Raw genomic sequence first — 265,798 nt, forward strand, 5'->3', positions numbered from 1 at the left:
CGGCTATTTTCTTAGAGTCCAGCATATCACTACCAAACAGACTAATCACAGCTGTTGAAGTCAACACAGTTACATTTCTATAGCCTGAGGAGCACATCAGGCTGTGATATAGGGTTTCCACCTATACTGTACCTACAGCATAGATCCCATGCAGGAGTTTAAATTTAGAGAGCACTCGCCACAATAGTCAAAACACAGCTTGGAAGAATGGACTTCCATCAGTCCTCTACAGCTCCTGAGACTTTTCGAGGTAATGCCATTTTACATCAAAGCTGTCCTTGCAGCATTTCGTGGCCAAAAATTTACCAAGTTTTCCTTAAAATTGTGACCTGTATGTATAGTACTACATATTACATGCACTATACACCTTTAAATGGAGTCCGCGAGATTCGAAAACTTGCAAGATCTACAGTTCAATTTTGTTGCTAGACACATGCTAGACAGCTGCTCTGCTAGCATACTGCTAACACCATGCATTTAGTATAGAAAAAGTCAGATTTATTGTAGCGCCACATAATGTAAAAACAAAAACAAAAAAACACCAAACTGATAATGGATTTAAAATTAAACTCAAACCAATTAAAAATTAAATCCCAGTTATGTAACAACCAGATCAATAATTTAGTAATATCTTTGAACTGATGTCAGTTTGATGCTAAAAGTGACATACCCCTTTATCACCACATGGAACAAGCATCTATGTATGTTTAGGTCACGTGTCATGTAATACATATGTAGGTGTTGTGAATGCTTAAACATCAAATAAGCTTTACCTAAGGTGTTTTGTTGGTTTGTGGTTGTTTGCTGCCTTTGAGGTACTTTCTTTTACTTTCACATTGTAATTTTAGTTGTTGGCAATTATTTTCTGTTGACAAATAAGAAGCATCACATCCTGTTAGGTCACTTCCTGTTTACCTACCTACCTGCCTTTGCAGAGAAAGGTGTGGTGCATGCAGCTGTAATGAGTAATCCATTTCTATCCACTTTGAGACATCATAGAAGCAATGTTGTAAGTACATTTTTTATCTTCAGATTAAAAGAAAAATATTAGGTGGTTTTAATTTTCTAAAAAAAGGTAAGTAAGAAGTTCATCACTTTGTCCTGTTTTTGACATATTACAAGAAGACCAAAATTATATTCATGAAAGAACCAAAATGCATGGTTGTTTTTTGTGAGAAGAATGTTTGTGTTTCAATGATTCCATTACAGAAAGTTAACAGTTATAGGAGCCATTGGAAGCTCAAGACCGTCTTGAAATACATGGTCTTCACAAGTGTATGTAAATGATTGTTCACAGCTGTACATTACTGTATGGTACATTTATTTAAATGTATCTATTAGCATTTTTTTCAGTATTTTATTAATTACTACTAGAATACTCCTGTTTATCCCTGACATTTAGATGCTTCAGTTATCAAATACTTGCTAAATGTATTTTTCCATTCATTCATGTCAAATATGTGAAAGAGAGGAACAGAATGATCTGCAGTAAAAGGCTTTGAATCAAACAGCGTCCTTGCTGCTTGACAGCATTTGTGCCCATGTGTTATGCACCCTAACCAAGTATCTTTAGCTATTTTATCCAAATCCCCTTACTGAGCAGTTTCAGATATTTCTTTTGCCTGAAAATGGTTTTCATTCACTCTCAATAGTGGTGTAATCTGTAAACATTACACACTGGCTGATTGGAGATATTTACTTTGCGGTCAGCCTGCTGAGGCACATTTCTGGTTATTTTCAACATGTTCAACATCACTCCAAACTGTTGTATTTTCTCTGTATTTTCTTCCCTACACTTGTATAGATAAACAATCTCAGATCAAACATAATTTCTATTCTTTCTAAATTTTGTGGAACATTCTTTGCCAACTGCAAAACTACCCCCTGAGGTATAAGTACCTATTGTGTATTGCTCCTTATATGGTAGACTATGTTTGTCAGTAAGGATTTATGTGAATCCCTTTGTGGTGTGTGTATGTTAGTAGTGTGTGTTCGAGTGCACAGGTGTGTGTGCTACTCAAAGCTTTAACCACTCCCTCAACCTCTAGTGCACCAGCCCATAGCCTCATTAATAACCCCTGCGTTTGCTGAATGGGGCTCTGGCGATCTATTGCGGTGTTGTTTTTGTTTGGCCCTGGTCACAGTGATTCCTGGGAGATGGCAGCATCATAAATCTACAGCTTATTCATGGAGCTAACCTGACCTTTACAGCAACACCATGAAAGGAGGGAGAGGCGGTGAGAGGGAGCGATGGAAACCGAGTGAGAATAGTAGAAAAGGCCGGGGAAGGGGAAAAAAGCAAGAAAAGGGGAGGGAGAGTGGGAGGTTAGAAGGTTTAAAGGTAGAGCTGAGGGGGATGAGAATGATAAGGAGGAGGAAGGCGAGATATCAGAGGAAGGGGAAGGTGGTGGAAGAGCAACGCACGGCAAAGCGATGAAGAATAGGCGGAGGTGACTGGGGGAGATGTGAGCGATAGAAGAGAGAAAAGGAAATTCAGCGGAGAATATAGAGTGAAGAGAGACAATAGCAGTCAGAGGATGGAAGTGGTGGGACCGAGAGGTTATTACAGGATGAAAGCAATCAATGAGTGTGAAGGGACGGAGGAATAGAGAGACAGGGAGATGGAGAATTGTATGCCTCCCTGGATGGATCCCATCTCTCCTGGACCTCGGTCACCTGTCGAGTCTTTAATAAAGTCTCCATGTTGGGGGTTTCGTTGACTCCCAGATGGCGCCGCATCTCTCTCTACATGAGCTGTCTGACACGTGACCAACAAGACTACAGTGTGAACGCCCCATGTGTATAGCTTTTAAAGTGTGTCAGTGCTGTGCATTTAGTCGCTGTGCAGCTCAGGTTTCAAACAGGACAAAACGGAGAGAAGATGACAAGTTTGATTTTTCTCTCATTTGTTTTTTTAAAGCACCCCTTCGGTCATTGATTAAACCCTTAAAAACCTCAGCTCTGTGTGTAAAATTGCATATTTAGATGGGTTTTTTTCCCACTGAAAATAATGCTGTGAAGCCGAGTAAAATGGTGAAACTACACATCTACGAACTCCCTGCCTCGGTCTACTTCCTGAATCTTGAGCACACCAGCTCACCTACCCTGCTCAAACACTGTAAAACTTTACGTTACATGCTGGACCCCCAAAATGATCTCCCACAAACACATCCATCTTAATTTTTTTGCATCATTAAACAAAAAAAAAGATAGAAACTGTTCAATACAAGTCATTCTTTCAGACCAAACACATCGTGCATTTTCTGTTCCTTTTCTTAAAGCGATAGCGAACTTTCTATACAAAAAGAGTCACTTTGCTCAGGAACAAATGCAAGAAAATTATTTGTAAATTAATTTCAGCAGAAATATGAATAAATATGTACAGAAAGCAAAGGAATTCAACTTAATGCACTGATGCAACAATATAGCAGAGACAGATTTTGATGGATAATAATGATACTGCTTATTTCACTTACGTTACATCTTCCAGCCTTAAAAAAAAACACCATCTGGACAGGTTTACTTGATTACCTTGATTTTCATTCTTCTTTAATAATAATAATAATAATAATATGTTGAAAATTCTCAGACTACTACAAAACACTGAATAAAATAATATTTGCTATAGAAGGAGGGAAATGACTGTTTTAAATGTAATCATTTAATGCAGATGTGGTTCAAAAGAATAAAAAATGAATTATGTGCAGTCAAAGCAAATGTTTTCACACTATAGCTTCAATGTAATGTCGGAACTTGCATTTTTAAGTATTGCCTTATCTCACTTACATTGCTATTAAATCCAAATTAAAACTTCTGTTCTATTACCGGACATTTCATTGATTATTTTCTCAATTACTCAATTTCTGTTATATCAAACAAAACTATATTTCTTTTCTATTGTAGTCAAATTTTCTTTGCTTTCACTGTTTCTTTCCCTTGCATAGAAGCACACAGATGAACTCGTGTAGTAATTTACAATCAAGCAGAAGCATAAGAGGAATACCTCAAATGTCCAACATGTTCAGATTTCACAAATTTTCAGTGTAATATGTCTTTTTAAAATGCTCCTGATGAAGACAGACCCACTCTGTTATCATCTCTCATTATTATCCAAATGATACTCTAACCATTTGTACCTAATTGCTTCGGCAATATTGTTTCTGAACTTTCATTCCAATCGAGCTCATTAAACTGAAATTGCACAGAGGTAGAGGTTGATTTGTGATCTTGCAGCGTGCTGGACTGATAAAGCCATTCCTATGGAAACTGCTCCCCTCATTGGTATTCTGCAGCTGGCTGCCACACAGACCCATCATAGATCCAGCAAGTGGAAAAAAAGGGGACCATTAAGAAGCAGCGACTTTACTGCTGTGGAGAAAAGCCACACACACACAAACCCACTGTCTTTAACATTCTACAGATGAAACACTGCTACATACAGTAAGCCAATTAGCTTCACTATGAGGGTCAATATCAAGTGAGCAAAGGGAGGAAGTCATTAAGTGGTCTGTGCAGCAAATGTGTGGGCATAACTGTTGGCTGTTCACCAGGAAAATGGGCCGCAGTGTTTGTTTTCAAGTCCTGTTCATGAGGAAAGGGTCTTGTTGTTGGTCGGCGAATTATTTTCTCCGGGCTGTTGTCTTGGGGATTTGGTTGTAATTTCAGCGAAATTAAACGATTGGAAACTGAAATGAGATCCCAACAGACTGCCAGAGAAAATCAATTGGCCGGTCAAGGCCGTGGTAGGCTGAAACTATACCCACATCTCTTCAGGTGATGGTCACAGAAGGGAAGAAAGAAAACAGGCAGACAAAATAGGCATGTGCTGCGAATGTACGTACTTGTACTTGAGGCACTTTTCACCAGAAAAATGGAAGCAGTAGTTATAAAAAGCTAAAAAGAGTTTTTCAGCTCTTTGGGAAATACTCTGGTTTGATCTCCCTCCAAGAGTTAGATGAATAATATCTGTGGATTAAGTATCCTGGTGGTAATTGGGAGAACTTAATGTAAAGATCGGAGGCAGGGGGAAACTTAGCAAAAATATAAATGTAGTATGCAAATGGTCTTTCCTGGCTTCTTTCCTGCTGTGGTTGGAAAAGAGTAAAATTTAGCCAACTGTGTGCAAGAAGATTTCAAGCTATTCTCCTTGTGATGGACAATGATCAGATTTCCTAACCAGTGACTACAAAAGGCCATGTTAAAGTGCACTTTTGCTCCAATGACATGCTCTTAACCATGCACTTGAATATCCACAACTAAACCATTTGTCGTTGAAGAAATCGTGTCAGACAGCATGTTGCGACCATCTGCCACATGACCGCAGACAACGTGTCACCACCCGAGGCCAGGAACTTCACATCTGACTTGTCCATCTGTGAAATCTTTTCCATTTTGCCACAAAAACTGCTGATGAAATTGTTCAAACCGTTGGGAGTCAGCTGAGGGAAGCTGGTTTGCAGTCTTGTTGCCCATAACCATGCCTTGATCTAATGCAAAATGACGTCGCAGTTGGTGATGAAGAAAATAGCTCATCTTGTAGCTGCATGCAATTCTAATGATTAGGAAACATCTGAAGACACCTCCTAGTGTCACTGCTTATTTCCATCACCCATTGTCGCACATACTGTCCACTCACTACCCTTTGTCCATCTATATAAATGTTCTCCTTTGCCAATGTTCTGGGTCAGTTTACCTCCACAGATTCCCGCTCTGCTAGAATACCGACAAAACCCCCCAGTACAGCAAACTACAGCAACCAGTCATGCTCGGTGCAGACGAGCAAGATGGAGGACTGTCCTTTTCATTACTGAATCTCATTTTCAGTTGTATAAAGCAGATGGCAGCCGTTGCGTTTGGCATCATATAGGCGAGTGCTATGCGGATGTTGATGAAGAGTGCCAAGTATGAATCGTCCTTATTTGTTTATTAACCACCCTTGATTAGGAAAAACACATGTTCCTATGCTGATCACAATTCAATTTTGTTGTCATTGCCTACAGTACAATGAAAGGCAGTTTTATTTTTGTTGCAAAACCAAACTTATTAAGAAGCTTCTGTCAGCCAATATACGACACCTATCGAACAGATCGGGTTAAGGGTGTTGCTCAAGGGCCCAGATTGGGGCGCTTTGATCAGAAACCCAAAGTGTAAACTGCTGAGTCACTACAACCCATTATTTCATCCAGGGATTAGAATCTACATGTGATAATAGCAATCAGATAATGTCTGGAGACACTTGTCTTCCTCCTCATGTCAGTCGTTGATCCCATCACCCTTTGTCATTGCTGGACCCCTGGTGTCATTTGTTGCTGTAAACTGCCAGATAATATAGCACATACTTTCATATCCAATTTCCCCATTTTGATCACAATTGCATTTACATCCTCCCCCCAACTGTGTAACCATCTGTGTAAAATGTTGTACTCTGCCAATGTTCTGGGTCGGCTTGCCTTCAAAGGGATACCAGGATCCCAATAAAACACTCCAATGCAGAAATGTTGGATCAGGACTATGAGTGAATTTCTTCAACAATGTTAACGTTGCACAGAAAATGGCTCATGAAGAACTGATGTTACATCTGCATTTCATCTATGGAAATCTTAATGAACTACGACTTTGAGAGGAAATCCTCACTTCCATGGTTATACCGTTCATTTCTTGTCATTTCAGCAATACAACACCACCACTGCCAAAAGCTCACTAATTGGTATATTTTGCAGTTACAGGGGAGTTCTTGCTGCAGCATCTTCAAGGAAAGCGATTACGTGCTCAATATAGTAGCATCTTCCCTTCAAACCTCCAGATGAGGTCTCACTCTTTCTTTCCCACCATCTCATTGTTGTTTTTCTTCTGCTTACTTTGCTTTTTCCAGACTTCTCTCCCTCCACTCTCCATCTTTGCCTGTCCTCCATTTTCCCCCCTCGTCCTCCTGCCTTCCTGGCGCTCTCACCTCATATCTCCACATCTCCGTCTTCCTGTTCCATCTTCTCTCGCTTCTTCCTCCGTCTCTTCAAAGTCATCTCAGTCTTTGCTGTCATTGCACTGAGAATTACACTTCACTCAAAGCTGTAACATCTGACAAAACGCTGTTCGCTGACATTGTCGGTAGTAACGTGTGGAGTGATGGAGAAAGTTCACTCAAGCAGCCATCCTATTATCCCACCAGACGTACACACAAACTGTACCTAGACTGTGACAGTTGCAGATACATCCAATTTACCTTGTAGTGGCCTCCCGAAGGGACGGCGACAGCTGAATAGTTCGTAACTCAAAATAACAAACACAAGCAAGCGTGCGATGCATCACACACACTCTCTTCCTCTGTCTCTCACCCCTCTCCTCCCCCCTCCACATTCTGCATTAAGTGCATTCGAGTGGCTGGTAACAGTAGCAGCATCAGGCTTTTATCGCTGTAATTTGCAGCCATACATCAGTGGGACAGTGGCCGGGGCAGGACAGTGTCGGCCCGCTCCCAGACACTAAACTGCACTCTCTACCGACACACGCCAAGGGCAGCCAGATAATGTAGATGTATGAATTAAACAACACAACTTTGATGTTGCAGATCACAATGCATCATTCATTCGCACCCACTGCAAGACACAAAAGTGAAGGATACAGCTCATCTGCAGCCGCGAGGATGCGATAAGGGATGCAAGGGGATAAGCGATGCACTGGTCATGGCTGGACTTCAATCAGCAGAGCTTCAGTGAAAAAAATATATACAGCGTGCTATTTATGCAGTGGCTCACATCTGCATTCAAAAGGAAATGGCCAAGGGGGTGCTGCTAGGAGAGAGAGAGAGAGAGAGAGAGAGAGAGGAAGTGGGATGGTGATACAGAGGGATGGAGAAGAGGATGAGAGGGATAAAATGTCATAGCTGGGGATGATAGACGGGGAAGGTCCATCCACTCCATCTCCGAGTGTATGTAGGGATGGAGATGAAGGGGAAGGGACGGGATGAAAAGGGAGTGGAGAGAGATCGCCGCGAGGTAGAAGGGGGACTGTATTAGAGAGAATGTGAGCAGAGGGAGTAACAGGACGGGAGAGGAAGGGGGGGGGGGAAGCCAAGGGATTAGGGAGGCAAAGAAACGAGGGGAGAAGTTATAATGGTCTGTCGGAACAGAGGAAATAGAGAGGAAAAATGTGCAGGTTGATGAAGGTGAAGAGGTACAGGTGGATTTGAATAGCGGTCTGGAGAGACACAGAATGGGAGGAAAGGGGGGGAGAGGGAGGAAGATTGGTAAAGGTTAAGAGGGATTTTGTTAGAACCGTTTTTTCCTCATTCCATCCTGACTGATTTTAATGGGGTCTTAAAGTCGCCGTGAGGTTACCTAGGCAACTAAAATGCCGTGTTGTGCTGGTGTGGTTACATTGTTATATGTGCAGAAGAGAAGACTGTGTGTGTGTGTGTGTGTGTGTGTGTGTGTGTGTGTGTGTGTGTGTGTGTGTGTGTGTGTGTGTGTGTGTGTGTGTGTGTGTGTGTGTGTGTGTGTTTTTGTTTGTGTGTGCGCAGTTAGATGTGTGCAGGTGTGTGGCTTGTCTGTGTCTGCTGCTGAATTTGTATGCTGTGTCAGTGTGTGTTTGCAAGTGTGTGTGCTAAAGTGCATCGGTGTGTGTGAGGTGTACAGGTGTGAAAATGTGCAAGTGTGTAGGTTCTCTTACTTTTTCCTCTTTGAGAGGGCCAGTTTTACTCCCTGTGGCCTCAGTCACACCTGCTTTTGTGGCACGCAAATTTTGAACTGAATTCAGTCATGGAAGCAAACGTGATTTTTGCGGTTTAACATTTGTGAACTTACAAACACTGTTGACTGCAACTGCAAACTAACTTCACAGTGCTGAACGTTGGGGCAATGAGAGAACAAGAGCTGAAAATGAAGCAAAGCATCACATATTTAACCAGGTTTGCAAGTAATCCCTACGTCATCACACTCTCTGCTCCACCTGTTAAACAACGCTACATTTTGCAGTGAAACTTTCTGGTGTCTCCAGGCAGACTGAGGACAGGTTATCTTATTGTTAAAACTTAAACATAACACATCTGTTAGATACATTGCAGATTGATTATAACACAAGCTTATTTATTTTTAGTTTTGGTCATCTTTTCTATTTAAATTTACTGACTTTAATAACGTGAGATGATTGATGTCATTTGCAAGCTACTGTTTCCAAGGTTAAGAACCAGTTGTCAGTTGTTCAGACATTGTCTACAACAATGTGGATATTTTGCAAAACAAAATTTTCCTCTGTTTGTGTCTTTCATCCACATGCAAACGACATATTAGGTCCCTGTGGATTTGTGTGGAGATGCAAAACAGAGTTTGGGAAGAGATTTTGTCACACTTCAATTTGCAATTTAACAATACGCCCATTGTTGCTTTGATATGAGTATCTGCCTGAAACAACAGCCACGGTGGATATATTTACGTTTTGTTAGCACTAGCTGTTTCAAGTTTACAACTTAACTTGGTATTGCTGCAGTGCTTCTACATCTGCATCCACACTTTAAAATCTGCAGAACCAGCGAAATGATAGAAAGTTCTTTTACGTTGTTTGAGTATTTGATACATTGTTGATGTAGACTGGTTTTACTTATTCCAATGTTTACAGGCATTTTTGAATTTGTGTACAGAAATATTGTGTAAAGTGATGGTTGTGTAGACTGCTTTTTTTAATCCTTTTAGAAGAATATTTGTATTAGCATGGACCAAGCAATTATGGATGAGAAGTCTGTATCTGCACTGAACAAAGACATGAACATTTACAACAACTGACAAAGACTTTAGACAACCTCCAGTATAAAAGATTTTTCTGAATGCTGTTTTGTCTTCTAATTCCTTTCAATTATAATGTGTACAGAGACAATGTTACTGTTGAGATCTGGGAACGTACACTCAAAAAATGTCTCGCCTCAACAAACAATATTAATGCAACAGTGTTTGAGTTACAACTTCGAATGAAATTATGTTCAACTAACAAATTACAGTGAATTGAAGAAATTAGCTTTTCATCTACAATCAAAGATATTTTAATTGCAGTCTGAACCACTTTAAATTGTCCAGCCATAAGAAAAAAAGGACTTGAAATCCTAAAGTTATCAAGCCAATTTCATTTGGTTATCTCGATTTCAATTTAATTTTAAATCAACCGATAAAGAAATATGGGTTAAAATTACACATATTAAATTAATGTGATTGAATATGAACAATATTAGCAACCCAATAAAAATAATGTTTGCAACTCAAAAGGTTTAAATAAATTAAATTAGATTTTTTTTGTCATGCAACCATGTATTTATTTAAACGGTGGAAATAACTGACTTGAATTACTTTTTAGAGTGTAGCATTGGATGAAAGAAAAAAACCTCAGTGGAATGCAAAGGTTGTAAACAAGCTATCTATTCAAAAAGATTATACAAACTTACTTATTTGAAGGTGAACAGTGATATGAGCCTGCCTAAACGTCTGTAATAATCCTTCATTGCACAGGAAGACTGTGTGTGTCCAACTATGTCACTAACAGCTTATATAAAAGCCAGTTCATGGATTCTACATCCCTGTCCTCACCTTAGCTGCTAGATAAACTGGCTACCGGTGCCTCTTGGCCTGTTGGACTTCTTGTTGCATTCCTAGATGCAGTTTATTGTTATGATGTACGATGCTGTAATAAACTGGAATATTCCTTTGAGGTTGGGATTCTGGAGTAGAGCACAGAAATACAAAGTGTATGTGTGTCTGAGTGCATTGTGCAATAACTTTTAGGCTGCACTTGTGTACAATATGTGCCTTGAACTGGTGCCTTTTCCTCAGGTGTGTGCTTCTGTCTTGTGTATGGAAATGTGTCTCCCTGTGTGCTCAGGAATGTGCCTTGTTTGTCAATGTTCCTGTGTACAAGCCTCACTGGTATGTGTGCGCGTGTGAATAGGTGTGCACCCATGAATCTGTCTGTCCGTGTAGCTGTGCTTGCACTACATGACAGAGTGTGAATCACCAGAAGCAGCAGAGCCATAAAGCCCAGAGCTGTTAGGCGGGATGGCTCCTGGAATGATCACAGGGTGGCTGTACTTCTATTTCGCAGGCGGCTATCATGGTGCGAGGAGCTGCTGTCGCTGTGTTTGCGGGGACCTGAGGGTTAGCCAGTCTATAGTCACGCCTGACAGCACAGCCAATGGCCATAACGTCAGCGACAATGATTGAACACATGAAATATGTGCTCTTTGTCCATGGTATTGGACAGGGTGGAGGTTAGAGGTAGGGTCAGGGGAAGGGTTAAGGCAAAAGGAAAATTGCCTGTTTGGAAAGAAAGCCTGCCTCTCCGGCTCTGCCTCCATCTTTCATTAGTCGGTGTTGAGAACTTGCCTCAGTGACAAACAAGATATTTGTCAGATCTGATTTCTTCTCTGCAGCAGAACTTTGCTGATTACCCCAGCAGAACACTGTAATATAGCGATATTAATAATGCATATGTGCCCACTGCCAGGGCGGATCTATATAATTGCGCCAGACAAAACATTCTTCTGATACTCACTAATGCAGAATAATTTTGAATAATAAGATAAGCTCATTTAGTGTAGTTGGGATCAAAATACCCAGCTGGATAAGATGGAAACAGATACAGTGGTTACTGGAGAGGTAAAGGCAAGCCTTTTCTTCATCTTGACCCAAAAAATTATTAATTTTTAATGTTGTGCATCCTGATTAATGCACAGAAAGCCGAGACAGAAAATAAAGACCCAAGTATGAGAATGGATCCGGCTCATTTGGAGGGATCAAAGAACAAACAAAAAGATATAATTCACACATTATATTTGGTATTTTGCCCTTCAGCCATTGCCTGCTCTTTCCAGTGTTTATGCCTTTCGTTTTCATCTATTCTCTTCTCTCCATATATAATCATTCAACAGTGCCAGTGTTTACATTGCACCAGTGGCACCCGCAGCTGCCATTGGAATATGGATGTGGCCATTGTTTTGCATGTTTTCCCCATCTGTATTAGTTATATGACATTTTGTGACAAGTGTGGGTTTTTGTCATTTACCTTCTGCTTCAGCTGCAGAGACTAAATGGGAGCTCTGTGGAATAGTGAATGAGAAATAACAACATTATTATTGTTAAGTGTTTCATAAGTAGTTTTGCAGGCAAGCACATCCATCAGAGCTCCAGGGGTGGGAGGGTTGGCTTGCTGGGGATGCAGGAACCTGGTATGAGGGGGCTGCACGCTGGTTCTGTGGTTGTTACTGCCTTTATCTGACTGCCGATGACTGGAGATAGCAGTGAAGCGGTACAGAAGCTCAATAGTGCCCTCAGCAGGTGCAAGGGGGCGAAGCTGCCCACTAAGCGGCTGTGAGCACCCATCGCAGCGATATTCACTGAGCTCTTTTGGGTGTAATGGTGAAGATTTATCAGAAATATGATCAGGTCATAAAGTGAAATATGCCATCGTCTCTACAGGGTCTGGTGAAGGATATATGAGGCACGGGGATTAAGGTGAGGATGAGGCTGGCTTCTGTCCAACCCATTCTCTGCCAAGGTTAGATTATCCTCTGGCCTTTAAAACCCTGTCAGCTATGCTCACTCACACACATGCATGCACACACACGCGGCCATATTTTGCCCAGAAGCAAGGTCAAGGTTAGGGCAGACTTCAAAATCATTGCCCCACTTCACCTCACGCACTCTTACCTGCTTCTTAGCCCTACACACACACACACACACCACAACAAAAAACCAAAGGCAGCTGAATTTTCCCTCCATAAACAAGTGTGGTCCATCCATCACGGAGGGCTCACTGGGCCCTGCTTGCCCTCTGGCTGGTTCAACCCAGCAGCAGCAGCACACTGGGGGACGGACAAAGAAGGTCAACCCAAACCTCCACAAGGAGAGGAGTAATAATCATCATCATCCCTCCGAGTGGGTCTGCTGTGTGGATCCTCACAGAGCAAATGGCCCACAGTGCATTTAAAGGCATGTTTTCTCTCTCTCTTCTTCATATGGATTTTCCGTCTGACCGAGGCTAACTGTCTAGCAGGGTAAAGGCTTCAGTGTGTGTTGCATGTTGCAGGCCAGTCAATGCAGGAGAGGAGATGGAGCTCATGTAGCGCTGCAGGGAACAGATACAGATTCACCTTTCTGATAGCGCCACCCGGGAGGAAGCATAGAGGAGAGCTATCTAGTGTGTGTGTGTGTGTGTGTGTGTGTGTGTGTGTGTGTGTGTGTGTGTGTGTGTGTGTGTGTGTGTGTGTGTGTGTGTGTGTGTGTGTGTGTGTGTGTGTGTGTGTGTGTGTGTGTGTGAGAGCTGCAGGGAGAGTTTGTGTGCTTTCTGAATCAAGCGACTCTGCACACATTAATAAATAAATGCAGATTTGAAATAAGTTAATCTGTAAAATGCGTTTGTTTTCGGAGCTAAAATCTGAATTAAGTCACCGCTCAAAGCAATATTTTGGAGCGTTCCAGGAGAAAATATTTCAAATTAAAGGTTAATGTGAAAATTCAAAAATGGAAAAAAAAAAAAAAAAAAAAAAAAAAGTACAAAGGCATAACATTTCAGTGCAAGATAATTTGGTGGAATATTATCAGGTATTTTACATTTAATCTGTAAAATGCATTTGTTTCCTGAGCTTGAATCTGAATTAAATCGCCGCTCAAAGCAATGCTTTGGAGAGTTCCAGGCTAAGATATGAAAAAATTAAAGGCCAATATGAAAATTCAAAAAGAAAAAAGCACAAAGGCATAACATTTCAGTGGAGTGTAATGCGGTGCAATATTAACTGATGAACACAATGACATCCTTCTTCTGTCCTTGCACCGTTTTTCTCTAATGTGGGTTTTTTTTTTTTAATATTGTAGTCCGACCTGTCCTCATCAAAGCATTTCACTCACTAAGGTAATTACTGAGACATGGGCATGCAGCGGCATCCAACAGGTCAACAAAAGCACTCAAACAGGCTGGAAAAACAAAAAGCCTGTTTACTTGGAGGTGAAACAGAAAGTTAACCTCCCTGAAATTTCGACTTGTATAGAAAAACTGCGGTACTTTAAATGTTGTGGGTTCTGGGTGGATGTTCGCAGATTTAAACTGCACTCTGCAGAGAAACTGGCCTTGACACTACTGGCCATTGATGCAGATTTCTTTTAAAGACTCCCTTCCTGTGAAGATAAAGTTTTTAAACTTGTTGATATTATATAATAATTACATAATGCGCTACAAGACACGTCATGACCCCCAAAAAAACAACAGTTAACACGACCAAGCATTTCCACATTAAAAACTGGTAGTGTCTACAGATACGGACCCGTACCCGTAGCCTGTGGGTTACGGATACGGCACTTTCCATTTGCCAGACAGATACGGACCCGTACGCGAGTCTCGCGAGTCAAGAAGCTGCTAACCACTGCAAACTGTTGAAAGGTAAGCTAAAGTTAAGGTTAGTGTTAGGTTTAGGGTCCGTACCTGTAGTACCGATGCTACGGGTCCGTACCGCTAGCATCTACCGGGAGTCACGTGACCAGATCTCGCGTATCTGATTGGCAAATGGCAAGTGCCGTATCAGTAGTCCACAGGCGACGGGTCCGTACCTCTAGCAACAACCTTAAAAATTGCAGTGTAGTGATGATAGTCTAAAAAACATGGATTCTGGCTTCTGAGGTAACATATGGAAACGATCTGTCAGTCATATCATCATTCTTCTTCAGAATTGGTTTCCAAGCTGAACATATATCGCGGAATTATTTTAACAGCTTATCTTGTAGCGTAGAGTAGTTTCACAGTTTCGAAGTGGAGACATAGGTGAGCTGGTGTGCTCGAGCTGCCAAGAGAGGAAGGTAGGAACTTGTAGAGAAAGCGACAGTGTGGAGTGACATCTGAGTCATTTCGCCTCAATTCACCAAATGTCCCACGCCTTACCATCCTCACTTTGACAGTTGTTTTATTTTATCATAGGCGACATTAGACGTGGGGTCATGTAGATTTTTTTTGATAGGCACATATGGTCTTCAAAGGTGCCACTCTACTTTGATAGAGATGTAAAAACATAACTTCAGTCACTTCCTTCTCATAAAGTATGCCCCTGACTGGCACCATACTCTTCATTGTTAAAGCTCCAAGCCAATCACAGGAGACAAAATCTGCTTCTTGGAGTGAAAAATAAAAGTTTTATGGTTGGTGGAATATCAGTAGACAGAAACATTTTTTTAAACCAAATTTACACTATCATATCACTGCTTTGTATTATCTTATCAAAGCAGAGTTGTGCCTTTAAAGACCATGGCTGTGTCCGAAATCGCATACTAACGTACTACTCATACTAAATGTGACATCAAAATAAGTATGTAGTGCGTTCACACTGGATAGTATGAATAGATTGAGTACGCGAGAAATACCCGGATGTATACTATATCCGGAAAAATTTTAAGTATGCGCAGTGACCACACTAGTCATACTCAACCGCCCCATAATGCTTTGCGAGCTATCCACTGAAATGCAAGCCTCCGCGGGATATGTGGCCGGACCGCGGCGATTTTTATTTTATTTTATGTGGTTAAGTAGTCATCCTAATCACCCCACAGATTTGAGAAATAGGCGTTTTCTGACCAACGTTTTAAATTTGTCAGACGTCTCACAACGTGCTACTGAATGCTAGCAGCTAGTTGCAGCAGCTCGCTTTGCATACAGAACAAGTGGCAGCTACCTCGAGTAGCCTGCAGCTACAATTGAAACGATTCGCATAATCTGGCTAATAACTGCATGAGGAGTGCTGGCTTGAAATTGCCACATTAATTATGCGACTGTTTGTTAGCGTAAAATCGACCTGAAGCCGGCATTCAGCCGAGATATTTGATAGCCGTACTTCCGGTTTTTGTCGTTGGAGGTTTGAAATGCATTATGGGAAACGGAGTAGTATACTACAGTATGAACGGTCAGCATTCTAATCATAGTTATAGTACGTAGTATACAGTATATACTCATTGAGAATGTAGTATGTAGTACGTTAGTATGCCATTTCGGACACAGCCCATATGTGCATATCAATGATCCTGCAAAATTTCAGGAAGCTGCATTATATCTCAAATTATGGCAAACATTGCTCCACAGATTAGCATGAAGAAAACAATGCAAAAAAATTAAACTCAGTTACAAAACTTGTGACCAAAAAGTTTTTTACACTTTTTGCCTCATGAATTATGTATGCACAGAAAAACAAAAACAAAATCAGACAAATAGGAGATGATCAGGTGTGAACGTTTGGAAAAACTTTGATTTCCTGAGGTGGAATGACCCCTCGAAGACATTTTAAAAGGTAGAAAGCGCCGATTTCCATGGAAACAAATGTGAAATTTTGATGTGCAAATATGAGCTTTGGGGGTTTAAATCGATGACCACTGGGGCATTTTAAACCTTGTTTTTTTTTAAGCTTGCTTTCAATTTCTCCCACAAATAAAATTATTTGTTTACAACCCAATTGCCCAGTTGGGACTCCATTATGAGAATATCTGCAGATCTCTGCAATGAGGTTGACTGCTAAGACGTCATCATAAACAATAGGAAGGATGGCCTTAAATATAAAAATAACGCCCATGTTGAAACCAGTTGTTGTGGAATACAGCACACCCCTCATCTCCCACAAATGTGATCAGACGACACTCAAGATGAATGAAGCACTTCTTACTGTAATTTTTTGTTTCTACAATCACAAACAGAATCATTGAAAAGATACGATCACAAAAATCCTACACAGAGTAGCTTTAATGAAGCAAAACTCTGCAGCTGCTACCTGTTTTGTGTTGTTCGCATGCATTCACACAAACGGTTCACTCCTTGACACAAGTAGGTTGCACCTCGCAGCATCACGACGGCACTGCCATGTTAAAACTGACAGAAATGGTTCACCCTCATCACGCCTCTTTTTGTCTCCACAGACTAATTAGGGAGTAATTGCTGTCAATTCAGTCAGGGAATTTATGCAACATGACACCCTCCAACGGCGCTCAGGGGTCTCATGTATCCTCATCTTGATCAGAAACTTAATGTGGTGCCCTGCTTATTTATAGGGGGCTCTTAACCTTTAAAACTGCAGGGAATGAGTCCAGGAACATCCAGAGACCTCAGGGATTTATGTCTCCTAGTAAAATAAGATTAGTCTCAACCTCACTCAAGCACTCTCTCCTTCGGTTCAATATGATGTTGTAATTTGTTCAGCTGATAGAGAAGATTAAGGAGAAACTGTGATACCAGCATTTCAATGAAAATTTATATTGATTATCCTGCTATGGACAAAACGTGCGTTTCATTTTAATATCAACTTGTGGCAGTGACTTTATTAAAAATCAGACAGACATATACAAAACAGTAAAGCAGATATTCAATCCGTTTTACTGTTGTTCAAGGACACAGGAGCCGACTGTTCCCAAAGTATGACATTTCTATTAAATAATACCATTTTAAAATGGTAATCGCACTATGTGCCGGGACTCCTAAAGTCTTCCTTTTATTCATTTTGAAATGGAGGGTGTTCTTTTCTCTCTTCGTTCTGCTAAGCTAACACTGTGTTCTTAAATAAATAACCAGCCCCTTTCCCTCCTGTGAACACCTGTTTGTAAAACGAGTCTCTCCGACCGCTGGGAACCTCTTATTAGCAAATAGCACTTAACAGATGTTCAGAAAAGCTGCTTGTGGCTCCTGTTTTGCTTTATGACCACTAACGATCTAAATGTGATGTGCCTGTGTGATGTTTTCCAGAACGGAAATATGTAAGAACATTTATCAAATACAGTAGGAGAGTACAATACTGGTTAAATGGCAACTGATTCAAAAAATATCACTGTACAGTAATTGCATTACTTCTAAGTTTAATAACAGTAATAATAGTAAATAACAGGCTACTCACGCTTGTGTAAAATTATTAATTAACAACTTAGGTGCACGATATTAAAAATGCCCCAGAGCAGGAAATCAATGCAGCAAAGGTTAGCAAACCTTTAGTACTGAGTTTCATATCTTTATTTTTATGTCTTTGTTTTTAATGAGAACGCCGAGTCATTCTCAGCATGGATGATGACAGTGTTCCCAAAATTTCTGGAGAGATAATCTGCTGTTCTTAAAAAAAGCTTAATTGCGTTTGATTCATATTGGGTACCATACTAGGCCAAGTCGAAGTTTCAGTTTGTTCTTCTTTAGAAACTCTTGTCATTTTTTTCACTGTGTTTTGGATTGTTCTCATGTTGGAATATTCTTTCTCTGCTAATCTTCTGCAGACAGAATCATAACAGCTTTGCCTTTAATATCTTGGGATATCTGTGGGTATTCATAGCGCCGTCTGTCAATGTCATCTCCCCAGCAGCTTTGGCAGTCATGAAGCTTCATATCATCAGGCTCTCATCACTGTGTTTCACTGTTAGGACCGTGCATTCACTGCAGTAGTCCTGGTCAAGTCCACAGAAAACATGCTGGACCTCTGAGCCAAACAAATTTATCTTTTCAATGTGCTCCCAATTTTCATCTGGATTCATGTCTAATTCTTTAGCAGAGTTCCCTCTTGCCAGGAAGGGCTTTTCCCCCTTCCTCTTAGAAGTTAACATTATGTATTGTGCTTTGTACTGTATACACAGTCACACAAACTCACATTCCCATCACTAATCCCTGTGCTTAATCTGAAGCACTTGCCCATCCATTTTTTCAGTTAGATTGTGTAAGCTGTGTACTGTCTGCAGCATTATTTCAATAGAATGACCACTGAAGCTCTAATCAGTGGTACGTTCTATGTGCTGATTACAGCTGTAACTGTCTGAATTGATTTTTGTCACATATCTCCCTGCATCCTTTTTGATGTTTCTTAACACGCGTAATCAGATTTGACAAATTCCTCTTGCAATTCTTTTCCATGCGAGGCCACAATGGAGACATGAAGACAGACTCATCTAATAAGTGTGAAAATTCAGAACGTTAACAGGTCTTTTAAAAACTAAATCATGTTCTGGCAGTTAGCTGAAGCACAGGTGTACTCAGCTTGGTTTCAGTGATCACAGGTGTATTCACTTTAGTTACATTAAGTTTCCACTTAATGGGCTCCAGTTTCAGTATAGTCCATCTAAAATGTTTTTTGATTGTTGATAAAAATAATGATTTGCTCTGAATTTGAAAATAATGCAGTTTTGAATCATTTGATGTTTAAATAATTTTGTACAGATTTGTACTGACTTCTGTTGGACATTGTAATGTTCGATACCTTATATTGCCTTAGGTTCACTTTATTTTTACACTTACTGAATGCACTATAACAATAATTTCAACTTCTAAACTTAGATGCAGTTGATGACACTAAGGTCATATCCTCTGACTTGTTTTATTCTGGGAGCTGAGGGCTTTTAGCTTGAATGAGTTGCATTCCTCAGCCTAAATAATAGCGTACAGAGCTCACCAGTGGCCATCATAATTATATGTCTCATCCATCACGAGCAAATGAGGAAGTAGCATGATGTTTTTACACCAAATGTCAGATATGAACACACGAAACCACCGTTTGTTTGCTTGACAGACAATCAGTGGTGGTTTCTTTTAACCATGGTTGTTCCTTGACTGGTATCTAATCAGTGAAGTTGCACTAACCTGAAAAAAGTTGTAATGTTACCAAACTATGAACTTTTTTTTAAACCTAGCCAAGTTGCTTTGTCTTAATTCAAACCTTTCATCATAGCATTGTTGGATGTATTTAAACTTTCCACTCTGGAAGTTCCTATGATTATAAAACCACAACTTTTATCCATTTTTGAAGGCTGCAAAGACATTTTCAACAACGACGCTTCCTGGCATGACTATGAGTAAAATGTGTGCAGCATTCAACTGGATTAATTTCTGTTGCATCATATTTGGTAAAGTGGCAACTGAGAACCTTCAACACAGATTCGCAAACACTGGTGTTTACTTTAAAACTCCACTTTAAAAGTTTTGTTTGCATAGAAGTTAAATTGGAATTTTTTCTAATGACACTTGTTAGGGGGAAAAGGCCGGAGAACCCAAGCGCAGACTCACAGAAACTGAGACAAGTGAATGATTGAAAGATTAAACCAAATCACTAAACCTGTACATAAAAAGAGAACTGAACTAGGAAAGAGCCAAACCAAAACTACTAAAACTCTACAAGCAAAACTCAAAGAACACAAAAATGGGAGTCTACAAAACTGAACTGAATTGAAACTAAGCTAAAGAGGGGTACTCACAATATGGGGGAACTGACAACCGAGGGGAAACAGGCCGGGGAAAATCCATGAACAGACAACAGGAGCACAACAGAGTCCAAGAGGGGGGAAAGCAGAAGCGTCCATGAGGCTGAAGCAGTCCAGAGGTGGCAGGTTTGGTGGGCAATAGTATCTATGAGCCAAAGGAGACTGAGTGAATGAGCAGGGTTTACATAGTGAACAGGGGACATTGTGGGCAGGTGAGCTGATTACTGTAATGCGAGTCACCTGTGGTAATCAGGTGAGTGTGTGGACAGGTGTGCAGGGAGAGCAAGAGACAGGGACGAGAGAGAGACAAGAGGGAGAGAGATGACAGACAGAGGGAGCCAAAGGGAGACAGATCAAAACAGAATAGACAGATACAGAAAGAGCAGGAGGAAAAGGAGAGGCCAGGAGGGAGAATGAAGGACAGAAACAGGAGCTGGAGCAGGGATCACGACAACACTGTTTTTCAAACTTCTCCCAAGTCTCTCTTATCCATAGAACCCAAGGCTGGTAATGTTTTGCAAATGTTACTGACTGTACTTGGAGTTTGTTTTTTTTCACATACAACTTTTTAAAAACAGCCTGTAGGGTTTAAGCAGTTAAACTGTACAGTGGTCTGTTTAGAAAACTATAAAATGTACTGTTCTAGCCAACAATAGTGCGTGTACTGTGCTTTTATTTAAAACACTTGCATGATTCATTCATATTTCTGAGAATCAAGTTGTTTTTGACATATTTGAGATATTAAAGCCATGCTGGCATTAGAATTCCTAGCCTGGCCATAAATGTGGAGTAAATTCAGTATTTCTCAGGATCAGTATATTTACAATTGAAAAACATTTAAGCCGTCGATGAATAAATCATTATGGAAATGATTCTATATTCCCCTACTGGAATTTTATCCTTGGCAAAGTGGACCTCAATTATGGGAAATAACATTTGCAGAAAATACAAATGAACAATTAAATGAATGAACAAATCCAATTAATTTAGAGGGGTTTTTTTGTGTGTGTGTCAGGTAGCAAATGGGACTGGGCAAATAATAAGTGAGTATTATTTGCTTTCTTTTGCTTCTCATGCCTGTATCCACTGAGGGTTATTGACAGTATTTGGTGCAGTTCCAGACCCATTTGGGGAACTGGATTGTGCAGTTATAGCAAAGATACATGCTCCCTGAGTGCTTTCTGTTTTATGTTTATTACTTTTCAGTGTTTAATTGATGCTTGTAATTCCATGGTCAACGCAGAAGTGTTGTATTTTTCTTCTCATCCCATGTCTTCACCATGTTGCTTAAATGTGTGAATAGTTGCACATCATGGACTCATGCTGCGATGAAAAGCATGCATGTTTCTCCAAGCCTGACTTGCTTTGAAAATGCTTTAATCCTTGTTAATTCTGCAGATAACATATAATCTGTGGAATGCACTGTAACATTCCCCTAAATGTATAGAATTAGACTTCCTTATACTCCTTCTACAATGTCACAATGAAAGTGAGACATTCTTTTATTAAGATGTACATTCCACTAAATGGATTTTATTTACAAATGCTAATGGAGCTTAAGGATCCATGAAAAGGCATCTATTGAATCTGCGAAATACTATTCTGGGGACTATTTTCTTGACTGTTGCTGCAAATCTATCAGTCCAGAAAGAATTGAAGTGCTATAGCGTTTTAATTTTCAATTCAAATTTGCCACTATTTTGTCATGAAACTCAATTCAACACTAAATTAGATTCTTTTGTGTCCATAAAGTACACCCTTGGGTTAATAAGGAGCAAATAAAGTCCTTTATGTCCACATTCTCATTCAGTGGCCAGAGCTGTTGGATATGTGCACAGGAAGCACTAAAATGGCACTTTATAATGCTTCAAGGATACTCAGCCTTGAAGAACCTAATGTATGCTTTGCTGCCAGTGCAGAGAGGACGGCGGGTCGAAGCACTCAAGGAGAGCAGAGCACCGTGTGAACATGCAGAGTGTATTTACAGTGGAATAGATGGCAGATGAGATGAGGTCTGGTTTTAATAGAGCAGAGACCTGCTCTCTCAGCCAGCTGCCTTCAGAGGCCTCAGAGGAGAGGTGCCAAGGAGAGGTGAGGAGCAGAGTGTGTGTGAATAAAGTGAGCGTTTTTTTTTCATTAGCATGTGCGGACGCTGGGACCCTGCAAGAATAGAAGACTTGGATTAGTCACCTGTGAGGACCGTGAGCGAGACCTCATTAGCGAAAAGCTGATTTTAAGGGTAAAAGTGGTTGGAGTTGCAGCCAAATGTGTGTGTGTGTGTGTGTGTGTGTGTGTGTGTGTGTGTGTGTGTGTGTGTGTGTGTGTGTGTGTGTGTGTGTGTGTGTGTGTGTGTGTGTGTGTGTGTGTGTGTGTGTGTGTGTGTGTTAGAGAGACTGCAGGACTGTATAGCATAAGCTGTTTGTGCTAAAGTGGCTCATGTGTACGACAAAGTCCTCTAGTGACTGTAAGAAGAAAGTACGGTTTAACCAATTGTAGGCATGGCAAGTTTTATTTTTTTAACCGATTCCTGCTAAAGTAAATTATTTTACAAATGAATTAATTGAACTTTTTTTTTAAAAAAAACAATCAAAACAGGAAGAATCATTGAGAACAGGCCCACATTTTCAAAGATGTCAGGAGTACAGTCAACAGAATAAAGGCAACAGTCAACAAGACAACAAAGAAAGGAACAGTTTGACACAGTGTAGTCTGTGATCATGGATTTAAATTGATGAACAGAGACAGCTGCACCAAGCTTCAGTGTTTGCTGCAAAACTGTGTGCAGCAGACAAGCTAAAAGCATTTTAACCAATTTCCCTGCAAGCGATAGCCAATCACTTGAACGAGTCAAATAATGATTTTGGGACCAATTTAACAGGGAAATGTTTTTTTAAAGGTGCAATTTTGTCCCTGATGCAGCAGATTTCAGCGATATTCCACCCACAGCACTATCTGATCCATGCATGACTAATAACCAATTGACAGTGAAGCAAAAATGTGAGTGCAAAATTGTATTATTTTAAATTCTAACAGTAGCATTTTCCTTTTGAATTGAAAATGTTTCCAGTTACAAGCATCAACTATCGTTTTCTTTGATTACTAATATTCTTACGTTTTGTCTCAGACAACTCTTCTTCTTCTTGTCCTTCTTCTTTACTAATTCCAAATGCTGTTATCTGTTGCCTCCTTTTGTCTAATTTATTCTGAGGTTCTCACAAGTCTAATATGAGATCTAACATGAGGTCAAAGACTGCATCAATGCCCTGTTCTGCATGCAAAGTATTACATATCAGTGCATAAGGAAGAAGAACAGACTCATGAGAATTTAGTTTCCAATCAACACTATAAAGTGTCTCTAACAACAGTATTGACCTGGCACAAACACCCTAGAAAGTAGAGATTTTACTCTACAGTCAACTTTGATTTCTTTTAACCAAAATGACAAAGGTTCTCTAGCAACTCTAACTGTCATATTTCTCCAATCAAGCTGTTTTTGTGTCATTAGTTTTCCCTCCAACATTCACACTTACAATAAAATATCTTGGCTCTGTCCAAAGTTAACAAAAACAGCCCACTAGCACCTCTCCACCTCACCAATTAGCGTGTTGTATCATCTTTGTCTAATTTGTACAAGAACTGAAGTGTAAAAGACAAAAAAAATGCTATTCTAGGGGTGTCAAGTGTCCAACTGGGTCTTGGCTGGAGAAGCAACTTCCTGGAAGCTCCATTTGTTGTGTGGTATACATTAAAGTGCTAATTATCAGGCCGTTTCTACACATATCTATGTGTATATTCATTGTGCCACATCTGAACATGTGGAACTTAGTCTTTATTACATATATATTATTAGCACTTTTTGTAATTCTTGTCTTGCGTCTTTTCTGCTTCATTTGTATCTAACTAGAATCCATAAAGCTTATCTTATCTTATGTTATCTTATCTTACTTTATCTTATCTTATCAACTATGAGATCATGTCAGGAGGATTTTGCAACCTTTGGAGTAAGACTCGCTGTAGCCTGAGTCTTTGTGATAATCTAAATTAGCTGGTAGTAGCTTCAGAGGTGTATTCAATTCAATTCAATTCAATTCAATTTTATTTATATAGCGTCAATTACAGTCAAATTGTCTCAAGACGCTTTACAGAACCCATATGCCTGACCCCCAGAGCAAGCCCAAAGGCGACAGTGGGAAGGAAAACACCCTTTTAACAGGGAAGAAACCTCGAGCAGAACCCGGCTCTATATAGGGGGGACCCATCTGCCTGCTGGCCGGGCGGGTTGAGAAGGACAGAGGAGGGCAAGGGGGAGGGATGGGAGAAGAGGGAGGGGTGGGAAAGCAAGGAAAACACAACACACATTTGGATACATGTATGACAGGATATGTGACACAAACAAAGTATAAGCTAACATTGAAAACTGACTCATAGTTTACTCTTATGATGTACGGCTCTGACATTAAACATACTCCATATAGAGCAAGCAGTAAAATTCAAACAGTAAGTAAGTTAGCATAACAAGTATAGTGAAGGCGATGCAGAGTTGACTGGTGGAAAAGGGGAGCTGGAAGCGGACTTTTATCTGTCTCGTTATAACTCTTGACTAGGAAGCCAATGATGCTACAAACTGGAACTATTCCTTTAAATCCTGTGTTCTTCATGCTAACCATTCACGCTGACTGCCTCCCATGACTTGTCTGCAAAAAAAAAGAAAAGTTTCCGGAGACCACAGTCAGGGCAGAATAGAAATTATCTTCCAAAAACTAAGAAGGGAACACATTTTTGACATAAAAACATAATCATGCACATGTGGGCCACTGCTGCTCAGCATGCAGCGGGTGTGCTTGGAAATCGTCTATATGGGGCAAACCAATGACTTAGTAATCACACATGTTTTTTTCATGTAATTCATGTGAGACATTCATAAACATGTGAAGATGCGTTTGCACACACACACCCTGCAGGATGGTGTCCCTCTGAAGGCCTCTCTGGTCACATTGCCCCTCGCAGCTGTGTGACGATGACTCGATACATCCAGAAACCACCTCCTTTTCCCATCGTCTTGTACAAACACACACACCTATCCGTGGTTACACTGTGTACCTCCACCACAATCGCTCACTCCCCAACACTTTGACAGCTGTGGAGCAGCTTGCCAGCGATGTCACGCAGACAGAAAGCTTTTAACACAGAGAGGTGTGTAATATTCATAAGGAGTGTTCCACTTACTGCGTAATAGACGTCGGCAAGTGTGAGCGCGAGCAACACTGATCTGGTCCTTCGGTGATGTGGTCTGATATAATATTAATGGCAGTTGTGTGAGATAGCTTCCACCCTGTTGTTCATTCTGCTCCATTTCTCACAAGCGACCCACGTTACAAACAGAGAGGCTCCTGTGTAGTGTCCCAGCGTTGGGGAGCTGCAATGCTGTAGGGGAGCGTTTTTGGGTGCACTTCTTTTGGGGTTTTTCGCTCTCGCTGAGTTACACTTTTCTTCTTGCACACACCGTGTAGATGCAGAGACGTGATAGATCGGCTTGGCACAAAAACAAAGTCGGCTGTCGTTTCTCTGCTAACCAATTTAGCAGAGATTATCTAGGAGCACAGGTGCAGTAAAAGTTCTTTGTTTTACACCACGCTTTAAAAGTTCACTTTCTTTGCATTTTATTTTTGCTCCCTTTATGCTCAAACTGGCCAATTATAAGCGAAGGAGGGCTTGTAAACGGGAATCAGAAATAGTAAAGCTTTATTGAACTGCTTTGCTAAGCTGCCATTCTGCAGGTTTAGAGATTGAGGCAAGACAAACACACGATCTTGCAACTTAAGCAATGCACGAAGGACTTTTTTAAAAAACTCTAATTTATATTTTTCTGTGCTCATATCAGTGAAGAACGCATGAAGAAAAATCCTACACCTTCCACGAACGAGTATGGAATGTACATAGGGGTCGTGAGGTGAAGGAAAAACTTGAATAAATCAGTGGAGATGTATATTAAATGCACTGTTCATGGTTCCAGACATGGCTTGGAAGGTCACTGAATGGCTGGATGAGTTTGGAAATTACATTAATCATATGCAACCGACGTCACCCAGCTGAACATCCATGGGAGTTGTTTTGGAGCAATAAAGTGAAGTTCAGCCCTATTCATTTTCTGTGCATTGCCTCTCAAGGGGAGAGGCTGAAAGATGAAACATTTCAAGTTTATACAAAAGACAGAGAGAGAATGCGAGAGGAAAAAACACTGACCTAAAAAGAGTGATGCAGCTCTTCGTCAGGAGGCTAGAGGTGGCATGCTTGTCTACAAAAGCAACAAAAAAGTTGAGAACCGCGAGTGGGTGGCATTAACTGAGGCAAAGACGTGTCAAAAGGTTTCGACTTTTAACAAAAATGTACTCTTATCCTGGGGCTTTTGGAATCTGCTTCCTAAACATACAGCGAGGAGGGGGGGATGAGAAAGTAGTGGATAAATAAGAGAAGTTTGAAGAAAGTCAGAAGCTGAGCTGAACACTGACTGCACACGGTCCAGAGGTCAAATCTGATGATTTGTCTCACCTTAAAACAAAGTCCACCTTTTTTTTTCTCTTTTCACACCAATGTTTCTTCTTCTTTTGTTTATTCGGTGAATCTGGATCTCATTATTCTCACCTGAATGAACCACATTAAAGCAACAAACACTGCAGAAATTGAATCCAAACATGCTTGTGAATGCAGAGAAAATGAGTTTCCAGCGTCTGTCGCCATTTTCCTTCTCATTTTCACGTTTGCCCCCATTTTCCGTCTTCGGTCACGATCTCTTCTCGCCCTTTTCTCTGCTTCCTGATGAACTCCTGCCTTCCCCACCGCTTCCTCCATGTCTCCGTGTAACTAATGGCCCTTAAACGCAGCTCCAGCTGTCGGTGCGTCGGGACTAAATCACAACAATCATGAGTTATTATCAGCGGCGTTGCTGACTGATTGTGCTAATGTCTGCGCTGATCGTATTAATGCCGGCGCTGATTGGAACACATCCATCATAATATCCCTGGCAATGAAGAGGTAATAACTGGCATTATCCTGATAATGAAAAAGACTGTTAGGCTGAAGATTAAAACTAAACAGTGATAACAAGGGAGTTCATATTTGGGAATTACTGAGAGCAGAAGGAGATATTGCGCCTCTGCTCCTCCCTTTGTGATTCCCCAGCATGTCCTTCCCTCCTCTCCTTTACTAATCACCAACTAAATGTCACATTTTGCTCCCTGTGCATCATTTCTTTATCCATGCTCACCATCATGTCCTCTAGATCTTCTCTCACTGTCCTCGTCTCCTCTTTAACTTGACATGCCTCCCTATTTTGCTTCTAATTTGTGTGCTTTAGCCCTCCTAATTCCTCCTTTTCTATTTCTGTGTCCTTCTTAGTTAACATCCCACCAGCTTATCCTCCCTTTTTCCGCACTGTCTGTCTTTTCCCACCCGGTCTGCTCATTCTTCATCCTATTTGTTCGAAATCCTCCCTCCTCCTCCCTCATTTTCTCTGTTGATTCTCGGACAATCCACCTGCTTTTCTATTTTTTCTCTCCTTCTTCTTCTTCCTACTTCCCTTTCCTCAACTTCTCTTGTTTGACAGCCCACCTGCTTTACCTCTCCATCCTCCCCATCTCTCTCTCTCTCTCTTCTTTTTTTTCTTCTTTTTTCTCCTCACTATACATCCGCCACCTCCATAGCAGTAAAGAGTCCTGTCCATTTAAGGGGAAGCAAGAGCAGTGGGGAGGTGTGTGGGAGGGAGTTTCAAGAGTTTTAATGAGCCAGAGCTCACACTTATGACAGGAGGGGTAAGTGATGGAAAATTAATCTGTTTGAGAGAAAGTGTGTGTGTGTGTGTGCGGACATTCGGTGGATGTGGGAATTTTTTGGGAATATATGTGTGCGTATTTGTTATCCTGTGAGAATTCACCAGCTCGCCAAGCAGAGACATTTTAAACTTGCACAATCAATATGAGTGCGTGCATGTATAGTGTGTGTGTGTGTGTGTGTGTGTGTGTGTTATCCTGATGAATGGCCCAGCTCTTAATGTTCTCAACCACTCTGTGGACTAACTAGACTATTTAATCACCCTCTCTCATCCCCCGCCTCCTCCTCCACCTCCTCCCCCTCTTCCTCTCTGTTTTTGCCTCTCTGCCAAAGCTCAGTGTACTGCTGAGGTTAGACAACACTTATTGTACAATACATTACTGCTGTCTGTGTGTGTGTGTGTGTGTGTGTGTGTGTGTGTGTGTGTGTGTGTGTGTGTGTGTGTGTGTGTGTGTGTGTGTGTGTGGGAGCCAGGAAAGTGAGCGTGTGAGCATTAGCGCTGCATCAGTCAGTGCCCAGCCTGCTGCCTCGTACACCTGTCGGCTCGTTATGGAGCACGGCGAACACACAGAGGTGGCATACTTGCAACACACACCTACACACATCCCCTTGTTATACCTGTGTTGACTTCCACTCACTCCCTAACTTCCCTTAACTTCTGCTGTCACCGCTAATTGCCTGACTGCAGCCATTACCTTAACTTTCACGTTTAGCAGTGACACTTAAAATAACCCTTTTTCTTAATGAGGCTCGAAAAGGGCCAGTCGCAAATTAGTCTTTTACTTTGTAGACACACACACATTTGGAGGACTGCACCTGCAATCTACCTGTTACTGGTAGGTGGCACGTGAGATGATCACTTTGTGGCGCGCGTTCATGTGCGAATAAGTGTGTGCGCCAGTAGCTGTAATGAGCAGTGGGCCATGGGATGCCCGTAGGCGAGGTTCCCCCCTCACAGGGTCAGATTCAAGGACGTCTGGTCCACACGCCCACCTACAGACAGAACGCGCACATAAAACATATTGGAGCAGCAGACCACAAGCTGATCCGGCGTCATTAAGCAACTGCGAGGAAACAACATGCTTTTTGTGCATCACACCCACCCGTTGTGTTTTCTCTCGGTTCCGTCTGCCTCTCCTTTACTGCCGCAGACACACCGACGCACACAGTGAAACACCCTCTATTCGTCCCCGAACGAACGAGAGATTCACGCTCCACTAGCAAAGACTCTCAGAGTGTAGGTTATTAATGAGAGCATGTCCTAACAACGTAACAGAGCCACTGCCCCATGGAGGGGAGGAAGAGGGAGAGAGGAGAGGGGAGAAAAGTGGAGAAAGAAAGGGCATGAAAAAGGGAAAAGGTAGGAAAGGAGAGGAATAAAGAGATAGGTGAACACAGAGGGAAAGAGTGGAGGTGGAAGGATTAAAGAAGAGGAAACAAAAATGATGAAGAACGAAGAGGAGGAAGAGGACATTAGGTGAGGGGAAGAGGACTCAGGACAGAAAAGGGAGAAAAGAAGACAAGGAAAGGGGACAAGGAAATGAAAAATCAAGGCAAACATGGAGCGAAAAAGGAGAGAGAAAAAGAGGAAAGAAGAGGGAAGAAATGTGGTAAGAAAGATGTAGGAGGAGAGAAGAGGAAAGTCAAAAGAGGAGGGGAGGATATGAGAGGACACTTTAGGATAAATGAGAAGACTGGGATTGGAGGGAGAGATGAGGAATTGGAGAGCAGAAAAGGAAGGTGCATCCAAGGAGAGGAAAAATTAGAAGAAAAAACTAGGAGAAAATAGTCAGGACAAGAAGAAAAGTAGTGAAGGAAAAGGGAAGAAAGTATAGGCCAAGAGAGGGGGTGGATGAGGACATGAAGTGAGGGTATAAAGAGACAGGACAGAAGGAGGAAAAGAGGAAAAGGAAAGTAAGCATGGAGAGAAAAGAGAGAAATAAGAAAAAGAGAAGAGGGAAGTAAGGGGGTTGAGGAGAATAAAAAGGGAAAGAAAGGGGGCAGGAAAAGATTGAGGAGGAGATAAGAGGAGCTGAGAAAAGAAAGGGAGGATTTGAGAGGACACCAGGATGAAAGAGAGATGAGGAAGAGGAGAGGACACTGGGAAGGAAAAAGAGAAGCAGAGAAGACAGATGGGAGGACAGGAAAGTTAATGTGAGAACAAGGATGACGAGAAGACAGAATCCAAACAAGAGGAGAAAAAAGGCAGGAAAAGAGGAGAGAAAATAAGAGGAGTGAAAAATAGGTAGGTGAAAGCAGGAGGAAAGAGAGGAAGGGGAAGGATTAAAAGAGGAGGAGAAAGGAGGAAGAGGAGATGAGGGAAAAGAGGAAATGAAAGGTGATGAGGAAAAGGAAAGAGAAAAGTAAAGGTGAATATGGGGAGAAAAAATAGAAGAGAAGATGGAAGGAAATGAGATGAAGAGAAGAAAAAGGACAGGAAAGACTTCGGAGCAGAGGAAGAAGAGGAAAAGACATGAGAGGACAAATGAGATAAATGAGGAAAATGGTGAGATGAACTGGACTGGAGATAACGATGAGGAAGAAGGGAGGACACAAGGAAAGAAAACAAGAGTAGAGAAGAAAGGTGGTGAAGAACAGAAAGGTGGATCCTGGTTGTAGTAGCAAATATCCAAGGCGGGCAATTATTTTTTGGCAAGGAAAGTGCATCGTGGAGGTATAGCTTGTAAAGTGGCCCCATGACAAAGTCTTCTGTGACGCTTAATGATGTCTGCTTAGCGCAAATGTGTGTTGTGTAGCACCTGCTTTTGTATCATGTGCTTAAGGGTTTAGGACAGCAATATTAGCATAAAGGCAAGGGAGAGCAGAGAAGAAAGATGGATGCAAGGCGAGGAAAGAAAAGAAAATGTGAGAGTAGTAGAGATGGAGAGGGAAAAGAGCAGAACTGAGAACAGGAATAAGGTAAATTAAGGGAGAGGAGACGAGAAAGGTGGAGAAAAGAGAAGGGAAAACAAGTAGGAAAAGAGAGGAGGTGGAAGGATTAAAGAAGAGGAGAAAAATGAAGAGGATGTAAGCTAAGGGCGGAGGTGGACATGAGGTGAGGAGAAGAAGATACAGAGGACAGAAGAGGGAAAATATGAGACGGAAAGGGAAAGGGGAAAGTCAAGGAGAAAGAAGTAAGAGGGGAGGAGAGGAAAGAAAGAGGTGGAAAAGGAGGAAAGACAATGAGAAGAAGAGGGGAAAAGAGGAGAAGACATAAGGACATCACAAAAGAAAAGAATGAGGAGGAAAACTGGGCTAGAGAGAGAGCGTGATGAGGAGAAGGAGAGGAAGAAATGAAAGCAGAAAGGTGGATACAAGGAAAAAGGACGTGGACAGAAGAGAAGAAAGGTGGACATGAGGTGATGGAAAAAGAGACAGAACAGCGGAGAAGGAAAGGGGGAAAGGAGAGTGTAACAGTAGAGGAAAATAGACGAATAAGGAGTAAATAAGAACACTTGGACTGAAGAGGGAAGTGAAGAAGACAAGAGGGCACCAGGAAGGAAAAGATGTGAGAAGAAACCAGAGAAAAATTAGAAGACAGTGAAGGTAAAGAAGAGGAGAGGATGATGCAGAAACAGAGTTGTTATGAGAAGAGAGTAGCCTTGGTAAAGTGAGCTCCCTGTGGTCTTGTAACGCTTATATTGGAAAAAGTCAGGACAGATGGACGGAGCACCGCTGGGAGGACAGCGCCATCTAGTGTCTAGCATCCAAAAATCTGCACCTAAAACAACCTGCATCCTCACACCACATGTCTCACCTACACACTCTGCTGTGCATAAACATCCTCCTCCCTGCTGCAAACAGTCTGCCGCTTGTGGTCATTTTTCACTGCGAGTCGTGCGTCATTATGGATGCAACATGTGCAAAAACATATTTGGAATTGATAGCCAGTCTCATGAGACTTGTGGTGTGTGTGTATATATTTATATATGTGTGTGTGTGTGTGTGCTTGGCTTTTATTGTGCAAGTGATCTGGGGAGCATTGTGGGAGCCGAGCGATAAGCCTGGTGTCACTGGCGTCTAATCATACTCCATGTTCCTTATCTGCTCCGGGCCCAGAGAGACGGAATGAACTGTGGAGAAGACGAGGAAGAGGAAGAAGAGGGGGATACGGTGGGAACTGAGAGAGAGAGAGAGAGAGAGAGAGGGAGGGTGATACAGGGGAGAAAAAGTGAGGGATGAGAGATTTGAGGAGGCTGATGGGGACATGAGAGAGGAAGCAGCAGAGATTTAAGGGTCTGCTGCACTAAAAGCATATAAGGAAGCGATGCCAAGGCCCGTGTCCCGACTCACCTCACCGCCCACACAGCACAAACCCACTTTGTGTAAGAGGATCCACCAAGCCAGTGCAACTTCCCACTGTGTGTGCACATGTGTGAGTATGTGTGTGTGTGTGTGTGTGTGTGTGTGTGTGTGTGTGTGTGTGTGTGTGATGTGTGTGTTGGGGTTATCAGGAGTGCTAAGGATGGGTGGTAATTGAATAATGACAGTAACGCCTCTGATGGATTACCTGTCACTCTCCTCCCTCCTCTGCTCTCCATCACTGTCATCCCTCCTCTTCGCCGCCGCTCTCGACTCCCAACCTCCGGTCAAATCGTCTCCCATCCACGCCGTCACCCGAGCAGATGAAGACACCCGCAAAACATGCGAGATGAGCAAGAGGACATAGCTGCATGGATTCACACAGGCTTCTCACAGGCATGTTGTCGTCCAGAAAGACCAGGAGAATCGTCTAGAGTCTTTAAGTTGGAGTTCCTTAACGATGCAGCTGCAAAAGTGCTCCTTCTGCAAAAAGATGTCAGTGTCTATTCTACTGGAACTGCTACTGATCGAACATGGGTTAAGAATCAAGAAACTCCTTTTTTTCTAAGAATTTCCTTTGGGATTAATAAAGTCGTATCTTATCTTATCTTATCTTATCTTATCTTACCACCAGTGCACACAGCCCCTGAGCACAAAGCCTTGGAGGCCTTTCACTTCACACAATCCATCTTTAATCATGAGGTTCTCACCATACACTGTAAAACAAATGAGCGTTCCCTTAACTTTACAAATTTCTTGTTTTACAGATTTTTCCTGTTTTGTTACATTGCAGAAAAAAATTAGCCTAGCCGCGTTAGACCCATGCTCTGAAGACGCAAGGGTCGAGGCACGCTCGACAGGGAGGGAGGCGGGCTAAAAGGTTGTCTTTCAAATCACTCTGCAGCAATTGGGTAGGTATACAACCAATCAGCGCAACGAATAGGCTCCTAGAGCGCCGGAAATCAGAGGATGCGGGAGGTCGGTGAAGCCTTATTTATACAGTCAATGGGTGAAGCTCAAGTATATTACAGACATGTTAACAGAAAGATTATTCAGAGTCGGTGCTAATGGAGCTCAACGACTGTTTTCGTTTTTGTTGTCGACCCTGGTAGAGAATTAAATTCGTTGCCATGGGTTGTCTAGCACGGCTAGGCTAGTTGTTTCCGGTTGTTTCTGTCAGAATTGTCACGCCTCTGTCGTCACTTCGTTACGCCCGCCTTCTGACTCTACACTTCATGGTGATTCGTCCGGCCAGTTTTAGGAGAATCCAGCCTCGAGCCTTATGAAGGGTAACTAGACCCACCCTGGCAGAGAATTAAATTCGTTGCTGTGGGTTGTCTAGCGCGGCTAGGCTAGAAAAAAATAGCAACATCACCGAATTTAATGTAGAAATTTGCATATTAGACATTAAATCACAGGTCAGAACTGTGTATAATGTTGCGAAAATATTTTTATAAGTGATTATTCGTTGTTTTACAACATTTGACCTTAAAATTTACCCTAAAAACACACAAATACAGCATTTATTTATCTGTCATTTTTTTAAACAGGTTGCCATTATTTCAGAGTTTTTCCCATATTTAAATTTTTTTTAATGCAGATAATATCTTGTAAAAATTATCAACAAAAGGCTCGATTTACATCTTACATGAAAAATCTGTATTTTCATGAACAGTAATTCATTCTTTCACAGCATTTAATCGTAACATTATATCATTTGTTTTTACTGTTTAAAAGTCCTCAAAATGATAATGTTTTACAGATATTTGCTGTTATTTGAAAAGGAACTCATGCACATTAAGGTATGAAAAATGGTAAATACATTTTAAATGTTATTTGACATATTTTCCCTGTTTTGTTGTGTTACAAATAATATCTAGTAATATCATAGAAGAAGAAAATTAATTTACATTCTGTCATAAAGCAGACCAAAACTCTAAATAATGTCCACATCAAAAATCTTGATGTGTAACTATTACATTTCCTCTTTTGACAGTATTTAAATTAGCTAAAAATGGTTTTATTTTACAGATATTGCTGTTATTTGTGCAGTTTTTGCATGTGATGGCATTCCAATGTTTTTTTATGTATTGTTCCTGTCATCTTTGCTGCCAGATTTTCATGTTTTTTAGATTTTTTTTTCAAAATCTGGTGTAAGTCTGATTTCTTTCTTTTTGCAGTGTAGGTTACTATGTGTTTGAAACACCTGTAGCTCAACAGGATTTACCTCCCTTTACCTAAAACTCACAACTCCTAACTCTGCACTGCATCTCCTATCATAGGCACACCCAGAAAGTTAGCTAACCCCACCCTTATTGGCCCCTCCAAATAATTGCACCAAGATAAAAGACAGAACCACTTTAAGTTACAGAATGGACTTTCTAGCCTATCTTTGTTATTTTACTTAACATTTCATAGCATTGAGTGTCTCCTGGCTGTTCTGGATGTCAGGGGATCACATTGCATCATATTCCCATATTTAAAATACCTTGGAGACAATGGAAATGCCAAAGTAGTGCAGTAGACACATTAATGAAGTCAGTTCAAGTAAAGTCAATCTACTTTAATAATTAAACAAATTGCCAGTGCTGACATTTGGATTTGATCTGTAACTGTATTTATGTGCTTTTATGTAGTCTTCTTTATGTAAAGAGATCATCCATCCATCCATCCATCCATCCATCCATCCAGGCATGTATATGCAATGAAACAATGACCTAATGTTTCCCAAAAACGACCAATGGTAAATCATTCTTACTTTGTCATCTGCCCAAGTCTGTCAGAAACGTCCATAGACAGAATGTCTGTCTATGGACAGCAAAAACACAAAATTTGTGTCAGTCCACCTGACAGATATGGTACGAAGACAGTAGTGCACAAGCTCAGCAGTCATGTTCATGTGCAGAATATGCAGATTCAGATTTACCGTATATGTACAGAATGGAGTCTTCCAAGAGTGCTACAAAGTGGTATATTCACACGAGTTAAATGCCCATAGTGTCCGCAGTGTGCATCTGCTAGGGATTATAATCAGGCTTAAGTCTGACTCTAAGTATTGCCAATATTGACAGAGTTCAAGTTTTATTCATTCATCCTTGTTCTCAGTTCATTTTTTAATCACGACCACATGGGAAAAAACGCCCGCCTTCGGGGTTTGTTGCTGGCATGCTGGTTTAGTCGAGGTGGAACAGCTGTACTTCGCTTCTGGGTTGCTGTCGTTCCTTTTCTATCAGTGCTAGCATTGTCCTTGCTAGACTCTTTGCTAGTGAGCCAACTTTTGGAAGAAAAAAATCAAGATATGTTTTCCTCAAGTACAATGCCTCTGCTGTCCTTTTTTGGTCTTTCACTTTACTTCTTCACTGTTTATTATCCGTTGTGCTTAACAGCTAACTTCTGTTCTGTCCAGTCAAACTTGCACATGGGCCTGGTATTGCTGCTATCCAAATTCTAGTCATTATCATCATGATATAAGTCGCAACCAGCAACCAATTATAATATTCTTATATGCAAATAAAGTAACTCTGCATTCATTGATCTTTTCTTAAATCTATTTCCAACCTACTCATGCGGCCCCTTTTGGTTGTTTTTTTTCTTAATACTGAAAGTATTGTGTTTGTGTATTAGCTTTTTTTTAATTAAAGTATATTGACCTTCTTTTTATCTGTTTTTCTGTTATTGGTATATTAGTAAATAAAAATAAAATTACTAGTTATCATTTTCCCTCCACTGGCGCTGACACACTTTCCTGCTTTTCATACGCACACCTCAAGGTTGAGAGGACTGTGTTGAGGCTGCGTTAGTTGTTTTTATTTGTGCATTACAGCAAAATGGGCAGCGGGAGAGCTGAGGATTGAGAGCGATTGCTGCACTCTGCTGCAATGCAGTTCAATCCACAGTATCTGCTCGCTGCTAAATGGTACTCCTCCATCACAAGCAAAAGCTTTCTCTAAAGGATTAATGTTGTAAATCAGGTTGAAGCTGTGCCAGTGGGTGCATTCAGTGGAGCCTGAGTAGAGCTCTGTTTCTGCACGGGGACCACCTATGATGATGCTGCATCTACCTGGGAGGTGCTTCTCTCCACCTGAGTGAGCACCTGAGACTCTCTATGCAGCTCTTTGTGTGTTTGACCTCCATTTTTCTACTTCTTCTCATCCTAGTTCCTCCCTTCTTTTACCCAAATGACAGAGGAAGCAAAAAAAAGACTATTTCAGAGTGTGTGCCAGAATCGGAAACGCTGACAGTGAGAGGCGTGTGACGGAGCAAGAGAGATGATATCGAGTGTAATTCATTTCCACGCAGATATCATGTAGCCGTTTCAGGATAATTAGAAATCAGCTTCAATGGAAGAGAGGATTATTTCCTTTATCATCATTCATTTAATTGGTTGAAAAAAAAAAAAAGCAGGTTTGCGCTCCACACATTCAGGCGGCGAGGAGTATTTACATCAAGCCTCTTTTAAAGACTGTTGGACAATAGTAGAAACAAATAGCACCAATGGTACAAACCAGAGTTGAATTAGTACAACAGAAATATACAGATGGCAAAGCAAAAATTGGAAAAAACAAAAACGTGCTGCTATTTCTGCAAATTTCTGTAAATACACTCCTTTATTTGTAAGTCTGGTGAGGTCAAAACCACAATTCGAAGAGGAGAACTTCATCCGGCTTTATCAGTTTATTGCTGATCTCAGTGGTGCAGTATGTGAAAATAATAAAATAAAAATAATAAAGAGGTGGCGGAAAAAGCCCCAGATTTATAGTCTGTTATGCATTTTACAGTACATGATTCAGTAGGTCAAGTAAGGCTTATAAACTGTGCTGGTGATTTTCTTTAATTATAGTGCCTTTAACATGTCAGGCAAATAAATGATTCTTTTTTTGGATAATCACCTTTTCTTCATTGAAAACTCAGTAAAACTCCTCTCACAACAAACTCTTTCATAAGTCTACATGCTGAGCCGACTAATTTCTGCTTCCAATCTTAAACATCCTCCTGCTATTAGTAACTCTTACCTCCTATCATCTCTCTACTAGTAGCGTATAAATGACATACTGCAGAAACGCACAAAAGCAACAGACGGAGAAGGTTCGTTGAGAATTTGGAGTCATGGTGGCTGATGCAAATACGTTTCACAGATGAATAAAATAATCAAAGACTCACTCAGGGGTCATTGGAGACAAACCCAAGCTTCAATCCCTTCTTTTTTCTCCAAACTGTATAGTGTTACAATACGCTGTGAGCTGGCACAGTCCAGTCCACCATACCAGACGTGAGAAAGCAGTGATCCAAAGTAAGTGCGCTATACAAGCCATGGGAAAGCAGCAATTCTATCAACACATAGGCACATAAACCTACAGACACACACTTCCTCCCTCACTCACACACACACACACACACAAACAGTATATTATGCCAGACTGCCAATTAGGGCAATAATGGCTGTGGGGGAAAAAGCATGCACAAACACACACACATACAGTAACTGAGACTTCTAAGCTCAAAGTTAATAGCACCCAGTTGTTCAGTGCCAGAGACGGACCCTGTGGGAGGGAGGTGGGAGGGTGGTATCGAAGCTTAGACTAATGCAACAAGCCAAGAAGGATGCAATTTCCCAAGCAATGCACGATACAAGACTTTTTTCTTTTCTTGCTGTATGGAAATTTGTGCTGGGAATATTTCATGTTTTTGAGCAAGTCGTGATCACAATCTTCCCTCAGTAACAACTGTCAATAACTTGCACTTTGTTTCTGATCTATTATTATCTATTTCATTGCCATTTCTTCGTCCTTTTTAAAACAGCCGTGCTCAATTTCAGGAACATTTTAATGGCCGATTAGCCCCTCGTAGCATCGTCCTGCCCTGCTAGCCGGCGTATACGAAGACGTCTAAGGTGGAGGAGGGTGAGGATGTAATAATAGAGATTGAGTGGTGAAATTCTGGTAGAAAACAAACATAAGCAAAGCAGAAAGAAGAAGAGATAGCGAGGCAGATGGCAGGGAGGAGAAGGCAGAACTGGAGGATGGAGACGGCGGGATGGGGTGGAAGTTGATGCGCTGGATGTCTTCCTTCTCTTCCATCAGCAGAAGCCTGTTGGTGGGAAAGTGCAATAATGAGAACAGCTGCAGTGGCAACACACACACACAGACACGCACACACAAAGCAGAAAACACTCTTCCAGCCACTTAGCCACCCACTCTTCATCAGAAAATCCACACAAACATGCTTTTGCAGACGGGCAAATAAGCGCGCAGCATCACTCTTACCCTCGCACTCGAAGGCTTGCAGCATGGTGGTGTAAGTGGGGCCCAGCCAAGAGGTGTAGCTACCCAGAACTCTCTGCAGGTGGTGGGTGGCATCACTGAAGAGCAGATCGGATTGGCCGTAGCCCGCTGAGCTGAACAGGCTGAAGCCCTCGGTGGCGTTGCCAAACGCATTCTGCAGGAGAGAGAAGAGCGTGTGACAGCGCTTAATGCATGAGGGCATGCACGGATGTGCGTTGGCGTGTTCTGTGTGCATGTGTGTCTTTGAGATTGTGGCGTATGTGCAGCCACAGGACGCATCAGTCATCCTGGTGTCTCCCACACACTCAGTAAGGAAGAAGGATGGCAGTTCAGCAAGTACCTGCATACTGGGTCACATGAATCAAAAAACACAGACTCCACAGAGATATGAGAGCGACAAACACACATGGGTCTGGGGCAAAAGACAGACACACACACACATATACGGACAGTCGATGCAATTCATGCCCACCTGTAAACGTTCCAGGTATTTCCAGACGCGGCACTTATCCTCCATGCGCACCACCACAGCATTTGCAGGGACTGCTGCCAGATGGCACCGCTCATACTCGTCCAGACCCGCCTCGGTTCCATCTGGACACAGCAGCTTGAGGTCCTCCAGCTCCAGATCCAGGGCCCAGGACTCCTGGTTCTTACCTGTGCAGGAGCGAAGTGGTTGTATGTAAGATTAATTTAATTATAGGATCTACAAAGGAGGGAAATGCACGTTTAATATCCTGTCCCGTGTTAGGACTCTGTTAAATATAAAGCTGCGTAGTTTAACTAAGCAAACATTGAGACGAGAAAAGAGCTAGCCTGGCTAACCCCTCCGAAGAACATGTTTTGCCTTGTTTGTTTAATGTGTGCCAGAATGACTATTTGTGGTTTTTAACTTGGATTTAGAGGGACTAGTTCTTGGCCAGCTGCAGTGAGATCCTGGAGCTCGGATGCCTGGCAGCCTCATGATGGTCCCACGAGGAAGTCCCTGCACCCTGCCAAGAAGTAGTTCCGCACAAGCTTCCAACGTTTATGCTAAGCGAAGCTAACCAGCTGCACTTTGAGCAGACAGACATTAGAATGGAATTAATCAAAAAACTGCATTTCTCTGAGCCAGTTTAAAAATCTTTGAGATGAACCTTCTGACTGACAGCAAATGTTTATTCCCAATAACAATGACTTATATATGAATTAAAATACGTGGTTTATTTTCTGCAGCATCAACTAAGAGCTGGAGTCGTCTAGCATCTTGTTTTGTGCTCTTATTCGTGTGTTTTGGCAGACGCATTTATCAAACAATGCATTTCTCATTAACCACTGTGTTGATTTGAGATGCTGAATGGTTTCCACTTAAATTTTGACAGATTTGGTCGCTACATAAGTCATAAAAGAGGAAGCAAAGCCCTATTTAACAAAACAAACAGTTATGTGGGAAAACTGCAGACCACCTTGAAGCAACGCTCTCCCCTGACAGCAGCACAGACCTTCTGTGTTTTCTTGACCCCTCTTAATTGGCCTGACTCCGGACATTTCTGAACCATATGATAAAGCACGCTTCGTTAAGCAGCTACAGTGTTTGTAGCCAGCGTCAAACTGCTCCTTCTCAGCTGCACCAGCTGAGCCTGTGTAGCGTGACGGTGATAATGATCACCATTAATTCTGGATGTTGCCCAGAGCGGAGGAGCAGATGCAGCAAACAGAGAATTAGGACACTTCAATGCTGGACAAAAAATGTCTGCACCTATGTGTGTCCGTCCTGTCTGTGTGATATCTGTTTACATTACCGTTTCTCACGCTTATGTTTACCTTTATTCATGTTCCTCATCTATCTGTCTCACAAATAATCCTAAACTGTATAATTTCAGTGTAGTTTGTTCATTCTATTCTGGATTCCACATACTGTAGAACACAAAAAATGCATTGTGAAACACTGACATCCTGTGTCCTGACAGGGACTAGCACTCTCTCTTCTCTCACAATCAATCCAGTATTCTTGTAAATCATTTGAATTGGAAAATTATGCAACTATTTAACAAGTCTTCCAGTATCTAAAGTGCACAATATTTAAAACACTGACCATCCAGATTGTCAAAGATTGTCGTGTGTTTGACGAAAGCCACGTCGCCGAGGTTCTCAGCCACGCACCTTGAAGAAACACATAAAACACAGGAATAATCAGGCACATTTGATGTCTGCTCATCTATAAATAGATCAAAACATAAATATAAGAGGCAATCGGCACAGCTGGGAATGAGTTATTGTAGCACTGCGACTCTGGAGACGATAAGCAGACTCCCTCCTCCGCATATCGTTGCACTTTAACAAACTGTTAAAGCACCCCCTGTAGCTCTTTTATCTTTCATTCCCATCTCAAATGCACTTACTAGTGGTTTGTGTTCTTCTATTTTGAGATAGTCTGTCAGAATGAATGAGTTTGTTAATGTAATATTTTATGACTCACCAGAATTATTACCCATTCATCATGTCAGTATTATTATCATCAATGTTATATTCTTTCAGAACAGGCAACTCTAAACACTATGTCTTTGTGGAAACAGAAGGCTGTTATGGAATTAAAGTTAAGGGCATACAGAAACAAAAGTCATACCAACCATCCCACCTCTGGGGGCTTTATTATTGCCCATATTAGTGTCGTACCTCAGTGCTCCAGCCTCTCCATAGTGCCTCTCTCTGTGGTTGTTGGCACAGATGTGTCTGTCATTCTCATCTCCAATACAGGCCTCACAGAGGTTCTTTGGGTTGTTGCCTCTGGGATCGTGCTGGGGGTCCTTCACACCTGGAACACAGCTGTAGCCGAAGAAATTTCCCACCACTGGCAACAAAAAGGGAGAACAAATGAGCATAAAAGGAACAATGGGAGAGAATGAAGAACACTTCCAAGGTTCTCTGCACCTCCATAAAACTGTTTTGTCTTTTTAGAGGAAAGCTTTAACTGTGGTTCAATATCGAACTTAGATAATTTAGGTCTATTTGTCACTGTAGAATACATGTTTGTATCTTCCAACTGGCTTGAAAGCCTTGTGTAAAACTGTACAAGTTTGAATTTTATATATGTAATGTTGACTGGCTCAGAATTTTTTTTCTTTTTGCCTGCTAAATTCTTGGCCTGTGGCCTTTTAAAATCAAGCACTTGTGACTTTTTATCATAAGCTGTGACTTCAGATATAAGTTATGTGCAGCCAAAAAAGGATTTTTACCCATTTTAAACTGTTTCATTTAAAGGGTACTACCTGAAAAGGTGACAATATCATTATTCTACAACAAAGGAAACAACACATTTTCGAGAAAAGTCTGGAAAAATGTAATTATTGTGAAGTTACAATATAAGAGGCATGAAATAAATTATGGAAATCCTAATTAAATGTTTCTTACATCTTGATCTTTTCATTATATACCCGTGTTCATCACCTCATTCCCACACTGAAACATCTCACATTTACAGAAAAAAGGAGTCCCTGAAAAGTGACATCATATTTCCCCCCCGAAAAAAATAATGTGAATTCTTGGAAAATTCAGGCCAGAAAATAGCAATATACGAACCATAAATTTTAGAAGAAAATTTAGGTTAACAAATGTTTATCATCCATCTTGATCTTTTCAGTATATACCTGTGTGCTTCATCGCATTCTCACACTCATACATCCTACCTTACCCAGCTCACATTTACAGAAAAAAAAACCCATCCTCTTCTCTTACCTACTGCTTCCCTTCACCTCTACGTTCCACTTCACTCCCCCCTCCCCCCCACAACGTCTCACATACTTTCCTTCCTTCCCCACATCATCCCACACCTACACACTTCCATCTCTTACCCCCGTCTCGCTCGGCCTCACCTCTAGGGAAGTTGCACTGCTCTCCTACGCTGATTTGGGACGTGTTGACCAGGTAGCCTATAGGAACAGTCCACCCCACTGTGGTGCGTATTCCTGGGTGACAGGAGCTGCGTTCGTGCATCTCCAGCAGGGACAGATCTGATGAGGACCGACGGGCCATCGCAACCACATAGTAGCTGATACCATCTGGAGGGGACAAGGAGAAGGCAGATGGGGATCAATTTGTAGATCAGGAGTCAGAAAGTGAGGGGGAAAAAAAAACCATAACACACAACATGTTTTGGTGCATTATTATAGTGTGTGCATATTATCTGCAACTACAACATATTTGGGCATCGGCCGTGTCATTTATTTACACTTTAGGAACACTTGAGTCCAGTTTCACCTGCTGTGACTTACCTACACCGTTGTGGGACTCTCCAGCAGCAAGTTCCAGCCCATGGCAGAAACCAGCAGCATAGATGTCATCTCCAAACATGGAGGCTGCATCTGCTGTACCATTCTGAGAAAATACATTTCTGTTTTTATGTATGGCTAAGGGCTACTGGGTTGTCATAAATGTCAAGAAAAGTATACAGGAGACAAAGATTTTTTGTGTGCGAGTTCCTTTTGGGAGTTTAATCAGTCTCAAATGGCATGAATCTGACAGAACTGGTGTTAGAAAAGCCATAGATAAATGAAAGACATTTCAAAAAAGAAAATATGAGAAGCTAATGAAGATGTCAATACACTGAGATGGTGTAAAACGGAATTATTCTGAGAAAGAAGCGCTGAAGATAATGTTTCAGTGTAAAATCTGCCCTATCCAATAACTGATTGTTATTGCCATTAAAATAATTAGGAAAAAGTGATATAATTCTGCATTCCCATCCATGTTTCTTTATGCATGTACCTTGATTTTATCCATACAGTCCCTGGTGTTCAGGCCACGGACACATTGCAATGTTCCTCTCACATTTCGGGCTGAAGCATTCCCAGCCAAATCCAAGCACTTTTGCTCCTCGGCATCAGACAACACGCACCAGGAGACTGAGCAAAACAGAAGAAAGTTGGAAATTAAATGAAAATTATGATCTCAATGATGAAAGCAATCCAGTAGATGTGCACATACCTGAAAATTTTGAATAAATACCCCTAAAACTCCACAAGACAAGAGATTCTCCCACTTTTTAAAGCATTGTAAACATGCACATATGCAAGGCTGATTTAATATTATGCAGAATAGGTTTCAATTTATACTTATACCTGTTTTTTGATTGGAGACACAGCTGACAGTCAGAAGATACAGAAAAAGGAGGAACGCTACATGCAATCTCCTCTCAGGGCAATCCATGTCGTCTCTGCCTGGAAACCTGCTTGGGACTAACTCTCTAATTCAGCAGGGATGAGGAGCAGGTGGAAATTATTGAGAGAAAAAAAAAAAGTCACTTAGCTGCCCCCTGCTTCTCTTTTAACCTGGTCTTGAGTCAGAGAAGGGGTAATAGGCAGAATGTAGAAAGAAGAAAACATCACATTATTCCTCTTTCCCCGCCTCTTAAGTTGAAGTCTGCAGTAGCTAATCCTTCCTCCTCTCATGATAGCAGTATAGCATTTCCCCCTCCAATTATCCACTGAGACTTATCCCCAGTGGAGGGGATAGCGGTGGACACATGTAGGCTCGGAGCAGTTCAGGTCACCTGGCAGAGTGTCGACCAGGGGTCTTTAATTAAAAAAGCTGCGAACAATGTGTCTCTGTGCTGGAGCTGTGTTCGTGGAGAAAAGATACTGGCTGGGTCTTGCTCCGACTCACTGGAGACTGAAGCCCCAGGAAGGCAAGAACAAACAGCACAGACTATTGTTCAGGGCCAAGAGAACCAGTGGAGGGAAAACATATCAGCTACTTGATACAATTCTGCCTTTTCTTTCTCTTTGCACACAAACACACTGGCATTATTCTAAATAGCCGCTGAGCCGAGCAGAAAAAAAAAGTGTAAAATCTTTAACAGATGACAAATTAATTTACCTCTTCATCCGCCTTTTAGCTGTCGCTTTACGCAATTTCAGATGTGCATGGCCGCTCAGGAGATGAGGGGTCATATTGGTTTTCATGCAGTTTTTAGAGCTCTTCTTGGAAGGCGGATGGGGGTATCTGATCCTCAGCATGCCTGAGTCAAGGAGGCACAGAGGGACTCTTCAAATCAAGAAATTGCAAATACTCCGAGTGAAATATTGACTTTTGAGAGATTTCTAGTGGGAATAAACATGTTTTTTCCTATAAAAAAAACTGTTTTACTGAGGTTAAAATACCCAAATCTTGACAAGTGAGTCAATGATACACAATAAATATGTAGTTTGTTGTGTCAAAATCTTCTCTCCCGTCTTTCTTCTTCATCTTGCACTCAAAAAAAATGTTTGGGCTCAATAACAAAAAAAAAAAAAAAAATACTGTTACAGGTTGCACAACTTGTAGCGAAATTATGGTCAACCAACAAATCACACCAAGTTAGGGGAATTAGTTTTTCATCTACAATCAAATTTATTTTTTAATTATTCTAAATTGACTGAAATTGTCCAGGTATGTTAAGATATAAGAACTTCTAATCCTGAGGCCAAGGTGAAGAAAAATTAAGCTATTAAAATTAGTTACATCAAGTTGCATTTGATATTAATGCAGAAACGAAGGTTTAAATTACAAATATTAAGCTGACACAACTACTCACATTATGATGTGAGCCCAACCCAACAAAATAACATCTTCAACTTAAACACTTGATCGAAATCTGTAAATTTGATTATTTTGAAGCCATGTATTTATTTAAGTGGTGTTAATACCTTTGTTGAGCTACTTTTTATAGTGTGCATGAATGTAAAAGTGATAGTGTAAGCTTAAAAGGCTGCTTTCTAACTGCTGCTCTTTGAGGCCAGAGGGTAATTTAATGATATGACACAGAAACACACACACACACAAAAAAAATCAGTTACCTAGACTATAAAAAGTAATTAATGTTTATTGACACTGTAACACCAAAGGTAACTTTTACTTTCTGGTAAATATGCTACACAAATACTCAAATAGCAAAAGTGAAAATTTGCACATTGTTTGGAATTTGTGCACCAGCAAAGTGGTTGACAAACCATTAATGTCCAACTGACTGATAATATAAGTTCCCCCCCCTCTTTCTGTTTGAGTCCTTATTGGTAATTATACCATGAATGTCTTGCATTGGGAGATAAATATTCATTGAGATTTAACCAGGAATTGTTTGGAATACTGTTAACAAGGATTACTTTCTGTGCCGTTTCTAAATCTCGGTGGAGCTGTATTTGTGTCAGTGAGTGAACGCTCACCCACACAGACTGAACTGTAAGATAACTCGGATTTTCAGAGCTAAAATTACAGGAGTTCATGACTTCTCCCTTGAGGCCGATGCAGTGAGTCACTGAGTTTGTATTTGGAGGGGATGTGTTCACACTCTGCTCCTCGACTCAGTCTAAATTTAGGCTACTCAAGCAAGACACACAATGTAATTTAATGACGTATTTTTCCTGACACTGGTATTTGATTTCAAGTAACGCACATGGAACAATGTTAAAATATGTCAAATGTGTAACACATGAAACCAGTTTTGTGTATTTTTATGTGAAAGTTTTACTCACATGTGCTCCTGGAATGATTCCTGAACCCCCAAGAAGTATTCTAATGTTGTAGTAATCATATTATTTTTACATGAGCTACAGACAATGAATAAGCAATGTGGAAATGTTTTCGTCCTCTTACTGCTTTTGTGTCATTTGTCAGAAACTTGTCAAAAGAAATAAATCTCAGCCTCGGGATTTTAACTACCGCCTAATTAGACATCAGCAATAATTTAAAGTAACCAAGTACATTTTCTCAGAACTGTAAACTTCTTAGTGACAATTCAGAGGTACCCATATTTCTTTATGACTTGATTTGCGAGTGCAGTGAAAAATGGCTGGTTTATGGAAGTTGTAAACATTAAAATAGGTCTACTCAAGCAGACTATAGCTGCTACAGAACATGAACACATTGATTCCATTTTTTTTCTATATCATAAAATAAATAGTTAAAAATTAAAATTTTAATGTCTTAGTCTTTTAGGATATTTGACAAAACCTAGTTGTACTGCACAAATATTTTTGAGTCCTCTGTACTTGTAACCATGCATTTAGAAATATGTATAAGTGGCAGTAACAGTTATGACTATATTTTAACAGAAATTCCATAATATGTGGTTTGCAGTTGTATTTTTTTACTTTTTATTTCCATTTTCAAAATGCATTATAAGTTGATGTGGTTGTAGTCATGTAATCATTAATGTTTGTAATATTAGCCAACTTGGAGCAATGTAGAAAAATACATTTTCCCTTTACTACACAACAAAAATATTAACGCAGCACTTTTGTTTTTGCTCCCATTTTTTATGAGATAAACTCAAAGATCTAAAACTTTTTCCACATACACAATATCACCATTTCTCTCAAATATTGTTCACAAATCTGTGATAGTGAGCACTTCTCCTTTGCTGAGATAATCCATCCCACCTCACAGGTGTGCCATATCAAGATGCTGATTAGACACCATGATTAGTGCACAGGTGTGCCTAGACAGATTTGTGAACAATTTGAGAGAAATGGTGATATTGTGTATGTGAAAAAAGTTTTAGATCTTTGAGTTCATCTCATAAAAAAATCTGAGCAAAAACAAAAGTGTTTATATTTTTGTTGAGTGTATATTTCAGTATTTTTTTTGTGGAATTTGGAACACGTGCTAATAAAAGTTCAGTTATATTGAACATATATTGAAGCACTACTACAACTGCAAGTACAAAAAGCTCAATTTCCATTACTGTAGGTAAAGAACGGTTTTAAATTACAAAATGTCAATTAAACTGTAAAACATGACTAAATAACTGCAAATGTTCACATTTTAAAATCATAGATGAACCATAAAATTTAACAGTAGATTCACCATCATCTTACAAACTGATTTCTGAAAGTGTGACCGTTTCCATTGAGGTACAGGAATTTATATTGCTGTGAAAAAAAATGAGCCCAAAATGGGTAAAAATGTAGAAGCAAAATACACCCCGAAACTGCTTGGAGTTTAGTGTTTTAATATGTCATAATATATCATTTTTTTTAAATCAGACATATTTTACATATAAATTAACTGTTAAATGACGGCTATGGCATTACAGAGTAATATTTCTTTCTTACACGAACCAAGTTGAATATAAAGTGGCATAATGTGAAAATACTCAAGTGTACATTTTTATTTTTCCCTGCTGCTTTCCATTAGTAGCTGTGCTTGCTCATTCCTGCAGTAATTAATTGTAAGAGGAAAAGACTTTGGGGAAAACATGAAGCTGAGTAACCGCAGAGGAAACCACTAATGTTTTGCTTCTACTAATCTGTCATAACTATGGCTGATGTTACTCCTCTCTGAATGTTTGTGTTCGTGCTACTGGTGTTTTGGCGATTTTACAACCTGTTGGAGGACTCCTCCGCCCCACAATTCACCGCGGTGCTAATGTTTTGGTGACGTCATGTGTGGCTTGAAGGGAAAACAGCCAGTGGGTGGGCAGGGCTGTGGTCCTGCTCTCGGCTTTTTAACATCGCAAACCACGCAGATACAAGTGTTTAAACCCCACATACGGATACACAAACTTCACAGAATGAGTTAGGAGCCGTGCCTCGTGTGTGCCAGGTAGGTGGGTGTATTTTACGGTTCACTTTTGGCAGTCCTCACCCGGCTGCGCTTTGTGCTGTCCGGCTAGCTTAGCTTGTAGCGCAAACAGCGGTGGCAGCAGCATCGGGCAGCCGCCTGTCTGACTGGCGCCTCCGAGGCGCCTGTGAACGGCCAATAAAACCGATTGTTAATGGCCTATTAGCCACAGTAAACACACAGACCTCCAGTCTGTGAGGTGTACTGAGAAAGAGTTGGTGATAGCTTTGCTTGTTCGCAGACTTTACCTCAATACCAGAGGCTGTGACATTGAAATTGAAGGTGCTAGCTTCTTAGCCGAATTTGTAGGTCTTGTTTTTTTGTGTGTGCTGCATTGTTAGCCTGCAGATGAGCGTGTACAGTAGATTAAATGCAATCATTACAGCAATTGGTAGCAATAACTAAAGAACTATTCACATGAATTTTATATCGTTAAACAATTTGGAGGTAAACCCAGGTGAAATGGCTGCAGCCGAATTCATAATAATGTATATTGGGCGAGCCTTTCAAAGACAAACAGAAAACTCATTTAGCCGTTATAATTTGTTATTCCATTTCTGTCTGAAGCATTGGTAGGATCAAATTATCCACTTTGCAAGAGTGTACTCATCTGAACTCTCTCTCCTTCCCCTCCCTCCGTCAGTGCACTGAAACATGGTTCTTCGCAGTGTCCACGTCCTTCTGCTGCTCTTGCTGCAGGCTCTGCGGACATCAGCTGAGGGCTCAGGTAATGTTCAGTGCTCTCCCTGTTTATTTTTGTGCAGTATGATGCATCTTACCTGTTGTCTGTTCTTGCTGTGTGCTCAGACTGTACTCGGCTGGCAGCTGGTTATTTGTTAGTGAGGAATTTCTATATGTAGAAGGAAACCGCTCCATGCCACGACCTAGAGCAAAGAGTTGAAGCTGAGGACAGGTTGGAAGTGCATTCAGACAATGAAATATTTGTTGCCGTTGTAGTCATGCTGATCAGCTCAGAAGATCAAGCAAAGCAGTTCATAGAAATGAATAGAAGTTACCCAAATGTACAAAAAAGCAGGACTGTGACAAGTTAGTGTTTAAAACATTTAAAAAAAATAAGAATAACATGATTGGACAGTGTGTGATGGGGTATTTCAAGTGTATTTTTATTCCAGCCTAAATTAGATTCACTATCAACACAGTAAATTCTCAAATTTGAGAAGCTGGAACTCCCAAATGTTCCACACTGAAGCACATCAAGGATCAGTCAATGGGAATAAGTAATTAGTGCAGAAAGCAAAATAATGTTTATACAGTTGTAACTAAATTAGCTTCTCCTTACTTTTTCTGTCCAGCTCTCATCGACTGAGTCCAACACATTCACGGTCTGCTTTAAATAACAGGTTTACTGAGTTGTAAAACCAGGGTTAGGTAACAAGATAAATACATTACACAGGCAAGATTTTTCTTCTTTTATAGAGGAAATCTCCGAAGTGGTTTTGGCTGACACCAAAGGACAATCACCAATATTAAAATGATAAGAATTCATGATACAAATAGCAATTAAATTTTTTTTAACCGGTCAAGTCCACCTCTCTTTCCCTCCAAAGGACATGAGGACAACTAAATTCAAGTTTCCAACTCAAACTTTTATTTTCCTTTTAGTTGGTTGATTGTGTTATTTCAATAGGTTGTAAACCTTTAAAGACAGAAAACAAAGTTGACATCAAACACAGAACCAAAAAGTTGGCCTATTAACCATTTAAATGAATCACTTAAGCCTTTAAAAGCAAATAGAGAATAATCTATTTTAGGCCTTTTAAATTGAATACCAAATCATCAACATTTTAGTAAAGTTCAACATTTAACAGAATATAGATCCTATATTTTTACTTTAAACTCAATATCTCAATTCAAACTCATTTGAAATTAAATCAGTGAAGTAGATGCTGCAGTGCTTTCATACAGCAGTTAACCTAAACTTGGCCATATCAAGAAACATTTCAGACCACCAAGAAAGCAAATAAACTTTTCACCAACCATTGGCGTCTTTGGACTGAATCCATGAATGGACTTGGATCTCCGTTGTTCTTTTCCTTGCTTCTTTCTCCTCTGAAGATTGTCTGAATGACTGGGTTTCCTCCAGTCTTCCCAGGTGCTTTAAATCAGTGATTGAGCTTCCCCAGTCTTTCTCAGGTGCTCTAGATCAGTGATGACCTCTTTGCTGCTACCGGTGCATTCTGGAAAGTGTAGTATTTAGTCCCATGTCCTGAGATTCAGCTCAACACTAGCATAAGATTTTTTTAATCCAATAGACAGACTGATTTTCTTGACGTGTTATGCAGACATATTATACAAATTAGTTTGTTCTCCTCCATCACAGGCCCATTCTGAACCAGACAAAACCCTGATTTGTTAATATCAGCCAGATAATCCATAGCGATGAAGCATTTTTGTAGATTAAGCCTCAAAAATATAACATTTCATCACTTTCCGTCATTTTTAGACAAAGTTATTGTTTTGCCTGAATCATCTCCTCATGATGCTGCCCACCTCTGGTAAAATCGCCTCAATAATCAGTTCCAACCCTGTAGTGTAATGGCCAAAGTCGAGGTTCAGTGTGCTGTGGTTCAGTTTTTTGTGTTTTTTGAGAAAATGTAAAGAGTGTCGATTTGATATTTCTGTCCTGGTAAATATGAAGTGAACTGACATTGTGTGTCTTCTGTAGTTGCACTGGAAAAAGGAATAGTGATAGGACTGCACGGTGATTTTTTTTTTTAAGAGACATGGTATTCCATGTTTTAGGGATCAAGCAAACCGATGTCTCTGACTGTTTGTAAAAGTCCAATCCAGCCATAATTTCTTGTTACAAATCTGTTCCATGCTAATTATGGAGAGGAAAAACTGATTATCAATTGCCATTTGACTGTGAACACTGAATTATTAACTCGGTTCCTTTTGGCGAATATGAATATGGGGGAAAGTGGCAAATTAATCTTTTGGTCTCGCTCATTTGTTGCTACTGCAGACATAATTTGGTCATAGTTGCTGTCCACCCCCTGGGGATGACTGCTAGAGGGCGTCCAGGAAGCCCACTTTTAGTGTGAATTCACAGTTATGTTCTGCCAGATGGTCAGCTCGCTAGTTTGAGCGCGAGCGAGAAAGTTGGTGAGACAGACGTGCTTCTGTTGGCGTGTTGCCTTGTATACATTCACAGAGTGTATGGTGCTTTCACAAACTGTCTTTCACAGATGGACAGTTGCTGTGTCTATGTGACGGCCCTAAATGCCTCCAGGCCACGCAGTGCCACGGTACCCAGTGCTTCTCCTCTGTCAAAGTTGGCAGCAGTGGGGTCGTGTTTGAACGTGGCTGCCTACAAAGGCCGGAAAAAATCCGTCTGCAGTGCTTCACGGCACCATCCTCCCACCAGGCCATTCTCTGCTGCGCCCAGGACAGATGCAACAGCAACATCACCAGGAGCTCTCTGATGACTCTGCTTCCATCAGGTTCATAGCAGCTCATAACAGGGTTCATGTCAACAAGGAGCTGGATTGTGTGTAGCTCAGGCATTTTACGGTCTAATTTTTATCTTTCTTCACTCTGCACTTTTGCCGACAGCTCCAGAAAATGAGCCAGTTCAGTATCGTGTGGAGACATTAGCTCTCTTTGTACTGGGCCCTGTGGTGGTTCTGGCTCTGCTGTCTGTCGTGTCGGTGCTGGCCTGCAGGAGGCTACATCACGGCCGTCTGCAGAGACTGCAGGAGTTCGACACCGAGCAGGGAGCCATAGATGGACTCATCACCTCCAATGTGGGAGACAGCACTTTAGCGGTAAGAATGAACGGAGTTTACTGTCGAATCCATGAGAAGGGATTCACCACAGAGTGAATGCTGTGCTCCCTTCCAGCTTTAACAGTGTGTGCATCTGTAGTGGGGAGGTGTTTTTCACTTTGCCAGCGTGATGCTTTCATTCAAGGTTTGCTGGAATGATTTCAAGTTGTGGAGGAGACATAATATCAAAAGGATATTATTTATCTAAATTCATAAATGTAATTATTCTGAGTGCAGTCAAAGCATTTTATATCTTAAACTCAACTTTATAAACTTCCTGGTATGCTGTTTTTTAACAATCAGTAACTCAAATCCCCAACTCCAGTCCAAAGTGTAATTATCTTGAATTTAATAGATGAAACTTGATTTTTAGCTTAATTGGGTCCCAAATTTCTGGAGTGCAAAAGAAGAATTTTATTTAAGATAAAAAAGCTGCACATGGACTCCAAACCACATTTAAAAAAAAAAAAAAAGATCAAATGTGATTTTCCACCTACATCTGATAGGAGGATAACTATGCTCCTTTCAAAGATCTTTTGCATACCAGCTAGAATGATATCTGTCTCTTTTTCCAGGACCTGTTGGATCACTCATGTACATCAGGCAGTGGTTCAGGTCTTCCCTTCCTCGTCCAGAGAACTGTGGCCAGACAGATTAGCCTGGTGGAGTGTGTTGGTAAGTGTATTACACAGGACATGTGCGGGATAGATTCATATCTCTTTGACTGATTTGATTAGCGTTATTCTAAAGAAACTCATGCTAATATATTACATGCTATATGAAAAAACTACCAAACAATGAACCCAAAAGTAGTCCAGAGAACATCTTAATTGCACAAAGAGCAAATTGTCCTAAAAACCAAGAAAATAAAAAAAATTATTCAGTTATTTGACAGTTTTCCAACAGTAAGCAAACTGTCTCAGCAAGTCACATGCAGACTGTACATTTTTTGGATGACTGTACATATCTCGTCTAGACTGTAACCAGTTTTAAGATACCAATCTGACAGACATGTCAAACTGATGACGTGCAGGTAATAATAGGAGGTTGAATTCTTTTTGACTTATCTGAAGAAACTGCCACAACACAAGTCACCAGCTCCCTTTTTTTCTATTCATTCTTGTATCTTCTTGACCATGTTGTTGAAACTTGTGACATGTCTGATGGTGGTGATGTAAGTTTAAACAATGTCATGGCAACGCTGACAAATCTCAATTTGAGCGTTGAAATAAAAGTATGTAGGCCACATGTCTTGGGATCCTGTTTTGTACTGCAGTACCTTACAGTACAGTTTGTACTAGTTTGGAATTGGAAGAATGCAGCTTTGTGCAGCGCTGTGCTGTGGAAACATCAGATCAGTTTCAGACAAATCAGACAGACTGAATATGGCCCCAAAAGTACTTCTCAAACTTTAAAATGCAGACAGTGACTATCTGTATATTTTTTTCTCTATTTCCTGTTTCATTCCTTCTCCCCCATTTATTTTTGTTTGTTTGTTTTTTTAAGGCAAAGGAAGGTATGGAGAGGTGTGGCGAGGCCAGTGGCAGGGGGAGAACGTGGCTGTGAAAATTTTCTCATCAAGAGATGAGAAGTCCTGGTTCAGAGAGACGGAGATCTACAACACGGTGCTGCTGAGACATGAAAACATACTGGGTGAGTCTGTTTCACTGAATGCTACTTCTGGCTGACTGGGAGGTGCACATGTAAAGAAGAAAAAACATTACACATGTTTCTTGAAGGGAAAACAACTATTTTGATTAGATTGTCCGACCATCACACACGTGTATTGCTGGACTTTCTTGTAGAGCCCATATTATCCTTTATGGGTTCCCCCTCCCCCTCCATCGACTTGTTTTGCAGCTTTTTGTGCATGGAGAAGGTCTGCAGACTTGCACAGCCCAAAGAGATTTATTCTCTTACACAGAAAGTGCTACTCCTTACCTGCCTGAAATGCTTTAAGTTTAGATTTTTCTTTCATTACTTATTAACATCCCTATGTAAGAAATGTGCATACTGGCTGGTATGGCAACATTTTTGAACATTAACGCATGTAAACATATTCTAGTAGATCCACAAAACAGAATTAGAAACCTGCAAATGTGCATAATAAGGACTCTTAAAACAAAAAAAAAATCTCTGCATAGCTAAATGCATCTGTCAGGTGTGTTTTCCATTTCTTAATTTGTATTCAGCTTTCTTTAATGTGCTTCACTCCTCACATTTTCAAAGGACTGACACATAGAGGGTAAACACTATACAAAAGCAACACCCTTGCAATTTTTCACAAAGCAAAACAGAAACGTGACTAACATCTGAATAAATTCTATACAGTTGGATGATCTCTTACCTTTACTTTTTATCCGTTCTTTTCTCTCTGCTTCCTCCTCTCTCTCTCTTCCCTCAGGATTCATGGCGTCTGACATGACTTCTCGAAACTCCAGCACTCAGCTGTGGCTCATCACCCACTACCATGAAAACGGTTCGCTGTACGACTACTTGCAGCGCGTTGCTGTGGAGACGTCAGAGGGCCTGGCGATGGCGGCGTCGATAGCATGCGGCTTGGTGCACCTGCACACCGAGATATTTGGCACAGAGGGGAAACCGGCCATCGCACACCGGGACCTGAAGAGCAAGAATATCCTGGTGACCAAGGAGCTGCGCTGCTGCATCGCAGACCTTGGTCAGTCAGTTTTCTACTACTTCATTTCCCATTGCAATTTATCAGTTTGTTCTTAGCTTTTGAACATTTTTGGTTTTCTAGTCAGGGCTTCAGCCAAGCAAAGGACTAATACAAACATCAATTAATTAAACATTAACATCTCCATGTGTGTCAAAGTAATACAGAGAACAGGACATTTACATTTGTCTTGTTTTAAAGTTTCACTAATATTTGGAGTTCGGCTTAGTAGTAAATATATTTTTTAAAACGGTATAATAAATGATTTGAAAATAGTCCTTTTTAATGATGTCTCGTGAGATTTGCATGTTCTGTGTTTCCCACCAAATGCACAGTTAATCTTGGAGGTGTAACAAATATCTTGGAGGCAGATTTAATTCTTTAAAACTTGAAATATTTACGTGGGATTGCAATGCTTTTCACCTCTCATATTGATCTGCTGCATCATATTTCTGCCCCCGTCAAATCTCTTGCCTGGCACATGATCTTGTGCATGTGACACAGCTTCTATTTCAGGACAGAGCGTTTTGAAGTCCAGCTACAACACTGTGTCTAACTGCATGTTACAGGGCTGGCTGTGACCCACTCCCAGGCAGACAACCTGCTAGATGTGGGCAACAATCCGAAGGTTGGCACCAAACGCTACATGGCACCTGAAGTGCTGGACGAAACCATTCAGACAGACTGCTTCGACGCCTACAAGAGAGTGGACATATGGGCCTTTGGACTGGTGCTGTGGGAGATAGCAAGACGCACATACAGCAATGGTGAGTGTCGAGCATGTAGTGCATTGCTTTTGACTTCACAGGAGAGCGGCACGGTGATGAAATATCCCAGATACGAACATGTTATTATGAAACCCTATTCATGCTATTGGAAAAATATTCAGCTTGACTGATGCATTGTTACAGTCAGCGGTGAGGGCGTTGTCATGTTGCTCCTGTTATTTTCACTAATTTCTATCATCACAATTTCACTTTCCAGGTATTGTTGAAGAGTACAAGCCTCCATTTTATGATCAGGTGCCAAATGACCCCAGCTTTGAGGACATGAGGAAAGTGGTGTGTGTGGAGCAGCAGAGGCCTTTCGTTCCTAATCGTTGGTTCTCTGATCCAGTGAGTAATAAACAACTTCATTTATCCATGCTCACACAAATAATCTTTCACCTTACTTTTTAATGCCAAAATGTGCTACAGAAGCATGGCTGTGTGTTTCAACACACATGTATACAATTTAAAAAATAAATACGTGACCAGATTTTTTTTGGGGGGGATTTTTGCCGTCAAAAATTGATCTACACGAAGCCATTTAAGAAATGGAAATCACCTCAGTTGAACCGCTCCAAACTAAGACACATTATGAGCCCATTAGGGGTCACTTAGAGATTGTGTCGTAATAACGGGACAAAAGAGTTAGCAACTAATTCTGAAAAATCTCAACATTAAAAATAGTTCTAAAATGTTTTTATGCCTGGCTGAGATGGAAAATGTGATATATTAACAAAACAAGTGCAAAGGAAGGAGATTTAGTGAATTGCACTCAATTTATTATATTGTTGTTCCCCAGAACCTGATTGGAAAAATCTGTGCCACCAAACTTTAAAGAAGTCCTAATATTCACATAACTGTGGTGAATGAAAAGATGTATTATTCCCTTTTTTGTGAAATTTGGTTAGAATTTTCAATATATTTGGATGGAAACTTAAGTCAAGCAAGATGTTTTGAAGAACCGTTAAAACAAAAGTCAAGTCCTGCTTTTAATATTTAGATGTGGGGATACAGATTTCAGACGGTCTTTTCTATACTTTTGCGAGCCTTTCGTGATGAGGCAGAGACTGACAGCAGTCCTAGTGAGATGGCCGTACACCACCAGTATCCGGAATGGCCTTCTACATCTGAAGGCTCTTGCAGTCACATTGATTGTGGAGTTTCCTCTCACAGTGGGTGCATCACTGCAGGACTCTTCTTCTTATGTTCCGCTTCTTCCTCCCTCAGACTCTCTCTGCACTGGTGAAACTGATGAAGGAGTGCTGGTACCAGAACCCCTCTGCCAGACTAACGGCGCTGCGCATCAAGAAGACCCTGGACAAAATTCACAGCTCTCTGGAGAAGGGCAAGGAGTCGTGAGAGGGCGAGAAGTTTCGGAGGCAGCTGCCCGATGTCAGGGATCGGCTTCAACAAGAGCCCAGCGTTTGTTCTGACGAGGGAGGGGGAAAGCAGGGAGACGGACAGAGGACTCGAGGAAAGAGTCGTTCAAGTGTCATTCAGCCTCATCCTTCTCTCGCTCTCTGTCTCTTCCTTTCTCTGTGGTTGCCTTCTACTGACATCCCTCTGTTTGACTTGAAGCCCACACAGACGTTTGGACGTGTCTGAATAAGCCAGCCTTTGCTATGACGGAACACAAACCATTTGCCAGCGTGTTCCCACTGACCTGAACTGTTACAGAGTGTGAATGGACGGCATACTGTAGTACCCTCATCCCAAATGCTTTAACGCCCCTTTAAGACTGCTCTGGGTTCGGCCTTCCTACACACACACCAAACACTACATACCGAGTGTCTCTTGCAATTAAATTTGTGATCTCCAGCCAGCATTTTTTGGCATGCAGTTGTGGCATTCTGCTCAGAGACAATCAAAAATATTTCACTCATTTAGCTTTATTATAAACATGCCAATTATCGCCACAAACACAAGATGTTCACTAACAAAAGGAGAAGAGCCAATAGAATCAAAAGTGTTTTTAAACCGTTTTTTTTTTTTAAAGTACAATATTTATGTATTGAATCTCCACTGTTACCACACTACTGAGGATATGAGAGACAGATGTACAATGGTGCGTGAAACTGACTGTATACATATAGGCATTTACTCTACTGGACTTTCTGTATCCTTGTCATTACTGGATCGAATAGGAAATGATTTGTTGAGAAATAGTGGAAGCGAATAGGAAAATTGTTCCCACTGAGCTTGTTTGTTGTATGGAAGAAAAAAAAAACTGGATAAAACACTACAAACAATTATCCTGGATGGAGTAAATTGTGGAGTAAGCTTCTGCCAGTAGGAATTAGTGTGCATCTTAAAATGAGAACATGAAGTGAACTGATCCTCTCTGCTCGGCGTACTTCATATATTCACTGTGGCTGATTTCAAAAAGTCTTCTGGGCCAGTAGAGAGGAATCAAGGAAGACTTTCTGCGGTAAAGCTGATGTTTGTTTTTGTTTGTTTTCCAAGATGCTGGAGGTAAATTCTTTCTGTAGCGAGCTGGGCCTCCATTTATTCCTGTCATCTTCAGTCACGCCACACTGTACAAGTTGTGTGAATAACGGGAGAAAAAAAAAAAAAAAAAAAACAAGACACTCCATCTGTTTCATTGAAGATTAGTTTTAATTGTTGCCTAGGTGTACAAAGGAATTTGTTCACAGATGCTGGCTTTGTTTTTGTTTTGTTTTTTTTGGGGGGGGACCTGTTGCTTTGTGTTTTTTATATGTAATAAAACATTTACGGCACTCTTGCCTAATGATTAGCCAGAATGTGTTTTGATTTCAGATTATATCTACAAACTTAAATGCTTTAATTTGCTGGTGGTAAACAAGGTTGTCCAATTGTTTCCATTTATATGTTGATTCCACTACATCAAATGTAGAATATGACAAACAGAGCAGCCCACCAGTCACATGATGCAGCTTCAAATATATATATAAAAAACAACAACATTTCACCGTTTATCCAGACAATTCTTTACTCACTCTGTTATTCCCTGTCTGCCCTCTAGTGGCAATTAGTAGTCACACTAATGAAAAGACAGTCATGATTGCTTGCAGTCAGCAACTGAAAAATCTGCTGAGCTTTTTGAAGCACCCATTATCCAAAATCTGAAACTTGTTGAACATTCATTCAAATGAGGGCTGCATCAGACTAGAGACACTGCCAGCACAATTAGCAGAGGTAGACAAAACTATAATAAACCAGAACTTCATTTTAGGAACTTGCTGAAGTAGAGATCCTTCTGAAAGTAATGTTTTCTGCACAATGAAAATGAAACTACTTCAGGTGTTGGAAACATACAATAGATGTCACATGGGGTTTACAGATTGCTCGGCAAATTCCGTGTCTAGTGCAAAGCCGGCAGCTCTGTAGCGAAATGTGTGAAAAGGGTGTGCCAGGAAAGAGCATCAACTGTCACGAAAACCACGTGCAGCTGAAGTGGAGCTCTACATAAATTACCTCAGTCACTTCAGGTCGTCTGGTAAAGTCTTGTACGGGTTGAGGATGCCTTTGGGGTCCAGCATGGCCTTGATGTTACCCATGAGGGCCACAGCTTGGCTTGGTTTACTGTAGTAGATGTAGTTCCTCTTCTTCAGACCCAGGCCGTGCTCGGCACTAATGCTGCCCTGACAGCTGGCTGTCCATTCATAAACAAACGGCTCAATGGCAGCCAGGAGGGCAGGATCTTTAGCAGGAGAAGTGATGTTCAGGTGCAGGTTACCGTCACCTACGGGATAAGACAAGGTGTAGGAAGTAAGTGAGTGAGATGGAAATACGCTCAAATCTCCTGATACGCTCTTATATCATGCTGCCTTACCTACGTGTCCGTATCCCACCACGCTCTTGGCCCGGTCGCCCAGGTGCTGCCTCATGTCAGTCACGAGCTGGTAGATCCGCTCCACTGGAAGTGAGATGTCATACTTGTAGGTGAAGCCGTCATGAGTCAGCGCCTCCGTGACACGTTCACGCATCGACCACAGATCCTGAAAAGGTGGGAATGGAAAGGCTGACATCATCATCATCACTTGTGCCTACATACCTACTGGGGTTTTCACCTTGTTCAGAAGGAAAACAGTGAGCATGATCAGTCCACATACAGCAAAGACAGTGAGTCTGGTAGAAATCCATGCATAGAACTCCTATTTCTGCACATGTTCTTGACAAAATTGCCTATGATGCTTGAGCAACTTAAACTGCAATTAACAAACCTAGATTTTCTACCTCAATTTCTACATTTTGGCACGGTTGAGTTTTCGTTGATGCTGCCTGATCTCTCTTTTCTGGCACCAAAAATTGCAGGAAAAAACCCCTCCCACAGTGTTACAAATAATTCCATGCAGAATTACTATTCATAAAACCATCATATGAGACTGATTACTTAAAAAGAATATGCCTGGTGTGACATTCTATATTTTTATTATGGCAAAAAATTAGCAATTTTAGCATCTCTCTCAAAACTTTCCAATGTCCCTACTGTCTGTGGTAGGAAGCCTGTAGAGTATTTGGTCCTACTGAAACCGAAGTCTTTCATAACTGGTTGTAAATACATGCTTTCAATTATATATATAAAAAAGGCCAAATAATCTCCAAACACAACTAAACTCTGCTGTTTTTTTTTTTCCGTTTAGCAATTGTTAACCAAACAAGATTATACAGTGTAGTTGTTAGGGATGATTTCCATCTGTGGTTTTCTGGTGCTCTGGAGAGCATTTACAGCAGCTGGATGGTGCATGTGGGATGGACTCAAAATAGACCTCAGTGTCTCGAGATGATTATAATGAAGACACAAGTCACCCAGTGCAACAGTGTGGCTCGCTGGTGTGTTTTTAAATAGTTTCAGGGAAAACAGTGGAGCTCTGTGGCACAGAGGTACAAACTATATCAGGCTCTGGCTACACAGACAAAACAAACATTGTGGGTTTTGGTCGTTCGGCATGCAATTTTTTTTAATCATAAGACAACCGAGAATATCACCAGATTTATCAACTTGCCTTTATTTTTGACTGTTCGGTTGCTACAGTTCCATCAGTAACCAATGTTGACGCCATTGCCTTCTCTAGGAAGTTGTCCAGCTTCTGCGAGTCGTGGTCCTGGTCCGATCCAGAGGTTTCTATGACGATGTAGAACGGGCAATCTGTAGAACAAAAGGAAGAAGTCGATCTCTGCGAGTTCATTTGTTTCATATACCAAATAGATGTGTGTGTGTGTGTGTATTTACCAGTGATAGGATTGGGTAGTTTGAGGTGTGTGTTCAACAGTCTCATACATTCGCTATCCAGGAACTCAAAGGCCGACAGAATTTCTCCCAGCATGCCTCTGCAGAGCTGAAATGTCTTCAAAAGCTCCTCGAAGGTCTCACAGCCTAAGAGCAGAGACAAATATGAACTAATGATTACCTCTAAAAACAAACTCGACTAACTACCCATTTAAACTCAGTGATGAGGGAAGCAAGCAGAAAACCGTACCCAGGAAAACCACATTAGTGGATTTGGGTTTCCGTGGACAAAGGATGGATACTGCGGTGATGACCCCTAAAGTGCCCTCTGAGCCGATGAAGAGCTGCTTGAGATCATATCCTGTATTGTCTTTCCGCAGGGTGGCCAGGCAGTCCAGCACCCGTCCATCTGCCAACACCTACCGACAGAAATATGAGCGTTCGCCCCGTACCGTACGCGTTTTTAATGACGCATTTGTTGAAAACTATCATTTATTCACTCAACTCACCACTTCCAGACCCAGCACAGTCCCATGTAAGGAGCCGTATCGCAGCAGCCGGAGCCCACCTGCATTAGTTGCCACATTACCCCCAATTTGGCAACTACCTTTTGCCCCAAGATCCAAGGGCATGATGTAGTCCCTCTCCTCCAGGTAAAGGGACAAGTTCTCCAAGACACAGCCTGCCTGACAGGTCAGAATACCTGATAAAGAGTCAAAGATTAATTCAGTGATGATGCATGTACAATTCAGAGAAAAAGAAGTCGTTTTTTAGTAAATCTCACAACACTTTTTTGAAATGACAGCTTGTTTTAGATAAAACATACCAGAGATATTATCAAAGGTCAGGATGTTGTTCATAAGCGAGGTGGAGAGGATGATCTCATCGTAAACTGGCACGCTGCCACCAACCAGCCCAGTGTTACCTCCTTGAGGATTCACCGCCAGGTTACGACTGTTACAATAACTGCAAGAGGGGAAAAAAACAAAAAAAACAAAAAAACAAACACCTGAAGCAGCTTGGGGAGCAGATAAACACCTTGTGTCTATTCATCTACCTGAGAATTTGAGATACTTCCTCTGTTGTCTGAGGTCTCAGCAGCACTTCACTAGAACCTGCAGGAGACACATGAACAGAAGAATGAAAGGTCTACCCATCAGCAAATCCATACAATGAATTACATCAAGTAAAAGGTCTTGAATGCAGTTCTGGGTTTCACCTTTCACAGTCTTGAGCCAGTCCACATTACTGGACTCCAACAGGTCAGGGTCCGTGATGGTCCTGCCTGCTAGGATCTTCCTGAAATAGGCCAAATCTTCCTCAGTTACTTTGGAAAAAGGCAGCCTCTCTGGGGCTCCATCAGGGGATGATTTCGGCTCAACATGCAGCTTACGAGTGGAGGCCACAAACTGTCCTGAGCCGCAGGCGAGAAATGGACTGTGGACGTCTGCAGGTGAAAGTCTGGCTGTACATGTGAGGGTGCTGTGGGGGTATAGAGGTCTCAGAGCTGCCCTCAGCCTCATTGTTCTCTGGAGAATTGCTGCCATGACTGAAGAGACAGTATGCAGAAGTGGCAAAACATGCTGTGTAAAAGAAATGGATTAAACGAAGTCAGCTATCCTTATCTTATTTATGTGGCAGTGGAGTTGGTACTAGATATGTGGAAGGTTAGATACATTCCAACTCTGTAGCTAATCTGTATTTGTTAGCAAGCCATTCCTCTGATGTAACCGAAAATCATTACCTTGCTGCTTTCTTAAATTTAACATTAAAGTTAGTCTTGATAATTTATGTTACATAAATTAATCAAATATACTGTAGGGTTTTAAACTTAATATTTAACTTACTAACTTAAATTTACATAAATGCTGTAGGGTCTGAACCTTAATCTTTCACTTTGTGAGTCAAATCCATTTAAAACAGAAATCTTATCTTTCAACTGTAAATCACTTTAGCTCAGTGTCTGTTGTTTTTAATGTTCCTTATCGTTACAACTCTGCTCCAAAGTTGTAACAAAAACACGGATACAACCACTGTATGGTGAATAAAACAAAGGTTTATCACCAAGCCAAATAAGTCCACACTGCCACCCAAATGAACAAAAATCAAAATGTGGGGCTGGAGCTCCAAAGACACACCGCTCCTGTCAGCGAGCCAGTCTCGACTGGAAAGGAGAGTGATTAATGCAGCTGAGCTACTGATTGGCTCAGCTGGGTGGCGACCCTCGGATCCTGATCAAGCATATCTGGTGCCGAGATGGAGGGTCGTCACACTAATAAAGAACAGTGAGTTGATAAATACAGACATATTGCCTTTTGCATCTGTTTATTTTACATGTTAAGTTACCTCCTGGGTATCCTGTTTTTGCTTTGTCCGTCGAAACAATTTGTACACCCTCGTTTTCAAAACTGCCATACAGACAAGTTAATGTCATTATTGCTAGTTAAAGGCTGAAAAGCTTTAGACAGAAAATGACAAACTTTATTTTAGTTGTTTAAACTTCAGCAGTCCAATTAAGACCAGATTCTTCCTACATATTGAATAATTGTAATTTTTTTTAAAAACAAAGAATTTAAATGATTCCAGATAGCTGTTTCTGAAGTACTAAATTCAGCATATTGATTTATAGCATGACATCCATTTCTTCCACAGAGTCTTCTAAAAACAAAGGAGAACTTCTGAATAGTCTGGCTGATGTGCTCATAAGTACTGTTTGTATCTCAGTAAATATTTTAAGAATAAGGAGCAGATATAAAGTGAGATATAATTTACATGGGAGATGAGAGGTTTACCCAACTACTGGATTGGACCTTTGTGACATGACATTAAATACACAAACCTTAGGCCACTTTTTCACCAACTGGTTTCACTCTTGAAAGCCAACTATTTACATATTTGTTTCTTATTAACTCTATTCTGGTAAATGTTAAATGCTGGTTCTACAAAAGCAAGTCAAAATGCCTCATTATTATCACTGCAAGTTGCTTTCCTGCTACGAAACATTTATCAAATAAACTACAGATAAACATCTTGAAGATGTAGCGTTGTTTTCACACCAACAAAAATGTTAATTTTAAGAGTCTTCCCTGCACCTGAAGCAGCAGCTAGCTAAGCTAGCATGTTTAGCATACGGATTGAGAAGAGAAATGTGTTCATTTACTTACCAGAAACGCTCATTTAAGAGCCCGCATCTCTCCGTCCACGTGTCCTTTTTGCATAATATTTCACTGCGAAGTCTGTCACAAAGTTCAAGGGCAGCTCAGTTACTTTAAGATGCCATTTTCAGTGTTTACAAGTAGCAGCTAGCAAGTACAGGAAGCTGGGGTAAAAGAAGAAGAGAATGGAACAATCAGAAGTCTGCTTTTAGATTCAGCCAATAGCCGCGGATCTTCATTCTGATTGAACAGCCAATGATGATTGAGGTCATTTCAAATTAAGATTCAGAGTGTCAAGAGTTAATTAAAGGCACTTTTCTTAACTTTTTATCACCAGGGAAATTCTGTCCTGTGCACGATTTGCCAGACATGCTTTTGGGTATTTTTTCCCAACCACCGTTCCCTTGGAATATGTGTAATTAAACTGGGACTTGGGTTTAAAAGTGAGCTGAAAATGTCTAAGCACATACAGGAGACAATTTTTTGTCAATAATTGCTTGATTAGATACTTTCTTTTCGAAAATGAAAACCAGTCTTAATTTGCAGGTTTTTAACCTAATTCTTCATTTATATTTTCACATTCTGAGGTATGCATATTACGTGCTATTTTGAAATTTTATTGCAAATGAACTCAGACAATAAATTTAAGAATTGACCAACTCATGTTTAGATTCTGATATGAGGATTCTCTCAGACACACGATAGAACTTATTTTTAGTGCACGTGTCTTGAATAAAGCACTGATAAAGAATCTCTTTAGGACTCAAGTTATGCAATAGCATGTACACAGTATATATTTACAGTCAGAGTTAAAAATAAACAGGCTATACTTATAGTATACCAACTTACCTGATATACTAGTTGTTTATGTGGGTGGTCTTTGTTGTTTTTTTTTTTTTTTTTTAAATTTCAGCTGTATGTCTGTGTTCTTCTTGTACATTTGTATAAATACACTAATCCTCTGGAATACAAACATCCAATGCAAGGTGCAGCTCATTAGGGAAACTAAACACACTTTAGATCTAAATTTAAAAAAGGTCAGGAGGACGTGTTTGATAATAAAAACAGTGTCACCATAAATTCATCATCCCATACAATATGATCTGTTGTATGCCTAATGTTCCTCATTTATGCCTACTCTTTGCTCGTTTTTTAACTTTAGGAATTTTATTGGTTGATTTTACAAAGAAAAAACACACTGCAAATAAGGAAAAGGATCACAGAGTAAATACAAACAAATTTATTTGAAACTCGGACAAAATCTCTTGATTTATTCATCATGCTTTCTGTAAAGTACACAGCATGCCACAAAACCTCTTTATTTTCTTAACTCTATACCATCTCATCCTACAGTAACAATAATCCCACAACTTTGCGCCACCTGATAATTAAAACCTGTTTCAATTTACACTTTGATCGAAGCTCACACTGTACATTCCCTGAATACATCTTTTAAGTTCACATTATGATCAACCTGACAGTCCGGTGTGACCCTGGAAAACCACCTGACAGATAAAACCAGTAGAATACTATAAAACCAGTCCAGAATAAGGAACCATGACTAAACTCAGGACTTTTTACTCCTGAATTGACGGCCAAACAAACACTGACCTTCTGTGCAAAATATTTATGGACAGATCTCTTCTCAGGACACATCTGCATCCCAGCTTCCATCAGAAGTAACTCTCTCCTGACCACACATGAGCTGTCTGAGTATGTACAGCATACAGTTTTCTCATGCTTCCAGCGTAAAACGTGAACACTGACATGGCCAACAGAACACAGAAGCAAATATTCAAATTGATTTAAGTCACAAAAAAAAACTAAAATGTGTGATGAGAATGGGAATCTACAAATGACTGTTTTTAGATTTAGCACCTCGTCTCCACATCCATTTGCAGTTTTAAAAGTAAGAGCTTAAAGGCTTTTGCAAAAAGATGTTGTTACTCCCTGTGCCCGAATCGTGTTGCTGTAGTCGTAGCCCTTCAGTCAAACCAGTTTCAAAGAAAAGATCTCGTATTAAAGGGCTACTTCTTCGTCCACCCTTACTGTCGCACAGCTGGCCTCCACAAATGTCTCCCAACCTCACTGACATTTACAGCAGGTCTCGTGGGACTGCGTTCAGCCATAGATTCCAGCTCAATGGCATTCAGCTCAGCAGCGTGATCCTTTCATTGCCTCAGGATGTTTGTTTTGTACTCGGTAAGTTCACTCGTCTCCCGGTGAGGCTCTTCAGTTGGGGCAGGAACGGTCCACGCTGAGCTGCTGCTGGTCGTACTCCGATATGAGCTTCTTGATGTGGGCCAGTTTGTTGTGTAGATATTCACAGCGAACTTTGTCCTGGTTGTAGTTGGGGTTGGACTACAAAGGACAAAAAATAAATAAATTATGATTATGTGATAGGAAAAAAAGAGAGAAGTGGTGTCACTGTCCACGAAGCAGCAGAACTGGAGTAAGTACAGACAAGTTTTAAGGAAGTTGTTACCTTCTTTATTTTGCGATACTCTTGAAGAATTTGATTATGAACAGTCTGCCAGGGAAAAACAGAAACAAGGCTTAATTATTAATTTCAATCAATTAAATATTGAAATACCATTTTAATCTGAGAAAAAACAAAACAAGAAAGCTTTCAAAGAACTTTAACGCTACTGCCCCATATACTTACTAATACGGAAAACTTGAAATTAAGAAATAATAGCATCTTAACCAAGTATTGGGATAACCTGATATTACAAGACTACTGTGTTTTTGATTTTGCCAAGAAACGCAGCGGAGGTAGGTGACGATCGGCGTATGTTTGTCCTTCCATTTGTCTGTGTGCAACATTACTCAATAAACACGCTTCGCTTAAAACATCCCCCGCCGTATATATAGTGCCTGGAAGAGTAACATAATCTATAGTGGACAATACACCAACAAAATGATACATCGTGACTACAATAAAAATAATCAGGTCAAGGTCATACACCCCAAAAGGCACATCTACATTACCAACAGGCTTAGTGTGTGCAATATGAATGAAATCCCTCAAGTAGTTCCTGAGATGTGCTCCGGAAACGAAAAAATATTTGAAGTGCCTCAGTATGACCTTGAAAATGAGGTCAAGGTCATACACCCCAAAAGGCACATCTATACTACATAGAGGTGGCCTGGGTGCAATATGAATGAAATCCCTCAAGTACACACGTGGACAAAATTGTTGGTACCCCTCAGTTAAAGAAGGAAAAACCCACAATTCTCACTGAAATCACTTGAAACTCACAAAAGTAACAATAAATAAAAATTTATTGAAAATTAAATAATCAAAATCAGCCATCACTTTTGAATTGTTGATTAACATAATTATTTAAAAAAACAAACTAATGAAATAGGGCTGGACAAAAATGATGGTACCCATAACTTAATATTTTGTTGCACAACCTTTTGAGGCAATCACTGCAATTAAACGACTTCTGTATTTGTCAATGAGCGTTCTGCAGCTGTCAACAGGTGTTTTGGCCCACTCCTCATGAGCAAACAGCTCCAGTTGTCTCAAGTTTGATGGGTGTCTTCTCCAAATGGCATGTTTCAGCTCCTTCCACATATGTTCAATGGGATTCAGATCTGGGCTCATAGAAGGCCACTTTAGAATAGTCCAACGCTTTTCTCTCAGCCATTCTTGGGTGTTTTTGGCTGTGTGTTTTGGATCGTTGTCCTGTTGGAAGACCCATGACCTGCGACTGAGACCAAGCTTTCTGACACTAGGCAGCACATTTCTCTCCAGAATGCCTTGATAGTCTTCAGATTTCATCGTACCTTGCACACTTTCAAGACACCCTGTGCCAGATGCAGCAAAGCAGCCCCAAAACATTACTGAGCCTCCTCCATGTTTCACCGCAGGGACAGTGTTCTTTTCTTCGTATGCTTGGTTTTTGAGTCTATGAACATAGAGTTGATGTGCCTTACCAAAAAGCTCCAGTTTGGTCTCATCTGTCCAAAGGACATTCTCCCAGAAGCTTTGTGGCTTGTCAACATGCATTTTTGCAAATTCCAGTCTGGCTTTTTTATGAGTTTTTTCCAGCAGTGGTGTCCTCCTTGGTCGTCTCCCATGAAGTCCACTTTGGCTCAAACAATGACGAATGGTGCGATCTGACACTGATGTACCTTGGCCTTGGAGTTCACCTTTAATTTCTTTGGAGGTTGCTCTGGGCTCTTTGGATACAATTCCAACGATCCGTCTCTTCAATTTGTCATCAATTTTCCTCTTGCGGCCACGTCCAGGGAGGTTGGCTACTGTCCCGTGGGTCTTGAACTTCTGAATAATATGAGCCACTGTTGTCACAGGAACTTCAAGCTGTTTAGAGATGGTCTTATAGCCTTTACCTTTAAGATGTTTGTCTATAATTTTTTTTCGGATGTCCTGGGACAATTCTCTCCTTCGCTTTCTGTTGTCCATGTTCAGTGTGGTACACACCTTTTCACCAAACAGCAGGGTGACTACTTGTCTCCCTTTAAATAGGCAGACTGACTGATTATGAGTTTGGAAACACCTGTGATGTCAATTAAATGACACACCTGAGTTAATCATGTCACTCTGGTCAAATAGTTTTCAATCTTTTATAGAGGTACCATCATTTTTGTCCAGGCCTGTTTCATTAGTTTGTTTTTTTAAATAATTATGTTAATCAACAATTCAAAAGTGATGGCTGTTTTTGATTATTTAATTTTCAATAAATTTTTATTTATTGTTACTTTTGTGAGTTTCAAGTGATTTCAGTGAGAATTGTGGGTTTTTCCTTCTTTAACTGAGGGGTACCAACAATTTTGTCCACGTGTGTAGTTCCTGAGATGTGCTCCGGAAACGAAATGCGGACGTACGGACAGACGGACAGACGGACAGACGGACGGATGCGATGACGCCAATATCCCCCTTCGTGCCTATGGCACGGCGGGGGATAAAAACAGAATAACGGATTTGGATGAAATTATCAGAGGTCAGAAATGACACAAGGACCACCTGATAAGATGTTGGCAGTGATGCGGCTTATAGTCTGGATCCATGGATTTCTTCAAGTTTTCTCAAGATAGTGGCATGGCGTCACTGTAACTATGACAACAAAAATGAACGCTACTTCAGTTGCCTGCTGACGAAAATGTGATTGCGATCCTACTACAAATCCACCGCGAATGCTTTTCTTGTTTTCGTGAAGTACTGTGCATGAAAATTGGAAATTAGAAACAGTTTAAGGGCACATCGTTTAATACTTGAAAATATGCAGATTCAGTTCTTAATCAAGCATTACTTTGAGTGTATAATGTCTCTAAGCTTTTCACTAAAACATTATGACCCAAGAACTTCCCTGAAAATTGTGTTACTGAACTTTGTTCATTGTTGCATTCCTAGTCAGTGCATCTGAAACAGTCACTATGAAAATGTCAATGACTGTTCTACCTCTGAGGCAGCTTCAGAGTGAAGCCTCTGATAAAAAGGAGCAAAAATCCATTGATGTGTAAAACAAAGACTCATTACACACAGGGAGGCAGATGAGTGTGCAGCAGGAGGGGCAGACTAGCAGAAGTTTCAATGGAATTTTCTTTGAAAGGTGGCATGATTTCAAGCTGCCTACAGCCTCTGTTGTCTATAAAAAAAACTACAAACTTACAAGCCTACAGCAACAGGAGGTGAGTGTTGATCTAAACTTAGATTTCACCCTATGACTAAGCTTTATGACGGCTGTGAAATTATCTGGGTGCAGCGTTTCTTTCCATGTACCTTGTATTTATGGGACTCGTGGTGAAGCTGCTTGAGTTGCGTGTCCAGCTCCATGAACTGCCGTGTCACGATGTCGATGCGAGCGTGCAGATCTCGGTACTCGCTGTACTCACTGTTAAAGTCCTGTTTGTAGCGCTGCCTCTGGTCATGGCTGCAAATCGTCGTGTACATTCTGTGCAGAGACGGCAAAGACAAAGCACTGGTCAGATGAGGCACAATTCCAGAATGCGTATATATGTAGCCACTTCAGATATTTTTAGGATTTTTGTGGAAGATTTTTGCTCATTTTTGGAAAAATATTTACAAGAATTTTCCTGCCAAATTTGGGGGATTTTTTTTTAAAAAATAAAACTTTTCAGGAAACTTTTAAGGAATTATTGGAATTTTCTTCCTGCAGGTTTTGCAAATTTTTTGAAATTTGGGGAATTTTTTTGCTAAATTTTGGGATTTTTTTTCAGACAAAGAAACAATATTTTTTGGTGCCTGAAAATTAAGACAGCAGGAGGGTTAAACGGAATACATCTACAAAAAAAAAAAAAAAAAACTACTACTTACGATAGATAATCTGTTGTGTCGCTGTCAACTTGAAGCACTTTAGTGTCAAATAAAATGCCCCTGGACTCTGAAAGAACAAAACAGTGTTAGTCAATTGGAAAAACACAGAAAAACTAACCCTTCAGGTCACCAACTGTAGGTGCTCACCTTTACAGTCTGCTGAAACTTTGTTTGGATCCTCTGAACTGCGATCTTTTCTTCCATCTTTCCTGTCCCTCCGTCTGTCCTTCTCCTTAATAATTAAAAACAATTTCAAGTTAGCAACCGATTACATTAAAAGGAGAAAACCTAAAAACTTGAAGTAGTAGTAGTTTTCTCACGTGGTCTTTGTGTTTATGTTTGCTCTTTTTCTTTTTGATAGCGTGTTTGTTGCGATCGGGCACTATCAGAGGGGAGGGGGAGCGATCAGAGTTCGGTTGAGGGGAATCATTTGGGACTTCAGTCTTCGCCTGAACAGCACAAGTTGGCTCTAACCTTTTAGCCACCTCTGCTTCCTTACAGACTGCCGAAAGGGAGTCAAAAAGTTTTTTAGGATCCAGCGAGTGACTTTGTCCGTCGTCCGCCGTCACTTTTGAGTCTTTGTAAGCGGCTTGTTCAGACGGCTTCGGCCTTGACTTGTCGTTGACCGTTTTGCTCGACAAGTGGGATATCCTGGGCTTCTTGCTGGCGAGAGGGTCGGTGTATTCCTCTGGCAGGGAGTGTTTGGGACGGTGGGCTGGCGAGGTGTTGGGGGTGTCTCGAAGCGGGCTGACCTGGGCCTCGGGGACAGTGAGGAGGTTCTGCTGCGGTTGAAACAGTCTCCTGCAGAGAAAGCAAAGCACATTAATCGCAAGTAGTATTCTCGTACATGTACTGGAGAGCATTACAACAGCCTGCAGATAAACACATACTGATGTAGGAAAGAAATGTTGTGGTGAACAGGCGGAGCAAGTGTTGAATGTGAAACCTCAGACCAACATAGCGAACAATAAAAAGCAGCAGCTGTGTCACCTACGGTCTGTAATTGGTGACCGTTTACTTGCAGCACCTTCTTTTCAAATGCACAGTATTGACACATCTTTTTGTTTTTAACCACTTAAATAAAATCTTAAGCTATTAAACAACACATGAAGAAAGAGGTTTAAACTTTAGATTCTTCAGTGCATCTACTTTTGCTTTGCACACTTTCCACACAGGCTTCATGTACTCATCATCTGACAAGCCTTTTAGCCTTCGCACGTATGCTGAGCACTTGTTGGATGCTTTTCCTTGACATTGCAATCCAAATAATCTAAATTTATCTAAACCGATTTTAAAACGAGTGACAGCAGAGATCAGGTCGTCCGATGCAGTCCTTCATCCTTCTCGTCCACTGTTAATAGACCTCACAGAGCTTGAAGTTGCATTTCGGGTCATCGCTCCTCAAACCAGCTGGAATGCTGCATCACTGACAAGCTGTGGTAGTCGTGTCGGTTAGATGTCGAATTCTGAATAAATTCTTTAGTTTCATTGATTGTTTTTGCAACTGCTTCTGAAAGAAGGCATGAATTTTTAGGGGCTGACTCACCTTCATGCCATGACATCTACTGAATACCAACACCTACTTCAGCACCACAAAGCTGATGTTTCAAACAAACTCGAAGGCTTACATTTCAATAAATGTCTTTTAAGTCTATATCTGTTGCTGAATGGACTAAAACAATGACGATTCTGCCTCACTGAAGAAAGCACTGCAATATATATATATATACTATTTGAAGTATCACAAACTGGGTGTCTGTGCTGATATTCTGCTAAAAAAGAAATATTGTTACTGCAAATGCAAACTGAGCATGCTCTATTGTTGCAGCTTCACATTAAAATCATCCAAATGGTGAAACATGAGTTGATTTTTATCATGAATTTGCCACAGGAAACGTGTTTATTACCCAGTGCTACACTGACTGCAATCTTTCATCAAAAATGCTGCTACAAAACAAGATAATGGTCATGTTGTTTTTGCGTTTTTCGACTGCAGATTAGCTTGAAATACTGCATTAGAAATGAAAAAAGGAGCAGCCACAGTGGGCTGTTAGGTTAAGAGCTGCAGGCAACACGCTGCACACCTCCAGCTTCTCAGCGAGGTAATCACCTTTCACTTTCATTGTGCCCTGCTGTTCTTGAAGTCACACTCTGTGCAGCATAAAATTAGATCATGGCTGCTCACCGAATAATGGTTAAGGGCCAATTATTGCTTGACTTCTTTGTTAGAATGGCAGCAGTTTGCTCATTTGCCCCCAGATGTTTTTGCCCTGTGTGTTACTACTGAAAATTTCAAGTGTCTCCAAATCCACCAAGACTGAAATTTTCAAGATTTCCATTTTAAAAAGGCAACAAAAATCCTCCCGTAAACTTTGAAAGGCTTCATCTGTTAACTGTTAACTAAAGCAGGTTGATGGAACTGATTAAGATATTGCCCATAATGTGTGCAAAGCAAACTTTTTTTCCTTCTTCTTGCACAGCATAATTCCACTTGTTTTGATGTGTTCAATACTGTTACAAGTAGTAAAAAAATAGATAAAAAAAGTCCCTTGAATGAGCAGGTGAGTCCAAACTTTATGGATGCTGCCACTGGGGGATCTCAGAATGACTAAATCTGCAGGTCTGACTGTGTTTACATGCACATGAGAACCGTGTGAACATTCAAAAATGATGATCACACATCTGCTTTCTTCAGAAGGAAATTTATCAATCAAGAAATCTATCTGGGGAAATCGGGTTCCTCTAGTCTGACCTAATTCAGCTGGGCTCACACACCAGGAGTTTTACAATCCTGACACATTTAACATCAGGTTGCATCACTCTCTAAAGCAGAAACTTCACAGACACCAAAGTGCAATATGCACGATATTGCAACTCTTGCAATATTGCAGGAGTATGCACGTAGCAGAAACCACATTAAAACTGGTCATCACTCAGTTTCCCAATCCAACACATCTTCTCACTAAGAGGCAGTTAAAGGGTATTCAATATAGGGTCTACATACCTACACAAGTATACTATAAACTGTGCTTTGACTTTGACCCGTCAAACTCTGTTATTGCTTTTACTATATGACCACTATGTCGTTAAAGCAATAATAGAGTTTAAGCCTTTATTATTGCATATTGCATCGAAGCACAAGGGCAATTAGCATCAACTCCCTGGACCTTTCCAAAAGTCAAATCTTACATTAATAATTTACAGGGCCAGACCCGAATATCCAAATATTCAGTCGTTATGGTGGTATCCGAATATTTATTTTGAGATCCGAATATTGGGAACCCCCCCCCCACATCCTCTACCCGATCCGAATATTCGTCATTAATCGGAGCCAAATATCCGGAGCCCAGAAACTGCTATTCGGGCCAGCTCTAGTCATTTATAACGGTACGTTGTGATAAAACCCCTGCAAATACAACAGGAGCTGTGTCACATCATACCATTATAAATGATTGTGGTGCTGCAGAGACGCCCCAGTCTATACATCATATTCTCCAGAGGTAAAGGAACATGCTTGTTTGGTAAAGACTGCAACTAATTTTTTTTATTTATTACGAAAAGAAATGCAAAAAAAATCCAATTCTCAGTAAAATCGCTACCCTTATTGCAATCTCAAAAGCTGTCAGAATAATTGCAAGATCATTTTCTTATGCATATTGGTCATCTATTGGTCACAACAATGGCATATCATACACTGCGGGATGTTAAAAAAAAAAAAAGAGTGCAGTGATCACATGGGAAGGTAGATGTAAAAAGAAAAAAATCTGTGGTGCAACAACTTGCTGTGACTCTAATAATACTTTCCTGTGAGAACAAATAAACAGAAAACAAAAGCAGAAGGATTGATGAGAAAATGGTTGGGGAGATGTAATGTGACAACTGGATATAAGATTTGACATGGGCCTAACATCGGTTCAGACTAAAGTCTCAGACCAGATTTTTCCTCCGATTGTCAGGAGGGTAAATGGGGATATATATTACCCTCAAACTCCTACAGTGTGAGCCTGGCTTTATAGATGAATTTGTACATTCAGGTTGTTGCTGTGAGCCAACTGTAACCAACAAATGGATCAGCTCCCATTAGTGAATAATGATGTGCCAGCTGAAAATTGTAAATGAGAAACACAGAATAAAGAAGGCCAAATATTTTCATTATATTCACCCTACCTCCACAACTCTTCAGGAAATACTAACACTGTGTCCTGAAAGAACCCTAGAACCACTGACAGTTTCTGAGCAAAGTTCCTCAGGCTGCACAGTTTCCTGAAAACTCATTTGATTAACTCCATATTGGTGACATTTTCAGAATGTGAAAAAGGCAGGGGGGTACATCCTTATCCGAGTTACCTGACGAGAATGCGTTTAAGGAGCTGCTGGTCCCCTGAGGTGTAGCCGGGCCAGTCCTTCTGCAGCTCCTTGTACAGGTTGTCCTTCAGAACAAATGTGTTGTCTCTGCTGTTGAGCTGGCCGACCTGCATACGCAAAAACAGAAAACAACCCACTTATTGTCAGAGCTCAGTGTTCACAGTTACCTCATTTTATACATTTTTGATCTGCGGTGACTTAGTGTTTCATCAATGTGCAAAATGGCAATATTTGCAGCCACGCATGCTCCAGAATCCTTCCTCTGGTGCACAAATGCATCTGGGTTAAACGGAAGAAGACATTACCTCCATCAGAACCGAGTCCAGCACATCTTTGTCTCCTGCTGTCAGTTTATCTTTCTGCAGCCTCAAGATCAGCTCAGGCCTCCTGTACGGCCTCAGAGCCAGCAGGTGAGTTACTCTCTCCCTGAGGGGTCTTTCCTGCACGTCGCCCACGCTCTTCCTGTTCGACGCACAGGCGCCTTTCTTCAGCTTGGACGGGCCGACTCCCCTCTTAATGCTGCCGAGAAGGGACTGGGACGAAGGTTTGGGCTTGGTCAGGCTGGCCAGAGCAGGGGGTGGGGCTCGCACCGTTACCTTCTTGCCTACAAAGAAGCAGGAAAGCTCACATCAAAAGGAAGCCCGGCACGAATAAAGCAAAAAATATCTTCAAAGGAGATCACGGAAGGTTCACGGGGGTTTTACTGACGCTTCTATCATCAAAGCTACCTTCTGCTGTGCTTGTTTTCCTTAAAATGCTGCCCATTAGAAGGTGACTGGGCTGTAAATGTGCGTTAACTCTTGCTATTTCACGCTGGATGCGGCAACACGACTCTTTCTGCCACTAGAATAGTGCATCACACAGGAAACATTTGACCCCTTCAGGAACCCACAGTCAGGATAAAAAGCTGCAGCTCAGTGAGCAAAAGCTGCCACCTAATTTAGGAAATAACCACATGATTGCACAAGGCTGTAGTGAGTAAGGTTTCTTTTTTTTTTAAGCTTCCTTTGAAGGCACATACACCACCCTTGCTTACATGAACATTTTCATACACGTTAGTTTTCACGATTCTTTGTGTGCATTCAGAGCGAGAAGATGACACCGTCTGACATGAACGTTTAGAAGGATGTGGTTTTTGCGGTTGGAAATAGAAAAACAGCGGTGGCACAAAAAAAAAAAAAACAGCTAAATCACTGGTTGTATTGTGTGTATGTATCTGTGGTGAGTTTATGCAAAACAGCCTGTATGATCTGAGTTTGTAGATTACAGAGACACATTTGCAACTACACAGTTATAATGTACACTTGAATATATACTTCAATATCTGTGCGTGTGTCTGACGTATAGAAAATTAACGAATATTTTAAAAACGCACACACAAAAAGGACAAAACATGCAGGAGAAAACAAGAGAGACTGTTACTATGTCACACTGGTTACCACACATGTTGCCACAGCAACCAACGCAATATGGCTGACAGTGTTTTCTGGATGTTATCAGCACAGTACAAATTTGTCTTCAGGTCAGTGTTATTTCCTAGCAGGAGTTGTGTGTTGTGTAACCACGCAGACTCCGTGGACACGTGAGTGTCTTCTATACTTCCTACCCTGGTAACGCCCTCCATGTTTGATGACAATGGCCCCTCGGCTGCGCGTCTCCTCCTCAGCTTGGGCCATGCTCTGACGAGCTTTATCGTACGAGTCATCTGTAGCGTTCACCGTCATCTTCTTCTGAATCACCCCGAGACACGACAGCTCCTCGGCAGCACTGAGAGGATGAGCACAGACAGTGATCTGACAGGCTGCTTCTACACGCTATCCATTTCAAACAAAACACTGTTTTTCCGTGCAGGGTTGCTTCGGTGATGATTATGCTTCGTTAAATGTATTACCACATTAGAATGACCTCTATATTTAACAAATTGTGAGGTGGATTACTCCTCAACTTGTCGCAGCTCCTGACATTTATCAAATTCACTTTGCACCTCTGCAATTTCTGTGCTTTCCTAGACATGTACAGTCAGGAACCCTGGGTTTCTCCTGGCATTTAGACACAGAACAGCAGGGTGACTTTCACACAGCAGCGGAGTGGAGACATTTTAAAATATTTAAAGACATTCAGGCAGTCAGCTAATTCTATATATAGAATACAAAGTAAACATATAATCATGTCATCACAGTGGAACAAAAAGCCCTCGTGTTTTTGCAACCCTACACTTATGACATGCTTTTCTCCCCTCCTCAGAACCCAATTTAAAATCAGAAAAACTTTTGTGCTGAAAAAGTCGAGGTTATTTGTGTTTAATGTGGCATTTTCTATGCTTTTTTACCCAGTGCTGAGCTGTTTGACGCAATCAAAGCTTCCATGTGGATTGTCACGGGCGACGTTAGTCACTCCAAAGGTGAAAATCCTCACTTCATCTCTGTTCTCCGAACGCGGGATGGTGATTTGCTGCGAGACAGAAGAAGGAAACAGACAGAGAAAAAGATTTAACCTCTTTAAAATGTCCAAAACATGAGATGAAATGATGACTAACTGTATACGAGTAGTAAGACTGCTCCTTCTTACCCCTTTATTGCCACTAAAACAGATGGTGGGATGGGAAGACGAGCCCTGGAGAAAAAGAGCAAACACGTGATTGATTTACATGTGTTTTGGAATCCCACGAGCACAAACATACAGATCCACACACGCACGTGCATGTAGAACTGATAAGACGCCAGCATGGATATGTGTAAATCAATCAACACAGATGATGTTTTGTTAGCTGTATGCGTGCTTTTGACTACTTTTCTGACTGATTTTATGACTTTCAATTGCCTTGGCCGATATTTACACAGCAGGAAGGCAAACGGCCGATATACAACAAAAATATCGCCCTGTTGGGGCTTTTTCTGCTGCTTTTTTTTTTTGCGTCTGATACAACTGAATGGGACACAAGCGGCTAAATAAACTCCTGCATCTTGTCTGCTTCCTTAGGTAGATCTGCTCGTTTGTCTTCACCTCACTTGTTTTTAAATTCACAAGCATTCAAATGCATTAGCGACATAAGTGTCAAATGAAAAAACTATGGCTGAAAAATAAACAGTATTAATCAGCAGTCGCTCAAATTTCCCTCCTGCTTAATGTGTCACAAGTTTCAGTTTTATTTATTTTATTTTTTTATGGCATCGGTTATAAATTTAGCCCTTTCACAGCATTGGAAGCACAGCTCTGAACCATAAAAAGTAACCTATTAGCTGCAGTAGCCACTCAGGCCCCAGTGTCCGGTGCAGACTGACCCAGTATAACCCCTGTTAGCCATTCACATGTTAATCGGCCTACCACTAGCTAATACCCATTTGCTTTTTGTTCTGGAAGCTGTTTTTTTGTGTATGTGTATCGACAGACAATCTAAACGTGTGACAAACAAATCACAACCCCACAGATGAAGCACGTCAAACATGTTTTTTTTTTGTCTTAGGAAGACGTGGGCGACTCAAGAACTGTCACTGAAGTCATCATCTGTCTGAAGGCTACAAGTTTATTGGAGTTGTGGATTTAAAAAGAAGTCAGCTCACAAGATCGATCATGATCTCTGCCTGGGACCGGCCAATCTCGGCAACATCAGCTTCTGTTAACCCTCCTGTTGTTCTCATTTACAGGCACCAAGAAAATATTGTTTCCCTGTCTGAAAAAAATCTAAAAAAATTCTGCAAAAAATCCCCCAAATGTCTGAATATTTGCAAAACCTTCAGGAAGAAAATTCCAATAATTCCTTAAAAATTTCCCTTAAAAGTTTTATTTTTTAAAAATCCCCCAAATCTGGCAAGAAAATTCTTGTAAATATTTTCAAAAAATTAGTAAAAACTTCCAAAAAATACCTAAAGTGACTACATAAACTTCTAATATTTTCTTTAAGAACATTCACATCAAAATCAAACAAAATCCAGCAAAGCTTTGGTTGATTTTAATGTGAACGTTGTTAAAGAAACAATTTTATCATTTCTTTTTTCCACCAAAAGATGTTCAGATATTTCCCAAAAATGTTGAAAATGTGGACATCAGAAGTTTCACTGTGAAAAATTTTTTTCTCCATATTTCTAAACTTTAAATGGGTCAAGTTTGACCTGCAGGCCAACAAGAGGGTTCACACAACACACCTTAATGTCAGAGCTAACTGTCAGTGTTGGAGTTGCATTATGGGTAATGTAGGTTTTGATGTGAAAGAATATAATAATAATGCTATATAATATACAATAATGCTAAAGATTATATCCTCGTACCACTTTGTAATCCTACTTTAAGTGTTTATTTTCCTCCTGACCACATATGTGTGTGAATACAGATGTTAAACAAAGTATTAATTTATTTATTTGTGCATATTAAGCAAACTACTCTGCATCTTTCCTTTACTCCTAACTGCAAAATGTCCTCCGAGGACGCATGACCATTCTGCCACTTGTGCATCGAGTGTCCTTTCAGTAGATTCAGTTTGATTTTAAAAGGAAGAGGGCCAGCGAAGGTCACAGCACCCTGCCGTTCAAATACGCTCAGAATACAGTGAAAGGAGGTGTCATCTCTCGCAGTGGGTGAAACGGCCTGCTGGAATATGCAGAAATGACAGGCCAAAGTGGCGCATTTGCAACACGGACGGAAAGTATGCGATGGCCCGAATCCGAGTTGACCTTTTCACGGAGAGGAATCCGCAAAGTCCACCTGTTGATGAGTGCAGAAAGTGGGTTGGCTGCCAGTGCAGAGTCTGGCCCAGCTGCATGTGGAGGTGGTGTTGTTTATAAATACATATAAATATATCTGTGATCTGGCCAAGTAGGTTGTGAATAGCCACACTTGGAGCTATATAAAGACTCCAAATGGATGCACAAGAACAATACTGTGTGCATGCTGGACTCACTCATCATGCACCAGGTGTTTTCCCCTCCTTTCTGTTTACCTCATCACTACACTAAACACGACAGGAGCCGTGCGGTTTTCAGCTTTCATCAGAAATGCTGTCATTTCTTCACAGAGGAGTTTCCAATGTGCATTACAAGGAATTAGTGAATTGAGGAAGTGTGCATGACTGTGCTCAGCTTCCTGCAGCTTCTATTCATCTGTGGTAAACTGGGTCAAATGGTAGATTTCTGTCTATTTGATAAAAATGATTTTTCTCTCATAAAATCATCCTCCTCCTCCTACTACTACTCCTAGCAGCCTTTTCCTTTCTTCTCCAGCATTGATTAGCATTCACAATACTTGCCAGCAGCTTGTAACGACTTGGCTAGCAGCTTGTTACGAGCAGCATCACACACAGGACAGCGTTTCCGTATTATGCAACATGTAGATTTATTTCATAGCTAAAAAGGAGGGCATGTGGGAGAAAACAACAAAAACAAAAACAACAGAGGACGGTGCTGCTGAACTTCGGCCGAAACTCGCCTTCCCCGCTTCGTCTCACGGTTCCGTTTCAAACTAAAGCTAACAAAGTGCTACAACACATTTGGCAGCTAATGTTTGTGTTAGCTAGTTATTCGTGGAGGAAACTGTAAATAAAAAAGCGCCCACCTTGGCGTTGTGAAAGCCACCAATGGCTCTTGCCGCGCTGTCAGTGAGTTTGACATGAAAAACCGAGACGTTACCGCCACCGCTCAGTTTACCGCTGGACAGTCCGTAGCTCTGCCGCTCCTTCAGCGCCGACATCCCGCCGCCGATCCCGCCTCCCGCCGGGCTGTTCTATCGAGGACCGAGAGGCATGAATAGACACGAACATGGAGCGGAGGAATTGGAGGGAGAAGGACGGAAGGAGCTCCAACGGATCCGTGTGGCCGCTGATGCTGCTTCTCCGCCGCGCGCTATTCTGGAGTAGATCGCATTACGTCATGACGACTGAGCTGATTTTATTGGCCCAGAGACATAAATAAACCATTACGTAGGCTTACGTAACCACTTCCACTTTACACCGTGCTGCTCCTGGTTTCTGCACATGAAGGGAATCACTAAAATGGACTGCTGTCTGTGGTTTATATTGAATTATATTATATAGATTTAGATTTCTATTTTTCTAAATAAACACAGCATGAAGCTTGTGAATAGCTAGAAAAAGCGATGAGATGAAGTGAAAAATGCCCAAAAGTCATTTAATCAAATATTAGCATTTCTGTATGAATATTTTTGATCCAGCAGATTGTGTAAAAGGAATCAAAATTAAAGATTTTTTTTGTCACAAAAATGCATGTATCATTCCATCATAGAAAATTCAGAGATAAAGAAGTAATTGAATATTCAAGACTGTCACAATATAATATATATTAAAGTTTTATTAATGCACCTCAAATCAGTTAAAATTAATGTAGCAATAATCAAATAACTGTGATTACAGTATCAAAAATAATGCCTGTCTTGTCTAGCATTTATGGTTCAGTTAAAGTAATATTAGAAAATGAAAATAAATATTTGTATTGACTTCTGAGATAAAATTTGTTCCCGAAGACATTTAACCAAATATTAGCCTTTCTGTATGAATATTTTTGACCAAGCAGATTTGGTCTTTCTTTTCTTTCAGAAAACCTAAAATGAATCTATAAAAGAATCAAAATGAAAGATTTTTTGCAGCTCTCAAATCACAATAACTGCTTAAATTAGGCATTTCTTATTCACATCCTTTCATCTTCATATCGTGGTATTTTTGACTCAGAGGAAAGTTTTTGAAAATCAAATTTTGAGAAACATTAAAAAAAATAATTCATGTTTTAGACAAACCTTTCAGTTTGCAACATAATGCTGCATCAGCTTCATACTGTGTGTAACTGAAAGTGTCTCTTTTTTTTGTTGCATTAACTGGTTTAAAAATAAATTTAAGGTTGGGTAACTTAGTGAAAATGACTTTAAAACTTCATCTTGAGTTCAGAATTTCAAATTCCCTCTTCTATCTTGACATGTTCGGACTGATTAATAAGCCTATTTATATATTACTAAGCCTGGCTATTTAATTCTTTGATTGTAAAGGGAAACATTCATTTCCTGAACTCAATTTACTCTTTTGGTTAAACATATTTTCATTAAAAGTTGTCATAAATCTTAAACAGTTTTCAAATTATATTTGTAAAAGATGGAAAACTGCTGAGGATAAAAGATTAGAATGAGCTGAATATTTTTGGCCTGAATGTATTTTTTGGTCGTTTTCTCTATTTATTCAATTTCATGTATGTCTTTTGTTTGGTTTTGTGTTTTTGTCTTGGTTTATTGGAATTTTTGCCGGCTGTTGTTGATTCTTGCTTTTCACTTGAAAAATTTTGTAAAATGTTGATTATGATCATGTTCTTTTTGACAGTTACTATATGTTTTCTAATTTGTACAAAACGTATGTTTGGTTTCTTTTGTCATGTTGTGCAAATAAAATTTATAGCTTTGCACTTTGAGGAAGGAAATGAGGACGTAGAAAACAGTTGACAGAACATTATTTATGATCTGAAAGCAAAACCAGTCTGGTCAGCCTCAGTCAACAGTACAGGTCTGTCAGTCTGTAATGCACTGAGCCTAAATCAGGGTTTGTGTGGTACAGAAGAAAGTATTTTTAAACCATACACTATAATTTTGTTTGATTTACTCTCATCTAGTGGAAAAATGTGCTGAGGGACATATAGTGAATGCAGACATACTCAAATAGCAATAAAAGGCTACATAAGACGAAAACAATCTATTTCTAATAACTGATATTATAATACGTTGTAACATGGACTGCGTACATTAGTGCTATAAACTAAAGCCCCAAATGAACAAAAATGAAGAAAGAAAAAGAAGAAATCAAACCTCAACCAGCATAAAGTGAGCTTTGTAAAATATTGTGTATGCAAAAATGTACTGGATTCTACTTTACATCCATCTGTCATATCAAACAGACTCTCGGCTTTTTCCAAATCACTTCCTGTCCTCTTCTGGGACTCAGTGGTCCAGTTTCCACAGCCAAAGGCAAAAAGCCAGACCTCAGCTGGGCACAAACAGACCTCTGAGCTCAGGTAAAAGCGACATATTGCTCAGATTGGTGTTTAAAAATGCAATACTCTCAGAAGTAAGTCATTCAAAAAAAAACATTTACTTGAATAAAAGTAGAAAAGTAAGAGCATAAAAATATACTTAAACTACGAAAAATAAAAGCACCCATTAGGCAGAATGGCCCATTTCAAAAATAATACACAGTGTCATAGTACTGGATTGAAATAATTGATCATTTATATATCTATTACTTTAACATTGCAGTATTTAAATGTGATGAATTCAACTTTTTCATTCAGTGCTATGTGCTTTAATCTCGAATTTAAAAATGTGTTAGTTGATTATTTATCAGAATCTGTTAACTAACTGTATTCAGAGCTTTAAAATATCTGTTGTGATGAGAAAGGTGCAATATTTGCCTCTGGAATCTAAAGTGTGAAGTATACTTTTAAATTGTACTCAAGTACAATAATTCCATCTTAAATCCCCAAAAATTCTAAATGACTTCTGTTCCACCATCTCTGATTTGCCTGAAATTTTTCTAGCTGAATATATGGATGTCTATAAAGATATTTGTGAAATTTTAGCTTGATCCAATACTATCTGAGAGAATTGTTTTCAGAATGCCTGTCAACTCACATTTCAGCACGTTTTTTTGCACTTTGACATTTGAGGCTGCATTTTGATGACGATATCACAGGAACTATCCAGTACAAAGCCCTAAAACACACCAAGAAACACATTAAAGATGATTTTACTGCTGGAAGCTGCAAACCAGCGCCTAAAGAACAACCTAAGGCAACAGAGCCAAACCCGGTCAGTGGTGAAGAGAAGCAGAGGAAATGTTTGACTGCAATAAAGCAGGAAGACAGTGTGCTGCTCAGGTGTTCCTGATAACACCAAGCAGCCACCTGGACAGCCAATAGGAACAGAGCTTACTGGAAGTCCAGAGGGCTGGCTTAGTGAAGTAAATTTAGTTGAAAGTTGAAGCAGAAAGTTAACAAAGAAAGTTGAAAACCACCTTCTGATACCTGAAATCTCTGAGATTTCACACATAGAACGCCTGAACATGTCAATAGTTGACCCATCACTGTAAAAACGTCACAGTATGGTGTGTTGCTCAAAAAACATTATGACCCGGTTCTCTAGGGTCGCTGAGGAGCAACACATAAACAGGACAAACACTGGTTTCCAGGGGGTTAGGCAGCTATTTATTTGAAAGAGTAAGTTTACAACAACACAACATGTGAACAGAAAAATCACAAAGTCTGTCTTTAGTTCAGCTGAAAATCTTAGTTTTTGTCTTTTTTATTGACCAAACTTTTCAGGAGGTAGATGAAGAATAATTAAAGCTCTCACGTAGAAGTCCAACTTATTCTGGATCCTTGTGGAGAGTTTAATCTTAGAGTTTGTAAAGCTGTTGAGTTTTTAGAGTCACATGGATTGTTTTGACATTTAATAACCGAGTCCTGAAATAAAATTACAGTTGTGGATTTCTGTCATTTAGTCTGGACTAAACAAATAACATCCATCCATCCATTCTCTGTACACCGCTTTAACCTCACTAGGGTCGCGGGGGGTGCTGGAGTCTATCCCAGCTGGGATAAACAAATAACAGCAGCATAAATCTCAAACGTCATTATGAGGAGTCTGGATTGAGGTTTCTCCCTTGATAATGATCAAAACATGAAATTTAGGGTGGTTTAAAGGAATATTCCACCTTAAATCTTTAAATGTTGACCTAAAAGGTTGGTTTCAGGAAGTATTCCACCTACAAGGTCCTCACACATCCATCTTAAAGGAATATTCCACCAAAAATCTCTGGACATGCACCTAAAATGTTGGTTTAAATGAGTATTCCATCCAAAATCCTCAAAGAGACCTGAGGGGCGGGTTAAAAGGAATATTCCACCTAAAACCTCAACTTGGACAATATGTGTGGCAGTGACAACCCAAAGAAGTCCTCTCTCGGTAGAAGAACCGTCCAAGTGGCAGCTCCCTTTCTGCTCTTACCTTACTCACTAAGCTCAAGGGCCATGGAGGACTGGAGTAGTTGACGTTTCCTGCTGCAACCTTCTCTTTTTCAGCTTTCTTCCACGTCCGATCACTCCCGACCCTTTTTTCGAGCTTTGACCAATCCGAGAACATGAAGTACATCATCGGCATCGGTGGAGTAACCGATGGAGGGAAAACCACCCTCACCAACCGCCTGATCAAGAACCTGCCCAACTGCTGCATGGTCCATCAGGATGACTTCTTCAAGCCCCAAGATCAGAGTGAAGTTGGTGAAGATGGCTTTAAGCAGTTCGATGTCATCAATGCTCTGGATATGGACGCCATGATGAGTACGATCTTTGCGTGGCTGGAGAACCCGGTGAAGTTTGAGAAGTCTCATGGCGTTAATAACACCCTGAACACAGAGATCGTCCTGAAGTCCGACCACAAGGAGGAGGAGGAGACTCACATCCTCATTGTGGAAGGCTTCCTGCTTTACACCTACAGGCCTTTGATCGACGTGCTAAACCAGCGTTACTTTATTTCCATCCCATATAAAGAATGCAAAAAGAGGAGGTGCTCTAGGAAGTAGACGGTGCCAGACCCCCCAGCCTGTTTGATGGTCACGTCTGGACCATAGACCTGCAACACAAGAACATCTGCTCACTGAGAAAGATTATTGAGAGCAGCTTTTTGTGATTTCTATGCAGAACACTATGATGTTTGCTGAGCTGTGCACTATTAAATGACTTAAGAATATGGATTATTGCTGCTGTTTATTATTGTTCTCAGGTTTACTATTAAATGTATAGAGTGCTGCTAATTGTATTTTAAAATTTACATTACTACACAGAACATTTAAGATTATTTTACCAAAGATCAAGGGTACAGATTGTTGTTGTTCACTGTGTATTGGGTAGTACTCATTTTGATTTAGACTGATTAGCATACAGAACCCTATGTTGTTTCTGGTTTATAGATAGATAGATAGATAGATAGATAGATAGATAGATAGATAGATAGATAGATAGATAGATAGATAGATAGATAGATAGATAGATAGATAGATAGATAGATAGATAGATAGATAGATAGATAGATAGATAGATAGATAGATAGATAGATAGATAGATAGATAGATAGATAGATAGATAGATAGATAGATAGATAGATAGATAGATAGATAGATAGATAGATAGATAGATAGATAGATAGATAGATAGATAGATAGATAGATAGATAGATAGATAGATAGATAGATAGATAGATAGATAGATAGATAGATAGATATACATATTTTATATATATTTGTTATATTAGCTGCTTTGTATAAGCTATTATGCTTTTATAAAAATCTGAAATTGTAGTTGTGTGTTATCTACATTATCACATAAGCAGAGTTTATGATGGTGATGGTCAGATAGCTCAAGCAAGTTTCAAGAGTCTGCTGGTTTTCATTCCCACATACAGAAGTGAAACCTGGAACTGGAAGTTAGATTGTTTACATAAACTAGAAAAGCCCTCAGAGACTGCAGTACTCTGTCAAGGCCGTTCATCTCCCCCCCAATACTCATTTTGGACGACATACTAAACTAGGACGTTTTTGTGACATTTTGAATGACATACTAAACCATGATGGTTTTACCCCATTTTGGACCACATGCTAAACTATGATGTTTTATTGACATTTTGGACGACATACTAAACTATGACTTATTTTTTTGTACAATTTAGACAGCATACTGACAGTTTAGTGACATTTTGGATGACATCCTATGACGTTTTTTTCTGAGTCGATTTTTGGCCCCTTTTGTTGGTTTTATTCAATAGGAAGTAAAGAGGAGGACAGGAAAGCAGGGAAGAGCTGCAGTAAAGCAAATGAGCTGGAATCAAACCTGCGTCTCTGTTTATGGGTCACCTCCTCAACCAGCTGAGCTACCTGGGCACCCTTTTTCAATTGTTGGAAGACATACTAAACTATGACGTTTTTTTTTCCAAATTTTGGACAACATACTAAACTATGACGGTTTTTTATACATTTTGGACGACTCTTCTAAAGGTCTGTTGATCAGTTCTTCACTTTTAGGAAGTCTTTGGGGACAAACTCTGATGGTATTTCCTGAAGAAGGGAGTGAAGGACAGAAAGGTGAATTTTTGTTCAAAATAAGGCTGACGGCTGAACGTGAATAAAGGCTTTGGGAAACATCAGGAGCTTCACCATTGTCTGGCTGGGGTTTGCTACATTGCGTGATCTAAATATGTAGCGGGCGGCAGGAATTGATGGGACTCAGAAACACCCTGCAATTTAATCAGTTGTTCCTTTTGTGATTTCCAATGAATAAATGACAGTCAATTTGTAGTAGGATCACAATCATGTGATCGTCAGTTGGTAACTGATGGTGCTCACTTGTTGTCATGGTTACAGCGACGAGGCCGGAAGCAATAGCACTGTGAAAATTTAATGAGGTGTTCCTTGTGTCATTTCTGACTTCCCCTGAAAATCTCATCCAAATCCATTTCTCCGTTTTTGAGTAATGTTTGACACGGACAGACAGACAGATAGATTCACAGACAAACGTATGCCGATCGTCACATTACTCCGCTGTTCCTTAGCGGAGTAACAAAGCTGTACTGGTAGCATTAAAAAAATGGTCTACAAAAGTGTTCCAATACCAAACAAACTAGTGATGGCTTTTAATGGTCACTGTAAATTAAGGTTTCACTCAATAATGATCCCTTTGCTGTGCTCCTAACAGCTTCGTTAAATTGCTTTTAAAAATTTTGTTCATTTCAATCAGGGCTTTGGAGAGCTCCTTTGGTAACTTTTGAGACCACTCTGTTTGGCCAGGTGCGGTTAGCCTCCACACAAATCCATTTGCACTGCTTTTTGGCTCTTGTCTCGGAGACAGATTTTGGAAGCGGATCGAATGTGGTTCTAAAAATTCTCCTCCTGTTTTAAGTGTGTTTATAATTTATGAATGTACATCTAGCTCCGCCCATTATCTGTGAAAGAGACGGCATTTATCATCTGAAATGTTCCTGAAAGGTTCACCTGTCCATCTCGTATTGATGCAGTGAAGGTGACAAGAAATACTGCTTCACTCACACTTGCTACTTAACCACCTGGCTTGTGATGGATGGAGAAAAAAAAGGATCAATGTGGTTGATTGCTGCTCTTGGCTATTGCTAATTTTGTTAGCTCCAAGTGATTGTGGTTTTGTCTTAACTGCACATCAGGTATTTGCTGAAATGTTTTAAAATCTTATGTTAAATCATGCAACAGGACGGTGCTCGGTGCTTTGCAAAGAACAAAAAGCAGAAAAATACAAAAGAAAGAACGAGTGCATTAAAATGTCAGATACAAATGATCCGCTGTGAGGTTTGGTGAGAGCGCCTCATCTCTCTGCCAGCGTTTGAACGCAGATGGTGGTCACAAGGCAGATGAGAACTGTTCAAAGCTGACTCCTATCAAAGGACCTCTGGCTCTTTGTAGTCCAGCGTTTGCAACAGGTGACATTTCGGGGCTCAAAACCGTTTAGAAGTTTTAGAAACGCTCGCCGTGGGCCGAAGCCTCCCCTCGACCCAGCAGGTAAAGGAGAAGGACCGAGGAGTTACAGAGACAGGAGATGAAAGTCAGGAGGTTTCACTTCATTGTTCTGCAGTTTGCTGCAGGCCGGCAACATGAGGACGCTTCATCTGAAAAACAAGGTAGAGGTTTGAAAGATGGATGAGGAGTAAAAAAAAAAGAAAAAAAAAAGAATGTGAACAAACTGAGGATGACTGGTTTTCTCTTGTTTTGTAGAAGAGGAGCAAATAAATAATCAGTGAAAAGGTGAGTATGATGTCTGCTCCTTATTTTATCACCATATGCATACTGTTTATTATGTAATTTTTAACCTTTTGTAGTGGCATTTACTGTCAATAATATTGTTATTGAGATTGACTGGAATGTACACTGAATGACAGTAGCTGATGTCTGTCTCTAATTTTGTAATTTAAAAAAAACATTTTACTGGCAGTTTGATGAAGGAAATAGGAAACTGAGTGGTTTAATATATCCTTTAAAAACTTATTTGTTGTATTAATGATCGGAATCTGCAAAGTAACTGTATTTAAAGGTATAAAATACCTGCTGTGGAGGGAAAAGTGCAATATTTGCCATTTAAAATGTAAAGTATGATGTAAAAAGTAGTATTAAAATTTATGCGGGTAAATTATTATAGGCTATTCCAGTCATCAAATTTGAGTGACATTTGCAGTTTATGATATTTATTTGTAATTTAAATGGTCTTGAATGTACACTGAGTGGCAGTAGCTAATATCTGCCTCTGGTTTTGTCTTTTTTTTTAAATTAATTAAACATTTTGCTTGCAGTTTGTAGAAGGAAACAGACAAATTAAACCCACCAAATTGTATTTAAGTAAATTTAGTATTGAATTGAACTGCTTATATACTACTGGATAGTTTAATCTATAACTTTAAAATGTACCTACTGATTATATTTTGTATCATTTATCAGAATCTGCAAAGTAGCTGTATTTAAAGGTTTAAAATACCTGTTGTTGATGGAAAAGTGCAATATTTGCTTTTTAAATGTAAAATATGACGTAAAAAAAATCCTTTAAAACTGTACCACAGCACTGTAAGTGAGTGAATTATTATGGATCATTCCAGTTCCACAAAGAAGTAGACAAATACAATCCATTTAAACTTGTTTTATAGTTTTCATGAACATAAAGCGCTTTCTTGTGAAGCATTTTGATGCTAGAATTATGTGCAACAATACCTGAAATTAAACTGCTTTTTGAAAAATGTGACCGTTAATAACAGAAAAAACGATTGCTGTCAGGAAAATGACGTCAAAGGCAGGCAGTAAAAGTGTTTTTTTTTGGATCAACTTTAAATGCTGTAAGCTACTATACTTGGTGATTATGAGTGTGTCCCTCCAGGAGATGGTGGATCCTCTGTCAGACTGCAGCCCCCTCATCAGTGCAGCGTCCTCGGGGAAGCTCCGTCTGGTTCGCCTGCTGGTGGAAGGTGGAGCTCAGGTAAACAGACACAACCCCGGAGGAGAGACGCCTCTGCTGGCTGCCTGCAAGGCCCTGAGAGGAGAACCTGCTGGACCCACCACCATGAGACTCCTCACATACCTGCTGCAGAACAAGGTCAGTCTGCTCATGGCAAGTATTCAGCATTTTAACTGAGAATAGAGGCACTTAAATGTAGTTCTGTGTGATTAAATTCAACAGGTTATTGATTCAGGTGTATTTCTAATGCATGAAAAATCTGTAGCTGGAAAGGGGTCCTTTAATGCATAGCAAATAGATTCCTGTTCACCTAGCATTATGCTTAGCTCTATGGATCACATAACAGCTACTCTCACACATCAAGTGCATTATGAGTCTGTTTCATAACGTGTGTCCTCATTCAACAAACAACTCCAAAGCAACCATGCGAGATTAGATCTCATTCAGCAAATTACCTGTAATCCTACTAAAGTTGTGCTTTTCTCTGACTGATTCCTGGCTCACCCTGCACTACTGCCCATTTTACCATTCTTTATATCATCCAGGCGGATCCTAACGCCCAGGACAAGGCTGGTCGTACTGCTCTCATGTACGCCTGCATGGAGAGAGCAGGAGCTGAGGTGGCCTCCACCCTGCTGGCAGCAGGAGCCGACCCCAGCATGGAGGACTATTCAGGAGCCTCAGCTCTGGTCTACGCCATCAACGCCCAGCACCAACCTACAGTGAAGGTCAGTCAGGAGGGAAGAAAAAAAGAGAGTCTAAGTCCATTCATTTAGTGGATGATGGAAGATATGTTATTATTGGTTGTAATGATGCATAAAGATGTGTGTTTGCAAAGTACAAACACCACAATGCAAGCAATATTTCAAATAAAGTTAAAGTCTTGCATGATACTATATAGAAGGATGAGTAAGTGTGTTTTAATGTTGTCAAGGTGAAGTTAATTTCAAGTTAATTTAATGGTCGATCGAAGGTTTTGGATGATCTTAATTTGAAAAGGGAATTGTAACTCCATGGGAAAGAAAGAAAGAATCCATAAAAAGATCTGTATAAACATTTTTAAAAACAGTGCAATACTGTAACTTTCAAAAACTGTAAATTCAGATATTTTTAGTTGAATTAAATACACACATTGTAAAAGAAAAAGTCTTTTTGGCACAGTGGTATGCAGAACAGCTAAAAAACGGATTACTATTTTTTTTAAAACCTTAATATACATAATTTTTCTTTCAGTTAACAGTAAATATTTGAAAATCTGATTTAGATACAATTAGAAATTATGTAGTTTTATGGTTTAAATGTAAACTGACCACAAATTATTGTTTGTTAAAATACAGATTTTGATGTGGATGTTGTGGTTTTGGCATGTTTTTTTGTGTAATTACAGTAAACATGTTTTTTTTTTTTGCAGTGACTTTATTAGTTATTATCCATTAGTGAACAAAACAGGGAAGATCTGTAAAATAACAGTAAACTGTGAAAAAAACTCTTTTTTTTTTAAAGTGCTCAGTGTCAAGAAATGGAAGAGAAAAGTATATTTCCTTCTGAAATGCAGCAGAGTGAAAGTTTAAAGCAGTATGAAATGGAAATGCACAATTAAAGTAGAAGTAGGGAAACTTTTTAAGTTTTAGTGGAAGGTTTGAATGGTTTAGCATGTTTCAGAGGCTTTTTGTCCAAACAAATTGCTGTATTTGCCTTCAAAATAATCCTGAAAGCAGTCAAAATCTATAAAACCCAGAATAACGTTACAAAAATATTAGAATGAGACTTAAAAACCTCCTCATGACTTGTCTAATCCAATCAGTACCTCACCAGCTCTCGCCTACCTCAGGTTCTGATGGACGCCTGCCGGGCCAGAGGTCGTGACATCATCATCATCGCCACGGAGACGGGTGTGAACGGGGGATCTGTGACCAGGCGTTACCTGAACGTCCCTCCATCACCGGACACCTCGCCGGTGTCCTGCATGTCTCCGTCTGACATCTTCCTCAAGACAGGATCCCCAAACTCACCCGAGGGAGAAAACATCTTCAACTTCAGAGGAACAAGTGAGTCATGCTGATTGTATTTAACAAGGGAAGCACTTCTGTACGGCCTCGATTAGTCATTTTACTGGAGGGGTTTCCACCAACAAGCAGGGACTTCACAATTATTTCAGATTTACGATGAATTGCAATAAAGGTTATGCCCGTTATTTTTGTTGTTGTATGCATTACTGCGTGTTGTTGAAGAAAACAAAGCAAGTTTCAAGGTCATTCATTTGTTAAATGTCCAAGAAAATGAATGCATCTTGAAAATGAAGAATGGCAACGGTTTGTTTTTGCCTAATCCTCACCTTGCTGCGGTTACGTGCAGGTTCACTGTGAGACATCGATTTCATTGTTGAGTGTGGTTCAAGTTGCAACTGAGGGCATGTCCGACCACACCCAACCACTCTGCTCAAAGACAGAACAAATGTTAAACATTCAGTCAGAGTTGCAGTGCCTTTACACCTTTTCTGTTTAAAATGTCCCATGTTTCAAAGCATAAACGTGCATGAGGCGGCTCTGTGCATGCGACTGGCTGCATACGTGCATCATTAAACGGACAGATATAAGACACTTTCTACATCTGCAGCTCAAGCCGCGTCTCACTTTGTGATGTTTCACTCAACGTGTTATTAATGATGAGTCATAACTCAGATAAAGCCCATCCTGTCTGTCTGGAATCTGCAGTCGTTCATCTATGAGGAGTTTTCTTCTCTTCACCTCCACAGGTTGATGGAGGGTTAGTAGCTTCTCTGTGCACACAGGAGGACAGTTTCTAAGTGAAAAGAAAACAGATTTGTAAAGAAAAGGAGTCACCAATGGGCATAAATTCTGCATAAATGCACCTGTGGGTGTACTGATGACATGCAGCCTCACGCTCACTACTTTATGGTATTTTCCGTTCCATTATTTCTGAGGCTACCTGAGGCATCCCAACAGCAGAGTAGCTAGGACGCATCCGCCACAGTGCAAGTGCGGTCAGTAGTGAGTCCCCAGTTCCATTTTTGAGGCATTTTCCTGCTCTCTCACTCTTTATATTCTCTGGATTTCTCTGCTGCTCCTGTCGAAATAAAAGCAGAAAGGCAACAGTTTACAAAGTCACCTTTAGTTGAGGTACAAGCAGATATAATGTATGCTCCATCTTCTAATTTACCCAAAACTATTGAAATTGTTTCTTCTTTTTTAAAAATCAGATGGTAAAATGATCTTTCCGCTGTTATTATCTGACCAGCAGTGTGTCTGCAGCTCCATAGCCACGCCCCTTCCTGCACTAATGTTTGTGATAAATAGAATTTGTAGTTCAAAGGCAAAAACATGCAAAACAGCAAAAAATCATCTGCATAATCCTAATTCAATAATCCATTTCCAGTGGCGATATGACCATTTTAAGGATTTATATAAACACAAATATATAAACCGTGTGTTTAAAACATTGTGTGTGTCTGCAGAACCACCTTGATGCAGAGGTCAGTGCTTGTACAGTCTCTGTATGCAGACAGCGTCTCTCTACCTGCATAAACTCCAGCAGACTAGTGTTTAACAAAGGCAAGTCTGGACAGATGAGAATAGATGCCGTGTGGTTGAAATCATTAGCTGCATGCTCATTCCTGAGGAGAGAAAATGAAAATATGCTGCCAGGGTGAGGTGAGGCTGCTCTGCAATGGAAGAAGAAGCTCCATTTCTTGCACAGGAGCTGACACCTAATTTATCCCACAGACACAAACAAGCAAATAAAGCCGGATTGTTGCTGGAGGGAAGGTGTGAGGATAAAATATGGACGGGGGAATACCTGGCTGTACACGAGTACTTTGAGAATATAGAGTGCTTTGAAAGCTGGCCACAAGTACCAATATGGATGTTAATGTTAACCAATCCTTCTCAGCAATCAATGGATGGATTGGAAATTCATGGTTCCCAGAGAATCAGCTGTATTACCTTTAGGGGTCCTGTGAATTATCCTCTGGTATCATCAAGATGTTGGCATTTGTGGACTTTCCAAATTGTCTGAAAAACTACAGGATCAATATGAAATTCCAGGATTTTATGGCCATCACAACATGATAATGATCCATATTTCCCAAAAGCAGATTGCTGAGATCTGATAATAAATGTATTTTTCTACACTATATTTACAGGTCTAATGAGTGGATTTAGCTTTAGGGGGAGAGAAGTTCAAACCTGAACAAGAAAACTTCACCAAAATCAACCAACCAAAATACAAAACCTTACTAACGTGCCTAACATAAAAAGGAGACAGCAAGGTCAAAAGAATGTTTTATCGTCCTGCTAATGCCTGCAGGTTCGCAAATCCATCCGTACAGCAAAAGCTCCACGTGGACACATTTGATATGAGTGAAGCAAATGAATGATTCCTCGACAGTATGGCATCTTGGATGCTGTTTTGTAGTTGAATCAATCACCTGCAGGCAGGTAGCTGATCCACCAATCACTGCCTCACACCTTTCCATGCCAATTAGCCTAAATTCTCACATTCACACCTGCACACATCAGTCCAAAATCAGATTCAATACGGCCGCCATCACAAAGTGACAGCTGTGTTATTCGAGTGAATTGAAGTAACTCTTAGTAATCTTGCATTCAAAGTTTTTTTTTTCCCGTTTAGGATAGTCACTTTCATTTTGCTTTGCTCAATTTTCAGTTAAATTCTATCTATACGGCGACTCTTCACAATATATGTCATCTTAAAGCACTTCACATATAAATTTTAAACAGAGAAGCCCAACAAATCCAAAGTTTTCTTTAGATTCCCTTTAAATGACAACTTTGTGACAGTGGGAAAGGACAAAAAACAAACAAAACAAAATCAGAAAGAACCAGGCACAGGGAAGACAGCCATCTGCTTCGACCACCTGGAGGTGAGGGCAGGGATGAGATGAAACAAACAATACATAAGAGAACAATGAACATTGTGGAGGTTGGCGATTCCAGCGATTGCAGATCATGTAGCTCCAGGTCCACCTGCAGAGAGAACAAAACACAAAAAAACTACAGGGAAGATACAAAGTTAGTGACATGTAATGGTGATATAGAACTTTATGGAAAACAGAGAGAGGATAGTAGTGGGGAGGTGCTCAGTGCATCATGGGAAGTCCCCCAGCAGTCTAAACGTAAACATCTGTCTGTCTATCCATCCTTTCTTTCTTTCTTTCTGAGCAGCTCTAACTATAAGCTTAATAAAAGAAGGAAGTTTGAAGCCTAGTCCCAAAAGTAGGAACTGGGAGCTGATTCCAAAGCAGAGGAGCCTGATAACTGAAAGCTCTCCTTCTCATTCTACTTCTGTGAACTCCAGGCAACCTCAGGAAAACCTGCAGTCTGAGAGCGAAGCACTCTGGATAATATCGTACAATGAGGTCTCTATATGTTGAACTGCAGGTGAAATGTGGGTCAGACACCTTTTTCATGCAGTTTTCACACTAAATATTTTTTTAAAACTGCATAGATTTAGACCTTACTCTCCTCCTGAGAACTAGACAGACAGTTTTCATTGTCAACTTCCTTAAAAAAGAACTTAAAAAGAGCAACAGATGATCCCTATTCCTCCTTCATGATCTATAAAATTTAATACTCGACGTTATTTTTCTCAGCCTCCTTCCATATGTGTGACTTTAACTGATAAACTGTTATTCTTGCCCATCAGGCAGATATGGCAGCAGCAGCAGAAGCAGACTTCCCTCCTCAGAGCTGAGTCCACTGAGTCAGTGCAGCTCTCCATCTCCCAGACAGAGGATATTATCTGAACCTTGGCTCGCCATCCACAACCTGGCCTGTCTGAACAGAGCTTACGACAAGGGCACGAGGGAGAGGAGCCCGCTGGAGGAGGGAGGACGGGAAGAGGATGAGAAGGATGAAGACGAGGGGTCACACCAGCCCAGGGATAACAGACATGAAGAGGAGAATTACAGCAGCTACCGTGAGGATTTCTCTCTGAGGGCTTCTCAGTCAGTCCTCTCGCTCACAGAGATGAACTCGGCTCATGTGAAGTCAAGCATCCTGAGGAGGTGTCCAACTCCCGGAGGGGCAAACTCAGACAACAAGCTCCCTGCCTTCCCTCCGTTTAACCCCCAGCTCCGAAGAAACACCCTCCCCTCCGTCACCGTGGTCCCACCTCTGCTTCACCTCCCTCCCTTAGAGGCTCACCTCCAGGTTCCAACCCAAGCTTCACCCTCCAGAAGCAGGAGGATGGTGTTCCTACCTCACCCACCCAGCTCCTCTCCTCCCTCTTCTTCTTCCTCCTCCAGAGCCAGGCCAGCGTTACTCCCCCCGCTGCCCCTCTCCTCCTCCGTCACCTCCTTGGTTGCTCCGTCCACGTCCAGGAAGCCGCAGCGACGCCACTCCATGCAGCTCGAACAGATAACAGGAGGAGCACAGAGGAACCCTTCAGACCTGTGACACTTTCAGTAGGCAGTAGTGTCCAAATAAAGTTAAAGACTCCAATATTTTCACAAAACAGTTCAGGAAGCACAGTTTGAAACAGCAATTTGATTTCGGTAGTGAAGAATATTAGCGCTAACTCCTCACTGTTACCCTGAGGGAGGCAGTTTAGTTTTTCCTCACATTAAGTTCAATTATTTTTCCTGGCTTACACCATATATTTAATAGACTACAATTTGTCATACTTTGCTGCCTTTGAATAAATGTTTCCAATTCATAAAAATGTTTCCTTCTTAACCTTTGTTTCAGGTAATTTAGTTACATTTTAAAATCTTAAACTTCCTGTTGTCCTCATTTAAAAAAAAAAAAAACGTTTCCTTGTCTGAAAAAAAATCCAAAAATTCAGCAAAAAAATGCTCAAATTTCTGAACATTTGCAACACCTTCAGGATGAAAATTCCAATAGTTCCTTAAAAATTTCCCCTAAAAGCTGTATTTTTAATGTCCCCCAAATCTGGCAAGAAAATTCTTGTAAATATTTTAGAATGAGTAAAAATCTTCCAAAAAATCCTAAAAATATCTAAAGTGATTACATATATATCAGTAAAACTTCTAATATTTTCTTTAAGAATATTTTTAAAAAAATCTACCAAAATCCGGCAAAATTCGCTGGATTTTGGCTGATTTTTTCTGTAAAAAAACAAAACAAAAAACAAACCTGCTAGATCAACACAGTATTTGGCCGGTGGTTTCAATGTTGTTTCTCAAAATACAAAGTAATAAATTCTCTGGAAGCATTCTTCTGAACATCCATACCAAAACATTATATACTATGTGACAATTTCATCATCAGCAAAGTCACACAAAACTTCAAAGATTTCCCATTTCATCTCTCTTCGATCCAGAGGGAAAAAAGTGCCTGTTCATGGCAAAAGGAGTGAAGTCATTTTATTTGTTTTTAATATGTATCTACAACAAGGGGGACACAGGCAAAAAACGACTGACAACTTGATGAAAATTAAAACCCGAAAAAAAATAAAAATAAAAACAAAAAATACATTAATTATCAATGCAGATTTCCCACCTTTTTTCCAATAAGCAACATTTTTTTGTCTAAAGAAATTTTACAATATAAAGAAACATACGAAGGAACCTCTTATTTTACTACACGAGACATTTAGGATCTGAAACTACCCTAACATGAGATACAAAGCAACTCCCCAAGGACAGACTGCCTCATATTCAATACTGCTTTGTCATCAAGAGGAAAAATGAGGAACTGAACAGAAAATTTTTTTACTCCCCACCCCCTCCCCCGAAAGTCCTCTCTTAACCCTCCCTTCCCCCGAATGTTACAGTATTATACATCAGCACGATAGAAATACAGAAATGATCAACGTCGTGACGGCTTTACTTACAGGACAGAAAGATAGAGAGAAGTTGGACTGCATTTTGTACAACAGTATTTCAAAGTACAGGGGGAGGAAACACCTGTTCCTGCACTCCCTCTACCTCTTCTCGGCAACAAGTCTGTCCGTGTGTTTTTTTTTCCTTCTTCTCTTTTTACTTTCCCAAACATTTCTCCTGCCCCGTTTTAAATAGATAAAAAAATCCTTCATAGTAAAGTATGTACTCTGGTCCCTGGTGTGTTGGATGGAGAGCCAGTGTCCTGCGTGCCCTGCTTTCGTGTCAGGAGGGTAAAAGCTGAAATGCAGAGTGTCGGAGGCACACACTGAAGTTTTATTATTAAAAAAAAAAAAAAACTGCCCTCTTTAGCTCTGTTCTTGCAAATTCCCTGTCAAAAATGACAAAATATATCCCCATTTAAGTAGCTTTTTGGCCACTTCAAACCACGTTTCCAGGAACAGAGGCAGAAGAGGGAGAGTTTGTGTTTAGTTTTCAGGGAAATGTGTGTGACAGTGAGTTAGCTAATGGTGTGTTCACCCACACTCTGACTACACAGTTTCCTCCCTTGTCCTGCCGGACCCCTCGACGCACAGTAAAAGCCCCACGTTTAGTCTGTGATGAGGTGAGATAGCATAATCGTCTATAGCAGCTCCAGTTTTCGGTTTCTTGTCATTCATATTATTTCTGAGTAAAAGACACGCCATCTCTGAACAAATACACGCAGTCGCCCGAGTCTGATCAACTGTTAAGTTGTGATTTGAAATATCAAAAACATGTCAATGATATCAAAATGCATTTTACAGTATTTACAAAAAATTAAAGTCAAAAAAAGATGGAGAGTTGTACAAAAAAAAAAAATCAGAGAGGGATGGTGTGTTACCGAGTGTCTGTGTGTCGATGCTGGCCTGTTGGAAAGGTAAGAAAAAGGAGGGGAAGGTGTTTTTTTGTTTGTTTGTTTTTTGTTCAAGGTGAGCGAAAGGGAGGGATGCCACTCGTTACGGTCAACAGAGCAACGTCTTGCTGCATAAAAAACACCGAGATCCGATCAGCAGGGGGCCAGAAGTCCTCTCACCGGACACGACGGCGAAGAGGGAGCACTGCGACGACAAAAAAAAGTGTGCAAGCTAACCTGACCGGCTGGTGTGTGAAAGCAAAACTCGTAGAAAGACGTGCATCACAGTGTGTTGAGAACTTATCAGCAAAAAAAAAAACAAAAAACAATCCGAGTGTTCACGACAGGTCAGCAGACAGACGCAACCTATGTACACGATGGAGCAAAGTGGGAAGCATCGGTGGAAGCAGCATGAGTGGGGTCGAAATGGTCGACACTTGTGATAAAACAATCAGCACCTTTGGAGGGGGAGTGGGGCTCGGATAGAGGGGTCTACTGACGCCACACGGAGATGAAGGAGTGGATCTGCATATTTACACAGTTGCTACTAGTTCTGCAGTTGACAAAAAAAACAAGACAGGGATAACACTTAAAAAAAAACGTAACAATGATTCATAAGACAAATTAAAAGTACATAAATAAATAGAGCTGTGCATTTCACTGCAGGGAAGCTACTAAAGCAGGAGGCGCTGCTTCTTTTTATTCTTCTTCTCGTGTGGTTTTATCAAGAAAAACAATTTAGATTTTTTTTTTCAAAGAAAGATTTTTATGAAATACGACCAATCTGTACCGTGACGGGTAAAAATCTTACCTGCAGGGGGCAGTGTGCTCAAACAGAGCCACATGATACACAGCAAAGAATTTCTGATTTGTGTGCACATACGCTGTCTTCATCATAACAATGTGCCCTTAAACACAACAGAAATTAGAACCCAATCTTAAAATGATCATAACAATATCATTAATAACAATAATACAATAATAAAAATAGCAATGATACAATACATACACGAAAAAAAATTAAAAATGGAAAAAAAACATGTTCACTGATCATCACAACACCTCTGTTACAAATGTACACGCACAGAGAACAATGTGAAGGGAGGCGAGAGTGGGGATCGCATAGTCCGAGCCTCCACTGAATCCATCGGGAACAGCGACAAAAAAAATTAGGATTAAAAAATAAAAAGTCCAAAGTCGTGGTTGAGAAGCTTCCAGGCATCTGCTAAGAGACCCGACACTCGTCTGTAAGGGAGGGCTGTGTTTTCCAGTCTCCTCTCTCCCTCTTTTTCTCTCCGTTTGTCCTCCGTCCCTCGCTCATTGTCTAGACCCCGACAGAAAGCCAGGGAGGCCGGGGCCGGAGTCAGAGAGGAGGCTCTTCCTGTTGCTCTGTGACTGCTTCCTGTTCACGCCGGCGGCCATTTTGCACGCTCCGGGAGGGCCCGTCTTAATCAGAGTCCCAGCATGCTCGAGGGCCGTCCCAGAAGGCTGTGTGGCCGCAAGAGTTTTCCCGAGTGAGAAGAAGAAAAGGGGGGAAAAGTGGGCGGAGGTGGCGGTGGGTTTGGGTAGTTGTGGAGGCAGAAGATGTGTGTTTGTGTGTGGGTGTGTGTGTGAGGAGGGGAGGTGGTCCAATCCGAGGTGAAGTAAGGATTGAATTGAAGGAAAGAAAAAAAAATCAGGTGCAGGGATACAAAAATAGGGGTGGGTGGGAAGGGGGAAATAAACAAAAATACAAAAAAAAAGGAAAAATAAAATCACACACTCATCGTCATGTTGGGTGAATACTGAAAAGAGAGAGAGGGAAGGGGAGGAGGGCACAGATGAGTGGAAATGTCACTGACAACATTTAAACACCAGAGGGCGCTCAAACCAAGGCCTGCAGAGCTACAGGAGGCACTGACTCAGGCTTTAATACACTGGACTCAAACAATCAGTACTGTGATCATCACCTGGATTTCTAACAGTAGGCTTAGGGTATCGAACCTTTAGATTTTTGAAAATTATTTCCCAAAAAGCACCAACATTTGGCACTGCATACCCAGATTCACAGAACAGATGAAGCAAGAATCTTATTTGTGCATTTTTAAATATGAAATAAATACTTACAATGTTTTAGTCAGGTTACGCTCAGCCTTGCTACTGATTAGTTGAATCCAAATATTAGAGCTCGGTTATGACTTCATTGTGTGCATCCTTTGGCTCTCCAGGTGGAGATTAAAAGCCCGTCACAGTTTTACACAATACAAGGAGCAGTACCCCCCTCCACCTGTTGTGCCCCAAACACAAGGCTCAACAAATACGGTCATATGTGTTTACTTTAGTGTTTAAACTATCAAAATCCCCAACTATCCTGTGTATTTAAATATAGTAAAACACAGAAGGCATTTAGGTTCATCAGCTGTAACCACATCACTGATACAGAGGGTATAGAATGAATTTCTAAGTGATTAGTAAGCGGCTACAATGCAAGCAGAACACAGGCTAGAAATGATTCCAGAAAGCGTGTTCTCTTTTCAAATTTACAGTGCTGTGTCCCAAGTTTAGAAAATACAATATAAAACTTCTTTAAGCAATAGCACCGCACTTCAGCTCTGTTTGGTTCCTGATCTGGAAATCCAGTTGGGTCAAGTGGGGTCCTGCTGTGTTGCCATAGGCGTCCTGCTTGTGTGCGCCAAGTGCATCTTAGTGGATTTGTAATCAGCTCAGATCATGCCACAGTAATAAAATGTGCTTTTTGTTGCATGACTGAGAGCTTGGACTGTGAGATGCAGGAAAAATGGCATGCATTGCTGTTATTTGTGACTGTGACTGCTTGTTAATTCTACTCAAATTAATGAACTCTTTCTATTTATGCCTTTTCAAAACCACATTTTGGATTGGGTTCTCTTATCCATATGGGTCTATTTGGACTTTTAATTAACTTTGCTTGGCTTTGCATGTCTGGACCTGTGAAGACCTCGACTTCATACTGCTTCTTAGCTACTGCTATTCCTAAAAGCATCTCTTTTACTGCTGAAAAACAAAGTAAGGCGTCCAAAAAGGAGGCGCCAGTTTAAAAGATACCCTACAAGACAAATAAATGGATAAATCAAAGCTAAAAATAGGGACAGAACACACATTTTTACCATAATTTTTACAATAATTTGAGCTCATGATTAAAAAAAACCAGGCAATTCCTCTGCTTGCATTCTCCCACTGGTTTATGTCGGGACGTGAAGGATCAGCTGTTAAGGGTCGTGAGATGTCATCCACTCACTCTACTTACACTTTCGCTTTGGAATGGGTTCAAGAAGTTGCCGCCCATTTCGCCGTCATCTCTCGGCGTTCCAGGAGGGTTGTTCATGCCCCCCATGTTATTAGGAGAGCTCTGCGGGGAGAAGAAGGCAAAAATAAACTGACGAACCGCTTCTTATTGGCGGCACCATCGAAGTGTAGAAGGTAGAGGTTGGAAATAAATGTTTTCGTTTACTAGAGCGCTTGGCAAACAACAGGTGTTTATAGAAAATTTGACGTTTGCTCACCTTTGGCAACCCGTCCATATCCCCAGACCCTGAGGATGGAGGAGGAGAAGAATTGTTTTGTTAAAGCTTAATCTAAAATAGATGCTCGTTTCATTTGCATGCATGAGAGAAACGCTGCTTACACCCACCTAGTGATCCATTCATGTGGTGTGGCTCCATGGCTCCCATAGCTCCCATTGGCCCATCAGGCCCAGGACCCATAGGGAACTGGTGAAAAGATGAAGAATAAGCCTCATGAATGACTCCAACATCATGCTTCCTCTTTGACCTCTTCGATACAACTGTGATCTCTTCAACTCAGGGTGAAGCTGAGGGTATTTAATTTATTTTCTCTGGTTTGTTTCCAGCTGATTCTCATTGTGGCAGCATTAGATTTCTCTAATGCTCAATTGTACTGGTGCCCGGCGATGTGGTTGTAAGCCCTATTTGAGCTGGATTATATTTTGCGGGCAAGTCTGTGTAATTTTAATCATTACAAAAACAGCCATTATTTTAACCCGAGAATCAATCTGCAATGTCTGCAAGTGAAACAAGTCTGGAAAGTGTAACTTTTACAACAACAATATGGAGCCGTCAGTTCAATAACTAAGTGGAGCTAAATCGTCTGAGACTTACATTGGGTCTGTTGCCTCCGGGTCCGATAGGATTCATCATTGTATAGATGTTTTCACTGGAGTTAGTTGAATCTAAGGAGAAACACAAAACAAAAACTTCAGTTGGAGGATATCACAGAGAGGATGTAAAGCCTCTGAATCAACCATGAAGATTTAATCAAGCAGTGAATTAAACATGAAAATGAAAAAAAAAGGAGACATGACAAATGAGAACACTCAGACCGACTGGTGGTTAAGGGGACTCATTCATGCTTGTTTAGTGAGGAAAAATGGGAGACACATCTAATTCTGAGACAAGTGTTAGTGCCGGGGACATAGGTAGGTGACGCACCACCTGGGCTGGGCATGATGGGAGTTCCAGGTGGACCTCCTCCGCCTGGTGGACCCTGAGAAACAATCATTGGCAAATATTTAAAATGATGATCATCAGAACATGATTTAAGGATCAATATAAAAACAACAACTGCTTTTGATAGATTTTCACTCACCACATAGTTTCCTGGAGATGAGGAGGAGTAGGCTATCTGCAGGGGGGAGGGGGGAAACAAAAAGTCAGATTTGAGGGTCAGAAGATCATCTATACAAGATAGAAAAACTAGAATCCACACCATGCAATCAAATAAAACCCAATAGCAGTCGGGCAATAAATTGATAGAATGTTCTTGGTTTGTTGAGAATGCCAAGAAGATGAAAAGTTTGTGAAAAGTTTTTTTGTTGTGCTGTTAAGCTAAAAGCCGTCCAACACTGTTTTCAAGGGGGAAAAACTGTGGTTACAGGAAATACTTGGCAAAACTGAATAATAGACCATAACTGAATTACCTTTTCTGAAATGGTTTAAACGAAAACTGGAGATCTTAACTAGTATAAAGAGGATTTCAAATCTCCTTAAGAGAGTATCATATTCAAATCATGAAGTCTGAATTTTGCAAAGGAGTTCTGACTCACAGAGTTAGCATTAGGTCCTGGCCAAGGCCCTCTTCCTCCGGGACCCCTGAGGAAAACACACAGAGATGGTGTCAGATGAAGACAAGAATGAAGGTAAAACAAAGAGATCATGTGGGAAGGTGACAATAGTGTAGAAAGGACACATAAATAATTAAATACAGCACAAAATAATATGATAAACCTGCTTTGAGACAATGATGAAGAGTAACGGCATTTTATTGGATGCAGAGATGTAGCCAAGGGGATAGACTGTACATCTGAATTAATTTGTTAATAATTCCAAACTGTTAACCGTGGATGGACACAGAACAGACAAAACCTTCTTTGGCCTTTAAAAACAAACAGGGAACAGCACAACAGTTTGACTGAGGAGGAGGAGAGTCATTTCTAGCTGCTAAAGCTACCTGTAAACTAATGCTAGGATGCTAATGCAACAAATGAAGCAGTTCACAGGACTTACATGTTCATTCCTGGCATTGGACCACCCATGGAGTTGGGAGGAGGCCTCATGCCACCATAATTCTATAAGACATTAAAATCACTGTCAGGACATGTCATGCTAAGTTATCAAAAAACACAGTTTGACTTGATTTTGGTGACTGCAGAAGAGTCAATGTTTTGTGCTGCATTTCCTAGCAATGTGCGCACAAACACAACAAAGAGGTCTGTGCTGTTGTTGGGATATTCCATTTTAAATCAGAGGCTTTCTGCTCGACCCGCTCTGATTTGCTTAAAACTTTTTTTAATTATTAACTATGGATCTTTAATGAGGTATATGTGAAATATTAGGTTAGTTTATCAAGTACTTTCTAAAATAAATTCATTATTGTGATCAAGTATTTCATATTAAAAGTACTCTGGGTTTTTTTAAAAAATATTGTGACATGCAACTCGATATGGTTCAGAAAGTATCACTAGTTGACTTTTTTTTTAATTAAATCAAACTGCTGAAAATTGAACTTTTCACAACTATTTCAACTTACCCTTGATCAGAGACTATTTGGTCTATTTGACCAGTACTGCAGACTAAGTCAGTGACATGATGAGAAATAACTTTCTCCAACAAATCTTTAAAAGTTCCTGTGATATTGTCATCAAAACATACTCGAAAATGTCAATGTGCAATAAAAATGTGCTGAAAGTAGGTAGAAGGACAGTAATATATTTTTAAAAAAATGTCTGGAAGTACTATATACACACACACACACACAGGTAAAATTTTAAATATTTCTATAAACTATCTACATCACATGCTATAATAAAAATGTCAGAAAAATCAGAGATGGTCAAGCCTGAATTGTTCTAAAAATCAGATGTTTTGAGAATGGCCCTCTTCTAAAAGTAACAAAGAATCTACGCTTGAAGAAAAGTTTGAATTTTACTCTTTAAGAGAAACCACACCCATATGGACACGCACAGCAAAGTATACTCCTTATCAAAGCGTTCACATTCACAGAATCGACTGTATTTACTAGATGCAGACACACAGACTCATTAGATTCTACCTGGCACTCAGTTATTGTCTGAATGTTTCGTCCTACCTGTGGGCCCATGGCCATTCCTCGAGGAGGGTTCATTCTCATTGGTCCACCCATGTTGGGATGTCCTACAAAAAAAGACGCCCAGAGTCACAAACCGAGCGTGACACACTCATGTAAATCCACATATGTCTCGTCTCCTAAAGTCAGGAATTAAGCCTTGCCACAGACAATGCTTCGTCCTAATCCCATTAGTTGTAACCCTCAGGGCCCCTGAAACTGTAATCTGCTGCTAAAATCACCACAGACCCCTTCCTGAACCAGATCCACCCACAAGTATTCTGTCTACAGTGGGGAAAGGAAACAATCACACACACTGAGTCTATACAGAAACCCAAACAGATGACACATATTTGTTGGGTGTTGGTTTACCAACAAAATTTCAATATTTGTAGGTTGCAGATTCCCCAGAATGAGGACATGTTTTCTTTTTATAAACCTCTCATCATTGCAGACCTAAATTTTGTTCAAACAATTGCATTTTTCAAAAATTTACAGAGAAAAATTTTATTTGAAACATTTCCAGCTGTTTCAGCTATTGCAAATAGAATCATTTGTTAAAGACAGATTGCATGCTATAGAAAATGATCATATTTCATAATAAGTCACCCCAACTCGGGGATTCAACTCTCTCCAGCCTTACCTTGCGGTCTTGTGGGGTCCAAACTGTTTGGCAGGAGAGGCTGAGATCCTGGGATTCCTCCAGGAGGCTGAGAAGAGAGCAGACATGGACATGGATCAAAACACTGGAGCACTCTTGTCAACACAGACACTCAGAGCTGTTAAAAAATATCAACATAAAATTGAGTAAACATGGAGTTCAGTACCTGATTTGGCATTCGGAGTGAGGGGCGCGGCCCACCTGGATACCGTGGTGACATGAAAGGCTGCAGAGGGAAATGGAAGAAGGAGAAAAGAGGGGGAAGGAAACGAGGGTAGGAAACGTGGGGGAAAAGGGACACAAGAAAAAAATGACATTTCTATTATTGATAAGTCCAAAAGCACTCAAACAGGGGGAGCACTGAGGACACAGAGATGGACACAGTGTGGTTGGAGAATGGAGGATGACACTGAAAAACTTGCAAATTCAGCGACATATCTGCCTGGAAACCAGAGGAGGAAATAAAAATACACTGGCACAAGAGTTTATGATCTTAAACAACGCTCGCTTACACCAACAATATGCTCTCCAAGCATGAATTTGAGTGTGTGTGCATGTTTTTGTGTGTGTGTGTGTAACGGCAGCGCTAACCCAGCTTCCCTGCACAGCCTGCCTGCTCTCGCTGTGGTGTAAGCTGATTCGGCCTGTGGTCTGCCTGGCGTAGTTAGAGACACCTCAGGCCAACAACACCGTTCAAAACCTTAGCGGAAGCATGTCCACACTCTCTCGCACACAAGACGGAAACCAAAAACCACAAGAATGAAGAGCTGAGCTGCCGCAGTTAATGGGCAAAGGCTAGCTTTACCTCCACAGTGGCATCTGTAGCTGCCGTTCTGGAGAAGTGCAGCGACTGAGGGTGGAAGTTTTTGAATATGCTCTTATCTAATCATCAGCTTTGGCAACCCAAACCTCTGGCTGCCCCTGTATGTGTGGAAAGTTTAACGGTGTAGCCCGTGTGTTTTGTACGTATACGTGATGCATTTAAAGGGCCTGTCCCCTGTTTTATTTATAACGTGCTAGAACAAGTAAGCAACGGGGGGAGGGGGAGAGGTGTGCGTCTGTGTGCGTTTGTGCATGTGTGTTAAGAGTGCAGGAGAAGATAAGTGTGCAACCCCCCACAAGCTGCTCCGGGGGAGGGGCAAGGAGTGAATTATTCATCCCACAGAGGGACAGCCGATTCTGGGCCTTGAAGAGGAGAGGGCCCTGCTGCCTCTGGATGCCCGGCTTTCATAAAAAAAGGACCTGGCATCTATGGGGAGTTAGCCAGAACAAAACTAGAGCTCGCAGGGCTCAAGGGTAGAAGAAGAAGAAGAAGGAGAAAGTGTGCAAGTCGTGAATGGGGAGAAAAATAAAGCTTGTGTGTGGGTGAGGGGTGTGTGTTGGAGGGGTTGGGGATTTAGAGGGAATGAAAGAGGAGAGGGGAGTTTGAGAGAAAGTGTTTGTCGTCTTACCTGGCCATGGGGTCCCATCATTGGGTTGCTGGGGTTGTGTGGGGGGGGCTGTGCGTGGGGGGACTGCTGAGAGCCGGGTGGTCCCTTTAAGAAAGAAGAGTGATGTCAGCGAAGGGGAAGGGGGCAAAATGTGGGTTTACACCTGGAGGAATTACCCGATCAAAATTATAAGAGAGAGGGAGGAGGGGGGGAGTCGGTGGGGAGTCTTTAGTTTGAAGAGGAAGAAGAGAAGCAGGAAAGTGGAAAAAAGCTGGACATTGTGGGCAAATCCCCTAAAATCTGTGGGTAAATAAGGCACTTATTAATAAGAAACACACAATTAAAACTCCTAATCTGACAGAAATCAGTATTTATCTTGTTGGATGGCCTTGACATGTGCAGCTACAACAGTAGAAGTGATCCTCGGGACACCGGCAGTCAGAGGATTATACGTTTTCCACTGGGCCACATGGGGGCAGTATTGCCAAAGGCTCGCTGCAACAGGACAGGCAGCAGCAGCAGCAGGACAGGCACTAGTGGCAACTTCAAACCAGAAAGATGATACTGACAAAAACAAGTACAGGTCGGAAGTTTTTTAAGCTCACTGTAAGCCTACTTCAACGTAAAACCATGTTCCTGTGCACCAAGCAGGGCAACCCGTCTCCTCGCTCGTCTGACACGCTGCTGCATTTATTGCTGACATGTCACCCCAAGACAAGAGGTTAATGACCTCTAATAAATAAGTCATTACGCAACAGCCTCTTTTCGGCTCTGTCGCCGTCGATGCTTCACTATTTTTTCTTTTTCCAGTTGTCCGAAGAAAACAAAAGCTGCCCGATTTACGGATGGCAAATGGAATTTTCCGTGTATCCCTCCTAGGCATCCGGACACACACAAAGACAACAAACATTGATTACCTCAGTGAGTCTGGGACTATATGTACTTACATTTAGCTGGTGAAAGCAAGCTTTTGGCTTGGACATTAGAAACTAGACTGACATTTGACAAAAAGACTCAAAGAACATCTGTGTTGTTCCAGGTAAAAAATCTAAACCAGGGTAAACAAAAATATGAAGGCGACGCATCATCGTTTTGTTAGTATTCCACATGGAAACACTTAATATGTGAAGTGGGTTATTTGGTAAAGTGATAATGACTTAATATTGTAATGTAAGGACAAGTTGGTCAATTAACCGAATAGTTGACCAACAATCAATGACTGAGCTGCTTTAGAAAATAGATTCAATTGTTATCATCACTTTTTAGGGAAAAAGACAGACTCACTCATATTCATTAGTTTACAGCGCTGAGTATCGAAAACTGTCAAATACCAAAAGCTGACATCAAATATCTTTCCGGTTTGTAACAATGATTCACCAATTGCACCAATTCTCAAAATGTTTCTCTCCTGACAGCAAATCTGATGCCTCAACTGAGAGTACATGCCAATACAGATGATGACTGATCTGATACCAGTGCTCTCTTTTCCCACACTGAAAAATTGCGTGGATCTGCTGCGCTGCTAAAAGCTGAGTCAGTTTAATGAAAAAAAACTCAACTTAATGATGACAGAAATGAGAAAGAAACCATTTTTAATGCCTCTTGACCCACTTAATAAGGTCGGTATCTCAAAAGAAAATTAATTTTGAGAAAACTAAATCGGCAACTGTGTTGATAGTTGATTAATGAGTCAGTTTTTTGGCAAAATGACAAAGGTTGCTGGTGTTAGTGTGTAAACTGTGAGGATGTGCTGCCTTCTTTTTGCATGCATGTATGATATTAAAGTGATTATAAAGACATTTGACCTTGTGATCATGAAAACTGTTGTGATATGTTCTTATTGTGGCATTTTCTTACTCAAATAATTACAAATAAAACAAAAAAGAAAACCATTTGTTAATGGAAGCATCAGTGGCAGCTGTAATCTTTCTTTGATCAGAGACTTTTGCACAGCTGCTTGTGCTGCATGCGGCCTCTTGTTAAATGACAAAGAGTTTGGTAAAAATGAAAACATAAATTAACATTTCTTACAGTTGAGTGTCAGAAAAGGTATTTCTTAGTTGTCAGGGCTGACGTTAAGCACATGCACCGCTATCAAAAAGATTTCAAATGACACTGCCTGAGCATTTTCACATTTGCAGCGAACAACCACAGCTTTCCGTTAGGTCCCTTGAACACAACATACACACAAACACAAACCAACCCTCGCCCAATCTCACTCCCCCACCAATGTTAAAAATAGCACTTCCATGCGTCTCTCGTCACCCTCACTCTCTCTCCCCCACCCTTCCCCTTGCTTATTCACAGTCGTACTCTCACTAGTCCCCCCACCACCACCACCATCACCGCTGTCCTCGCTCTCAGCCAGCAAACAATAGGGTGGTAGGTAGCCACAGAAACAAACACTGGGCCACAATCCTGGTGGCACTGATCTTTCACATTTCCCTCTCTTATTCCTCCTCCTCACCCCTCTTCCTCCCTCTCTAACCGTCCCCCCTCTCTTATTGTGTCACTCGCTTTTTCGCTCCTACTCCTCTCCACCACCTTATCGTGCCTCCTGCCAAATGCCACTGCTGTCCATCACACCACTGCCTCACGGAGGATGTGTGTGTGTGTGTGTGTGTGTTTGTTTGTGAATGTGCATGCTTGTACGTGTTTGTATATGTATCGGTGTGTGTGTGTTTGTGCGTCTCATTCTCCTCACTCTTCAGACAGCCATCTCCCACACTAAAACCTTTCCCTTCACAGAGCCGGGACAGGTCAGAGACAGACGGAGATGGAGATGGAGGAGTGGGGAGAGGATGAATGCGGGGATGGCTGAATCACAAATCGGTTGAACAGCAGCCCAGCGAGAGCAGAGCCACAGATGAATGAACAGTGTGAGCTTCAGAGGCTCTGGTGGGTGTAAATATCAAGAGCGGAATAAACACAGTTTTGGAAAAATGTAGGGGGGGGAAACAGAAAGTGGGAGAACTGGAGTCTCAAACTAACTGTGGTGTCACTTGATCAAACTCCATTATTGATTTTACAGGGAGAGACTTAATTAATAGAGATGAGACTGATACTGCATTTTTGAAGCTGATACTGATACTTGGCAAACTTTCAACTTCTGATTAACCAATCAGACGATATTGTTATTGTTCTACATGTACGTGACACATTTTATGATAAAGATATGTCTGATTAGTTGCCAAAAATGTTAGTTTGTAATTAAACAATATACTTCTTAGTGAATTACAACAATCATAAAATGGCGCTTGATTGTCCCTTTACAGTGCTTTTTTTTAAGGTAAACTAAACATTTAGTTAAATAAACCAATAAAAACCCCATAGGATTATTCATACAACACGTTGTCACAACCAGGCTTGTACTCTTTGATCATAGAAAAGTTTTTAAAAGATTTTATTGATATAAAAGCAGCCAATTGTGGCATGGGAAAAAGTTTAATTAGAGTCACAACCATATTGACAAACATGACTAAAATCTCAATAACTTCTTCAATTGAAACACTGTTTAGTCTACTATACATAAATGTGTTGCCAATAAAACATTTACAGCTACAGTTTAGTGCTCCGCATCTATTTAGCAAACTGGAAAACACAGATTCCAATAAAAATGCTGATATCAGTCTGGCTGAAAATGCTACGCCTGAGCTTTTCACACAACATCAAAAGGATCTGAAAACGAAAGTTAAGTTCTTCTCCACCTTAAAGTCATAAACGGATACACTACGCATGCATGTCACACAGCACAAGTGGACATGAATTTTAAGATAGGGCAAGTAAGTCAAGTGTGAAAGAGCTGTTTTTGCTAGAAGAACTGAAAAAAAGAGATTACTCTTATATTGGTGATTTTCAGTTTTTATCTGAAGTGGTTTATTGGTAGGTGGGCAAATTCTCTTTCAGTGCCTGGTGCTTGAAATGGAATTCAATGAAAATTTCTTTTATTCTGGAGAGTCAGAAATGGATGGATGAAAGACAGAGATAAGGTAAAAAAAGGGGCAGTGGGTTCGGAGGTGGTGGGTCGTACCTGGAAGAAGCCTGGGGGCATGGGACCACCTGGCATGGCGTCGTTGGGGGGCATGTTGCCCATCACAGGGCTGGGCGCCGCCGCCGCGCTCTGGAAAACACAGTTATCATCAGTTAAATATGGTGTTTTGCATGTGGGTGTCTCACTGCTCCACAGTCATTTTGAAGAACATGATGCATTGGCCTCCAAATTACTACAGGGGGCAGTGTCTGCATCTGCAATCACAGCAAACCCCCCCACCCCCCAACACATTTAAAGTTTAAATTGTTAATTCAAAGTATCTTCTACTACAACCTTTAAACTGTTCCCTCATCTCTGCAGCAATGTGAGAGGAAGAGAAGGGCATTAACCACCTCTTTTTTGTAGACAAGGATAGAAGCCAAGGGGACTGTTTCAGGGAGAAACTGCACCAAAATGGTGTTCTTATGGTCGAGAAGAGTTTGAGTCACACAAAGCTGTGTAGAGAGCAGCCTGTGATCTATACTATTATATGCACTGTTATGTACCGAGGAGTAATGTTGTCCTGACCATCACTGAGCTGTTGCTTAAGACAACACTTATTTAACATGAAGGATAGGAATTATAATTTCTTTGCATTTTGTAGCTCTTCTGAGTTTTTGATGATATAATGAAATGCACAAGTATATCCTATGACATGTTTTAATGTTTGCCCACACTTTCTGATCATTTCTTATGCACAAATCAAACAAATACTGATGCTTTGCATGGCGATACTGTAACATGAAACACACTCTTTACATAATCTTAGAAAAACCAAATACTATTCCAGTTTGTTAGTTACAGCTGAGAATATGAAATGCAATCAAAATGGCTGCAATCAGAAGTTTTTGTTTGTTTGGCATCATTGTTTTTTACACTGTAATCATCTTGGTGATGTTAAATGAACTTCAGTAGATATTTTGCAGAACACTGCTAGTTATTTAGTTCAAAAATAAGCCTCTGCATAAACTTGACATATATATACCATAACTTTACGCAGATATTTGTGTCAATAAAGCCCATTGAAAAAAGTTCTGATTTGCTTTTTTTTTTTTTACAAATATATCTATTTTTGTTTGTTTATTTAATGATTCAATTTGTTGCCAAAAATTGTCTTTTTCAAAAAATATTTGAATGTAAACAGAAAACACAAACATATTATCTTGCCTAGCACTGGCTACATATAAAAAATATTCACAATAAATACGGGCTACCATTCAACATCAATATAATTTCCATTAAGTCAGATCAATCAGCTATATTTTCGCACCAACATACGCATTAGGATTAAGTTTTTGATCAGTATGTAAACTATGCAAATACAGTAATAAGTCATCTGCAAATAAGTTGAGTTTCTACTGTTTTTACCCATTTAATGCTGCAAAAATATTTGAAACTTCATACTGTGTAGAGCCGATGCTTCTTTCTTCTTTTTCATTTATGGTCAAATTCCTAAACAGTCCAAGTAAATCTAAATATTTAATACAGTTAAATAGAAATGGCACATCTACTTAGTCTTCAGTAAATCTTCCACCACTGATAAAAAATATTTTGCTTAGAATTTCTAATTCACAGCAATACTGCATTAGATCAAATGGTAATACTTCACAAACAGAAAATGTATTATAAAATGAAGGACAGCAACAGCAGAATTATTTAAAAGCGACAAACATGCAACACTCAAACCTACTGCTTAACTAGCACAATCACATTAACTCCGCCACAGATTTTTGCACCTTTTACGTCAGTTTAACAATGTGGATGCAAAAGAAACAAAATCTAGAATATAAAAATGGGGGGAGAACGATTCAGCCCGGGAGTTAAATATGATATAACTCTATTCTTGTCAACACACATAGAAGGAGACGCATGTTCAGAGTGCTTACATAAGCAAGCCGGAACAAACACACACATGCACGCAACCCACATGAACGTGAAATCAAACACACAAACACACAGAAACACACAAAGAGTTGCATCACAGGCTCACAAAGTGCAGCCCTTCAGTACAGAAAGGCAGACAGGGGAGAACCGCAGGCTACAGGACAGAACAGAGAGGGGGTTTAAGACCCAGGGGAGGCAGCCGCTCTCACAAACACACACACAGACACACACACCGATCCACCAGCACGCACACCTAACGAACACACTGCATCCATGTGACACATACTGTACGCTTGGACAACAACGCATGCTCCCAATTACACGCATGTACACAAATACACTCGCTGCCCTTCGTCTCCTATCTGAAACCAACGCAACATGAAAACTGGAAAAATCGCACACCTCCCCCCATCTTTATGCTAATTCTGCTAGTGAACATGAGCAGGCCACTGAGTCCCTGGGGAGGAGGCAGGGTCGTCTGCCTGGCTCTCTCCTTCTCCATCCTCCCTTCGTGCACTTTTCTCCATCTTTTTTCTCCCACCCGTGACCCCCCACACTCGTTTTTTCTCAACACTGGTGCACATAGACGTTCATGCACCTTCCCTGTGCCCCAACCCCTGTACTATTCCTACCCATCACAACCTCTCCTCCCCTCAGTCCCCCCCAGTAGGGTGTCAGCAGCTTGCAGAAGCTGTTGCTATGGAGACAGGTCCTATCTGCACTCTGTCCCCCTGGCATCCCCCGCTCCAGGAGCGCAGAGAGAGAGAGAGAGAATAAGAAGATGCAGGAGAGAGTGAGGAGGCACAAGAGTGAGATAGAGAGAGAGAGATTGAGTTAGAAGATGCAAGAGTGAGACAAAAAAAAAACAACAAAGAAGGAAATGCAACAAAAAGAGAGATTCCTGTCGACAATCTATCGCTTATTGTTACGGACTAATAATGACAATTTATCTGCTCGTACAGTCTCCAGTTTGCTGATTGAAAATGAATGCAAAGCATGCAGATTGAGCGCAGTTGCCACCGGCGAAAAGGAAGGTAGATTTAGTATGCAGTTGGACTTTATTAAAATCAACTGGCCTGGGGAAATACAAAAGGATCCAACAGTGCTTTTTTAGTTTTTTGTAGTGGCACACACAGTACTGTCTATATCTATCTTTCCATTTCAACTCCTCACTCAGAAGGAGGAAGACTGTCAGAGAACCTCGCAACAAGACTACCTCCTGGAAACAGAGAAAGTAAATCCACAGGAATTTGTCTTGTTGACATTTGTGCAGGTAAACAATGACTGTTAATGCAAAGAGAACATGCAGGTACAGTGAGTAGAAATGTGTACCTTCAGGTACGGAAACAAATCCAAGCCGACAGAACATTCCACAGCAGACATTAGCGCTGCGCTAATTAGTTGATATAATGGACATGTTTTTTAGGTGAGGTGAATAATTCATTTTCAGGCATAGCATATGGAAAAGTCTATATGTGGAGGAGCGTGCAACACAAAGTGAAAAAGCTTTAATGCCTGACATGCAGCAGGAAGGAGAAGAATATGTTTCTTTCATTGAAGCTGGCTGAAAGTTCAACAAAACCCAGGGGACACATTTTCAAATGCCTGGGAATATTTACACTGTTTAAACTGTAAACTATATTTTAATGGCCTTCCTCAGCAGCACTGCACAAACACCGTGTCAAAGCATCCTGGAGCCACGGCTGCTCTAAAATAATATTAGGTACGTTTTTAATGTTACCTGGCTATCAATTATACAGTATCTGGCCTACAGACCTGAACTGTGGCTACAGTAATTCTTGATGGAGAACTGCTATCTTTAGCATTTTTACAGCATCATATAACATTGTCAGTCTCTTTAGAGCTAGATTTAAGGATCTACTGCCTGTATTACTATATGAAGAAAAAACTACACTAAGTGCTAATTTAAAAACCCAAACAAATAAAAATTCTATATATACACACATCCATTACCGTTTTCTTTGCTGCAACCAAATCAAACAATGAAAGTGATCTATTATCTGTATTAACACTTCGGTCAACAAAATACTAAATTTCTCTAAAAAGCGATTGTGGCACAGGTAGTCATTAAAAATGTAGAAATATCCACTTCAATAACATATTAGTGACACAAAAAGATTTGATTCAAGCAAAACATTATAAAAAAAAAAAAAATCTGATCCAGCTGTGATATCTGTGACCAACTGTCTGATCAGTGCATCCACAGTCTATTCTGACAGATACCAGCCACTGGTTTCTCTTTTTATGATGAAACCTCAGACCAGTGCTTAAATTAGATGCTGTGGTGGCCCAAGGCTTTTGTGCATGTCATCCCACTTTCCCTCCTCAGGCTTTCTGTTCCACTCTATCACATTCTTAAAAAACATAACAGGCAAAAATGGGCATCCTGCTGGACAAGTAGGTGTACTGTAATTGCAGCTTCCCTGGTTTGATTCAGTTTCAGAATCTCTGACGCAAGTCATCCTCCTCTGTGTTTTCTGTCACCTCTGGGGTAGAGCTAAATGATAAAGCTGAAAAGCTTAAAATATCAATAATTATTGGTCAATTTTTATGATCTTTTCTCAATGAAGTGGACTAGTAGGCCACAGGACACCTGCACAGCAGCCACAGGGAGAAAGACAAAGGCCAAAGATGCTCCAGCACCAAGGTAGGGATGAGAAAGGAGGGTAATACGCTTGGGGTTTGCTAAAGCAATCAAAATTAGAATTTTTGTTTCATTATACCAGTTTGTTTACCTACAAAATTTCCTTTATTAATGATGAAGCATCCACAGCAGGTAAATATTGCTGTCGCTGTTTGGCCTCTTGGGTATAAACAATCCAGTAAAGTCAAAATGCCCTCCTCTTACATCTCTTAGTTTAATACCAACAACAACAACAACAATTAAAGATACTTATTCAATTTTCACCAATATATGAATATATAACGTACTAAGCATCACTTAAAGATACAATCTTGGGCTCTGTGAAACTGATAATGTGGACTGTTTACATTTTATAGGCTAAATGACTGATCAAGAAGAAAAACATTACACCACACTGAGGCAGGTGTCATTTGGCTGCTCTTCTGATTTGGTAATTTTACAGAAGCTGGGCTGAGCAGAGTTCAGTGGTTTTCTGTGGAAAGCAGGTTAAAATCTCACTTTGGGCAGAAAAGCTACAATCGCTGACTACTGCATAAAATGAAAAATCTTATCCGCCGCCATTTGGCATCACCATGGTGACTTTATGGCAAAATATTTCAAACTCTGATGTCTTAATCCAGAGTTTGGCTGCCTGCTGGGACACCGTGTTGTGCTTTTGCTTATCCTCCTCACTGCAAACCCACTATGTTGATGAATAATCTATTGGAGAACAAACGACTAATGATCTGATTGGCCGGTACAGTGCAGTATGTAGATGGGATATACAGAATAGCATTGATCTCACCCTCTCTGTTTGCCTCTCCCCTTCCCTCACCCATAGGACCTACCGGACAGATCAATAGTGCTCAACACATTATTGACCTCCGCCTGATACCTTTCACAGGGATAAAGACAGAGACATAAACACAGGATGGAGAAGTAGGAAGAGACAGCAAATGTATCAGTGTGTGTGCCTGTATTTATGTGTGTCCCTGCCTGGAGAGGTACTAATCTACATTCTGGTTCACACTGATATGTACCTCATCACTGTCTCCTTGACCTGCTGTCCTTAGCGCACAGAGAAAGAGGGAGAGGGGAAAAAAAAAAAAAGAGTAAGGGGGAGGGGGGATGGGAGGGTGAAGGAGTCAGGATGGTGAGCGTGTGGAGACGGGAGGGGAAAAATAGCTGACTGTGGTGATCTAGCTAATTTATCAGCTCAGTCAAAACAGTGTGTTTCGCTCGAGAGCAACAGGATACGGCTGCTACTCTCACCGTCACGTCTGACAAACAAATGCACAAACACATGCGTGCACACAATCTCTGAAAACCCAGCTGGTCCTCAAAACTGGCACAACACGCACACCGAACACACACTTCCCAAAAAGCTGCTGCCAAGGTAGCAGTGCTGAACCAGACAGGCGGACTTGAGCGAGCACATGCGCACACACACACACACACACACACACGCACACAGGATGACAGCACTAATACATGCTGCAGACACAACATCCACTTATCCAACGCTCCAGAGAGAAGGCAGAGGGGGCCGAAAAGACAAGAAGATGAGGAGAATGGGAACCACAATATGGCTTTAAAAAATTAAAGAGGAGGAATTAACTAATGCGATTATGAATGTTTATGCTATATTTCTTCTAATTAACACAAAAAGCAAAGTGATAATCAATTGTTCACACATTAGAGACTCCTTTTTCTTGACATACTTCAATCTGAGGGTATTGCCCCTTTAGCTGATTTGGAGTCAGTATGCAATTTATTTCCTTGGGGCAGACAATAAACAAAAAACCCAGATGCAAATGAAGGGACAGCCTCAGTCTCGCTCCCCTGTAGACAAGAATGCTTAAATAACTACTGTTTTACATTCGGTTTATAGACAGGTTTAATTGTGGGTCGCTCATTTGTAAAGCAGAGTTTTGACGTTTAACCCTCTGAACCAAAAAACCTGCTGGTGGACTTGAACATTGCACTCTTTTAAAAAACTGCCTACATTAAACCATTTATTGCAACCAGGAACTAGAAAAACAGAAAGAATTGTTGGATTTTCAACCTTCCGATGGTCCCTGAACAACCTGTGATTTCCGGTTTTGTCAGAAAAATTAAAGAATTTGTAAGCCTAAACTGGGATAGTTACTCAAAATATCATTTCAAAATGCCTAATTTGAAAATCCACCCTCAAAAAAAATACATCTGGACCAAACTGATTCTGTAAAAACTGAAAAATTCGGCACTCACGGTGCAACCAAGAAGCCACAAGTGACTACAACCATCACATGACAAAAATTCAGGGACTATTCAGCTGACCTGGGCTGAACTGCAGGCTGTGCTTACACAGACAAAACACAAGACAAGTATGGAAACAAATTAAACATGCATGTAGTAAAACATCTATAGCAAACAGAGCCACCATTCGTCCCCAGTATTACCAACACCTGGGCCCGCTTTGAAAATGTTGCACAAGTTGATTGTTAAAGTAATCAAAGAAATTCGATGTTTTTTGTTTTTGATGGCATTATAACTTTGTCATCCTGCACCAAACATATTTTTGAGTTTCCTCAACTTGTAGCCATGGTCATGCCATGTCATAGAAATCCAGAAAATAAATCCAAAAATATGGTTGAAGCAAAACAAAAGGCCAAAAAATTGCTTGGCTTTCAGAGTGCTAAATGAGTATTCCATCTATGTGGTGGTCTAACATCTAGAAAGTTAGAGGAGTCATTGGAAACAGGTTTTGTTTAAATATGGACCCAATAGGGCTTCCAATAATTATCATTATTATTATGAATAGTTGAATATTTTCTCTATCATTTGTTTATAAAATGTCAAAACTGCAAAAAATGCACATTAGAACTTAACAGGTTTTAAATTAGTTTGTTTAATCTGGTAAACAGAACCCAAAACAATCAAGACATTTCTGATACTGCTGGTGTCAGAGAAGAGGCAAACTGGAGGTTCAGGCAGGATGAGTTTCAGCAGAGCAACTTCTTTTTCCCCTTTAAAGTAATGACAGCAAAAAAAAGATGTGTACTGCTGGTTGTTTAAAATTCTGGATAATGTGGGCTGGTTTTAATGGATTTTGACTGCTGTGTAACAAAGAGCTGCTGTCACTAACAATCATGCTTAAACATTTTATGAACATTACAGGAAATGGAATAAATACTATTACACCTCTGCAATCCTTCAGGGCATCAGAAGATACTGAAAATTTCCAAAACACACTACAAAATGATGTCTGCTGCACTGTTTGCTGTTAGATTGCATTATCACATATGCTTTAATCTAACAAACATGATAAAGGTGGAAAAGTGGGATGTGTTTACATACATGCTGTAGGTACATATTTACCAACATGATGTCTTATCAATTTCCTAAAATAGCCAGCCAACGAATTTAAAAGAAAAGTTGCTTCTAGTGCTTTAAGTGATTTAAAATGCAACTAAAGCTATAGACTAATCTTCGCTTTCCCTCACTTTCCGTCTGGTTTGACATTTGCTCACCGAGCTCCATTTTCAAATACCTCAACTGTCTCTTAGTTGTGTCTTTATGTTGTCTACACTGCCCTCTCCTCCTCAGCGCTACTAGGCATTGTGGGTAAACGGCTAGATTAGCCAATCAATCTTCTCCCAGGAACAGGGGCAATAGTGGTGGTGGTGGTGGTGAGGAGAGGTGAGGAGGAGATGGCTCAGGGAGGAGATAGGAAAAGAGAGAGACAAAAGAAGAGGAGGAGAGTCAGGGAGAGGGAGTGAGCGATAAGCCGAGTGAGATGAGAGGGGGGCGGACTGGTGTGTTGGGTGAAGGAGAGAGTAAGAGATGATATAGTAAAGAGGGATGGGAGGAAAAAGAGGTGAGGGGAGAAGTGGGTGAAAAGATGAGGGGGAGGGCAGAAAGATGCAGATGTGAGGGCGTCGCAGAGAAACCACAAGCAGCAAGAAAACATGAAGTGAAGAGACTGAAGTTGCACAAAATGCAAAAGAGAAGGAGAGCGTGAGAAAAGTGGCAAATGTGGGCAGGTGTGTAAAGAAAGAGTGAAGAGAAAATAGAGCAATCCATGAGAAAAAGCCTCAAAAATGTAAAACGACATACCTGCAGACTGACACTTGCACTGAGAGTTGGCAGAACTGATTTAACCCTGTACTTGCAAACACATTTGGAAATATTCCTTTGCATCTTATCCAGCTATGTTAAAACATCGAATGCAAAATCTTTGGCAAGTGTTTTTCAATCATGATCCACCATCCCAGGCTGAATACACCTATGAGCAATGAGCAGTTCAACCAAGAACCAAAGATATTTCTTTGTTACACATATTAGTAGAGGCAGTTCATCTGAAATAAAAGCTAATATAAACTAGCAAGAGATTATTACACTTTTAGCAGAAATCCTAATTTACACTAAATATGAGCAACTGAATGAATGTATTGTATCTGTGATTATGCAACTCCACAATGAGATGAGATTTTAGCCATTTTAAACAGTAACAAAATAGAAAATCAATATGCTTTTGTTTGTGTTTATATTACGTGAGGCCACCACTAATAAATCAATGTTTGGGGAAACACTGCTCTGATGTCATTGGACTCTTTTTCAAATAGTGTCAGACACCTCAGTGAATTGTTGGACCGACGGCGTCCAGTTGGAAAGTTTTAACACGCCACCCAACCCTAATTCACACAGCACACGCTACATATTTAAGAGCTGAGTCGACTGTTTATACCATCACCATTATAACTTGATTGGTTGATCCTGCGTCTGGCGGGCGGCACTGACCTTCATTGCAAGTGATTTCTTTGGGGAAACCCGGAATATTCTCGAAAATCACAAGAAAAACAGTTGTGTTGCCTAAATGTAATCAATTTTTATGGGGCTGTAATGCAATCAACCCAGCAAATCGGCTGATAGAAGCATGATGTTTGAATAATGAAACACACTGTGTACTTAAAGCAGGAGATAACATGCATGCCAGCTAAAATTAATAGAACTTAACAGAAAGCAGGCACAGACAATCTAAACAAACAAAACCAACACATTTCTTGCTCTGTATTCATGAATGCATACAATTCATACTATGCTTTAGCTTTGGTTTTCCTCGTGGTCCCACTTCAACTGAGCATCGTCTAATAAAAGCATAATACTTTTACAGACAAATAACTAAATAGTAAGAATCTTTATTTAGGAAACTCCATTAATAGATCCATTAAAAACACATCAAAACAATGATAGAAATCTCTCTATGAGGGGAAATTTGCTATTCTGTTCTCCAAATGCAAAACCCTATAAGCCTGCCTCTTTGGTGAATTATACATTTAAAGCAGCTAGATACTTGGAAGCAATGATAAAACCACAACTTAAACTATATCACTACATCTGTATTTTTTCTCTAGCCAGTGTCCAGACATGTGGGGGGTAAAAAAGCAGCCCTGACAGTAACCAAAAACCTTTGCTGTGTCTCTGCAGTGCACCCAGCAGAGAGAACTGTGATAATGTTTCTTAAATGCTGGCTTGCAATCTAGCAATCCTCAAAAGACGAAGAAACTCTTTTGAGGTAAGGTGAAATTTCTTTTTTTTTCTTCTACTTCTTCTTCCGATGCCTCTAACCGGCTCATTCTTTTGAAAACCAGTAGAAAGGACCTGTGCTCAGAGACTAGCCTCAGGGGGCTGGAGCCAAAATTAAACTGGTCCCGTCTCCTCCGCTTTATCACTGTTAGGAGCAGACAGCAAGCCACCGTGTAGCACGCCCATCTACATTTATACACAGGGTTAACTGGAAGGAGGGTGTGAGCCCATCCAGCCGCCTCCTATGGGCCAGTTGCCAAAGACACACACACACACACACACACACACACACACACACACACACACACACACACACACACACACACACACACACACACACACACACACACACACACACACACACACACACACACACACACACACACACACACACACACACACACACACACACACACACACACACACACACACACACACACACACACACACAAATCCCTGGCTTAGCCTCGGCCCAGTGCTGGGATTACCGGATTAGAACTCTATTCCATTATCTCCCCACACTATACACTGCACACACACACACACACACAATGCCACACTGTCTTGACCAGAGAGGACAGGCTGAAGACAGACACAGTGTCAATCACAACAGATGACATTTGCACACACGAGCATACAGTTACAGTTTCTCCTCACAGTGGAGGAACACAACACTTCTCTTCATTAAGAGCATTATTAGACGGAATGCTGCAGTTGTGATTTCTCTTTGCCCAAAAGACGGTAACTTGTGAACCTGCGACAACAAGCATCCACCGCAACAAACCGTCCTTGGGCGAAACACTGAATCTTTACAAAATCTGGGAAGGCGGCTGACCCTGCTCTCTGACACCCAGGCAGTGTGAGACATTAGAAAAGCAGAATTACTCCATTAGTGCCTCAAATGCATTAAATATTTCCTCAAGGATGCATGCACATTAAAGCCTACAATGTAAACAGAACCTGGAGCTACACAATCTGAATTTTGAAGAGCTCTAAAGCCATGATTTTCTCAATTCAGACATGCTAATTTCTCTGTGTAGCAAAAAAAAACACACATTTTTTAAGAACTGCTATTCTCTCATGACTCATAGAAACTACAGAGGTATGAAGTAAAAGAGGCAAAATGTGGGTGTCCCTAGTTCTGGATGTAAAGGTGCCATTAATTTCCTCCTTTGACTATTGTAAAGGCAGCACTTCCAAAGCTCAGATGGCAAAGCTGCTGGCTGAATCATCGGCACAAAAGATGAAAAACTGTATGAGAAAATGCTTGGGTCTTTGTTAACAAGTGAAATAATTAAAACTGGGGGGCACTGCACATCATAAAATTTTCCAATAGTGCTATGATTCCATGTTAAGTAACATTAAAGACATCATTAAAATAAGAAAGTGTAATAAGGATAAAGAATGGTAAAAAAAAATTCCTCCAGAAGCAGCGTCCAGTCATTGCAAAACTACATTATATTTAGTGTGCAGCAAGCTGAGAATTTTGTCAAGTTGTGCCCTGTGATGATGTCTGATTTGGTTGGATAAAGCCATGGCGATCTTGTGCATTGTAACAAGAGTAAAATTGTTTGTATGGGAATAAGGGCCAGTATCGTCACTGACTCTGAATCACCAAAACAGCAGAATGCAACTCTTTTCTTTCCACTAATTCCGACTCATTTTGCTCTTTTGTTATTTCTCAAACACTTCTTTTAATACACTTTTCCATTCTTCCAAAACCTCTTCTGATTTGTCATTTTTTGATGCACCTAAATACATACGGAACATTTGGTTTGCTATAGGACAGAAACCCTGCTATAGCACAAATTATGTATTATTTACTGATTTCAAGTTTTGGTCCATTTTGCTCGTCCTATAAGAGTTTAATATCTGGATGTCGGGAGGTGTGGAAACTTGAAAAATCTAATGTACATACAATAAGAATGGACGTACAGTAAAGAAAAAGATATACTACATCAAGCAGTTGGAATTTTTCAGTGAAGGAGAAAATAACGTGGAAACTATTTTATTTTCTTAACATTTTGTTTAAGATTTTGGCTATATTCAATAGCATCTGTGGATGTATATCAGACAAATTATAATTCTAAAAAGAGTAATTTCATATCTTCAAACATGTCTGGGGATCTTTAACTTATTTGCCAAGCAGAACAAAACATTTATTAGTTTGAGTTTCTACATTGTGAAAATTTCTTCTTTTTTAACAAAATATTTCTCTTCAAGTTTTTGAATGGTAGGTCAGACAAGATAAGGCATTTAAGGACACCACCTTAAGTTATAAGAAGATGTCATTAATGTCACCATTTTTTGGATTTCATTGGCCCAACAATTAATCAACAAAATAATCCCCAACTGATTATTACACTGAATTAGAGCCCGACTCCCCACTAACAGAAATATGACAGATTATATAAAATAAGTTGTGCAATCTGAATTTCTTATATAAAAATCATTATTTGTGTGGTCAAAAAAAGTGAAAGGTCAGCTGAGATCTCTAGCTGTTCAACAAAGTCCGTTACACCCAATGACTGTATTCTCTGTCCAAATGTCCTTGAACAAGACACGATCCTCTATGTGCTGCTGTGGTTTCCACTTCAACATTCTTCACCACGCTTGACCTAACTATAAAATACATGCAGTGTTTGGCAGCATGTCTTGGCAGCAATGCGACAATAAGAAAACACAAGTAATACCTGATTCAATGGTGTGTAAGAACAGTTAATAATTTTCTTTAACAGAACAAAAGAAGTGTTGGCAGAGCCATTGTGTCACTTACGTAGTCATGGAAGGCCTTGGCCTCACTGGAGTGTTCACATGTCTCCCTTCGGTCTGGAGCTGCACAATACAAATCCCAGAATACACTGAAATGGAGGGGAGGCGGGGGGGCGGAAGAGAAAAAGTCAAAGGTTACCAAACAGAGCAATACAAGCAAATGTGTAACAGCTATTCATAACCCATTCACACACTCTCACTATCTCCGTAGCGCTCTTAAACTACCTCTTACACACTTGAGCATCTTTGTAAGAGGGCCACAATGCCAGTGTCGCCCCCTCAATCAACCTCTCACTCACTCAAAATACACACACACAGTTGCATTAACATACTTGCATGAACCTTTTATTACCCGTTTCTTGACCCTGCCCTTTAGGTGTTACACTGACTTCACAAACCCCAAAAATACCCTCTTTTATAAAAAATGACGCCTGATAAATGGCGCATTGTGACAAAATTTCATCTCATCATTTGACATTTATCAGGACAACCAACAAAAGGGGACACAAGTTTTTCTTTAGAGTGTATTTGGGCACCACAAGTGGAAAAATCACACACATACACGCTGCTAACAGCTGTCTGTATGCTACCCGTCTAAGAGGTCCCACCTGATTTAGTGGAAGTGCTATAAACCCAGTGAAACAGCAACATGGCTAACAAGACTAGTCAGGCAGCTACTTCACATGGCCTGGTAATCTGGAAAACCCAAAGCCACGTTGATTCCAAAAAAAATCTGGATGTTTTCATACACTTTGCGCTCCATGAGACAGTTATATTTAGGAGGCTTAGGACATTTCCATGATGAAATCACAAACTTATCTTGATCCCCAGTGTTTAAGCAGAATGAGGAGAATGTAGCAGATTAAGCTGATCTCAAAAGTTGACTTATCCTAACTTAACTGCGTTCCACGAGAAGGTCAGAGTGAACGTGTAAGCTACAAAGGAGTATGTGATAAAGATGGCAGTGTGTTGCTCAAGGACACATCAGCTGGGGAAATACTTAAAAGCCCCCAAAAAATCTCTCTTTTATCAATACAAGCTGGAACAAAAAGAAGAACAAGAAGGAAGAGAAACCATATTCTTCCAAAAATACTGACTAGTTTGATCACAGTTAAAAGCCAAAGTGTGGTATATGAAAAGAAAAAAATCCACTTTGCTCTCAAGAAGCTGCACTTTCAAAGTGTGAGCTTACTTGCATTTACTTTATCATATCTTACATGAGCAAACCTCCAGATTTAAGTTCTTAATTGAACAAGAGCTCCAACTTATTCTTTAGATTTACCTGCCTTGTATGGTTTCAAATTATCATTCTGTTCTTTCATTTTCTTCTTATTAAAACATGTCCTTGGTCTCATATTGCTGATGGTGCTCTATAGGCCTGATGTTCATTCTTCTGACTCAGCAGAGACAACCCCCTAGGGTGAAAAGTTACACTGTACTTTTTAAGACCATTTAAGGGTATATTTACAAGTCTGTGTGTTTAAATCCACAGGTTTTCAAATGTGTTCTCTATAAATATGTACAGTACTAATTTCATTGCAGTGAGTCTTTTAGCGAGGCAGCGACTCTATTCCAAATCCAGCGACACAGTTTTTGTAGCGGATAATGTGCCATTTTCATTTGAAACGTGTTAGAAATTTTGCAGTAATTGGTAATTAGATTTACAGGGATAAATCTGGTAATTTCCCATATTTTTCTTGCTGCAAACACATACAGCGAGAACTGAAACCAACAATAAACTGATTCTTCTAAAAAGGTAGTTAAAGTAAGTTATCCAGCCATTAAAACGCATAAGTGAGTCACGTTGTTGCACTGTTTAACATGTTTTTTCATTATGATAAACACAGGCAGTTTAGACTCACAAACATCATCCTGCTGCTACAAACTGTGAACCAACTGCAACACTGAAAATAATCCCCATCAAATACACAACTTCACATTGTTTGAGCAACATTTGATAAATACTGCAGTGCCCAGCTGTTTTAGGGAATTATTCAGCATCTTTTAAAAATACAAGTATATATTTATGACATGGTTTTGCAGATTTATGTGTTCAGTAAGAACAACAGGCTTTGAATGCCTCATGAGAAGTGGAGAGATAAAAAAAAACAACAACAAGGAAGGACTTATTTGATTGTAGGTTGGGTTTTGTTCTAATTATGAGACTGTTTTACAACAAGCAGGAAAGAATTTGACCAGTCAAAATAGTGTTTAACTGCTGTCACAAAGCTAACTAAACCTGGTTAAAACTGTGACTGTTTTAATTGAGTAAGGCATTTCAGTAACTTCCTTTTCGGCTTAGATTATCTTCTGACCTGGCTCAGAGTCTTCAGCTCTCTAAGCTTCAGAATTATTTCAGAGAAGTCCAGCATGGATTGATTGAAGTCTCAGTAGTCTTAACTACAGTCACACGTGGAGTGGAACCCTTTGTCAGTTCAATTTTTATGATTTAACAATTAACTAGAAGTTAAAGGGTTGAGTATCATTAGATTGGAAGTATATTTATATTTCACTCATTTGCATCGACTGAGTCCTCAGAAAGGACAAATATCAATAAGTTTTCCAGCCTGGGTTTGAAAAATGTATGGACTGATTATTGGGGCATTTTCCAGGTATCGGTATTGTTATTTTTAAATAACCGATTATTGATAAACTTGGGTCTGTTTTGGGTCTGATGCAGCTGCCGTTCTGCCTGCAGTCACTTTGTGGTCTCAGCAAAGTCTTTCTAGTAGAGAAACAATTGGATATTGGCAGCTCTCACAGTGACTAAAGCTATGCAAATAGCTAAGTTATAAGGCAGCCACAGGTTACTCTGAAACAGTATCTGGACAAACTTCAGTAAGACCGCTTTAAGATATGGACGTTTGTGGGAAATAAAAATAATCGAAGACAAAAAGACTAAGAAAACTGAGGACAAACTGATTCATTTCAATCAGTTGTTCTCACAGTAGGCAGAGATGCTAACGTGTGATGATCTGATGTCACCACTTCTATTGCTACAGCACATACTCATTTATAGAAATCCATTTTAATGAAGAATCCAAGTTACAAATGACAGGTTCCTTGGTATCACAGACATCATTAATTGTTGATAATCAATAATTGTCATTAATATCAGTCCTGAAGAGGTCATATCAGTCAATCCAGAGGGTAAAAAACTTGTACATGTGGAGGAAAAAATGTGATTCTTGGTCATAAGCTTGCAAATGTGAGTTTTCTGTCGTAAAACATACATTGTAGCGGCTGGAAATGTGAAACCACAGGCGACAGCAGTGTCTAAAAACAAGTGAAACTGCTGATCAGAGCTTAAGATGTTGACCCTAAAGGTCAAATCTTAGCCAGGGGCAGAAATGACAGGAGAAGGGGGGTGAGAAGGTGGTAGAGGTGACACAAAGGAAGCTGGAATGTAACGGGTTAATCTGCTAAGAATCCCCTCTCCCACGTGAACAAAGGGGGAAAAAGGGGGAGGTGGGGGGCACACAAAGGGTGAGGAGAGGGTGAGGAGGGGGAAGGGAGTGTCGGGGAGGAGGGGTTCATTCCCTAACCATCTGGATCTATTGTTTCAGAAACTAGAGGGGGTGAAGGCTGGAGAAGCTGGAGGAGGGGAGAAGACGGGGTGGGAGGGGGTCACGCCCTCAGAGAGTCTGGTCAACCCCGGGGTTGAGACTCGGCTAGACCTCCCACCTATGGAAGTTCATAATAAATTAGGGCAAACACCTTTAATTAAATCACAATTTATAGCTTTCTCCAAGCCCCTGTTTGTCTGATGTTTATATACATTATGAGTTTCATATATTTAAAAATAAATTATGGCTCTTTGAGGCTATGACAGCTCAAATGAAGCTACTGTTTACGCATATTACAGTAATGAATTATGTAGGGTCAAAACAGACACTGGGGCCCCATCAAGAGTATATAGGCGAGGAGGGGGAAGACATGTACTGTAAAATATGTTTACACAGTCAAGCAAATGAAATGGACACGCTTATCAAAACAAACAAGGATAAACGGAGAAGAGTGGCTGCCTACACTGGGAAAAAAGTGAAAGCAACGCTTACCACCACCACGAATGGAGGAATCCAGGGGGCTCCCCTAATGTAATATTCTTCTCCCATCGAATCTTGAGGAGAAGAGAAGAGAAAGAAAAAGAAGAGGAGAAAAAATAAGAAGTCACTTGCAGCCCCTAGAGAGAGGATTATGTCTGCAGGTCCAGGGGTTAAGAACATATAATCAGTCAGTCTCAAACTGTCATTGGCCTCGAACGTGAAGATCGACATGTTTCTAGCTCTGTCGATCTCTATCTTCCTGATTCTCTACTTTCTATTAGGCCTTGCCTTGTTTCTCTTTTTCCATGTGAAGTACATTGATGACCTCATTCACTGTTAGCTTGCTTGTGCTCTTTACAAACAACACAATTAGCTGCAACGTCCACAAACAATGACATCAGTTGGTTTTCCTTCACCACTTCACTAAGATTCACCATAGTGGACACAGTGAGCGTGATCTGGTGTAACTTTATAGGATGTCCTTATAAACAATTTACACAACACCTTGCACCCTGTAATCATGTTCAGCATGTTTGCACTGACAATGTATGTCTGAGAAGGTACAAGTTGTGGTAAACACGTGCTATAGTATGGACATGTTATGTAAAGCTTAGTAATCAGCAAAGTTGTTTTGCATTCATAAATAATCAAGGTCTGTGTCTCAGGTAACATGGAGCTGCTTGAAGTTAAAAGAGACAGGCGATTTTCACAGAAAGACAAAGAATGAATGGTTCTATCACCTGTCAGTCTGAGCTCAGTACCTTCTAAACTGCTCTGAGTTATAGATGCCTTCTTACCTCAGACAGGAAGGTCTGTGCTGACTTCTGTGCTCCGACATGTAGCAGGTACTCGTACACATATAACGCTAACCTGAAGGTAAAGAAGAAGAATGTTAGGGACTGAATTCAGTCTTCTCCCCACCAGAATGAAGTCAGACTCCTCTCAATTTTTCTTAAATTTTACCACATAATACAAGAACCACAAAGATAAACTGTGACACTGACATTTAAAATGCATTTTCCATTTTCACAAAAACACTCCCTGTAGATAAAATTGCTCATTTCACTTGATTCAGCTGGAGTAATCTGTGCCACAGTAACTGAGTTGAGACTAGAGGCTTCAACGTGCACAACTTACAAGCTAGTTTCTAACTGTGTCTATCGATAGCATCTATCCATAAGCAGATATCCAGCGAGTGAGGCGTTTTGGCTACAGTTAGATTTATATTTCGCTTCTAGGAGAAAATTATTTTAAGTCTGACTTTGATGAGTCAATTAGCACAAATGTAGCACAACACTGGAGTGAAACTGTGAAAGTGCAATTATTATTTTTTCTCTAAAATCAAAGAATAATTCTGATAAATAATCTCAACCTTTATCAAAATAAACATTTTTGCTGTAATCATGCAGCCCCAGACCTCTGTCATTTGACATGCAGAAGAGTGATAAAAGATTTTATAAAAACAGAAAAAAAGAGGTAAAATAGCAATCTCCACAACTGTGAAGATAAATACATTCAGTTAGAGTTTTCTATCACCAGAACTTGTTGGCTATTATTCTCCCACCTACACCTTCATCCTTTTTCAACCACAGGAAGTTTCAGTATGAGCGGGCGCAAAAAATTGCTGGGCGGGGTTCGACACTGACTAAGCAAACTCAGACATGATAATACCAAAATGCACCTTTTATTCTGCTCTCTTGGTGTAACAGGCTTTCCCTTTCAAACACAACCAACATCAGCCAAAATTTGGCTTTTTGGCTAACATTTTTTCCAATGATCGGAATTGTCATTACAGTCTAACCTGGCAAGTCTATATCACAAAGGAAAACTGTAAAGGTCTGTGCCTGCCCCGAGTTCCTGTGGAAAGGCACCACGTGATCTTTAGTACGCAACTTACTGAAACAAGTTACATTTTATTTTTCTTGCTTGGTGATTTGTTTTCTCAGTCAATAGATGGCTGCATGACTGTCACTTTACCATCTGCAAGATTAAATAACAGTCCATCCTCATTCCTATTATTAATACTAACAGGATCAAATACTGCAATCCGTCAGGTTCAGGAACTTTCAAGATGGGATTCAGTGGGACCGAATTCTGCTGAATGCCACCATTTAATGAAGCATTTCACAGCCACTTTAATCAACAACATGGAGCATTAGAGGAATGGACCAACAGTGAATCCACAAGTTTTGTTGTGTGCAAAAATAACAGTAAAACCACCGTCACTTTTTGAAACGCAAGCTGGCTAATTCGCTTAATCGTCGTGGGGCTGTGCAGTCAAAAACACATGTAACAAAGAGCACTTGTTCCCGTATATAAAACTTCTGAAGACTTCTGGTGGAAATGCAGTTATTCAGTAATGCTACCTTCACTTTGATAGTTCCTTGCTGACTGTAAAGCCCTCTCTCAGGAGACTGTTGGGGCAGAAACCATGAAACAGAAACTACAACTGGCTCAAGGTTCCTGTTGCTGAAATGCAGGTGAAGCTTTACACTACCTCTGTTTGGATAGAGCATAAATCCCACTTTAAGTTTCCAGGGTTCCAGGTGGCCTGTATGATTTTTCCACTACTGCTTCTGTGCATCTTATCAAGCCTAATCCTCCAAAGTCCTCTAATCACAAAGGAATCACAAAAACACTCAAACAGCACTAAAAAAAAAAAAGTGATCCGACTGAAAGCAGCACATACTAACAGAAATAGCTGCGTACGACGGGCATTCCCTCCAAAAAAGCTCTCGTTGTCAGACTTTTTTTTTTTTTTTTTTTTTTTTTAAATCGCTGCTATTATAACAGGCCAGCAACACTTGAAAATGGCAATCCACCAGGGTCTATTAACAGACAGAAGAACCATGCTGTGGAGTGGGAAACCCCCATTGGCCCAACATTGTACTCCTAACTCCTTCACTTAGTCATGTTTAATAGGCTGTTAATGGACCATCAATCGACCGGCGGTGTGGATATGACAGTGCCCTGTGTGCCCAGAGCAGACGGTCCTCTGACAGGCCAATAAGGTCCTAATGAGAAGGACAGTAGCTCAGTGTCATAATCCCCATCATTAGTCAATGAACTGATCAATGAAACATGGTTTTCAGATAATCAGGCTGTTGTGCACTTTGTTTTTAATCACTGACAGCTCTTCTGCTTTTCTAACACTGCCTTCCTTTCCACCCTTACTGAATGGTGACATGAAATTAACATTTATTTAAATACATTTTGTGCATTAAAGCCACTTAAAATGATATATAGGAACATGACAACAAACTGGATCTGAAGCTGATAAGCGGGGATACAATTTATTAACCACACTCAATTTGCAAATGCTAAATTTATCTACATGTTCCTGCATCACCACACATCTAAAGTGCTTATGAACCAGGTGAAACCCTGAGGGGCGTCTGCTGAAAGAAACTTAATCTGCCACTATTTCAATCATGGATTGAACGTTTAAAGATCATTTTTCAAGCAAATATGCCAAATGCGTGATGACTTCAGGTGCTCAGATGTTAGACTTTGCTGCATCTTAGTCACAGCAAATTGAATAGATGCTGGGACTAATGATGGCATTTGACGGTGTCACCTTGTACTTTGGGATTTTATGAGTGACATTTTTTCACTGTGCTCCAAGTCTTTATTCACCATTCAACTAATCCAGCAGATTAACCTACAAGTAAGTGATGAGTAAAATCTTGCAATCCTGCAATTTGAGTTTATTTGATTTGCAATTCTTTCCACAATTCAGGTCAGAAGCAAAGTGCTACGTTGTGTTTTGGTTAATATTTTGTCTCCAGCTTTGAAGAACACCTTCTCCGCTCCAACTCTAGTACAGGGGAAAAGTCATTAAACCCAAAATCTGCCTTAAACACTTGCCTTGCCTTTGAAGATGAACTACTAGATAACTCCAGCGTGTGCATGTGGGACACCATCCAGGTGCTGCCTTTGTATTTCACTTCTGCCTTTTTCATTCCACTATAATAACATTGGCATTATTTTTTTGATATTTGTGACTAAACTGAGAACCTTAAAGCTGGTAAGAACTGCTATGTGAATCATTTCTTTTTACGCACCCCTATTAATCAGAACTAGAAACATATAAACGCTATGATATATGGTGTTCCTATTTGTTAATAGCTGACACTTGTGTGTCACTGTAAAAAAATACCCATGAATAAATAAGTGTACCTAATAGAAATGTCCACATGGGGGATAGCAAACCAATGAACTTTTCTGTGAGGGGGAAGGCAAAAATGCATTCATGTTTAGCACCATTCCTGCTACGAGGGAAGAAAAATGACAACTGCTGCAGTGTGATACGATAGAGATATGATCTTTGCCTGACCTGTTGTTACTACTAATGGCATGCAAATGTTTAAAATATGCATTGTTAGTATGCAAATGTGGTCTGTAACAGATATGAATAGGCAAATAGACAGTAAACGAAGTATGGAGCCGACGGTCCCTACATGATAATCCTTGTCCTTCACATGGAAACAACACAAGCAGGGGACGGATTCAAGGCTAGGAGCAGATTTCAGTGTGTGTTTCTTCAGAATTTAAGATGACACACCAGCAAATGTGCTTTTAAGATATGCAGAGAGCAACAAAGTTCTAATTCAAGTGTCCCACATGATCAGCTCTGCTTCTATTCAGAGTGCTTTCGTAGGTATGGAGAGGTGCACTTCACATACTAATGAACACGCTAATATAATGTACTATATCATACAAATTACAAGACTAAAAGACAATGCTAAAAATTACATCAATACCTCTGTACAATGTACTCACACGCCAGCCTTGTACCAGAGTGTTCCCAAGAAGTATTAGTAGCCTGCACTAGAAATAAAGTAGCCTGCACCACTTTTGCGTAAAAGGCGCACAAAATCTAGGGGGGTTTCGGGGCATGGCCCCCCAAGAAAATTTTGATTTTTTTAGTGCTATTTGGTGGCCTCTGGTGCATTTTATTTGTGTAATTTAACATTTTTCTAGCACTTGGTTTTTTGTCATGTGATTTGTGTATTTAAGTACATTTCATCAAAATGTGAGTTTTAAGTACATAATTTTCATGCAAACTGCACTTTCACTAGTAGTATGTGTGTCTGGTCTCTTAGTAAACCTCTGTAGTATGCTGTCTGGCTTGTAACATAACTGCATGTTTAGCATAGATGTTGTGCATCTTTCTGTATGTTTGGTTTTGGGAAAATATTAATTAACCTAATTTAATGACTATGTGTGAGACCTTAACTACGGGATAATAGACTGGCTGAGTGACTGCTAGCTCTGAAAACAAAAAGTCATTGATTATTATACAGCAGATCAGAACATAAATTAGAAAGTCAAAATGCCCAGAATATTTTTCTAAGTCCAGATGTGAAAAAAAAAATTGGCCAGGACTTCTCCTGTATTTTATCATTTCACTCATCTTACAAAATATTTACAATCATTTAGAGCATTCATGAAAAAGGCTAAATTAGATCTATATGGGTAGCACCCAGAATATTTTCCAAGTCCAGACATGAAAACAAATTGGGCAGCATTTTTGCTGTATTCTGTCATTTCATTCATTCATAAAAGGTAACTGAACAAATCTATGAAATCTAAGAAATGTTTACATTCATGGGATTTGTTTCAGTAAATGTTAGTAATGTCAAATCATAGTTTGCAAGCAAAAAAAGTGGTAAATACCTGTTCTCTGTTTTTTAGGAATTCGCGATGTTGCGATCGCGCGAAATCAACCAATCTCCGCGAATTTTGTGCGGCCTTGCAATTTTGTCCAATCACCGCAACTTTCCCGCAATTTTCGCCCGCCTCTCGTGAGTTCCACCAATCATAGCAGGTCCCAGCGCAAACGTAATGCACGTACGTCACTGAATTAACTTCCTGTTTATGGTTTGAAGATGCAGACATGTGCGATACTAATGTCTCTCATTTACCAATCAAAATGACTGCTGAAGACCGTGATAAACAATTAATTCCCTCATGTTCTTCACCAAAGCGGAGCTAAACTGTTTTACAACCGTGCAATATTGTGGTGGAATACAAAAAAAAGAAAAAAAAAATCGATTGATACACACTTTTAAAAAAAAAAAATCACGAAACATATTAGAACAGCTGAAATGAGCGGAGAACAGACCAGACAAATCACCATGATGGAAACTGTTGCATCCAGATCTGTTAAGAGCACTGAAAGAATGAGGTAAATTAGATTAATTATTCCACCAAAGAGTGGAGAGAAATGTCCGTGTCGTCCGGAGGGTCGACCACTGCCTGAGCGGGACGCGGCCGCCGCTACCCGGAGGTGGCGGGGGGCCGGCGAACCGTGGTCGGGCAACTGGGGCAGACGGGGCGTCTCGGTCTCGCCGCTGAGAGCCACGGCGGAGTTATGTGACGATCAGCGTGTGTGAATCATTTCCTTGTTACCCACATCAGTCAAAACGGACTCAGATATTTGAATGAAGTTTTCAGGGTCGGTAAGAAATGACACAAGGACCAAGTGATTAGACTTCGGCAGTGATACGGCTTAAAGTTTGGATCCACGTATCGGTTGTGGGAGAGCAATCTGCGGACAGATGAGCGCTAATCCGCGATTCCGCGGGCCGCGGTCGCTCTCGGAACACTCTGCTTGTACATTGTGCAACCCTACATACTTTCAAGACTATTCACAACATCCCATCTCACCATAGGCAACGAAATAACTAAAACAGACAAAATTGTTCATGTGCAGTGTACACTGAAAGACTGCCACAGTAGTTGAACAGGTCAACACGAGGCGCCAGGCCTGCCAAGCTCCTAACCTGAGCTGTACGTAGGTTGGATACTGCTTTGTTGAACAAGCTTTTGTGCTACGCCATGGGCAATTAAAGTTATTGACTTTTGAAGAACATTTAACGACTCCCCGACCTGTCTAAAAAACACTGAGTGCAGGAGTGAAACCGAGCATCCAGAGAGAGCAGAAACTTTGCTCAGTGCTCGAGTAATATGATTCTCCGAGATACTACGCTTTATCTGAAACAAGCATCAAACCATAGTTGCAAACATGAGTCTCAGTGGACGATAATGACCACATATGAACATGTGACATCAGTATTTTCTTTTTAACTGTGTCAAACCGGATTGAACATGCATATCTGCGCTTCTTGTGTAGAAAGGATAATGGTTTCAATATGCGTCTCTGTACACGTGAAACAGGCCATCCTGCTCAGAAGGTAATAAATAGCTAAGGGTGTTTCCCTCTAGCAGACGGCCACCAAGATAAGAAAACATACACAAACATGCAGATGAACAGTAAAAAAAAATAGAGCAGAAGTCGCTTTGAATTCTCAGCTTTCCACAGTAAATGACACAGATGTATCACATTCAGATGTAAATAATCCAGCCATGCTGCACAACAGTGACATATACAACAGCAAAGAATACATCCTGGTTATATCCACTTCATTATTTCAAAACGGACAGTTGGACGGATTGTTTGTCGTACAAATGGTCGACGCGTTAAGAGGCTAAAGACTGCACTTCTGCTGAGACACGCACACACACAAACACTTGACCACTTTAGCCAGGGGAATCTGACCACTTTCTGAGGCCCCTGGCAATTTGTAGGTCACAAAGCTCTCTGTGACCGCTGGTGTAGAGTGTAAGTCACTGCCACTTGCAGGTCAGCCTAGTACTGGTCCACACACAAGCTCCTACATAGCACACACACACACTATACATGATGGAGCATTTTACCTCTGCACTTCGCTTAAACGCCTAAAGATTCCTTAGATCTGAAATGATTTGGAGAATTTTGAAATGCCTGGCAAAGGCTCACAGGAAGCTTTAGGATACAGCAAGTGCTTCAAATATTGATACTGTTTGCATCTCCCTGTGCACTGCAGGCTTACGGGCTTTCTCAATACATGTGCATCCTTATAGAGGAGTTTGACTCGCAGTAGGAAATAGTTAAGGACTTTTCTTATGTCAGGGGATTGGAGGATCACACTGCAGATGCCCCCCCAAGAGGTTTTCAATGAAATTTTTATGTGTGGAGTGAGTGTGTGTGTTTTTGTGTGTGTTGCAATTGGGGCGGCTTGTGCATGCACCTGGCCTACTGCATTATTAAAGCTCTGAAGCTAGCTCATAGAAAACGAGGAGAAGTTTGAGGAGTGGAGCCACTATAGGATGGTGGAGCACAGGGAAAGGAGTGAGAGATTCGCTTTGACTGGAACTTATGAGGGGATGTACCTGGGTTTTTTACTAGAGGAAGAAACAGTAGGGGATCAGAGGAGCAGTCAAATTGTGACAGAGACGAAAAAGAGGACAGCGGTGGTCGCTCTTGACAGGCAGAATGAGAAATTATATTCGCCAGCGAAGGGAAAATATCTTAAAGACAGCACCAGGAACCTTCAACGGCCTGTTTCTAGGTTTGACACCCAACTTTTACACCATATAGCTGGAATTCCACTCCATTTGCTCAAGATTTCTGCACATTCCCGACTCTCGTTCATGCTTAAACAAAACGTTGTCCCTCCATCACACCATGTGAGGTGACCCCTGACCTCTCTACCCGCCATTCCCTCTGCGTCCCGAGGTGGGACATCGGTGAGCAGATACTTGCACGGAGCGAGAAATCTCCCCGACGTGCACCATCGGCACACCTGACATCCTGCCCGAAGCTCCCGACAAAACCCCCTCTTTAAACATGGATGAGTCTGCCCACCATATCTCCCTCTCTCTCTTCTGTTTCTTTCTTTCCCTTCTGTCTCTCTCAACTCTGACGCAAAGCCGAGAGCAGCTGCTTCAGTCTGTCTCAATAATTCAACACCGAAGTGAGGGATGAGGACTTTGAGGACCAGCGGTGGATGGGAAGCGAGAGTCAGGAGGCGGATGAAGGGAAGACATTAGGGGAGAACGTGGGCTCACAAAGGGAGGTTTGCTGAGGTGCTGGTCTTCATGCAAACATTCACATGAGCCTGACAACTGTGTCCCACTTCACTTCCCTAACCGGCTGCCTGATCCTAGCAAGTCTGGTGTGTCCAACTCATGTGCTGTGAGGAAGAAGGGCACAACCTGTGACTCTTTCTTTGCATCTGGGCGGCTGTGCAACTGTTACATCCAGCAAAGTTTAATTAAAGGCTTTAATGATTGCCAGCATGAGAAGTTTGGTGTAGATGGTGGCTTCTATTGTGGCTCTAATGCACAGAGGTTTGTGCAATTAATATTTCAGCTCGGTGTGAATGCTCTGCAGCTTGGTAAAGTGTTGGTAACCGTGAGGCACGTATCTCCACAGCGAACAACAGGCATCGAGACAGAGGGATGCAGACAAAGGGACTGGAGGGCTACAGCTCCCCAAGCTAACACCGCCTAAGTTTCCGGACAAAACCGGCCACTGTGAAGCCCCATCTCCGGAGCTAACACGGGGAGCGGTGCGGGGAGTTGAACCCCGCGAGTGAGTCGCACAACTCGGGGTAGAAAATCTGTACGGGCCACAAAAGTTACGAGGCGCAGCTGCACACGGCGGCGGTTCCTCTCCGCTGCCCGAAAGCAGCCAACAGAACGGACACAATACGAGCTCCTGAGCCAGTCTCGGCGTGGAACAATAACTAGAACACGTTCCTGTGCTATTCTTCTAACAAAGCCCCACAAACAGCTGTATTCTATTTTTACCTGCCGCTTCGGCGGGGCGACACAAAAACCGAGCTAGCTTACAATGCGCGGCGTCACTTCCAAATGCATTGTTCCGAGATGGAAGTGGGATCCCCATCAATGCTTCCCCTCACACACACACGCACACATATACAGATATACACACAATTCAAAAGAGCAAACGCTAGTGCACATTCAGTGCATTATCACTGGAAACACGTGCAGAAACACTCCTGCATGTGGAAGTGCAACAACTTTACTCTCTTTTTTGCATCAGAAAAGAGTGAAACAGCAGCTACTTAGCTTGGGGGGGCTAACTTAGCAGCCATGCCTGTTAGTTGGAAGATGCAGGAGAAGAAAGGAAAGAAGCACATATGTGTACACAGAAACAGTGTTAACGAACAAACTACCACGGCATCACTTTTTTTGTCGCTTTTAAAGACAAACACAACCCCCGCCGAAGTGCCTCAACTGCTCCACATCAGTTAGCAACTTTAGCCAGCTAGCACACTCCTCTTCTTTGCTAGATTTGTGTTGTGACAGTGCAATAATGTACTTACTTTTCTCTCGCTTGGCTATCGGAGGGGACCACAGCTCCTTTACCTTTGCCGTACATCTTGGAGGCTGTTCTGACACTTTATTTTATCCCACTCGACACCTGTCAAAGAAAGCTACCAGGAAAACCTACTATCTCCATAGCTACCCAGTTAGTGTTGTCTCCCTATCTCTCCCTTGCGCTCTCTTTGCTCCGGTTTCCTTTTTTTTCTACATCCCCAACATTGCCCACAAATCAGGCAGGGTTTCAGCCGGAGGGGGGGAACTTGAAACAGTCCGCTGGTGGAGCGTTTTTTTTTTTCAATCGCTGTTCCTGGATTCAGCTCACGCCCCCCCTGTTGTGAGACGGTGGGGGCTTCTTAAAGCCACAGCGCCTCAGTTTGTGTCGACTTCGCTCAAGTTCAAGTTTTCTTTCCGAGGCCTTCAAGTTCAGGCCTTACATTAGATTTTTGCTCATGTACAGCACCCAAGTGTTAAAAATATGACGATTTTTCCTGGATAAATGGCTTTGCATGAGCAGATCTTAACTTTCTGTACTATAAATATTGCAAACGTGTCCTTTTAAACAGGGTTTCCTGTATAGAACCTTATGCAATGTTCTTATATATACCCATTTGCTACCTCCGAGAACTAAGAACTTCATTGCATTGAACTTGTGTTTGCTGCATATGACAATAAAAGCCTTTGAGTCTTAAATATATATATGTCTGTTCAGCTGGTACGTTTCAGTGTTTCATTTTTTTTGCTCATAATGCAACACCTTTAAGTACTATGTGCTAAGACAAGTGCAAAGCAGCAGTAAAGTGCATTAATTACAACATGGTATTTGCTGTATGTTACATTATAAACAGAATTCACAGTATGGACAGAGCGTTATGAACACACTCCTATATGAATATATAGATGCAATATAAAATAGATAACCTAAATTAGTCTACAGTCAGAGATAAATTATGTAAATGATCAAAATATGTGCGATTGAGTGGTCCAAATGTTCACCCTTGTTGGTACATGTACCTCTATGGTGGCATTTTTCAATCATTCGCAACACTGTGCTGTTTTTGTTGGTTCTAATGCATGACTGGCATTATAAATTAATGCATTATTATTATTATTATGTTTGCAGTTTTTTAAAAAATAACATAGAAAAACTGAAATGCGTGGCTGTAACCTCCAGTGCCTGGACCTGACTGCTATCATTATTAACAATGACATGCATGTATGTGTCCAACTGGTATGATTTAATGCTTCACTTTTTTGCCCAAAATGCAACACCAGATGTGCGCTTGATTGGTCCAAATGCCCACCCTTGTTGGTTCATGTACCTCTAAAGTACCCCCTGTGTTCTGTCCAAATACCTGTCCTGCAGCGAAACGTTAAAAAACAACCCAGAGGCTTATGAACCCCTTCAAGAAAATCTTAGATTTGCACCATTTTCAAGTTATTTGGGAGTAAAAATAAAGTAAAATTGAGCCACTGAGCTCAAGGCTAAGTAAGGTCATCCCACTTCCTTTCTATGGTCATGGTCCATATTAATATCACATTGAGTGCCGACTAGCGAGACTGGTTGTTCTCTTACTATGTGCCTTAGAAATAGTCTTATTTAGGATGTTTTACAGAGCTAGAACCATATGTAGTAGATCTACTGCCAAAATACAGCCTACTTGTATTTTTGATAAAACAGTGTCATGTTCTTTTTGTGGGCTCTAAAACATGACTGGAGGGACAGATGAATGGATCTTGCACTATCGTTTTCAAAATATTCAGATTTTAGTAAAATAAATAAATGAATACATTAAAAGAATACAATCTGGGGCTAAAGCCTCAGACCACTGGGGTAACTCCAATCCTGACACTCAGAAAAAGTTGCCTTCTCCTATGTTTGACCATTGGCACGTCACTGATTGGTGTCATTATTTTACCTGATTTTTTTACCTGACAATACAACTACAAACAGGAGTCCATATGTGGATTTATTTCTTTTGTTCCTCTTGCGATTCTAGGCCTTTGGTTTCCATACTAGAGTTCAGGGACCCCCAAGGAGCCTAAGAAAAGTGCAGCAGGCAGACAGCTAATTATAGACTGTACTTATTGTTTATCAAAATTAGCTCTGAGTTCAAAAATGTGTCTTTTTTTAAAGATTTTACGTAGGAAATGGGGCTAAGGAAGCATGGAGGGGAGTGACACACAGTGGGAGTCCAGGCAGCTGTAATCGAGCTGGGGTCTCGCTGCTTGATGGCATTTGCCCCCATGTGGTATGCAGCCTAACCACTTGGCTATCGGTTCCCTCCCTGAAAGAATACGGCTATTTTAGGTGTTCTTAAAGATGGAGAAGAATGTTTTAGGATATCTAGCTGACTAATACAGACAAACTAAGCAATCAGGAGAAAAGATGACACTACTTTGTACAGCTTTGACCATCTTTATTGACTCATTTGATATTTTTTTTTGTGTTTTGTTAGGGTGCAATATACAGGTTTCCATTTGTGACTGATAAGTTTTCTGCTCTTACACATTACAGCAGATGTAGACAAGAACGTATTGTCTTAATTTCAAGATATAGCCACTGAATTTAAAACATTTCACTCAATTATTGGACTTTACAGCACCATATCTTGCCGACAACATTACAGTTTCCTTATAATCGTGGATGTATCACCTTTGAAATCTAGTAAAGTACTACGCCATCTAAACATAAGCATGCAAACAGAATATTTGAGGAACAGAATCGGAGGAAATTTACCTCTTAACTGTTTCCATTAGTTTTTTGTAGTAAACTACGGATTGCACAAGCACACTGAATGTTCTTGTTTTGTTACCTCAGTGATAACAACAGAATTATTCCCTTTTTAATGTCTTTCCCAAACAATTCCAACCAAAAACACATTGTTCTGGTTAACCTGTCAGACATTTTACTGCTCTTATGTTTGAGAACATATAATCTTTTAAAGTTAATATGATATACAGGATGATACAGTTCTTGCTCACATACTTATTTAATGTTCAGGTATGGCAGCTGGCGCTTGATAGCGAAGTGTAAGTTTGTGTCATGTCCCTTTAAGAGTGTGTAGAGGGCCGTTGCAGAGTTTGTGTGCACACATGTGCGTGTGTGTATATGTGTGTAAGGCAGGGGCAGGCAGTGTGTTCTGTTTTCGTGCTACTAGCTGTGGGAAGGGCACAGCTGACTGTCTGTGTGCGTGTCTGTTTGTGTGCACGTCGGTGTATGTGTGGAGACGAGCGCATGTATTTCCGTGTGCGTGAGAGAGAAAAGAAGGGAAGAGAAAGAGAGACAGTGACAGAAAATATCTTTCTGTATGTGTGCTGAGGCCTGTTTTTTTTTCTTTATACATGAGAATCCAAACACCTCACGATGAGCAGACGTATTGTAAAAGAACAGAAGGATAAGAGTCAGAAAACAGACAGAGAACCGGAGTGAGGAGCATCATTTTTTTGTGAAAGACCAAAAAATTTTCCCCGGTGAACTAGTGCATGTAACATACAGCAGCACAGATTCACTGAATGATGCAAGAGACATACGAGTAATAGGATTTAACAAGTGATACTGAGTGTATGTTTACAGTGTGTATAAGCTGATTTGTACTTAATTACAGGTAGACAGGCAAGAATCATTGTGCTTTGATTTTAACGGTTATATTTGGAATTACTTGTAGAAATATACCCATAGACATACATACGGATACAATGCACATTAAATAACCACTGTGATGTAGATGTGCATTGATATTTCTTAAATCCTTATTTATGTGTTATGTTTGTATGTGATGCTGCTGACTATGTTTACAGTAAGCAGACTCAATTTGAAATACATATATCACACACACATTTACATTTGCAATGCTTATAGTGCTCTTATCACTGTCTGCAGCACATGTAACAGAGCAAACAGTGCAGGTGATCAGAAAGTGGTGCGGAGTCAAACGGTGACTTAAGTTGCTAACTTGACTGTGAAACATAATGCATTGCTTCTATCTATCTATGTATCTATCTATGTATCTATGTATCTATGTATCTATCTATCTATCTATCTATCTATCTCTGAAAACAACACCGTAAACACATAAATTCCTCCTGTAAAAGTTTACACTGAAAACAAAGCATTTGAATTTAGCATGAAGACACCGCTTGACTCCGCACCACTGTCTGCTCAGCTGTAAAGTGCACTCTGCTACATGTGCTGCAGACAGCAAACCAAAAATACTTCTGCACACTTATCAGCTCACAGATCAATATGTTCTAACTCTCTTAAGTGACTCAGAGATAGTAACTCAGTTGCCAGTGATGTTTTTCACAGAAAGGTTACCATTGTATCGTGAAGACACAGCTTGACTCCGCACCACTGTCGGCTCAGCTGTGATACATGCTCTGCTGCTTGTTCTGAAAATTATAAATCATAAATACTTCTGCACACTCATCAGCTCAGAAGTAAATGTGTTCTACCGCACATCACTGGTTGCTCAGCTATGATGCTTACTCTGCTGCATGTGCTGCAGACAGTGCTGACAATTGTAGACATTCAGAGCTGCTCTGCTAGCACTATGTAATGACATCATTTATGGAGTAAAAAAAGAACTAAAATTCCAGATTGGCACACATCAAACAACATATACATCGAAGCATTCGTGGGAAACCAGTATCGGTCCGGCAGGAATTATATGACTGTGATTCCCAAAAGTTCTCCCCACCCCCATCCACAATAAAACCAGAGGCTGCCATTTTCAGGTTTATCTTGTAAACAACTTTACAAAAAAAACAAATCCTGCACAGTGTGGACGGAGAAGCAAAACAATGAGAACGAGGTGCATTTTCAAATTTCTGCCAGCATGCTGTGCACATCCTCTCGAAGAGAAAGAGAGAACGTGATGGTGTAGGTATCTTTTAAGCTCTAGACCACAAACTCTATCACTGTCTCATCATAGCACCAGTATTGATCCAAGAACCCAGTGATCCCCGGGAACACTGGCTCTTCCTCTTTTGCACAGAATAAACACAGGCAGCATCATTGTGTACTCTCTCTTCCTCTCTGTTTCCTCTATTTTATCAACATGCAGATAAGGTGGTGTTTTGTCCACATGCTGTCCATCTATCGCTCCATCCGTCCGTCTAATCACACTGCACTCCTACAGAGTTTTTGCAGATGTACAGAATCAATATGGATGAATACGTATTTAGCCATTTGTGTCATTTGCAACTGATGCTTCCAAACATGTTGCAATTTTATTTCTTTTTCAATAATAGTGAAATCAGGAGAAGGTGTTTTGGGAAAATTACAGATCTTATGTTAATTATATCAGTTACTGACTTGTATTCTACCGTAAATTATCCATTTCTGCTGAAATCTGAATGCTCCAGATCACAACTTTTCTTTGTGAAATGCTTCAACATTGACTACCTTCGAGTTTTAATTTGGATTTACAATACTTTACCCTGAACAACAACAACTCTCAAGTTTTGTTTGGTTTACTCTTGTTTTTTAGCAGCACCAGGCAAGGCTGCCCTCCAAACTCCCTGTTATCTTCCCTCTATCCATCCCATCCCATCTCCATCCCTTCTCCTGCCTCTCCCACCGCTATCTCTCTCTCCATCTCGCCTCCCGTCTTCCTCCTCTTCCACGTCCTCTCCTCTGACCCACTTTAATGCCTTCTCGCCACTATCTCCCTCTGTTCCTCCTCCTGCACCCACATCCTTCATCTCTCTCGCTTTCTCCTCCTCCTCCCCCCTTCCTGTTCTTCCTCCATCTCCGTTCACGCTTCTCCACCCTCCTTCTTCTCCATCTCCCGCTTCTTCTCGCCTTCTTCTGCACCTCCACGTCAAACGTTTCCCTCTCTCAGCCCTCCTCTCCTCTCATTATCTCCTGCTTTCTTCATCACTCCCCTCTCATCCTCTCCCCCTTCTGCCCTTCTCCCTCATCTTTCCACCTTGTCTTCCTCCCTCCCTCCTCCCCATCCTCCCCCTTCTCCTCCTTTCTCCTTCCACCATGACTCATTTTGTGCTCTCTCTCTTTCTGCTCTCCTCTCCTCACTACGCCACAGAGCCATTCAGGACAGACATTCATCAGCGGCCTCAGATGATAGATGCTGCTCACCACAGCTCCAGCAGCCAGTTAGCCCTGGGTGATGCCTTATGCATACAGATATCACCTGGCTAGCTGTAGTCTACCGCCTCAACCGGGATCGAATAAACACACACAAAATGCCCTCAACTTTACAAACACATACACACACACACACTGTGCTGCCTGGCATCTGAAACCAGCTCTGTGTGGACTGGAAAAGTTTGGTGCATGCGAAAATTCATTGATAAATCTTCAGTATTTGCGCTTTAATAAAAGCGTATACGCGTGCGGTAATGTTGGATATCCTCTGTGTGTGTACATATGTGTCTGTGTGCGTGCTGCAGATTGTTAGGTATGTAAATTCCAGGGGAGTTAGGTTAATTGGGTCTGAAAAAGAGGTGGGTGTGTCTCTCTCCTCTATGACAGGCTTATTTACATAGCAAAGCTGTAATTACCCTAACGAAGCCCCTATCCTATCAGGGAGAGTGCACACACACACACACACACACACACACACACACACACACACACACACACACACACACACACATGCACGCACGTGTGCAATCCCCCCAAACAGGTTTGAGCTCAATCATACCAAACCTGTATTTTTCATCACTCCAGATCCCTCTCAGAAGCATTCCATTCACATGTTCATTTCTAATTGAATGGCATCCTTTGCGGTGCCAATCAGTCAGTTTGTTGGAATTTCTCTATCAGAGCTCATTGGCTTCTAAGAGAGATGTGGGACTCTTTCCAGCACTTAGCAATCACTTCCTTCCTCCTACCCCTCCACCCCCCTTCTGTAGTCTTTTGTAAAAAAACAGGCTTTCCCTTTGTGAGTTTGAATTAATACGGCAAAAAAACTGGTTTTCTTTGTGTGAAATTGGTTAAAATCACAATTCCAAAGCCATTGTTACTGAAAAGATGTGAGAACAGCGTTGGTATTTTGGGAGGGGATCATTATCCAACAAACCAGCTGAAAGTACATTAAAACTTATGTAGCGAGGCAAGCAGATTGCTGACTGAACGATTCAACCACAAATCTTTATCAATTTTGTGTTGTCATTGCATTTTTTTTTTTAGAAATGAAGTATTAGCAGATATTTCAGTGGATCCTGAAATAGAGTTTAGGACTTCAAAAACAAAAGAAATCTGAAGGGTTTGGGAGATGTTAGACAGGGTAGAAAGCATGACAAACCATATTTCTGCTGCACAGGTACATGTTCTCTCTAATTCTACCCTGATTTTTGTTCTTGCAAATTACTGGGTAAGTTTTACCTCCACAGATCTCTAAATTGTTTAAGAGATGTACTTGAAAAAGTCCATCTTTAGTTGATCTCATAGCAACTTGTAGCAACCTGTGACAAGCTGAAAAAGGGTGGGGAACTGTTGTGTTAACGTTTAGGTAATGTGCATGATGAAATCTGTGGATTGGAGGAGCGGCAATAAAATAAGAAATTTTCCCCATCAAGATATGCCTTATTAAAAACATGTTGCAGGATTATAATGTCCTTTTGAGATAAAAGTCAAGAAAACTGTAGTTTTGCATCATTTAAGAGCGTACAGTGATCACAAAGGTAACCCTTTATTCAGAAAAAAGCATTAATTTTCAAAATCAGATGCTGATCCATTAACAATTTTGCAAAAAAAAAAAAAATCATCCTCTCACTTTCTTCTAATGGTATCTAACCTTTAAAGTAAATGAATTCCTGCAGAACTTTTTCTGCAATGAGATTACACATAAACTAGAACATGAGTGGACATGAACAGATGCAAATTCACCCTGGATGGTGAAAGTTTTAACTTGAGTTTAAAAACAAATGTGCTCCACCCTAGAGTTGTGTCACTCTACCACATCAGCACAGCAGGGAGACATGAAGAAAAAGTTGGGATTGGAGGAAAATAACACAAGAACCAGAGCTGGAGCTGCCACACAAACTCACACAGTCACATTCTTCAGGCAGTTAGTTATAGTACACTGTGTCTACATTAACTGTCTGGGCCAATGAAATGCTAACTTCAAAAGCAGTGCAGATTATTGTTAAAAGAGAAATAAATGACTACATGTTAAATCTGAATACACCCAAGGACTCCTCACATCACCCTAACACAAAAGAAATAAACACAATATGTCTGTGTAGACTCTTAGTCATCCAGGTCATGGTATGTCTAAGTGCTAAGACGAAGGCAGCCGGACTTGCTTGAGTTTCTTGAAGACGCTTCACCTCCAAATAAAGTTGCAGAAGCCTTCAGATGAGAGGTGAAGCTTCTTCAAGACATGCAAGCTTGTTCAGTGGCCTTCGTTTTAGGACTAAGGAATAAATGCGATTGCATTTGTAGACTTGATGACACTGGCAAATCAGATTCGAAAAAATGTATAGCCAAAACATAGACGATGAACAGATTCCAGTTAATTTTCGCTACCTTCTATCAAACAAGCATTCCTGATGAAAGCAAACATTGAGATTTGTTGAAGATCCAGAGGAACCAGTTTTAATATGTCATTTTGAAGATTTTTAACCATTTGGGCCCTAAAACATGGCTGCAGGTTGGGATGGTATGTTTATTGTTTTAAAAAAATTGCCCAAATGACACCATTTATCAGAGCCACAAACTGTATAAACAGAAAGAATTATCTGATTTTTCAAATCAAAACTTCCAAATTTTTGTTATTTTTTTTTATTGTTATGATTTATAGTATGAAAACTTTACCACACTGAACAGATGATTTTTGACAGTCTCTACTTTTAGCCATGGTTGAGCTGTTTACATAGAGGTGCACAACTTTATGCTACAGTGAGAAAAAAAAAGCTCATAGTGAGTAAAAGTGTAAGGAATAAAAAGACTCCCAGAATCTGCTAATATTTGAGAAAACTACTAGTGTAAGAAAATGAGGGAAAAATGTAAACATTGAGCAGGCCATCTATAATTTGTGGACGCTCTATTTTTTGTGATATTGGGAACATTTGTTCACACCTGAAAAAAAAAGGTTGATTCTATTTTTTTCCCCAATTGTCATAAGTTATCAAAGAGATTTAACTTTCATTTCTGTGGGATTGTTTTCGTTATCTATTTGTTGTCTTTATAATCATGCCATGCTGCACAAAATATTTCTATGGAGAACTTAATATTGCAGGGAAAAAAATGAGCTCACAGTGAGTAAAAATGTGACAGAAGCAAAAAACGCCATAAAAATGAGAGTGTTAATATTATGCTCTTTGGACTTAAGTAATGATGGCCTGCACCTCTAATCTAGATTGTAATATAGAAAAAAATAGCACACAGTGAGTAAAAATGTGACAGGAACAAAAAACGTGCAGAAACAGCTTCAGATTGAGAGAGCAAAGCAATGTGCTCATTGGACTTTGAAGTAATGCTGAGCTATAGTCCTGGACCTTTATTCTATAGAGGAACAAGACTTTAGACTGGAGTGAAAAATGAGCCCACAGTGAATAAAAATGTGACACGGACGAAAAAATTGTGATGAAACTGCACAGGATTAAGAGAGATGATGTGTTCTTTGGACTAAAAGCAATGCTGGGCTATAGTCCTGCATTTCTTCTTTAGACTGAAGTGAACAATAAGCATACAGAGAGTAAAAACGTGGCATGAGCAAAAAACTGCCATGAAACTGCTAAGTGTTTACGGGACCAAAAAATGTGATCATTGGACTTTGAAGGAATGCTGGGTCCTCTGTTCCATAGAGGTGCAGGAGGTTAGATTGGAGTGAACAATGAGCCCACAGTGAGTAGAAATGCGACAGAAGCAAAAATCGTTTCGAAGCAACATCCAAGTAAACCAAGTAACCTCATTTTAACGGGGGCATTAGAAGCAAATGCCTCAGAATTTTGACTCGTACGTATCTGCATGGATGATTGCCGCCAACTGTGAGAATTTTTCTTGTTTTTTGTAATTTGTCATTTAGGTGATCACCGCTGTTGCAAAGCTGTTAAGTGACACCCAGGCATCCAACATCATGTCAGTATGTGAGCATTTTACGATGGATTTTTCCTTTAAACAACGAGCGCTGGCGCCCAAAGCCCGTACCTTTACCCTGCCATCCCATCGCCTCCCTCAGTATCTGCCCTTCCCTCTCTCTCTCTGTCTGTACTTCCTATTCCAACAGGAATTTAATCTTTCAAGCCATCGTTGTTTTTCCTCTCCCCTATTTTTACTGCTGCTGCTGCTGCTGCTGCTTGGAAGACCACAGACTGCCTCTGTATGCTGATGCCCCCCCACCCCCATCTCCCCTCCCAGCCTGTCTCTCTCTTTCTTTCTGTATCTCTATTTGTCTAACTCTCTCATGCTCACATCTTTCTGTCTCTCTTCCTCTGCTCTCTGTCCTCATCTCTCCTCCTCCTCACTTGTTCTCTCCTCTACTTCTTCTCTCTCCCCCACCACACACACACACACACACAAACACACACACACACACACACTTCTTTTCCTCCCTCCTGCCTCCCTCCTGTCTGTCTATCTGCTGTTTCGTAGCTCTGCCGTACGTGCCACAGATTCAGATGGCAGTCAAATGGTAGACGGAGACAAACACGGAGACACATGCATGCAATTACATGCTCACACACACACACACACACGCAGGCATGCACGCACACACACACACAAATGCACGCTGGCAACTGCACGCATGGACTCTCGCACACACGTGTGCACACCTGCACACTCGCCGACGTGCACACTTTTACAAGAACATACTGTAGTGTCATATAAATTCAAGCATTTCAAGTCGCCTCCCTCAGTCAGTTTACTGGGAGGAATATTACTCTCGGAGCACAAAGCTATCAGAAAACAGAATGCAGGAAATATTAATGAGAACCGAGACTTTTGTGAGGGATTAAAAAAAATGAAGAAAGAGCAGAAGAAGTTGAAATATGCTGCAGCGGAATGACAAAAAAAAAAGTAGACTTTTCAGGTGTCACAGTGCATGCCGTGGTAAAAGTATATGATACTGGTTTTTTTTATTTCATTTTTTGATTTGTTTTTTTTTGCATTGACTGTTTCAATGTTTAGGCAAGAGGGAGACAGCGACACCAAGAGAGAGAGAAAGGGGAAAGGGGGTGGGGTGGGGGAGACGGCAGAGAGGGAGAAAACAGAGAGGAAGGAGGTCAGTCTACGCTTATGAAACATTTTCTAACCTAACCCGGCCTATTTCTGACAGGGCAGGACTGTGGACTTACAGACAACAAGTTCCCATGGTTGACAGCAACATGCCTTCAGGGAGTGACACACATAAATGCGTGCACAGAAGGAAAAAAAGAAAAGAAGGATTCACACTGTAACCAGTAACATGGTTAACAACCTTACACTTTATTCAGCTGTAGGAAGCTTTATCAGAGTCTCCGCTGACTTTGGAAAATCGAGGAAATGTTCCAAAAGCCACTTTTCTTTGTTTATCCCGAGATTGTGCAACGCATGGCATTAAAGTTGTAGTGCAACATTTCAGGGAATGTGTTACATCTTCTGTAGGAGGTCAATAATATATCCGTTCTGAAAAATACCGGTGACAACAGGAGGTGATTAGCTTAGCTTAGCTTTTCATAGAATAGTAAATAAAGCCAGCCTGACTCTGTCCCAGATTCACATCTACGCTGTATGTTGTTTATGAAGTTTCTGGGTTTCTTCTTTGGTGGTGCATTTTATGGCGCTTTCAGACAGAATGCATACAAGACAACAGCACTACTGCGCTATAATCCCCAGTATTTCCAGTGACATATGCTCACCCATACATGCAAATTGGTAAAAGTTTGGCAAATTTCAAATGAGGTTTCCAGGAAGGTAAGGAGGGCAATTCGGAAGAAACATCGATACTCGGTGTATCTGAATTCCTTGAATCATATGACACAAGTTTGCGCTTGTATCAGGACCTCAGGAAGCCTTTGGAAACAGGTTTCCATCCAAACAGGCATGTCAGCTGTTGTAGGTAGGTGCTGTGTTAGATTTATGACGTGCTCCCCATCAGCAGCTCTACAGTCCATCTAAACTTTCATAATTAGGTTAATTAGAAAATATTTTATTGATAGAAAACATTTGTTTCTGCCCTGACCTCTGTGATTCCCTTAATCAGATCGTTGAACCCAACAGCAAGTGCAACGCATGTCATGCTGTGTTTAAAAGCCACAATAAAGCGAAACTGTTCAGATTTTCTGCCATGTTTATGCACTAAACCCACCATTACTTCTGTTTTGGCTGCTAATTCATGAAGAGTTTCTATGTTTAGTCAGGTAAACGACCACCATGACGCCGCAGAGCAAGACAAGAATAACTCTCAGTCCAACAATAACACGATGGAAAGAAGTGGAGCAACAGCTGGAGCTCTGAACAGACTGTGAGATCTGTTTTACTCGACTGGTAATGTTTGGAAGTGGTGGTAGTTAAAATCAAATTAATTGAAACTGAAATTATTCTGTCAGTTCTGTTTTTGGCTGTGATTCTTAATGTCGGGGTGGTGAGTCCTACAAAGTATGCTAACATTAGTGTTTTATTCAGCTGTGGCATACACAAAGCAAATGACCTCATAATGTAGCATGTCATAGCTGAAATTACTGCCAAATGCATCCCAGTTGCTTTCTTTCCTTTATCAGCCCCTTCGATGAATTACATCATTCATTTACAGCTCAGACTAGCAGCCCTCAGATTGTGATTCTAACTTAACTGGTCATCAACAGAGCTAAAAGAGCATCTTCACATGCTAATGTTGTTCTAATATATTCACATGCAGGTTAACTCAAAAACTGGCTGTTGCTGCAGCCTGAGTTGTCACTGAGAGATTGCCAAGAGAAGATAGTTCTCTGCTGCTGTAGTAACTCAGCCATTGTAAAACTAATGCCTGATGCCTGCTGTTTGTATAGAATTTTTTGGGAATCAAAACCAGCAATCTCCACAATTGCTGGTTTGTTTTGCGATAATGATCTTGTGTTTGTTGCATAAGCAGTTGATAGGCCATGTTCCAGTGGTTCCAGCACAAAAGAATTTAATGTGCTAAAGTCCTGTAATTACCACTTGTGGGTGCAGAGAGCACTGTTGCTGCTCAACAGAAAAACTTACACAAGCTCACTTTAACTTTCATACATCCATTTGCTGTACTTGCTTTATCATGTCCAGAATCGCAGGGATTCTACACTGTAAAAAATGTCAGTTTTGAACAGTAGTTTTTAAAAAAAAAATACGGATTTTCTTCTTTTTTAAAATTACAGATAATAACTAGAAAAAAACAGAATAAAGTATTTATTTACATGCAACTGGAAAAATTGAAAAACAAAACACAAAACTGGCCAAAATTGTAAATAATGTTCACACTAAAAATTTGTATTTCTATGAAGTTGACCAGAAATTAAATTAAAAATACTGCTATTTTACAGATATTTGTTGTTGATAACTGTTAAATTACAGATATTTAGCAGAATCAGCGAAAAAAGTATTAATTTACATATTGACTGAAAATTTAAAAAGATATCAAAAATCTGTATTTTTTTACAGATAATGATTCATTCTTGTACAAAATGCGATAGTAAAAGCACAGAATTTTCCAGTAAATCGACTAAAAAAAAATACTATTTTACCGACCTATATTTTACAATTGTTGAATTTTACAGTTTTCATCCAATTTCTAATATATTTTACAACAAATTTGCTGCCAGATTTCCTAATTTTTAAAAAAAATCTTTATTATTTTTACATAGTGTATTCACCAAGTCATCAACCAAAAGAGTCAAATAATAGTTCACATTCAAACTCACGCTTGCAGCCAGTTTAGATCATCAGTTAACCTACTGTGTATTTTCTGAACTTTGGGAAGAACACCCAAAGAAAACCAACTCAAGAAGTGCTACAACATTTTGGGAAATACTCTACTTTATAGCCTTACACAGAAATATGTCTGTCACTCTTTTGTCCGTGCACTAAATACGACGCTGGATTAGAGATGCAACATTTAACCTGCTTAAAAAGTGGGAGCAGGGGGGCAACAGCTAGGTTATCTAATCAAACTAACACCTTTGATTCTTGTATCTCACTGTTTTAATCCATACACAAACAGAAAATGACACTCGGTGATCATGGATGGCTTGGACTCAGGGGCTCAAGAGATGAGGAGACATAAAACGACCATTTCAAGGTTTTCATTATGGATTTTGTTTGCTTGCTCATGGCATAAAATGATATTATGTAAGTATTTCTTTACAAACAAGACTCGGAGCCACTGGTCTGTTAGGACCAGAACTTCCTGTCACGGGAACAGCAGCTGGTATCATCGACAAGGCCAGAGACCCCCAGTGACATTATGCTCTGCCCCCACCCCCCATTATAGTTATTGACTCAATCAGTCACATTAACACACAGCTTTTTAAACAGGATTATTATCATCCTTTGCACATTTCAAGTTGTTCACATCGCATACTATATAATCTGGCACATTGCTGCACACTGTAAATACATCTGTTACTTTATATTACTGTTTCAAGTCCTTTGGTTGGCCACACTTGCTGTTTTTTTTTTTTTTTACTTATTTATTTCTTTGACCATCATGGTGTGCATGTGAAAACCCACTTGGCAATAAAATTAATTCTGATTGTAAGACATGGAGCGCTGCTCAGTGGGTAGTGGTTAGCACTTTCGCCTTGCAGCAAGAAGATCCCCGGTTCAAATCCCGGGGTGGGCCTGGGATCTTTCTGCATGGAGTTTGCATGTTCTCCCTGTGCATGTGTGGGTTTTCTCCGGGCACTCCAGCTTCCTCCCACAGTCCAAAAATATGCTGAGGTTAATTGATAACTCTAAGTTGCCCGTAGGTGTGAATGCGAGTGTGATTGTCTGTCTGTATATGTAGCCCTGCGACAGACTGGCGACCTGTCCTGGGTGTCCCCTGCCTTCGCCCGAGTCAGCTGGGATAGGCTGCAGCACCCCTCGCGACCCTAATGAGGATAAAGCGGTGTATGGAGGATGGATGGATGGATGGATGTAAGACATGGAGCTCGGTTAACTTTGCGACAGCACGATCCCGAGAAGTCACTGCTTTGTCGTCAAGAAACAGTTAAAGTTTGCACTTTGCCGCTTTCAAAACAGAAAAAGGACAGAGGAAGCCTTGATCTTGTGCCCGTAAGTCATATGCATATTCTCTCTGATGTTTTCCCCACATTTACTTCAACAAGAGCGACAAACTGTTCCTTCCTGTGCTGTCAGCAGTCATTCCTCTGTCCGATATGATGCACAAGTAAAAAACAAAAGTGAAAGGATTGGGACGTTGATGTGCCAAAATACAGCGATTATAGTAATCTGATAATGTAGTGATTTTAATTTCTAATCAGATAGCGTGGTGATTATAACTGATCGGTATGGCAGATGACATTATAGTTACTATAAATCAACAAAGGGATAGAAATAATGCAGGCTTGTGTGCTTCTGTAGCAACTGTTACAACATATGAACATTTAAGGTTTTAAGAAAAGATCTTAAAATAAAAGCAATTTCTTATCTGACAGTCCCAGAATTCAGCTTAAAGCCGAAAAGAGCAGGAAATATACAATTATACTACATAAAAAATACACAGATGATCTAACTTTATTCACCTACACATGAGGTCAATACTTCATAAAAGTCATACATTTGGTACGGATTTAGCAAAGTGGGAATTTTCTTTTTTCTTCTGCTTTTGTGTGAGGAATTCACAACATGAGGTGCTCACAGACTTTTATTTACATTTGACCTGAAAGCTCGCGACAGAAACATATGTTGACTTGGATGTCAAATTGGATCCAGATTGCGTGTCCTCTCACAAACGTTTGAACAGTTACGAGGCCTTTTTTTTCCCCTTATTTTTTATCAGAGACACAAACATGAGTGTGCGGTGGTATAATTGGCTGCACAGACAGTCTACAGATGTTTGTTTCTTTCAACTAGTAGAGTAATTTCAGATGCTGTTTTCCTGTCACCTTCTTAGATTGGGAGCAGGTCTTATTCCATGAGTGATCGTGGAGATGTGGCCCTTCGCAGGCTTTTAACAGCACTTAATATATCAACAACCACTACTGCTAAAGTGTGTTGATGATGAAGATTTTCAGTCCTGATTTTTCACTTGATCACGTGTTTTATTTTTGCGATATCCTCATATGTCCGGAAACACAGGACTGTCCTGGATTATCCACAGTCGGTTTATTTTTACAGTCGTCAGTTTTAATAAGCACTTTGCTTCCACGAAGTCGTGTTTATTCCTCCAGCATGATACGCCAGATAGCTCTAAACACTACGATGCCCATGAGCCTCAGCTCCTGTTGCTATGGAGATGAGGCAAATCAGAGACATAAAACTACATGAAGAAAATTCCTAATGCTTCATTGTTGGAGAACGGCACAACAATGAGTCACTGAATTTATTCAAAATGGACCCAGAATCCAAAAGCAAGCAAATGTGAAATTTGCTGAATATTTTATAAGGCTTATATATTATCAAATGCAGTCTTAAGGTTTTTGCTCAATGTTGCACACTACAGAAATGTTCAGTTTAGTGGCTAAATGTTTCTGACAGGGCAGCTGACTTCATTTCTTTTTATTTCAACAGGAAGAGCCACATATTTTCTAAAGCAGTTGAACATCTGTTGTGCTGATAATGAAATCTGGACAGTTTTGTGCCTATCTAAGACTTGGAAATGCTCCAGTATATAATTTGTTTAACATTATGAGTGTAGAGATTATGTCTATATATGTAGAGACTGAACAGAACACAACATTTTTACATAAACAGTGGCTCTGACGATGATCTGTAAAGTGAAAGAAGTCACCCAGTGTTCTACACATTCTGATCTATTCAACGCTTTAGTGTCATTTAGCACATTGCTTTGTTTTCGACTTAGCTGATGCAGGTCGCTGCTTGTAGTGAAACAGTTTTAATAAAGCAACTGCATGCTAATCAGTTAGATTGTGAACACAATGATACATTCAGAAGCTATAGAGCCATTTTCAAATGGAAAAATAATTTGAGAAAAATTAAATATTGAATTTTCATCAACAGCTCAGAAACATTACTCCATATTTATGCCATGCCAACAAAATGCCAACAAATGTTTGCTAAATTGTTAGCAATATCAACATTATACAGTCACAATATGGGAAAATATGTTCATCCTTAACTTTTATTTTAATATTCAGCTCCACTGATTTTAGTTTGAACAGCTCCTGGAGAGCACCATCAATATGCATACAAAAATAATGCAGGAAGACTTTTGTGGCTGCAGAGGGAGGCACACAAAATCTGGTAAATGGATACAAGGGACATCACTTGAGCCAGCATCAGTACAGGGGCTAAACTTTGAAAATAAAAATACACCTGGGGGTGAGAAGTGACTGAAGAGTGGAGGCCAAAGGACCTCTGTAGTTCTCTCTTCATGTCTGCTTGAGGCTATAGTGGCTCAAGACTTCAGCTGTTGCCAGTGTTTGAATCTCTGGCTCTGTTGCATTGTGGATAATGTAGGCTCCTAGTTTTGACAAGAGAGAAGAATGTTCGGAATAAAAAAAAGCTACATCTTTAGTTTCAATACGCATTGATTGTGATATATTTTGTTCTTAAACTGTTCATTGTGAATCTGACAATGTTGTGAGAGTGCAACTCCAAACTGATTAAGTACTGTTTTAAACCTGCCAGAAGATTTTGGGTTTTAAAGGTTTAAACAGTACTTAATCCAGTGTATGTTTTCTTTTTCCCTACATTTTTTTTTCAAGTTTAAAAAGATCCCCTTTATCACAATGCAAGCTCAGAGCTCTTTTCCACACATGCGCACACATCCACACACACACACACACACACACACACATCCACACACATCCACACACACACACACACACACACACACACACACACACACACACATCCACACACATATATATATATATATATATATATATAGATATAGATATATATATATATATATATATATATATAGATATATACATTTATATATATATATATATATATATATATATATATATATATATATATACATATATTTATATATATATATATATATATATTAGAGGAATTTTTAGCGCACACACACACACACACACACACACACACACACAAACCTGCCAGAAGATTTTGGGTTTTAAAGGTTTAAAAGACATGTTATCTTCTAAAAAGTTATACAAAGTTACACCATTTATCAGAACAAGAAACTTCAGAAAACTGCAAAAATTAGCAAACTTCAACTTTCTAACTATCTAACAATATTAAAAATGCTATACAGTAGAGTAAGATGTCAGCTTATTGTGTGAACATACATTCCGCATGACGAAATATCTTTCTAATCTAGGTTGTACAAATTTAAGCAGAACAATATCTATACTATGTAAAATCATATTTTTTCTCAATATGAGCAACATCTGAGAGCACTTCAAGGTTTCTTCAAATTTTGTACAATAAATAAAAGTTCAGCTTTCATTTTTTTTTCATTTTTAGACCATTATAACAATATCTTGTCGTTGGAAAAGTTTTTTGATAAAACTTCACTAAGAACAAATGTTGTACAAGTTGATTCAAGGATTCTTCCGTCTTTTTTTTTTTAACTTTTAAACCTTTTTCTGCTTTTAATAATTTACAGCATTATAACTTTCCCACACTACATGAAAGACATTTTGTGTTCTGTACTTCTGGCCATGACTGTTCTGTTTCCACAGAGGTGCAGGACTTTAGACTGAATTTAAAAATGAGCCCACGATGAGTAAAAAGAAGCAAAAGATGCCTAGAAACTGCTTGGGGTTCTGAGGGTTAAATCTATAGAATACATTTAGCTAAAAACTAAATGAGAGCATACCTAGATTACATATCATAACAGCTTAATGAGGGATTTTTGGACTACTTAGTCTTTCTGTAAAGCAGAAGATTAATATCATAAAACTAGTAAAAAGTGAGGTGGTTTAAGAGTTTTTGGTTGCCCACAGCTGTGCTTGCAATCCAGTGTTTCATACCTGCTTGATCATTACTTACAAACACATTTCCTGTCTACCTGCGCTGTACATTGACTTTATTTAGAGCATTATTCTTGCCCCAGGAAGTGTGCGAGTCACTGAAGAAACCCCTGATCTTTCACGGCGCATTCACATCCCCACCGGTTATCACAACGGCAGCTCTGGGGTCAACGCGAAACATTATCAGAAACCGACGAGGACGAATCTGCGGTGGTTTGCGAACATGTAGAGCAGGTCTGGATGAGATTCATAGCTGCGATTCTCTGCCATTGTCCTCGACGAGGAGGTTTGTCTGAAGGTTTGGATACATGTGTTGTTGACTGTCTTGCCCCTTGGCCAAAACTACAGGGCCTCCTCTCCCCCCTGCACAGGGCCCCTCAACCTCTCTCCCTTCTTTCTCTTTCTCTTATTCCCAGCCATTCACTCTATCCTCCCTGCTTTCCTTCTCTTTTTCCCGTCTCACTCACACACACACACACACACACACACACACACACACACACACACACACACACACACACACACACACACACACACACACACACACACACACACACACACACACACACGCTCTCTCACACCCATTCCATCCTTTTGCCTTTGCTCACTGCCCATATCTTTCTCCTTTCTCTCCTCACCCCTCCTTCTTCTCGTTACCTCCCCTCCCCCTTAGCCTTCCACCCTCCCCTCCCCTCCCCACCATCACCCTCCCCTCCCCTCCCCACCATCCCCCATCCTTCTGAAACAGAGTGTGTGTTCTGCCACTCACACACACACACACACACACACACACACACACACACACACACACACACACACAGACACATGCACGCACACACACTCACAGAAACTGGTGCTTTACCTCCCCTAGGAGTTGTTCTTAACTCGCTGACTGAGGCACGCTCTGTGTTGTGTGTATTTGTGTGCATGTGTGTGTGTGTGTGTGTGTGTGTGTGTGCGTGCGCGCGTGTCCGTGTGCGTGTGTGCGTGTGTGTGTGCCCGCGCGTGCGTTTTGCGTGCACAGGAGTGTTAATGCGCACCGTGCATGGGGGGTGGGGGTTACCATGTTTTTGTGTGTCTGTGCTGCTGACTCCACACATGATCCCCATTAAAGGCTGGCGGGAGTAGACACAAACACACACACTTTCATCTGCACCCACACACACACACACACACACACACACACACGTTCATGCACCCGTGTACATACAGGTACATGTGCATCCACCAAGCACACACAGACACATGCACTGTGGGGTTCTGTGGGGCCTGATCCCATTTCCCCCCTGAGGCTTTTCCACCAACAAGGGGCCGATGTTGGAATCGGTGTCTGAAAAATTGCTGGAGCATTTTCATTGCAAAAAATAAAAAATAAAAAACATGTTCTTAAACATTAAAATTGACCTTGTTCTGGCCACTTCAACCTGCTTTTTTAGAGCCACAGCAACACTGAGGATTGGGGGAGTGGTGGTGGCGGTGGGGCTGGTGGTGATGTCATCACTGTGTAAAACCTAACATCATTCCTAGGCAACCACAAGTGTCCTAGGAAACCAGATGTGTAGTGAGCATGAAGGAGAGTTTTGAGGCTTGGTTTAGTAAATATGGTAGCACGAACACTGAAAGCATCATTCAGCAGCCGGCTGAAGGGGTCGACGCCTGAGCAGCAACACAGTTCTTGAAAAATCACAGGGATTGAAAAGTTTGCAAACACAAGTTGGAAATGCAAAGCCACAGTGTGGAAGGACAAATCCAGGTTCTCCAGAATAATGGAATTAAAATGGAATATGTCTTTCATAGGGGACTACACAAAGAACTCAACAAGTGACCACAACAATAGCAATGGCCTGAAATATTTGCTATAGAAAAAGCGACTGTAGAACTGAATGTTGCAACCACAACATTTAAGATAATTGCAAAATTTTCCAATAAAACAACAGCTTTTTTGCATTTTTTTGCCCTTGACCAGACAAATCATAAAATCATATGATTGCACTTGAATGGGTTACAAGAGAAATGACTAATCAAGGTCAGGGTTGAGGTCAGGTTTAGGTTCTGTCCAATCAGGGCCTTTGAGGACTGAACAATGTAACAGCTCTTCTCTGGAAAAATATGCCTTATTAGGTTGCCAGTGGGGACAAATTGGCAATGATTGCTGCAATTATGATTATATTTTGTACATAGACTGTTGTAAAATGATTCTGTGCTCACTTAAAAGAGATTTATCTACCTCAGTCCATCAACAACGACTGGAGACTTGCCAAGAGAAACGGCAACCAAACCACAACCACCTAACTCTCGATCCCAATCTAAAGAGCGCTACTTAACTTGTTAAACATTTAACTTGTCATAATTAATGTTGAAGCTGCTTTCTCGCTGTACAAATTAGCTCCACGAGATTTATTACTCTCAGAATATTTGAATTGCTCCCTTTTACTGCCAGAAACGCTCTCATTATTTTGAATCTATGTGATTAAAAGATAAAAACGCCACCATAAAATGTTCCCGTTGACTGCAGCAAACACATAATCTGGTGGATCATCTTATGAGAAAACTGCCGGCAAAAGAGCGTGAATGATGGTCGCGAAGTGTCAGTGTTTGTTAAGTTAACATTAGTTTTTGATTGGATGTGTGGCAAGTAGCACCGGTAGACATGAGAGTTGCTTCAAGCTGCATGATCGAGAAGCACTGCCCATCCCACTATAAACTCCAAGAATTTCTGTGTGTGTGAGTGTCTGTCTGTTCTTTGCATATCTTCATAACCGTTCATCTGATTTACTTCAAACATGGTGGGTGTTTTACTGGGGACCAAAGGATATGGAGTGGGAAACGTGAAGTCATTTGTAAAAGTGGTTCTTGAGAAACTCTTGAACTTGACAGCCGTCACTGACAACAGTAGGGCAAGAGGGAATGACTTCATGACATCATCAGTTACAACAACAATACATTGCACAGATAGCTGCAATAAATCAAGACATGAATGATTTTTTTGTCAATGTCTTGTCATTACTCCAATGTATAAAATAATGTCTGCACTGCTAATGTTACGGTATTATAATGTTGTACCACGCAACATCTAACCTGGTGATGAGGCCATTTTATATTTTTAGTTTGCTTAACAACCATCTACGAGTGAGACAACTAAACTAATGTAGCTTAATGTTACAGACCGTTGCTACAGTCAATTAATTATTTCAGTTATTTTCTTAGTCCCAAAGTGGTACAAAGATACATTTAGCAAAGATTGTTTTAGTTGCATATTGCTCAAATGATTAAGATTTTTACGTGATAACCATTTTAAGTATAGTGCTTCAGCAAAAATGCACATTTTCCTCAAAAGTTGCTGTAACATACAGTGATTAAATTAATCTTTTGAATTTGAGGTCCAGTATTTTTCTGATTAGGCATCTGGCAAATATGAACTATTAGTATTGTTGACCTCAGAACACAGCAGCGATGTGGAAATTAAATGGTGACGATTAGATGATGACTGAAATGCTAATGAGATTTTGGGTAATTGCTAATCTAACTGAATAGCATAATATCTAATAATTATTGTTAGATGCAGCCCTAGGTGTAGACTACATTATATTCAGAACTGATTATTCCAAGTGAAGTAACAGTTGATCTGAGTGTAATGTTAATGCATTGGTTACTCAATGCATTTAGCGTCAAGAGTGAAAGAGTTTGGATCAGTGATTGGTCGACGGTATCGATTGAAAAGTGTTTCGGCCATCAAATACTGGCAACCCTAAAGATTACAGTTACTATGTTTTATTATATTGTTTGCTACCCAAGAACACAGAACCACTTTTTCAACTTCTGAAGGTGAAATCAACTTGTCTCTGTAGCTGGCTGTGGTGGATATATCCATTTATACATCTTTTTCCTCACTGATGTATCCAAAATCCCACTTTACATTTCAAGTTTTATGGTTTCATCAGCAAATAATTCACCTACAGCTTTGTAAAGAAAACCTCAGAGTAAAGAGCTTCCAATGCACCCCCTGTCTGTGTTCGAACTTTCTACCATCAGAAAGTTGAACTTTTCTGAAGATAACAGACAACTCCAAATTCTGAGCATGTTTTTTTTTCAAATGTTATACTAGCTTTCTTACTGTTTGAGCTCATGGGCAATTTCCAGAACACCATCTCTGTTAGTCATACTCATTGATCTCATTTCAAATGGTCTGTGAACTGAGTTGTTTCTGGTAATTCTAGTTGATCTCTGAAGTGATCCTTGATGCTGCTTTTTGCCCATTTTTCCAATCTGCTGCTGGTCCTTCTGAGCCTGCCTGTGCGCCCTTCTGTTCTCAGTCACAAGTCCTCTATTCTGGACCCTTTCCGACGACATACCCATCTGTAGAGGACGGAGAATTGAATAGCATGGCCTTCTTTGTGCAAGCTAACAAGGTGCTTTCAACAGAATATCCATATGCATAGATTGCCACATTAATGACAGATGGAAAATGTTGTTAAATACTTTTTTTATTTCCACCAAAGGAGTATATTTTCAAGTGACAACCTGAAAATATGTGTCAGTGATGGTGTAAATGTGTTTTTCTACAACTGAAATACCAGATTATCTCGCATTTCATAAAACAACTTTATGGACCTCATTTATGCTCATAGTGTAAATGTGCAATCTGGGGCCACTGTATTGGTATCCTATGAGCGATGCAGCTTGTAACACAGTGTAGCTATGTGTAATGTTATATCAGTGACGTTGGCCTGAATGTTTACTGTTCTCTCTGCTAATGCTTCATCAGAAGTGCATTGAGTTACTATACTGTGGCCAACATTTCTTTCTGCTGCTGCTTTACAATAAAAGCATTCAACTGGTGAAGAATGGTAACAGGAAATGCAGTTTATTTGTCGCTGAGGTTTGCACTGACTGTAAACTTCAATTTGCATTCGCCGTTGCTCACAGTTTACTGCCTTTGTTGTAACTGTGACACATTTAAGGAGTATTTTCTGTAGTACTACGCTGCACTATTGGTGTTACCACATGAACCAGGATTGAAATCTTAACCTTTATTAGCTAAAAGGATATTAGTGACTAGTTTGCATTAGATAATTTTTTTTATGTAAAATGATGATTCATGCAGAACTCGTGTTACCCATGAATCAGTAGGATCTTGACATAACTGTCAAATCAGTGTATCTATGGGTCTATAGTTTACTGTCACCTCCACAGAAACTCCATTACATTGCATTTGAGCTTAGTTATATTAAAATATTTCGAATGGATCTCAGTTATCTTTCTATTTTGGTGACGGCAGTTTACTTTTGAAACTCTGCACCTATAAACTAATATTGTAATTTCAGGAAAAGTACAAACAATTGTGGTTTACTACACCTTTAACACCCTCTGTCTGGCATTTATGTTTCTTCAAACTTAACCACTGTTTTGAAATGGTGGTAAGTCCAATGACAAAAGTCACTTTTTGCCTTTTATGTCGGAATAAAGGAAATTCTTTAGCTGGAAAAATTGGAATCTTCCACTTGACATTACTTTAAACTGAACTGCAACAATGGCAGAGAACTCTAATAATTTAATTCCATCTAACTAAAAGCAGTGGCATTAGTATTGGATGAACTAATTTAAGTGCGTATTATCAGTTGAAGCAATTAAAGAGAAGCAAAACGATGCAAAATATCTTTAGACGCACCCTTAGAGACACAAAACACCAGAATGAGATTCAAAACTACTACAGAAAGACACAAAATTATCAGAATTTGACACAAAATGGAATCAAAAATTACCACAAAGGGCTGAAATTATGCAAAATGTGTATTAGCACAGAATTAGCTGGTATTAGCTGGTGCTGGATTGGTATGTGGAAGATAATATTCATAACCATCCATGATTATATATTTGCATGGGAGAACGTTTCACTTACAGTTGGGGGGGGGGGGGGGGGGGGGGGGCACATTAAGCAGGAGTCTGGGAAATCAGAGCATTAAGTACTAAATTTGCTGCATCCTGCTCAATATTTATGCGCCATCATTTTGTGTCTGTTCTGCATCATTTTTAACATATAGATTTATAATTAAAAACATAGCATCTGAGGGAACTTTTACCCTGAAATCTACACCTATTTAACCAACTTTTAGCCACATTGAAGTCAATAGGACCATACTGATAAACCTACAAGCCCAAAATTTAGTGTTGCAGACATTATCGGATAAGCTTGCTATTTATACGCTGTAGTGTGCAGATCTGACATTATTTAGGCTACAACGGAGGTAGATGGCAGGTAAGTAGAGCACATCGCCTTCTGTATGCCAAAGATATTGTTATCTGGTTGGCTGGGAGCACCACTGTTTAACTGTCATTACTTCATAAAGATTCATTTTACTGCATTTCTGAATCACTGGCTTGTATACGGTGGACAGCGACAGGAGAGGAGGGGGGAAAGATGAGATTTCTGATGCCAGATCCACACGTGAAGCGTTATACTAACAGTGTGTAACTTTATTTTTACACGGCCACGATTTTTCAAATTCGACTTCTGCTCATTTAATAAAACAATGGCTTTTCTTCTGTTCCAACATGTGTGGAAGTGGGGAAAAAAATGGATGATTTAATATTTTTCATTGGTTCCAAGCTTCATAAATCCTAAGAAGATTATAGAGGTTATGAAGATCCTGTGAAGTCATAAAAAGGAAAGCATCCACTGTATTCATAATAATGTATTGCATAACACAACATTAGAGGCCATGTCTTACAATTTGTGATGTATTACATTTAGGAAAAGTCGCTCTTGATCCGCAAAATGAAAACAAACGCTAACCCACACAATTAGATATTAAATAATAAAGTAAATGCGTGTATCTGCTGGTTTTAAATGACAGAAACAATGACTAAAAAGTTGTTTGTACAAGACAGGAGGCAGACAAACGTGCCGGTTAACACAATCCGAATTGGAATCAGAGTTGCAACAACTGGAGCACAGAAATATTGACCTGGTTAATTGGTGCTGACACATTGCAAGAAGCATGGGAGTGACACACTGGGTCGCAGGGAAACCATAACAGGAGCTCATATATTACAGAGCAGATAAGACAGGCTGCATGACGGCAGACTAAACATAAACAACCTGCAGGTATACATTCAGAGCTGAGGAATCTTTCCACTGCGGCAGCTCGGCAAAGTTGGTAACAGCTGATGTTCAAAGTGCAGCTCTGAACTGCTGTTCAGCGAAAGGAAAGATGAGGAAAAATACGACGGATGTTCAGACCGGAATACCTGCTTCTCTGCGAATATGTAAAGCATACAGATTTCCATATACTGTACAGCATTGTCCGTATACGCAACAGCAGCAGCAAAAAACAAAGGCAGCATGAGAGATAATCAGTCTTAAGTCCTCATCTAAACTACACCCAGTCTGTCCAATGCCTGCTGGCCCTGGGGATTGTGCTGGAGTTTTAATCCACTTAAAAGCAGAGGACCTCTGCTGCTGTTTCCAAGGGGCTTGACCCACGTTGTGCGCACACAAACACACGCACAAAAAATAATCAGCAGCACACGTATGCAGCCCTGAGCACAAATTCAGCCACTCCTCATGAGCACAAACAATGTTTTCTGAAACCAGGTGAATGCACAAATGCAAAAAAAATCCACATTAATACAGATCTGAAAGGCTTTCTAAGATGCGTTGACGATGAAATTTACATGTTGAGTAGCTAAGTGTGGTCAAGATCTTGTCTAGCTCCAAAACAGGAGCTGAATTATAAATCTAAACCCGCACAGGAGGGTGATGGATCGCCGAGGCACAACCTAACGTTAACTGGATTTATTGAGGAGAGGTCAACAGTCATTCCAGCATTGTTCAACTCCACTTTCTACTGTAGCTCTTGTTTCACTCTGTGTGTGAGACAGTGAGTTCTCAACCTTTAATTTTTTTTAAACGGGAGAATCTGCTTTACTTATTTGCTCCCCCCATAGTAAAAAGGCCACAAAAATACAAACAAGAAAACACAGCTGAAAATAATGCGATGAAAAATGAAATGAGCTGATAAAAATAAATGTTTTTTTGAATGGCAATGTAATAATAAAAATATTGTTTAAAAAAAAAATCAAGTTTCAATGCTTATTCTGTGCCGCGGACATATTGTCATACTTTTTTCCTCTTCTTGCACCAACGTTTGTCGTTATCTAATTTGAAATGTACTAATTCCTTATTCTTGCGGAGGGAGGACGAACCACTGACTTGAACAGCTGCTTCATGACCCAAAAAACTGTCAGTCTTTCCCTGGAATAAATTGTGGAATATACCATGTTTGGGTACAGGGGGGAGACGGGAACGTGCATTTCCAGGAGAGGGGGAGCCAGTGGACGTTACGTTCGCTTAAACTAAATCGCACATAATATTTAGATGTAGCAGACGTGGGTTCGTTAAAAGTGGCTCGTTACAAGTGTTGAGGAAGGTGGGAATAAATATCAGCTCAGAGGCGGGCTCCCCTGTGTTTCGGCGCAGTGTTTCTAGAGGACCCATAGTAGAATCAATTCAGCGAGAGGGGAGCTTGAAACCGTCCACTCATGCTTTCCTCCGAGTCTGAGAGAAACACAGTTGAAGGGAACACACAGACCAGTCGGCCGCACTACATGCTCACAACAGGCAGGCTCCCATCAGCAACGGAAAAAACACAACAGCAGAAGAAATTTCTGTGCATATGATTATAACAAACACTCTGATAAACACTGTGCAAACATTTGACAGAAAGTGTATGCTACTACAGGAATGGTGGGAGAATTGCATGGTGATCTTAAAAAAGGTCACCATGTAGAGAGCCAGAGTGAATCTCACTCTAAGTCTTGGTAAAAAAAAAAAAAAAAATATGTGAAATTCAAGTATGATTTCTCAACTCTGTGTGCAGTTTTTTTTTCACCTCCTGCAGATGTGAATGCAGATGATGCTTCCATCTGGTGAAGCCACACTTAATATGATGCTCAGTTTCAGCTGAGCATTAAGCAGCAAAGCATCTTTTGAAACTCAGAATGAAAGCAGCAACAAACCAGGAAGTAAATAAATAAAGTCAAATCTTGCGATGTATCGGCAATGAGTATATGTGTGGGTCCTCCCTCATTTTCCCCCCACAAGCCATCCCAACACCTTCCCCAATCCACCTCCACTGCATCAGCTGGACGTGCCTTGCTCAAGGGCATCTGCCTGCAGAGCAAAGAGTGAGAATTATTCATGCAAACACTATTACATGTAATAAATGGCTGTATCATTGTTCACGGTTGATGCAGGAGAAGCTCTGAACGGTGCTTATTAACCTGCTGACCGCAAAAGAAGTTTTGTTGAGTCCAATGTTTCCTAAAGAAAAATTAATTTCTAAACATTCGGGGGTCAAGTCAGCAATCTGACCTTTTAACCGCAACCCTGGAGAAACACCTGCTGCAGCTGCCTGGGCGATCATCTTCACAACTTTCATGCAGCTTCGGCGGTTTCACTTTTAAGGCTCCGTCCACATCAGGTGACTCGTGTGGGTACAGTATTTGCATGCATGTACAGTACTCGCACGCATCTGCACGCTCGTAATCCTCATTTGAATGTGTTCGCCTCATCGAGGGGGTGTGCGTTTCCACGCCACCGTCCCCACTCACCAATGTCACCTTCATGGGTGGCTCCATCGTAGGAGCATCCTTCAGAATGTAACAGATTAGCTTTGCAGGCAGGGATGTTGATGAGGTCATCACTTCCCAAGGTCACACCTACTCACATCCAGCTATAGGCCCACTGGCGTAAAAGCCCCCACCACCTCTTCAGATCCTATAGAGCCTTGATTCCATCTCCTGCCTGCGTGCAGATCTGAATAAGGCCGAATAAGCTACATCCAACAGGATAAGCCTCATTGTAATACTAGGTGAGGAACAGGCTGCTTTGGGCCCCTTCAGGCTTCCTTCACCCTCAACAGACTCGGTGCTACAACGTACTCTGTTACTTATGGCATTTATAAGCTCCCGCAGACTTTTTAATCCCCACATGTACACTGCAGCGTGCTGCGTAGCTCTGTTACACAATGATTGATGATAATATCAGCTCTTTTAGATTCAATCAGCTCCCCGTGTTCACGCATTGGTCCTAGCTGGACGTCACATATGCATTCTCAACACAAGCAGAGGTCATTTAAAGCGCTCAGGCCCTTTTTTTTTTTTTTTTGCTGTCTTCTGCGTTTGTGTGGCTGTACAACACCATGCATCAAAGTTCACTGCCATGATTAAGTCCTTTCTTTCATTTGTGCACAATATAAGTGGGCAAAATGGTTTTTCCATTTCTTATACATGACAGCATCCCTGCATCTCTTCTGCTCCATCAGAGGAAGATTCTCTCCTCCAGCAGTTCCTCTTGGGGTTGCGCAACTGTGCGGCAAAAGATGGACTTGGTACAACAGGCTACATCTGTATGTGTACTAATTTTCCTCCACTGATTCTCCACGGAAAGGCAAATCTCCCTGCTGTACAGTGCTACATCTCTTTCTTGATTCCCCTCCCCTCATGAGACAATGAACACATTGAGGCAAATCTGCTTCCACAGCCTGTGAATAAGAGACAGCCAGCTTTGTTTTGCACGAGTGTGCGCACACACATATGCGAGTGCGTTTGCGTGCGACAGATAAAGGACAAACGGGTTTGCGTGCGGACTCACACACATATTTGTGTATCCATGTGCGAGCGTGTGCGAGATGCCTGCGTCATGCGTTCGCCATGTGAGTCACTTGGTCTTGCGTACAGGGCTGTAAGTAGTGAGTAAGAGCCCTCTCCTCCATCGGCCGTCTCCGAGGGCCCCGACGCAAAACCAGAACCTGCTCCATGTCTGCTCGTCGCCCAACAGGTTGCTCTGTCAATAATGAATGCAATAAATGGACGTTTGAAATCTGAGACATACTCTAATAGGAGATGAGCACAATGATGCCAGAACCCTCTTGCTCACCTACTATTCCAGAGAAGCAGTAAAAACACATCTACAGTTTCTCCCCCCACACTTTCTTGGGCATCTTCTCTCTGTTGGAAATCTCATCAGAAAACATGATGAGAAGACAGAGGCTGTATTTGAATAATAGCTCAGTCCAGAACTGTCTTCTTTGGTGTCCTGCTGGGATAATTGCAGGTGAGCCATGGAGGAGATAGACGACAGCAGCAGAGAGACAGAGAGCGAAATAGGTAAACACAAGAGTGACGTCTGCGGTTGATGACTAACACTGTAGTGACTCCAACACTCTCTTTCTTGTGGACTGCTGGAATAAAGGGCTCTGCTGGTTACCTCTAATTATTCTGAGGTTTAAAGCAAGACAAATCTTTATCCAAACTGGATGTCACTGCTTATAGTGCACGCACTCCATAGATATATAATTTGGTGATTATATAATTGTGTATCCAGATATAACCAGATTTAGAGCCTTTACTCCTCTTGCTTTGTTATTTTTAAGCTGTCAGCGTCACTGGAGTTCTTCTTTTACACAGCAAACCAGACAAAACATTTTTTGCTGCAGCTGTTTTTGGACTTATTGCACCATCTAGTGGTAAAGCCGACGCTGTTACACATTAAAGCCGCGGAACTTTCAAGACCGAGCTCACCAGAGGTCAGTAAAACGCCTCTGCAGAAACGTGCAAAACTAGTTCATACTTTACATAGTTGATTCAGTTTATTTTCAGAGGCATAAAATAAAATACAGTGATTGCACACACGCACAAAATCATACAAAATGGCAGCTTTTGATGGAACTACTTTGGCACAAAATGAAGAGGACACATGAAAAGTGCTCATTTGGACAGAGAAACAGACACAGACAGGTAGAGGAATTAGAAATGAGGACACACGGAGAAGGACGTGCAAGTAAATCTACAAATGAAACAGAGCACTAAAGAGATTAAAGGCTGAAGAATAACATTTAATTAAATATTATTTGAGTTTACATCAGTAGTACCAGTTCACTGTGAGGTCTCTGTCATGCTACCGCTTGTTCTGCATCGCTTGACCCACCAGCAGACATAGGAATACATGTCCTCCTCTTCAAAGTTCCCATACAGACAGTAGCTGTATCCGCTGGTGCGATGCAAATAAGATCCACGAGGGCAGGGAGACGTGAGGAGTTTTATTTTGGAATGGTTTTTTTTTGTAATTAACGCACTTGGGCCCCCCGTCTTGAAAAGCAGCACCACTTAAAAGTGAATCCGACGCTTGAGGCTACAATAGATTCATCTTACGTGGCTCCATCCTCATCCGCTTCTGGCAGGCTGCCGGGACACGGCTCCATGGTAACGGCGACGCCCATGCCGCTGCGTCCGAGAGGCATGTCGGTGACGCAAGTCCATTCATTTCTTTCTGGGCAGTAACACTCGACGCTGGACAGGAAGCCATGTTGGTTAAAACCTCCTGAATGGGCACACACACACACACACATAAAGAGTACAGTTAATGAAGCCGCTAATAAACAAATTAGGCAACTGTACATCAATGAATAATTAAATTAATTTCTTCCGTCTTTAAGCAATTTATTTCTCGGTTCACAAACGGATTCGCGAAACAGGTGAATTTTACTCTTTGATTCATTGTTGATTTAATTTATGTGCCATTTCTTCCTGATGTGACATTTAATTTGCCTGCTGCAAATCTGTTTACTCTTCACATTTGAACCATACGTTAGTCTATTTAATTAAACTACACTGAGTCAATGAGCCACATTGGAACAAAAAAAAAGAAAAAAAACACAGCTGCCACTGTAGTAAGAGTGGATCACCTACTGATCTAGTTTCTAGTCAATCCAGATTATTTAAATAGTGAATCAGTATGTATCTTTTTACACTGAGATGCTTGCAAATGTCATGACATTTTCTAGAAATCTTTGAGAAGAGACAAGATCAAAGTATTTAAAAAAAAAAATCCTAAAAATAACATGTTTATAGAAGTCATTTCAGCCCCCAGAGGCACTTATACTCAAAAATGTAAAATTGCCTTAAATATGTGGGAAAAAAGCTTGATTAGCAACAACGCACAAAACAGGTTCAACTGCAGACAGTCAACTGTAATCAATCGTGAACCAGAAACGATAGAAAAAAACTATCACAAGCTCTTCTGGTTCATTTTCTCTCACTCGACATCCTTTCAAAATGTCACTGCGATTGGGGACGTAACTGACCGAAGACAAAGATGCGTCCCTGGTGGACTGTGATTCCATGTGCGCTGCGACAGTACTGCATGGAGGCTCTGGGCTCCCAGATGTTCCTCACAATGTTGTAACGTTCCACAGAGCACAGCTGCGACCGCCCATCGTAGCCTCCTACAGCGTACAGGTACGAGTTCATGCACACCAGTCCTGCAAAAGCAAACAGAAAAAAAAAAGGGAAAGCTATTGTAAAGTGTTAGATGATAAGATTGATTTCAATCTTGAACGTATTCAACAGCAGATCAATTTTATTTTGCCATCAAAAAGGGAAATTGGGAAACAACCAGTCTTCCTCATATATTTGAAGGTTTTGTTATGTAAGAAGAAAGCAACATGGTGCAGTTTTACAATGAGACAATTTGTTAAGAAGGTGCAGTGGAAACTCCAGGGATAACACTTCAATTAGAGGTTCTGATAGGTCGATTTTTTGTTAAATGTTAGGAGAGCGCAAAGCAGACGTTTCCTTAGAGTGTAAAGCTGAACCAGTTTACTGCTGGCTGAAGCCCTAAATTGGGCCAGAAATGCCAGAAAGCACACAAAATCTTATGTAACACTACTAGTAAACAGTGTTCATGTGACGCTACTGGTAAATAGTATTTGTGACACTACTAGTAAACAGTCTATGTGATAATACTAGTAAACAGTCTTTTTTGACAATACTAGCAGACAATCTTTTTTTGACGCTACTAGTAAACTGTGCTCGTCTGACACTGCTAGTAAACAATGATTCCAGCTTAAAGTTTCTACCAGTAACTAGTAAACAGTGATTCCAGAAAACAGTCTTTTCAGTTTAAAGTTAAGTTTATTTTCTGCTGACTGAAGTCCTAAATTGGGCCAGAAATGCCAGAAAGCACACAAGATCTTATGTGATACTAGTAAACACAGGCATGAGGGGGAAAAAAAAAAAAACGCATACACAGACCAACACACACAATCTAAATCTATTAATTTGAGTAGAATGGCATGCTAAACTGTCCTGTGTTTAACTCTTAAATCAGCTCAGAAGTGCACACTGACTCACCCAGTCCGCTGCGAATAGTGTTCATGGGAGCCAGTTGTTGCCAGCTGTTAGTGTCAGGCTGGTATTTCTCAGCAGTGTTCCAGCGGTTCTGTCCATCATACCCCCCCACCACATACAGCACCCCCCCACAGGCTGCCACTCCGGCCCCCAGGCGAGCCATCGACATCGGACAAACAAAGGACCAGCGGTTAGACTCTGGATCCCACCTGCAAACCAAACAGCAGTCACTCAGTTCATGCACAGTGGTCGGTGCGGCGATAATCTGTTGACGTTTCACTAATGACGATGCAATATTACTCGGTTAAAATGATCAAATGAATGCATCGGGGCTGCAAACGTTAAATTGATTCAGAGGACTCAGGGGAGCGGGCTGTACGCAGCAACCTCCTCAATCTACACCAGCCAGTCAACTTTAAGTGGATTAGGTTAAGCTGGCAACCATGTTTGGCAACTATTGACGAGCTTTATTTGAAGCCAAAGATGTTGTAACACCAGTGAGAGCAGAGAGAGACAAGGAAGTCGACATGGAGTGCAGCAGACATCTAAAAAAAACATCAAGTCTTCAGTGCACCACGGGTGAAAAAAAAACAACAAAAAAACAGGCTTAAAGGTCTACGGTTGAATTAATCTCAACCCTCAGGACCTCAAAGCCAGCCAGCAGGTTTAAAAGGCGTGTTATCTGCCAAATGCCAAAATAACTCAATTTTTCAGAGTTAGAAACTGTAAAAACAGAAAGTATCTTAAACTGTCCGACAGTCCTTAAAAAAACCCCTCATTGAATCAAAGCTGAAAATCAAGAAATTTCATCATCTTGCTCTACTGGTCCTATTTAATAATTTGTCAATAATAAACAATTTTTCGTAAGCAGATTCTGTCAAAACGCAAAATTTCTGGATCTCTCAGTGCAACTGTGAAGCTATGAGCAACTTGGCTGCAAAAAAAATATGCCATTTCATAAAAGTTCTTTAACTTTTTAGGCTGAACTGCAGGCTGTGTACACAGAACAAATAGGGGACGAGTATGAAAACAAACTGAAAATTAAGTAGTAAGACATCTATAGCATGGAGAGCTGCCAGTTTTTCTAGCACTGGGAACACAAGACATTATGTTGCAGTTCAAAGTGAGTTTTAAAAAAAAGGAGAAAAAAATGCACATAAAGAGCTTGGGAATCAGAGGGTTAACGTAGTTGGCATAAAGACTGCTGGCAGGAGGAAACAGCTGGCCAGACTGTCTAAAGATTAACGAATGAATAAATAAAAAACTACTTCCTACCAGCAGCTCTTCAGTTCACCAATTATTACAATGAATACAAAAACAAGTGAAACATCAAACTGGTTTTACAGTTTATGATGCACTTATTCCACAGCTTTTAACTCGAGCACTTTGGTTTTTTTGTGGATTAAACAAACTAAATATAAGATGTGAATTCAAAAGCTGTGAAGGTGCCTTCATATGTTTATCTTTAAACATTAGCAAATTAGCTTTACTGTTCAGTGTTTATCCTAAAAGTTAGACACCACGGTTAATAGGCAGATATGTGACTGATATCCATCTTTTTGTCTAACTCTCTAAATAAGCACATTTCTCAAAATCTCTTAACAGTTCCTTTCCCACTGAGAGGACACAAACAAAAAAGGCCTGAATCATGGTGAGGCAGCCTGGACTGCATGTTCTCTGACTGGTTAATGATTAAAAGGATGTTGGCAGTGACTCTATTCCAGCTGTAAACTGCAGATAGGAGGGTGGCTGATGTTACAGCAGTTTCCCCTTAAAGTTGGCAAAGTGCCCTTTGGGAAAGCACTAAATTTAAATTTTGGATGATCTTACTGACAATGACACTGGGCTCCAAACACTGAAATTATTATATTATGCATCTACAGCAAGACACACAATGCATCAGGGACAAATTATGCTTCCCCCCCCCTAATTTAGCAGGCAGGTATGACTCCCTGCTGAGTCTCTTGCCTGTTGCTTGGATTCATTTGGGAAGCATCCTGAGGAGAAAAGCCTTTTTCTGCCAACTATTATTACTATAAATGCTCTAATCTCCTTTGATGTGTTTCACATTGAATTTTCATTTCAATAGTTTTATCAGCTTTCATTATATTTAGCAGCTTCTCACGAGAAGACTCCCAACGGGCGCCTGATGAGTTCTAATAATTCTCTTGTGACTAGCATCTTTTAGAAATCCATACCTTTCACGAGAAAAGGGGATTAAGGTCACATTTGAAGCACGGTTCTTTAGATACGGAAAAGAAAGCTAATGGCATCAATAGAAACTGTCATTCTCTGCCCCCCCCCCCCCCCCCAGTAATTGCTTGATTTACAAGAGCATTAAAACTCCTCCTGGCAGAGACTTAAAGTGTTCCGACCAGATCGACATTCCTGGGAAGTTTGTCTCGACATGTTTTGAAAACGCTCATGTTGTTGTCTAATTAGGCTAATACCAGCAAACTTCTTGACTGCACTTTAGGTTGAATGGCAGCTATTCATTTCATCTCTCTCGTGCCATTACATCGCAGAGGTAGCTGCACTTAATCTAACAAAATGTGCGCAGGAGAAAAAAAACAAGCACTCATTACATTCAACCTAGTAAGAAAAAAAACATAATTAAAAGCTAATTATTTCTTGAGTGCCTCACGCAAAAAAAACCCCCAGAAATGCCTCACCTCTCCACCGTGCTGTGATGCATCGAGCCCTGGGAACCTCCGACGGCGTAGATGCAGCCGTCCACCACGCCCACGCCGACCCTGTTCCTGGGGACGTTCAGGGAGGCTCTCTGGCTCCACTGGTTCGTCATGGGGTTGTAGCAGCACAGGGCATTGGACTCGGTGTTGTTTTGGAGCGACATGTTCCTGCCTCCAACCTGAGTTTGCATACAAATTTTTACAATTCTATTAAGAAATACTGGTGAGAAAATTAATTTTAAATGCAAAGAAAAGTGACAAAATTGAGCCATATGCCATGTGATGAGATGGAATTTATAGCACCCCACTATAAAACAGTAGCAGATCTTTTAGCCATCAGGCTCCTCTCTTGTGGAGGTTGGGTTCAGACACCACCTCTACTTTGAAGATTAGATAAACTTATTGCCAACTCAGGTGACCCTGAACCGGCCCTTATTTATGCCGTTATAGCCCTGAGCTGCTTGGGGACGTCCTATGACTAAGCAAATCTTCACGCATTGATACCACCAGTGCATGTGACTAAATTTCTGCATGCCTTAGTTTCTGTTTTGTCCTCTCAGCAAGTATTTTTGCCTGCAGAGCTGCACTTCTCTGATCTTCGGTACTGTCCTTGCCAGCATTCCCAGTCTTTACTGTTCTCTTGTTTGTTGTCTTTTCTCTCTCCCCTCACCCCAACAGGTCGAGGCAGACGGCCGCCCTGCCTGAGCCTGGGTCTGTCGGTGGTTTTCTTTGCTCCCTCTGTCCCCAAGAGCTTGCTCAAAGGTAATTTTTTTTCTTCTATAACATAACATTGTAAGGTCCTATCCTTGCTATGTGAGGTACCCTGAGATGACTTATGCTGTGAATTGCTGCTATGTAAATAAGACTGACCTGAACCTTAAAGCATTATTCAAAGAATAAAATTCATTTCACTGGTAATACGACAGAACTGATGCCACCTACAGTGTAGAGCAGTCCAAACAGTGCACAGGCTCCCAGACCACTGCACGGAGTCCCCATGTCGGCCAATTTTATCCAGACATTCCTCCTGGGATCATAAGCCTCCATGGAGGACAGAGAATGCTGGCGGTATCTGAACAGAGAAACAGTGGGGTTATAGTTAGACAGATGAATGCTCAGTTATAAGAGCCAGAAGCGGAACAAATAGAAAGAATCCTCAGATTTTCAACTCTCCAACTGCCCTTGAGATGGGTATCTGCTGGTACACCTAAGCAAAGCTCAGATTAAAATCGCCACACATCAAAGTACTTAATTGTAGCTTTCAAAAATGTGCCAAAATAACCACTATATTCTGTAAAAAAAAACAAAAAAGTGCAACCAATAAGTAATTAAGCTGCAACCACCAGTCATGTGACAAACCTGGCACTATTTGGCCGAACTGTTGACAGTGTTTACACAGAGAAGAGACGACACAAGAGACTGAAAGGAAATTAAAACATACTTGATAACTAGTGTAGGCAGAGCACGATTTAAAATTGGCATACAGAAAGTTGTCAGCGAGTCGTTGGAAGATACATTCAGCACGGTGAAACATCTGGAGTTGATGTGTGAAAAATGACAGTTTTGCAGAGGTTGTAAAAATACAAGTAGTAAATTATCTATAGTGTGTGGACAGAATTTTTTCCAATGCTTGTAACACAAATTCAAATTGTATAAACAGTCTTTCCATAGAGGGGCAAAATTTTACAATGCAATGAAAAATAAGCCTAAAGGGAGTAAAAATGTGCCCAAAAAAATGCCCAGAAACTGGTTGCTGTCCAGAGGGTTAAATAAAGCAAACCAAGGAGACACATTCTTTAAAAACCATAGAAGAACTTATCATATAGTGGGCCAAAGACAAGGCCTAAGACAATGTGTTGCATGTACAGGATTCATCCGAGTTGGATGTTAAATTTCACAAAGGAGCTGATGTGAAAATAAAAGCAAGCTAATCAAAAACAAACTGATAACCTCGAGTATATCTGTGGGTCAATGACAGCACTATGCCATAAAACTGGTCCTATGACACGCTGTTCAACGACGCAGAACAACATGACTATTATATAAGCCAAGGCTGGCTCAAAGCACACTGTTAACCCTTTGATGCACAATATGGGTCAAAAGTGACAGAAATTCAGTGGAATTCAATGTGGATCTCCTGACTGACACAACACATCAAATGGTTATAAAAAACGCAGCACGAGTGGAAAAACCACCACCAACAGGCGCGCACCCAAAGAAGATCTTTTGTGGTTGAAACTTTGCAGAGTCAAACAGGAACTGTGAACAAAAAAGGCATTGTGGGATACTTTTTTGGTCTACTTTTCAGATCAAAATATAGTTTGTGGTAAGGATGTGCGCGACTAGTCGCTTAATCGTTTAACCGCCTACTCATTTATTAAACGTTTAGTATTTTACTAGCCGGTTAAATGCTAGTGTGCAGTGTGCCGTCTCAGTGGATGACTGAACATCTTCATCAGAGGGTGAATATTCCTCTTCAGAATATGAGTAAGGCATTACTTGACAAAGTACTTTGTCAGCGTTGACCAGACCTCTAGGTACGGTGAGTTTTCTCACTCTAAAATGTGCCGTCTTGCGCTCTGATACGCTCCGATGGCGAGTCTCGTCTCCTCGGTTTTCAAACTCTGTAAACTCCAAAACTGAATGAAAACATGCCCACAACTGATGCTCAGATTGAAGTTCCAGATGTCCGCCATCTCCTGGTGTACAGTACATGAGGCACACGATGCAGTATATTTAAAGCTATGGCTTGTTATGTTCAGCAATGTTGCTTGTCGCAATATTGCGACTTTGGCGCTTAAAGGGTTAAATTGCAAGTTTTTTGAACCGACTAGTCGCCAATAAAATTAGCGACCAGTCGGTTCGGAAATTGGTCGAAATTCCCATCCCTAGTTTGCGGTGCTATATAAAGACCTTTCAGAACAGAAAACAGGGCTCCTTAGCAAGAAAAACAGATTGTGTAGCCCGCTAATATCCACTAGGTGTCAGACAGTCACTTTCTAGATCAATGGGATGCATCAAAAACAGCCTGAGTTCAATAAAAGGGCAAAGTGATGTGGCAATATTAACTTGTGACCTTCAGTATCAGTAATAGATACCAAAAGTGTGCAGCAGGTAATGCATTATCGTTGAGGATATATGAGATAACTACCCTCCGGCCACGTAGATGAGTTGGGTTCCACGGTTAGGTGCAGGAGGAAGCTTCCTCAGCGTCATATCCTGGAAGATTTTAGACAGGAAGTCCTTACAGGAATTGGCCTGAAGGTAAAAGAAAGGTGAAAAAAAAAAAAATCAAAACAAGTGAACACTTAACCGAGTGGTTACTTATTAAAGAAATTGTTACTGGTTAATATAGCACTTCACTTTCATCACACTTCTAGAATGAAACACCAGCAGAGCATATCTTTTCTGAGCATCTCCATGAGAAGAAAACACTGGAAGGCTGGTGTACCTTGCTGAGGATGGGACAAGACAGCAGCTGGTTCTTCAGGAATTTTGGAGGCAGAGCGTAGATATGAACCGCGTTCAAGAGAGCATGAAGATACTGAGCTCTGCCCTCCATGTCCCAGCGCACCCAGTCGGTACAGGCCTTATACACCTGACGGGAAATTCATTTAAAACATATCAACATGTGGCGTGTCATTTTTATCTAAAGGCATTGATATTAACTGTGTCACAACTGATATCAACTGTGCAAACTTATGTAAGTCTGGTTTTCTCATTTAGTATCAGGTCAGTCTTTATATTCATATCTAGAAATATGACATTCATATAACTAGTCTGCTTATACAACTTCGTTCATGCTGTAACATTTCACATATACCTGTACAGTATAAAATACGCTTTACCTCGTCTGGTTAGATGCTAAGCTGCATTACATTTTCTTAGTACTTATGTGCAATGACAATAAAGTTGACTCTACTCTAATTTATGACAATATTGGTTGGAACCACTATTTCAGTGCAAGCTATATTATCATAATTAGCTCATGCACTGAGGTTATGTGCATATTTTTCTATGAATTCGAAGTCTAATAATATTCTGAATGATTTTACATTTATTGTAATTATTTAGATGATTTTGAGCTGTGATAGAAGCAAAGGGGTGGACTTTGTTTTTTTTGTGCAAACATGAAGGAAAATGTGTAGAATTGGGCATCAGTGCAATTTTTGACATCACATTAGATTTAGAAATGTTTGATTTTCTTATTTAAAGTGAGAATAAATCAGCCAAATGTAAGGAAACGCATCAGCGCCTGCAGCGTTACGATTTTGGATTGAGTCTAGACATGGAGCCTTTCTAAGATGAATGAAACACTGAGGCCTCCAAAGATTAAAAGAACTAATGCAGGCAATACAAATGCATTTATTTCTCTTTGTAAAGACAAATGACAATCTTAATGCATCTCCCTTCAGCTTTTCTGAGTTTCTCTTATGACAGTGGAATAGTGTAAAATATAGCAGGCCATAGCAATAACAGAGCACTGAAACTACAACTTCACAAACCAAATTCACTATTTTAAACCCGATTACGACAACTACACATTTATGTTGCATCTCCATTGTCTGTCACTGTAATTATTTGACTGTTGTCCACATGTGCAAACACCAAAAACATCCTACAACACACAACACTATTCCCATGCTTTGACCTATCCTAACAATTAGTAGAAAAATGATCCCAAGTCAAACATAATGCTTATATCATAGTTTTTTTTTGCTAGTTATTTTAATGCCACGCACCTCCGACTCACAGAGCACCTTGAGACTCTCCTGGCTGATGAGCTCCAGCAGCTGGCAGTGGCTGAGGCTGAAGAACTCATCTTCTTTGGTCACCTACAACAAAGGGACACTGCAGCTGACATTTCACATTGTATTTAGATGAATCTCTTGCCAGGATGAAACTTTTTTTTGGACCACTTACAAATACAGTTTCCATTATTTAAAAAAAAAAAGTGACAAGAAAAGAACAAGACAAAGTACATGCTGATCCCGTGCCAAGTTTATCCTCAAGGCAGATGAGTGGTCTTTGGGTTTAGATACACATTAAACACTGCAGCTTCACTTTGACAACAGCTATCAGAGCATATGAATACAGGATGTGATGTGACATATTCACTATGAAAGAAGCAAAGCAGAGATCAGCTGCCAAGTTGTGACTAATTAGCTTTTCATTAACAATCAACATTGGTGCCTTACTGCCTTCGACATGCAATCAGTGTCTATATGATGAACAGCCAGGATAAAAAAAAAAAGTGCTAAAAGCTGCCGTCAGGAGCTTTGATTCAGGCCTCACAGTCTGACCTCAGTACCGAGCTGCTAGCGAGCGCTACGGCTGACGTTGATGGAGCGCAGACTGGCAACAAATGAGTGCAAAGTACAAGATCGGGAGAAGTCAGTTAAGAATCTAAAAAGGCAGAGCTGGATGCGAGTTACTTCACTACAAAGAGCAGCCGAAGGAGACAGAAAAGAAGCGAGCGGGTAAAAAAAAAAAAAAAAGGGAACTAATATGTAGCTGCAGACGACAAAAATGATCAGAGATTTTGTGGATTAAAAGACAGGCTGCTAAGAAATGACCTGTGGGAACTTTACACTTGAATAAATGAATCTCCTGCTGGGAGACAAATAAAGACATTTGCTCTTGCATGTACTTTTTGGGCCATATCTTCCACAGATGGACCCAAAGTGGCTTTCTCTGTGGCCTTTAAACGCAAAAACAACACAGCCAACATTAACAATGCTCACAACAGGTGTGAGCTTGCATTATTTATTGCATTCGAGATAAAGAAGGCATTTATGCAAGGCCAGACAATTGACAACTTTTAATCAGTTCTGTTTCTTTGCACAACAAAGCAGCCTTCGTCACAGCCAACGTCAGTCTTAATGCCGCCGACAGCTGGAAAAACATGGGTGTAACATTGTCGGACATTAACCAAACAGTTCTTCTCAGCTGTGCTTGGAAACGCTGGCACAACCATGAGCAAGTTTTTAATGAACAGTTCTTGTTCACAGTTCAGTGCACATCCACCTTCCTGCACAGAGTCAGTGATTTGGGTAAAGTTCACTTTAGCATTGTCAGTGGTGTGAGAAAAACATGTTTGAAAACTTTTCTAATTTGCTCAACAAATGCTACAGGTGCATTGGATACTATATACAATGCAAGAAAAAGATTTAGTCTGTTTCAGTACGAAATCTTATGCACCAACTTGTATGTTTTAGCTACTTGGATGTCCTCGGTATCTCACGCATGTAGGTGAGACGCCCGGTCAGGACAAACGGAAAAGAAAAAGATCAGGAAGCAAAATGGAAAAATAGAGTTTGAAGTGGTGAAAGATTTACCCAACATACCGCTCCAACTACACCAAATAAAACAATAAAATAGCCAAAAATGTCTTATAAAATTAGGGAGATAGAACAAGCAGAAGAGGAAATAGAGGTTAAAACCATAAAAGCAAGGATAAATAACAGTAATAATAGTAAATACACAGGTAAAACTGTAAATACATGAATAAAAGGTAAACAGAATACATTTTTTTAACAAGTCTATAAAAATGGGTTTTACACATTGATTTTGAAAAAAAAAAAAGACACCGATTCTGTGGTCTTATCTCATCAGGCAGGTAGTTCTAAAGTCAAGGGGTCCTGGTGGCAAACACTCCATCACCCTTAGATTTAACACTTTAAACTGTGATGGTCAAAGCTGGTGCAACATTACGATGAAACATGTCCCAATTGCATTGAACAGGACATACTTTGTCCCAGAAGCTGTAATACTTACCCAAAGTACGGTAAAGTATGATATTTTGAAGGCAGTCTGTATGTTTGTTAAATGAAGAGTGAAGTTTCGATAAAGCCATGTGACCCGACTGAAGATTTTAGGAGAAAACTAAGCGTTGCATGTTTATAAAACTTACCTCACTGAAGTGTGTGTTGATGTACTCTCGGCCCCGCTGGTGCAGCTCCGTGCAGCCGATCTCTTCTGCAAAGCGAGCGATGCCGATGACGTTGGCCGGCTCCAGATGTTTGATGAGGAAATCACAACACGCTTTGGCCACGTCCTCCATCTGGTATCTTGTAGAAAATGTCAGTAAAGTGGAGAACACAACATGACTGCTCGTGTATTCTCCTTCTGCATGTACACCTTAAGTGTTATTCAGTGCATTTGACTGACAAAATCTGAAAGGAGAGGTGTGTAAATACAAGCTTCCAGCTGTTTTAAGTGACTCTGGATTTTCTCCCTAAGACAGTGCATCGTTGTTTAAGTACCTCATGGCAGCCAGAAGAACGTGCAGCACACACGTCTCTCCCACCGTGATGTGGGAGGTGTAGGCGAAGTCGATGAGTCTTCCCACCACCTGGGGGCAGACATCGCGCAGGGTCACCTCGGAGGCGCGGCACTCTTTGAAGCTGCTGGTGAACATGGCTCTGAAGTAGGGGCTGCAGGAGGCCAGAACCACCCTGTGCACCTGGAAATGAAAAATAAAAAATTCAGTGGGTTTGAGAGTGAAACACCGCACACTTTGTGACGAGTTGAAAGACAAGTCAAAGTAAAGGAAGTAAATTAAAATGCAACATAAAAAGAAGTTTGTATTTCCCTTTCATCTCTCATTAGGTGGTTAAAAAAAAAATCTATACAACATTTTATGCTGAGAAAAAATCTAATTATATATTTTTCTTCTAATTGTCTCCATCTTTATTTTATGACTATTTTACTTCATTTACCTGTTTTACTTCAGCACAAACTAAGTCATCGATCAATTCTTTGTTTCCCTAAAGCAGCTTTTTGACAGCATCTGATCAAAAGCACAAATTAAAATGTCATTTTCCAACATACTTGTAACGCTGAGTTGCAAACATTTGAAATGAATATACTAACTTGACAGTGTAAATCAAACCTAATTAGGCTAACTCGGAGCCATCAGTGTACAGATCTTTTGTCTGCACTCTGCATGTTGCATTTCCAGTTTTACAAATGTTTTTAAGACAATGAGATGGGTGCGTCCTTTAATGTCCTCAACAGTGACTGAAGTTGGCTTAACGGCTTAACAGAAAACACATGCTTTGTAGCAAACAATCCCTGAAACCAAACGGAACAATTAAACTTAATCTGCTAGTGCACGCAGGATAATAATAATCTATAACCTGGACTGCACGCTGCTGCAGCAGGATCTCCTGCAAGCTTATAAGGGATGACTCCAATTAACCATTAAAGATTTTCTTGATAAATCATTTCTATAAAATGTCAGAGCAATTAGAAGTATCCGTCACTAATGTCTAAAGCTCTGAGGGATATTTTTCATGATCTTATTTTGTTCAGACAGTCTTAAAATGAATTTCTATTACATAAAAAGCAGCACACACAAAAAAGACACTTTTACTTAAACATTTATTTTTCTAAAAGTATTGTACTTGCTACTACATTAGGTGATGCATTTAGCTTAAACTCCTCAAACACTTCATATTAACAACATAATTCTATTATCATTCACAACATTACTGTTTTATTTCAGTAACATTGCCAGTATTACTTTTATTTTTTAATTTTTATTGTAGTTCTATTTAAGCATAATTATGACAAAATTGATCATACTTATTGCTTTTCTATTAGGTGCTGCTGTTGGCTTATACTCATACACTTTATATTTACAATTTTTGGTTTATTCTTATGCTCCTGTCTTTTTTCTGAGCAATTTCTGGCACAAGAATTTCCTTTGGGATCGAAGAAGTTCTGTTTTTATCAAGTCTTGATGTATCTTGTCTTAAATTATCTTCTAGTTTCTGATCTTAATAGCGAAGTCATCTGCACACGACAGAAGCGAGAAACTGGGAATGTTTGACACTTTTACCTTAAAGTTCGGTTAAAGTGAATCAAAAACAATCACAACTGTTACCTGTTAAATCTGTATTAATCGATTAATTGTCTCCCTTGTGCTTGTTGCAACTGTAGCGAAAGCACTTAAGCCAACAAATTTAGTAAAAGGAAATTTATATTATATATTTAAATAACAAAATAAACTGCACACAAGCATCACAAGAGTCAAATTGGCATTTTCATTCGCATTTAACCGTCTTGTGTGGTTTACATTGCAGCTTGATGGGATCTTTTCAACCTGTTTCACTTCAATTTAGGTTCACTAAGTTGTTTCTTTGCTTGTTTGCTGTCCAAAAAGTGTCACTGGGTTACATAAAATGAGTCACAATCTATTCTAATCATTAATAATTACCTTGAAGTCCACTGTCCTGTTGTTGTAGGTGACATGCAGCACCAGGTCGCACAGCATCTCATGGCGTCTGAACTCGTCCATGACCTTCAGCGATCTGGAGGCGTGATTCTTGACGGTGTAGTCCAGACACCCGGACCCATGCATCGAAGGAACCACAATAGCTGAGAAATCTGAGTCGCGTGTTAGACGTTTCTTCCTCACTGAGCAATGCATTCTGGAGAGGGCGTGGCAGTGACTCCAGATTTAGTTATTCTAGTAATTAGTGATTGATACCTGCTCAGTCATATAGTCTTTTACAGTCCAAGAAGTTCAGTTCTTATCCCATTGGGGTCAGACTGTCAACAGAGGAAATTCCTTTGGTCTTTAGTTCATAAATGTGAAGTTTCCAGTGAGCAGATGTCTTTAGTTTTTCCATTTTTGCAGAAGATTTAGCACAAAAATCTCTTCAGTGAGTCAATGTGTCCCAGGAGATTAGGCAGAATGGTATTATCCATTGGTGATCAGGCAGAGCATGCCGTTTGCTGCAAAAAAGGAGTTCCTGCTTGGCGTTTCTCTGCTCGAACGCGGCGGTGAAACCAGCTTGTAGACCGATGGTGAACCACACGATGCTCCCTCATTCACACAATCAGCCTCCGACATGACTGACAGCATTTACGTCAGGATGAGACGGTTTCCACACAGCGAGTCAAACCACCATCGCTAAATGACTGCTGGTCCATAATTTTCAAGTTTCTGGGTTTTGAAAGTAATCCATCCTGACGTTTCTGAGAGTCCTCTGCCATGTACAGCTCCAGAGAAGAGGAAGCGGTTGGCAAACGCAATCAGTCGTATCGTAGCAGAGATTTCTTTAACAGGACATCTGTAGAGAAGCTTTTCCTGTAAGGGAGAATAAAAAACAGAGAAAGTTAAGCGAGTTGAGAGACTTTTAGTGGTTTCAAAAGAAGCTAATAGAATCAGAATCCCTTGTGTATGTAAATGTGGGTGTATGAGAGTCACACACTTCAGGTTTCACTTCCCTGAAGCTGAAAGAGAAAAGACGTTTTCTGTTGAGCTGCTTCATGCCACAGATTTCACTAAAAGAAACTGTCACTGTATTTTTAGTACTTGTTCAAATGGGGAAGCGATTTTCTACAAAAAAAACTTTTTTCAAGCAGAAGGTTGTCATATCCGCTCTGTAAATGCATCATTTATAATGAACATTCTACCATTTTTATTTACTTTTATTTCTCCTGGGCTGCTCATTTAACTGTACTGGAGTATTTTGATCTGTGACCTCAAACAGAAACTAAAAAAGATAAAGAAGTTCATTCATACAGATAAAATTCCTGCAATTCCTGCCTTTTAACTCCTGAGGTCAGTGTTTTAATTGTGTGGATTGAATTTTTGAAGAGGTTTTAAAATATGTCAAAAAGCAGGCTACAATAAATCTTTGTCCGTTTTAATTTATTTTCAGATTGTTCTTTAATTAATCAATCGATCATTTTGTCTGAATGTTCTGAAATGTTGAAAAAACATGTCACAAAATGAAAACAGCAACTTTTCATGCATAAAAAGCTAAAACCAGACAATATTTGATGTTCTTCACAGAAAGTACAATTTTTAAATATTGTGGAATATTGAAAATTTTCAAATATGTCTAAAACTAGGCTGCCATTAACTATTTTTCTAACAAATTTGTAGATTGTTTTCTTAATTAATCAAGTGATCATTTGATCTAAATCTCCAGCTTCAATCAAATTAGAAGGTCAATGACTGATCAGGCTGCCATGGTGTTTCTGCACAGTATGATCTTCTCACACATAGGTTATTGTATTACTAGCTGGTCTTTGACAGGCAGCTCAACATTAAAACCAATTGAAAGTCTTTTTAAAAGAGCTTTAAAAACTCTTGATAAAAAAAAGTCTTCCTATCACCACTGTAACATTCTAACAAAATTCAATTATTAAGTTTTGAAAATTCTATTACATTTAAAAATGCTTGCCTGATCTACAAATGTTTACATGGGTTGGCACCGCCACCTCTCTCAAATTACATTAAATACAAACCAACTGTGAGGTGCCAGTAAGGAAAACAGCTTTTGGTCAAAATGCAATGCGGTGGAACAAAATACCAACTTCGGTGAGGGAGGCCCTGAGTTTTAAAACTTTCAAAGGTCACTTAAAGGAGTGGCTCACATCTAATCAAAAATGTGAGCATTGATCAATAACACTAAAAAACACCTTATGGATTACTGTGCAATAACCTAGCCACTGAGAAGCACTTTATGGACTCATGTGCAATGCACTACTGTACTTTAGAATTTAAAGTTTTAGAATTTTGTCTCAAATGTAAATGATAAATGATTAACTTATTGAAATTTAGTGTTTGTGATGAATTTATCAATGTCACTACTGCCTTTGTGGTTGGGAACTGCTCTCGCTCTGACAGTCTCCAACTATTTAAAGTTTTCCTTTCAGTTTTTGTCTTATGTCTTTTGTTTTCCCTGCCCTCTTTGGTTCTCTTTCTTTTTCTCCCTTTGTCCTCTCCTGTGTCCTCTTTCACTCTGTCCCTGTTTGTGATCCAAGTGTATAATGTTAGTTGTGTTCTATGTTTTTGACTTCTTTTACGTATTTTTTCTGTTACTGTTTAATGTGACCATTCCATCAGCCTGTCTAGGGACAACAGATGGAAATTAGCCTGTGGCTATAATCTGACATATTTACATATTTATATGTTCATTAATATGTGCTATCCCTATCAAATAAATGAATAAAAAAATTTTGAAAAATGATGAAAAAAATAATTTTATACATTATATCAAAAAGAAAAAAAAGCAATTTATCACATGTGAGAAGCTAAAAAAAAAAACGGATAATATTTGACATTTTTTCTTGAAAATGTCAAAGCAAGTTTCATCTAGTGGGGATTAATGGAATCAAGTATGCCAAAAATTGGGCTTTAAATAACCACTTTTTAGTATAAATTTATTTGCTGATGGGTTTCTTTAATAATCAAGTGATCATTTGGTCTAAATGCTATGAGATGGTGAAAAGACCTTATGCATTATGTTACAACCAGAAAGAATAAACGGCAACTTAACACATTTAAGAAGTTAAAAACCAAAAACTGGGCTTCAAATAACTACTTTTAAAATGCAAATTTCCCATTAATCAAGTGGTCATTTATCTGACTTTTCTGAAATGTTTAAAAAAAACAAAAAACAAAACATCATTATGTCACAAAGAAAAACAGAAACTTATCACACCTGAGAGGCTGAAACCACAAAATTTGACATTTTTCCTGAAAAATGTAGATGCAAAACTTTTTTCAAATATGCCAAAAGCAAGGTTGTAAATAAGTAATTTTTTAGTATATAATTTTGTCAATATATTTTTAATTAATCCAGGAATTGTTGACTCTAAATAGTAAGAAATAGTGAAAAAAAAAATTCTTTCATTGCGTCATAGAGAAATACCGCAATGTATTGAATGAGAAGCTACAACCAGAAACTGACTGTTTGGGGAGAAAATGCCAGAAACTTCTTCAGATAAAGGGCTACAAATTTTATTTTTTTTCAATATCATATTTTCTTCTGATTGTTTTTTTTAGTTAAGTGTTCATTTAGGGTAAGGTTTACGAAATGGTGCAAAAATTAACTTATCTGTCATGTACCACAAAAAAAACAAAACAATTCACATTACAGATGCTAAACCCAGATAACATTTTGCATTTTTTCTTGAAAACAAGAAGTATGAATATACCGTGTAATCCATTTATCAACGAATCATCGCAGCTCTACCACAACCACACAGAGGTACTTCTACTTAATATATTTAAAACTTTGCCCAGTCAACACAGTTTCTTCACTTCTCCTTTCAAAAGGTTCCTCTGAACAGCAAACTGTGAGCAGTGAGTCACAGAGGAGTCAGTGAGACTCTGCAGACATCAGATAAAGAAACACAGAACAGACATTCACACCATTTAAAGCAACACAAAGTATGAATGAATTCCTAACAGACACCAGAAGCTGTCACCGACCAACTACTCTGCTGTATTTCTGAATCACATTCACTTCTGTGCTCCTGCTTAAACTTATTGGGTGCTTCATTTTCTGCATTGCAGCGATTTTATGCATCCATGTCTGCCTTTTTTTTTTTTTTTTTTTTTTTGCATCAATTTAAGGTGCAAATCGCCTCATGTAAAAGAAAATCCAGGCACAAAGCAGCAAGTTAAAACAGAATATAAAGCAATAAGTCTCTGTACTGCTTTCAAATATTTATTATCTAATAAATCAACTTTACTTACGTAATATTATCGCTGCTAAGTCAACAGACATCTTGGCAAGATTGACTCCGTCCTTTTGTGTCTTTTGTTTGGAGGAGGAGCCTCATTAAATGTGCAGGTGGCACCAATTCGGATCAATTAATCTGTCATCAGCAGTAGTTAATTTGTAACTCCACTGAACTTTTTGGCTTGTGTGTTTCAGCAAAGCTTCTGCTCATGTTCCGAACATTTAAAACACATCATAAAGTATTAAAATTTTGAGAGAATCAGCAACTAAACCTGAATGAGAAGAAGAATCTAGTACGTTCCAGTCAAAATCCATTAAAATTTTGATCAAATCTATTAGAGAATGAGACTCTAAAATTCTAAAAATTTTACTTAGTGGCTCACAGCTTGCTCGGTTTGAGAACGTTAACAAAAAATGTCTTAATATGAGACCTCCTCCTTTGTTTTTGTCTCCTCCACGATTATGAAGCTTTCTGTGTTTGCACCAGGAAAGGACGAGCCGCTGTGCTGCTGCCGACTGAGATCACAACGCAGTTTGCTCATGCGGTGGAGATAATTGTGTTTTTCACAACAGATTCAGTGGATGTATGAGCTCAGAATTCACATTTTTGGAGTAAAAAAAAAAAAAGACTCAGAGGAATAAAACTTCCGCTGCTCTTAGAGGCACTGTTGCATTTAAAACTATAGCTTTATTTCAAAATAAAAGCCCTCTGCGTCTTACAAACTTCAGAAATGTGTGTATTTGGCCGTGTTACCAGGAAATTGATGTCTATGTGGCTCGATAACCGATTTTGTTTTGTCACAGACGTCTGAGGCTGATCAAAATGGAGATATCAACACCACAAACATGATTTGATTCACTTACAAGCTTACATACCCGCTTCTTATTTACGTGTTATTTAAGTGAAAAAGCATTACGAGCAGTTTACAGTTGCAAAGCTGCAGATTTGCTAAGAAATGCAGGGATATGAGGGTGAAAACACAGTGGATCGTTGCTTTACGCCTGCTGATACAAACCTACACCGACAGCTTGACCAACAAACATGAAATCCCTGCATTCCTCAGTGTCACTCGCTGCTGCAGCTCCGAGCAGAACAAATCAGCTCCTGAGCTCCAGAGCGAGCAAAGACTTCTCTTATCCTGCCTGTTAGCTACAGTGCCTTTATCTGCGCAGGGGACGCCGAGAATCGGTAAACACGCAAGCGTGAGCTCGATTTCTTGTGCAAAAAGGGACGAAACCATGCACCCATGGTAATTATTTACAGAATGTCACTGTTTTTTTTCTAATATTTTGTGAGTATTGCACTCAGTAAAGTTAAAAAAGGCGGTTTGGAGTGAAGGAGCGCAGCTTTTGCAGAGCTGCACAATGAAATCTGCTCAGCCTCACATCTGACCCTGCAGTCAGTCGGCCTGTTTGCCGGTCATATGACCAAAAGTGTCAGACAGAAAGGGAGGGAGGGCAGAGAAAGAGAGATCATGAAGAGGGGGGAGGCATACAGCAAGTATGAGAGAGAAAAGCAAAATGGGAGGGTAAAATGACTCCATTCAGACTAAGGAAAATACGAGGGAGTTCGACAAGAGACAATAATATAGTAAGGGTAGTTTCCATAAAAAAGGGCCTTTGTGCTTGGGTAGATCAGCCTGTCCTCTTCTAATCAGGCTTTAAGGGAGTGAACAGCAAATTACAGCTCAGAGTGCACAGCTCGGCTACTATAAAGCGTTGCTCAAGTCTGCAGTCACACTGTGAGAACCCTGGCTGACTTTTGGTCTCGCCACCTCACTGATTTTGTAAAACCAAAAAAACGTGACCAGGAACACCACAAACGGCGGCATAGTTTGGCTTAGGCACGTTGATTTCCCAAACTGCTGCTTGAAATTAAGAAAAAGACATATTACTGCCAAGAAAACAGCCCGATTCGCTTAAGGAGTGGCATCCATCACATGAAAATTGTACTTTTGACACGAAAAACAAAGAGACGATTATGGCAACTCATTGACTTTGGCACCGGAGCTGTTTGCTTTTCATAAATCAGAGGCCCGACTCAGTGCAGAACTTATAAAAGAAAAAAAGGGGAGACAGAGAGAAGAAGAGTTAACCATTTACAGACGGTCGCATATACAGGACAGCACGGTGAGATCTGCCGATTGTGGCCTGTGCAGCAGCTTCGACCTGTACGTACGACGCACAGCAAGGGCTTTACATGAGGACCAAAGAGTGTCCCGCTCTGCCTTTGTCAACATGTTTTCTAAAATTGCTGAGCTGTAATGACCACACGTGTTTTGAAATGTTTTGTAACTGCAGTGACACAAGACCTCCCGCGGTGTCAACCTTCATGCAGCTGACTTGGGTGAAAGGTTGCAGATGACGTGGAAAGTGCCACCTCAGACCTCGAGTCATATAAAAAGAGATAAAAGCTGAGGTGCAGACATTAAGGAATTCAACGGGTTCCCCAGAGGACATGAAAAATAAAAGAAAAACAGACACTCCAGCCTGAAACTACAATGGCATAATGGAGCCTCCTGCCCACGCACTCACCATATCAGAACAACTAAATACACAGTGAGCTAATTAAACAGAAAAATTACCTTCTTATCTGAAAAAGTGTGGACAGAAACAATTTTGACCATAATGACGATTGATGACATGCTGATAAATGCAACACAACTGTAAACAACAACAGAAAAGTTGAATATTCTTGCTTTTATGGTGCTTGCAGTGTCATTTGAGTCATTTTACCCCTCTAATTTACTGATAAGTTTTTACTAATAATTATTTTTTAACCACTGATGAAAATGTTTGAAAACTGTCCATAAAAATTCCTAAATGCCAAACTGACATATTAAAAATATTGTTGTGGTCTGAGCAACATTACAAAGTTAAATTAAATTCTTACATTCAACGCACTAAACAAAAAGCGGCGTGAAACTCGTTGGCGTCTACCTTTAAAAATGAACATTTTCTGCTGATTTACTGCTAAATTAAGGTCTCCCTAATGAGAATTTCGTCCTTTTCCTTAATCCTGAATGTTTAATTATGAACATTGTTCTTATTTAGCAGGAATTCACTAAATCACAAGCAGTTGTTTGACATTTCTATTAGTGGATTGATGTGAATTTATTATTCTGAAAACTGATTTTGTACTTTCAGTCATTTTAAACCTAACTTTGCAAGGATTTGATGGTTGCAGATTGGTCAATGTGAGAAATTTACATAATTTTAACATTTTATATGACTGTAAAATGGATTTGGAACTTGTACGTGCAATAGTGTGTCCCTTTGGACACTGGTTTAGTAGTTTTTAATTCATTTTCTGGCTTATTATTGACCGATAATCAACTTAATTAATCAAATCTGAAATTCTAGACACAAAGGTCACAAAAAGGAGCCTCCAACTGTCTTCTTTCTTGCCACAAGCACAGCAAAACTACTAGATATTTAATGCACAGTGACATAACTAAGCAAAAGGCTCACATAAGAGCAGCTACAACTAAGAAATGTTTGGCGTCATAGTTAGAAAAGCTTATTTTAATGTACAGTTTCTGCTATCTACTGAGTGATTCCAGCTTTTCAGGGAATTCTTTATTTATGATGATGTTTCTGTGGGAAGAGAAGTCCAAAAAATCCACTACTTTGGCTCCATTTGGCGCTCAGCCTCCCACATATGAATGACAGACCTGCACAAACTACAATGCGTAAAACTTTCAATTCCCTTTCAGGTGTCTGGGTGCCACTGGAAATAAACTAGAGGTCGACAACAAACTTGGAGGCTTTTGTACATGAATGTAGTTGTTGTTGCCACAATAAGTAAAGTCACGAGTTCGGCTGTAAGATCTCAAACTCACGGAAAGCGTGCTATATCAGTGATTTTTATCCAAAAAAGGCGCGTCGCTCAGAAACAGGCTGAAAGCGTTTTGTAACAGCTGCGAGTTCACTCACCTCCACCCTGGACGACAGCTGCGAAATCAGACGAGAAAGCACCGCGGGGGAGTTTATCAGCCCGGCCACGGGAGGGTGTTTCTCCGGCGGAAGCTTCTCGGTCCTCTCCGGGGCACTCAAACCTGCGGATCGGTCGCTCGGATCCGCGTCAAAGGCACAAATGCGCGGAGTCGCTGCGCTTCGTCTCTGCGGGCTGGAATCCAACCGGAACGGGGAGGAATTTCGGCACCAACATGACACTGCAACTCTTTACACTGCAAACAGCAATACGCATGTACGGAGACCTACATGGCAACAAGTCAGGAGCGGCATTCCTCAAACTGAAACTGGATTATATAACAGCGGATGAAACCTCGCTGCAAGCAGCAGGATCAAGCTGGAAAACCTTCTGTTATTCATCCATCCATTCTCACAGGGAAACTGAGGGGGGAAAACCTCCAGAGAATAATCTACAACACTTCCTGAGAAGTTTGACGGATGATTCATGGACAGAAAGACAGAAAAGAAAAGAGAGGCTCTGGAGGTGCCCTTTTCATTTCCGTATTCTGCCCTGATGAGTCATCTTGGTTGGCGTGTGTGTGTGTGTGTGTGTGTGTGTGTGTGTGTGTGTGTGTGTGTGTGTGTGTGTGTGTGTGTGTGTGTGTGTGTGTGTGTGTGTGTGTGTGTGTGTGTGTGTGTTCTTGTACTTGCTACATGGTGAGTACCATTTTCTGCATTTAAATATCAAAGTGAGAACATTTTTACAAAGTGAGGACATTTTGGCCGGTCCTCACTTTAAAACAACCATGTTTGAGGGTGAACACTTGCTTTTAGAGAACAGGTATGAATTGAGGTTTGGTTAGGGTTAGGGTAAGGATTAGGGTTAGGCAATCAGTTGTGATGGTTAAGGTTAGGGTAAGGCTCTAGGAAATGCATTACGCCTATGGATGTCCTCACTAAGATAGAAGTACAAACGTGTGTGTGTGTGTGTGTGTGTGCGTGTGTGTGTGTGTGTGTGTGTGTGTGTCACAGCAAAACCACAAATCCAACAATAACTCAAAACATTTAGAGGATTATGTAGAAGACACTACATCAACTTCTTGGACTGCACTGAATGTGAATGTTATGAATCATACACTTGCCCTAAAAAAATAAAAAATAAAATCATAAATAAGTTAAAACTGATGAAAGTCATCTTAATCTACTATCCTTTCTTTTCATTTTCATTGCTATATAATGTTATTTTAGATAATCCAATAAATTAAAACGTAATAGCCAAAATATCGGAACTCTCACCCTAACATTTTTGCACTTTTTTTTTTGGAGAAAATCACTGCATTTAAGCACTTTTTAAAGCTCCTAATTAGACTTCTACACTTGTCACCTCCTAGTTTAGCTGCTCCAGATCTCCCAGGTTTCATAATAATGTTGCTAATGATAATTTTATCTGTGTAGCACATTTTTAAAAGCAGAGTTCACAAAATGCTTTGACAGACAAGCCAAAAACCAGAGGATATTGAGGAAGATAATATTACAGAAAGCAAAATGCTATTTCAATTATTAAAAATTAACAAAACAAACGCCAGCTGATACAAATATAGTAATAAAAGCATTGAAAAAGCCATAGCATAAAGTGGAAGAGAGAAAAAGAGACAAGATGACATGGAAGCAAGTCAATTAAAATGGGTTTTCGGAAGTGATTTAAAAGAAGAAACAGATTCTGGAGCTTTATTTTATCAGGCAGGTTGTTTCAAAGCTGAGGGTTCTGATGGCAAAGGTTTGGTGACACTTAAATTCAAGCCTCGACTTTGAAACAACAGAAGGGCCCAAACAAGAGTCAGCAGGTCTGTTATATAACCAGCGGTCAAACCCTGATAAGCTTTAAATGGGATCAATAAAATGTCAAAAACAATTCTAAAGCCTAATTCGAGTCACATTGTTTTAAAAAAAAATGTAAAAATTAAAAGAAAGAAAAGAATAACAAATCTAAATCAGTAAAAACCAACTGGAAAAATTGAAAATAACTGCAAATGTCTGTAAAATAATGACTTTTTAAAATCTGATTTGAATGCAATAACAGGTGTAACTTTATGATCACACATTGTAAGAGAAAAACTTACTATTTGTAAAAATACAGATTTTTGTTGTGGACATTATTTACAGTTTTGACCTGTTTTTTGTAGTCATATACATTAACATAATAATTTAACAAAATAGGAAGAAGTCTTTAGAACTACAGTTCAAAGAATTGTTTACCATTTTTCAGTCCTTAATATACATGCATTTTCTTCAACAGCAAAAATCTGTATCTTTGAATACAGTAAAAAATAGTGTAAGTTTACTGTCAAAAATTGTAAAAGGACATCATTTACAGTTTTGGTCTTCTTTTTTAAGGGTAATGTGCCTTTTTTCATCTGTGATTTTACTAATTATTATCTATATTTAAAGAAAAAATAGGGAAAATGCCGCTTTAATGCAGTTTTAAACAATAGCTCTGCTTTGTGGGTGACCAGGGCTCAGTGGAAGGTAAATCAAAGTGTCATCTGCGAAGAAATGAAACGGTACTGGGACGCTGGAAGAGAGGTAATGTCTTCTGACTACAATTTTCAGCTTTTTCCTTCCAGTTGGACCCTTGATACACGTTTATGACCATTTTGCTTTTAAAGGAACCAGTAAAACTTACAAAAATATCTTATTTTGTTGCGTCTGTGCAAAGAACATCCTCCAAGGAAGCACTGCATCTTGTCAACATGCATGTAGAAAAGTCTCTTTTTAAAGTGGGCTCTAAGTTGGTTTTCTTGATATGGTGGCTTGTGATGTTAGCTGTTCTAAAGTTCTTGCTGGTTCTTTTTTGCACAATTCATACTATCCCGCTGCTCAGTTTTGTCTTGTGCTCACGCCCAGTGGAAGTTAGCTGAGCACCTACTGATCTTAACCATCCTGAAATCATTATCAGCAGGAAAAACAAGCTCCTTGGAAGTGCTCTCTGAGCCTTCACCCTGCTTGGCAATCATTTTCTTTCTTATCTGCCCAGAGTCCTCAGCCTCCTCACTATCTGTACAGTTTACATATTAAAAGCTCAATGTATCATTTTCTTCTTTTGAGAGGCTTGAATGATGGATTATAAGACACTAGTGACACTAACTGAGCACAATGACCACCATTAAATATTATTTTACCACTTCACCACTTTTAAAGGCATTATGGAGGATGTTTTTTTTTGTTTAATTTGTCTGATTCACATAAAATGAATATACTGACATTTAGTGGACTTGTATGTATGGTCTCTAAAAGAATAAAAAAAATAAAATAAAATAACTGTGGACATGGCAGGACCTGAAAAACATCAGCCAATCATTGTGCTCGGACCGAGGCGTTTGGTTTGCTCCCTTTCCTGTCAATCAAAAATCTTCCGGCTCAGGCCTAGTTACGTAGATTACGTACGCCTTGGACTTACGTGTTTTGTGTATGTATTGCTTCGGTATAGCTTCGTAGTTAGCTGGCGACTTGTTTTGCTCATCTTTTTTTGCATAATGGCAGATAAAGATCCAGGGGGACCCAGCCGTAAAAGACAACTTCACGAGTGCTACGCAAGTTTCTGGAGGGGGGCGTTTCTTCGTAAATGTTAAGAGGGGGGGAGGTTAGAGAGGGGTGAGGGAGAGGTTGTATGTGCGCATGCGCATGCTACGTTCAAAGTCGTAGGAAATTAAATCTCCTCTAATGCCTTTAAGAGTTGTCAGTAATTTTGTCGTGGTATAATTTGGAGATCTTTGCAGAATTAGCGGTTCTTTCTTCCCCCCAGCATCTTTGTTTCAAGTCTATAGGGAAGCAGGGTCATGCAGGTAATCATGATGAAAGAGCTTTGAGTTTCAACACTTTCCTAGAAGAATAGAGCATTGTTCCACCGGGGTGTAAAGGTGCCAGCGCTTTTGGCAGCAGAGCACCACAGTTACACAAGAAAACAACTCCCTGCGTCTGATACAGTCTATTAAATAACTTTTCAGTATTGCTTTTTGGAGTGTATATAAAAAGACCGCAATGTAACACGAGACAATGGAGGAAACAGAGCAGAACAGAACAGGTTTGCAAAACAAACACCAACAATCTGGAAACAGAAGTAGCCATTAGAGATACAATAAGACAGACAATAGAAAGAACTAAGTTTATATTGCATAAATGCGACAACAGTGTAGCAGTTGTTCAAGTTTGATCCCAGAAAATGAGACTCAATTTCATTATTAGTAGATTATTAATCAAACCATCCCTCTTTCAGTGGAACAAACCAACCCTTGGGGTGTTAATAAAACCAACCAATGCAAGCACAAATTATTGAGAGAGGCTCATTTCCTAATAAACATTCTGGCAAAGGTTTATGAAACATGTTTCCAGTGAATCTGACTAACTGCTTCCAAAAAGACATTGAGAAACAACACCTGCTTCACTGATACAGTAAATACCATCCATGCATCCTCCTATACTTAAGTTTAACTGCTCATACGATCTATACTTTTGTTTGTAAGCTGCATTTTGAACTGATCTTACATTCAACTATAGCAATAATACAGTCAAAATCAATCAAAACCCATTTTACATCAGTTCGGGTCCAACTGTCATGGCACAGTTCCAGACATGTCTGATTCTTTCTTCTCCATGAGGGATCTCCAGGCGTTGCCACAGATCACCTAGAAAATATTTCTCCAGGGTTCTCCTTTTGCTCAATCTTGCCCAGAGACCTTAAAAGTAGCCAAACTAAATAGCAAAACCACCTCCAGCAGTGCTCTTTTACCACTATTATCTGGCTTTTTGGGTCTGCTCCTAAGGTTTTTAAGGTTTAGATCTAAGACAAGTGAACTGGTTTACAAATTACTCCTAGGTCATGGTCCACTTGCTTGCTTTTTCTGGAGCTTTCAACAGCATCTTAGCTCAGCTGTCAAGGACTTTGCTGCTGAGTCAAGAAGATTGTTAAGCTGGAAGCCATGTGGAACACCTGACAAATGCATCGTCACGATTGCATCGCTCTTCAGCTCCATGCTCTGTTGGTCTATAAGTCTACATTAGTCCAGATGATCCCCTCACTGTTGACTGATCTGATTAGGTCAATAACTTTTTTTCAATGTACATTCACTACTGCCTTGAGAAAGGATTTAATGAGATCATTCAGGAGAAAAGGAAGCTTAAAGGTTTATTTCTGTGCTCCGTTGTATGATCTTTTTGCTCCATAAGATATATTAACCTCGGCGCTTTCTCCTCCTCATCCGAGACCGTGTCAAACAGGTAACTGCTCATCCTGTCCACATCAAACAGAGCCAAGCCTTCCACCTGACTCCATATCCTGTCTATAAATGTCTCAAACAACACGAGAGGTGACAATACACTCCCTTGGAGGGTGGCCAGTGCTTGCCTTAATTCCAGCAAAATAAACACAGTGTTCAGCTTGGACATAAAGGGAATTAATGAGCTGCAAAAGCAACCAGTGAGCTCACAACATGCAAACACATTCACAAGAGTTGTTTCAAAACTGTGCGGACTTGTTCAGCAACTTCCCGGGATTCCAATAGAAGAGGACAAGTTAAATGTATCTGCACTTTCTTTTTCGCCTCATTTGCTTCATTTCTTACAACAAATTAGGGTAGAAATAGCATCTGGAGTCTTGGCAGGTGTTTGAATTCATCTCATAGCTGTGAATCCTGAACATGCAGCTGTGTCTCTCATTCTCATCTCCTGCATAATTACTCGGTGTAACGATTGCTATGAAACATTGTTAAAATATTCTCGGCCAACTGGCAGTTGCTGATGGGTGTGTTTCTGCGCGGCAGCATATTTCCGACAGCGTCGACTAAGGTGACATTCAGGAAGTCTGCGTGTTCTTATGGGGTCATTGTTTTACACGCTCAGCTCACCACACCCAGCAACAGCAATAAACAAAAATACAGATATTGCAGATTTGATGCCAGAGCAGGTTGCATCATATCATGACAGGCAGCTAGGTGGCCTGTAGACATTCAGCTACCAGAATATTCTGCAGGAAGTTTTTGTCTCACATTAAAGACACAATAATGAGGGGAAAGATTGAACTCCGTGGTGTGAAAATAGGCTTTAAGATGCACCATTTTATACTCATAGGTATCTATTTCCTGCTTCATTCCTGACTCATTTTGTTTTTATTAAAGGACATGTTACAAAAAAAAATGTTTTACCTTGAATTCTTATTTCCTTATTTCTTTCCAGTTTGTTGTTTCAGTTGCAAACGCTCATAACTGAGTTCAAGTTATTCATATTATCAGTGCAATAAAGGCATAAATGTCTTATCTTAATGATCTCAACTGAAGTTACCGGGAACGGACACCTCTCTCATTTACAGTCAGATGCTTTAGGTGAATATTAACACATTTCAGAGGGTGTATCACACCTGATGATTCATTTTATGAGACAGAACATGCAGTTAGAGGTGTGGTGTTTGTGCATGTCTGTGTGCCCATAAATACTTTATACATTTTTATGAGCTGGAACAGTAAATGAGCACAATGTGGGAGTCCGTCCCATTCGTTCACGTTTCATTATTGCTTCATTTGTATCTGACAAGAAGAACCTGCCAGTGGTGGAGGGAATCTGAAGATTGTTTGGACAAAAACAGGAATACAAGTATCAACAAGACACTGTAAAATACTGCAGTTAAGCTGAAATGCTGCAGAAATAATGATCTGTAATTGAAAGTACACAAGTATAAGGAATAATACACCAAAAGTAAAATACTGAGTGCAAAAATGGTATAACTGGGTGCCATAGAATTATAATTTTAATGCACAGCTGTTTATTACACCCAGAAGTTACAGAACAACATTATCTTCTATCTTTCATTAACTTTTACCTCTCCACCAGCTTCTAACTATAATGTTTTTTAAAATTATTCCGTGTTCACCACTGCAAAAGTATTCTGTTGGTTCAAACTGAATATGTACTGTTCAGTTGATTTTGGACCTTTTTTGTAAATAGCTGCTTGCTTGGCCCAAAACAAAAACACTATAAGAGCAATGAAAGTGAACCGAAAAATTAGAGCAAAATAAAAATGAAGCTTAACAGCAAAGAAATTAGCTGAAATTTGCTATAAAGTGAAGGAGAACTGCAAATTCAGAAGATAAGTCGTGTTGTCCCATCATCACAAATTCAGATTGTTATAGTTTTTATGAACTTTAATGTGTTGTCAGTTCATGTGGAGCCAATTTTAATATTTTTTTTAATGTGTTGGATAGTTTAATCCCATAACAATGAACAATATTTTGTCAAACCTAAACAACCACAGTAGATCATTTACCTCTGATTTGACTCATAGCGAAAACAGATATGCTACAGATAAACAGCTAAAAATCCAGTTTGAATGATAAATACTTTACATTTTTCATGTGGGAGGACTTTGTCATTTTATGTAAACACACATTACGCCATTTCTGGGCAGGAGCCAAAATAACTAATTGTTGTTTTCGGAATTTTGCTGTTGTAGCTGTCTGCAATAGAACTGATTTTACTCCTTTTGTTATAACACATCAATGTGAAAGTCAAATATATGTTTTGTTGCGACACCTGCGGCTACAAAATGCCGCAAATTGATTATAAATGTAGCAAGGTTTAGGTTGAGTACAAGCACTACACAGTTGCAAGTAACGAGAGTGAATTAGAAGCTTTGCTGTAATTATATTGCAGTGTAACACAAAAACACAATAAAATTTTAGAGGCACTATCAAAGTAAAACGTCTGGAAAATTTAAAAAATAATGTCTATAACAAGACATTCTAAAAAAAATGATTAAAAAATAGAACCTTTTAAAACTTAATAAATATGTTAAAGGTCAGTGCTTAAAGTGCAAAACGTTGAAGGCAGATGTTATTGAGTAAAGTGTATATAAGAGTGGTGCAAACAGCCCAGTCAGCTGTCCTCCAGCAGTTTGTCAGTGCTTGAGTAAATGGTTCGGGTTACTAGAGGTTGAAAAACAGTCAAATGTAACTACGGGATAGAATATGTTGCTTTCACAAACAACCTATGCAGTCCTGTGTTTGACAGACAGTATTGCCTTGCTCATGTGTCTATAAAATGGTAATTCATAGAAAGAAAAAGGTAGTTGTGAACACTCAAGCAAAAATCATCTAAATGAGCTCCAGTAACAGGTAATAGGAGCTCTAATCAATAGTGATGTAACAGTTATGAAATGCTTTTATTTTGTAGGTAATCTTTGATTTTGGTGTGTGTGTGTGTGTGTGTGTGTGTGTGTGTGTGTGCGCGCGCGCGCGCGCGCGCGCTTCAGGCATTGCACTCTCGTCCACTGCCTGCTACGAGGAAGTAATAAAACAAAGTACAACAGCATGGTGACACAGCACAATGCAGGCCACGTTTCATTTCTGCCTGACAGATCACTTCCCCTTTGCTCCCTCTTTATCTCAGTAGCGTCTCCTTCCCTCATCTGCTCCGTCCTCCTCTGCACTTCCCTTTCATGCCTTTACTCCAACAGTTATCTGTTTACAGATTCACACCAAATATCTGTTCTTCCTCTCCTCTGTGGCAGTAATAATGACAAGGAACCAGTTTAGATCAATCTCAGTCCCAGTTTGAACTTCTCTTTACATATTAGGTCATGCATATCTCACTTCAACACACTTCTCACGGTAAGAGATACAGGGAAAACGCTGTCCCATTCAGGTTTGCTGTGCTTGGTGGAAGAGCAGCAGCGTTAATATTGACCTCAGGTTATGAAATGAAAACAGGGATCTTGACCTCATACACTGTGAATGTGCTGCCCTCTGCTGCTGCTGCACAGAAACACAAGCAAATGCGAAAATCATTGAATCCACCCTTCTGTAGGTAAAAAAAAAGAGGTTAAGTTCAGTTGTCATGAAAACTATTAGAACAAAGCAATTTATTATATCTCCTCAAGCACTGTAATTAAGTGTAGTTTTGCAGCAGTCGTTGCTCTTCTGGTGAAAAATCTAAAACCTGTAAAGAACATATAAAATACAATTGACTTTTACATTGATTGATTATAGCAAAATGAGTAAAATTAACTGTACTGCAGTCAGCTACAAAATGTACATTTTGCTTAAAACAAGATGAAACTGACTTGTGTTAGGGTTAATCAGTCAAAGTGAAATTTTGCACTTTCAAATTTTGAACTGAGAACTTTTCCTTGTAATAAATTACTTTTTAAAATTGGAATTGCTGTTTGTACTCATGTTAAGATTAGAAGATAAGTTAGGAAAAGGTGAGTCTTTATCAGTCCCACAAGGAGGAAACTGATATAACAGCAAAGGAGGCACTTCAAATGTGTAGGAAAATAAAGAATAAACAAAAAATATGCATAAGTAGTTATTCTTCCTTGTATGGCTATTTGGAGTTTGCTCAGAAAAAAAAATCCTCTGGATGTGGAAAATAACTAATATGCACATAGAAACAGTGTAGCACAGATTCTTCTATCAGTAGAAATACTGATATAAGAAACCCAGGATCTTTATTTTACTTTTCCATCAGTAGAAAAAATACTGATATTACACACATTCTTGTATGTGTGTGCAAAAATTTATATTGCACTGTTTTTTTTAAATGTACAAAACATTTCTAATACATGCTCATCATCATTCTTCTTTAATATAGTATTGACTAAATGCTATACTATACTAAATACTAAAGCAATTTTCCTCAATATTTTGTTTTGTTCTGATAAAAAGCAGGACTGGGAAAAGGTTTGATACTCAGGTTATTATTTATTTAACAAAAACTGTTTATTCTGCCATTTTGGTATGTAAAGAGTGTATGAGAAGATATTGGAAACCATTTAAAAACCAAAAAACAATGCATATGAGGCTGCAACATTCCTACTTTACTGGTATGCTGAAGGTCATTCAAAAGAGTTTCATCCACAAAACTGGAAGTTTTAAAAAACAAAAACTGGACTTATAAGGAACATCATAAGGAATATTAATAATAAAACAAAACAAAAACAAAAACAAAAACAAAACAATATAAACAGACCGATTTTTGAATATTTTACCCACATACGTTCTATTTAATATTTTCTCAAATCCAGCTTGAATCAAATCATAAAACCAAAGAAAGACTAATACTAGTTCTATGGTCTGTATTTAAAGAAAGCTTAACCTTTTGACCTCAGTAAATGCTTATGATTTAATGGATATGAGAAGAAAATTATAATTTTTGTTGAAACATGAAAATTATTCCAACAACATAATTAGAAAATGCACAAAGAAGAAAAACAATGACATAAATTACAACCTCAAGGAAGCTATGACAAGCTCATAAGCTGCTACTCTTCATGAAGTATTTTGATGTGAATCGTGAAGCTAATTTCTTCCTCTCTTAGTATAGGTGGCATTGTCTGTCACTGAAAGCTAAAAGCAGCATTGGGGGCCACATGCACAGCTTCATTTGATAAAACCGAGATATTATTAAATCTCCACAAGTGGAAGACTCCTCAGACAAGATCATAATCCTCCTGGGTTTTTTTTTCTCGATTTAATAGCGGTTTATGCCTTGATGCCCATCACCAACAACACATTGGGTCCAGATGGGAGGAGGCAGAAAGAGACGGAGAAACAGAAACAGGGAGATAGAAAGAGGCAGAGAGAGAGCATGGTTGATGTACATCTGTCATGCATTATTGCGGCGAATGCCAGCGCTGCTATCCTGGCTTTAGAAACTATGTGAGGAGGGGGCTGATGGGTCCTCCTTAAATCACAATCTGATTCCTCCTCCTCACTGCCGCTCCTTTTTAGTGACTGTATCAACGCACAAAGACACACACGGGCGATCACGCTTTCTTTAACACACACTCACTCACTATCCCCCTATGAATTCCTCAGGAAGGAGTCAGCCTTCTTCATTCCTCTGGACATAACTTTTCCTTAACAAGGTACTGATGGTCTTGACCTCCTCTTCAAACAAACCCTTCCCTCCAATCAGCGAGGATTGTGGAGCTGGGGCTCAGCCGAGGCCTGTGGGTATTACAGAGGAAACGTCCTGATTCTCCTTGATTACTCCCTCCCCTCTCCCTCTGTCTGTCTCCCTCTCTTTTTTATTCCCCCTCTTTCTGCCTCCCTCTCTTCAAATATCTCCGTCTCGGTGGCTGCCGTTGTCTCTAACCCTGATGTCGAACTTTTCTTTTTCCTCCGCCTGTCTGCTCACTGTGTTTTCTCTCCCCTCTCATCTGCTTCCATCCCTCTGATTGTTCCCTGGTTCAGAGTTTTCCAGCTTCTTGGGAATGAACTTTGGTAGCAGAATTCAACTCAAATGACACTTTAAAAGGCCTGTTCCGATACTGCATCCCACATGTATTGTGTGTGTGTTAAAGTTACACAAATAGCCCCAATAACATGTCAGAATCAGAAATCGGATTGTGGACTGTTTGGTTTGCATGATCAAGAGATTCATAGATATCTCAATAATTACCCAAATGAATTGTCAAATAATTACATTGTTGATTAGTTGGTGTCCTTGTGTAGAATTTGACTTGGTGTTTTAGTGAATAACAGTGCCATATTGATGTGTGATGGGGGTAAATGCACATATAACTTAGTAAAATAGTTCATTATTCATTGTTCAATTATTCGAGGATGTAAAAACATTCATATTTGTCATATTTTTCTTATCAGAATTAATTAATTTCTTCTTCCTGTTGAAAGTATTTGTTAAAATTCAGTACTGCAAGGCACAAGCAAGCAACAGTACTGATATATTGGTATAATACTGCATGAAGCAGCTATTTTACATAACAGTATGAACACAAAAAGCAAAATCTGTGATCTGTCAAGCAAGTTAAATTAACGTCATATTCAGTATTTGCAAGATTTCATTAGAAATAAAATGTTTATGCTTTAATTTTGGTATGATAATTTGCTTTGAGTTAAGAAAATTGTTGAAAGCAGTTTTTGTTGGTTGCATTATTGTTCGAAAAAATTCTAAAAGGCTGTACTCTTAAAATAAAAGTGAAAGAAAATCCTTTCTTTTCTTTGCAACTGAACCATCACTGTAAAAATGTGTTATTAAAACACACACTCACTAAAACAAGTGGACTTGATAATGTCCTTCTTTATTTGATTTTCATGTCTCATCTCTATTTTCTCTCCTATCTAAAAGAAGATAAAAGACTGGAGTAAATGAACTTAAAGACAGCCTTCACGTATTTCAAAAGATATGTAAAAATTAAACAAAAAGTTGCATCTCAGACTTCTTAACATCAAGATGTTTTCACAGATTTTTGTTGTCCATTTGACATGAGAAAAACAAGTAACAGAAGGTCAAAATTTGATTTATTTGACTTTATTCAAAAGATAAGATCTTCTAGTTTCTGAAAATGTGCTTGTTTAATTGTAACACGAGCTGTATCTGTTCAAACATGACCCCAAAAAGCTTTTTCTTTCTTTTTGTGTTCCTGTCTATAATAAATTACATCTGAATTGCAGTGACTGCTTCATGCCAGAACTATGACAGTCACTACAAATCTTCCACATCTTGTCAACCACGCCTCTAGGAAATTCAGGACACCTTTTGGCAGTTTGGAACTTTCTGTAAAATAAACTGAATTGTTGAATATGTGCAGATTTTAACCAATCTAACCATGATTGCTGTATGGACAAGATTTGGGACATTTAAATCTTTATGCACAATGCTAAGCTACTTTAAACTAGCTCAGAAGGGTTTGCTACTATTAAGGAGCTGATAAATGTTATGCGGTACATCATTTAACAGGTGATAGTTCGGGCATTTCACTGTACAACTATAAATGAATGAATTCCATTTAGCTGCTTCAGTTCCAGGGTGTGAAACATTGCATTTAGGTGAGCCTGTTAATTAGACATGTCCTGAAAATATTAAGGTAAAATTACTTATTTCACTTCACTAAAGAATACAGAAATGTATTATTTATAATTTTGTTTTTCACTCCTAGACATGACATCTATTTTTCCTGCAAAACCCATGAAATGTGTGTATATTTGTTGACATTACCCTCGTGTGCATTGTAAATTGCACCATTCCACCACAAAAATCTGCTTGTAAGTTCACATTTCAGATTTAAGATGAGCGCAAAACAACATTTTGCACATAAAAGTGAAACCAAACTCGCATCCTTCTGCACAGTGCAGCTCAAACATCCAAGTGAAGCAGGAAAAACATTTTTCACTGCAGGGCCGACTTTAAAAAGAGCTGCAGTCGAGCTGGAGCCTCATTAGTCGTCTACAGAGAGTCATCCTGGCAGACAAGTTGCCATTGCTTTTTGGTGCCGCGGTTCCACCAAAATAAAAGCAAATCTTCCTGTCCTCACATGACTGGCATCATTACAGACCAGGTTTCATCTTCTAACTTCAGCTCCTGCCTCGGCTGCTCTCTTGATCTCTCCGTCTCTGATGCTTTGCTCTTTCTCGCCATCTTTGTTGCGTTTTCGCTGCTTCTCGACACTTTGTCTTCAGCTCTCTGTCTGCATAGATGTGGTATTTACATGGCACTGTGTGGAGTTGGGGTCCATTAATGTTATTGCAAACATGTGTGAGGCAGAAGAAAAAGGGCTAATGAGTATGTATATACAATAAATGTGAAAAATGTGAGTGTGACCATGAGAATGGAGCACAATGGCAGCATGAAACCCACCAGTTCCAGACACTGACACAACATTTTCTCTGACAGGCCGTAGACGGTGACGACTATCGGTCATAAACCAACGGTTCCATGTGGGACACTTTGAATAGGCATGGAGAGGAAAATGACCGGGAAGTGACACAACAGCCACAATCAAATTCTTTTCACGTTTCCTGGAAAGTAGCTGCAGGGCACGAGCGGGAACTGCCCCCGGAACAAGAGTCCCCTCTGAGAGAAGAGAAAGGGGGACATTGTGGTTCGGGAACCAAAGGTCACCACGGCTGTTGGGCTGCCTGGACTCCTGCTGAGTCACCGACCAGAGGAGGACAACCAGGACTAACTTGTATGCTTCGTCAACCGTACATTAGTCAAATATTAGTCACAGCGCCTATTTAGATGATGAACATGAGGAGAGGTTCTGTCGTCCAGATACATCCTGGGGCCCGGATGTGTGCTTCTCAATCACACGGGGACCTGATGTGATTGTATGTGAGACTCCTGCGTCAGAAAGACTCCCACTGAGATCCTGACTGGTTTCCACTGAACTGATACCAAACCTCCGCCTGAGGGCAACGCTTCCTCTGTGGAAAAAACAAGCTGCCCTTACAGTCTGTTTTTGGTTCTGAAGAATCTTATCTGAAGCCTTATTGGATGCCGATTGGCCAAAATGATCTGATTGCAGTTTTTTTCCCCTGAGAATCATGTAATCATATCAGTGAGGTGGCTTCTTTCTGTTTTCCACATAATATTCTTAATTCATCAGAACTTAAAGTGAGATTGTTGCTAAATGAAAGAACATTACAAGGAAAAAATCTTAAATTGGTGATTGTTATCGTTGTAATTTTTGATGTTGTTACACTGTACTGCTGCATGTATGCATCTTTCAGTCTTGCAATGTGAAAGCTTACATTATTCCATGGAAGATTTCAAAATAAGTGCATTCAGATAACAGTAATTTAATCATAAATTAAATGTGTTTATACTCATGATCATTCTGTTTATACCGTAACATACTGTAAATAATGTACCTGACAGCAGCTTTTGCACCTCTAGTTCGATGCTGCACTGCATTTTGTTATCTTAGTATTTATACTCACCGACACTAAAGTTGAATCTTATAAACACTGATCTGACTTCCTTCGCTGTTTCCTCTTTATTTCATCATAAACTTACACTTTTTTTTTGCACATTTACTACATTTTTTATACAGGATGGTAGCAGCTTCTGTCTTATTTGATTTTTTTTGCTGGCATTTTAAAAAATGTGTTTATTTTATAGGGCTTGCATGTCTTTAACCATATTTTTGTGCTGTAATGCATGCTTTCTAACCAAATTCTCTTTGGGATACTTATAAAGTTGAAGTTATGCAAGTAGTCCTTTTTATATATATAATATAATCAGGCAATTAAGAGTATCTTCAATAGGATTCATTTTGCAGTCGTTATGAGTGCATTTCACTGTACATCTATAAATGAATGACGGCTGGATTCCAGGGTCTCGCTGTGGCACGTTGCATTTCTATCCACATTTCTAAGTGGGACACTTAAAGGAAACTGTTGTTTTCTCACTATGACGATGCAAAACGTCTGCTCAGAAATAGGTCTGTTATTTTGACTTTGTGGTCCAATGATTGGATAATCCATCCAGAATTTATGTGCGTAATTAGACAGTTGGGTTTTCTGTTTACATATTTGATGAAGTAAATCTGGACCGAAAGGTCAGACTGAATAAATATGAGGCGTATCGGCAGTAAGTGAGGCCAGTTTGTGGGTGTTTTTTGGGGTTTCGTGTTTTGACTCATGCTTAGTCAGTGTCTATTTAGAAACAATGAGTGGTGCTGTCATTACAGTAGTTGCAGCAGACTTCACGCAAACCAAACATCTTAGCAGCCATTCAAAGGTGTAGTAACTTATTTCTTTCAAATAATTCCCCTTTATTCACCTTTGAAGCCAGTTTTCCCTTTAATCTCGACTATGCAACTTTTTACAGCTACCAAAGTGCTCATAATTCCAAATAAGTCTATTCTGCTTAGATTAATCTAATGCAAGCTACAAATAAAGGCTAATTTTAAGCTTAAACACTAAGCCTCCATTCTCCCAGGCTGAATTAAGAGCCATCCTTTGGTAGCAGTCACTGGCACATCCAATCCAAAAAAACTACACAATAAAAGATCTCAGGGATTGATTTAAGTATAGTAAGATTTAGGGATGCAATTATTCATCACATCATAGTACAAGTTTGACAGAATCCAGCATATCTGAGGATGAATTTAATGAGAAAATGTAGTCATTCCAGTGGGAACAAAGTGTGGTTTAATGTAAAAACAAGAAAAAAGGGTCTTCCACACAGAAGAGATGAAAAAAAAATAGGAATGAAAAGGACACTTTAGGTTTGTCAACCTTTCCTCAGAGTGACTCAACAGCCTCCAATGGTTTGAAAAACTGCAAAGCAGAGACCTGAGGCATGGAAAGTAACAGAGACAGTGATTCAGTGAAAGTGAATGGCTCTGACTCTCCTACCCATCACTGAAAGGGGGGAGAGACTTTAAAAAAAAGAAAAGAAAAGAAGAGCAGGGAAAGGACGGAAAGAGGGGGAAATGACTGGCGACTGTGTGGGAAGAGAGAGAGAGGAGGGGCTTAGAAAGTATGAACTTGTGTATGATTTAGCTGCAGGAAGCATTAAGAAGGGGAAAGACTGCAACCAGGACGCGGTATGCTCACTCTTTGAAGGCTTCTAATGAGGACAAGTTGCTTCATGGCTTCTCTGGCTTTTCACACTTCTTCTAGTGAGCTCCTTCCCTCCGGAGAGTTGTCTTCTTATTAGAAAAAAAAATCCACGGACCTTGAACCCGTGCTGTTTTCCCTTCTTTCTTACTGTGCGTAATTTGGATCCAGGATCGAGGAGGAAAAACAGAGGCGACACCACAACAACACGAGGAAATCAACGCAGGAATTGGACCTAAAATGAAAGCCGTCTTGGATTTCTGCTTGCTTTTCCTCATGCTGCACACTCCCGGCGTGCTGTCCTTGTCCACACGTAAGTTGCACCCAGATGTGTCCATCGATGCGCAAAAGTCGCGGTCCTGCTTTTGGGGAAGGAGGGCTGGGGAGGTTTTGGGTACAAGTGCTGCACTTTTTTGGTCACCTCAGTCCGAAGTGTCACCCAAAGATCTGAGTGTAAACTGCACTGGGTGACATCGTGTTGCTGTGGCAGGCTTGATTTTAAAGATTAAACTGTTTTCAGACGGCGCTGCAACACTTTTAAACCTTGCGTTAGTGAATGCACACACTACAGAAAGCTTCATATGGATGTCCTGCTGTTTTTGAAGATTACAAGCACTGGTGCTGGAGGATAAAAGCGTTGTTCTAAAAGAATATTAGACACTGCAGAATATAAAGAAGCTCTACAAGCCTTGATAGGAAAATCTTGGATAGTATAGTGGTGTCATGTGGAATAAAAACAGACACCACAGGACCACAGATATAGGGATTTCCATAGGATGAAGAATGGACATAATATTATGTTAACCCTATGGTGAGCTCCCATCGAGTGATACTGGATTTAAAGTCTGTTTCCAATGCAAAATAACACCGATTCCTCAGATTCTTTCCTAAGTTGCCTTACATAATAGGAGCCCACTTGCTTGGGACACATCCTGGATCCTCTCTGCTTGACTTCTGGTTACATTAAAATAGGACAAATGCCACTTTGTCTGCTTGACAGCTCCTGTTATTGATGTGCTCTTGCTGTAGTATATTGGTTGTATCCCTGCAGAGAGAACTCGTCTCCCATGAGGCCAAATTTCAACAAGTCAGGCCATAATTCGTTTAACACATGGAGAGCGTGGGGGCTTTACGGACCGCATCAAAACAGTGACATCATTTGCTCGGGTTTTGGAGAATGTTAACCACCAGCTTAATGCACAATAACGTAAATAAATCAAAGTTATGTCCGTTTCACCCGTTAAGTGGCTGGATTAGTTTTTATGGCTAGCTCACTGGCAAACAGCAGCTCCTCAGAGAGGATCTCCTGTTATTCATCCTGTTTGAAAGGCACTAATAAAAGAAAGTACAGTTTTAGGGGTTTAAAGCAGACAATGGGCCTTGATCATAAGCTTCCCCACTGTTTATTATAGGGCCTAATCGGTCATTACTGTTTTATTCACTATAATAATGGATGGTGCTTCCCTTTCACTTAGTGTTCTGTGGTTTGCAGATGCCACTAAAGTAAAACAGTTTTAATGTGGAATTTTCCTACTAACATATAATTAGCTTTTAGTGCTTCTCATGATGTCATAAAGTTCAGGTTTATATGTCCTTTTAGCAAATAATGAGATATTTATACTGGATATGATCATGTAAGGCCAAATTTTTGGCTCAAAGATACATGAAAACTTTCCCAAAATTAGTTTTTTCAACTTGAAATTACTTCTTACACACACATTTGCCATTTCTCCTGCCTGTACTTGCCCTATTTTGACTTCGCGTAAGACGAGATAAGATAAGCGCATCAGTTACAAAGCTAAAATGTAAATCTATGTGAAAAAACAAGAACACAAAAGCATCCGCTGCTGTTTCTTCGCTCTCTTTTCAGACGACGCTGCATGGCTCATTGTCACCAAATGTTGCGTGACTTCTTCCACTTAGCTCGTTGGCACCGGCCCCTCAAAAAGTTACAAATGCTCGTCTATTGTACAGCAGACAGAGGAAAAGCATCGGCTTTCTTTGAACCGCTGCATGGATGAGTGAAGAGTAAACAGTTCTTTAGTAAAAAGACGGGATGTCATGTACCTTTGAAGAATGACAGCGTTAAGTCCACATAAGTCAACCATAGACTTAAAAATCAGTCACTGGAAACTTCTTTGCATTACATTTTCCTCAGTTCAGCTCCATCCTCCTCTGTGCTGGGGTTAAACTCATACCTTGCCCTGATGAGAGCTGTGCTTCAAGCAGCCTCAGCCTCTCCAAACAAATAATATTTTACAAGCCATTTCCTCCAGTGAGCGTGTCGAGCAGAGACAATAAACAGCAGTGATTGTGTCCATCACTGTGGTGTTTGAACTGTGCGAGAAGGGGTGTTAGAGGGCTTCGCACCCCGCTCCAGGGCAAAATCCCATCCCCAGCGCCCAGAATACGTAAACACTGATTGTTATTCAGCTGGATCAGCATGTTATTGGCTAATCACAGCGCCCCTTTAGTCCACTGTATCCGGTGACAAAGAAACTGCCTCCGTGCATGTGTTTGTTTGCCTTCATGCGTGTGCATAAATGTGTGGAGATGCTGGGGACGGGGTTATGATATTAATGTTGGACTGCAGTTAGATGTTGAATTAACATCTTCAAAGGCAGCTCCTCCACAAAGGACCACACAATGTCTGTCAGTGGAAGGTGGCTGGCAGCTGAATGGATGGAGCCTCGGGCGAAGATTTGTAGTGGTCCAACAAAGTGTTGACGCGCTCACTCACTGGCCTTTCAGTCATTTCTTCTCAGAAATCATTTACTAACATGCTTTCATAGTCTTGGCTACATGGCAAGATTTTTTCCTGAAGACAGTCTTCTCTTCTTCTTTTTGTCCTCTAATCGTTTTGTTTGAGATCAAAAGCTCTTCTTCTCTGTGCCTGTAATCTGACATTCAGCTGTCAGATATGATCAAATGATAAATAGCCAGTTATGCATTTTAAAACTTCCCTTTGCTTGTTTACCAGCTGCTTTTCATGACCAAAAACTGTAAACACATGCAAAAAAAAATTATTACATCAGTGGCGGGTATTAAAAAAACAAACATTTTTAGCAGCAAATTAATGCACAATTTACATTACTTTCTCAGGTTTTGTATGGCAAGTCAAGAGTTTTTACATATATTATTAACACACATATTTAATTTTAACGCAGCATGCACAAACACAAAATTTGCTTTAGATAAATAATCCACTTTAGGCCTTTTCTTACTTGTTGGCTGCAAACTTACGTAATAGAAACTTTGTTTTTTTGCCTGATGATGAGTTCCGGATTGTTTCGGCATCAGAAATTTTGGCGTGAGTCACAGTGATATGTCCACTTTGTCCTTAACTGTTGTCTCCTGAATCAGAACAATGTGAAATGTTAGTGTGAAAAAAGCAAACACTTAACTAGCTCTCTATAAACCTGAAGACATCACTGTAAGATAATTTGGATTATTTATCTGCTTCAGATATAGAAAAGGCCCATTCAGAGCTACAGAAGACATTATGCCGGTGTTTTCACATGTTCTACACGACAAGTAAAGAGCCTTTAATATGTGAAATGCAGTGTTTCCGTGATTTCTCGTGAAGATAGTGTTGGTGTTTGTTAGCCTTAAGTGCAGGGAGAGACGTATGTTTGCTATCAGAGGCCGATGACAGGCTCATATTGGAAAGTTGAGAGTCAGTGGAAACAGCAGCCAAGGAGGTCGCCGAGCTGCAGCAAGTGGTGGATGGACTTGTTAAAACATTGCAACCAGGGGCTCAGTTTGGCAAACTGCCTGCATGACCAATGGATGTTTCAAAGGTAACGCGTAATGCACCTGACTGCAGGGAGACTTATGTTGATGGTACCGACAAAACAAAGTGGCTACACTCACTTTCATCAGTCAAATCTCTGCTAAAGAAGATGGCCCTGGCTAATGTTTTTGTTCTAAAAAATATTCACCAATATCTCCTTGTAAAACTACACTGATATAACAAAAACTGCAGCTGGACTTCTGGGAGAAAACAAGGGCATTGCACAACTTGCAGCAACCAGATTGAAGAATGACAGAGTGCATTCATTATGACAGCTTATGAATTTAAGGATCAAATATGGCAACTGAGCTGACTTCGACTGCAAGCCAGGCTCATTTTGACTCCATGTGAAATGGAACACCTTTATGAAACAAATATGGAACTGGACTCATTGTGAGCTGGTGCTGTCTGGAGTTTATCAGTGGACCCTCACATGTGAGTTTGTGAAAAGACAAGAGAAAGTCTGCATATTATGGGAAAGACTAGTGATAGTTCAGACAGTGATTAAGAAACTTCTTGAGGCCCATGCAAGGGTTTCGTGGAAGAAGATACCAACCTGCAGTCACATGTAGTGGACAGACGTAGATACACAGAGTCTGCAGTGAGACCGTGTCAGGTGTGCCAATCCAAACCATGCTGCCTGATCCAACCATGAATTAGACAAGGTGGAAATTTGTTAGTCTGTCTTAGAGGAAAACTTTCTGATTTTTGTTTATTCTTATGGTCAGTGGATTGAAGCTTTCAGTGCAATCCCAATCTTTATCTATGGCAATGGAAAAAATTGATTACTATCTTTGCTGCCGTTGGAATTCCATGTTTGTGAGTCGTAATGACCTAAGTGTAGTGAGTGAAGAGTTTTTAAACTGGATCGTCAAGAATGTATCAACTGCATCCAATGGCTATGCAGGACATGCATTGTGGGTGGTCAGTGATAGAATCAGAAAGATGGGAGATGGAAGCCTTGAAACAAAATGGTCAAGATTTCAGGTAAAATACCAGCAAACCCCTCCGAGACTCACTGGAACAGCAGCAATTGAGCTACTAATGAATCTGACAGTCATGACCAAACTGGACGCTGTGAGTCCCTCAAAAACAGAGAAGAATGAGAGGAACCATGTCAAATAAAAACAAAACCATTAAAGGAGAAGGACAGAAATAGATTTACACCCACTGAAAGAACGGAAACAGTGCCTGAAGCTGATGAAAAGACACCAGGATGAAATGCTAATGCAGATCCAATAAAGACCAGAAACAGCCTCCAACCTACAGGGTGCGAATTCAGCTCCACGAGAGCCAAGAAACACTGAGCCCAAGACTCTGGCACAGGACACAGTGGGTCTGGAATCTGCGGAACAGGGATTTGAAATAAAACTATGTTATATTCAGGCTACAGGAATACACTATTGCATGGTCAATAGCTGGAGCTGCTGACTGGGGAGAGAAGCTAGACAGTTCCAAGAATGAGACTAGGCTTGGAGAGTTTTGTTATGCTGAAACTTTAAGGGAAAGTTGAGATAACAGCATGTTACATTGTCTTCAGTCACACATTAGAGCATCTGGATTTATGCTCGAATGCAGGCAGGATCTTTATTTAGTCACCAGCCTAAACTTTAGAGCAATTTCCATCAACTGTCTTCCTCTAATATCCGTCTCCTCCGCCCTCTTCCAGATGTAGCAATCATCTACCCCCAGGACCCTGTGCTTCGCATGGGGTCCAACCTGACAGCCAGCTGCTGGGTCCACCCCGACCTCGGCGTCCATGCCAGCTCTCTGTTCTGGACACTAAACGGTCAACAGCTGCCCAGCTCCCTCTACAGAGTGCTGAGCCCCACCAACCTCAGCGTGACGCTGGCCGGACTCAACGCCTCCAGGCAAACATCCGGCGACAACCTTGTCTGTCACAATCACAAGGGACACATATTGGCTGGCTCCTGTCTTTACGTTGGGAGTAAGTTCAGGTCTTGCATGTATAATCTTAAAATAATCTCTGAGAGTAATGTATTTACATTTGCCTCTGTGGTTCACTTGTGAGGAGATGTTTTCGCATAACAAAACAGTGCAGGAGAGGGCTGAGAGGAGTAGTACACCAAAGAGACGAGTGGAATGGAAAGGAAATGGGAATAAATGGAAACAACAAGGAAGTAGTGGGCAGATTTTTAAGTGTCCCTGCACAGTTGTAGCTGTATTTTATGTTTAGTATTCCTGCCTTCAGGCCCAGCGAGAGGCCGCAATGAGTGTGTCACTGTGAGATGCTTTGACCACCTGTGTGGTCCATTACTCGCACTATCACTCATAGGGTATGGACCTGACATTTTACACACATACAAACACACATGTTTGTACTGCTATACTTACAAGAACTACAATTACATGTAAAAAAAATAATGTTTTAAGTCGAAAGCAAACTTGATCATGTGGGCCTTATAATAGCCTTATGATAGTCCTATTTTCTCCATTGGGAATCCTGAAAAAAAATGCTTGTTTTGCTTTCTTGCCTAGATGAAGATAAGAAAATATAAGTCACTGTCCCATTTGAGAAATAGCCTTGTTGGCTTATCTTAGCACAAGAAATCTTCCAAGAACTCCAACAAGTTGTCATTATGGTTAGTTGACCCATCCAAGAAATATTTCAGTGCATAAACCTCCATAAAGCCTCCATAAATCCACATTTTTTTGTACAGATTAAACAACCAAGATATAGCATGTTTATTAATGACTTTTAAAGGTGCAGGCCATTGGGTTACTTTGTTACTACTTTATCCAGTATGTATGCTAAGCTAAGCTAGCCCGGCTACTGGTTCCAGCCAAACAAGCCCTGACCAGACAAGAAAGCTGCTTTTTTTTAAAAATATAATCACAGGTGCTGAATTCAATATCTCACTGCCCTGAACACTTAAACCATGCCTGAAAGGATAATTGTGCTTTTCGTTTTATGGCTTGGGTCTCATGTTTGTAGTTTTTGCCAGCGTCTCTTATCAGTTACACCAAGTTTGTACTCGTCAAAGTAAGAGTTAAGTTTGATAGGGCAAAAAACACGAGTGGGCAGATGATCAGACAGCTAAAAAAACTGATTATACAACCAGTTGTATTTGGAGTTGGTATTAATGTCCTGCATTGCACAATTTTCCAGTGCGAATAAGTCCATAAACTGTGACAGATGTTCAGTCTTGGTAATATTTTTACTGTTTGCACCATCATCTCACTGCTTTTTGTTTCTGGCCCCATCTAATTTCTTTTGTAGAGGTGATACTATGTTGACAGATCTTTAAGGGTACCATATTATTATTACTATTAAGAGTTATGACCAGAACTACAAAATAGGAGTCACAATGGGATAATTATCCTATTTGGAGAAATAAGGAGTGGCCAAAATGTCCTCGTCTTTGTTGCTTCACTTTCTTGCTTTTCCCACACACAGAGAGATGCATGTTGATTTTTAGGGCTGGGAAAAGTGATGACATGAAAAATGACTTTTAAGGAGACAAAAACTTAACCACAAAGAAACACATCAATGCATTTTTTCACAGAAACACACACACACACACAGACAAGGAGATGTCAGGATCTTAATCTCTGTGTGACACTGGTGTTGAGCACCCAGTGTTCAGACAGATGAAGAATGTTGGCAGGGATCCCAAGTCTGACCAAATCAGACGGCACACACACAGACACACAGTTCAATTAAGAAAAAAACCTGCAATTTCTGAGGAACATTACTAGTGAGTGAATTACTCTCAGGAGGATAAGGTTGAAGTAATGACTGGAGGTAACTTTGTACCCTCACTAACCTTCATTTTCCGTCCACCTTCCTTCTTTTCCCCTGCCTCTTCTACTCTATTTTTCTCAACCTCCTCTCTCTCTCTCTCTCTATTCTCCGCTGTCTTCCTCCCCTTTCCTGTCTATATTTCTACTACCTCCACCCTATTCTGTCCCAGTGCCTCCACAGAAGCCAGTCAATCTGACCTGCTGGTCCAGGAACACGAAGGACCTGACTTGCAGCTGGGCTCCGGGAGGAAAAGGAGAGACTAATATCAGCACACAGTACCGGCTCAAGTACAAACTCAGGTAGACACACACCTACTGAAGCTACACTGCGGAAAACATTCAGGGCACCAAGTCATATATTTCACTACAATATTAGTTTTTTCATGTATTAATTTCTCGAGCACAACATGTAGTGAGTTAACTAATTGAACTAAAAACCTCCCGGTATGTTTGAAAGATGTTTTCTTTAAAAAAAAAAATTGCCAAAAATATACCATTTGTCAGAGCCAGAACTGTAACAACATAAAGAATTGTCATATGTTTAATTCTCCAACAGAACTAATAATATTTGGCATGTTATTCCGTGGGCTGCTCAGTGGCGTAGTGGTTAGCACTTTCGCCTTGCAGCAAGAAGATCCCTGGTTCGAATCCTGGGGTGGGCCTGGGATCTTTCTGCATGGAGTTTGCATGTTCTCCCTGAGCATGCGTGGGTTTTCTCCGGGCACTCCGGCTTCCTCCCACAGTCCAAAAACATGCTGAGGTTAATTGAGTACTCGAAATTGTCCGTAGGTGTGAATGCGAGTGTGATTGTTCGTCTGTGTATGTAGCCCTGTGACAGACTGGCGGCCTGTCCTGGGTGTCCCCTGCCTTCGCCCGAGTCGGCTGGGATGGGCTCCAGCACCCCCCGCGACCCTAGTGAGGATAAAGCGGTGTATAGAGGATGGATGGATGTTATTCCGTTCGGAAATTTAAGCTTGAATTGAGGATAACTCACTTTATTGTGCATGTGTCATTTATAAATTCACAAAAAGTGTACCATTTGCTCTAACCAGATTCTGTGAAAAACACAAAAATGTGTGTTCCTTAGCACAGCTTTGGAGTCAATAGTGACTCAGTTGCAACTGACAGTCACATGACAAAAAAATCAAGTAGATTTCAGCTGAACTGCAGGCTGTGTTCACATAGAACAGATGGGACACAAATATAATAAACAAATCAAAAATGTAAGTAGTATAATATCTGTAGTATTTAGATTTACCACTTTTTCCCCAAGTATTGGTGACATCTGTGGGCATTAGGGAGGGAAAAAAGTAAAATAGCTAGTCAAAGAAATTCAACTTTTCTTCTTTAAAAAAAAAAAAAAAAAAAAAGATTTACAGCATTATAACTTTGTTACACTGAACAAAAGGCATTTTTGAGTACTGCTTCTGGTCATGGTTGTGCTGTTTCCATAAAGGTGCAGGACTTTATATTCCAATGAAAAATAAACCCACGGTGAGTAAAAATGTGTTCGGAGCAAAAAATAGGGCCATAAACTGCCCTTTTTTTGCACAGAAGTAATAATGGGCTGCCACTGTAAGCCAGTTTGCATCAAATTGAATCAAGTGTAGCTTATGATAGAGTAGATAATCACTATTAAATTCAATCTTTAACCTTTTATATTATAACAACACTTTTACGACAGCCCGATGAACACCACTAAGACCTCTGGAGAAAAAGAGGACAGTCAGAAGGTCGGTTGACTGCATTTCTGATCAGCCTGTTCTATTCAGAAATTAAAACATGTAAAGAAATGCAGTCACTACGTCTGAAAATGTAGTGAGAAAAATAAAAGGGTCCAAAAGGGTAAAACTTCCATCGAGGTGAGCCAATTGTTCCCTGCCAAAATCAACATATTTCGATTTTTTTTTTCCACAATCCCGACATGCCACAGAAAATCCACAGAAATAACCTCAAGACATGTTGGAATCAAGACAAAATACTTGATCTTTTTAGCATACCTTATTTGTTAAAGAAGAATGACATCAGTGTTAGAAAGAGGGCAAAAAAAAAACACTCCACATTTAAAAAAAAAAGTTAAATTTCATGAGATTTCTGTTCATCTGGGAACAATACATTTTCCCAAATGAGTTTCAGATGGGGCATGAGCGCTATTCACATTTTTAAATAATTAAATCAGCAATTTATAAACACCAAAAGGGAAATGACTTGAGATGCAGCGCCCACAGGCGTGCCGACTGCGTGGAGATTTCTAACTGCACTCAGATTAGTGTAAATAGGGACTTAATAAAAACCCCAGTCCCAGATAAACTCCTAACTACTAACACATTAAACAGTGAGTTGTATATTATAGGCATTGTTTGAAGATGTTGAATGGTGTCCAGGGTTGTTTCAGTGCTTTTTGTGTTCCTCTCAGATGGTACGGTACGGAGAAGCAGTGCGAAGATTACACTCACACGCAGCCGTACTCCTGCAGCATCACTCAGGACCTGCACCTCTTCACGCCCTACGAGATCTGGGTGGAGGCCTCCAACCAGCTGGGCCGGGCTACTTCAGATGTCATCACCCTTGACATCTTAGACGTGGGTGAGTCTGAGAAGAAATGAACTTTGATCCTCTTGCTTTAACTGCTGCTCTCGGAGCTTAGATCTTGGTGTCAATGAGGCCTCAGGTTAGAATCCAGTTCAGTGGATGTCAGTGTGAGTGAAGCAACATCTACCTGCGAACCCTCATCCCATTCTACGTCTATGACTTGAGAGCAGTTAAACCCAGTGCGCGTCCCTTTCCTTTGCACTAAATTTGAATTTTTAGTAGCTTTTTTTTAAAATAATACAGAAAACAACTATTTGAAATCATGCCGTATCAGTGGAAAGCAGAGCCAAACATCTGCAAATGAAAACTGAAAAATTAACGAGTAAACATTAAAACAAAAGCAAAGAAATAAAGAGATAAAGAGCATGAATATCCATGTGACATATCTCACTTTTATGTGAGTAAAAATGTTTTGATCTGTCTTATGTTGGTAAGCGCTGTCTGGTTTAGAGACATGGCTTACTTAATCTGGGATGACACGATGTTAGCTAGCTAAATTCATCAGATTAATTGTCATCCAGTTAGCTTAACTGAACTTCCAATGTGATTATGAATTGATAGTAGAAAAATCTATTACGTTTCACTTCACTGTAACAAGTTTACATTTCATTCCATCCGAAAGGTAACATGACTGCTACTAGCCATCAGGGTTTAGGAAGTGATGTATTTTTAGGCTGGGTAGTTCATCGAAAAAAATAAAAACTCAAAGTATAATAAACAATCGCTCACGTATTGAATATATATGGGATTTTGGGATTTTGGGGCACACCCGTCTCTTGCATTGCTTTAAGGTCGACAGACAACCAGTAATTTTAACAGCAATTTGAATAGATAAAAGTACTGCCAAATGTTGCCATAGAGATCAAATAATATATTAAGCTGCAGTTTAGTCCACAGAATGGTCTGGCTGCACCTTATTGTCTCCAGCAGAGCTAAGCCCAGGATGCAGCCACAGTGCCCCTTCAGTGTAAGTGTCCAGGGGAATTGTTTTAGAATAGAATATCCTTTATTAGTCCCACAAGAGGAAATTTGTTTTGGTGCAACATTTGCTTGCAGGGAGGTAAGAAATGTCCTTAAAATGGCAAATGTTTTGAAAATAAATAGCATGATGGGTTGCTAGCCTCAAGGTGGTTGTTGCTGCATCCCATAGTAAAAGGAGATTTTGCAAACAGTAAGGCATACAAAACAGAAAAGAGGAGACTGTCCTGTCTAATGTAAGGCCAATTTCAGGCTTATACCCATAGTCTACATCTGGCCAGTCAGAATAAGTTTGGGGTAACGTGTATAAAATGATGCATAAAACATAAGAAAATATACACATCTGATGAGTTGTGGAGCCCTACAATACAATAGGCTAAAATACTTCTCCCAGTATAAATATTCATTGTTTTTTATCGTTCTGTGGAGCCCCTGAGGAGCTGTGTCCCTGGTAATGTTTAAATATACATAAGCACGATTGAAAACTGGAAGCCAAATGGTTCATTCCTTGCTCCGTTCGTCATCTCATCGGCCCTCCAATTCATCTTGTGACCCCAGAGGTGGTGTTTATAATTTAATCTAGCTTTAAGATATCAAAGACGTGTATCACAGGTTTTCACATCATCATCATCTCCTTGATTCTTACAGACAAGACACTGGCTTTACTTCTGCGGCTTTCAGAGAAAATCGTTCACATGCGCTCATCTGGCTTCACACTGATAGGAACTGAGTGGTGTTCCCTTTTAGAGCTTTGTTTTGTGGTCTGTTGCCTAGCTTAGTGCGGTTTAAGCAAACGGAGCATGCAACTCGACCGAATTCTTCCCTTCTCTCATTATCCCCAACACGCACGCTCCTGCAAACATGCATGCCCACACCTGGACAGGCGTAGGTGTGTGTGAGACGCCTGGAGACGCCCTTTCTTTGGATGAGCTCATTTTCTCTTTACTCATGCTCACTGGACACACACACACTAACACAGAAACACACGCACACATCCAGAAAAACACTCGCTTAACCCCCTTTTATGTAGCGTCGGAATGTTCCGGGCTGATCCTCGAAACTAATCCCGTCTCCGAGGCGGCTGCAGACCCCTGAGGCCCGAGAAGTTTGGGCTTTGAGGGCTTTAAGATTTGGACCTGAAATAATACAACTTGATTAGCTTGGAACTCTTCACCTGGGTCGCCCCTAATGTAGCGAAAGAAGCCCATGTAGAGGCGAACTCATCACTGGCAGGGAAACAAGCGTCCATCAAGCTGTAATTCCTTTTCTTTTCCTAATGTATGCTCGCACACACCTGTTTACACACCCTGAGGGCAGGGCAGGGCCTGGTAACAGTATGGAAACCGAGAGGCAGGCAGAGTGTGGGCGGTTTCTGGATATGTGTGTGTGTGTGTGTGTGTGTGTGTGTGTGTGTGTGTGTGTGTGTGTGTGTGTGTGTGTGTGTGTGTGTGGTTTGCCTCACTCAGGTTGCCCTGGTCGTCCTTTTCATTCAGTTTCCACAACAGTGGCAGGTCATAAAACACAGCAACCACACCTGCGTCGAGCCGCCGTGAGTCACTCGCAGCTACGGTCACGTCCAATCAGTTATGAAGGCGAGGTGGAAACACCTACAGCTCATCCCTGCATTCCTTCAGTCAGAGGGAAGCCTGCGAACCGAGAGACTAGAGGAAACTTGCATCGTCGTCTAACTGTGACGTGATGGCGTGCTGAGGAATGACATGACATCTGTTAACAGTGATTCATCAGTAATTTGTCATGTCTCATTGACTTTTATTGCAGAATGCATACAGCGTAACGCATGGGGAAACATGCGCTCTGATTTGAGGACAAATAAAATTGCTTTAAACACAGACACTATTTTGCAACTATTTTCTTGCAACTTTTTTTATGACAATTAATAGCGTCTGTGGTTGCATTCATTTTATTTTGATGCTACCATCTCATTATCTTGGAATTTATCAGGGTTTTTTGTGGTTCTGGGATAATTATCATTAAAAAAAGTATGGCATGTTGAATTATCTTGTCTTTAAAAGGTAAAAATATCCAAATGATAATTATTTTGACATCAATCTAACATTTAATAACAACAAAATAATTAAATGATATTAATAATAATCAAGATAATTATTATTAATATTATTATTATTATTATATATATCAGGCTCTGAGAATTAACAGTTGTCAAAGAAGTCATAGTTGATTGATAACAATAATATTAAAATAATAATAATTCTTATTATTGTCTTATCATTTTGTGTTTAACTATTGTAAATATAATTATATTTTGTACATTTTTAAATTAAAAGACAAAATATTTTAAATTATTATTATTAATAATAATAATAAGCATCTTTAAATTTTTACTTTTTGAGTACTATTGATTTGGCAAATTTTATATCAGTAATAATAATTACTAATTATTGAGTCTCGCCAAAACAACAGTTGTCAAGAAAAGAAAACAGAAACTGGATAATGTTTACAAAAATTTACATTCACTTACTTTAATAAAAAAGCAAAACAAAAGTTTTACGTCCATCCCTGAGTGAACAGTTTTGCTCTCAGGCCGTAGGTCCAAATATCGGCCAATAGGAAGGCAGGGAAGTGAAGTCCCTGCAGCCTCAGAGGTTTAACCCAAATCTGCAAAACATTCCCTGTTGCTTCCAAAACTTAGTTGCTGTTGAAAACAGTGGAAAACATCAGTTTTTTATTTAGCCTCTTTATTCTGTCATCTGAAATTTGGACAACTGTGTTTAGAGAGAACTCAACAAGTAAATCAAAGTGAAAGAGGAAAAGCAGTAATGTTAAAAACATGATTCTAGAGAAAAAGAAAATAATGCCTTAAGATTGAACTTTAAAAAAATATGTTGTTATTGTTTGAAGAGAATTAAAAATGTACTCATGCCTCATTTATGCAGCTGTAGAGATCTGGAGATACAATAAAAAAATTTCATTTTTTTTTATTCTTTAACCCTAAAATAATTTAAATAAATAAATCCACTGTAGCTTAGTGTCTGATATTGATAAAGAAAAGAAGATAAAATCACCTGCAGTGCTTCGGGTATATTAGTGAATTATAGTCTAGCTAGAGCTTTAAATGTGTAGTTTTCTTAGTTTTATTCTCCACTGTTGCTTAAAAAAGTAAATATTTCTCCCAGATGAATAACAACCGTTACATTTTTTAAACACTTGTCGATCTGAAACCAAACCTCTAAAACGATCGTGTTATTCTCCACATTTTCCCCTCCTCTGAATCTTTCCCGTCTTCCTCTTCCCTCTGGGTCTGAAGTTAATATTGAAATGATCTCAAAAGCTCCAAACAAAATGCGAGTAAAGCTAAAATAATGGTCTGTCGCCGCATGTTTGTTTGTCGAAAAGATAATTGTTGTCAGATGAAAAGGCCTCCTCCGGCAAACAGAGCAACTCTTCAGAGACGAGAAGGCACCCAGAGACCGCAAACCTCCGTCAGCGCCGAACAATCCTTCTACACATGAAGACATCATCCTACCGCTTTAAATTAACATCGAATGGGTTTCTTGACCCCGCAAACATGACCTTAGGATGTCGAACGAAGCCACTGGGTTGTCGCAGTCGAGGCTAAAAATGAAAATCCTTTTGTTGCAATAAATCAAAAAAAAATGCAGAGTTTGAGCACCGCAGAACGCTTTAGCCTCTTTCAGCTCATTGTTTTTTTTTTTTTGACGCTAAACTTTAGTGCTTTATAATCAACCTCAACTCAGCAGCAGCAGCAGCAGCAGCAGCAGCAGGCAGATGGTTTCATTATTTGCCCTGCAACAGACAAACAAAGCTGGTCACCATAGAGGAGCATCTCTGCTAAACCAAATCAATCAACAAATCTCTGTATATGTAGAAAGGTGTGTGTGTGCGTTCTTCACTTTTCTCGTCATCCGTTCATCTGATGTGCATCAAATTTTGCAGATGTGTTACTGGGAATTTGAGGAAGTGCAGTGCAGAGTCAAAATGCATCTACTGATGATAATATAAACTAAACCAGCGATGAAAGTAATTCATTGCTGTGACAGACAGTGGTTAAATTCATCTGTGTTCTTTTGAATTTGAGATTTGTCTGATCAGGAATCTGACAAATAGGGTGTTAATGTTATTTACATCATATCAGAGCAGCTAACTATGAGTTAGATAACGGTGATTTGATGGTTGAATAAATCATTGGAATATGTTTTAAGCAATTACACTAGCATTAATCAGTAAAAATGGTTTAAAAAAATCATGTGTGCATAACCAAGACCATCTCTGTGACAGTCTACTGTCAATATCAAATACGATGACTTAAAAACAGATGACATCAAAGTAATTTTTTAAATATTTGGAGGCACAGATTGTGATTATAACACCGTCATCAACACATCACTGCTCAGTAGTAGTCGGAGCACTCATACGGCAAAGATGATCTTTAACGTAAGACTTCATTTGAAATGTTGAAGCACTACCTCTGAATCTGAATCCATTATTTTTATTCAAAATTACTAAAAAAACAAACAAACACCATTTATCAGAACCAGAAACAGAAAGAATTGTTGGGAGAATTGTTGGATTTTGACACACTTTTGATGTGTTGCTCTGTCAGAAATCTCAACTAAACGTGCTAAAAAATTATGTGTTTGCTTTAACTGCATTCTCTGAAAAAAAAAAACTATTAAAAAAAATCTGAGCTGTGTTTGCACAGAGCAGAGAGGGGAGAAGTAAAATCTAAGTAGTGAAATATTTACAGCATGTAGAACCATCATTTCTTTTCAACCTGGGCACTTGTGTAAAATGTTGTACATCTTGACTCTAGGTTTGTTCATTTTTGTAAAATAAATAATACATTTTTTTTTTTTTTTTTTTAAGATTTTGACATAACTGTGTTTTCCTGCAAAGAACAGATGTTTGAGTTCTGTCTACTTCTATTCATGGTTGTGCTGTTTTCATAGAAATGCAGAACTTTGATGCATTGCTGTAATAAAAGTAATTGAAAGTGAATGAAAATGAGACAAGTTTCTAATAATATCTTGCTGTCCCATTAACCCTAAATGGACTAAATCCACTTTTCCCCACCAACAGTGCAACAAACCTAAAGATATTCAAGTTACTTCCATATAAGAAATAGAAAACTGTTGGGCATTGATGTCTAAGAAGCTGGAATGAGTTGATGTTCTTACCTAACAACCTGTTCTGTCTCGTCTTCCTCCAGTGACCACCGACCCTCCATCAGGTGTGACCGTCAGCCGTGTCGGCCAGTTGGAGGACCAGCTGAGCGTCCGCTGGGAGGCCCCACCCGCCCTCAAAGACTTCTTATTTCAGGCCAAATACCAGATCCGCTACAGGCTGGAGGACAGCCAAGACTGGAAGGTAAAGGACAAGGACACATGGTTGTAAGGATGTAAATCTGCTCTCTTCGTCTCGACATATAACTGCAGCGCTGTCCCAGCTGTTTCCCATCCTAATGCTGTAATCACCCCCTAATCTAGCCTGATTGAGGCCTCCTCAGCCAGAAGAATTAATAGTCAGCCTGGTCAGAAAACTCTCATCACTCATAAATCTCCAAGTCAGTTTTTGATGTGGAAGAAGCCACCATTTGTAGCTCTAATGCAAGCCTGTAATGAATGAAAAACACAGTGCAAAACCTTCAGCCGTCCAAAGATGGTGCTTCCCAGAAATCATTTTCCTCTGGGTAAAGAGTGAAGATTCTCCTGTAATTAAGGGGGAATTACACCGATGTAATATAAGCAAGTCTTGACTCGCAAAGTGGAAAAAGAAAAGGAGGGGAGTGGAGAGGCGGCGGAGGGATGATACCGTCTCGAAGGAGGAGAGAGAGGAGACTTTAAAATCCGAGTGGCTTTAAGGGCTCGGTGGTGAAAACAAAGCGCCATTTCCCTCTGAACCGGCCCTAATCATGAGGTCATGCTGAGGAATGGAGGGATACATCTCAGCTGTTAATGTCTTCAATATGGCTGTAAAAGACGCTCAACTGTAACTTCTGCCTATTTGGCTTCCACACATCACGTCGTTCGCCTTCTGATGCCTGTAATTTCCAGATTCTGTTTTGTGCTGGAGCCCTTCTTAGCAAGTGTTTATAGACCAGATGCCAGAGAGCAAGTGAGGATTATTAGACAAGATTATTCCTCTTCTGTCTGCCTGTTTTCGCTGTCTGTCTGTGACTACCTGTATGTGTGTTCCAGCGTATCCAGCCCTGCAATAAATAACAGGGAGCAGATTTTACCCAGCAGGCACGGTTACATTAAAATAGTTTCATAAACATGCTAATCACGAGCCACCAAACAATGTGGTGCTCATGCATGTTTGAGTCTGTGCATGGTTTGTGGTTGTGTTTTCTGCATCTTGATCCTGCCCTGTGTTTCAGTTTATGCCCATCGGTATTTAATACTGCGGTCGGACCTCCAGCGCTCAACTTCTTCTGTGTTTGTGTCTTTTCTTCGTAGGTGATGGATGATGTCGGGAATCAGACTTCGTGTAGGTTAGCCGGACTGCGACCTGGAACCGTGTATTTCGTCCAGGTATGGTGACTATATGTGGGTATTTGTGTCAACGTCTGTAAGATTTACGAGCTGTTAATTGATGTCGTGCTTTCTCCAGGTTCGCTGTAACCCTGTAGGCATCTACGGCTCTCGCAAAGCAGGAATCTGGAGCGAGTGGAGCCACCCGACTGCTGCTTCCACACCCCACAGTGGTGAGTACACTCACAAATGGACACTCAATCCTCCTTACCAACGTTTTTTTGAGGAGTTCTTCAAGCATATTTGGCCCTTTAAGAAACAATTCATGCATTCAAATTTGTCTAATGTCATTCCGTGCGTCCCACAGTTGCAGGAAACCAGCTGTCACACAGGAGGTGCTGTTTTACAATTCTTGTTTTTTTACGTTTTTTGCCTATTTCAAATTAAACAGATTGATCAAATCAAATCAAGAATAAAACCCAATCAAATTTAATCATTGCCAAACCAAATGTTTCAAAATCAAGCCTTGTTTCAGCAGCAGTAGGTTGCAACAGAAATAATTTCTGTATGAAGAACATCAGGAAGTTGTGTTGTTTGCTGCATTGGATGTCCCCCCCCCCTCCCCCAGACATAAGTGCTGTGTAAAATGTTATCGTAACTGATGGGAATAAAGACCACAAGTATGAAAACAAAACCCAGTTCATAAAAACTAGATTTTTCTTTTCTGAAAGGGGTTTCTGCAAGGGCGAGCTTTAAAAAAAAGTACCACAGCGATCAGGGCAAGGAGGAAAAGTCGGAACATTCAGTTCCTTTGAGCTTGTCTCTCTGTCTTCATTTTTTCCTGTAACTCTGGTAGGAGCATTTAGCCAGTTACATTCAGGTTTTTACTTTAAATCTTCACACTCAGCAATCTAAATACAAGCCGTGAAAATCCAGCATTTTGATTTTGAATGGCATCGACCTTAATTATACAGTCTCACAATTTTAAGCTGTATTACCACAATTACAATAGCAGCAGCAACAGCACTTTACTTTAAGTACAAATCCTTACAAAGTGAAACAACAGCTTCCTACCTTTCTTGATGTCTTTATCAGGATATATTAGATACAGGAGGCAAAATGTGCCAAATCTCCTTCTTGTCTTCTTCATTAATGTCATCTTCTTGTGGCATCTTTTCTGATTTAAAAAACACAAAAATGGGGAATTAGCTTTAGCTCAACTAATAATAATACTCCACTTAAATTTTCTTGTACAGATTTTTCTGGAAATTGGGTTAAAATGTGTGCTTATATCGGATGAGAACCTGATTTAACCTGATTTTTATTTATTTTTGTGTGCATGAGGGCTAAAAAACTTGTCCTTTCTCTGCCTTTCGTCGCGAAAGCCAGTTAAACTCATTACCCGTCTCCCTCCCTGTTTATCTTTCCCGCAGAGCGCCTGATGTCCTGCGACTCGAAGTCGAGCGGAGACTCCAACTCCACCCTGCGCAGGGAGCTGAAGCAGTTCTTCGGCTGGGTGCGGAAACACGCCTACGGCTGCAGCAGCATGTCCATGAAGCTGTACGACCAGTGGCGAGTGCTGATGCAGAAATCCCACAAAGCTCGCAACCAGGTAGGTAAGCATCACCAAGGCAGGGGCACATGCACGCAACCATGATATACAAACCAAAAGTAGCCTGTTTTGCAAAACGCTGATTTCTAACTGAATTTGTCTTTAATTTAGGTTCTCCAAGGGGATAAATCATAGCACATGCTGACTTTACGAGCAGAAAACAAGTCAAGAAAAAGAACTGAGTGAATGTGATCTGTTTTTTTTGTCTATGTGTGTGTATGACAAATGAGAAAAAGAGATTGTATTCGTATAGTGGAATTATAAAGACAATTTGCTGCAGACGTCTTGTGCGGATACCAGCTGTGGCTGCCAGAGGACACCCAAAGGAAAAAAGAAAAGAAAAAAAATGGTGGGATTTTCTGCCTTCCTGCATCTTTTGCAGTCGATATGAGCACTTGAAAAATGTGCAGCCTGGACGGACTGAGAAGGTGAACTCTTCATGGACATCCTGGTATCGTGGCATGGCAAGGAAGGGACCGTGTGGACTACTCTGCTCTCACAAATGATATTGTAGCATGAATAACCTACAAAAAAACCAGATTCAAACTCACCAAAAGTGTTGCCGCGGCGTCTGAAAGTATCCTGAGATGCTTTGTGGGTTTCTCCTGTGGATCCAAAGCACCATCTAGTGGCCGTTCAGCACCCGTGGATTCACCGATCCTGCAACAAAGTTATCATACAGTATTCCTCATTCATGCTTGTGTTACATAGGTGGATAATTTGCCAAACTGCTTCACTCAGGATGCATCTGTTTCTGTGTGACAGGATGTGACTGATGCCATGGTGGTGTTTGGAAACATTTCACTGCGTTTATTTTTGTACTGAAATTGTACCAGCATATTTAAAAGTATAAAGTTATGTTTTAATTCTTAAATTATGTTTAGTTTAGCAAAGACTGTACAATGACTGAAGTTGTTATCGATCTCTGATGATGTTCTATATAAAAGATGTCGCCATAAACGGAGGGGTTTGGAAATCAGTTGTGTTACAGTAGCAAAGAAAAACGGGGGAAGAAAAAAAAAAACACAAGTCGGCTGCTTCTCATTTTGGTCCAAACGGAAGTTCTTTCCACACAGCGAGTGATGTGGACAAAAAACAACAAATATCAGCATGTGGAACCGGAGCAACACTTTATTTATATCTCATCCCAGAAATAAGCAGATGGTCATTTGTGTGACTTAGAGCATTAATATTGTCTTGAAGAGGAAGAAAAACTTGAGAAGATATGTTCCCTATCTCTTTATATTGAGGTTCTACATTTAAAAGCAACATTACAGTGTAATATCTCCACCTAAAACAACTTGAAAGAAAAGACTTTGAAACCCAATGACTTCTCCAGAGACGTGTCACCGTCGCTCTCTACAGATTAGCACACACCCTGGCATTTAACAAACAAAGTCAACACAAGCAGTATAAAAGCCTACACACCCATTACAATAAGTGTTATGTAACATGTCTGATCAGGACGACTCTTGATTGTCCTTCACTTTATTATTAGGTTTTTTTCAAGGGCAAAGATGGGCAAAATTTCAGCTTTTATCATTCCTATTGGTAAGCTGATTTTGGAGGCATCTGTATGGGTCTGCCAGGCCTTTCCTTTTTTTAAGCACATTATGGGTCCAAATTTATAAAAAAAAATACACATAATGGTGGTAGGCAATCATCCAGACTGTAACAAACACATTCAAGAATTATGGCAATAAATTTACAATATTTTTACAACCGTAAAAATAGAACCATATGGGGAGCACAAAATCCCCCTAAATGTCTACCTGTGAGGAAAAATTGTTTAGTGAAAGCAGAAAATGTTTGCAGGTATTAATAGAAATATAAAGGCCAAGGAATCACTCTAAATCTCACAATGATCAACAAAATAAAGCATAAAGATGCTATCTGCCTCTAAATCTATTTATTCCAGTCTTCAGTGTTGTTATAACAATCTACTAAACAAAATTTACTGGAGATTGGTGAATGAGCTTCTGCTAAAAAAAAAAAAAAAAAAGCCTGACAAATGGAGATAACAAAAAAGCTGACATTTCTCTAATAAATCCAAGCTGCATCTCCTCCCCACAACATTGACTTCCACCTTTGAACACAGCTTCACTGTTTCAGATTTTATATAAGAAACCTGAGCTACTAGCTGTGTTTCCTGTCAGGACCCACCTGAGTTCTTCTCTTTCTTGTGACACAGCAGAGTCTTGTTACCGTACTTGCGACCAGTCAGTCATTGGTACTTAATATTTAACCACTGTGGGCTTTTTTTATTGGTCATGGCTCTGCTCTAGAGGCTTTAGTTACCTTCAAGAATCAGGAGAATGGGAAAGCAAGAGGGGGAATTTCTACCTGATACAAGAGAGTGAACTGTTTTGTCAGAAGTTAATCCTCTTCAGAGCTTTTCTGACACTTCTCATATGATGTGTGGGTGCTAACAGAGCAGTCCCAAGTGGAATATGGAGGAGTTTTTTGGCTGCACACCCGATCTTAGGTTCCAACATTTTCCTCAATCAAGAGATTATTTTTTCAAGAGCACTGACGCAACTTTTCATGCACATATTTTAAACACATTTATCTCTTTTTTTTTTTGCAAAATATATGCATATTACCATACCGGTCTTACTGATATTGTGTTGTTCTATTTGTTTATCACTAAATCCCAGCACGTTTCAACTTCAAAGATGAGAAATACTGTTTTTAAGGCTCTGACACTGGTGGAAGAAATAATATTTTACCATTTATGTGAATTAAATCAGCAATACGACATGAAAGTGCTTACTTGCAAGCAGAAATCGTACATTTAGAAGTCTACTTAGGCAAAGTGCATGAGTAATTTCCGAAAGTAATCAGAAAAATTTCCCCTTGTGACTCATGTTTTTACGGATTAGGGACTGCACCGAAATTATTAAGGATCAAAAAAGACCCCAAACATCCTTGCTGGTGGATGCAAATCTTTTTCTTTGGGCAGAGTCATTTATTTTATCTGATACTGCTTCAACAGGTAATAAAGTTTCATTTGACCATATGGGGAGTCCTTTCTATTTATTGACAAAGAGGCATGATTTTTGTTAGTTTTTAAAATCAGGCAGCACTTTTAGGCCACTCTTATTTCAGTTTTTAAAATTAATAATATTGAAGATGGTTTTCCTCTGTAATAAAAGAAAATGTAAGTTTCAGCCTATTTTATGATTAGAATGATTGTTTAAATGGAAAAAGGTGACAAATTTAAAGAGGCTGCCTGGAGTAAAATACAAAGAAGAAACAATGACATACATGTAAAGTACTTAATTACTGTTCTTAAGTACTTGTACCACCTAAATATCCAGCATGGGGAAAATAACGGCTGACGTTTAATGCTTAATGCTATTCATTACAGTAATTTTCAGCTTGTCAGATATCCACTTTCAGCCACAAACCATTCTAAGTCCTTTCATTGTTAATAGCATGTGTGCTAAGATGCTGTTAGTTACAGCATGCGTACTGTAGTGGGTTCCCTACACATGTAGCAGTGTAGTAACCTAATGCCTTGGAATTGAATGGCAGATTAACTTCATTACATGTTACTGATATCATTAGTGTTACAGCACTCTAAGATTCAATATCAACGGAGCACTTTCTCTTTGAATGTGCACCTGATCAGCTGGGCAGATGCATCTACAGAGCAAAGTTTGTTCTCTTTATCCAACTTTCTTTAAGATAATCCCAAAGAATGAGTGGTTCTCCTCTTTTAAACTTTGACTTTTTGTATCCTGGTGGAGGTGGAATGGAGAAAAGAAGGTGGAGAACAAGCTGGGGCGTTCCAGGTCTTCGGTCAAGATAGGATTTCTTCACCTCACGGTCATGAATAATTCAGCCTGGGAGGCCGTGGCTCACCTGGAAAGAGCCACGCAAGAAAGGGAAGTGTCTGAAGTGACAGCAGACCCCAAAAAGAAGAGCAGAGGAAGAAAGAAGTCGGCGGAGCATGGAGGAGGTGGTGAAGAAACGGCCGATTATCTCTGCAAGAGAAAGAGGTCAGTCTGAGAAATTTGTGTGCCTGTGTGCGAGGCAATGTGTGTGTGTGTGTGTGTGTGTGTGTGTGTGTGTGTGTGTGTGTGTGTGTGTGTGTGTGTGTGTTATACATGCACATGGGTTGTATTACAGCCTAACTGTTTTTGCTCTGAAATCTCTCACAGCATTACACACTCGTTGCTCCATACTTGTTTGAGATTTCGACTTTTGTTTAGAATTCATTCCCAAACAAGCAGAGGAAGAACGTTAAAATGCGTAACCATAGAAAATAAGTCAAAGAGCTCCATATGGAAATCATCAGAGGCAACACAGCCGGAGCCAAAGAGAGGCGGGTGGTGCTATAGTGCTGCTCGGAGCTCAATCTGTTGCATCATTTTCATCAATGTTCTCCTCCTGGTCGTCAGGCCCGGGCCCTGGACGCTACGCTCTGCCCCCTACAGTTGGATACATGAACCATGACTTTACAAAACCCAGCAGCCCAGCGTATTCCTTCCACAGCCGCATGAGCAGCGCCAGTGAGTTTTCACATGCTAATCTGTAAATCTCACAGAAAACTATGTGTTTTATCTGTGAAGCTGGTCGGCAGTGACCTAGGTTTGACCCTAAAAGAGTAAGGTTAACTTTTTTGGGCAATAAACACTTACTACTACACATACTTACACCCACATCGTACCATCTTATAAATGCTAAATTGTATGGTTTGTGGATTGTATTTCCTGTAGTGGTGTCTGTGGACTCCAGCCCAGGACCAAGGTACCTTATTGATGCTAAAGTCACCCGGTTTGGCCGCATGGACACCCCATCCTACTCCATTTTGGGCAGAGGAAAGCTTATAGGGAATAAACGTGAGATAAATGAAACACATTTTCCAAACACACAGTCCACTCTGATTTAGTTAACTATAGAAAGTTGTTGCTTTAAACCCGAAAAACTAACCTCTGTGTCTCAATCTTACATATTTATTAGTTTTTCTACAAAAAAAAAAACAAAACCCTCAGATATAACACTACACTGTCGTTTCCCCTATAACATGTAGATCTACAAAGTCCTCCGCCACTCACTGCAGCTCAAACACACCAGCTAAACTTCAACTCTGCTCAAACACTTTAAAACTGCTCTTAGCTACACAATGACAAGTTGCAATATTTTGGTAATTCAGCCGTACAGTGACACAGCTGGTGTTCAAACCAGAAATACTCGATACTATACAATAGTCCACGAATGCTGTGTCATCCAGCATATAAGCAAACACCATGTGGACGTGTTAACAAGGTAAAAAAAAACAAACAACAAAACTTCCCCATAGGGGGTCTTGGAAGCATCATTTCATCAAAAGATGAGAAAAAGATTAGAAAATGTTTTCAAGCTGTGTTGTCACAAGAGTCACACAATCAGGGATTTTGCTTTTTTGCTCAACTCAACGCTAAACACAGAAAATAATTGTTTCCTAACCAGTTTCTGTTTATTTCTTAGGTGAGCCGTTCCAGACTCCTGGACCGGGGGCCTACAGTCCAGAGAAGGCTCCACCTCTCAACGCTCACCGCAGACCTCCGTCCTATACTATCGGCTCTCGGACCAGATATCGTTCTGTGGATGTCGTACCAGCACCAAACAGGTGAAGACAAGGATCAGACAGAATGAAGATTAGATTAAAGCCTGTGAATCTAGAACCAGCAGTGAATTCATCCGGCTAAAAACTGTGTGTGAAGCGAAAGTCTGATAGTCTACAGCTTAATCCTCTGTGCCATTGAGCTTCATTGCTGTCAGGTGATTCACAGATTGAAGCACAGTGTTTTTGTTACTCAGTTCCACATGCACTACTCTGCTGCCAGAAATTAATAGTATGTTGAATGTGTATTTGCTCAGGTTTTTCAGGCTACCATTTTAGGAGTTCAGTGTTCACCCAGTCTCTCAGTGCAGCAGTATCCACTTCTAGTGACAACAGCATTGCTAAATCTCATTAAAGTTATATCTGGCACTCATTGTACTTAGTAAGGTTAGGAGTAGATTGTGGTTCGGTTTAAAACAGGAAAAAAATTGCAGTGACTATCGTGTATAAAGGTGAACGAACCTTCTGTGATGTTAGACATGGATTTCCTGAGCTGAGGTGAGCCAAGCAGATTTCTCTGGGCCTTGAACTGTCCTATGACGGTATTAAGCTGTCACTCAAAGCCAACGCACCTAGCTTGGAAAATCCAAACTGATTCTCCATGTAATCTCCTATCTCCATGTTAGGAGATACAGGAGAATCAGTTTGGCATGGGCGAATTGAATCGCGTTTCCCTCCCGGGAAAGTTTGGTACGACCAATCATAGCACGGGAGGCGGGAGTTAATGCTGCGTCATCTTCAGCGCCTGGATTACCCATAAAACACCTGCACACCTCCCGTAACCAAACACAACATTAACAAAGTTATTCCTAACACCGCTAATCGTTCGGAAGGAGTCTTTTGTTGCGTAGCCTTTTCAAAAATAAGTGTTGTACTTGAGAGTACCCCATGTATTCGCAGATTTTTGTGACAAAAACGGCAGTAATCATTCACCGCGATGCTTTCTCGGCTGCATGCCATTGTTGTTTGGACTACATGGACTACAAGGTCGATTTGTTTGTGCGTCACATCCGTGTTACGCTGATTGGTTCTTTCTCGTTCAAGCTGCATTCGTTAGCCCCTCCTTTTTGAAATAGTCTCCTGTCATCACAATGCCAGACTGCCTTTATTTGTATTTATATTAATACATAAATAAAGTCAGTCTGGATTTTCCAGGCAACATCGCACCCTCTATTATGTGTCACTTCACACCTTAATACAAGGTAAACAGGTGAGTCAATAAAAATCCCGGGGTACAGGTGTCATGAAAGGGAAACTAGCTATAGAGAGCAAAACTGTTTTTGCACCAGGTTGTAAACATGTTTACTACTGCTGTGAAGTTTGACATTTTAACATGGAAGTCTATAGACACTGGCCTACTTTTGGAAACAGCCTCAAGCGCCCATTTGAGGAACTGCACTTATGTGTTGGCTTGATTTTTTTCTATCCTGGAGGTTGCTTTTTGGCCACAACATGCTTATTAACATTAAAGCTATAGGACTTTTGCATACAGATGAACTTTTGTTGCATTCAAGTTCTTGATAGAGTTCACACAATGCTGACTGAGCATATCAGCAACAGCCATAAAATATCCGTATCTTGCTGTATACCGGAGTTCTAAATCAAAGGTCAGTGCCGACACTGACACATTTGCACACCAGGGGTGATGCATTTTAACCAGTAATGCACTGGTTTGTCAGAGCTAAACAGGGAAACAAAAGCAATGAAGTACACTATATAAACTACAACCATAGGAAGCAACTAAGGAAAAGAGAAACTCAGAATTTAGAGGAAGGATTGCAGTCTTGAGAAGAAAATGTTTTGCAATGTGGATTACATCATAAACATGTGTTGACAGTGTGAGTATAATTACAAGAAGGAGGATACAAAAGGTCTGCCCTGCAGGTTTAAACAAGAACCCCGGTCTTTCTGTGTCTTTTGCCAGACTGCTTTTATTGCCTAAACCTAACCAGAGAGAGGAGACAGGATGCAAACTGTATTCACAATTCTGCATCTTCAACATCATATTAAGTCAATTCTCAATATTGAATTTAGCCGTCTTTCTTTTTTAATCTGTTCCTTCAAACCTACATATTTCTGTCTTCAATCTACCAGCTACAGTCTCCCGAATGTGCTGGGCTGTCAGGTTCCCCACAAACCCTCCAGTGCCAGTTACAGCTTCTCAGGCCGGAGGACGGTTGGAGCACCCTCTGAGGATCTCTCCAGGGGTCCTGGACCAGGAAAGTACAACAGCACCAACCCGGACATTTACCGCCAGCGACAACCCTCCTTCTCCATGCAGAGCCGGACTAAGAGGCCCAATTATTCCTCTGCTATTCCCGGACCAGGAACCTACAGCCCAGAGAGGTTTTACATGCACCTCCCCAGACCGCCATCCTTCACTCTGGGAGTCCGACACTCTGAGTTCGTCACACCACTTGTGGTGGATGCAACTGACTGACTACCGTGGATTTATTTCAAATGCCTTATTTTTATTCATCTTTTTCACACCATGTTACCCGTACATCATTTTTTAAAGATGAAAAACTCAACAAAAACCCCTAGTAAAACAAAATACAATAACAACTTTAATTCAACTAGGCACAGTATACTGTACAGATCCAGTTATTTCCTTATAAATAAAACCAAATATTAATAACTTTTGCTTTGCATTGTTTGTGCGACTAAGAACGAAAGTGCTTACGTCACTGCTAGCTTAACAGGCAATGGGGAAATAAAAGAGGAAGTGAGTGGGAGTCCCTAAGGTTTTGTTCTCGGTACTGTGATATTTACAGGCAAACTCCAGTCGCTGCACTCGCCCAGACCCAGCAGCTCTTTGGCACACACCTGGAACAGGTAGGTCCTCCCTGGGGTCAGACCCTTCAGCTCAATCTTGGTGTCCTCAATTGGACCCAGCTGGAGGAGGAGAAAATAAATAAAATCCATGAAGCTTTAACATCCGGCGTTTAAAAATCAACAGGTTTGTGTGATGATGGAGCACGCTGTCGTTTGTAGAGAAGAGAAACTGCTTTCTAATCAGCATCTGTCCGGTGTAAATATCTGCAGCACCATTATCTGTTGAGTCACAGTTTGTAAGAGTTTAAAAGCTGTAACCAAAGGATGTATTATTTATATTAATGGGAACTTGCCAAGCGGAGAAATCCCTGCAGCTAGTTTATAGTCTCTGTTAAGGATTAGTGCAGTTATAAATGTTGACATTAGCAACAAAGTCTGCTGTGAATATGTGGATTGCAAAGATAAGACAAATGTTCTGGTGATGCATAAATTTGGTCTTATTCAGGACTTACGATTAATCATTAAAGCCTTTTAAAGCACTTATAATGTACTCATTTACAAAGGATGACTTTGTAGATTGTAATTATTAATTAAAATATAACACTTCTGAACAGATGTGTTATCCATTTATTATTTCATAGCCACAGGAAAAGCTACTGAGCCCATGACTGAATATTGTAATGCTTTAAATGAAAGCAGCATCAACCAAACTACCAGCTGTGTCGGTAAAAATACAAAGATTCCACTGATGAAGGGAATTTTAAAAACATTTTCAAGGTTGCCTAAAAATTTTTAGGTAATTTTGAGCTTCAACGTGTGAAATCTTTGTACATTTTGTGTCAAATGTGGAGTTTTTAAAAATCACACTGCACTTTTATCCAGTATGCTTTGATGAGGTTTATACGTACATCTGTGCTCCTGTTTTCCCACTGGTAGTGTATGTGGTATTTTAGGGGGAAGATATCCAGGTTGCTCCAGGAAGGGGGAGGAGACCACTGAACCAACAAGTTTCTGATATTATGAGGGGAAACCCGGACATCTACCGGGGGATCTGGTTTCACTGTAGAGTAAGACAGAGAGAACAGAAGTTTAGATTAACACAGGCTTGTCTTTTCAGGGTGCAATCAATCACGTCAGGCCATGGGTAGATTGAATTGTCCATAATTTCATCTCTCACCTATATCCTCCATCATAAAACTCATTAGATGGGAGCTGCTGCCACCAGAATGAACTGCTGTGATGTTAATGATGTAGTCTGTCAGAAGTTTCAGGTTGGGCAGGTGGCAGTGCCAGAGCTGGAAAAGAAAAGAATAATATGCAAAGATGAAAGCCTTCTCAGGAACTTCACAATGATTATAATATCTTATTTTCATCACCCAGGAAATATTTGATATTCATTACTTACCTCTTTTTTATTATTAAAGTTTTAAAATATTAAAAAAATGTTCAGAAAATAAAAATAACTTGCAGAATTTTGCAAACTAACAGCTTCATTTTTTAAAAAACAAGTACATTAAATTCACATACCTGACATAAAATCCAGATTAAAAATCCTAGTTTTTATAATTTGGAAAATATTTTATTTTTTACACATTTGTCATTATATTTCCAAAATATAAAAAAATGCTCAGAAAATAAAAATAATTTGCATACTCACTAACGGCTTATTTTTTTTATTTTAGAAGAAAATGTATTTAATTCCAATACCTCACATTGACTATAATGTTAATGTTCATTTAACCATTTGACAAATATTTTATTTGTATTGTTTACATGTCTTTCATTAGGTTTCTAAATTTTAAAAATAAGCTCAGAAAATAAAAAGAATTTTCAGATTTTCATTCACCAATGGCTTAATTTTTTTATTTTTATATATAAATGAAGTTCCTGTGCCTCATACTGATTATAAACTCTTTTTTTTTTTTTTTTTTACCATTTGGCAAATATTTTAAATTTATTTCTCAGATCTTTTTCATTATATTTCTTAAATATAAAAAAAAAAATAAAAATTATTTGCAGATTTTTTTGCACACCAACAACTTCATTTAAAAATAAATTAAATTCCCATACCTCACACTGATTATAAAATCTCATTTTAACCATTTTGCAAATATTTAGTATTTATTACTCACATGTTTTTACATCTATTACTGAATTGTTTTAAAAAATATTCAGAAAACAAAAATTATTTGCAGATTTTTTTTCCTCAGTAACAGCTTCATTTAAAAAAATGAAATGAATTAAATTCACATACTCAAAATGTAAAATAAGATATCCTGCAACTATGTGAATCAGAGTCTTGTGGCTTATGCAGCACATCTTGGGAATTCCCACAAAATCCTCACGTGATTTGCATAATTAGTAACCAATGCTGTTTAATTCTTGCTGACTTACTGTTCCTTAGACTCACAAGACAAAACTGAAACCAATCCGTGGTCTTTTGCAAGTTTACCAAAAAAAAAAACTGTAAGTAGGGATTTTCCAAAACTCAGTAAAATCCACTGTAAACTGGAGTTTTTATGAATCAGCAGTACAGTATGTAACCTCAACACTTTAATATACTGTCATGTTCACTGTAAATAAGCCCCGATTAGTTTCATTTAGGATAGTCTGTACTTTCTGTTGGCTCAAATGTGAATAAACTAGTACCTGCTCAGAGGCGAATGAAGACGCTGAAATCGAAGCAGAGGATGAAGAGTCAGGGGGGATGAGATGACAGTGCTGGGTGCTCTCCTCTCGGTGTCTCTCACTGATAAACACAAACATTTACATACATATAAATGAGCTCTTTGGTGACACTTGGCAAACGGAGGCTGCTTTGCTGAAAGGGGTCCCAGGTTTTTGGTCAACAGCACACAGGAAACAGACAGTTTTTATTGCACATTTACCTGTAGGTGGCAATGTAGTGCATTGGAGGGGAGTGGGAAGGTTTCGGCCAGGTGCAGAGAGTCACATTCGGGTAGTTCGAACACCAGCAATGCACTGTGGGAGTGGAGGGAGCATCTGGTGGGAGAAATTATAATCAGTCATCTACTGTGAAACACGTAAAGGTATGTTTCATATTAAATCCTTGCTTTGATGTCATTGATTTTTCTTGTCGTTTAGAGTTTTGCCATTATTTTTACCTTTAAATTTTAAATGGAGATCATAAACACAAAGAGTAGAATTCATTTGGCATGTTAATATGCTATAACATAATCATTATCACGACTAATACATTCAAAAAATTCTATTTCCAGAGGCAGGGCGATAAAAAAAGCCCCCACAATGACAGGACATGAGTAGTATTTTAAACAATGGCATGAATTAAACAGAGCAGAGAAAGCTAAATTTAGTACAGAATAATGGTTAATTTTAGCATGCAGGTTGCAAACACACACACACGACCAACACCACAAACTGTGAGCTCATTCCCACTCAGCCTGGTACTCACTCCCTGATGTTGCAGTAGCTCTCAGCAGGTCCAGCCCTTGACTTCCCAGGACACACATGAGGAGTGTAACGGTGACACGCACACTGCTAGACATCGCAGCCGTCAGAAGAGGATTAATTATCCGCTAATGATTTGTCGGAATAACCGTATAAATGTTGACGTCAGCCGGTCACTTGTGCAGGATAAAAGTCTGCTGCTCCTTTGCTCTGCTTCTCTCAGTTACGGTCTCCTCCTTTTGTCTCAGTGTCAAAGTTCAGAGATAACAAACTGCATTTCAGCCTCGTCTCTGTGTGTGTCTGACCTGAAGCCGATCAGCGCTTTAAAAGCAGCTGGTTTCAAAATGAAAGAGGAACAGTGTGGTGTATCACAGGAAAACCTCCTTCAGAAAGAACCGTTTTGAGTTGTGTCTACTGATGCATCACGTTTCCTTACGTCATAGACAAAAACTTTGCGTCAGACTTGCTTTAATCTTACATTTAATTTCTTTACAAATGAAAGATTTCCCCTCAGGGGACATGGATTAGATTTACAACTATACAAAATAATACATCAGTGAATACAGTAATTGTGAAGTGGTAAACGGATAAGAAAGTCCCTGTGTGACATCACCTAGATGCTGTCTCAGGTACTCTCCTCTGATAGTTTCGTGCTCCACTCTTCCAGCTAGTGCACGTTAGGAAACAGTAGCTACACTAAAGACAATATTTACATAACAGTTTTACAGTACCAGTCAAAAGTTTGGACCCACCTTCTCATCCAATGCTTTTTATTTGTATTGTTATCTACATTGTAGGCTAATACTGAAGATTAACATTTTTTTGTGTACAACATAATTCCATATGTATTCTTTTATAGTTTCGATGACTTCAGTGTACAAAATAATTAAATAAAATAACTGTCCAAACTTTTGACTGGTAGGGTACGTCTTCTGCACCTTCACAGTCCAAGCTGTCAGACTTTTTCTCGATTGTCTCTGTGAGGCCACGACAGCTTCTTGGTGCTCCATCCAGAGAGGGAGGTACCGTGGAGGATCCGACCCAGTGCGGGAGCCCCATCTCTGGGTAAGCTAACGCCTTGAAGCCCCCCGCTGGAGGTCCGCAGAGAGGTGAAGGCCTTACTGATCCAGCTGTTCTTTGATTCCTGGAGATCGTTGGACAGGATTGCCTTCTCGTGTTCCAGCTCCTGCGTGAGTATGAGGACAAATATAGCAAAAAAATAAATAAAAAGTGGGCTTTGCTGCAATCCATTCACATTTTGTCATGTTTTTGTATTTCTCACAAGCATGTTTTACTATTCTACTGAAAGATGTTTTTATATTGTATCAAGAAAACTCACTTTTTTGTCCTTAGAATTATACTTGCATTTGATATTCACAAGCAGTATACTAGCGATACTGATAGGTCATTAGAATACTTATTTCAATGCTGTAAATTAATAAATATTAAATGTGTAATGAAAAGACATCTTTAAAAAAAATATGAATTGCTTGAGTCAATCCATTAAGCCTACTTTGCAATAGTGCATGAAAATCAGTCCTACGTCTTAATGCTTAAAATTTAGATTGATCAAAGCATATGTATTGTTCCGTAGTGGACTCAGAAAAAAATATATACTAATGGATACTAAGTTCTCTAGCTCATATATACTTACATTCATTACATGAAAATACTGCAGTATAGGATCAAAATGTGCTTGAAATCTATCTACTGGTGTTCAAGTAGGTTACAAGTTTTATTGCATACTATTATAACATTCTCATACAAGCTGTCCTGATTTCAGACTTTTGTTTAAGGTGCCAATTCAAAAGTAGGATTAATCAGCAAAGAAGCTTTGGTGAAAGGAAAAGAGAAAGCCTTTGCACTTACGGTTTTTTCCTTTTTCCCTTTATGTGTGAATTTCTGCTATTGCTTCCTGCACTAATCCTCTTTGTCACTTCTGCTTTTCACTGCTGTCAAACACTTCTTACTAAAACACCGACTGGGGATCCTGCCCTATTTTCTCTCTTCATGGGCTTATGCCTAATGAAAATGCAGCACATCGGTGGGGCCAAACGTCCTTGTTAGACACCTCAAATTGATCTCTACCAAATTAAATTAAAGGAGGGCAGACAGGTACAATAATTAGGTTCTGAGGGTTAAACATACTGGAGAGAAGCCACTTTTACTGTTGAATAAAGCTAAAAGGCTGATACCTATGTTGATATGTGGGAAAATTATTGTAGAGAAGTATAATAGTACAGCATAGCACAACATAGCATAGTATGGCATAATATAGACTAGCATAGTATAGCATAGTATGGTATAGTATAGTACAGTATAGCATAGCATAGCATGGTATGGTATAGTATAGTATAGCATAGAATAACATAGCAGAGCATATATATAGTGTAGTATAGAATTGAATAGCACAATATATCATACTATAGTATAGAATACTGTAGTATATCACACTATAATATACTATGATAAAGTATAGAATAGCATAGCACATCATAGTAAATCACAGTATAGTATAGCATAGTATAGTATAGTGTAGAATAGCATACTATAGTATAGCATAGAATAATGTAGCATAGCGTAGCATAGTACAGTATAGCACAGTATAGCACAGTACAGTACAGCTTAATTTTCACAGTACAGTATAGTATAGTACTGCATAGTGGAGTACACCATAGCACAGTACAGTACAGCATAGTATATTATAATATAGAATAGTATAGTATAGCATAACATATAGAATAGTATATCATAGCAAAGCATAGTACAGCATAGCATAGCATAGCATATAATAGCACAGCATAGTATAGTGTAGCATAGCATAACATAGAATAGAATAGCATAGCATATAATAGCACAGCATAGTATAGTATAGCACAGCATAGCATATATTAGCACAACATAGTATAGTATGGCATAGCATAGGATACCATGGCGTGGCATATTATAGTATGCATAACCCTTTAATTCTCTGCAATAACCTGCAATATTGTCAATCATATGGCTATCATTTTCCTGGTGCATGTTTAACATTTCATTTACATGTTTGTAGCTAGTAAAAGGTATATTTGCAACAAAGGATAATTAGCTTCTGAGGTTTTACCTGGATTTGACTACTTAGATTCCTAGTATGTATGAGTGTGTTCCAGCAGTGGCTTGGTCTTACCTGGATCTTGCAATTGGCTTCCACCATCTGGAGCTTGGTCTGGACTAGCTCCCGCTCCAGTGCCCTAATCTGAGCCCTGAGGGACTCCTTCTCTCGGTCCACCCTTCTCTGCTCCCTCCTCTGCTCCTCTCTTCGAAAACGTGCATCGTTCTCCTCCTCGCTTTGTTCGGCCATCCCTCGGCCTTCTGTCTCTCCTGCTGCTTCACAGCTCTGACCTGCATCGGACAGCTCATCTGACTCGACAGTATGTTGGCAGCAGGAGCAAGCCCTCATTACACTCTGCAAGGTGAGAGGTGGGAGAAGCACAAAATGAACCAGATGAAACTTTGCTGCCCCAACCATGATGAACCACCATCTACCTGCTGTTTGAGATGAGTTCTAATGAGAAATTAAAGCAACTGAGGAATTAAGAATTGTTGTATTCAACACTAAACATGGCAGAGGTAAAAGGAAAGTGAAAGTAGGGCAGATGACAGCAGAGTTGCACAGGGAGAGTGCTACTCTCACCTTGAGCAAATCTAACTCCTCTCTGTGGGCGGCCTGCTGCTTCTCCAGACGATTTGTCAGCTGAGAGCAGATCTGAGGGAAAGAGCATCTGATTTTAACAGCGCTGAGCAAAACCTTCGCAGCAGCAATTCTTTATTAATGCATTATATCTGTCATTATATATTTATACAGTGTTGGCAGCCTGTTTCTCAGTTTTCAGATTGAAATCACACTGCTATCAATTCGTCGTACCTGCTTGTAATCTGCAATGATACCCGACGACCTTTTGACCTCTAGCTCGGCCTTCTCCAGCTCCCTCCGAAACACTTCCTTTAGCTATCAAAAGCGAAAAATGATTTCATTCATCTGTGCCTACAACAGCTATAATGACTTTAAGTTGCTATAGAGCCACCAAACATGAGAAAATCTTCATTCTTACCATCGCAGTTTCTTCTTCTTTCCCTCTCTTCTCTTCTTCTGTGGCCTGCAGTCGATGTCTCGTCTGCAGCAGATCTTTTGTCAGTTCATCCACTCTGTCCTCCGCCTGCAAAAACACAACAATCAGATCGGGTTGTTGTTGTAGCCAGGATTATATTCAGCAACCACAACATGCCACGCATACAACTGCACTCTAAAAAATAACTTAAGGAATATATCCATACGTGATGCAAGAAAAAAATCTAATTTACTGACTTAAATCAACCTTTTAAGCTGCAAACTTTATTTTGATAGGTTTGGTTGATATAATACTGTTGGTAATTACATCAACTTAACATTGTATGCACTTTAAATATTTTTAAAAACCAAATCATAGATTAAAAAACTGAATAAAATTGTCTAATAACTATTTTTTCTTCACCTGTCTCTTCTACCTACTGACATTAACATTACAACAACTACATTTTTTTAAAAAATTTGCCAAATTAAAACCTTGTGCTCCTAATTACGGCATACTTTGACATGAAAATAATTACCTTATAAACTTGTGTTTATTGCGTCAATCATTAACTAAGTGCTAATTAGCAATGCCCTTGATTTAAGGGAGCAGCTAATTCTCCGCTAATCTGAACACAAAGTCATTAAAAGTTGCTTTAACTCAAAAAGATAGAAACAAACTGTATTAGTTTTAATTTGTTAAGCCCAAACCTTATTTTTTCAAGTACATAATCACTCTGCAGAGACATATATTATAAGTTAAACCCACATTCTTAAATTTTTAAACAAGATGACAAAGAGCTATTGTAATGAAATGCAAATGAAATGCAGAACTGTAAAAGTTTTATGAGGGTCACAGTTTGGTCGTTCCCTGCGTGGCTTCTCCAGGCTTCTTACCCTTTAGTGAAGGGCAGTAATTAATTGTACCTTGTCCAGAGCGTTCCTCAGGGCGATCTTGCTGGTGATCAGTCTGTGGGCCAAGTTGTCATTTTCCTGCTCCAGACGGTGGCTGGTCTGCTGAAGCTGACGGTTTTCTTTCTGCAAACCACACACCAAAAAAAAAAAATCTGTCAGGGGCTGTAAACTTAAACTCCAGCATTTAAAAAGCTAAAGAATCAATATCTGGCCATTTCAAATGAGTCAGTGTTGGTTTGATGGGTTTTTCTGACCAGGTATTTTTCAAAAGGGTCTTCATCTTCCATTATTTCAAGCCGGCATTCCTTCAGTTTAGCTTTCTTTGTTGGCACCTGAGGGGAGAAAGTCATGGCTTATTAAACACAGCAATAAAAATAAAAATAAAATGTCACATTTGAAGGAGCTGGAGAAAGCTATCTTCTTCAAACAGATATTGTGCCGGATGTAGGATAAGTGTGACAAATGGAGAACAGGCCCCAGAAAGAGATCCAGATAGGGATAAAAAAAACAAAAAAAAAACAAGATAAGATAGAGAGCACATGGGGAAATGATAATTTAAGATGCATGAAGGAATAATAGCAGGCGGAAGGTTTTTTTTTAAAGCTTGAAATGACAATTTTCTATATCTCAAATAGCTAAACTGAACAATCAGAATTAATTTCCTTATATCTGGAATCACAGATCAGTCCTGCAGAGGAACATGTTTTGCGTTGTGCTCGTGCCCGTTAGCCACAGCAGAGAACATAGGAAGACCTCTAAAATGTAAATTTTTGTATGTTAACGTCTTTAAATTCACGCTGAACTCATATTTTGTCATGCTTAGGCCACTCAAGCAAATCCAAGACAGCTGTTTAGAATAAGGGCTAGAATCACGTAATCGCTTTTAGTCAAAACAGAATGATCTAAAATATGTACTTGCAGGAAAAATGAGCAAATGTTACACAATAATTTGCATATCAAATCTGCAGATTGTCAATATATATATATATATATATATATATGCTGCATTTTACTGTTGGAGCAAATCAAGGCAATGCTTTTTTGAATATGTTTTGTGTTTCATATCAATCACCTAATTTTCTGCATGTAAAATCTTTTTCAGCTGCCAAACAATCACAGTGGAGCTAAAAATTGTGACATAGTCCCTCAAAATGCAGGCGACCAAGTGGCATGAAATGAAAATACTCAAGTAAAGCAGAGGTAATGCAAATCTGCTTCATTTGTTGAATTTAATTGAATTAATCCATGCAACAGTGAATCTTACTGTGTTTTAGGTTCCGTTTCAGCCACCAGACAGGCGAGGAGCTCCTCCTCGCTCATCTGGTCAAAAGCATGGGCATCATAGGGCATTGCCATGGACATCTCCTCCATCATTTTGCCCAGATTCATACACAGCTGCTTCCAGTTGTAGAGTGTAAAACCTGTGATTCCAAACAGAGAAAAATCCAGCTGGAGTGTCGAATTTACCGTCAGGCCTGAATGACAATTCGAGTGAATCAGAGATGCAGAATAAAGAAAGATGTCTTATTAATACTCGCAGAACAAGAGGCCAATCTGGCATGTGAGCGGAAAAAGGAAACAACAGGGCAAAGTCCAACTCGTCCGGATACATACAAGGAAACTGTCCAAGGTGAACAACAGAGAAAGATTATCCGACAGGTAACGTGTTGATATAAACACACCTCGGATGTAGAACCGCTTCTGGTGTCAGGTGAAGCTCTGTGTGTCCCAGGTAAATGGGCAGCAACAGGTTCAGCAGGGTTTACCTGAGACCTGAGAGAATGTGTGAAAAAAGACAGCCCCAAACACACCCACAACACTTGTCTTATCACCTAACCTGTCGACTCTTAAACAAACACAACAACACCTGTTTATGAGCCTGCACCTTTCAAATAAATCAAACCACCAACGTGACTCTGATTTATTTGGTGATAATGAGCACAAACAATGATTTTTTTTTTTTTTTTTTAAATTCACACTCTAACCTGATTTTAAACAGCGTGAACCAGCCAAACTGCTTATGTATGTGAGGAGTGCATGATGTGGTATTTGGGATATTTCACCCGGGGCTGTTGGTGTAACACAGATCTGTCGTTCTATTATCATAATGGGCAGAGCAGCCTGACAGGGAAGGAAACGAGTCCAGCAGGTAAAGCGATAAATACCAAAGCATGAATGCAGAATAACAAAAAGGATTCTGCTCCTCCGCCTGTAAATGACGCCCACTTTTTCCTCCCTGCTTTACTCCCATCGTCACGTTCATGTGACGATGTAGTTTCTCTGTCAGTTCTGAGATTCCTCACTGAATTCTGACTCTCTATCATCAGGAATCACAAAGAAACTCAAGTTTTACTTCCCCTTCTTCAAGCTTCAGCTCGTAGCTCCTTTCCACTTCTGTCTTCAATTTTACTCAAGCTCCTATTCCGTTCCCCACTGTGGTTTCTTTCAACACTTCCCGCTATACTGTATGCCTGTGTTTTTTCTTTTCTTTAACCAGAAACTATGATTTCAACATCCTGTGTATCTACTATTTGAGTCACTGTCTAAGAAAAGACACACAACATTAAAGAAAAAAGTACAGGCAGATATACAAACATTTATTCCTCCTCAAAAAAGGAACATTTTGTGAAACATGGTGGATTTTTCTCACTGTATCAGGGTATACCAAAACTATCAATACAGTAAAATACCTGAAAAGTACCATTTTTTTTAACAATCAGGAACCTAAAATAATAAAAACGGTTCAGTTCTGATACAGCAGTGGTGCTTCTTGTGGTGCAACAAACCAGTGAGCACAAAAACTTAGCTTCCTTCACCAGACTAAGGGGATGATATGTGTAGCAGTGAACACCAACGAAACATCAAATAAACCAAAAGAAAAAAAAAGCAGTTTTACACTTTTAAGATTTAAGAACAACAAGAGGCTGTGAGGTAAAGAAAGTCGGGAAATGTGATGAAGTCAAAGCAATGTGATCTGATAATATAGTGAATAAATATCCTCTATATGTCTTCTAAATAAAAGTCTTTGCTCTGTAATAGTCACTATCATTGTATTTTTACAATTTTCCACATTTTTCACATAATTCACGGGTCTTTTTAAAGTGAAATTTCCATTTCCACTTCCACGTGTACATTCCCAGCCTCTTCTCAGTGTGTTCCTGTGTTGCATCATCACACAGCAAAGAAACTAAGATGGAAGAAAGAAAAACCCACTAAAATACACTTAAACCCTCACACCCACTCACAAAAGCTACAACACTCCTTAAAAATATATATAGATTCAGGCTTATATTGTGTAATGACACTGCATCTTATTACTCTACTGTAGCAGATAGGATGGCTTATTGATACAAAACTGAAGCTTCAGATCAGGAAAATATGGTACATGATCGGAATATTTTGTTTCCGTCTCTCTAAAATCTGCTTTTATCACTCTGTAAATATGAAAAGTTAAATACATGAACGTATATGGAAGACACGGCAGAGAAAACCTCCAAGTAGTGGTGTAGTTTTGTTAACCAGAGGTGAGAACACAAGCAAACTAGACTCCTTAATGTAACTACAAGATACACAAAATGGCTTAAAAACTTGCAGTTCTTTGTGGAATTCCTCTGGACGGAGCTCAGTTTGTAGTTTCTACAGTTGGAAAACAAGCACTCCTAAAGGAAACCTGTTAGCCCTCATGTACTGTAAGCTGAAGGGGACAGAGGTGGAAGAATCACATTTGATCCTTTCACCAGAAAATGGCAGGGAAGGGAAAGAGTAACAGAAGCTAAAGACGCAGTGATTTGGGTGGTGGTCCCTTGTAGGATTCTTGGATTTTAACACCAGATGTGCACAAACTGTGAAGACCAGGTGACTTCTAAACCCCATGTGTCTCATTCTGAGCTGATATTCTAATATTTCGATTTTCTGAGTAGAAAACTTTAATTGATAACAAAAATTTCCCTGGCCTTACAGCTAAGAAGAAGGGATTTCCGTGGCTACTCATAAGCTTACTTCAGGGGACTGAAAAATGCATTCAAGTGTCCAGTTGTGCTTTCGGATTTATACTAATAACTAATCAGTGATCGAGACATTGTTTTGTTCCCAGGGAAAATGCAGTTTTTATTTCAAACAGGCATTTTCAGGAGTTTTTTTTGTGCCTCGCTTGTCTATTTCAGTATAGCTGAGGTTTTCCAAGTCATGTTGAATTGTTGTGTTGTAACATTTCACTGTATTAAAGTTCATCCATGAATGTTTAGGAGGTGTGATTATGACAGGAATGGCATTCACAGATCATTTTCTACCAATTTCCCTTAAATTTCTTGTAATTTGGTGCTTTAGGGAAACAGAAACTGTTCTGCATTACACTTATGAGTAACTGATTCAGGAAATTCCAGTGTTTTTTTTTCTTCTAAATTACATAACATGCACAAAATCATCAGGAAATATTTAGGAAATGACTATTAATATCTAGAATATTGTAATTATTTGTAAAACTGAATAATGCTGGAATAAAAATGGGGAAAAAATAGGCATTTTATATACGATGAATTTAATTAGGAAATCATCAATAGCATGAACTATGAGAATTCACACCACCTACACAGGAGCAGTTTTTCAGTTGGTCACTATACTGAATGCCGGGCCACATTTTTCCCTGACTATTTTCAGATGTGGCTTGACTGACTGCATTTATCCAGCTAAACTCATACCGGATCACAAATATGATCCAGTTACAAAAAACAACGACAAAAAAAACACATTAGCACCCCTGTGACGTGGCCCTGTTAGACAGAAATTGAGGTTGTACTTGAGCTGTGCAGCATTTCCCTGCTGATCCAATACTGTTCATGCTGCAGCTCCCAGAGGGCCGCTGCATGGATGTGTTGCCCACACAGGGGCTCCATCAGTGGGCTCAGTTTATGGGTCACTTCCCTGGATGAATAAGTCTGGGTAAATCTGCGATGTGCAGTAATGTGAGCGTATGTGTACTTGTGCTGTATCCTAATACCTGAATTTAGTCCCGAGCCAAAGGGGAATGTGCTGGATGGCGTCTACATGGGTGTGTTCACTGTGCAGCAGAGGTCAGACCTGGGTGCTGTAGGGGCGAGGCGGGGGTGGAAACATGTCCGAGGGGTTGTAGTAACTTAGAGGTGAGGAGCCCTGCGGGGTGACGGACAGGGGAAGGGAGACGGACGGGTTCTCGTAGTAGGTGTGGAAGCCCAGCCGCTCGCCTCCGTTACGCATGTCGTCGGTGAGTCCGGAGCGGACGGGGTACGGGGAACAGCTGGGGCAGTGGTTGTGGTGGGAACCCGAGTCCAGCTGATCCAGAGAGACGGGGGTGATGGCGGCGCCGTCCATGGCCAGGGCGTTGCAGGCGTTGCAGGGGAAGTGGGAGAGAGGGTCTGGTGCCGCCACGGAGCCCACGTCCGCCTCAGAGTCATTTTTCTTACAGCAGTAATACTATGGAAGGTTGACAAAGAAAACACCAGAGGGGGGATAGACAGAGCATTAGAGCTGAAATGGTTTGGGTAATTACTGTCTTGTAAAGCATACTGTACTGTGAACCTCGAGGATATTGAAGGAGTGGTTTGACACGGTGGGAATTGGGCTTATTGGTTTTGTAGCCAAGAGCTAGATGAAAGATCGATACCATTCCCATGCTGGTGTGTTAAAGAGACAGTCCACATTAGGACCTGGAAAGTGAAAACGGGTCTGTGCATTGGTTTGGAAGATACGCCTGCTGGATCACTGATCACTCCTAATTGCAAATCTGCTGTACTACTTAATGTGGTACTTTCACAGTACAACACTAATGTACATGGTGTGGAAAAAAATGCATTCTCACCACTAGCTGACCCAGGTTTTTCAAGGAATGTGGCTATACTTTAATATAGCAGCAGGCAGAAGGAGATTAACCTTAAAGAACAGAGCCCGACTCATACATTATTCAGCCGATATTGACTTTTTACAGAAACATCAATATCAGTTATTTGCTGTCCACTGTTTTGCCAATGTGAAACTTTTTTTTTTTTTTTTTTTTTTTACAAAATATAATGCAAAAAAGAGATGCTTGGTTTCATTTAAAATTGCCATCACGACAGTTTTTCAAGCAAAGCAAGTTCCGACTCCACCGTTTACAGTCATTCGTGGTTAGTTCTTAAATTTGTGAAATACACTGCGGGGAGGAAAGTTAACAAACAATGACTCCATCTTTTTTTTCCTTTTCGAATACAATTCTATACTGTATCTACTGCAGCATATTAAATCAGAATATCAGGCTTATTTTTTTACACCTAAAAATTGCATCGGCCATAGACATCCAGTGTGGTCAAGCTCTAACAAATAACAAGCCTCTCTCTAAAGGTGACTAAAAAGGGCTTCAAAGCTCACTAATTAAGATTTTAATTTAGCTTGTTTAGGCAGTACAGAACGGTAGTGAAAAATATAGTCATCACAGCATGGTTGCCAAGAAACCATTGAAGATCCTGCACAAAATGAAAAGATAAAATGTTCTATCTAAAACAACAAATTGTTTAAGCGTGTGTGTGTGTGTGTGTGTGTGTGTGTGTGTGTGTGTGTGTGTGTGTGTGTGTGTGTGTGTGTGTGTGGTGTGTGTAAGATTTAAAATGGGATAAAACATGTTAATTGCAAAGTTGTTGCTTTAAGGCAGAACTTGGGAGAGAGACAGGTTCGTCTGTTTTCCACTGCTTAATATTAAGCTAAGCTAATCCCTTCCTGGCTCTAACTGGCACCGCGAGGACGCCTAAGTAAGTATTTTAATAAGCTGAAACAATAACACAATAAAAACTGAACAAAATGAAAAGGTCTCTTTGCTTGCAATGTCAGATTGAAGCAGACAGTACAGTTGATGTGTGTGTTCATGAAAAAGCACTGCAATTCACACACAAAACCTGAAAAAAAATGAAACTAAAATCCTATTTGAAAGCAAAACTGAGAAAAAAAAATCCCCAAACCACTATATTAAAAGTGAACATCGTGATCAGATTAGGATCAGTTCAGTTTTAATAATCTTGTTTTCACCTCACTGTGTTGTAAATGGTAAAATTCCAGCAAACTGATAATGCAGTTGTTCCCAGTGACAACAGATTAATGACTCTTTGAGACCATTTCCATCCTCCATACATTTTGGAATATAAAAGACATTGTACAAGACACTCCAGCTCTTCTTCTAACCTAATTTGTCATTATATTCACACATCACGAAGCTCAGTTTTTGTACGTCATCTAGAGACGTTTATAGATCTTGAAAGAAAAAATAAAACCCTCCTTCCTTTGAATGACTAAAAAACATGGACACATGAAGATACCTGGAGTCTACAGTAACAGAGAACTGCTACAATGCACAGCAGTATCACTCCGGCGAGAATTCCTCCGGTTATAACAATAGTTCCCGCTGACATCCGACCAGCTCTCCATCAAACCCTTCAGAGGAGACAATAGAGAGCGAGGGAGACAAAAGAAACAATGGAGAACAGGCAGCAATGGAAATTTAAACGCAGAGAAGAGAGCTGGATTTCAGACGACATGAAATTTGCTGGAGAATAGTCAACATACTTACGTCCAAAAAGGTTTCTATAATGCCTGAAAAGAAAACCAACGTAGGCTGAGTTAGTATACTCATGTACCATCATGATGTAACTGCAACTGATGAAACATGTTGTAATTAGCTGGCTATCGTGCAGCTGTTATTAAGCAGATGGGTTGTTTCAGGTTTCACAGAGTGGTGATGATGTCTCAGTGAGTTGTCAAACCACCACAAACCTACAGAACAGCTTTAAAGCTCCGTGGCGTCTATTCTGCAAACCTCTACCGGAGATACATATGCTCTCATTTACCGTTCGGATGAGGTGGTGGAGAAACGTTGCTTCAAATTCTCCTAATTGTGTAGGGTTGAGACCTGACAACAAGCCATAGCGTATGTTTCACACAATTCTTCTACTCTTCAAACCATTAAATGAGCTCTGGTGCACCGTATGGAAACATCTGAAGATGAGATGATTTGTGCTAATCTTTTTCCTTCCATCATGTAGACTGCATTTCCCAGAAAACTATATCGAGTTTGGAGCAATCAGGAAGCTCTGAATGCTACAATATCTCCCACTGCGTAAAAGCAGCTGAAGAAATGTCCACCAGTCATGTCAATCACAATATGACTGAACTATATGCTTTAAAAAAAAAAATCATACAGTGATCTTCACATGATGATTTTCATGTGAATTTTCAGCTGAAAAACATATCAAAATGAATATATGACTTTTGCTGAACCAAACTTACATTTTGAGAATATGATTTGTAACATAGGGCTTCTCTGTGGCACGACAAGGCTTCAATTATAATTATAATAACATATCCTGTGAGGTTTCTCCTGTGATTTGGATTTTGTGCTTATATAGCGATTAAATTTCAATTCACTGTTCACCAAACCTGGCAAAATGGCTGGGAAAAACCACCATACTTGGCAGCTACAGCTAAATAAAATGCAATATAAACAATAATTAACTCAATCTGGCCACTTTAAAAGCAGCTACACACAGTAAGTCTGTATCTAATGTAATTTTTCTAAACAGAAGAAGCTTATTTGGTTCCCAACACTGGCCGAGAGGGGGAAATATATGTGAACAATATGTGTAAAGCAAAAACTTCACGCTTGGGGAGGATGCAATTAGCTTAGCATAAAAACTGCAAGGATGCAAAAACAGCTGATCTGATCTCTCTCTTTACAGCTGAAGTACGGTGGTTCTGTGCAGAAATGGGTCTTCATTTAACTGCTAGGAGACAGAAAAAGCATACATTTTACATTTCTGTTGAGACAAACTATATACATCCACCCTTCGATCCTCCTATATCAGGGGTGTCAAACTCAGTTCCTGGAGGGCCACTATCCTGCATGTTTTAGATGTTTCCCTCTTCCAGCACACCTGATTCAAATGATCAGCTTATCATCAAGCTCAGCAGAAGCCTGATAACGAGCCTGATCATTTCAATCAGCTGTGTTGGAAGAGGGAAACATCTAAAACATGCAGGATAGTGGCCCTTCAGGAACGGATCTTGACACCCCTGTCCTATATGCTTGGAAGGGGAGGGGTTGGTTCATTCAGCTGGTTTTCTGCCTGCTTTGAACAGCCTATTGTGTGGTACATAATGGTCGCCATTATTCTGCTGTAGAGGGGAAAACCAGCCTGTCTTGCTTGTACGTCTCCAAACCAATCACTGCGTAGCGAAGCTAGGATGCGGCTTCGGCGTTCCCTCAAAATAGCGACGGGTGAAATTGTTGCGGTGGAACATTTGCATGCAGGAAGGCGAGAACTGTGATTAAAGTGAATAATCCTGAATCCTTGAAGGCACAGTGAGGCCTGAAGTCTAATAGGGAAGATGGACACTTACATTAAAAGACAGCAGGAGATGCAGAGATGGAAGAATGTGAGAAGAAGGGAGAAAACCATGACAGGCCCGTGGAGTGTCACTGTCAAAACAACCTCTCACTGCAGCTCCTGCAGGAGGAGAAAGAGGCTGAGAAGCACATCGTACAGCGGAGTTGATAATTAAATTCAGTGGTGATTATTCAGGGTTTTTTTTATTTTAGCAAGTACTCATTTAGCCTATAAGATCTAAGCAGCCATATGCCACTAGAACATATAGTAAGTCATTTATAATTTGATCGACAGTCCAAAACCTTTAAATATTCAGTTTACAACGATATTATACAGAGAAAAAAACAAACAAACATGAAATGTGACTTATTATTGCAAAAGTCAAAGTAATCAACTAGTCGATTGCACATTATATACGCCTGCTGTCTCATATTACACAGAATCTGGTCCTGGAAGAAAACCCATAAATTTAGGCACACATTGCAGATAACTACATTCGCTTCAGAATGTTGAAGAGCAACAATAACGAGGTGTGCTGAATTCCAATAAGAGCGCTTTGGGTGGGAAACAAACACTCAGGATGCAGATGAATTAGCATGCTGGATGCAGCATGAACGCCAGCCATATGGGCAGGATGTTGTACGCATATGCGCAGTAAAGTCGCAGCATACTAAATCTGATATGCACATGCATCTCATCCCGTCATTTTGATTCAAAAGCACCTCTCAAAGTTGCATGGAAAGCCATCACCATGCAAACTGGATAGTATTTGCTTGCTAACATGCACACAATCGAAAAATCCGCACGGTTTAAAGCCCTTACGAGAGATGGCAAAAACATGGTTAAGTCAAGAAAAACATACAGCGTAGAGTGTTGGTTTTTCTAAATTTCTCTAGCCTTGTCTCCACTCTGCAGGAAAATAATCTCAAACAAACAGCTCTGATTGGCACAGAGTCGCATATAGAGCAAATATGGTGCAAATGAAAAGAAATCAAGACATCCACACACATAATTATCTCCAGTGCACACAGCAAATGCACTATCGAGCCTCAAATAGACCATCTTACAACTGTGTCTCTCTCTGACAGAGAGCACTAAATTAGCTGTGTGCAAGAGATATAGACTATGTCTCTGGGTGCCTGAGTTTCTTTTTACTGGCAGTCACTTGAAAATGCCAAATAAAAAACCCAAAATTAATGCACTCAGGGAGAATGACCTATTACACGGGCATGTAAAATGCATGAATTTGGCATTAATTTAGACTAAATGTAAATGGCTGAGTTGTTCATTTTCAAGCACTGCCATTATAGTAATTACAACAGCGGACGATTATGTTTATCTACTGTTCAAGTTGATTAACTGAAACATCCGGATATTTCTCAGCAGAGGAGCAACATTTAATCATGGCAATTAAACTGATTAAAAAAAAAAATCCAGTTTCTTTCTCATTACTGGTGTTTTAATGTAATTTTCTGAAAGCTGTGCGGCTCTCAAAGCTGTAATTTGTAGTGAATTTGAGTCTCATTGCCTAATGAAATGGTTTAAATGTTCTGGAATTTGATATGTTGACAAAAGTGGGAGCAAGAAGGTTCAAAAAAATGCGAGTTTAGGGTTCAGTGGTTTGTTCTGCGGCCTGCTTTGGAGTCAAATGCAGCAAAAAGGCTGCTTTCCTGTGTCTCTGATGTTTCAGCTGTCTGAATGGAAACAAAAATGCAAGGAGAGTGGAGGTAGGATCATAAATCTGATCATATAACATTGAATGAACTGACTGTTCTAATGCATCTCGGTAGGTGTGTGTGTCGAAATGAGCATGTGAGCTTCACTTCCAGACAGCTCTGCCCGCTGCAGCATCTTCCATTGCGTCATCATACTAAATTATATACACCACGGGCCACGGTAATGTCGTTAAAAGCAATGTGAAGTCTCTCTTGCTCCCCGTATCGCCATCTCTTCCCTCTCCGGCTCACTATCTCATGTCTCCTCACTCCTGCTTTTGCTCTCTCTTTACCCTCTTCATTCACTCTTTCAATCCCATCCTCATTTTTCGACACCCTCTACTGTACACCAGTGGCAAATTTATGCAACAATAATGGCCCTCTCTGATGTGAATCAGCCCAGACAAAGAAATGGAATCTTTCAAGAAACAAAAATAAGCGATTTTGACTAACACGCAGTCAAATTATGCAAGAAAGGGAACGTTGAGGTAACGCCTCAGATTAGAGATTTTCCAACAGACTGGAGAGACAAAGACGCCAAGTGACAGAGGTTGGAAGATTCAACTCTAACGCTGTCAGAGTATCTTATCCAGCGCGGTTTACGTATGACTCCCAGTGGGTTCAAAGCTGTCTGATGCAGCTGAGAGACACGCAAACACAAAATTGGAATAAGTGCGCACACACACACACACACACACACACACACACACACACACACACACACACACACACACACACACACACACACACACACACACACACACACACACACACACACACACACACACACACACACACAGAGCAACACATAAACCCTGAGAGTTAACTGTGGGCTGAAGGAAGTTAGAGGATCTGCCAGAAAATCCCGTCAGTTGCTGAGTTGGACAACTGAAAGGGATGAAGTAGGATGAGAGAATCCCAGAGGAGCCGACGGGCATCTGATTTCCACAACAACAGAACCTCCTCTAAGTCATTAATCGCACCGAGTCCCAGGTGACCCGGAGACTCCAGTCGTACATCGTGTATCTGTCAAGTGAGCTTCAGTCGCAAGTAAGTAATGGATCCACTCCGTCACTGTACAAGAGAAGGGCTGAGGAAAATGTGTATCCCTGAGATTTGAGGGGATTTTGAGGTTTGCCAAAAGACGATGTGATGTGATGTGTGTGAGAAGGAGAGAGGCCTTCAGCTGTCACTCCTGAGAACAATACTTCAATTTAGGCTGCTGGTGCATAATCAATCAATTGTTTTCTTAATTAACTGATTTCTGAAGCCTAGAAATTGGTCAAAATACTGACAGTGCTGCTGCTGAATGTCTTACTTTGCCCGATCAACAGTCCAAAAGCCAAAGAGATTTAATTTACTCACATAAAAGATTTAAAAAAAAAATGCTTGTTTAAGAAGGTGGAACCATAAAATGTGGCAAGTTCAATTCCAACATGATTACTGATTGCCAACTGATTTCAAGCAAAAATAATATCATTTCCAGTCTCTCAAATGTGAGCTTTTTTCTGTGTAATGTCACAGTCCACGAAATGTTTGAGTTCAGGCTGGCTGACTGGACAAAACAAGCAACCTGAATGCATCACCTTAGGCCCCAGGAATGGACATTTTTTACCGTTTTTCTTATTTTGAAGGCAATCAAAAGGATTATCGATGGATTATTCGATTAATTCTAAAAAGTTAAAGCCTGCCCACATAAAAACACAACAAGGGAAGTTAGAACGTCCTGGAGACATACTTAGCTTCATAATTAAGATCCAATCATGGCACGAATCTGTTTTCTCGGAAAAGTAATGAATGAGTTTACAATGAAACAGGATAAATGCCTCAGAAACTTGAATTAGTTCACTTTTGGAGCCTTGGTCATGTTACAGCAGCTGAATTCAACAATTATTTCTTTGTGATAACTTCTAATTTAAACAAGCAAGCATTTAAAACGTTTTCAATCTCTGAATGGGATCTTCTTCACAGGAATGCCCGACAAAGCTCTTGTATATTCAGAGCCATTCGCGAAGATTGGGATTTCTCAGAAACAAACAGCAGTAATTTTGACCGATCAATGAGACGAGCGTTTCATGTGTAAGTGTTTCTAAGTGAAGGAACAGTGAGGACATTGTATTGTACTGCCATGTTGTGATATTTATCAATACTAAACAACAATATTCTTCATATTTATCATATTTTTAACACAAACATTCTGCCTTAGTACATTGATAATGTGTTCATTCTCTTGTTCCTCCTCTTCCTCGCTCTCTCTCCATCTCATGCAAAATGCACATCAATTGTCAAACTTTTGTTCATGCCACCACAAAATCCTCTTCTTTCAACCTCCACAGTGTTCTAAATGTTAAGAGAGGTGGAGAGGTTTCACCCTCCACTTGCAGAACTATATATAGCATTTTTGTCATCTCTTGACAGGGTGAAAAGCAGGAGATGAGAGGCAGAAGAGAGAGGTGTCATATTTTAATTCGGTTTTCTCTGTGGGAAATGAAACGATCCCAGCAGTCAGCTAAATGCAAATGCACGAAAATTCACGCAGCACACACACACGCACATGTTCGCTCATCCACCAGCCAACATATCTATCCCCGATCGAACGCTGAAGAGGTACAAACGACGCCTCCCTCAGAAGTTTCATGTGGGACGACGTGGCGATGGTTCGTGTTTTGAAATTAGGTGCGTCTGCTCCCATGTGATGCCTGGGTGAACCGTGGAAATTAGAGGAGCTTTGAAATTAAAAATTTAATTGGAAAACCCAAAGCTGCATGTTAAAGGAATAGTTTGACATTTTGGGAAATATGCTTGTCTGACAGATGAGAAGTGATATCAAGTCTGTTAATTAAATATTAAGCCGCCACCACCAGCATGAGTTTAGTTTTGCGCACAGACTGCAAATGGGGAAAAAACCTGATCTGACTGCATCTGAACACAGCAAAGTCTACCTAGCACCACCTCTAAAGCTTGTCTGATTAACTTGTAAAAATCTCAAGGCTAAAAAAACAACAAGTTACAGTTTCACAGGAGGCCAACTATTTTTTTTTCGGCTTGAAGCTTGAAGCAGTGACTTCTTGGTGTATTACCATCACTGGGAGGTTTACTAGCAATGATCAGAAACTCCAGGAAGTGACTGAACCCCATAAAGAAACAGCACAGCACAGAAACCTCCTGTAAACCTAAGATAGATTCATGGATTGTATAGAGAAGAAATAACTTGCTTATCACTGTTTCCAGGCTTTAAGCTAAACACCTCTTGACTCCAAATATCCAAAAATTTAGAAAACGCCCCTGACAAATGCCTTGTTTTGTCTAACCAGCACCCTAAAAAACAAATACATTCAAATTAATGACATGGAATTGGAAAAAACAACAGCAAGTGTTCAAATGCTAGGAATTGTTTCTTGAAAAGTGCATTGAAATATTTATATTTATTATTTTCACCACTTGTTAATCGGCTTGTATTATTGCAGCAACAGACTGAATAAAATGATGCACATAGCAACTATGAAGAAGTTTGTTTTTTTGTCCATTGTTGTCTTAATTTCTTGAAATCTGACATGATAAGCAAGAGATGCATCTGACTGAGTAGCCGAAGCCGAATAGTGACATATCAATTGCAAGGTAACCACACTCCATAGTATACACTACTTTATCATTTATTTTACTCCAAACAGGACCATAAGTTTCAAAATAAACATCATATTGCATTGAAAGAGACTTGAAATTACTAAATGAGACCATAAACTATTCAGGAAAATGTTTGCTGAAGTAATGAATCAGGTGAGAAGTATGGTCATTTTCACATAGACTTCCCTTCAATTTGATTGTTTTTGCATAAGAGATGTCACCCCCTGCTGGCTATGAGAGATAATGCAGCTTTAAAATGCTTTCACTTTCATTTTTCAGATCTAGAGCCTTCAATATTATCTTTTTACATACATTCAGAGATGGCAGCCCATTTGTATTCCTACGAGATTATCTTTTATTTACATATTTTCTACAATATGTCCTAAAAATCGATACACTTCAGCGTCCTTTATATTAGATAGCAGGTAAAAATCATAAAACTTTGTGTGAGGTGCCACGTTATGTGTTCCAAACATCATTTTTTAAGCTGAAAATCATCATTCTTCATTTTTAAATTCTCATTTAAGATAACACGATGACAAAAAGAAAACTATTATGTGGATTCAGTCCTGTCAAAGAGATTACACACAGAGATGATTCAACAAGCGGCGATGGATGAGAAACTGAGCTCATGCAGGCAGAGCAGCAGAGGGTGCCAGTACCTGAGTGGTTGAGTGGCTCCCTTAAATCCATTCTTAAATAATGACATGAATATTTTGTTGAGGTGGCCTCCAACTTTGCGCTGGAAATCACAGCAAGTGCCTGCCCGGGGCTTCAATTATTCAAGTATCATTCCTTTAACAATATTTTTCCATCACAGGGCAATTTAGCCAGATAGTAAAATCGGGACTTTTCTGCCTCGTCCGCCTCTGAAAAGCACTCATCTCGGCGTGTGAGGAGAGGAACACATCCACATCTAGGACAGAGACACCCACTACCAGAGCTGAGCAGAAGGGAACAAAGGCAGCAAGGAGGTGGAGGGGGAAGATTTCATTTTCAAATTCTCTAAACGGAATTCAGTCATCCGTTTTTTCCATATGACTGCGTACACTCAATCTGGTTTCTTTTGGCGTGGTTTCCACGTGCCCCAATTACCTCAGTGTAATTTATTTTGGATCTTTTATGGTTGAATACATGAGAACTGGAGTTGAAGTTTGTGCAGTCAAAAATAGGGAAATCCAATTGAGCTCTCGAGATCCCAGTTCAAGATATAAGAGCCGAAAACATTTTCCTTTAACGCATTTTGCCAAGAGCAAGATTCCTGTGGTGCAGAACTGAGATCAGAAAATCTTGTGACTAAAGCAATTTCTCTTTACACCTGCAACAAAAGCTGCACGTGTTAAAGAGATATGGATTCCTGAAGAAGCACAGAACTTACCTGTAGAAGTCACCGCCTGGGGGATAGCATCCTGCTGCAAAACCCCTCCTAGGAAAGAAAAAAACGACATCAGTCATAAGGAGGATTCAGGAGATGCTTGGGGCCCCAGCAATGATGTGGTCAGCACTGCAGCTACAGCAAATGAGTCCGTTTGTCTCGAGGTGGGGGCAGAAAGTCAGCCAGATGCATCTGTCTCCATTCACATCAGAAATCCATTCATTCATCATTCCCATGACACTCATCACTCCTGTTTCTGCTCATGAAATCATGCAGGATAAAATGCATTTCCAGTGCAAAAAAAGTCTCCAAATGAAATCTTGCAAATGATCCCTCTTCTCCTTACTTCAAACCAAACAGCTCATTGCAAATTATTATGAGAAAAGAACAGGATGGAGATTTTACGCACCTTGCTGATCCACATCCAATGTCCAAACTACTGCACATTCGACATTTTTGCAGGAAAAAAAAAAATCACAAAGCCCTACTTTTCTGACACAAACACAGCTCATGTTTTAAGTGAATGTACGGCTAGAGGTCAATTTAGCTGCTATTACATCACTGATTAGCTCCATTTTACTCAATTAAGCGGATAAATTCATGCGCAGAGCCGGTGAGAGGCGCGCGGCTAATAGTCAATCCTCGATGTCTTACCTTTAGAAAATCTCTGCAACCTGTTAGACAGACTCGATTCTTTTTTCTCCTCTTCTTCTTTTTGTTAGAACTGCGGTCGCTCCAGCTCCACAATACACGATAAAGACCTGTGATTTCCTCTCCAGCACCGGTCATTAAAGGCGCCCGGAGCCCCCCCCCTCCCCTCTACAGCCGGAACCGTGGCGTCATCCTCCGCCGTCGGTTATCCCCTCTGTCCCCCCTGTTCACTCACAGCCAGGTGCCAGCAGTGAGGGCCAGCGGGGAATGTCATGGCATCCTCCTCCTCCTCCTCCTCCTCTTCTTCTTCTTCCTCTGCGCAGCGCTGGATGAGAGGAGGCGGCGGTCCGGAGGCTGAGTGTCATCGCTCGGCTTGGATGCGTCCCCGGCGAGGCTGGCGTTAAGGGGGGCCGTTTTGGCACCCGCCGCCAGGTACCGGTGGGGGTGGGGAGAACAGCAACCAAAGGGGGAGCAACAGTGTCAGCAGTGTGATATCACTTTGCTGGGAGGATGGAAAGGGGGGTGATGTTGATGGGAGAAGAGGGGGATGAAAGCGTAAAACTGGTCTGAGCTGCGGTGAGCACCTCTGTGGAAGTCAGCTTTACAAAATTACACCCAAAACCTTGATATCTTTTTAAACTTTAAAAAAAAAGAAAGAAAAAGAGATGCCTTCCTACTCTTCCCAGCAAGTTTCACTAGGATGAGAGAGTGATGGCAACCGGTCACAACCCTGTGCACCAAACCTCATGCAAATTTTGAGGCATTTTGACAGGAAACTTGTGAAGGAAAAAGGAAAAAGGAAATCTGAAGCATCTGTGTAGATTCTCAGCCCTCCAAGTCAATTTAATCATAGCAGTTTTAAAAGCAACTTGAGTAAAAAGCAACAAAGGTGTCTCCAGTTCTCAGATGAGATGAAACATCTTCAAGAATCTGAAAAAGAAGACCAGTATGGCTGAAAACCGATATAAAGCATCAGTAAATGACTTCACAATTAATAGCGCTTTTTCTTACATTATATAAGCATTATACAGTTGTCTGTGTTGGCTTTGGGTGTTCTATTACTTACTGCATTTTACATTTTAGGGTACAACAACACCTGTACTCGAGAATCCTTGGAGCTTCTGTAAAAAGAAAGATTTTTGAAGACGTTTTGATCTCTCATCCAGGAGGCTTTGTTTTTTCTGAGGACTGAACAGAACTGAACTGAGAGATGAAACAAGTCTAGAATTTTAAATCGGCTTCAAAATCGGACAAAAAAAAGTTTTGATTTGAAATAATCTGTCCTAATCTTACTCCATTCCTAGTTCCGCCAACTACAGTCTGATCGGAGCAGCTTCACTGCAGCATTTATGCAGAGTGCTGCTCTTTTGTTTCCCCCATGAAGTTAATATTAAAGTAGCAAAGTAAACACTACATAAAACAATGACTGTAGCAGCTGTAGCAGCAAAATGTACTAAGTGCTTCAATCTCTAAAAACAGGCTGCACATACTGAAGCAGATGCACTGAAAACACACACAATCATAAATATGGTTTCAGTGGCATAAATTATCTACTGATGCAGCCATACTTTAAGAAATTTGGGATTTTCACTGTTTATTCTCTTGCAACAGGACACTTTTTTTCCCCCTTTAGGATTGATTCATTTGACCTCTGATCTCCTGGCTGAAGGGCTGTGTGCATTTGCATTAACATTCACAACTGCAGAATTGAGTTACTTTAAAATCCTAGCCTAGCCGCGCTAGACCCAGCTCTGAGGACGCAAGGGTCTAGTTACCCTCGGTAAGCCTCGAGGTTGGATGCTCCTAAAACTGGCCGACGAATCACCATGAAGTGTAGAGTCAGAAGGCGGGCGTAACCGAAAGCTGGAAAGAAAGTGGTATTCCACTAATTCAGAGGTAGTGTATGTGGCTTGGAAAAATAGTCTAGTAATCTATAAAAAAGCTCTTCGTAATGCCAGGACAACTTATTATTCATCTTTAATAGAGGAGAACAAGAACAACCTTAGGTTTCTCTTTAGCACTGTAGCCAGGCTGACAAAGAGTTAGAGCTCTGTTGAACCTTGTATTCCTTTAGCTTTAACCAGTAACGACTTCATGAGCTTCTTTACACATAAAATAGTTATGATTAGAGATAAAATTAATCTGGCCCTTCCTACAAATGTCACAGATGCTTTTGAATTGGCTGTTAGACCTGATGAATCTTTAGAATTCTTCACTCCTATATGTCTCTCTGAACTAATTTCAACAGTTTCTACATCCAAACCATCAACATGTCTTTTAGATCCTATCCCAACTAGACTCTTCAAGGAGATTTTACCTTTAATTAATTCTTCAATGTTAGATCTGATTAATCTCTCTCTAGTAACAGGCTATGTACCACAGGCTTTTAAGGTTGCTGTCATCAAACCTTTGCTTAAAAAGCCCACTTTAGATCCAGATGTGTTAGCTAACTATAGACCGATATCCAACCTACCATTTCTCTCTAAAATTCTAGAAAGAACAGTTGCAAATCAATTATGTGAACACTTACAAAGGAATAATTTGTTTGAAATGTTTCAGTCAGGCTTCAGAGTGCATCATAGCACAGAAACAGCTCTAGTGAAAGTTACTAATGACCTTCTCATAACATCAGATAATGGACTAGTCTCTATACTTGTTTTGTTAGATCTTAGTGCAGCGTTTGACACAATCGATCACAAAATTTTATTACAGCGTCTAGAACATTCAATTGGCATTAAAGGGACGGCACTGGATTGGTTTAAATCCTACTTATCAGATAGGTTCCAGTTTGTGCATGTCAACAATAACTCTTCTGAGCACACTAAAGTTAATCATGGAGTTCCTCAGGGTTCTGTCTTAGGACCGATACTTTTCACATTATACATGCTTCCTTTAGGCAATATTATTAGGAAGCATTGTATTAACTTCCATTGTTATGCAGATGACACACAATTGTATTTATCTATGAAACCAGATGAAACTGATCAGTTAGCTAGACTGCAAGATTGTCTTAAGGACATTAAAACCTGGATGACTTTTAACTTCCTACTGCTAAATTCAGACAAAACCGAAGTCATTGTATTTGGCCCCAAACATCTTAGAAACTCGCTTTCAAAGCAAATAGTTACTCTGGATGGCATCACATTGGCCTCCAGCACTACTGTGAGGAATCTTGGAGTTATTTTTGACCAGGACATGTCCTTTAACTCACACATAAAGCAAGTCTGTAGGACTTCCTTTTTTCACCTGCGTAATATTGTAAAAATCAGGAACATCCTGTCTCAGAGTGATGCAGAAAAATTAGTTCATGCTTTTGTTACTTCCAGGCTTGACTATTGCAATTCCTTATTATCGGGTTGTCCAAATAGCTCTCTCAAACATCTACAGTTGATCCAAAACGCTGCTGCGAGAGTACTGACAGGAGTTAGCAAAAGAGATCATATTTCCCCTATACTTGCTTCTCTTCACTGGCTTCCTGTTAAATCCAGAATAGAATTTAAAATCCTTCTTCTGACATATAAAGCTCTTAATAACCAATCTCCATCATATCTTAAAGATCTGATAGTACCTTATTATCCTAGTAGAACTCTTCGCTCTCAAGCTGCAGGCTTACTTGTTGTTCCTAGAATTTCTAAAAGTAGAATGGGAGGCAGAGCCTTCAGTTATCAGGCGCCTCTCCTGTGGAACCTGCTCCCAGTTTGGGTTCGGGAGGCAGACACCCTCTCTATTTTTAAGACCAGGCTTAAAACGTTCCTTTTTGACAAATCTTATAGTTGGGGCTGACTGGGTGACCCACAGGGGTTCGGCTTGTGTCTTCATTTGCACAGCTGACTCCCTCTTGGACGTCCCTTCGTTCTGCCCCTAGTCATGCTGCTATAGGCCTATCGGCTGCTGGGGGACTTTTCTTGACGCACTGAGCCCTTCTCTATCTACCTTTACATTTAATATGTATACCGTTATTGCAGTACATTCACTCTGTTTCCCCCTGTGCTATTTCTCCGAGTGTCCCTGGTCCCAGAGCTGGATGCTTCAGATCTGCGGTTGATGTTCCACCAGCTGGTCCAGTCTCCATCATGTCCACTGTGGGATGCTGCTGCTGACCTTCCTCCAGCCCTCTGCTTCCAACTCCCTTTTTCCACCAGTCAACTCTGCATTGCCTTCACTATACTGTTATGCTAACTTACATACTGTTTGAATTTTACTGCTAGCTATATATGGAGTATGTTTAATGTCAGAGCCGTACATCATAAGAGTAAACTATGAGTCAGTTTTCAATGTTAGCTTATACTTTGTCTGTGTCACATATCCTGTCATGCATGTATCCAAATGTGTGTTGTGTTTTCCTTGCTTTCCCACCCCTCCCTCTTCTCCCATCCCTCCCCCTTGCCCTCCTCTGTCCTTCTCAACCCGCCCGGCCAGCAGGCAGATGGGTCCCCCCTATATAGAGCCGGGTTCTGCTCGAGGTTTCTTCCCTGTTAAAAGGGTGTTTTTCCTTGCCACTGTCGCCTTTGGGCTTGCTCTGGGGGTCAGGCATTTGGGTTCTGTAAAGCGTCTTGAGACGATTTGACTGTAATTGACGCTATATAAATAAAATTGAATTGAATTGAATTGAACTAAGTGACGACAGAGGCGCCACGATTCTGACAGAAACAACCAGAAACAACTAGCCTAGCAGCGCTAGACAACCCACGGCAACGAATTTAATTCTCTGCCAGGGTCGACAACAAAAACGACAACAGTCGTTGAGCTCCATTAGCACCGACTCTAAATAATCTTTCTGTTAACATGTCTGTAACATACTTGAGCTTCACCCACTGACTGTATAAATAAGGCTTCACCGAACTACCGCATCCTCTGATTTCTGGCGCTCAAGGAACTACGTCAGCCTATTCGTTGCACTGATTGGTTGTATACCTACCCAATTGCTGCAGTGATTTGAAAGACAACCTTTTAGCCCGCCTCCCTCCCTCTCGAGAGTTCCTAGACCCTTGCGTCTTCAGAGCTGGGTCTAGCGCGGCTAGGCTAGTAAAATCCCTCATCGATAATCAAAATTCAAAAGTTACATACTTTAACTGATGAAAATTGCAAAAAAAAATAAATAAAAAAATCGAGACAGTGTAGAAGGCAAGAAACTTAGGTGTTATGAATGATTTTTCATGTTTATCAATGAGGACCTGACACCAAAAAGCTGTTAATGTAAGTGTTATATAATACGTCTACACATTAATGAAGTCAAATATAGCTGCTGATCTGCTTTTAAAGATGCCTCGTGAGAACATTCACACTGAGATGAATACACTGAATAAATTAGAGAGGAAATGATGCAA

The 265,798-nt window shown here is 40.2% G+C and overlaps 13 protein-coding genes across 24 annotated transcripts; 5 read left to right on the top strand and 8 right to left on the bottom strand.

Annotated features, from left to right (window-relative positions):
• Positions 1-36,921: 36,921 nt before the first annotated feature.
• otomp (otolith matrix protein) lies at positions 36,922-47,100 on the bottom strand. 2 transcript variants are annotated; one of them, XM_022193767.2, is made up of 10 exons: positions 44,480-47,100; positions 43,723-43,847; positions 43,370-43,506; positions 42,877-42,979; positions 42,478-42,663; positions 41,282-41,456; positions 40,701-40,768; positions 39,099-39,283; positions 38,609-38,780; positions 36,922-38,432 (listed from the first exon to the last, which is right to left on the bottom strand). In XM_022193767.2, exons 1-10 carry the CDS (start codon positions 44,617-44,619, stop codon positions 38,422-38,424), a joined length of 1,302 nt encoding a protein of 433 aa, XP_022049459.1. In that variant the 5' UTR covers positions 44,620-47,100; the 3' UTR covers positions 36,922-38,421. The 2 variants fall into 2 exon arrangements, with proteins under 2 accessions (XP_022049459.1, XP_051811196.1); XM_051955236.1 differs by lacking the exon at positions 44,480-47,100 and having other exon boundaries at positions 43,723-44,396.
• A 926-nt stretch (positions 47,101-48,026) lies between these two features.
• acvr1l (activin A receptor, type 1 like) lies at positions 48,027-58,189 on the top strand. Of its 2 annotated transcripts, none has more exons than XM_022193800.2 (10): positions 48,027-48,188; positions 48,846-48,929; positions 51,412-51,666; positions 51,779-51,990; positions 52,566-52,665; positions 53,497-53,643; positions 54,395-54,670; positions 55,237-55,434; positions 55,652-55,782; positions 56,662-58,189. In XM_022193800.2, the coding sequence occupies exons 2-10, from the start codon at positions 48,857-48,859 to the stop codon at positions 56,791-56,793; spliced, it is 1,524 nt and encodes a 507-aa protein (XP_022049492.1). In that variant the 5' UTR covers positions 48,027-48,188; positions 48,846-48,856; the 3' UTR covers positions 56,794-58,189. The 2 variants fall into 2 exon arrangements, with proteins under 2 accessions (XP_022049492.1, XP_022049483.1); XM_022193791.2 differs by having other exon boundaries at positions 48,027-48,184.
• On the bottom strand, positions 58,032-63,987 carry d2hgdh (D-2-hydroxyglutarate dehydrogenase). Of its 2 annotated transcripts, none has more exons than XM_022193779.2 (10): positions 63,811-63,987; positions 61,866-62,195; positions 61,704-61,761; positions 61,473-61,612; positions 61,156-61,349; positions 60,897-61,065; positions 60,650-60,793; positions 60,423-60,565; positions 59,249-59,414; positions 58,032-59,158 (listed from the first exon to the last, which is right to left on the bottom strand). In XM_022193779.2, the coding sequence occupies exons 1-10, from the start codon at positions 63,821-63,823 to the stop codon at positions 58,896-58,898; spliced, it is 1,620 nt and encodes a 539-aa protein (XP_022049471.2). In that variant the 5' UTR covers positions 63,824-63,987; the 3' UTR covers positions 58,032-58,895. The 2 variants fall into 2 exon arrangements, with proteins under 2 accessions (XP_022049471.2, XP_051803191.1); XM_051947231.1 differs by having other exon boundaries at positions 61,866-62,229.
• A 1,039-nt stretch (positions 63,988-65,026) lies between these two features.
• On the bottom strand, positions 65,027-80,334 carry LOC110950939 (RNA polymerase II elongation factor ELL-like). The gene is made up of 12 exons (XM_022193812.2): positions 80,018-80,334; positions 77,042-77,086; positions 76,803-76,924; positions 76,080-76,240; positions 74,779-75,077; positions 74,456-74,580; positions 70,429-70,909; positions 70,256-70,340; positions 70,109-70,175; positions 69,554-69,725; positions 66,287-66,331; positions 65,027-66,162 (listed from the first exon to the last, which is right to left on the bottom strand). Exons 1-12 carry the CDS (start codon positions 80,150-80,152, stop codon positions 66,034-66,036), a joined length of 1,866 nt encoding a protein of 621 aa, XP_022049504.1. The 5' UTR covers positions 80,153-80,334; the 3' UTR covers positions 65,027-66,033.
• A 4,167-nt stretch (positions 80,335-84,501) lies between these two features.
• LOC127534656 (nicotinamide riboside kinase 2-like) lies at positions 84,502-85,426 on the top strand. The gene has a single exon (XM_051950411.1). It carries the CDS (start codon positions 84,591-84,593, stop codon positions 85,029-85,031), a length of 441 nt encoding a protein of 146 aa, XP_051806371.1. The 5' UTR covers positions 84,502-84,590; the 3' UTR covers positions 85,032-85,426.
• A 2,597-nt stretch (positions 85,427-88,023) lies between these two features.
• On the top strand, positions 88,024-96,162 carry LOC110950948 (ankyrin repeat domain-containing protein 34B). 3 transcript variants are annotated; one of them, XM_022193842.2, is made up of 6 exons: positions 88,024-88,147; positions 88,242-88,271; positions 89,389-89,604; positions 90,012-90,194; positions 91,298-91,514; positions 95,152-96,162. In XM_022193842.2, exons 3-6 carry the CDS (start codon positions 89,392-89,394, stop codon positions 95,901-95,903), a joined length of 1,365 nt encoding a protein of 454 aa, XP_022049534.2. In that variant the 5' UTR covers positions 88,024-88,147; positions 88,242-88,271; positions 89,389-89,391; the 3' UTR covers positions 95,904-96,162. The 3 variants fall into 3 exon arrangements, with proteins under 3 accessions (XP_022049534.2, XP_051812716.1, XP_022049517.2); XM_051956756.1 differs by having other exon boundaries at positions 89,392-89,604; XM_022193825.2 differs by lacking the exons at positions 88,024-88,147; positions 88,242-88,271 and having other exon boundaries at positions 88,289-89,604.
• A 644-nt stretch (positions 96,163-96,806) lies between these two features.
• Positions 96,807-138,287, bottom strand: zgc:110158 (uncharacterized protein LOC553590 homolog). Of its 3 annotated transcripts, none has more exons than XM_022193860.2 (18): positions 138,015-138,287; positions 128,634-128,706; positions 127,849-127,910; positions 123,795-123,879; positions 110,923-111,012; positions 106,914-106,997; positions 105,629-105,688; positions 105,445-105,511; positions 104,805-104,869; positions 103,724-103,785; positions 103,264-103,309; positions 102,807-102,842; positions 102,653-102,704; positions 102,320-102,390; positions 101,833-101,911; positions 101,705-101,733; positions 101,449-101,550; positions 96,807-99,967 (listed from the first exon to the last, which is right to left on the bottom strand). In XM_022193860.2, exons 1-18 carry the CDS (start codon positions 138,068-138,070, stop codon positions 99,938-99,940), a joined length of 1,149 nt encoding a protein of 382 aa, XP_022049552.1. In that variant the 5' UTR covers positions 138,071-138,287; the 3' UTR covers positions 96,807-99,937. The 3 variants fall into 3 exon arrangements, with proteins under 3 accessions (XP_022049552.1, XP_022049544.1, XP_022049560.1); XM_022193852.2 differs by having other exon boundaries at positions 102,650-102,704; positions 138,015-138,286; XM_022193868.2 differs by lacking the exon at positions 106,914-106,997 and having other exon boundaries at positions 102,650-102,704; positions 138,015-138,286.
• A 30,395-nt stretch (positions 138,288-168,682) lies between these two features.
• Positions 168,683-191,884, bottom strand: keap1a (kelch-like ECH-associated protein 1a). Its single transcript, XM_051954996.1, has 12 exons — positions 191,363-191,884; positions 183,157-184,032; positions 181,199-181,398; positions 180,847-181,003; positions 178,676-178,768; positions 177,385-177,531; positions 177,085-177,191; positions 174,876-175,005; positions 173,916-174,112; positions 171,247-171,452; positions 170,199-170,375; positions 168,683-169,435 (listed from the first exon to the last, which is right to left on the bottom strand). Exons 2-12 carry the CDS (start codon positions 183,367-183,369, stop codon positions 169,263-169,265), a joined length of 1,800 nt encoding a protein of 599 aa, XP_051810956.1. The 5' UTR covers positions 183,370-184,032; positions 191,363-191,884; the 3' UTR covers positions 168,683-169,262.
• A 14,929-nt stretch (positions 191,885-206,813) lies between these two features.
• On the top strand, positions 206,814-227,869 carry crlf1a (cytokine receptor-like factor 1a). Of its 4 annotated transcripts, none has more exons than XM_022193891.2 (10): positions 206,814-208,009; positions 213,159-213,437; positions 215,425-215,554; positions 217,671-217,840; positions 224,034-224,191; positions 225,283-225,357; positions 225,437-225,530; positions 225,665-225,692; positions 226,731-226,913; positions 227,021-227,869. In XM_022193891.2, exons 1-10 carry the CDS (start codon positions 207,937-207,939, stop codon positions 227,052-227,054), a joined length of 1,224 nt encoding a protein of 407 aa, XP_022049583.1. In that variant the 5' UTR covers positions 206,814-207,936; the 3' UTR covers positions 227,055-227,869. The 4 variants fall into 4 exon arrangements, with proteins under 4 accessions (XP_022049583.1, XP_022049589.1, XP_022049605.1 ...); XM_022193897.2 differs by having other exon boundaries at positions 206,815-208,009; positions 226,731-226,909; XM_022193913.2 differs by lacking the exon at positions 225,665-225,692 and having other exon boundaries at positions 206,817-208,009.
• A 2,995-nt stretch (positions 227,870-230,864) lies between these two features.
• Positions 230,865-234,960, top strand: odf3l2a (outer dense fiber of sperm tails 3-like 2a). The gene is made up of 5 exons (XM_022193430.2): positions 230,865-230,913; positions 231,316-231,426; positions 231,634-231,756; positions 232,385-232,526; positions 234,615-234,960. Exons 1-5 carry the CDS (start codon positions 230,865-230,867, stop codon positions 234,958-234,960), a joined length of 771 nt encoding a protein of 256 aa, XP_022049122.1.
• Positions 234,961-234,968: 8 nt separating this feature from the next.
• On the bottom strand, positions 234,969-239,100 carry ebi3 (Epstein-Barr virus induced 3). Its single transcript, XM_022193417.2, has 6 exons — positions 238,729-239,100; positions 238,184-238,298; positions 237,945-238,044; positions 236,473-236,590; positions 236,204-236,355; positions 234,969-235,415 (listed from the first exon to the last, which is right to left on the bottom strand). Exons 1-6 carry the CDS (start codon positions 238,820-238,822, stop codon positions 235,260-235,262), a joined length of 735 nt encoding a protein of 244 aa, XP_022049109.1. The 5' UTR covers positions 238,823-239,100; the 3' UTR covers positions 234,969-235,259.
• An 88-nt stretch (positions 239,101-239,188) lies between these two features.
• On the bottom strand, positions 239,189-244,210 carry LOC110951020 (rab GTPase-activating protein 1-like). The gene is made up of 7 exons (XM_051950439.1): positions 243,981-244,210; positions 243,739-243,849; positions 242,816-242,920; positions 242,629-242,712; positions 242,398-242,469; positions 241,891-242,169; positions 239,189-239,910 (listed from the first exon to the last, which is right to left on the bottom strand). The coding sequence occupies exons 1-7, from the start codon at positions 244,074-244,076 to the stop codon at positions 239,680-239,682; spliced, it is 978 nt and encodes a 325-aa protein (XP_051806399.1). The 5' UTR covers positions 244,077-244,210; the 3' UTR covers positions 239,189-239,679.
• Positions 244,211-246,302: 2,092 nt separating this feature from the next.
• Positions 246,303-260,939, bottom strand: LOC110951030 (protein FAM163A-like). 2 transcript variants are annotated; one of them, XM_022193961.2, is made up of 5 exons: positions 260,475-260,939; positions 259,824-259,871; positions 253,120-253,226; positions 251,043-251,316; positions 246,303-249,174 (listed from the first exon to the last, which is right to left on the bottom strand). In XM_022193961.2, exons 4-5 carry the CDS (start codon positions 251,133-251,135, stop codon positions 248,797-248,799), a joined length of 471 nt encoding a protein of 156 aa, XP_022049653.1. In that variant the 5' UTR covers positions 251,136-251,316; positions 253,120-253,226; positions 259,824-259,871; positions 260,475-260,939; the 3' UTR covers positions 246,303-248,796. The 2 variants fall into 2 exon arrangements, with proteins under 2 accessions (XP_022049653.1, XP_051806410.1); XM_051950450.1 differs by having other exon boundaries at positions 253,120-253,245.
• Positions 260,940-265,798: the final 4,859 nt, after the last annotated feature.

The sequence above is a fragment of the Acanthochromis polyacanthus genome, chromosome 1 (assembly GCF_021347895.1).
Source record: "Acanthochromis polyacanthus isolate Apoly-LR-REF ecotype Palm Island chromosome 1, KAUST_Apoly_ChrSc, whole genome shotgun sequence".
NCBI classification, from domain to species: Eukaryota; Metazoa; Chordata; class Actinopteri; family Pomacentridae; genus Acanthochromis; species Acanthochromis polyacanthus.

Coding starts and splice junctions, on each gene's coding strand:
- otomp (XM_022193767.2), bottom strand. CDS start 44,619: ATGCTGAGGATCAGATACCCCCATCCGCCTTCCAAGAAGAGCTCTAAA. Junction 42,980..43,369: donor ACTGTATGGATAAAATCAAG/GTACATGCATAA, acceptor GTATTTTCTCAG/AATGGTACAGCAGATGCAGC. Junction 41,457..42,477: donor GCAGTGCAACTTCCCTAGAG/GTGAGGCCGAGC, acceptor TTTTGTTGCCAG/TGGTGGGAAATTTCTTCGGC.
- acvr1l (XM_022193800.2), top strand. CDS start 48,857: ATGGTTCTTCGCAGTGTCCACGTCCTTCTGCTGCTCTTGCTGCAGGCT. Junction 51,991..52,565: donor TGGGAGACAGCACTTTAGCG/GTAAGAATGAAC, acceptor CTCTTTTTCCAG/GACCTGTTGGATCACTCATG. Junction 55,435..55,651: donor AAGACGCACATACAGCAATG/GTGAGTGTCGAG, acceptor TTCACTTTCCAG/GTATTGTTGAAGAGTACAAG.
- d2hgdh (XM_022193779.2), bottom strand. Junction 61,350..61,472: donor GACCTTTGATAATATCTCTG/GTATGTTTTATC, acceptor ACTCTTTATCAG/GTATTCTGACCTGTCAGGCA. Junction 61,066..61,155: donor CTGTGCTGGGTCTGGAAGTG/GTGAGTTGAGTG, acceptor TTCTGTCGGTAG/GTGTTGGCAGATGGACGGGT.
- LOC110950939 (XM_022193812.2), bottom strand. CDS start 80,152: ATGTCGGCGCTGAAGGAGCGGCAGAGCTACGGACTGTCCAGCGGTAAA. Junction 76,241..76,802: donor GTCAAACAGCTCAGCACTGG/GTAAAAAAGCAT, acceptor TCATCCTCTCAG/TGCTGCCGAGGAGCTGTCGT. Junction 66,332..69,553: donor ACGAGTCCCATAAATACAAG/GTACATGGAAAG, acceptor TTTCCCTGGCAG/ACTGTTCATAATCAAATTCT.
- LOC127534656 (XM_051950411.1), top strand. CDS start 84,591: ATGAAGTACATCATCGGCATCGGTGGAGTAACCGATGGAGGGAAAACC.
- LOC110950948 (XM_022193825.2), top strand. CDS start 89,293: ATGACGTCAAAGGCAGGCAGTAAAAGTGTTTTTTTTTGGATCAACTTT. Junction 89,605..90,011: donor CATACCTGCTGCAGAACAAG/GTCAGTCTGCTC, acceptor TATATCATCCAG/GCGGATCCTAACGCCCAGGA. Junction 90,195..91,297: donor AGCACCAACCTACAGTGAAG/GTCAGTCAGGAG, acceptor CGCCTACCTCAG/GTTCTGATGGACGCCTGCCG.
- zgc:110158 (XM_022193852.2), bottom strand. CDS start 138,070: ATGTACGGCAAAGGTAAAGGAGCTGTGGTCCCCTCCGATAGCCAAGCG. Junction 105,689..106,913: donor TGATGGGACCCCATGGCCAG/GTAAGACGACAA, acceptor TTCCCTCTGCAG/CCTTTCATGTCACCACGGTA. Junction 102,843..103,263: donor CAGGACCTAATGCTAACTCT/GTGAGTCAGAAC, acceptor TCCCCCCTGCAG/ATAGCCTACTCCTCCTCATC.
- keap1a (XM_051954996.1), bottom strand. CDS start 183,369: ATGCATTGCTCAGTGAGGAAGAAACGTCTAACACGCGACTCAGATTTC. Junction 177,532..178,675: donor AGGTGCTCTGTGAGTCGGAG/GTGCGTGGCATT, acceptor ATTTCCCGTCAG/GTGTATAAGGCCTGTACCGA. Junction 175,006..177,084: donor CTCATCTACGTGGCCGGAGG/GTAGTTATCTCA, acceptor TTCTCTGTTCAG/ATACCGCCAGCATTCTCTGT.
- crlf1a (XM_022193891.2), top strand. CDS start 207,937: ATGAAAGCCGTCTTGGATTTCTGCTTGCTTTTCCTCATGCTGCACACT. Junction 225,358..225,436: donor GAACCGTGTATTTCGTCCAG/GTATGGTGACTA, acceptor TGCTTTCTCCAG/GTTCGCTGTAACCCTGTAGG. Junction 225,693..226,730: donor AACCAGCTGTCACACAGGAG/GTGCTGTTTTAC, acceptor TCTTTCCCGCAG/AGCGCCTGATGTCCTGCGAC.
- odf3l2a (XM_022193430.2), top strand. CDS start 230,865: ATGGAGGAGGTGGTGAAGAAACGGCCGATTATCTCTGCAAGAGAAAGA. Junction 230,914..231,315: donor TATCTCTGCAAGAGAAAGAG/GTCAGTCTGAGA, acceptor CCTGGTCGTCAG/GCCCGGGCCCTGGACGCTAC. Junction 231,427..231,633: donor CAGCCGCATGAGCAGCGCCA/GTGAGTTTTCAC, acceptor TATTTCCTGTAG/TGGTGTCTGTGGACTCCAGC.
- ebi3 (XM_022193417.2), bottom strand. CDS start 238,822: ATGTCTAGCAGTGTGCGTGTCACCGTTACACTCCTCATGTGTGTCCTG. Junction 236,591..237,944: donor CTTCATTCGCCTCTGAGCAG/GTACTAGTTTAT, acceptor TTTCTTTTCCAG/CTCTGGCACTGCCACCTGCC. Junction 236,356..236,472: donor TTTTATGATGGAGGATATAG/GTGAGAGATGAA, acceptor CTTACTCTACAG/TGAAACCAGATCCCCCGGTA.
- LOC110951020 (XM_051950439.1), bottom strand. CDS start 244,076: ATGACTTTCTCCCCTCAGGTGCCAACAAAGAAAGCTAAACTGAAGGAA. Junction 242,921..243,738: donor TGAGGAACGCTCTGGACAAG/GTACAATTAATT, acceptor GTGTTTTTGCAG/GCGGAGGACAGAGTGGATGA. Junction 239,911..241,890: donor AAGCCAATTGCAAGATCCAG/GTAAGACCAAGC, acceptor ATACTCACGCAG/GAGCTGGAACACGAGAAGGC.
- LOC110951030 (XM_022193961.2), bottom strand. CDS start 251,135: ATGTCAGCGGGAACTATTGTTATAACCGGAGGAATTCTCGCCGGAGTG. Junction 249,175..251,042: donor TCTGTTACTGTAGACTCCAG/GTATCTTCATGT, acceptor AACCTTCCATAG/TATTACTGCTGTAAGAAAAA.